The 277842-nt window shown below is 36.6% G+C and overlaps 9 protein-coding genes and 1 long non-coding RNA gene across 16 annotated transcripts in view; 5 read left to right on the top strand and 5 right to left on the bottom strand.

Annotated features, from left to right (window-relative positions):
- Window positions 1-2516: 2516 nt before the first annotated feature.
- Window positions 2517-30455, bottom strand: LOC148301005 (tyrosyl-DNA phosphodiesterase 1-like). Of its 2 annotated transcripts, XM_088273935.1 has the most exons (18): window positions 29928-30455; window positions 26307-26414; window positions 23899-24162; window positions 23121-23294; window positions 22297-22365; window positions 20528-20827; window positions 19467-19568; window positions 18934-19137; window positions 16281-16472; window positions 14184-14522; window positions 12451-12553; window positions 9289-9411; window positions 8185-8280; window positions 4965-5135; window positions 4495-4660; window positions 4031-4230; window positions 3136-3343; window positions 2517-2865 (listed from the first exon to the last, which is right to left on the bottom strand). In XM_088273935.1, exons 2-18 carry the CDS (start codon window positions 26404-26406, stop codon window positions 2737-2739), a joined length of 2940 nt encoding a protein of 979 aa, XP_088130061.1. In that variant the 5' UTR covers window positions 26407-26414; window positions 29928-30455; the 3' UTR covers window positions 2517-2736. The 2 variants fall into 2 exon arrangements, with proteins under 2 accessions (XP_088130061.1, XP_088130062.1); XM_088273936.1 differs by lacking the exon at window positions 26307-26414.
- Window positions 30456-33314: 2859 nt separating this feature from the next.
- unc79 (UNC-79 domain-containing protein) lies at window positions 33315-129131 on the bottom strand. The gene is made up of 46 exons (XM_088273949.1): window positions 128448-129131; window positions 126993-127112; window positions 125484-125645; window positions 124645-124815; window positions 123888-123980; window positions 122744-122929; window positions 121475-121707; window positions 120460-120674; window positions 119638-119885; window positions 118659-118848; window positions 114799-115051; window positions 113486-113642; window positions 110923-111071; window positions 109699-109917; window positions 99402-99632; window positions 87600-87836; window positions 86201-86349; window positions 84018-84200; window positions 82614-82770; window positions 81982-82183; window positions 80495-80677; window positions 76505-76576; window positions 69863-70139; window positions 69346-69577; window positions 68238-68376; window positions 65592-65685; window positions 63659-63815; window positions 63136-63318; window positions 60324-60494; window positions 59086-59264; window positions 57318-57391; window positions 57061-57240; window positions 56070-56318; window positions 55345-55441; window positions 54748-54881; window positions 52287-52481; window positions 50925-51063; window positions 49557-49711; window positions 46121-46461; window positions 43869-44097; window positions 43566-43729; window positions 42466-42641; window positions 41624-41834; window positions 35614-35838; window positions 34401-34523; window positions 33315-33553 (listed from the first exon to the last, which is right to left on the bottom strand). The coding sequence occupies exons 1-46, from the start codon at window positions 128500-128502 to the stop codon at window positions 33332-33334; spliced, it is 8211 nt and encodes a 2736-aa protein (XP_088130075.1). The 5' UTR covers window positions 128503-129131; the 3' UTR covers window positions 33315-33331.
- A 1570-nt stretch (window positions 129132-130701) lies between these two features.
- LOC148301007 (uncharacterized) lies at window positions 130702-134698 on the top strand. Its single transcript, XM_088273945.1, has 3 exons — window positions 130702-131052; window positions 132099-132557; window positions 133047-134698. Exons 1-3 carry the CDS (start codon window positions 130801-130803, stop codon window positions 133302-133304), a joined length of 969 nt encoding a protein of 322 aa, XP_088130071.1. The 5' UTR covers window positions 130702-130800; the 3' UTR covers window positions 133305-134698.
- Window positions 134699-142565: 7867 nt separating this feature from the next.
- On the bottom strand, window positions 142566-156332 carry LOC148301008 (uncharacterized). Its single transcript, XM_088273907.1, has 6 exons — window positions 156046-156332; window positions 154173-154381; window positions 152566-152888; window positions 148157-148367; window positions 146708-146946; window positions 142566-143416 (listed from the first exon to the last, which is right to left on the bottom strand). The coding sequence occupies exons 1-6, from the start codon at window positions 156113-156115 to the stop codon at window positions 143314-143316; spliced, it is 1155 nt and encodes a 384-aa protein (XP_088130033.1). The 5' UTR covers window positions 156116-156332; the 3' UTR covers window positions 142566-143313.
- Window positions 156333-160109: 3777 nt separating this feature from the next.
- On the top strand, window positions 160110-173313 carry LOC148301009 (succinate--CoA ligase [ADP/GDP-forming] subunit alpha, mitochondrial-like). The gene is made up of 6 exons (XM_088273911.1): window positions 160110-160161; window positions 160775-160869; window positions 161611-161877; window positions 163019-163213; window positions 164852-165031; window positions 171821-173313. The coding sequence occupies exons 1-6, from the start codon at window positions 160125-160127 to the stop codon at window positions 172034-172036; spliced, it is 990 nt and encodes a 329-aa protein (XP_088130037.1). The 5' UTR covers window positions 160110-160124; the 3' UTR covers window positions 172037-173313.
- Window positions 173314-175929: 2616 nt separating this feature from the next.
- On the top strand, window positions 175930-204009 carry RhoGAP71E (Rho GTPase activating protein at 71E). Of its 4 annotated transcripts, XM_088273950.1 has the most exons (11): window positions 175958-176378; window positions 179084-179256; window positions 181371-181466; window positions 182599-182800; window positions 184111-184122; window positions 185035-185218; window positions 185864-185941; window positions 187516-187664; window positions 188804-188926; window positions 194355-194442; window positions 198081-204009. In XM_088273950.1, exons 1-11 carry the CDS (start codon window positions 176211-176213, stop codon window positions 198200-198202), a joined length of 1395 nt encoding a protein of 464 aa, XP_088130076.1. In that variant the 5' UTR covers window positions 175958-176210; the 3' UTR covers window positions 198203-204009. The 4 variants fall into 4 exon arrangements, with proteins under 4 accessions (XP_088130077.1, XP_088130076.1, XP_088130078.1 ...); XM_088273951.1 differs by lacking the exon at window positions 184111-184122 and having other exon boundaries at window positions 175930-176378; XM_088273952.1 differs by lacking the exon at window positions 194355-194442.
- An 874-nt stretch (window positions 204010-204883) lies between these two features.
- DhpD (guanine deaminase) lies at window positions 204884-217163 on the bottom strand. The gene is made up of 8 exons (XM_088273954.1): window positions 216863-217163; window positions 214612-214872; window positions 211393-211611; window positions 210134-210241; window positions 209117-209224; window positions 207884-208049; window positions 205813-205974; window positions 204884-205324 (listed from the first exon to the last, which is right to left on the bottom strand). Exons 1-8 carry the CDS (start codon window positions 216974-216976, stop codon window positions 205059-205061), a joined length of 1404 nt encoding a protein of 467 aa, XP_088130080.1. The 5' UTR covers window positions 216977-217163; the 3' UTR covers window positions 204884-205058.
- Window positions 217164-220526: 3363 nt separating this feature from the next.
- Window positions 220527-243232, top strand: sip1 (septin interacting protein 1). The gene is made up of 12 exons (XM_088273941.1): window positions 220527-220890; window positions 221042-221176; window positions 224861-225057; window positions 225603-225713; window positions 227223-227410; window positions 229102-229285; window positions 230759-230962; window positions 238624-238847; window positions 239392-239588; window positions 240861-241079; window positions 241483-241646; window positions 242050-243232. Exons 1-12 carry the CDS (start codon window positions 220785-220787, stop codon window positions 242461-242463), a joined length of 2343 nt encoding a protein of 780 aa, XP_088130067.1. The 5' UTR covers window positions 220527-220784; the 3' UTR covers window positions 242464-243232.
- Window positions 243233-249486: 6254 nt separating this feature from the next.
- LOC148301013 (uncharacterized) lies at window positions 249487-259505 on the bottom strand. The gene is made up of 3 exons (XR_015838860.1): window positions 259425-259505; window positions 250503-250551; window positions 249487-250212 (listed from the first exon to the last, which is right to left on the bottom strand). It is a non-coding gene; the product is annotated as an uncharacterized LOC148301013 (long non-coding RNA).
- The window catches only part of LOC148301014 (uncharacterized), a 35845-nt gene continuing 10629 nt past the window's right edge, over window positions 252627-277842 (top strand). The window contains exon 1 of one of the 3 annotated variants that reach the window (XM_088273944.1): window positions 252627-253543. Coding sequence is in view for 1 of the 3 variants with exons in the window: in XM_088273942.1 (XP_088130068.1) it covers window positions 267948-267966 (19 nt within the window). In the remaining 2 variants the exon portion in view is untranslated. Of the gene's footprint in view, window positions 253544-267510; window positions 267967-268008; window positions 268164-277842 lie in introns of those variants that run through there. The other 2 variants (XM_088273942.1, XM_088273943.1) reach the window with 2 other exon arrangements.

Consider the following 277842-nt stretch of genomic DNA (forward strand, 5'->3'; position numbering starts at 1 on the left):
ATACATCAGTGCCGCACTTACCCGCACTTCATTGTGAAACGCCAGTTTAGCTTCCAAGGACACTTTTTTTTCCAATCACTCTATTCAAAGCACCATTTATAATATTACGGCATATATTGACATAGATTGTTTCACATTCCTATACACAGGACCAACCTGCCGATGGTTATGCCTGTAGAAAGAGCTACCGCTATGTTGAACAATATCTCATTGGATATTGATCTGTTCCATGTGTCTGAAGGAGTTTTCCGAAGCGGGATTCTTATACACCTTTAGCAATACTGCTGTCCAAACTCAAAACACAGTAAGGGACATTTTTTTTGTAGTACGTTTTTTTGCATTTTTGGACTATGTAGATTCTACTTAGTCCAAAAATGCAAAAAAAACGTACTACAAAAATAATGTAATAACCTTACTGTGTTTTAAGTTTGGACAGCCGAATAGTTCTTGCATATATTTTATTTTAATGTTTTTTTAATGTATATGATTTTTTTTTTAGTTTGTAATGTATATATTAATTTAAATAAAAAAATTGAATTGAATTGAATTGAAAATTTAATTAAATCCTTCCCTCTTTCAAATACCATGACTTTTGACTTGCTTTCATTCATTGCCAGCTCATTTTCCGTACGTGCATCATTCATTCTTGACACTATTTGCTGCAAATCCTCCACGCTGCTTGCATATGCGACTTGGAATAGAATGGGGTTTAAGTAATTCCATTCAATCATGTTTTTCTCTTAACTAAACTTACATATTGTGGGTGTACTGGCAAACCCGAAAATGTACAATTTTGACTTAATGACGCCTATTATAATGTTTTCAACGTTCTACAAACTGGCAAAATACCTTAAGTACTATGAAATGTCATAAAGATGTGCTTTTAAAAGTGAATTCAACTTTAATAGTTTTAAAATTAAATTCAACAGTTTAATAGCGCGTATTTTTATTCCGGCTAAAAGGAATTTTACAGTTTTTTTGCCAGTAAACCCACGATATGTCTTTTTAATAATATAATATTTATTTATTTATTAAACTTCTAGTACAGAATAAATGTACATTATAATTTTTATTGCTAAGAAGCAATATCTTCCAACCGATCAAAAACAGACTGGTCAAGGTTTGTATCTCTTTTTTTTATTATTAATACACATTTATTTAAATCACAATTTAAACATATTTAGAGCAATTTTTTTTTGCAGAGACCCACCAAGCCACCTTGTTTGTCTTATACAGCTGTTTGATGGAAGTCAACAGAACTATCTGAACTATGCACTAGCTTGTACATAAGTTGCAGTGTTCATGATCAAATAATGACATCGCTGTTTGTTTGTTTAACTGTTAATTGGAAGACAAAGCGGGTAGGATCAGGCAGAGAGTTAAGGGGGAGTTGATATGATCAGTTAGCGTTTTACAAATTTATATAAAAAATGATAAAAGCTTATAAATAAAAGACTTACTCTAATAATACATACAAAATAAAAACAATGCATTTAATAATTGTCACTTATGGCTTCTGTGATAAGTTAGCAAGAGAGACCAAGAAATTATCTTTACTTTTACATATATAACATAAATTAAAACATTTACATAAATCATCAAACCTGAAAATTTCGAATGTTTTTACGAAAAATATCTTATGCCCATTGCTCACTAGTGTGTAGTGACTGGGTGCAGAAACATGGGAAGATAGGGTTACTCGGACGATGCCCACACCCGGGGAGGTTGCTCACTAGTATATAGAGTGACTGGGTGTAGAAACATGGGAAGATAGAGTTACTCGGATGATGCCCACACCCGGGGAGGTTGCTCACTAGTGTATAGAGTGACTGGGTGTAGAAACATGGGAAGATAGAGTTACTCGGACGATGCCCACACCCGGGGAGGTTGCTCACTAGTGTATAGAGTGACTGGGTGTAGAAACATGGGAAGATAGAGTTACTCGGACGATGCCCACACCCGGGGAGGTTGCTCACTAGTGTATAGAGTGACTGGGTGTAGAAACATGGGAAGATAGAGTTACTCGGATGATGCCCACACCCGGGGAGGTTGCTCACTAGTGTATAGAGTGACTGGGTGTAGAAACATGGGAAGATAGAGTTACTCGGACGATGCCCACACCCGGGGAGGTTGCTCACTAGTGTATAGAGTGACTGGGTGTAGAAACATGGGAAGATAGAGTTACTCGGACGATGCCCACACCCGGGGAGGTTGCTCACTAGTGTATAGAGTGACTGGGTGTAGAAACATGGGAAGATAGAGTTACTCGGACGATGCCCACACCCGGGGAGGTTGCTCACTAGTGTATAGAGTGACTGGGTGTAGAAACATGGGAAGATAGAGTTACTCGGATGATGCCCACACCCGGGGAGGTTGCTCACTAGTGTATAGAGTGACTGGGTGTAGAAACATGGGAAGATAGAGTTACTCGGACGATGCCCACACCCGGGGAGGTTGCTCACTAGTGTATAGAGTGACTGGGTGTAGAAACATGGGAAGATAGAGTTACTCGGACGATGCCCACACCCGGGGAGGTTGCTCACTAGTGTATAGAGTGACTGGGTGTAGAAACATGGGAAGATAGAGTTACTCGGATGATGCCCACACCCGGGGAGGTTGCTCACTAGTGTATAGAGTGACTGGGTGTAGAAACATGGGAAGATAGAGTTACTCGGACGATGCCCACACCCGGGGAGGTTGCCCACTAGTGTGACTGGGTGCAGAAACATGGGAAGATCAATGAGATAATTCCCATACCCAAGGTGTTTGTTCTTTATTATACGGAGACAAATTTAGATCATAGGGCACTGGCAGCCTTTTACGGTCATCTGGTGCAAGGGAAAACTTGCTGGTGTAAGATTTTTTCTGGAAAAAAAATGTTGGATGTTCATCACTTGTAAACACAACGTAATGAAATTTTAAAAATTCAGTTGTATCATGGGTAGAATTATGAATAAAGTATTTATACTCACTACGCTTTAGCGATCACTCAAATCAGTCAATGACAGGAGGTCGTAACCCTGTACATGCCCAGACTTCCATATTCTTATCTCACTGTGATGCGGCATGGGTTGACAGAAAAATCCAACATTTGTGAAAACAAAAATGGGCGCTCAAAGTATTATTAATACTTACATAAACAAATTTGGGTATGAAGAGCACTCCCGCTTCGTAGCAGTCAATAGTGAAGTCTCCATCATTGAAATTTCCCCAGGACTCCGGGGCCAGGGGGGCCGAGGTCAGCAGGAAGAAGGCCGCCTCGGTGTGGTCGGGAGACAGGCGCAGGTAGCTGTTCATGTGCGGCATCGCACGCTGCCTGTTGTACTTGCTGTCTTTCCAATCACTTTAAAACAAATCAAAATTCTCATCTTCCAACCATTTAAGCGCCAACCTTATTGTCCCATACCGGTAAGAAACCATTCTCTTGCGCAGATGTATTTTCTTCTTTTTCTGTTCGTGGTTCCGTGTGATAACGATTATGTTTCATCATAAGGGTGTTTTCTTTATGTAATGCGCCGCATTGGTTTCTGTATCGTGGTTAGGGCTTTGTGTTAGGTTGTGAACAAGGGTTATTTAATGCGCCCCATTGTGTTACTGTATCGTGGTTAGGGCTTTGTGTTAGGTTGTGAACAAGGGTTATTTTTTTCCATCTTTTGTTAGGATAGTGATAAAACTTATTACGTCAAGAAAAAAAAATCGCAACCATTAAAGGGATTCCTTATAGAATGTTGATCAATAATAATAATGTGGGAAATGCGATGACTGAATATTTTCTGCAAATGCCTCGGCACTGTTCCGTGTCTGCTGTGCCGGTCGGGGTTGTGGTGGTGTCCGTGTACCGGCCAACGTCGGGTTGGAATCGGATCTAGCTGACCAACTGAACCAACAACTACTAATTCACACTACACAGATCGTGGATCGTGGATCGCAATCCAACCTATTGGTTGTTAACTAACACTAAGCGTTGTTAGGAATCAGTGTCGTTTAGCGCACTCGTCGCTGCTCTAAGAAGGGGGACCGAGATACGTACTAGAGGAAGTCGTTGATCCATGTCTGGCGCAGATGCAGCGTGTTGAAGTAATCCAGCGCGTAGCCCCCGTGCGGGCCATCGTGGGAGGCCTTCACGGTGTCGAAGGACGGGTAGATGATATTCAGCTGAGGATCGTTCGTACCCGAGGATTTCTTCATCCCGCGGCTGACTCGGCTCATGAACTCGTCCATCAACCAGAACTGCAATCGCAGCGTGTTCAAATATGAGCATTTCTTGGATAAACATAATGCAATCCGTCACTCCATAGTGCTGGAGTGCCAGCTGATGAAACAGCCATAGAGCTGTCATATTTCATGCGCTGTATGGCGCTCGTCAATGTTTAACGTACGAGATAATAAAATGGTATTATTTCATTTGAGTACGAGTATCAGCGAGGAATTAGAAACGGTTAAGTTAAGGAATAAATCAGTGCAAAAGGTTGTAAAGGCCGAGTATACAATTACCTCCGGTTTTTTCCCATAATTGGCGATTGCAGATGTCTGAGCTACCACCTCCCACTCGTGAGGGTCTTTCTCGATGAGACAATGTGAGGAGAGCAAATTTCCCAGCCGTTCCAGGCCCCATTCGTAGTCGGAGTCGGCTTCCGGTACGGATGCCACCAGAAACACACTGAAACAAGTCAAACGGCAATCGGTCTCCACAGGGCAGGGCGCATGCACGGGGCACAGTCTCCAATTCCATTCTGGATTCATTTATACGGAGGTGGAGGCTTTATATTTTAAATCAAGGTTGATCGGATCTATCAGCTGTGCCCGAGTTAAGGGAGCTAGAACAACGATTTGTTCAAGAAATACTCTGATTCTAATTATTTTAAATACTTTGCTTTCAAAATGTGTCGGGGACAGTAATACCAGCAAAAGATGTTTGTCTACAGTTCAGTGACAAAAGTGATCAAATGTGGGTAGGTACTCACTTGATAGCGCTGAAGTCAGCCCGCTCGATATAGGTTATGAATGAAGATATGCTGGGTTTATCGTAGGACTTTAGGTAGGCAATTAGAGACTTCCTGAATTTGGTGGGAGAGTCCCCGTACTCTGGGGGAGAGCCCTTGCGCATTTTTGGGCACTTGGGGCTTATCCACAATCTGCAAAAGGTTTCAACGTATTGTACAATGTTTTACATCAATTTAAACTTATTTATTTATATTTCTTCATTGCTCGTCATAATTTCACGGTATATTCATTAATTTATACATATTTTATACATTGACTAAAATCCCACACAGGCAAAGCCTGTGTGAGGGTAAATAATATATGTAACACCGGGGCTTTTTTTAAGACAAAAAAGATCCCGGAACTCACTTCAAGTTGTCAAGTTTTCTACTAAAAAAAATTATGTGATTTAAATATTCATTACAATACCATATTTGATCATTCTCAACAATTATATAAATGAAGATTGTAATGAAGATGATTATGAACGTAGACACAAACATTGTTGTGTCTAATTGATATTGAAAATTTAATAAGTAAGTTGATCATGTCCATGAAAAAAGGTGCCCCGAACGCCATTACACTACGGTACGAAGTCATTGTAATCATTTCAAACCAGAAAATAGATGGATTAAGAAACATGAAGGAAAAGATGTTTCAAGAATAAGAAACAGTCAAATTAAAATACATGCTAAAGCATAACTAGGAAAGTCAAATTAAGAGTACAAAATCACTAATTAATATGATTTGAATCTCTTCGAGAAATTCGCTCATACACCAGACTGCTCATCGGACAAATGTCAATAATCTTCTCCTGCAAACCGTAAAGTAGTAAATCATAAAACAATAATTATGCAGTTCTTTTCACATTTTTTTGCTGTAAATTAAGCCTGTGAAACTGGAACACATGTTAAGCATGTGGATTACACAAAGGGACGATAGTTTACTAGATAAATGATAGTTTCAACCAGACGGGTGTACAATGCAGAGGGCACGGTGCGGGGATTGGCCTAAACTCTTTTTATGGCCAAATATTGTGTGTCGGGTTGTGATCTCGCGGTTAGTGTCGCGGACTCTCGAGTTTCTGGGTTCAAACCCACTCTTCCATAATTTGATACATTTTTTCAATAATGATCTGCTTAGGCTCACAGAAATAGCATAATTTTATTTATTTATTTATTTAAATAATAAAAACACAAATATTTTTCTTTTTAAAAAAAAAATATTTTAACCTTTAGACACTCATGCGCCGCGAGCAATAAGGGTAGCGCCCTGCCTAGCATTTTTGTGAAATGTTCGCGCGACTTGCTACCTACACGTAGCTGTTATAAAAATAATCATATCTCTAAAATTAGTCTTCCTATTTAGGTATAATAAAAAACATTTTCAAAATAAAATATTTTTTTTAATTTACCGTACTTAAGCAACTTTGTTTTATTACGGTCCGCCTAATATTACGCTAATATTACGCCTCTCCCAAGAGTCAACCTTGTAATGCAGGTATAAACACTAATATTACGCATCTCCCAAAAGTCAACCTTGTAATGCAGGTATAAACACTAATATTACGCCTCTCCCAAGAGTCAACCTTGTAATGCAGGTATAAACACTAATATTACGCCTCTCCCAAGAGTCAACCTTGTAATGCAGGCATAAACACTAATATTACACATCTCCCAATAGTCAACCTTGTAATGCAGGCATAAACACTAATATTACACATCTCCCAATAATCAACCTTGTAATGCAGGCATAAACACTAATATTACACATCTCCCAATAGTCAACCTTGTAATGCAGGCATAAACACTAATATTACACATCTCCCAATAGTCAACCTTGTAATGCAGGCATAAACACTAATATTACACATCTCCCAATAATCAACCTTGTAATGCAGGCATAAACACTAATATTACACATCTCCCAATAGTCAACCTTGTAATGCAGGCATAAACACTAATATTACACATCTCCCAATAATCAACCTTGTAATGCAGGCATAAACACTAATATTACACATCTCCCAATAGTCAACCTTGTAATGCAGGCATAAACACTAATATTACACATCTCCCAAGAGTCAACCTTGTAATGCAGGCATAAACACTAATATTACACATCTCCCAATAGTCAACCTTGTAATGCAGGCATAAACACTAATATTACACATCTCCCAATAGTCAACCTTGTAATGCAGGCATAAACACTAATATTACACATCTCCCAATAGTCAACCTTGTAATGCAGGCATAAACACTAATATTACACATCTCCCAAGAGTCAACCTTGTAATGCAGGCATAAACATTAATATTACACATCTCCCAATAGTCAACCTTGTAATGCAGGCATAAACACTAATATTACACATCTCCCAATAGTCAACCTTGTAATGCAGGCATAAACACTAATATTACACATCTCCCAATAGTCAACCTTGTAATGCAGGCATAAACACTAATATTACACATCTCCCAATAGTCAACCTTGTAATGCAGGCATAAACACTAATATTACACATCTCCCAAGAGTCAACCTTGTAATGCAGGCATAAACACTAATATTACACATCTCCCAATAGTCAACCTTGTAATGCAGGCATAAACACTAATATTACACATCTCCCAATAGTCAACCTTGTAATGCAGGCATAAACACTAATATTACACATCTCCCAAGAGTCAACCTTGTAATGCAGGCATAAACACTAATATTACACATCTCCCAATAGTCAACCTTGTAATGCAGGCATAAACACTAATATTACACATCTCCCAAGAGTCAACCTTGTAATGCAGGCATAAACACTAATATTACACATCTCCCAAGAGTCAACCTTGTAATGCAGGCATAAACACTAATATTACACATCTCCCAATAGTCAACCTTGTAATGCAGGCATAAACACTAATATTACACATTATGACTAAAATATTTATTGGAACCAAAAATAAAATGATGGATCGGTATCTCAAATCACTATTTAGGTAAGCTAATATTCATATTTTGAATACTATTATCATAAATCAGTGAAATGCATCACAATCACTTGTCCTGTATGGGACCGGTGGATATTGAACGACGCGAATCCGCGGTCCGGTAAAGGACCACTGGGCAGCTTAAGGTTGACAAAATGTCTGAATACGAATACATGCACAAAAAGATTAAACATAAATAAATAGGAATTTTGAAAAGTTACCCTTGTGTTTGATTTTCCCACTCATATTGATACAAGTTGGCCGTTGAAACGACAACTCTGACTGAGGAATCGTCGTAAACAAAAATTGACATCTTGCTGAAAAGAAAATAATGCCACACATTCTTGAGTTTATTATTTTTGTAACACAATTACTTGTTAAATATATGTTTAGCTATATATATATATATATATATATATATATATAGCTATATATATATATATATATATATATATATATATATATATATATATATATATATATATATATATATATATATATATATATATATATATATATATATATATATATATATATATATATATATATATATATATATATATATATATATATATATATATATATATATATATATATATATATATATATATATATATATATGTATATTCTAGGTACACAATTATTTGTTAAATAGATATATTTGTTAATATACATATTTGAATTTGGAGTGGTAAATCAAAAAACACACTCCAAATTCGGCAATTCTGCTTATTGACATAGGCATTTAATCAAAAATGTGCCTCATCGGTGAACAAAATTTTGCATTGAAAAAGAGGATCAAGCTGAATATTGTTTTTGGCCCATTCACCGAACCTGTGGCGCGCATAATGGTCATTCAGTCTATTCATGGTGAAATGGCAAAATGTACTGACTACAAATCAACTGCCAAATTTACAGTCGGCAAAAACAATATTACCAGTTTAAAAAACAATGTCAACATCAACTGTAGAATGGCCCAGAGCAGTCGTGTACTTAGCTTTGAGAATAGGTGTCTGCGGATATTTTAGGCGTGTCGTAGTTTGACTTTGTAAGGAATGAAGAGATGAGGCGTAGGACATAATAGCAAATCTCGGTCACAGCCGTCGTCAACAAAAGGCGATTCAGTTGGCTAAGGCCATGTCCTCCGCATGCCTCCCGAGAGCCGCCATCAAGCTTGCCTCTTTTACAAGACATCAGGTTTGCGCCGCCCAGGACGATCACTGCTCACTCGGGAGGACGCAAGGAAGCTGGCGGTCGACAGAAAAGCTCGGAGACAGTTAGTGGACTTCATATGGGGAGCGGATATGGTTTGAATATCAACTTACGTGTTATGAAGCCCAAAGTCACTTTTCATCTGGACCTTCTCAGCTTCGATGTGCTGGTGGGTTTCATCGATTCCCTCCAAGGTCGGAGAACCGTCTCCGTAGAGAATGACTAATGGAGTGTTTCTACAAATAGATATTGGGTGAGTGAGTGCGCTTCCTCTCCATCCTCCATCCTCCATCCAAAATATAATAAAACAACAACTATTTCATTTTTTCCACTGTTATTTCATTTGACCAGTGACTGCGTTTCGTCGTAACCGATATCATCAGACTGGTAGGAGACTAGACATTTATCTAGTTCATTAGAATTTTTTACTTTCTTACTTCTTATTCTTTCTTTCTTTCTTATATCTTACTTCATTAGAATTTTTAATGAAGTAAGAAATAAAGTTCAATCCCGATTTTATTTCATTTTTCTGACTAATGAGTTGAATTGAGTGAATTTAAGTAGTGTATCATAATAATATTTACATTTATGTTATGGTAAGAGAGATTTTGTATTATTTTAGTATAGAAATTGATAACTTATGTAAATTCTGGAACTGTCGGTTGACAACTCCTTCTACTGCACATTTGTCAAGTGGAAAAAACTATATGACTGTTGTTTTATTATATGAAATGCAGGACAAAACATTAATCTAATAACTTGGTTAATGTCAATATAACACTACACGTTCACACACTCACACAAGAACAACATGCACCATATGTAGGTGTGAGTGTGTGGATCATGCTATGGTGCCGCCACTCAGCAGTAGCGACTATCCCGATGAAGAGACACCCACCCTGGTTTCGAACCCGGAAGGCTAAAATCTGTCCTATACTAACATACTGACATGTTAACTCATTCATAGTGTCAATATAAATTGGTTACGGAAACAAGGTTTAGAGTCACATTTTGAACCCATTGCACCACTAATGACGATGATATAATTTGTTCATACAACACACTATTTAATTTTGACAAATTTTTACAATTTGTATCAAGATTACCCCTAGATAATTAAACATTTGTCCACGCGATGACGCCCTTCTGGGTGCAAGTCGAGTGCACTCACTTCCCTGCACCCCGCACCCGCCAGGCTTTGTTTACGGAATACTGATTTACTGTTAAATGTCTCTTACATTCATTTCTAGTAAACCAAACTTAAGTGTCATGTAACCAGTTACTATTTTGAATAAATACTTTCGATAATTTTCAAATTTTTAATTGCGTAGTCCGCCTGACGAATATTTAGTTACTATGTATCTACAAATATAGTTTAGTTATCTAGAGTTAATACTCAATTACACACAAAATAAAAATAGTAAAACATAAAAGCAATTTTTTTTAAGCTAGATCATTATGGCGGCTCATTGCCAGGTAGTTTAAGTACGTGGAGAGCCACCAAAAATTTCTCACTTTCCCATTGAGAATTCACTCCTCTTTTTCTTCAAGGAACACATATTGCATAATCTCGATGGGTATTGTTTGACTGGATTTGGTGGAATTTATTTATTCAATTTTAATTCAATTCAATTTTATTCAACAACAAAAAAATATCAATATATACATAACAAACAATATTCAAGGCGTATATGTTAAAAGTAAGCAAGAAGACTGAAAGGTGTAGACTAATCCTGCTTGGGAAAACTCCTTCGGACACATGGAACAGATCAATATCCAATGTGACAATGTTTAACATAGCGGTAGCTCTTCCTGCAGGCATAACCATTGGCAGGTTGGTCCTGTATACAGGAATGTGAAACAATCTATGCCGACTCTGTTTTAGGTAACTTATCGGGAACATACAGACCAATGCTCCGGATAATTTCAGGATTATCGATCATACCGCGCAACAATGGATAAAAATGCGTAATCAAATACACATTCCTTCTAGTCTCTTAACGATTGTAGCCAAGCATACCCTGGAGAAACTCGGTTGGGTAGAGCCAAGGATAATAGGCGTACTGTCTCATGTAGAGATACCTCAGAAACTTCGTTTGGACTTTCTCTACCATAAGAGAGTACTTAAGCTCATGTGGTCCCCAAACCATCGAGCCACTCTATATTATTTCATCCTCATTTGATGAAATATTACAAGCGCAACGAGTTTGTTTACGAGTGCGTTCGGTCATTTTGGAGGTATTGGATGTTAAAATATTGTAATAAAAATATGAAATCAATTGTGATTATTACATTTTATAATGAAATCAGTATCCAGAATAAACTTATTTATGAATACAGTTATTGTCATTCGGTTTTAATATTTAAAAAATCACTTCAGAGGCAAACCGGCGAATCGCCGGCTTTGTGAGTCAGTGACAAATTGACCTTGGCTGGCGAATTGCTGGCTTTGTGTGGCAATGGGTAAATTTCGTTAATTGATCGATAATTGGGAAACTACCACAATTTCTTAAAATCTACTGTGATCATTTTTTATGAAAATGATACGGTGTTTGTAAATGATGCAAATTGGATCCAAACACGTGTCACAATAGATTTTAAGAAACAGTGGTGGTTACCAAATTTTTAATGTACTCTTTTTATATAGCGCAACAATGTCTTCGCTTCTAGTGCTAGAAATTATGTTATCCTACTATTCTGAGACATTATTTCGGTTTTAATTTGTAAAAACCATTTTGTAGTAAAACTTAATTTTTAAAATGAGTTAAATTTCCATTTGAAATCGGATTTTATCATTTATGTGGTGTTTAGAAGGTTAGTTTGTGATAAACTGATATATCTGAAATTATACCTGGGTAATTGTTATGGTAATGATGCTAATAGTTGTCATGGTTTTGACAAATTTGGATCAAATATTTAATTATTCAGATATTCTGTGTATGGACACATCATCTATCTATGATATGATAGAATTTTGCTGGCGTGGGACTTTGATGTGTCAGAATTTTGACAGGTTGGGATTAGAATATTTGACTATTCGGATATGTCAGAATTTTGGCAAGTTGAGATTTGGATAGGATATTTCCATATGTGGATATTCTGTGTCCATACATATGATAGAATTTTGATGAGTCAGAATTTTGGCAAATTGTGAATTTAGGACTACGGGTCATTGATACTGATATTTTGGCCTAGGGCTTGATGTCAGTATTCTGCTTCAGGGACATTATAAATTAGGTACACATGGTCGTAAATAATATATGAATAATTATTACTTGTATCCCGCCTTGTTGTATTGAGCCAACAGCCAGTCAATATCTATGGTGTTGTTGATTTGCAGGGATCTTTTGAGTTTTCCAAAACTAGAATCCAGTAAATCTGAAAATGATGTCAAATATTTAATGTTCTCATTTACGTGAATTCCCAATATAGGATTAAGTATTTATTTAATAAAGTCCTCGTTTAGGTGAATTCCCAAAACACGATTTTAAGGATGTTTTATTTAATTAAGTTCTTATTTAGGTGAATTCCCAAAACATGAGTAAGATTGTATTATTTAATTAAGTTCTCGTTTAGGTGAATTCCCAAAATACGCTTAAAGATGATTTTCAAACACAACAAAATACGGTGGAACCTCTCATAACGAGTAATTCGCATAACAAGCAAAAAAATGTGCAAAATTTGTTCCCTTAACAAGCAACATTTCGCATAACGAGTTACAGAGAAAGGGCAAGTCACTTTTTCACGATATTAACTTGTGAACCAGGACTTCTGCCCAGTCAAAATAAAAAAATGTTTTGCATAATGAGTGTTTCTCTTAACGAGGAAGATTTCAGAACGAATTATGCTCGTTATGAGAGGTTTCACTGTTCTGTAAACGAATTCATTAAATGTCATCCGTGTGTTAACATTATTATTTCTTTACACATTATGCCAGTTTAAAGTTGGTCTCTAATTACCGAAATAATAATTAGCATAAACGAGTCATATGCTTATACAGTTCGGTAGTGTAAAGGCAAAGGGATATATCTGTCAAATTTTTAATTTTTAAGTTTGTTCCACAAAATGTCTAAAATAGTGTATTCCATAATCTGGCAGAAGGAATCTAGCTGTAGTTGCAATACTTGTTTAGTTTTATTAAGATATGTACATTTTAAAATGCATAAAACGAATGAGTTATTTAATTTCACAAGTTTGTTCTTGCTCTCCCGTAAAATTTGGTCTAAGACAGATATACCCCTTTGCCTTTACAGTACTGAGTTTACGGACGCCTTGAAGTAACTTGTCCGCACCTTAGTTCAATGGTTAGCACATTTGGCTACCGTGCTGGCTAAATACAAATAATTATTTAATATTATTACCCTGGACTAGAGGAATGTTGACTGTGGCATATGATGAAGCTACCTCGGATGGAAACAACGTTTATCGGTGTTACAAGATGTTCTCAGAGAGGTGAGAAGATGAACAAAGAGCGTCCCAGACGCCCCCGAGCATGTCAACTTCAGACCGAAACATCGATGAAGTGTATCACAGTGTGTTGGCCAATCGTCAAATCACCGTTAGAGAAGTTGCCGAGGACTTAGGTCCTGCGATTGGCTGGTGCCATTCCATTTTTACCAAAGAGTTGGGCATGAGACGGGTCGCCGCAAAATTCATACCAAAATATCTCAATTTCAACCCAAAACAGCTAAGTAGCTGGTGACAAAAAACAACACATTTATAATGCCGCAGCCGCCGTATTCCCCAGATCTGGCCCCCTGTGATTTTTTTCTTGTTCCCGAAACTGAAAAGGCCCCCGAGAAAGGACGATGGTGATTGAGGAAATAGAGATGGCATCGAAGGAGGAGCTGAACGAGATCACAAAAGTGCACAAGCTGAACAACTATTTCCTTCTATTATCACAACTACAATAGAAGCAAAGACATGATGAGCAAGACTGAAAGAGCTATGGGGAACGGCGATTAATGATTAATTAAAAACACACCAATACATATATACATATACAAACCTTGGAATGTGATGGACAAGGATTGAGTGTGCGTGTGCGGAGCAGAGGCGATGGCCGTGTAGAACAAGTAGTAGGGAGCGGCAGCGCGGTGTTTGTCCTCCATTTTCCCAGATGACGGGGAAACAGCAAACATTACTTTTTCGCTATTTTTTTCCTTTTTGAATTTTTTATTCATATTCACAACTTTTCTGTCAGTTTCAGCCACAGCATCGTCCTCGAACGGATACATTTTATTTTCTATCATCAAATTTAGTTGGCATTCCACGGTTTTGGTATCCTTCAGATGAGACGGTATCGACAAGACTTCGGTCTTTTTGTAATCCATTAAAATCTCCTCCACTGGAAGAAGCGCATCAGATTACTAACACTATACCGATACTCGATACTCGAACACTATACAGATCACTGCACCCATCTGTCTCTGCAAACAATCTTTGCCTCTTCCTCATTCTTGCATCTCCATGAGGAGATTATTCCCAGTCTTTGGAGCATTTGGAATACTTGATCATGCCAAGTTTTCTTGCTTTGCTTATAGAAGCGATGATATTTTTCAAGATTTAAGTATGACGATGAGGATTTTAATGTTTTAGAATCCCATCCTCTGAGTGAGCTTCGAGTTGTGGAAGATGAACAGTAAAAGATTGCTGGTTCTTTGACTTAAGTTTATTCTATATTAAATTTACTAAGAGCTCTACGTGAAAGACTGCTTTAACCTGTTAACCGGGCGGGACGCATAAATACGTCAAACGTAAACAATATCGGGTACCGGTAGGACATATGAATACGTCCTTGAAATATATGTTGCGCCCTGGAACGGGCGGGACGTATATTTTTCCAACAACAAAGGTATTAGTCATCCATACATGTCTCCACATGAATTTAAGACACGGAGTGAATCAGTATTCGCACCCGTTACAAGTTGCGTAATTGGACAGCGGACCGCCCGGTTAACAGATAAAAGGAGAGACTTTTCTAGAATGACGCTTGCCGGACTATGTAGGTATTGAAACGATTGCAGGATGTTGTTCTTACCACTACGGCAGCGACATACCCACATTCCTTACAATTTTACATTAACTATTTGTTATCAACTACAGAGTGAACATTGCTCGCTCCTATCTCCCCGAATATTTGTTGATAATTTAGTTGGAAACATTCGTTGTCTGGAATTTTTAAGTAATTAATTCCAAGTTCCCATGAAAAAGGAAAACAGACTAATTCATTAGTTCACAATGAAAATCTTGTGTTTAAAAAATAAATGAAAATTCATGATGTTTCAAATAAATCTGTTAATTTTTATACTTTTTCATCCACATCACATCATCATTCATCTATCTCTGATAAGCATACATTTTCCATCACCATCTCTTACTGTATATGCTGTAAAGTCAGGTAATGTTACAGACTTCAAATTTGTATGTTATTATGCCCTGGAGGGTGTATTGGTGTGAGTAACAACACCAAGATGAAGCTTGTCAGGAGCTTGATCCGCTCCATTTTTCTCTATGCTGCTGAAATATGAACCATAAAAGCAGCAGAAAGGAGAAAAATTGATGCCTTCGAAATGTGGTGTTGGAGGCGCATGCTCCGAATTCCATGGACAGCTAGACGCACCAATGAGTCCATTCGCCAGGAACTACGCTTGGATGGCTTGACTCTGGCCAATATCTGTACCCGACGGATTCTCCAGTTCTTTGTACACGTTGCGCGTGGCAACGAGGATAGCCTGGAACGACTAGTTGTGATCGGTAGCCTGGAGGGAAAGAGAGGGAGAGGAAGATCCCCCACACGATGGACCGATCAAATTAAGGCAGCAGCAGGCACCTCAGTGGTTGGAGCGCTACGTGCAGCGCAGTCAAGGGATAACTGGAGAAGAGTCATTGCTTCAGCAAGGGTCACAACCCTCAGCAATGAGGAATAAGACGGAGAAGAAGAAGAAGATGCCCTGGAGTGGAGTGGAGTGATGTTCAGTATATGATTAAGTTCCGTATGTAATGGACGCCCTGGAGTGGAGTGGAGTGATGTTCAGTATATGATTAAGTTCCGTATGTAATGGACGCCCTGGAGTGGAGTTAGAGAAATAGAATGATTGCTTACGGTGCGGATGAGAATATTTAGACAGATGGCCGGCGCTCGCCTTCTTGCAGGAAGTGTCGGCAGGACACGAGATGGTTGGTTTCATGCCGGGAGGATGGTAACATTCCTTGAAATGTTCTGGGTTCTTCCGTATACATTGGCGGCCATACTCACACGGCGGTAAATATATTTTATTAGACGATTTCTTTTTATCTAAAAACAAATCAATAATTATTGTGAAAATAAAACAAAAATTCTTAATGAAAAATATACACATCATTTTTCGACATCTCAGCATAGATGAAAAAGAATAAGTCTGAGCATTTACGGGGCTTACAATTTTCATAGGCTGGTTTAAGTGATCAATTTACACACGTGTAACATTAAAAAATTCTACCCATGATTGACAACCACACTATTCAAATTCTTAGAAGTTCTAAATATATATGGTTCAATTTCGAAACATATTCTTCCATATTCCTCTTCGTCTATGTTGAGATGTCAAAAATAATATGAAAAATAACTCCCGCAATTAGAGATAATCCATATCTGTGGACAAGTATTTGGTCTCACTCAAAATGTTGTAGGAAAGTAAATAATTAAAAATGAAAATAAATACAAAAATTTAACCACTTGTATAAGACCACTTTTTTTAAGTGTAAAAATGACTAGTTTTGAGAAGTGAATATTTTGTGATAAGCAGATGAAAATGCAATAAATAAGTACTGATCTCTATCAGAGTGGAGGAGGTGGGGATTGGTTTGACGGGGTATAAAAACCAGGAAGTACCGAAACGACACTGGAAGGTTGGTTTAATACCGGGACGGTGGTAATATTGCTTAAAATGTTCCGGATTCCTCCGCATACATAAGCGGTCATACTCACACAGCGGCAAATCTATTTTAGAAAATCGTTTTTTATCTAAAAACAAATAAATAAATTACATCTATCGTGGGTATACTGGAAAAAAATGGTAACTCTAAAATCCGTGTTATTTAAAGCTTTTAGCCTGAATAAAAAACACATTGACATAATTTGCTATGCAGATTACGCTGTTCTAATTGCCAATTCTGAAAATGATCACCAGAGGCAGCTTTATAGATTCCACCTTTTATCTCAAAGATTTAACATGAAAATCTCTATAAACAAAACAAAGAGCATGGTCACTTGGAGACATCTAATATGATGCAAACTTGCAGTCAATAATGAAATCATAGAGCAAGTTATGCAATTCAAGTACATATTTGGGTGTCCAAGTGTCCAGCAGCAATAACCTGTGCAATGAAGTAAGAGAGCGAGCAAACAAGGCCTCTGCTGCAGCTGGATGCTTAAAAACATGTATGGAGAAATAAATACATGCTCACAGAGAGTAAGGTGAGAATCTATAAGATCTGCGTAAGACCGATCTTGACATACGGCACAGAAACAAGAACCGACACCGCGAGAACAAAAACCCTTCTTAGGACATCCGAAATGAAGACTCTACGACCCATTGCAGGCCTAACACTTCGCGACAGAGTCTGTGGTAAGACATGTTACAATGATTAAAGAAAACACTTCGTTTTTTACCACTTGAGTTTTATTATAGACTACATGTTTCAGAAGTTAAACTTCCATCATTCAGGTCTGTATAATAACTACTGTATAATAGTTATTATACAGACCTGAATGATGGCAGTTTAACTTCTGAAACATGTAGTCTATAATAAAACTCAAGTGGTAAAAAACGAAGTGTTTTCTTTAATCATTGTCACTTAATATTTCAATAAAATACATTGATATTAATTTTTGACGAAGGTTTTTTATTTTGATTCAAAAGAGAAGTATTTGCATTTTTATTATTAAACAAATATTTCAATTTACTTTTTCTGTGAGTCTAAGCGGCTCATCATTCGAAATAGGTATAAAATTGTGGTAGAGTGGGTTCGAACCGAGAAACTCTGACTCAAGAGTCCGCGACACTAACCACGGGACCACAGCCACAGCCACAACACTTTCTTTCCAGTTTATTTCATACTTATTAGTGTATACTACTAACACTATTGTGTAAATTTTAAGCCAATAAAAGCTGTTTAAATATAAACATCATGCATGTGTTTTATTCTAACCTACCTATAACATTGATGAGTAGTCTTTTAGAAGCATGAAGATATCCTACAGCCATACGGTAATAATATAAAATAGGGCCATGTCGGCCAAGTTTCATAGTAGTTTAATACAGGCGGACAGGTAGGACACTCTAAAGCTAGGTATGCCGTGTCACCGAGGTATTCCAATTGGGCCGTGTCAGGCACCGGTGGCTGACACGGCCCAATAAGAATACCTCGGTGTCGGCCACCGGTGTCAGTCACGGCCATCAACATGTTTAATTTATTTGTTCTTATCATACATACTTTTACGTTTCATTCATTGTATGTAAATATGAAGAGAACCGCATTTTACAATCTGCCATTACAAACTTATCTCCGTATAAGGTATTTTGTATTTCTTCTTCTCCTGACCTTCATTCGCACCTAATGGTGCAAACCAAGGACAGGATGCATAGGGCACTGCATCAGATCAATATAGGTTGGATCTCTTAAAGCAGTGCCTATGCATCATTATGACATGCCACCGGATGGGCCGAGTGTCCCATTCGGTCGAGTTACATACTTGGGAATTGTGGAATTTAAACCTTTTAGGATGGGAATTTTCTTTTTGAAACTCTGTCGATAATTCAGTCCACTTCTGCCCGGGGTCTGCTTGTGACTGGTGCTCGGGCTTCCATGTTGCACATCCAACAAGGCTTTCAGTTGTTTCTCTATGATGTCCGGATTGGACGAATCCGGCGGAATCGGGAATGATCCCCTTCCTGAATACCTCGCAAGTATCTTTTCCACTAAAAAAGAAATCTTTAATTTGAATACTGTCACTGAATGTTACATAAATGAACGGCAGGGGGAAAAAAGCTGTGTTTAAAAGGGTTCGAATGTTTTATGCTGTCTGCGCTTTGTGCCTCTGATCTCGCTAAGGTTTTACTTTCTGACTCAGAAAAATCTTGTTTTTTTAGGTTAGCTACTGTCAAAATTATACTGCTATGTACTGATGTGAAAATTAATAGTGGAATACATTTGTAATTGAAGGGAGAGGAGGTTACTATTTTCCGATGATACCTATATACATAGGTATATATACCTTGTGATACAATTACTATAATGTCAAACTTACGATGAGGATGTGAATATTCTTCCAAATGTTGGACAGTGGTCCGGTAACATCTTGTATTGTACATGCAAATATTTTTTTCTGAACTTTGGCTGTTATTGAATTCTGAAATCACAAATATTAAAATATGAAAAACAATACAGAATTTGGGATTCAACATGATATAAATCTGAAAAGGCAACCCCTCGGATCGAGTAAAACCTTATTCTACCATATCTTGATTCCTGTTTTAAAATTAATGATAAATTTTTCCTTATTATACAAAATAAATACCCTCTGCTTAATAAATGTGGAATAATTTTGCAAGACATACTCTTATCTCCAAATCCGTGTATAATTTCAAGGGGTCTCCAAATAACGCCCACACACAACACCATAAGTGCATCCACATCTACATTCATAAACGTTGGTTTTTAGAATCAATTTGAAGTAATTGCGATGCAGTAATAACATGTTACACAGTCCGTAAAATGATCGCTCAAACCAGCCACAGATAAGGTCGTAAGCTTTGTAAATACCCAGACTTTGTCTTTGAGATATCGATTGAATCTATCATCAATTTTATAAGGTTATTGGATTGAATTCTACTTTTATTTGCTATGATAATTTGTGAGGCGTTTCGTTAAGACGAAATAATAAGTTCTTAATAAGTTCTTAATAAGTTAAGACATTACAAAACACTTTTCAGTGTTTGATAATGTTTTAATAAAATCCTATACCCAAAAATTTAAAATGGAATTCTACCAACTGTCTGCAGTTACAATAAATACTTTATCATAAAGACTGTTTGAATGGTTTTATAACTTAATAACATCTTTGGAGGCATCCATTCACATTGTCAATTTGGCTAGATAGCTTCTTCAGGACTGATCACCTCGGGTCTAAGACTCAAGGTGATCAGTCTCCCGTTCCTCGGGTCTAGGACCATATTCAATAGGATACAAGTGCAGGAGACGGAGGCAATGGTCTGTGTTTTGCCTAAACTGTTACGGGCACACAATAGCGCTAGAATGGCAGGAGTGAAAGAGTAGACGCGGGAAGGTGAAAGAGAAGACTGCGCTCACGAGACTCGGAGTCCTTGCTGGGCCGGAGCTGTTGGATGAGCCCCGCCAGGCCTTGGCGCGGTTGGCTGGGCCACGGCTTGCCTGTCGGCGGAGGAGGCTCCTCGTCAGAGGACTGTTGGCTCTCGGAGTCTGATGGAGAGCTATCTCGCTGAGCTCTTTGCGGCCTGGAAGACGTTACTCGTGACTGGGAAAACATTTTCCTTAATATTTCCAATTGTTCTTCGATATTCTCATTATCTCGTTTCAAGTCCCTGGGAATGTTGTAGGAGCCATCTTTACTCCGCAATAAGATCTTTTCCACTGAAAACAAAAACCGCCACACCGCGACATTGTACTTTATCCGTTTAACATGTTCACTGCATTATATGCAATTTCAAGACTTGCCGAAAAAATAGACATTTTCAAAATGCTTAAACTATACAAAAATTATGAAATTAATTTTTTAAATATTAATACACACTCTCTTTGTGTGTAGCATTGTCTCAAACCAAGTTCAAACATAATCTCCCCATAAGTTATTCATTCATACTTGAACATGTATTTTGTATTTTTTTACTAGTGAATCTTATGACACGCTGACATAAAATCTTCTAGGCCTTATCCACATCTGATGGTGCATAGGGCACTGCATCATATAGAAGCAGTGTTATCTCGGGTAATAACTTTGGGTAATATTGAACAAATATTAGAGTGAAAAATCACTTTTTTCAATATTTATTTGACCCCCCCCTGGGAATCGAACCCGGGAGAGGTCCCGGAGAGAACGGTAGCCGAGCGTGCCGACCATTACACTACGGAGGCGGGAAAAACTGCCTAAAAACTGTAAGGGTATACTCTCAATTAGGTTTTACTTTTAATCCGTTTGACTCATTGTTGTCTTTTTTAAGCCACGTAAAATATGTTGAGATGTGTTGAGATGGTTCCAACACTAATGTATGGAAAAGAAGCGTGGAGTTTGCAAAGGAAGGATATGAATGTAGAATAAATACAGTTGGAATGCGTTCATCAGATGAGCGTGCGGAAAAATGATGTATGATAGATGTTCGAATGGTAAAATTACAAAGGAATGCAAGGCTGATATGAGGATTATCAATAAAATTAAGTTAGCTGTGTTGAGACGGTTTGGGCAGGTGAATTTAATGAGCAAAAAAAGGCTGAAATTTCTCTTAAATGTAAATTATCAATAAAATTAAGAAAGCTGTGTTGAGACGGTTTGGGCAGGTGAATTTAATGAGCAAAAAAAGGCTGAAAATTTCTCTTAAATGTAAATTATCAATAAAATTAAGAAAGCTGTTTTGAGACGGTTTGGGCAGGTGAATTTAATGAGCAAAAAAAGGCTGAAATTTCTCTTAAATGTAAATTATCAATAAAATTAAGAAAGCTGTGTTGAGACGGTTTGGGCAGGTGAATTTAATGAGCAAAAAAAGGCTGAAAATTTCTCTTAAATGTAAATTATCAATAAAATTAAGAAAGCTGTGTTGAGATGGTTTGGACATGTGGAATGAATGAGTGAGGCTTTCCTCACTCATTCATTCCACATGTCCAAACCACATTCTTTAATGGTAAGACAAATTTATTAGGTGAATGTGGTTGGTAATAGAGAAGCAGAGGAAGATGGAGGAAAACTTAGCATGATGAAGTAATTTAAGTACTTGGGTGTGGTCAGGAATAATCAGCGTGCATGTATGAGAAGATGTATGAATGTGGAAGAGGCGAAGATGGTGTGGCGGGGTGTCATGAAGTGGAGGAGTCTAATAAAATACGCTTACAATGCGGATGTTTCAGCTCTTTGAAATGCTTGGAGCTCAGGCTGTAGCAGTTCTCGCCGTATGAACAAACTGTAACCAAATATTAAGTAAACCATTATATCTGAACAACTTATGCAGTACCACACATCACCATCTCAGGGTAGGCAGAGAGAATAGAACGCCACACCACTCTATATTTGCAAACATTCTTCATTCACGTGCATGCATCTCCTCCGACCGCCGATTATTCTGACTCCCGACTAGGCCGCTTTCAAGTTTTCCCGGTCCTCCTCTGCTTCTTTTTCCGACTACATTCGCCTCGTAAATTTGTTTTACCGTTCTTTCCTCACTCATTCGTTCCAAATGTTTAAACCATGCCAACACACCCATCTTAATTTTATAGAAAATGCTTATCTCAGCCTTGCATTCCTTCCTTATTTCATTAATCAATTAGAACATCTATCAAAAATCGTTTTGCCGCACATTCGTCTAAGAGATTGCATTTTGTCTGCATTCAGTCTACTTTCGTCCTTCTTTTACCAACTCCATGCTTCAATTCCCTGTGCTTTCAAAGTCTTGCCTGGAACAAGCTCTGTTCATACCTTTTTTTAAAAACCTAACATCTAATTTTGGACATTTGAAATAAACAAGATACGGATGTGCCATTCGGGTAAAGAAAATGTTGTAAAAGCATGTGTATTTAAAGTAAACAAGTAACCCATTATAAACTGACAGTTGTGTGAAATTGTGTGGCTGAGAGTAGCAACCCTGGTAGAGAGTAGGGGCTTCTCATCTTTACATAGTGGAATAAATGTGGCGTGTATTGTTGGGATAGAGAAACCTACTGTTATTTGCCATTTGGGACATTTGCCCTTTGCCTCTCTCTCCTCTGCAACTCCTTCGGGATGATGGATCGGAGTTTGAATCAGTTGCTGCTTCTGTCTTAGATGGCTTGTGTCGACGTCCTGACAAATTTTTCATAGATTGAACGGATTCATCGTCCGATTCGCTCGATAAACCTAAAATTCCATATTTTCATGTGGATTACTTTTACAATTAAAAAGCAGCCTCATCAGATTCCAATGTTTCTCCATTATTTTCAAAATATGAGTTCAATTTCAATTTCTATTTTAATTTATTTATTTATAATTAACATACACATTACAAACATTAAATTTAAAGCGTATTGGTTGGTCCTGTGTATACGAATGTGAAACAATCTATGCCGACGCTGTCTTAGGTAACTATCGGGAACATACAGACCAATGCTCCGAATAATTTCAGGATTATCGATCATCCCTCGCAACAAATTAAGAAATTTCAGAGGTGCATTTTTACCATATTATGGATATATATTTAACATATTATGTTTAATGCGAAATGTGAGCCTACTTAACTGAGCACAGGTAATCAAAATTTGGAGCAATTGTGTTATTTTCACAAAACTAGACTTTTTTAACTAATCACCAAGGTACACCAGTGTGCCACGACACACGTGCGGCGGAATAATGCACTAGAGGATCAATAGGATGAATGCTGGCGACAATAAAACATCGCAAATCATGACAACAAAAATAAAAACATAGCAACACCGATATATTACACGTATAAGTCAAAGGTTACCTCGATTAGATCTTCGAGATGTGTTGGCATCCATCTTGTATTTGGGACTACTTTCCACCGATGACGAAGAACATTCAGAGGTTGATTCCGAATACTGTCTTGATCTGTTAGTTTTCTGTTTTTGACTGTGTCTTTTGCTCTTAGTTTTTAGGTTTTCTTTGATACCTTTCAGTATTGTGAGTTGTTTCTTTTGAACGGGGTCAAAATCTTGGATTTCCTCTTCAAAATCGTCCGAATCGCACAATTCTTTGAAGAATTCTTCTACTAAAATAATATAATATATACAAACAAATAATTACATTAGAACAAGACATGAGCTATCAAATTAAATAACAACTGTTTTTAAACAATTTCATTAAATTATTAGATTGAATCACTTGGAATTAATGATGCCAATCAGTTTGTAAATATGGTTGCGTGTTGCGTATTTCTAGCTCCTAACATATTTGATAATTCCACTTAAATAAAATAAACTGGAAAGAAATATAAACCGAGAAAAAGTAACAAATACCATCCCAATCGGGCGACGGAAACAGAGTCAGGCACATCTCTAACTAGAACCTCCAACAAACACTGGAGCGTTCTTCATCTCTTGTATGTTTATGCGGTTGACACCTTATTTCATTTCATTTTGTGACATCTCAACATAGATGAAGAAGAATATGGAAGATGAAGAAGAGTATGGTCATGCCCGGACTTCCATTTTTTTTTCATCTATTTTGAGAATCTAAAAAAAAACTCCTAAGCAGAGATAACCCAGATTTGTGAACAAGTGTTAGGACACACTCGAAATTTTTTGAATAAATTATTTGTTGATCCAGCACCGCAGTACTAGTTAGAGCGTTCAGACACGTCCCACGGGGTCGACTCCCAGAGTGGGTAAAAAACATATCATTGATTTTACACTAATATATTAATTTAATATGCTGAATAAACCACTTCCTTTTATAAAATTAACAATCAGCCAAACATTGCATCAATCTGATGTAGTGTCCTATGCAGTGTTGGATAAATAGATCATGGGATATGGGTCGGAAGATTTTGTTTTGATAAATTTATATTTCTGAAAATAATAAAATGTATTTCTTCTTCTTTTTCCCAATAGTGAATCGCATTTCGTCGTTGATTACACAAATGCAAGGTGACCAGTCCTGCGCTTCAGGTGCCAGTCCAGGATGATAATAAATAAATTTTAGTGTGAAAAAATCACTTATATTTAATTTAACCCTGTGGGAATCGAAGCTGGGACCCCTAGAGCGGTAGCCAAATGCTCTAGCCATTGCGCTAGTTAAAATATACTTCTTCTAACCCTTATCCGCACCCAATGGTGCATAGGGCACTGCACAGTATTATCTTGATTGTTACTTATATGAAGGCAAGGTGATCACTCCTGCGCTTCAGGGACCAGGATAATAAGGGACCCCCCCCTGGGAATTGAACCCGGGACCTCCAGCACGGTAGCTCAACACGCTAACCAATGGTGCAATCACCACGGAGGCGGAAATATATTTCAGTCAGACATAATGTTAAAGTTAGTAGTTGAAGCATTAAGTCGCGTTTGGTGATGTTGGAGGTGCTTCTGCGGTTCTTTATGTAAGGTACTGCATTGTGTTGTCTTTCTGTGTGGTAGTTAGGACTTTGTGAGTTCCATCCTTAGAACTAAACTTGTGAAAGGGATCCGTAGTGGAATGTCGATGAATAATGATCGATTACTAAACATGTTCTGTGTCTGTCTGCTGTGCCGGTTGGAGTTGTGGAGGCGTCCGTGTACCGCCCAACGTCGGGTTGGAATCGGATCTAGCTGACCAACTGAACTAACTATTCATCCTTTTCCTGCCTACTCTGGGGCTTTTTTACAAACTTATTTGTGGTTTTGGAAATTTGTATTTATTAACCCTTACTGGTCCAATGTGGAATCTCATTCGACATCGATTTTTTCTTCTTAGGTCTCATGTTGGATGTTATTTGACAATTTTTTCATCATTAGTATTATTTATTTAAATTCTAAGCTTACATTTTTGTCACTCGTATCTATTACAACAGTATGTGGAGCAGAGGACAAAAGTTTTTTTTTCTAATTGAAATGTAACTGTCTACCTAGATTTTGTTTTTAATTTCGGGGGACCAGAAAGGGTTAAAATTGACAGTGACAGGGACATTGGAAGCTTTTAAATGTAAATTCACAGTAAAATCGGGATACAATTTTGTTTTACGTTTTCAAATATTTTTTGCAACTTAGTTCATAAAATAAGATCGCTTCGCACGAGAGGTCTGTCAGGAAGCTTCGATGCTTCTGATGGCTCTGGAGCCGGGAATGTGGTCGGTCTCCCGACCTTTCCACGCCGCCTTGCGCACCCTCCGTACAGCGAACCATCGAGCTAACGCCGCATATATGATGGATATCTTACAGTGTTGGTGACTGAATTGCTCCAAGTGGTCCTGGTTCAACCTATAGCAGAGTGAACCGTATTCGCAGGCCGGCTTATTTTTTGAACTCATCGCGTTCATTTATTCACCTGAAATACAGCAAATTATGTACACAAAGTTGTCTACAAATGGCTTTTACAGAGTGATTTAACGGTGCGTAGGACACTGTATCAGATTGGTGCAATGTTAATTTGATCGTTTATTAATTATACGAAGGCAAGATGGTCAGTCCTCGCATCAGGTATCAGTCCAGATAAATATATATTAGAGTGAAAAAACACACTTTTTTATTTTGACCCCCTTAAGAATGGAATGTCCAGTATGGTAGCTAAATGTGTTAACCACTACACTATGGAGACAACTTTGAGTATTAGTGAACATTAAAATTTTAGTAATGACATATTACACTAATAATTAAACCTAAATTGGTATGCGAGTTTGTGGCTTTGTTTTACAAAGTATATGTTATCATATTCTATTAATGCCAATACTCGGAATCCATCCATAAGGAGTTATTTGACTTATCATTTATTATCAGTACATTTTATCAATCGTTGTTTCTAGGAACTTTCTCTTACGCATCCGTTTTATTGTATCAGCCAATTAAAAGTACGAACCAAAGAGACTAATTTCCAAATTGAGATTGCGGACAAAAACTTCACATCCATACATCTAGTCATACATGCCCTCCGATTACGCAGACTTTTGACACCACAAGATTTTGGGTTCTTTTTTCGGCTGTCCTCGTTCTGTTCTCCGGCTCACATTCGCCATACATACTCAACATATCTATGTAATTTATTCGTAATTTTTAACGCTCTCCTCATTTTCCTATCAACTATTCCTCCTCCATTTTAATTTCCATATAGCGGTCAAATCTTACGCTCCTTCGCTTATGTCGTCTCTATTCCATCCAACATTCCCTCTTGGACACAGATAGAAATTGGGATATAGATCATGCATCAAAAGATCTACAAATTTCATAAATCAATTAGATTTCAGCAGATCCATTCAATATTATATTAAATTAAGAACTCCCTCCCACAACACGAGCGACTTCTTCTTCTTCTTCTCTTGTCATCTCATCTCCACTGCTGGATGTGGGCCTCTTCCATTCCTCTTCTATTTGTTCATGCTTCTCCTTCTCGGGCCGCTCACACAGGAATTGTGTAATCGGCCCATCTTCAGTTCCCTACCTAGCCACATGCCAATGGGCAGGTCATGCCCCAATGGGCAGGTCATGTGGCGATCCACTATGCAACGCGATCCATTATATCGACAATTTTAGTTCGGCATCTGATTTTTATCTCTCAGACTTGCCCGACATTTGCCATTTTTATACAAACTATAAGTAAACGCAATAAATAAGTAAAGTCAACATAGAAGAAGAAGAATATGGAAGTTTGGGTATTTAGGCTGGTTTAAGTGATCACTTTACACGTGTAAATTCACCAATTCTACCTATGATTGACAACCACACTACTCAAATTCATGAAACTCCTAATTATATTGATTAATTTCAAACAAACTATTTGAATTCACAAGAATTTCACTGGAAACATCTATGATGAGATGAAAGAACCTTTTTATTAAGCAGAAACTCTTTCATTTGTATGTGCGGTCAGAATCCTGGATTATATTCACATACTGGAGAAACGCTAAAATATATACATTTCATTTTTATATTTAGCTAATAATTTGACCAGTTAATTTATTTACAACATTTTGAGTGTTTCCGAATCTGAATTATCTCCAATTAGGAAATTAAATTAAAATGTGATAAGTAATGTTGGGTTAGCTATTGAATGACTCCTTGATAAGAACCTAATTCTGATTTAAAATAAGATCACTGGGTGCAATTCTGCAATATAAATCCGATACAAACCTGCACTCATTCATCAGTGTCAATACTTTCACAACACTACATTTGCGGTGTGACATTGTACATATAACGTTACTTGCGTACAGGTCAAATATCTTTGTAGCGAATACGGATTAACGAAATTTCCAGCATAACGAATCTGCAATTCGTCCCCGGAAAACTTCCATATAAAATGTACTCAACCAAAATTCAATGTAGCAAAGCCGATCATAAGATAACGGTTTTTTTTAACTTTAAAATGATGTTACAATTCGTTTTAAAACATTAAGAAGTCCAAAAGAAAATTCCCGATTTTTTTTTTCAAAAATTGAAATCTGTTTGAACTTGATTTTTAATTGACTTTTCTTTTATTGCTAATAAATTTCTTTTTTCCAATAAAGTCTCACACTTTGAAAATCATGGTTTCATTTCTGTTGTGTCCTGAAGTATGTAGGTACCTATATTGTATTGATCGGGTGTAGTGTAATAATCTTTTTTTATTTTCTAATAAGAGTAGGTGTAATATAGCGATAAAATAAATTTAAAATGTGTCATATCCTATACATCCAGTGTAACGAATTTGTATTACGGTGATTTTTTTTTGTTTGGTAATGTAAAGTTCGTAATACCGAGATTTGACCTGTATTATGTATTTCTGGCTAGTATATATCCAATGTCAAAAACTGAAAAGGAATAAAAACTAAGAAACAGCAGCGGGTACCATCCCAAAAAAGACATACACCCCATCAGGCAAGTACATAGATAAGAAGCTATGTCAATTTTTGCTGTTGTATTTTGCAAATAGTGGCATAGCCAATCGAAATTGTTTCATCATGTACATAAATACAAATAACAAATTAGAACATTTTTTTTACAAAATCCATTTAACAATTACATTGTCAGAATGATGCGATCTATTTCAGATCTGTCCACATTCATTATCCACTTGTGCAAGTCCTCGCCAAAAGTTACATTTCCAAAATTGCACAAAAAATCCTCGAAATGCAAATCTGTTCCGTTTGCTGTATTCTATCGAAATCTTAATTAAAGTTGCGACAAAACGGGACCAATCTCGTGTTGAACCAATTTGAAATTAGAATTAAGATTAAATCTAGAATTCCTGATAACTTATAATGGAAACGTAACGTTTTGTTCATGTTAAAACGTAACACATAAGTTCATTCTGCATTCAGAGAAGATAATTATATCGAGATGTTGGTTATCCAAGTACTTCTACTTATACTTGTTATGTTTAATGCAAGGTGGTGTGGCGTTCTATTCTCTCTGCCTACCCTAATTTCACTTATTTTGGTGATGCGAGAAGGAGCTACCCGGAACCAAATTGTCTTCTAGAAGACACAAGAAGAATCTTGATGTAGGCCTTATGGCTTTTTTTTAAGAAAGATTAGACTCTTGCGATTAGATCTTTTTGGTGGTCTACCACAGGGTTGGCCGTACAGTGCGATGTGGGGGAGTCTGGACGGTTCCATTCTCCCCACATACTATTGTCTCCTTCGTTGCCTTCCCCATCTAACGACATTTTCCATCTCGCATATTTCCCTTATCCTGGCGTTTTTTATTCTATCTCGAAGACTCTTTCCTGATATGCTTCTTAGAGGCTTCATTTCTGACACTCTTAAGTGCGTTTTTTATGCAGACGGTGCCCGCTCAATTTGTGACGCGACGTGACTTCTCCCACCGGATGCACAGAACGAAAGCGTACAAAAGTGAAAACATTTACCTGCAATTATCCGGAATCCACTCACATGTAACACACAGCAGTAAAGATGAAAAATAACCACGTCAATTTGAAGAAATCCACGACAGATTAAGAATTTGCACTGATTAGATAAAAGGATGAGATAAACACCAATTTCAAGAAATAAAACAGTTCGGAGAATGATTGTTTATTATCTTATCTTTCACCGAAACTTCAAATCATCAAATGTATAAAAAAAATAAAACCAAGTATTGAAGGAGCTGTGCTGTTGAGCAGCTAACATCTTAAAACCTGCTAAAATGCAAAATCAAGCATGGGAGGCCACTCATCCTAACATTTGTTTCATGTTTCATCCAAAATGGTTTTTAGCACTCTCACATGTACATTTAACGTCCAAGTGAGAGTACTCAAATTTTAAATTTAATATTATCAGCAGTAGTTGGCTCCGTCTCCTTTTATCTCACTAACTTTTCTATCCGATAGAGAAGGACAGGAAGGTAAGCTTATCAAATAATTGTGGGACTCAATTCCAAACTCGGCTATAATACTTTTTTTTAACAATGTCCACAGATTATAAAAAATAATTATACATATATGGGGTGACATAAAAAAACAGGAGCTTTTTAACAATCTAATAATACCAAGAGCGATGGAAGAAAAACATTTTATTCATAGTAATTGAAGCCTCAGAAATTGCCATTTGAGAAAAGTAATGGAATTTTTTTAGTGTACACAAATCTGGATAATCTCCAATTTGGAGTTATTTGGATAAATATAAATTGGAGATAATCCAGATTTATAAACAAATATTTGGACACACTCAAAATATTGTAAACTGTAACAGTAAATTAAAATAAGCTAAAGTAAAAAAAATGATATTTTCTAGCTTTTTTCAAGTATTCATTAAGTGAATAGGAATCGGACCTCACATACAAATGAAAGAATTTCTGCTCAATAAAAAGCTTCTTTTATCTCACCAATAGATGTCTCTAGTGAAATTCTAATTAATCACGCAGAATATTTCACGCACAGAATAATTAAAAATAATAATAATAATAAATTCTTTAAAAATATCATTTTAGATTTCATAAAGAGCTTTGGGGATGTGGTGAAGAGGAGGAAGACGGTCGTATTGAATATGTATTTATTGGTCGAAAGAGGCTACACGAGGCGGTGCAGTGTAGCGATGACGTGGCTGCGTCGTAGGGGTGTTGTAGCGGCGTAGATGGACTGTCGGGCTGACCGGAGTATCTTCGTGATGTTGACGAGGGTGCTGGACTGGAGATCGTAGCTAGGTCTTGATGCGGTGTTCTCGTGACGACGTCGGTAGATGGGTGTCGACTGTATGATGGTACTGGCTACGTTCCCAGTGTAGGAGTGAGTTGTCGATCTTCGTAGTCGCGCTCCCGGTGGAGAAATGAGATGTCGATCGTCGTAGCCGCGTTCCTGGCGGAGGAATGAGATGTGGAACTTCGTAGTCGCGCTCCCGGCGGAGGAATGAGATTTTGAGGCAAGGGCTGTACCCCTTTTATATCGTTTGGGAACTCTTTGTTCCTTTGTCTCGGTTGATGATCAAAGTCCGTTGACATGTTAGTCAAAACAAATTGTAATGGGACGTGTGCAATCCATTGTTCCCGGTCACTGCCTCTTTTGTTCTGCATAGTTGCAGTGATTGCATTCTGAGAATTTACTAATGTTAGCGATTTATTGGCCGCTGCAGAGCTACACAAATTGCTTAAAGAGCTACCCCTGGCCTAGGGTAATATTAAATAAATATTAGAGTAAAATAGCGCTTATATTTATTTTGAGCACCCTGAGAACCAAACCCGGGACCTCCAGTACGATAGACATATTTTTTTTTTCTTTTTTCGATTAAAGATTCTTTGCAATAAAAAATTGCTTTATTTTTTATTCGTGACATTTTTGATTATAGCTTAGTTTGAATGGAGACCTAGAGTTGTGGCCTTAGAGATAAAAAGTAAATGAGTCATTTGATGTAATAATTCCACTTTATCTAAAAATTCCTTAAATATATAATATTGTTGACCAAAAATGATTAGCAAAGTTCATTTCTTTTCATAATTCTTCATACACTCAAAGATTATTTTTTTTTAGGAATAACCTGCAAAGCTTCTATTTTGGAAGCTTGTCTGCAGGTTAGGCAAGAGAAGGTTTATGTGAAAAATACATTACAAACACCCAGACCAATTGAAAATTAATATTTCCAGACAAATATTTCATGAATATGGGTTGGGTTGTGGTCCCGTGGTTAGTGTAGTAGAAATAGTATGAAATTTAAGTATTTTTGTAAATAATAAAAGCACAAAATTTTCTCTTTATTTAAAAAAAAAAAAATCTTGAGTTCATTTTGCAATTGGCGAGAATCAAACCCACAACACCAGTTTCGTAGTACAGCGTCTACCCAACTACGCCACATATATATATATATATATATATATATATATATATATATATATATATATATATATATATATATATATATATATATATATATATATATATATATATATATATGTATATATATATATAAATGAAATAAAATACTTAGGTACCTACCTAAAGATTTTATTAAGTACCTACATAAAGCAGATTGTGAAAATCTACCACCAGATGTCGCCAGACGTCGCACTGAATAAACAAGAGAATCAGATAGATAGAAAAATATTCTATTGTGAACTGTCATATAATATATGTAATTTAAAAAAGATTTATTAAGATTAAACTTTTATTGTCGTTTCTTTAATTAAAAAGCAACACATAGTTTATTTTATTATTATACACCCACTTTAATTACAAAGAAGAATATTACCACGTTATATACATATACATATATACACTCGCAGAAATAGTATGAAATTGATATATTTGTGTAAATAATAAAAACACAAATATTTCTCTTTTTTTTAAATAAATAAAAAACTTTAACCCATATTGTCTTTTATTTTAATCAAATTTTAAACGGAAATTCATCACAACATCGTAATATCAATTTTTGTCAGATGCTAGTGAAAGCCCTGCAAGATTGCAATTAAAAATTGTTTACATAAAAGGAATTACCTTACAACTTCATTTCGACCGCTTACATCATCACTCAGGAATATTTACAGGGGTGTTATTGTCATGGAATCACCAATTAGTCGATTCTTTGAAATGACTTTTGTCCACCTGGCTTGTTCTAGGCGAATCACTGTGCGATAGGAATAACGGGAAGTTTCCTAAAATGGATTAACAGCTATCAATACATCATCAATTTTTATTGAGCTTTTATACTTGGCGTATGTGTGTGCATGTGTGCACGTGTGAGTGTGTATGTTTTTATTCACTATAGACATGTAATAAAAGACGAGGATTCATTTCACGACTCTATTTTATTTGCTCTAAATACAAGTAGATAGTAGTGTCGACTACACAAAGTAGAACTGCGTCACGTTGGAGCTCTGCAGCTCGATCTGCGCCATCTTGAACTGCAGCCGCTGCAGCCAGCGCAGCAGCAGGGCGAGCTGCCCCCCGGCGCCCGGCGCGCCGCCCCCCTGCCCCCCGGAACCCCCCGGCGCGCAGGGGGCCGGCGGCGGCGCAGGCGGGAAGTTGCGGCAGGTCTGCAGGCGCATCTGGAGGTGCCCCGGCAGCTGAAAACCACCCCCACATTACCCGTCGTTATTCTACACATACATTTGATCTAAAGTGCTGCATCGTAAGGGAGTTATCTTTGTGCAAAGTACTGCGTTGTGACAACAATGTCTTTCAGTGGAGTGGTTAGGACTTTGTGCCAGGTTGTGAGATAGGGTTGTTCTTTATTATAATTTTTTTTTATGTCCATCATTTGTTAGGATTGTGATAGGCGTGTATCAAGAAAAAATACATGTGTGTGTATGTATATACGTATATATATATGTGTCGTTACTTGTGAAAGGGATCCGAAATAGTGTCGATGAATAATGGTTGAGTGGAAATGCGATGACTGACCATTTTCTGTAAATGTCTTTGCACTGTTCCGTGTCTGTCTGAAGTGCTGGCCGGGGTTGTGGGCGTCTGTGTACCGGCCAACGTCGAGTCGGAATCGGATCTAACTAATTGAACTAAACACTAATCCCTTTCACTGCCTACACTGGGGTACTTCTAGAAAATTTGGTGATGGACTTAAAATCTTGTATTTATTTAGATTGGCAGTGACAGGTATATTGAAAGCTTTTAAATGTAAATTCACAGTTAAATCGGGATACAATTTTATATTGTTTCACATTTTCAATAAATTTCGCAACTTAGTCAAAAAAAAAAATTGCTTAGCTTGCTCTTGAGCAGATTTGTCAGGAAGCCTAGATGATTCTGTATCAGATCTGAGCATGCGGTGGGACAGCTTCCTACATACATTTATGAACTATAGGGGTAATTATTATCCCACGATGAGTAATTATTATATAAACAGATTGAGAAAAAAAAACTCTTTTTTATTTTTTTATATATCACGCGACTCACCTGGATGTGGTGAGAGTAGAGTACCGGGCTCCAGAGGGGCAGCAGCTTGCTCAGGGCCATGGAGTTACACTCCAGCAAGGCTTCCAGTAGGCTCAGGAAGTGTAGGTTGACAGTCTCGGCCAGCTGGAAAGAGCCGACATCAGCACACAGACCCAATCGTTCGCCATCTCGCGACAGAGGCGGAATCTACGCTCGGATAATTTCGAGGATATCTACCGAATTAATCATTCAAGTCGGCAGATTCATTCACAAAGAAATGTGAGATTATTTTCCAAATTTTCTGTACTGGGAAACGCTCGAATTTATTTAATTTAATTACACTCATTTACTCCTAATATTTAGACACGCTCACACTCTCGGATCTTTCCTACATTGCTTCTTTTCTACCTAGAAAAGTTGAAATCAAAAAATCAAATCAATTCCGCAAGATAGAAGGACTGTGAGGACCTGGCAGGAAGCAAACATCGTGACTTCACATTCGCGCCTGGACCGGGATGAGAGGAGTGGGGGAGTTGTTCCGGACGGCGCTGGACCGTGAAGCTTTAGCCATAGTGATCGCCAACGTTGGAGGGACCCAACAAGGCACTCCAAGAAGAAGAAGACAATGCTATGGTTCAATTTTGTTTTTTTAGATTGGAGTTGCATTAATTTTTTACCTTGCTTATTATGTACAAGAGGTTTATAGATCATTTATTGGATTATTGTTTATTTTAACTTTTTTTAAAAGATGTTTTATTTTTAATCTGTGTTGGGAACAGGAGGGATAATCTAGTGTGGGCCAATCAGGAACTTCTCAGCATTTGCTCATTACTGGGAGAAAACTACGTAAAAGTCCACCGACTGTCGTCAGCAGACTAACCTAACCTAACCTAACCTAACACGAAGAAGAAGTAGAGATCTGTCATCTAAAACCAGCTTTTGAAAGTAGTCAACGGCCCCATCTCTATGTTCTGAGCAGTATAAAGTGGGGACTGACCGGAGCATTTTGTCGTAACGTAACATTCGCGGCGAGCATCCGAACATCGGAAAGAGTACTCGGAAGGAGCTTAGCTCCCTGTACTGACTATACGAATGCTTGCACCACAAAATGACTCTGGTCAGTCTCCACCATAGTGTATCTGGGGAAAGATAATGCGATACATTATATTGGTCCATGCTCTCCGTGCACTGTGCAATAGTATAGGTTCTTAGTGGAGCCGGAGGGCAGACTCACCACCTTGGAGTGGGAGACCAGCTGCAGGATGCAGGGGGTGACCTTGCCCCAGAAGTCGAACAGGATGCTCATGGTGAGGTGGTAGGCCTCGGAGGAGGGCGCGTGCGCGCCGCAGCCGTGCTCCAGGTACACGGTCCACAGCTGGCACAGGATGAAGGCGTGGAACAGGGAAGACATGTGCAGCACCGAGGCCTTGGACTGCTCCGCGAAGCCCGCCATGATCACCTGTGAGAGACACCGCCGTATCTATATTTGTGACCTCACACTCCAGACGACTGCGTTCAAACGTTTAACCGCTTCTATGCCAAGAGCGAGATTTCTCGCATTCTTGGCCGTGCCCAGCAGGCCGGCCATAGAAAAATAGCGAGTTTACTCGCTATTCTTTGAGCCTCTGTATCATACATATGTCCCGTTTTTTCATTTATTTAAAATATGGAACACACAGAGACATCTATTGGGATGATTTTGTAGTACTTGACTAAACAGACGAAATTACAGGTTTCTGATATTATCGATTTTACAGAGATCCACCCACTAGCTTCGTTTGACAGACAGCAGAGTCACTAAAATACGGTTGTCAATTTTCGCGCGTATATTGCAGATATCTATCCCGCGTCAATAATTTTATTTTGATTTATTGATTTTTGTTAGTTTTTGATACTTGTGCGGAACAATTATCAATTTTTAACTTGTTTGTGTGTTTTCTGTGTTGTTTGTACATTTATTTAATGTGTTTTTCGTGTTTCAACTCTGCTCTGTGTGTTTTCTGTGTTTTTGACTTACGTAAATTATTGTGACTGCTGACAATGGAGGGTGAACCTCCATTTTTTCAACAAAAAAAAAAAAAATTAGTTTACAGTTTAAAAAAAACAATCGATCTTAATACATATGTGTCATATGTGACAAGTTGTGACAACCCTGACATTTTTTCCAAATTTTCTGAAAAATTAAAATATGTTTATCTAAGTAAAGGGAAGCAAATACATCGCACATGGAATAAATTCGGTAAGTCATTGAAATATCCTTTCAAGGTGTAATGTTTTTAATTTAAAAAAATATAATTTAAAAATTATTTATTTTGATAAAAAATTCATGGCCTGCTGTGCACAGCTACACTCCTACATACTGGCATTCAAAAAGGTTAACGATTTAGAGTGCGGAGAATCCATATACTCTGGATATACTTCATCAAAAGCGTGACCGACAATAAAATGACGATGACGTTAGTGTATTTCAACAGTCGAGCTGTGAGGTAATGTCACAGCTTACTTATTTCTAATGGTAGGGGGACTGACCGACCATTCGGTCGTAACGTAACACGTTACGATGCGAGCATTCGTATAGTCAGAACAGCGAACCGAGCGCTCCATAGTTTCGGATGCTCGCTGATGCTCACCGCGAGCGATGTTACGACGTTACATTATGACAAAATGCTCCGGTCAGTCCCCACCATAAAGTTCTGATTTATCAATTATATTTGCAAATAAATCAATTTAACTTATTTTAATATTTAGCAAAAAATATAAATACATTTTTATAATAATGTATTATTTTCGCCTTTACAATATCGGATTCTTCCTAGTGATATTTAAAGTAGTGATAGCGAAATTAAATTTTTTTTTATTTAAATATATTAAATTCCTAAATAGGAGGATGTGGCATTGATAGTGAAACTCTGAGAATGAGCCAATTTCACACGATCTTGACACATTCTTGTGAATGAAAATTGAGTTTTTCTCAAATTGCATTTATTTTTAAATATATATTTATTACATATCGCTCTCTCCTTTCAACAACGTCATATATCAAAAATTGACAATTTTCAATTGCCATGTTTTCGTAATGCCCAGAAAATGTACTATATCCCAGCAAAAGCAGCATATTTTAAACTTAATATTTACCCGCTACAGAGCAGAAAGTGTTGTTTTTGCATTTAAAAAAAAAAAGGTAGTGCTTAATTATTTTTTTAAAGATACTAAATATTTTTCAAATGGAGAAAAAACATTCAGGTTTTACCTAAAAAGATCTGTTGCACGGTAAAAAGTTCAATAAGTGGCTTGATATTTATTTTTAACCCTTTCCGGTCCATAATTATTTTTTTTAAATTCCACCAGGTCTACAATAGATTTACAGCATTACAGGGTTAAACAATACATCCATTTTTTTAAAAATAAAACTACACTTGTGTTAAAAATTTAATTTTATTTTGAATGTATACAATCTTGTCTCTTATTATTACATTTTACACTAAATACGAGTGAGAAAAAAATATGTTTGCTTGTATTTTAACACTAAACTGATGAAGAAAAATATGTAGAATGACATTCGACGTTGGACTCACCGGAATAAAGTCCATGTCGAATGGCATTCAACATAAGACCGGAAACGGTTAATACATTTTTTAGCTTTAACCTTTTCTCCGCGTCTTCAATGTATGCGAGCAACACTCATACGCGGCACTGTTTTTAGGGAAACGAAAACATTTTTTTTTAATTGTACGCTGTCTTTCAAATTTATGACGTTGAATAAATATGTCAACCGACACCCAAAGTATTTTTTGAAATCATGAAACCATCTTTATTCTGTTTATTTTCTGAGAAATAAATAAATAATAACCCTCCATACTAAAAAACATACCTCTCAGCCGGCGCCATTTTCTGTCATCAATCTGTCGGCCACTGCGTCGATCGTATTTCTCGCACTTGAGAAACTCGCCTCGCGGAAACACTAGCTCCACTTATGATTTTACGATTTATTACACTAAGATAAGCTAAGCACTAGGAAAGTCATCAATTATTAACTAATAGTTTATTCTTTCATGATGCGTATAGAAGCACGTTAGGTGACAAAGGGACACATCACACTCGAAACACATAACTCTAGTCATTTTACGTTGCCCTAACTCGGAGCAGATTTTACATCTACGAAATGGAGTGATTTTTTTTTCTGTAGATGGAATTGGTCGGGGCATGTGTTTCAATAATTCACTTTTGAATGTCACTCTGCTTTCCGTATCATATGACGCGCGTGAAGTTGAGGGTATACTTTTTGTAAATTGTGAATATTTATTAATAATTTGGCGGATAACATTTAGTTGGAATTCGGCCAAGCCAATATTTTTTGAAGTGACAGATTTAAATAACGTGTATCCATTTAATAAAAACAAATCGATTACATGAAGTCCAACTTTCTTGTACCACTTGGTGGACTTACGCATACAAGAAAGGCTACTCAGCATCATATCAGTTTTATCCACAGAACCCATATTCTTGTTGTATTCGAGAACTGCTGATGGTTTGCAAATGGGTTCACCGGTTATCCTGTTTACCTTTCTTGTTGCTGCCATCGTGTCAGAATGGAGAGTAGTTAAAATATGAACTTCACGTCTATCGTGCCATTTTATGGCTAGAAGTGGTCCTTTATGGAAAGCTTGCGAATCTCCTTTTTTTGTTTTTTTAAATATCGGCATATTTTTTCGGTTGCTCCTTACCGTTCCACAAGCATTCGTATTTTTTTCGTGCAAAAATTGAAACAAAGAAGGGCTCGTGTACCAATTATCGCACCACAGAGTGTGTCCCTTTTCAAAATAATCTTTCATGAGCGTCGTTACAACAGCCCCGGATACACCTAACGATTCACTGTCTGTTATATCTGTACCATCACCGCAGTAAATGATAAAATCTAAAATATAACCTGAAGCTACGTCACACATCACAAACATTTTAATCCCGAATCTATGTCTTTTTGAAGGTATATATTGCTTAAAATGCAATCGTCCCTTAAAAACAATAACGCTTTCGTCTATACATATATTGCGGTACGGCTTCATGGTATTTTTAAATAAATCACGACAATGATCAATTAATAGTCTTATTTTATGTAACCTGTCACCGTACGTAACATTCTCCACGTCACAGTAATGTAGCATTTGCAGGATAATTTCAAAGCGATCTCTACTCATCGTTTTTCCAAAAATTGGACTCTTCAGTAAAGGATCCGTGCTCCAATGCTCCTCAATCGTAAGGTGACGGTTCCTGGTCATCAATAAACAAACTGCATAAAATATATACATTTCCTCCGGAACGGTATTACGCCATTTGTGAATGCGGGATTTTTCTTTGAACTCTTCCGTTCTCATTAGGTAATCGTAATATTGGTTCGTAAATTTAGCAATTTTTGCAATTAAAACCAAATTCAAAAAATGTAAGAAGTAGTCCAACTCGGAGGAATTTTCGGTTAAGCCCGTGGATGGATTTATCCCCGATGTGAAATCATCAAATTCATAAACTATTGGAACAAAATCACCAGATGTCCAAGATGCCGGGATGATTTCTACATTTTCTTGTCTTCCGGTTGGTTGGCTTCCTTCAGCAGAAGCAGCTGAAGTTCCTGCACGGGGACAAGTTGCAGTCTCCGACTCCGACTCGGAGACTCTGGCTTCACACACTGCTTCACATTCATCATCACTACTCATTTCGTAATCTGAATCCAACATCATTATATCCTCTATTTCTTTTTGTGACAGGTTACGGCTCTCCATTTTTAATAATATAAACTTTAAAAAAATATTAATCACAAGGCACTAAATTTTCAAACTATAAAAAACACAATCGGAATATAATTATATATTTATATTTGTATTTACGTTTTTAAAAACACTACACAGTATTGCGAGTTTCTTAAATCGGATTTTTTACAAATAAAAACAAAAAAATACTATTATTTTTTAAAGTTATGTGATGCGATTTATAATATTTTGCAATAAAAGCTAATGCAAAAACGACAAAACACTCCTCACAGATATTTAGCAAAAGTCTCCGAGAAAATAAAAACAAATAAAGTTGAGTATTCCCGAAAAAACGTACACCGCGAACCGAGATTTAGTATACAGTAACAGAAAAATTATGCATATATCCTTACTGACGCATAATCCACTTCAAAACTCGGAAATTTTGGCGCGCCACGTAGCGGCCAAAAGTTGAACTATTGGGCAATCTCACAGTTCATCGGAGATCTGATTTTTTAAAACTAATTTATAAATGTTTAGGAGATATCTCGTAAGATGTCACTTAAAATATGCTGAGAGCTTGTGTTCAAGCAATTTTCGACCAAAAATTGTATGAAATGGTAAAGATATAAGGGCCAAAACTCAGCGTCACCTAGAGGTGCCAGCCGCGTATGGGCCTTGTTCGGCAAATCACCTCTAGATGCCAAGCGCGGAGAAAGAGTTAAAAACAATCTCCTGAAAAATTTTCCTTTTTAATATACGACGTTGTTGAAAAGAGTGAGCGATATGTTTACTACAAAATGCTGTTTTATTAAAGTAGTTCGATATGTTATCCACCAATGCCAGAAAGTACTACTAAAAATGGACCATTTAAAAAAAAAGGTTGAAATATTTCGATTCTTGATTTAGGGTTTTTAAATGCCGTGTACTAGCTTTGAGAATAGGTGTCTGCGGAAAATTTTAGGCATGCGGTGCTTTGACTTTGTGAGGAATGAAGAGATAAGGCGTAGGACGCAGCAAATCTTGGTCACAACTGTCGTCAAGAAAAGGCGATTCAGTCGGCTCGGCCATGTACTCCGCATGCCTCCCGAGAGCCGCAAGCTTGCCTATTTTACAATGCACCAGGTTTGTGCCGCCCAGGACGACCACTGCTGACAATTCGTCGGCAGTTCTCGTCAAACTTCGGGACGCAGATCTGACTTGGGGGGATGCGAGGGAGCTGGCAGCCGACAGAAAAGCCTGGAGACAGTTGGTGGACTCCATATGCTCCACCTAGGGAGCGGATATGGTTTAACGCGCTAAATGCATTTCAACTTTTTGGACGATGAATTAGTACAAAATATTTGAAGACATAATTGAAAATTAAATATGCCTTTAAAGTGGATAAACTTTGACTAAAACATTAAAAAACCCTAGCATTAAAATAAATTAAGGGTAAAACTCTTTAATTTGAGGTAAAATATAAAGTGAATAGAAGATTGTGTGGTATGTGCGGACACGCACCTGTATGTGGTCGGCGATGTGGCAGCTGGCCTCCTGCGGCACGGGTTGCGCGCCCTGCGCCCCCTGCGCCCCCGGTGCGCCCGTGGCGCCCGGCGCCCCCGGCCCGCTAGCAGCCCCCGCGCCCCCGTGCAGCGCGTGGTGCGTCAGCGCGCCCACCAGCAGCCAGGACAGCATGCGGATGTGGGATACGCACTCGGTGAACTCCCGGGGCCTGGGGAATTTATTTATTTATTTAAACTTCATGTACAGAAAGGAAATGAGTACATTGGCGGGATTATTGCTAAAAAGCAATATCTTCCGACCAACCAAAAACAGACTAGTGATATTGGTCAAAAGTTTTATACCATATATCGCTCACTCCTTTCAACAACGTCACATATCAAAAAACTTGATTTTACAGGAGATCGTTTTTAAAGTTTAAGAATATAAGGAAATGTTTAAAAATTAATATCAAGCCACTTATTAAACTTTTTACTGTGCAACAGATCTTTTTAGGTAAAACCTGAAGGTTTTTTCTCCATTTGAAAAATGTATTGGATATTTAAAAAAAAAAAAAACAATACCTTTTCTTCAAAATGCAAAAACAACACTTTCTGCCCTGTAGCGGGCAAATGTTAAGTTAAAAATATACCGCTTTTGCTGGGATGTAGTACATTTTTTGGGCATTCCGAAAACATGCACAACTGAAAATTGACGATTTTTGATATATGACGTTGTTGAAAGGAGTGAGCAATATAGCTGTTTGCAATCAGAGGGTAGATAGTACTGAACATTTAAAATGGTTAAGCCTTGTAGCACATCCGGGTATTTGTCTTATGTTAATTGAATATAGTTTGGTTTACCCCTGCTGCAGGGCGGAGGGCGCGTTGTAGAGCCACGGCATGTAGCGCGCGATGGCTCGGTTGTCCCGGTTGTTGCCGCGGGTGATCTCCAGTGCCACAAACTGCGCCATGCCGCTCTTCAGGACCCCGCCCAGGGTGTCCTCGTTCAGGCCCACCGAGGACCCCTTGCTGTAGCTCTGCAAACCCCAAACTTCATCTCTAACAAACTCTCTGGACCCTAAATTCCAACCTCAATTTCTCCGGACCTTTTTATCAATAGTGATGTACTGCCAACACTGGCATTGTGATAATTTTTGGGTTAACACATTTCGGACAGCTGTTTTTTAGGCCTGCGGACCGCTGGCGAAGGAATTTGATAATTGTGTACATATAGTTTAGACCTAAACAATGCCGAAATGCGAATGCTTAGATGGTCAGCGGGAGTGTTCCTTTGAGACAAAATAAAGAGTTGTTGGGTAATATATCCAAAATTAAACAAGGTTTATTGAATTTGAATTCTACATTTATTTATGTATATGTTAATACGTGATGCGTTTCGTCTTATTAAGACATTATCAAAAAAACACCCATATTACCCAAAAATTCAATATGGAATTCTACCAACTGTCTGCAGTTACAATAAATAAAATGAAGAGTTCAATTGAGATGGTATGGGCGTAAAGGACGTAGGGAACCCGAGCATGTCGTAAACCAGGCAATAGAAATGGATCTTCCTCCAAAGATATCTAGAGGAAGAACAAAAAAATTCATGAATGCTGCAAAGAGAAAACATGGTTCGACGACATGGCCTAGGTGACATTGTCCATGACAGAAGGACCTACAACCTAAGGACGAGAAGAACTGACCCCAGCAGTCTACAAAGACGATAGGTCGGGATGTAGCCAGGAAGAAGAAGAAGAAATTTAGACCTTAACAAAGAGATTGGTACATAATATTCATGTAAAAAACAATGGACAGGACTTTGAAATGAGGCCGGCGCAGAAGGTAAAATATCCTTGCCGTCTTCTTCGTCTTAAGCATCAATCGACCAGACGGGTAGAAATACTTTTCCCGTTCTAGGTGTGTTAATTAGAGTTTGGTGGGTTGCGGCGCATCCTCACCTTGATCTTGGTGAGAGTGTGGAAGTCTGCCAGGAAGTCCAGCACGTCCCCGATGTACTGGCGCATGCAGTCCGAGGCTCCCGTGCTGTACTCCCGGTTGTAGGGGCCGTTCACCTTCAGGCAGTCCTCCAGGGCAGACGTGAGGGGCAACGAGCCGCCCGCATCTTCAAACAAATACTTTATCTTCAACACCAAACTGTCAAGCGTTACTTTATCTCCAACTACCAAACTGTCAAGCGTGACTTTATATCTAACTACCAAACTCTCAAGACTATCTGGAAGTGCATTGATGGATGACTATACCCTGGAGCACAAAGCTGATGAGCATGAGAAAGTTCTCGTCAGGAATGGTCGTCTTGAACTTGAGGGCTTGCACCAGCTCGTAGGTGATCATGCGGCACATCATGAGCTTGTCTCTCTCCTTGGAGAAGCTGCGGTTGCACAGGAAGCTCAGCTCCAGCAAGTATTTGTACTGCATCACGTGCTTCTGGATGGCGTAACTGACTATCTTGGAGAATGGATCAAGCAAGCCCTGGAAAAACACACAAATTTAGATATTTTTTTATAAAAACTAACCATCACACCGCTGGCAGAGAGAATAGAATGCCACACCACTCTGTCTTTGTGCAAACATTTTTCGCCTCTTCCATGTTCATGCATCTAACTAAGCATTTTACTAAAAATTACTGCGTGCAACGGAAAATTGTGAATATTCCTAAATGTTGCTTTTATAGGCCATAGCTGACCGTAATGTTAGATCTGGTTTCTGAGAGTACAGCTATTATCCTTGGCTCTGCCCGACTGAGTTTCTCCAGGGTATGCTCCTCATATGCTCCTCACCTGCTGATTCATCACACAACACAGTTCATTCATTTTTCCATCCATACATCCTCTTATATTCACGCCGCAATCCTACATTCATGCGCTATCCTCTTCTTTGCGCCAACTGGGTTGCCATTGACAGACATTTTCCCGCATTTGTTCACAAACCTACTTTGTTTGGTGGTCAATGGGCGACTCCACAATTTTACACTATTACTTCTTTAACTGTCCCGTTCCGAAGGGGGTATCAATTTCTTTACTAGCGCTGTATCTATCTCCACAGATTAGTCATCGGTGGTACATTGTCAAATTTGCACGCGTGTGCATCGTGTTCCTGATACGCAAGCGTTATTTGACAAATACAGAGTGTTTTTTCTCGTTTCTAATAAGAATTATAATCAATTGCATTTTTACATTTATTTAATGAATATCTGCCTTTATAACTATATAATCGAAGAACTTGATGATTTTGACTCTAACAGCATGGAGTCCTAGATATGGAAGACAACAGTAGAAATGAAGAAGAAAATTTGTTGTTATATTGTTTCTCGCTGTCTGAATTTTTTTAACATTTTTTTTTTTCACCAAAATATAACGACAAATCAAAAACCCGCAGTGTAGTATGCTTCTCTCTTTCTCTCTCTCCTTACCCCCTCTCGCACGCATCGTTTCCGGCCGAAGATGTTTCGTTTTTATTCCGGACCGGAAAGGTTAAAGAAATTAACACATTGTTTGCGGGCTTAAAAGCGCCTTTTACACACTGCTGGTTAAACGTCGTATCGCCATCGCCAAAAGTGCCATGTCTAAGCTAGACAAAATCTGGAAAGACCGGGGTGTGAGTAACAACAGCAAGATGAAGCTTGTCAGGAGCTTGGTCCACTCCATTTTTCTCTATGCTGCTGAAACATGGACTACAAAAGCAGCAGAAAGGAGAAAAATTGATGCCTTCGAAATGTGGTGTTGGAGGCGCATGCTCCGAATTCCATGGACAACTAGACGCACCAATGAGTCCATTTGCCAGGAACTACGCTTGGATGGCTTGACTCTGGCCAATGTCTGTACCCGACGGATTCTCCAGTTCTTTGGTCACGTTGTGCGCGGCAACGAGTATAGCCTGGAACGACTAGTTGTGATCGGTAGCCTGGAGGGAAAGAGAGGGAGAGGAAGATCCCACACGATGGACCGATCAAATTAAGGCAGCAGCAGGCACCTCTGTAGTTGGAGCGCTATGTGCAGCACAGTCAAGGGATAACTGGAGAAGAGTCATTGCTTCTGCAAGGCGAGCAATGAGGAATAAGACGGAGAAAAAGAGGTAGAATGCAGGAGACGCTTACAAGCGTTCTATTTGCTTAGTTTTGCGCGCGAGATCCCAAAAAACATTGTACAGGTCAAAATTGGATGTTGCGGTTACTTGTGATTAGTATACTGAGGGTCGGGCGGCAGATTGTCCGAGTATAATTAGAGTTGACGTTGATGAAAAAACCCCTCAACAACAATGTGTTCTAAGGCCTAGTTTTTTATTATTTGCTCTACATTAGATCCGCCTTTTCTTTGGCCGGCTTACAACTACTTTGCTATTATGTTCTTAGAACTTGACAAATGAGACGATTCAGCAGGGTGTTGCTCGAGATCATTAAGACTCTCTTGTCTTGCTGGACATACTGATAACAGTATATAACAGTATACAACAAGTATTCTGTGTACTATGTGAACGTGTGCGGAAGGGGTCTGACCTTGAACTGGCTGATAGCCGGCACCTTGAGGATGGAGACCATGATGCGCAGCAGCGGCGCCACGTCGTCCAGCAGCGGCAGCACGAGTAGCAGGCGCCGGAAGAGCGCGTCCAGCTGCTGCAGCAGCGCGCCCAAGGCGGCGCCGGGCCCCAGCGCCTCCAGGGGCAGGCAGTCCATGTAGCAGGCCATGTTGTGCACCAGCACGCCCAGCTGCGCCGTGGGCAGCGTCTTGCGCGAGTTCAGGAACTCCGTCAGCAGCTGCAGCGGCCCCGTCGGGTTCAGCTCGTTGAAGTCCATCAGCGCCTGAGCTATGCTCTTGAAGAACACCATCTTCTGCTTTTCTGCAAACACGTCACCCACCTTCTTTCCGACAACTTTCCAACCGCATTTTACAAATAAATGGTGCTTAAAACTACCGCAAGCAACGCTGATATGTATTTTGTACACCATATGAAAATTAGATTAAACTGAAAAATGAGAATATTCCTAAATGTTGTTTTTATTGACCATAGTTGAAGTTGAAATCTAACAATTTGTACTGTTACCTCTGGTAAGCTTCTGAGAGTACTATCCTTAAGGTATTATCCTTGGCTCTACCAGACCAAATGTCTCCAGGGTGTGCTTGACTACAATATTTTAGAGACTAGAAGGAATGTGCATTTTTATCAATTGCGCGGTACGATCGATAATCTTTAAATTATTCGGAGCATTAGTCTGTGTGTTCCCGATAGTTACCTAAGACAGCGTCGGCATAGATTGTTTCACATTCCTATATAGAGGACCAACCTGCCGATGGTTATACCTGTGGGAAGAGATACCGCTATGCTGAATAATATCACTCCGGATATTGATCTGTTTCATGTGTCTGAGGGTGTATTCTGAAGCGGGATTCTTCTACATCTTAAACAAGAGTGTTCTTGTTTACTTCATAATTTTTGTGTTAATATATACGCATCAAATTTTAGTTTGTGATATGTTAATTTTTACAAAATAAAATTGAATTGAATTAAAAACGAGAATAAAAATACATCGCAAGCAGTTGCAACGGTTGGTGTAGCAACACGACTGTGGCGGAAGACGACCTCCATGCTATAGGGTTTTCCAATAAGAGGTTTCATTTTGAATAGCCCGCTATCTGGGCAGCTGTCACTATTGAAGCTGTCATCTTTTGACAAAAAAAACTATGCGATTAATAAAAATGCAACGATACACGCTTCAACAACGCATTGAAATTGTAAAAATTCACTACAGAAATGGTGAAAATTTCACAGTTCGCGAAACTAAAGCGCTTTTTGGTCATCGTGAAGCGCCTTCTCGGCCAGCAATAGTAAAACTTGTTAAAAAAAATTGAGCTGTTGTGACAACTTGGTGATGTGAAGAATCGTTTGGTGCGGTTTTTGGGCTGGCGGTGTGATTGGACCTTACTTATTCGAAAATGAAGCTGGTGCAACTGTTACGGTGAATGGATTGCGCTATCGAGCTATGATTAATGATTTTTTATGGCCGGAATCGGAAGATATTGATGTGAACGACGTTTGTTTTCAACAAGACGGCGCCACGTGCCACACAAGCAACGAAACAATTTTCAAAATGCAAAATTTCCTGGCCGTGTTATTTCTCGAAGAGGTGATCACAGTTGGCCCCCGAGATCTTGAGATTAAAACCTTGAGACTTTTTTCCTTGGGGCCACGTGAAAGATAAGGTCTATGCCAATGCTCTACAATCGATTAAAGACCTTAAAGATGGAATTCGTGAAGTCATCGAGGACATACAGCCGCAAATGTGCGAATTGGTCATGGAAAATGTCATGAAAAGGATATGGTGCTGCAGCCGTACAGTAGCGACCATTTGGCTGATATCGTTTTCCATCGTTAATTGCATACTTTTCCCTTAACAATGCAATAAATATTCATTAATTTATCTTAAAATATACCAGTTTTTTTCAAATACCAAAATGAAATCTCTTATTGGATAACCCTATACCAAAGAGAGAGTGGCAGAAACAGTATCGAACCGCGTGCGCGTGTACGCAAAGCATGGCACTCACGCACACACTGGGAAATGTTTGTGTATTGGTGATTTTATCCCCAATTTTTCCACAAATTATTTATTTCCGTGACTACAAACGAATAACTTTATATCAATACTTTTATGTAACACGTAATTTATTTATTTTTTTATATAAAAAAATGGGAAATATTTGTGTTTTTATTATTTACAAAAATACTTCAATTTCATACTATTTCTGTGAGATTAAGGGGCTCATAATTAGAAATAGGTATCAAATTGTGGTAGAGTGGGTTCTGACCGAGAAACTCTGACTCGAGAATCCGCGACACTAACCACGGGACAACAACCCGACAATTATACTACAGAGGAATACAAAATTCAGAACCCTTTATATTTTATATTGATTGTTTTATATTATTTTATATTGATACATGTGTGTGATTATAATCCAGGATTCGGACCCCATATACTAATTGTATAAGAGTTTCTGCTCAATAAAAAGCTTCTTTACATCTCACCAATAGATGTCTCTAGTGAAGTTCTAGTGATTCAAGAACAAGGTTTCCAAATTGGTTCATATATATATAGAACTTCCAAGAATTTGAGTGTGTGGTTGTCAATAATGGGTAGAATTGGTGAATGTTACACGTGTGTAAAGTGATCACTTAAACCAGCCTATGACGGTCGTCAGCCCCGTAAATGCCCAGACTTCCAAATTCTTGTGCATCTTTGATGAGATGTCAGAAAATAATATGATTTTACCGTAGTAACGGCGGTAGTAGTAGATTATAATGGAGTTACGGGCTAGAAATACTAGATGAAAAACCAGCGTGCTTCAAAAATCAGTGAAAATTTCACTTTCTTTGAGTATTCAATGAAAAAATAAAATAAAGAATAATAAAAACTGCCACTGGTAAACGACTGTTTTCTTCAGAGAATTTTTGCCAAAACACTTTTCTGAATTTTCCAATGTTGTCGGACCACTGAAACCGTTTTTAACGCAAAATTTAATACAAACTTGTTGTTGCAAATTCCATTCCATTTGTTAAATTGTGAAAAATCGAAAACACTCACAATCGCAGATGTACTCAATACGGCGTCACTTTTACAAATGTCAAGCTATCAAGCTGAAAATTTCATAGAATGTCAATGACAGATGTGGCAACCTAAGTAAAAAAAGAAAACTCAAATCGGGTGACTGAGAGCGCCACACGGAATTATTCTGTGAATTTTTTGATCAAGGTGGTATTATCTTTAGCTATTCTGCTAACCTTACTCGAGCTAGAAGGATATTAGGTTAGGTTAGGTAAGTTAGGTTAGGGCTAGAAGGATATTAGGTTAGGTAAGGGCTAGAAGGATATAAGGTTAGGTTAGGTTAGGGCTAAGTTGGAGCTAGAAGGACATCAGGTTAGGTCAGGTGGCGCACCTGGAGCTTGGGTCTGGAAGATCTGCACGAAGACGGCGTTGGGGGCGAGCTGATGCAGCACGCAGCGCAGGAACTGGTGCGCCACGCTCACGGCGCCCCCGGGCAGGTGCACGTTGGCCTCGCTCTGCCACGGGTACATGGGCAGCTGGGCGATCCTGCACCCAGAGTTGCGTGTCACTAGTGCTGGCGGTGCAGTGTGGGATATGCATACGCAAACACAAGACGTTACTTGTGTTTGCAATTCCATTTCCACTAAAGGAATTATAGCCTTACTAACTTGTAGAGCTAGATCCGGTACCGTTCCGCGTCTGGCGGCACGTTATTCCTCGGCTCTCAGCGGTGAGATTGATAGAGCGGACTTTGTATTTGTTACTTCTAAATGATGATGTTTGGTCTAAAGTAATGCATCATAAGGGTGTTATCTTTGTGTAAGGTATTGCATTGTGGTGTGTTGTTGTTGCACATGTGTTGTGTCGTGGTTATGACTTTGTGCCAGGTTGTGAGATAGGGTTGTTTTTTTTCTGTCCATCATTTGCGAGGATTGTGATAAGCTTGAGTCAAGTAAAAAATTATTAATATATTGTTACTTGTGAAAGGGATCCGTAATAGTGTCAATGAATAATGGTTGAGTGGGAAATGCGATGACTAAGTATTTTCTGTAAATGTCTTTGCACCGTGTCTGTCTGCTGTGCTGGCCGGGGTTTGGAGGCATCTTGTACCGGCCAACGTCGGGTAGGAATCGGATCTAGCTGACTAACTGATCTAACTAAATACTGATCCCTTTCACTGCCCACACCGGGGTACTTCTAGAAAATTAGGTGGTGGATTTACAAACTTGTATTTATTTAGATTGGCAGTGACATGACAGGGATATTGTAAGCTTTCAAATGTTTATTCACAGTAAAATCAGAATACAATTTTGTTTCACATTTTATATAAATTTCGAAACGTAGTTGATAAAACAAAAATAAAATATTGCTTCGCAAGTGAAGGTCTGTCAGGAAGCCTGGATGCTTCTGTATCGGATCTGGGAATGGGGTGGGACAGCTTTCAATACCCCATGATCATTTTCCTAATTGCTTTGCAAGAGAAGGTCTGTCAGAAAGCATGGATGCTTCTGTATCGGATCTGGGAATGCGGTGGGACAGCTTTCAATACCCCATGATCATTTTCCTAATTGCTTTGCAAGAGAAGGTCTGTCAGAAAGCATGGATGCTTCTGTATCGGATCTGGGAATGCGGTGGGACAGCTTTCAATACCCCATGATCATTTTCCTAATTGCTTTGCAAGAGAAGGTCTGTCAGGAAGCCTGGATGCTTCTGTATCGGATCTGGGAATGGGATGGGACAGCTTTCAATGTGCGCTCACTTGGACACTTGGGTGAGGATCTCGGGCAGCAGGGGCGCAGCGGCCGCCGGCTCACGGTGCACGAAGGTGGCCAGCACGATGATGCACAGCCCCAGCTCCTCGTCGCTGTACTCCTCCATCACCGTGCCGCACTCGGCGCCTGCAACGGGACCGCCACTGTACCTCGCCGCAGATCGCTCCGGTATTTCAGATCTCGTGACCTAAATTGATCGCGCTCTCCGGAGGGATCGGCAGAGATAATAGAATGTCTTTGCAAACAATTGCCTCTTCCACATCCGCACTCTTGCATCTCCTTATACTCGTACATCATACTACCAGGGATTTTTTTTCCATGTAACGCGATGCACGGCATTCCGCCACCTTTTTTCACAGATATATATATACATATTTTCAAAACCAATTAGATGAAACAGTGTTTTTGCTTACGTAATTACAATCTGTATTTATAACTAACCATCACCCGCAGGGGCGGGGAAGCGGCGTGATGGTTACCTTCCCCTGGAGGGAGAGAGAATCGAACGCCACACCACTCTGTCTTTGCAAACATTCTTCGCCTCCTCCACATTCATGCATCTCCACATTCATGCATCTCCTCATAAATACCCGACGATTATTACAACTCCTGACCCGGCCGCTTTCAAATATTTGACATACCTGATTGTGCCAAGTTTTTCTCGGACTCTTCTGCTTCTTTTTCCAACTACATTCGACTCATAAATTTTTTAACCATTTTTTCCTCACTCATATGTTCCACATGTCCAAACCATCTCAACACACCTTTCTTAATTTTATCGATAATGCTTTAGCTTAGCCTTGCATTCTTTCCTTATTTCATCATTCAAACATCTATCAAACATCGTTTTGCCACACATTAGTCTGAGGGATCGCATTTATATAATCCGTCAAAATCATAAAATGTGTTATTGTAATGAATATTTAAATGATAATTGAATTTAAATAATTAGTGAGTTCTTTGAGTTTATATGTCCTGCATACTACTCACCCTTGTCCACACCCAATGGTGCATAGGGCACTATATCATATATTGATGCATTGTAGCATTGATGCGCAGGAGTGATCACCACTCCTGCGCTTCAGGGACCAGTTAAAAGTAAGTAAATAGAGTGTAAAAAACAGTTATTTTCAGTCCCTCTGGGAATCGAACCCGGGACCTCAAGGACGTTTGCTAAGCACACTAACCATTACACCACTGAGGCGGACAAATACATACCTGCCGATTATTCTGATTCCTGATCTGTTTGAGTATTCTAAATAATTGAAAATTATTTCCTTATAATCACCATCGTAACATCTATAATATATTGCCATATTGGGCGCTGTTGATGAGTAAAGCATACTGACATCTCTCCACGGAGCAGTCGTCGCCGATGCGGCGCGCGGACTGGCGGATGTCGGGCTGCGCGTGGCACGCCCTCTGCGCCGCCGCGTCCAGCGGGCGCGCGCCCGGCGCCCCCTGCCACGCCGCCCCGCTCGGCGCGCCCGCGGACACGCGGCTGCGGTGGCGCTGCCACATGTTGCCGTCCTCCCGATACGGCCCTGCCATCAACCACATTTCACATTTAATTCATTTTTCATCGAAAGACCACAAAACTAGAGGAGGACCAAAAAATTCATGGATCCTGCAGAAAGATAACACGATTCGAAGGCATGGCCTAGGTCAGTGTTCCGCAAACTTTCAAGATCAAGATAACCCTGGTGCAGTGCCCTATGCACCATTAGGTGCGAATAAGGGTTAGAAGAACAATAGCCTTACAAGAAAAGGAAAAATGAAGTATTATGGTGATAAAAAATGAACTACAAATTTATGGACTTTTATATTTTTTTATATTTCCGTGATAACAACGCATTCAAAACGATTATTTGTAGAAACTATTTTGGCGGTAAAAAATTAAATTAATAGCATAATTTTTAAAAATAGAAATATTTTGGTGATAAAAATGCACTTAAAAATCACAATTTGTGGAAACCAAAAGTTTAATGTTTCCACAAATAATAGTTTTTGAGGGAATTTTTATCGCGAAAATAGTGGACGTTGAATACTCTATACCAGTGTTCCGCAAACTTTTTCTTTTCAATTTTCTAATATTTCCTGTACACCTACCAATTAAGAAACTTCAGAGGCGCATATTTACCATATTATGGTAACATATTTAACATTTTATGTTTAATGCCAAATGTGAGCCTACTCAACTGAGCACAGGCAATTAAAATTTAGAGCAATAGTGTTATTATCACAAAAGTAGACTTTTTCCGCGGCACACCAACTAATCACCACGGTACACCGGTGTGCCGCGGCACACACGCGGCGGAACAATGCACTAGAGCATGGGTCGGCAACCTGCGGCCCGCGGGCCGCATGCGGCCCGCGAGACATCTTGGTGCGGCCCGCGAGATTCTCGCCGCAACGCACATGACGGACGATATTATACACAATCGAGTGAAAGGAAGCGAGAAAGGGAGCGAAGGGAATCTCATTGATTTTATTAAATACAATAAATGTCGTTAAAATATACACTTAGCGTTTTATTTTTAAAACTAAAATATTTGTACATAAATATTGTACGTATACCTACTGCAAGTGCGGCCCGCACTGATCCCCATGAAAAATATTTGGCCCTTTTACAACAAAAGGTTGCCGACCCATGCACTAGAGGATCGATAGGATGAATGCTGGCGACAATAAAACATCGCAAATCATGACAACAAAAATAAAAACATAGCAACACCGATATATTACACGTATAAGTCAAAGGTTACCTCGATTAGATCTTCGAGATGTGTTGGCATCCATCTTGTATTTGGGACTACTTTCCACCGATGACGAAGAACATTCAGAGGTTGATTCCGAATACTGTCTTGATCTGTTAGTTTTCTGTTTTTGACTGTGTCTTTTGCTCTTAGTTTTTAGGTTTTCTTTGATACCTTTCAGTATTGTGAGTTTCTTTTTAACAGGGTCAATATCTTAGATTTCCTAGGTACTGGCCTAGGTAAAGCTACCCGTGACAGAAGGACCTACAACCTGAGGATGAGGAGAGCTGACCCCAGCGGTCTACAAAGACGATAAGTCGGGATATAGCCAGCAAGAAGAAGATTCATTTTTCATCCTACACATAATTACACATTACGATGATGCGCCCTCACCGTGCCGACAGTACATCTTACCATACTTATACAAAAAGTAAATTATTTATGACATGCAATCAAATAAGATTTTATGGTATAAATAAAGTCTGGGCATGACCATATTCTCCTTCATCTTCCATGCTAGACATTAGACGAAGACTATATGTTAGACACTAATTACCTAAGTTTGTTTTGATTTTAAATTTTGCTTAAATTATTTATTAAAAAAACAGATCTAAGTACCTTCTTCTTTTAAACATACATAAATATAACTCATATAGAACATATTTGCTAACTTTTTTCATTTTCATCTTTTTGATTTTTTGTTTTCTGTAAAATATTTGTAGTTTATATTAGCACTTTTGATCTAATTTTATTTCTGATAATATCTATTGTATTCTTGACAGTGTCCTTTATTGTAACCTAAATATAATGTATACCCACACACAGGCCATGCCTTTGTGGGATCTTTTTTTGTATTAACATTTTATATTTTTTGGTACTTGTAATTGTAATATATTGTGAAATGCAAAAGAATTTAAAATAAAGAAGAAAAAAATTGCCGCTGTGGGGGGTAGAAACTGGCTGCAAGCAGCGACAAAATGGAAAGATACGGAAGAGGCCTATATCTAGCTGTGGAGGACAGAAGGCTAGAGAAGATGAAGCGAGACATCCTTACCCGTGGTCGCAGAGAGCGGCGGGGCGGAGATGGGGGTCTTCACGCTGTCGGCAGAGTCGGGGTGGCCCGCTGTGGGCGGGGACTCCAGCAGGGCCACCTGCTTGGTCAGCCTCCGCGGACTGGAGCCCCTCGACCTGGGCACACAACACACAGGAGCCTGGATGAGGACCTATCCGACATCGGATCTGTGGTAGTTCATAAGGAACTGTCACGAGAGGTGGTATCGTGCATGATAAAACTAGTGAAGGACATTGGAACCATAAACCAAAATAGGACACAAAATGCCGACCCCTCTTCTAGTGCAACGGAAGGTCTGTTTTATTCGGCTTCTCCGGAGAAGTTTTACATTGTTACCTCCCAGCAATGAGCAAATGCTGAGAATTTCACGATTTGCCCACAGTAGATTATCCCTCCTGCTCCCAACACAGCTTAAAATAAAACATCTTTGTTTTAGCTAGAAGAAACTAAAAATCATTTGATGTTCTATAAAGCTTGTACATAATAAGCAAGGTAAATAATAAATGCAATTCCATTCAAAAGAAAAAAAACACAGACAGTGAGTGTTCCCCCTAATCAATGCTGAACATGGATTTTTACCTATAAGAGCCTTCACCGGAAGACTGCCTGGCCAGAGTGTCTTGTTTACCAGCGACTCCCAATTCTGAACGAGAGCGATCTTTCTTGCTAACAGGATCTGAAATTCATTTTTATTAACTGAGGGTCGGTCAGTGAGTGATATTGCCCAGTATGCGGGTCACTGCCACATGTGATATTCCGCAGAGGGTGGGTCATTGCCAAGTGTGACAATGCCAAGTTGGTGGGTCACTGCCAAGTGTGATAATCCCAAGTGGGTGGATCGCTCTTAAGTAGGATAATGCCAAATTGGTGGGTCGCTGTCAAGTGTGATAATGCCCAGTGTGTGAGTCATTGCCAAGTGTGATATTACCCATTGGGTGGGTAATATCACACTTGGCAATATCAATATATAAATCACCAAATAAAAATCATCAAATATAATATCACCAAGTGGGTTGGTCCACTACCAAGCGTGATGCCAAACTAGTGGGTCACTGCCAAGTGTGAGAATCCCAAGTGGGTAGATCACTCTTAAGTAGGATAATGCCAAATTGGTGGGTCACTGTCAAGTGTGATAATACTTAGTGGGTGGGTCTACTACCATGCGCGATAATGCCAAGTTGGTGGGTCACTGCCAAGTGTGATAATCCCAAGTGGATGGATCGCTCTTAAGTAGGATAATATCAAATTGGTGGGTCATTGCCAAGTGTGATAATACCTAGTGGGCACACGAAGTGAGACATTACCAGGTGGCGGCATGCAGAGCGCCTCCCTCACGCGGTCCACGAGCTGCGTGAAGGCGGGCCCCCCAGTGGGCGCACAGTGCTGGCCGATGTGCAGCAGGCGCTCGGGCGCGGGGATGCTGAAGCGGCCCGGGGGGCCCGCAGCGGGCTGAGGCGACGTGGCCTCGCCCCCGTCGCTGGAGGGCGGCTCGCTGGACCCGCACGAGAGCACCTCCATCTTGGACAGCGGGGACTCGGGCGATGCGTACGCCGCTGCACACCGCACAACGCCCCGCATTAGCAAATCACATGGGTAGCTTTTTAATTAGCAAAAAATATGTCGGGTTGTGGTCCCGTGGTTAGTGTTACTCTTAAGTCACAGTTTCTGGGTTCGAACCCACTCTACCACAATTTGATATCTATTTTCTAATAATGAGCCGCTTAGGCTCACAGAAATAGTATGAAATTGATTTATTTGTGTGAATAATAAAAACACAAATATAGGAGTGTTATATTGTAAGATATGACTTATGTATGTATGTAATATGTATAGAAAAAATAATAATAAAAAACCATGATGTTTCGCTGCAGGGATAGGCAGAGCGGATTGAACGCCACACTCTTCTATCCTGATATTAACTTAACCATATTACACCTCTCTACTTTTTTATTTTTATACCCTCATCCCCACGCAATGGTGCATAGGGCACTGCATCATATAAAGGCGGTGTTATCTTGATCGTTAACACATGAAGGAAAGGTGATCAGCCCTCCGCTTCAGGTACGAATCCAGGGTAAAATTCAATAAATATTACAGTGTAAAATCACTAATATTTCTTTTCACCCCCCCTGGGAATCGAACCCGGGACCTCCAGCATGGTAGCTAAACACGCTAACCATTCACCACGGAGGCGGACAGATTTGTCACATGGCTCAATTATTTATCTTATCCAATGGGTAAACCGTTACAATATTGTAAAATAGTCCAATACGACATGGAAGAAGCCTGTCTCACACATCCTGGTGGAGGAGCCGATGGGCAGCAGGCGCTCCACGTTGGGCGGCGGCAGGGGGCGCGGCGGGGCCCAGGGGCTGCGCGGGCTGCAGGGCCCCTCCCCGTTGGACGGGGGCGCCGTGTCCGGCGAGGAGCAGCTGGCCGAGGCGGACTGGTAGCCGGGCAGGCAGCGAGGCGTATCTGCGCACCAACAGAGTGAGGGATCAGTCCGGACCGTCATGCGTGAGTGGAATCTAGCGTATCCAACAACTACAGACCTGTGAGGCGCTTCTGTCTCCCGAGAGCTTTGGGAGATCCGCGCGAGTTATCCGTCTTCTCTACTTTAGATTTGCTGCATGTAACAAATTCAAATTTACAATAACTTTACTTCATATTTTGTATATTAAAAGCATTGTCAACTTTGTGTTTTATGGTAATATAACACTCCTTATCATACATCCTACTTCTTTTTCTTTTTGTAGAAAACTTCTTTTTGAAGTTTAACTTCTGAAACATGTAGTCTTTAATAAAACTCAAGTGGTAGAAAACAAGTGTTTTCTTTAATCATTGTAACATGTCTTACCACAAAGTTAATAATAAGCCGAGACAATAAATAAAATAGTAACTTTATATTTTAATACTTTCATGTAATACATAATTATATTACGGAGGATTAAAAAAATTGTGAACCCGTATCTATTATATCTTATACCGATATTTTCATTTTAAAAGTCGAGTTGTAGTAAATATATACATATCACCGGGAGGGAAAGGTTAGAAAATACTAAATATAATTTTGTTTAAATGTCAGACCGTAACAATTTCACTTTAGTCTACATCTAACCTGATGATTGAAGGATTATTCCGACACCGGTGTTTACGAAGTATACAATGAATGATAAGGAAAGTGTTAACTTTATTTTATGTTTTATTTTGTAATATTTATAGTTTGGTGTAAATGAACATCTCGCTGCGGGTTCTGCCTGCCTACAAAACATTGTATGTATAGTAAAATGTAATAGAAAACAAATAAATAAATCTACTACATATTAATTGGTATCTCATCATTACTTACTTTACTTTTCGTATGGCTATCGATATTCTATAAAATAAGAACTAACATGCAAAAGGAATCCACCAGCATTGCATGCATCTCGATTATCCGGATTCCTCGACAGAGAGTTGTAGAAAGATACTGCGCATAAAACAAGTGTTTTATCCGCAGTAACTTTCCAAATTCATGTCATATATATATATATATATATGACATGAATTTGGAAATATATATATATATATATATATATATATATATATATATATATATATATATATATATATATATATATATATACTTTCTACTTTATGTTGAAAAAGAATCGAGGCAATAAAATTGTTCAGTAATGGACTTTGAACGCTGCACAGGGCAAAAAATTATCATAGGCAAATCGTAAACCGTGTGAATCCCTAGATTTTAATATTTTTCTTTGTAATAAGGTGCTTCTGTATGGAGGCATATCTTACAAATAATGGCCCTCGTGAGTTAAATCCAGCAACAACAACAACGAAAAATATGGATAAGGCTCTCGCGTGTTACTAATGAAGTTAGCGAAACATGTTTGGTTCTAGATTGAGGTAAAACTGTTTCTAGAAACAGTTGTTTTTATGCATTGCTCTCTTTACATTTACTGACCATTTTATTATTTCAGGATAAAAAAATGTTTATGCGAAATTGAATTGAAGAAAATCTCACATAATCAAATGTACTGTCTGCGACTTATGCGATGGAGGGAGTAGAAACGATTCTCCCGCTCTTTCCTTCAACTGCCGGTTGAATTCGGAGATGGGAAAGCGTTTAATTTTTTGCCCTACCAACCCTAAATAGGAAATTGACACTTATTTTTACTCAACCTGGAACCTAACCACTACACTACAGAGTTGGACAAGTTCGCTTACCTAACCTAATAGTTTCGGGCGTAGTACAGACTTCACTATGGTCAACCGGTTCAGTAACTGTCTAGGCGCAAGAAATAATAAACCCGAGCTCACTTGTTGGCGGACTCCTTGGAGTTGCCCCCCTGGCGTATGGTGACCTGGGCGCAGTGCGTCTGAGCAGAAGCGCTTCCTCCGATGACCTGGATGGAGTGAGCCGACTTGGGGGACATCTTCGCTGCGGACGCCTTGGCAGTCTCCGACTCCAGAGACTTGCCCGGTATCAACTTGGCCACCTGTTTGAGGAAAAACTCCGTTACATGGGCTATCCTATGTCGGGTGATGACCGGAAAGAAATGCTAATCAATACAGAAATACTGATCGATACCAGAAAGAAATACTAAAATGGGTCAATATTTGAGAAAAATATTGTTGATTTTGTACACACACCTAATAATAAGGGCTATATTTGCAAGTTTTCAGCAATTTTAACATACTTATGCATTGACGTACTTGGAGCACAGTGCTGCGTTTGCCAGCGATATGATTGATCTTCATCTACTACATCTCTCCAAAAAAAAATACTTAATTTTTAATTGTTTTTGTTTCGCGGTTTCTTTTCTTTTTTTATTTCTTTATTATTGTAATTTTAATTTCATTTTATAAAAAAAAAATGTTGTAAAACATATATGGCTGACTAAGTACTGCACATGCGCATCATGTGAAGGAGAGATTAGACGTCGTATCGCCATCGCCAAAAGTGCCATGTCTAAGCTAGACAAGATCTGGAAAGACCGGGCTGTGAGTAACAACACCAAGACGAAGCTTGTCAGGAGCCATGGAAACATGGACCATAAAAGCAGGAGAAAGGAGAAAAATTGATGCCTTCGAAATGTGGTGTTGGAGGCGCATGCTCCGAATTCCATGGATAGCTAGATGCACCAATGAGTCCATTCGCCAGGAACTACGCTTCGATGGCTTGACTCTGGCCAATATCTGTACCCGACGGATTCTCCAGTTCTTTGGACACGTTGCGCGTGGCAACGAGGATAGCCTGGAACGACTAGTTGTGATCGGTAGCCTGGAGGGAAAGAGAGGGAGAGGAAGATCCCCACACGATGGACCGATCAAATTAAGGCAGCAGCAGGCACCTCAGTGGTTGGAGCGCTACGTGCAGCGCAGTCAAGGGATAACTGGAGAAGAGTCATTGCTTCTGCAAGGGTCACAACCCTCAGCAATGAGGAATAAGACGAAGAAGAAGAAGTATTGCACCCACCACTTAGTCAAGCTGGAATAAAGAGTAATTATTATTATTATTACGCACTAAAACGGTTGACAGTTGTCCCGAAGAGTACCTGGTTGGGCAGCTTGGTGTGGATGTGAGGCGTGTGAGGCGTGGGGGGCGCCTGCGCCTGCAGCTGCGCGGCGGCCAGGTGCTTGAGCTGCTGCTGGTCCGTGGCCGACATCAGGCTGGAGGTGACCATCATGCGCACCCCCTCCTTCACTCCCCACTTGGGACTGTCGCTCTGCAAACAGCCAACCCAGACCTGTCAGTCATTCTACCGCCCTACTCAGCCCTGTATTCACGGGGTCTGGAAATTTGTCCAGACCTCCATTATTCCAATATTGATATGCAATGAAAATACCAGCGTGCTGAGAACTCTTTATAACTCCCTGGTGCGAAGTAGACTCGAGAGTGGCTCCATGTTTTGGGGGCCACAAGAGCTTAAGTACTCTCTTATGGTAGAGAAAGTCCAAAAGAAGTTTCTCTACATGAGAGAGTACGGCTATTATCCTTGGCTTTACCCGACCGAGTTTCTCCAGGGTATGCTTGGCTACAATAGTTTAGAGACTAGAAGGAATGTGTATTTGACTACGCATTTTTATCCATTGTTGCGCGGTATGATCGATAATCCTGAAATTATCCGAAACATTGGTCTGTATGTTCCCGATAGTTACCTAAGACAGCGTCGACATAGATTGTTTCACATTCCTATACACAGGACCAACCTGCCGATGGTTATGCCTGTAAGAAGAGCTACTGCTATGTTGAACAATATCACATTGGATATTGATCTGTTCCATGTGTCCGAAGGAGGATTCTTCTACACCTTTAAGTCTTGTTGCTTACTTTTAATATATACGCCTTGAATATTGTTTGTTATGTATATATTATTTTTTTTGTTGAATAAATTGAATTGAATTGAATTGATATTGATTTTTGTTCCTATGATGTTTGATATTCTGTTCCATGTGTCTGAAGGAGTTTTCCAAAGAAGGATTCTTCTACACCTTTAGCAATAGTGTTCTTGCTTATTTTCTATTTTTGTTAATGTTCACGATTTAAATTTAAGTTTGTAATGTGTATATTAACTATAAATAAATAAATTAAGCAGTCAAAATGCGATCTCTCAGAAAAATGTGCGACAAAACGATGTATGATAGATGTTCGAATAGTGAAATAAGGAAGGAATGCAAAGCTGAGATAAGCGTTATCGATAAAATTAAGAAAGGTGTGTTGAGATATTTTGAACATGTAGAACGAATGAGTGAGGAAAGAACGGTAAAACAAATTTCTGAGGCGAATGTAATTGGGAAAAGAAGCAGAGGAAGACCGCGAAAAACATGGCACCATCAGGTATTCCAAATACTTGAAAGTGGTCAGGTTAGGAGTCGTAATAATCGGCGGGTATGTATGAGGCGGTGCATGAACGTGGAAGAGGCGAAGAATGCTTGCAAAGACAGAGTGGTGTGGCGTTCTATTCTCTCTGCCTACCCCTGCAGGGAAGCGGCCTGAGTTAGTTAGTTACTTTTTTTATAAATAAATTGAATTGAATTGATAGACTTCTTCATCTTTGTTGAGAGTAAAATAAAAATCTGAATAACTAACGTGGAACAACTGTTACCAGTATTTATGGAGGCAAAGTATGGTGGAGTGGAGCGGCTATACTTTTTTTCCCACATAATGTGTCTTTGAAAGCACTGTACTAAATGTGTAAGAATCCCTTAACTTTGGACTTAGTCTATTTATTGTAAAACCTTTATACTGTAAATGGTTATTGTATCTATTGTACGTAATGTATATATGTAATCTAATAATTAACATCAACAAAAATATTTACAACATTTTGAGTGTGTCCAAATACTGGATTATCTCCAATTACAGGAGTTATTTTCATATTATTTTTTGACATCTCATAAAAGATGAAGAATATGGAAGTCTGGGCATTTACGGGGCTGACGACCGTCATAGGCTGGTTCAAGTGACCACTTTACACACGTGTAACATTCACCAATTCTACCCATGATTGACAACCACACTATTCAAATTCTTGGAGGTTCTAACTAACTAAGTAACCATCACTCCGCTTCTCCGCAGGGGTAGGCAGAGGGACTCGAACACCACACCACTCTGTTTTGGCAAACATTCTTCACCTCTTCTACATTCACGCATCTCCTTATACATACTCGACGATTATTACGACTCCTGACCCGGCCGCTTTCAAGTATTTGACATACCTGATTGTGCCAAGTTTTTCTCGGACTCCTCTGCTTCTTTTTCCAACTACATTCGCCTCATAAATTTTTTTAACCAAGAGTTTCTATGAGTAACAGGTTGGTGGTGATGACTTTTTTAGCAATCTCCCGTTTCGTTAGCTCCCAAAGGTTTTTCACCAGGGAACCATTCTTGAGCCTCGGCTGGAGACAATTTTTTAGTACTTACAAAAAAAATGGTTTGAAAAAATATTAACTGAACTCACACAAATACCATTTTTCACTAATTAACACCCAAAAACCTTACTTTTTTGATATTTTACAGCATTGTCACATCTTAAAAACAATAATTATGATACCAGCAACAAAAATGCAAAAGAAAAATTAGTTAGAACGAATTTATTTGATCACAAAATTCATCTAACCTTGAAAATTACGAAAAAGGACAAGTGTCCCTAATAATTTGGCCACCCACTGTATTTATATATGTACATGGTTCAATTTCGAAACATAAATGCCCAGATTTCCATATTCTTCTTCATCTATGTTGAGATGTCAAAAAATAATATGAAAAATAACTCCTACAATTCACACTTTAAATGTTGTAAAACTTTAAAGTCATTCAAAATAGTATAATGAGGGAGGATTCACGTTCATACAGTAATTACATACCGAGGAGTCATCATCACTGGCCATAAACCACAGAGGCTTCATGCCCATGAACTTGTCGGAGTGCTTCTTGTCCTTGGCGGGGCGAGAGGTGTCCAGGATGGCGGCCGCCTGCGTCAGGGTCTTGCTCCGCGTGTTGTCCTTGGTCACCGGGTCCTCGTAGTGGGTCGTCTCGTCGAAGGAGCCCTGCAATCCCCTCGGATGTTAGGATGGTGTACCGAGATCACAAGGACGTGTAGATGTCCGCATCCATAGTGTAATAGTCAGCACGCTCGGCTACCGTTCTAGAGGTTCCATTCCCAGGGGAGGTCACTCTAATACTTGTTCAATATCACCCTGGAACCGGCTGAAGCAGAGGGCTGATCACCTTTCCTTCACGTGTTAACGATCAAGATAACACTGCATTTATATGATGCAGTGCCCTATGCACCATTGGGGTGCGTATAAGGGTTTGAAGATCCTTATTATCCCATCTGCAGACAAGAGTCTAATAGAGGCATTGCGGGTTATTATGTGGATCTAAGACCTGCGCCGTGCTGCCGTGCACCGTGCTCTCGGACTTGTCGCTGGTCTCCGGGATGGCCACGAGCTCCGACTCCGTGCTCTCCTGGTCCAGGCTCCAGTGCTGGTACTTGCGCGGCTTCTCCTCCCAGTGCGTGTCCATGGTGGGCAGGTGCGGAGCCCTACAGAACAGGAAAACTAGACTTAAGAAGAACCTAATCTTGAAGAAAAATTAACAAGAACTAACCATCACGCTGCTTCTCCAAAGGGGTAGGCAGAGAGAAAAGAACGCCACGCCACTCTGTCTTTGCAAACATTCTTCGCCTCTTCCACGTTCATGCATCTCCTCATACATACCCGCCGATTGTTTCGACTCCAAACCTGATCGCTTTCAAATATTTCATCTCTCTTTTTTATATCTTTTTCATTCGCAATTTCTATACCTTGCAAATAGTTTGAAAACCCAAATATTTTATTTATTAGAGAGAGTTTATATAACATCTTCGTTTATTTGAAGGTGGGGGCTGACCAGAGTCATTTTTTCGTAACGTGACACGTTACGATGCGAGCATTCGTATAGTCAGCACAGTGTTCCGAGTGCTCCATCCGAAGTCGAATGAAAATGAAAATGCTCTGGTCAGTACCCACCATGACAGAGTCGTTTTTTGTAACGCTATATATCTGTGGTAACACAGAAGAGAAATGTCCTATGATATGTGTTACAGACTTGTCCCCCTCTTCCATTTCACCACAGATATATGGGTGTACCAGACAAAATAAAATCAACACTCTCCTTATCATTCATCGTTCACTTTGTGTAATATCACTTTCATTTTTTACTTGTTATTACACAAAGTGAACGATGAATGATAAGGAGAGTGTTATATTACCATACCAAAGTTATCGATGCTTTTAATATCAAATTGAATCAGTATAAAATGTGACTGCAAGGCTAAAAAAACTAATAAGCTAACAGACCATCATGCCGATTCCTTGCAGGGGTAGGAAGAGAGAATAGAACGCTACACCACTCTGTCATTGCAAACACTGTTCCACATTCTTGCATCTCCTCATACACACTCAACTATTATTTCGACCCCTAACCTGACCACATTCCAGTATTTTTTTTTCAATCAAATTTATTTATTTATAATTAACATACACATTACAAACTAAAATTTAAGGCGTATACATTAACAAAAAATCGAAAATTAGCAAAAATACTCTTGTTAAAGATGTAGAAGAATCCCGCTACGGAATGCCCCTTCAGACACATAAAACAAATGAATATCCAATGTGAAATTGTTCAACATAGCGGTAGCTCATCGTACAGGCATAACCATCGGCAGGTTGGTTCTTTATATAGTATAATTCTTTATATAGAATGTGTAACAATCTATGCCGACGCTGTCTTAGGTTAGTGTTTTACCGGCGGTTCTTGGTGTAACTGCATTTTATCTCAACGTATTTCTTACATGTTCTCTTATACGGCTGTGAAACATGGCATCTTACAAGGGCCCAGAGCAGCCGTGTACTGAGCGCCGAGAATAGGTGTCTGCGGAGAATTTTAGGCGTGCGGTGGTTTGACTTTGTGGGGGTGAAGAGATAAGGCGTAGGACCCAGCAAATCTTGGTTACAACTGTCGTCAAGAAAAGGCGATTCAGTTGGCTTGGCCATGTACTCCGCATGCCTCGGGAGGCATGCGGAGTACATGGGCAAGGCACTAGGTTCGTCGGCAGTTCTCGTCAGAACTTCGGGACGCAGATCTGACTTGGGAGGATGCAAGGGAGCTGGCAGCCGGCAGAAAAGCCTGGAGACTTAATTATTTAATTAATTATTTCTTATGTGAATCTGGACACATTTTTATGGAAGAAGACTTTGTCCTTATGAGTCGATCATCTCCGGGTGGGCGAGGAGCTAACGCCCTCGTGGCCCTACTAACATGGCAGGGAGATCACCTTTCAGCGGGGAAGGCGGGCGAGGCAGGCGGAGAGTCCGCAGCCCGCTCGCCACTCAGCTCGGGCTCGGCTCCGAGTGACGGCTGACTGATGTCTGAAATGTTGACAGATTCATTAGCAACAGGAGATGCTGGAACTCGCACCGCCCCATGTATCTTCACAGAATTGCGGATTACATAAAACGCCATTATAACATTTCCTCGAGAACTATTGACCCTTCCCTTACGATGCTAAAAACTTCCGCGCGTTCCGGTGATATGTATTTTGTACATCATATGAAAATGTCGTTTAAAAACGGGAAAAATGTGAATATTCCTAAATGTTGCTTTTATTGACCATAGTTGAACCTGGAAATGAGAAAAAAAGCCATCGTAAGTGGCCGTTATAGAAGGCGTAGTGACACGCGACCGTCGTGCGAGACAATCCGCACACTACTGGACTGGCGGAGTAAACACGTTACAACATGCGAAATGCACGTATACTTACAAAGCACGCCACACACGCACACACAAAAACTTTTGTATATTGATGATTTTATTCCCGATTTTATCAGAAATTATTTATTTCCATCACTGCAAATGAATAACTTTATACTATAATACTTTCATATAATACATAATTATATTTTACATTGATATTCTCATTTGAAAAGTTGAGTTGTAGTAAATACTGGGAGGGGAAGGTTAATATGTATCTATTTTTTTTATTTATTTATTTATTTATTTATTTTCATAATACATAGATACATTCAATATACATATTCATTTCATATACACATTTATTAAACGTATTACGGCTCTTTAGGCATGGCCTGTGTTGAGCCGAATACTAACATGGTAATACAAAGTTTATATATATATATTTTTTTTAATTTTAATATACATATATTTTTTTTAATGATTAGATTATAAACATAACATACAGGAGATACAAAAATAATTTATGTTTTAAGGTTTTTCAGTGTGATAATTACACCTGGACTTTAATTAATTCACTTTCCACCTTGTCCCTTCCAATGTTAAGTAACCATCGACGGACACTGTTCTTAAAGACCTGATCACTCCTGGAAATCTTAATGGTTTCGGGCAGCAAATTAAATATTTTTGGAGCGAGGAATGAAAAATTTTTTTGGGCAAAACTTGTTTTAATGGCTGGGCCAATGTAGTTTTTATTTAATGCTGCCCGGGTTCCAATAGTTTGTTGCGTTCTAACCTTTTCCATTTTATTCCAGAAGTGAATCAGTACTTCCTTGACGAACAGTTGCCGTACGTCTAGTACCATATAGCTTGTAAATAGCTCATCTATATATCAAATATTAAAATCAAACATTGATTTTTAGAGTCTTGTAGTTGTATTTTATTATTAAAAACACATTAAAAAAAATCGTGACAATTGTTATGCCTTATTATGGCTTATCCACACCCCATGGTGCATAGGGCATTGCATCATATAAACGCAGTGTTATATTGATTGTTAACACATAAAAGAAAGGTAATCAGCCCTCCGCTTCAGGTACCGGTCCAGGGTAATATGTATTGAATAAATATTAGAGTGAAAAAAACACTTATATTCATTTAACCCCCCCCCCCCTCCTGGCAATTGAACCCGGGACCTCTAGAACAGTAGCCGAGCATCACTACGGATGCCGTCAAAACGTTATATGTATAGGTATAATTAATATTTGAAGCACTAACTTTGTGATTTTCCATTTTATAATTAAAACGTAACTTTGTTTTAAAATCACTTTAAATATTTTATTATAACTTTATTATTTCGAAGCTAACCGCTTCTTTATCCATACTGATTAATAACTAACTAACTCACCATCACGCCGCTTCCCCGCAGGGGTAGGCAGAGAGAATCGAACGCCACACCACTCTGTCTTTGCAAACATTCTTTGCCTCTTCTACATTCATGCATCTCCTCATACATACCCGACGATTATTACGACTCCTGACCCGACCTCTTTCAAGTATTTGACATACCTGATTGTGCCAAGTTTTCCTCGGTCGTCCTCTGCTTCTTTTTCCAACTACATTCGCTCCATAAATTTGTTTAACCGTTCTTTCTTCACTCATACGCTCCACATGTCCAAACCATCTCAACACACCTTTCTTAATTTTATCGATGATGCTTATCTCAGCCTTACATTTTTTCCTTATTTCATCATTCGAACATCTATCAAACATCGTTTTGCCACACATTCGTCTGAGGGATCGCATTTCGACTGCATTCAGTCTGCTTTCATCCTTCTTTTGCCAACTCCATGCTTCGCTTCCATACATAAGGGTTGGGACCAGAACTCCATTGTGTACTGCCAGTTTAGCTTCCGCTGATAGATTTTTATTTGCTAAAACTGATTTTAGTGCACCATTCACTCTGTTCCCAGCATTCACTCTCCTTTCTATGTCTTTATCAATCTTTCCATCCCTAGAAAACATACTACCCAAATATATGAAATCATCTACCTGTTCCAAAATCTCCCCATTTACCAATATTTCACACTCAGATCTACATTCATCTCTTTCAAAAACCATGATTAATACCAAAAAATATTATGTATTATGTAAATATAGGTACATATTTCAATATATGGAAAATGTCAAATACATATACCAATATCTATGCTTCAAATTGTGAACTTACCTCTGGATCTGGTGGACTGAGCCATGATGACCATGGGAGGGATCCGCTTGCACTCGTGGTGCTGGGAGTCCAGAGTGTTGATCACAATCTTCACCAGAGACTGCAGCTGGCCGCAGACGGGTTGCTGGGCGTACTGATACTGGAAACATATCAATCCATCGCAACACAATCTCCCCACATTTGTTCCCGATAATTCGGTCCAATTTTAGTAGATATACCCTCATTATTCTGTAAGATGGTAGAATTCTTGAGGTCCAGCTCGTGGGGTCCTGTCTCGCACTGTGTCTTGCCCACTGCCATTTGAGTTTTGCTCAAACGATTATGTGCGTGGCATATATTTAAAATGTTGATAATTTTCTATTTTAAAAAAATACGACCATGGATCATTTTTACACAGAACTAAAATGGCTTCACTTCAACCAGCGTATAAATCTCACGCCACTTTACAATATTCTTTACAACCCCAATGCATCTAATTATTTTGCTGAAAATTTTATATACCTCTCAGATCATGGTTTATCACTTCGTTCTTCCCAAGAAAGAACACTTTCCATTCCTCGCCACAACACATCATTTTTCAGTCATTCTTTCTCTGTGCAAGCAGCCAGACTATGGGATGAATTACCTCTTCTTGTAAAAAATGCACCTTCTCTGATAACTTTTAAGAAGCGTCTGAGACATTACTATTTATTATTAGAATCCTGACTGTCCAACAAACCTCATCTCTACGTTTTTCCGTCTACCTCCTTCCCTAAACTCCTTTTTCCTTTCCCTTCCTTATTATCATCAATTTGTAATTTATGTTTTTTTCAATGTTCAATTACTATCTACCCTCTGATTGCAACAGCTATCTATATATGGTATCAAACGTTTAGATCAATATCACTAGTCTGTTTCTGGTTGATTGAATGATATTACTTTTTAGCAATAGGCCCGCCAATGTAGTTATTTCTTTTCTGTACCTTAAGAGGTAAGTTATGGTAAGTATGGTATCAAACTTTTTGATCAATATCACTAGTCTGTTTCTGGTTGATTGAATGATATTACTTTTTAGCAACAGGCCCGCCAATATAGTTATTTGTTTTGTGTACCTTAAGAGGTGAGTTACCTTGTAGAGGAGCACCAGCAGGGACATGAGCCAGCAGCGGCGCGAGTGCGTCTCCAGCTGCCAGAGCGAGTAGGAGGGCGCGGGCTGCGGCAGGGGCGGCACGCAGGTCGAGGGGCAGGGGCAGTACTGCAGCAGCGGCAGCACGGAGCCCACCAGCGACCAGCCCATCACGTGGTTCTGGTCCAGCACTTGGGGCAGGTTGGCCAGGAACACGTTGAACACCGCCGACTGCCTGCAAACAAACACCCTTCCATTAAAATACAATACAGTGAACACCTATTTATTGTAACTGCAGACAGTTGGTTGAATTCCTTTTTTTGTTTGGGAAACGTTAGAGAAACGATCGATGCGGTTTAGTTTAGTATGAAATTAAGTCAGGAGAGAAGAAATAAACAACACATCCGGGAAAACGATTATTCGAAGAACGATAGATAGAGGTTTTACTGTAGATACAAAAATGAATACAACGTCCGCAACGGTTGTGAAGATATCGGTGTCAGATGGGAGATTAGAATACCTGAGTCTGTAAGGCGGAACGTGGAAGGACTTCTCCGCCTGGTTGTACCCGAGCAGCAAGTACAGGTGCTTGAGCACGATGCTCTGCGACTTGATGTACTTGTCGTCGGAGGGGCTGGCCTGGTCGGAGCGCGACAGGAACTGCATCAGCAGGAACACCAGCAGGTGGCCCGTCTCCCGGTCCGCGTCCTCCGCGTCCAGCACCCGCGGCAGCAGCCCGGCCAGCGTGGAGTCGTCCGCCGCCACGCCGCCCGTCAGCAGCGAGTGCAGCTGCCCATCTGGCGAGGAACAACTTGCAATCAACCGCGCCTTTGTCTACCTTACGTCGGCTAATGCCAAACGTGTCACAGTATATTTATCATTAATGTCATAGCAACGGGACGTCATTATTTAAAAAAAGCGGGGGTGTGTGGAGGCCATGCACTCCGCGGGTAGACCACACGTGTAGAGGCATTAGAGTGCATTGGTTTTTGCAGAATTTGATAATGCAACTATGTAATATACATTATATGCATGGGACAATGACCGGGAATAAAAGGAGTACATTTGTTCCAAGAGCGGTGACCTGAAGTTGATTAGTTAGCATTTAGGCAGATGTGTGGAAATTCGGACTTTGAATTCAGGTTATCGAGACAATCGAACAATGGCTTCCCGAACCACAGATCTCATTCCTCCGCCAGGAGCGCGACCACTACGATCTCATTTCTCTGCTGGGAGAGCGACCAGCATCATCACCACCACTGCCCTAAAAAGTCAAAGTAAAATGGCGTCGTAAGACTAGCGAGTAAATCCGAGATTTACTTGTGATGAAGAAATACTCAAATTGTGAATGATTTATTATTACAAAAATACAAAAGAAAATATTTAACAAAATGATATTAAAAGGAGAGCCATTGCAGTAGACAACCGCTTAACTAAAGGATGTAAAGATCCGTAAAATTTCATATCTGGGTTACATTGTGCAAGCAGAGAAGTACGGTATACTTCAAACAATACTGATGGGGGAAATTGAGGGACAACGAACGTGGTCCTGGCAGAAGTCAAACATCTTGGCTACGAAACATAAGAGATTGGATCGGGATGAGACATGTGGGGGAGCTGTTTCGGGTCGCGCAAGAAAGAGAAGCCTTCGCCAGAGTGATTCCCAACACTGGGAGACCTGATACGGCACAACAAAAAGAAGAAGAAAATGTTGTTAAATACTTAATATTACTGCTCAATAAAAAAGCTTCTTTTCATCTCACCAATAGATGTCCCTAGTGAAGTTCTAGTGATTCAAGAACTAGGTTTCTAAATTGGTTGATATATATAGAACTTGAAAGAATTTGAGTAGTGTGGTTGATTATTGACAGTGGGTAGAATTGGTAAATGTTACACGTGTGTAAAGTGATCACTTAAACCAGACGGTCGTCAGCCCCGTAAATGCCCAGACTTCCATATTCTTCTTCATCTTTGATGAGATGTCAAAAAATAATACTTAATGTTAGTATATAACCACTCACCGAGATTGCAGTCTACCAGTTTCGAGACGTACCCGTCTCTTCGTCGAGATAATCACTACTACAGCATGCAAACAATACTACACGTCACTGTCATAGCACTATAGTCACACACTTGCAACTACACAAAATATTAATCACATGCGTTTTTGGTCAATCCGATGTCCAACATGCACTAAGGATTGCAGAACAACATGCACTAAGTACATTTTAGGCCTTGATGATGAATAAATATCAGGATAAAGCGGTTAATTGATATTATCCATTTTTAAGAGAATCACCTGAAGGCTTTGCATGGCAGACCACATGTGTCTGTAATATAGAGCTTCGGTCCATTTTCTTTCATTACACCCTTGTTTATAAAAGTACCACTACAGTATAAAACTATTAATATTATCTATTAAAAAAGTTTCTTCAAAATCATTGATATTTTCATGTTGCATATACTCTTATTTGACAAATATTTGATTAAAGTATGTTTCTATACTTTCATTAAAATGAGTATTAAAAATTACTATAAACAATATGTTTAGGTACTGATAACCTAATACCTAAATGTCAAATATGCATATGAAAACTAACATATCGCTCACTCCTTTCAAGAACGTCATATATCGAAATTTGTCAATTTTGAGTTATGCATGTTTTCGGAATGCCTAAAAAATGTACTATATCCCAGCAAAAGCGGCATATTTTCAACTTAATATTTACCCGCTACAGGGCAGAAAGTGTTGTTTTTGCATTTTGAAGAAATTATTAATTTTTTTTTTCAAGACCGTCATAAGTTAGTTGTGACTGACCCATCGAGCAGGAACGTTCTTGTCGATTAGTGCAATAGTGTATTATTTTGGCATAAAACAGTGTTGCGCAAAAGGTAAGACCATTTTTAATTATTAGTTTTGTATCAAGAATGTATTATTTTGTTTTGTGTCAGTATTGCAAAGAAAACAAATAGCATCCTGTCTGGTTTATATTGAATTATGACGTTCTTGCACAGTAAAAGCGTGACATCGACTGTACTATTTTAACTTATGACACTATTGTCAATAAAACTTTCTTCCTTTTACAAAGCGGATTTGAACTAATTTGTTTTATGACACTTTTCCAAAAAAAAATTGTCTACTATAATAAAAATGTGCAGTTTATTTAGGAATGTGTCATTATTGTCAGTAAAACAATCTACTATTTGCATTGTGACATGCATGGTGACATTCTCAATACAAGCAGAATAGACCAGTTTTTACATTTGGGGGAAAAATCACAACCATAAACAATAAATGCATTTCTATAAAATCCATGCCAGCGTTGCCAACTCTTGTGGAGTAAATTTTGGTACATCAGTTGGCAACACTGATTCATGCTCATTCAAAATTGGTCAATTCAGAATTCAGCCATTAAAAATGAGATTTTGATACATACAAAGTTTAGCATTTTTCTGGGTCGTTTTACCTTGTGACAAGAACACTTGTTGCCTGTTTGAGATCGCATTGGAGAGATGGCGAATGCCGTCGCAGAATCTACAACTTCCGCGCGTGTTTTGATAACTTATTTTCCTTAATCATCTCTCTGCACCCAAATGGTGCATAGGGCACCACATTGGATGGACGCGGCGCTAACCTGATTGTGGGATTTATGATCAGTCCTACACTCCAGATATGAGAAAGGTGTAGACAGTGCTGGATTTACATACATACAAGCTAAATAAGCTGTAGCTAAGGAGGCAAAAAAAAAATTTAAAAAAAAGAGAAATATTCGTAATTTTATTATTTACAAAAATACTTGAATTTCATATTATTTCTGTGAGCCTAAGCGGCTCATTATTATAAATAGGTATCAAATTGTAGTAGAGTGGGTTCGAACCTCTGACTCAAAAGTCCGCGACACTAATCACGGGACCACAACCTAGCACAAATAAAGAATTTTTAATAATAAAAAATATTACGGCCTTTAGGCAGTAAAATTGGTAGCTGTAATATTTTTCTCATTATTCAGATCATTAGGATATTTCACATATTAATGAATTGACAACCAGTGGGAAGATTTCTACATTTGATTCCTCTAGAAAGCCACGCGGGCGAAAATCTGGCAACAGTATAGTTGGAACACACAGCAAATGTTACAAATTAATAATAATAAATAAAACCCTTATCCGCACCCCAATGGTGCATAGGGCACTGTGTCATATTAACGCAGTGTTATCTTAATCGTTTACACATGAAGGAAAGGTGATCAGCCCTCCGCTTCAGGTACCAGTCCATGGTAATATTGAATAAATATTACAGTGAAAAAATCACTTATATTTATTTTACCCCCCTTGGGAATCGAACCCGGGACCTCCAGAACGGTAGCCGAGCGTGCTGACCATTACACTACGGAGGCGGACTAATTACGTTACGGACTCGTTACAAATTACCCCGATATAATTTATAAAATTCAAGATTTGTACAACATTATGATTCGTGATGAAATGGAATCTGCGTCTCCTAATCAATATGCAGTACTGAAACGTTTAAGTCTTTGATAACGAATTGCACGGGAGAAAGATCTTTCAGGCAGCTCAAGAGAATGAAAAATAAATGTGGATCCATATTAGGGCTACAAAAGCTTTCCGATTTAGCGGTGCTGTGCATCGATGCTGACAAAATGAGACAATTATCCTTTCAAGGATTATTCAATTTTGAAAGCGAAAATTTCAAATTTAATTTAGTTACTTTTGTACAGTTATGTGTGTATACAATAAATACGGCACTATTTCAAAATTACTTACGTTAAGAAACTTACTTACTTGTGTTAAGAGTACAGGACATACTGCTTTAATAATAATAAAATAAAATAAACCCTTATCCGCACCCCAATGGTGCATAGGGCACTGCTTCATATAAACGCAGTGTTATCTTGATCGTTTACACATGAAGGAAAGATGATCAGCCTTCCGCTTCAGGTATCAGTCCAGGGTAATATTGAATAAATATTACAGTGAAAAAATCACTAATATTTATTTGACCCCCCAGGGAATCGAACCCGGGACCTCCAGAACGGTAGCCAAGCGTGCTGACCATTACACTATGGAGGTGGACAACTGCTATATGGGAAATGAAATGGAGAAGGATGATACTATAGAGATATTCGAAAAGCAACAATGGCTAGTTCACTCGGGGTCGCATACCCGCACTCGTACTAGCCTTTGTCACTTGGACACTGCTTATATGCACAAGTCCTTCGAGAATAAATATCTACCAGCGAAACAAATCTATCAAAATCTAATATATTTCACCTTCCCCTTCCGGTTTTATGTATTTACTACAACTCGACTTTTAAAATGAGAATATCAACACAAAATATAATAAATACAGGCTCAGAATTTTTGTATTCCTCCGTAATATAATTATGAAAGTATTATAATATAAAGTTATTTATTTGCAGCAACGGAAATAAATACATTGTGAAAAAATCGGGGATAAAATCACCAATACACAAACGTTTCGTGTGGCGTGCTTTGCGTATACGCATATGTTGTTGCAAGTTTAGTAGTCATACACGGCGGTCATGTCACTACGTTAGTTATTGCAACTACTTGCGATGTATTTTTTTATCCTTTTCAGATACTTACCAGAGCTAACATTACAAAATTATTACATTTAAACTTCAACTATGGTCAATCAAAGTAACGTTTTTAAACCATATTTTCATTTGTTGTACGAAATACGTATCACCGGTGAATGTAGAAGTTTTTAGCACCGTTAGGGAAAGGTTAAACAGTCATTATTTATTGTTTCATTGATCAGATACTACTTTTCCTACTATCATATGGCGCTTATATAATCATTGTCGTCTAAAATCATGTGTGACTCGAACAAGGTATTTGCTAGTGTTCACTTTTAGTATAGCGGTGGGCCCGAATCACACAGAACTGCACCATAAACCCAAGTACCTAAAAGGGTCAAGATACCATCTAAATATACTCCTAAGGAACAAGCTTAAACTATACGGTGTCAGTGTCTAAACACACGAGCAAACTCGGGAACTTTTACAAAACTTCACTCGCAAAACGACTTCAAAGTTTACTTGCACTCAGAAACATCTCCGCAGTTATAAGCACTCTGCAGTCAAACAATTAATTATACTTTAAACACGTTGACTGTCAACTATGAGATAATTCGTAGATTACGTTCATTGCTAGGACGCCGACTAGGAGTTATCTTGTACTGTGTTTACTTGCCATATTTCTGCAGCTACGAAAAAAATCCTAGTTTATCAGTGCTAATATGGATAGATGTCGCATGGAAAGAGAACAAAAAATCAACGCTGGCTTACATGAACAGAAAATTTATTAATAAATGAACAGAAAATACTCGCATAATTATAAAAAAAATATTAAAAATCGGAATTCTGAAAATTGCAATGGCAATCAACGTGTTAAGATTTAAATAAGAGGAAACATTCAATTTGATATGTAATTGCTTCAAAATAAATCACTATGAGACAAAAGTTATAGACATTATAAAGAAAATGAAGCTAGAGCTTTGGCCATTTTATGGGGGGAGAGAAATACCGAGTAAAACGTATAATATTACCAAGCAAAGTGGAAGATAAACGCAGCAAAGGAAGAAGACATGTATCCTGGCTTGACAACTTGAGTGGTTTCACTGTAGCACTAAGTTACTGTTTTGAGCGACTGCAGGCAAATTGCCATGATGATTGCCAACCTTCAGCACGGAGTAGCACCACGAAAAGAAAAAGATAAATGTAAATAATTAACAAAGTAATGCGATTACGTAGTGCGAGCGAGATGCAGACATATTTTGTCTGATTACGGTGGCCGCCCAAATATTGACATAGCCCAATTTTGTCATGACTATATGAAAAGATTATTTGTGTTTTCAGTATTATTTCCACAGATGTCAGTAATATTAAAAATTAGCTACGTTTTGAGCTTGACATCAATACGATTTCAACTCTCAGTCCATAGAAATTGAGGTTTGAACGTTGAATCCTGCACTATGTGAACAGGTAATTTGAACAGTCTTGCGAGTAACTTTTGCTTGCATTTTTCGAGTTTGCTTGCGTACAAAATAAAGGGATTATATCTACACTACGGGACTAAACTAGACTAGCCAGGCCGGCGGGACAGAGTGGTGACTGACCGAGGCCGAAGCGAGAACTCTTCCTCTTGAGTATTGGCGCCGAGTACTGGCGGCTGTACACCTTCTCCTTGTCTGCCCGGAAACAGAAATGTCACCGCTAATATTCACACAATAAGTGGCTCGCAACTCATGTCTTACGACGCGTCTACATCGTTGCCAATTCTAACTAAATCTCTACAATATTTTGCCTCCTCGGTGACTGTACTCTGTATATCGAACTTCTAGGAATCGAGGCAATATGGATGTTCAATAAAGGGCAGAATGGTGAACGTTACACCGTGTCTGAAATGATAATTCAAGCCAGCCAGTGCCGGGTCAAGCCCTGTCCTCCATATTTCCTCCATACAAATAGATGCTTCGTCTGTGTTGAAGCATTTGATATACGGTTTCTAGTGTTTAAACGGAATCAAATAATAATAAAATATTAATAATTAGTGGTATAATTAGGATTATAAAAAAGTTTATTTGGTGTCTAAATTCAATAAATTGTGGAATGATTTTTTAGCAATTAAATCGGCATTCACTGTGTAAAATTACAAAATGTAGCATCATTAATATGAACCAAAACATAATTTTGACACTTTTTTTATGTACTTATTTTTGTGACAGTCATACTGTGCCGAAGACTGTGTCAAGCAGTTGCAAAATTTAAAACGGATTTATTTTTATTTTTAAAGCAGTCAATAAAGTTGTATTTTTTTTTATAACTAAACACTTGTATAATACAACTCAATGAGTTTTATTTCATCACACACGACTAATTTCGAAAATGATGTCGAAACAGATGTTTTAATCTACAGGTACATAGTAAAAAATATTTTTTAAATAATCAACATGTCATTCTACAAAGTTAATGCCGAATCAATAAATCATGTAAAGTTGGATTCGCTGTGATTTTTTAAAATTATTTAAATGAATTAATTGTTGCCTGAAAGATGTATCTTTTTAAGAATATATGAATAATATAATATGCAGTAATAAACGTTTTTTTTTTTCTATATTCCCACAATGTTGTCTTCGTGGATATTATCAGCGGCTCTGTCACTATCCTGAAAGGGGAAACAATATACAAGTTTGCACATTAACACCTCAACGACCGGCCCCGCATTTGCGCGGAAATTTGAACTGACCGCTAAGGACAGGTTCCGCATTATCGCTATTGTGTAAATCGAGACATTTGTTCATTCCAAAAGGTTTGTTTCATGGCTACGGGTTGACTTCACGAAGGTTTGTATCTCATTTCTAAAATTGTACGACTGAAATTTTAACGAGATTCGGCCACTTTCAAATCTTATCTTTAGTTTTGAATATTGAAAGCATTAATTAACATTGTGGATCATATTGATATATTATTTTGAGAAATAAAAAGACTTTGTTTTTGGATCCACTCACATTTTTACTAACCAACTAGTTTCGGCAACAACCTGTTGCCTTCTTCAGGGTTTAATTTATGACTCATAAATTAAACCCCGACTTATCTTTAGTGTCAGTGAAATTTTTATGGTTCGACCGAATTTGTTTGGATATTTTTTTAGAAGATTAGGATCTTATATTATATTATATTATATTATATTATATGATATTGAGAGAAGTGACAAAGAAGTGGAAAGTGATTCCGAGTGGTTCTGAAATAATTAGAGAAGCTATAAGAGGTCCTCGGGTTATGCGAATAGTTTTGAGTGATTCTGAAGATGATTCTGATGGGGATGTTGATGATATGGACCGGTCAGACACTGACACTCCACGAAACAATCAGAGCTTTTGCGGAACTCCAGGAGTTAAAAAAATTCCAGGAAACTCTAAAAATATACATGGTTTCGCCTCGATGTTTATTGCGGATGAATTTTTGGACAAAATTGACGATGCGTGCAGTTATAAGCGTATATTTACATGCGGTCGTTAAGGTGTTAATTCTTCTCCAGAGGTATTCTTCTGAGAATACCTTTTAAGTCTGCATTCCGTGTTTTCCATTAAAATACATAATTTATTTCCATGGCACACATGAGAAAATAAAGGTTAAAAGCCTCATGCGCCGACACACCGATACACAAAGGACACAAACATCACATTCTCAAAATAATACAATGTCACATTTATAAAAATTCTATTTTATGATTGAATCATTGATCAATTTTCCAAGTTTATTTATTTACACCGCTTTATTATACTTACAAAAAAATATGTAAAAAAAAAACTGTTCACCAACACCAGCCTTGAGTGATCAAAGATTTACCCTTCCTTTCCAGTGATGCGTAACTAGTCAAAATAATTTTCTTAAAAAAAAAATTAAAAAGTATAGAGAAATTTAATTTTTAAAAAATGTATATTGTCATTCGAAATTTCATCAAATAACAAATTAGGTTGCGTTTACATTTATTTTAAGCACATGGAGGCGATAGTAATATACTAGAAAAATCATGATTTTAAATGGACGAGGCAGAAAAACCGAATACTCCCAAAAGCGTAATTGACTTAAGATTGTATGAAATAAAAAACTTGGGCTACTTTTTTTTGTATCCTAAAGTGTTATTAGAGGTTCCAATGCTATAAGTTAAGATAGCAAAAATTAATATAAGTTAAGTTAAGATAGCAAAGATAGATAAACAAAAAATGGAAAATAGAACAGTGATTAATATTGATTATAAAAATTAATTTTCACTAAATAAGTGATGACACAACACAATACAACACCAAACAGCTTTTGTGTATTTAATAATATTGAGGTTATGTTTAAATTAATATACTTAGTACTCTAAATTTATTATTTGGGTATTGGCCAATATGGAAATGAACCTCGCAACTGTAGATTACAGCGCAGGTCAATTTACCTTTTAACTTTCTACGCGAGTAAGAGACAAAGTTATGCGACTGCTTTGAGCCAAAAGGTAATGCAAGTTTGACTTGGTATATTTAATTTTTTTTCAATTTTAAAATTAGCTCGAAACAATTTTAAAACGTTAAAAATAGCTAATAAATTGACCTGTGAACAGTGAAACTTGTCAACACACGGTATTGTTAAAACCAAATTCAGAAAGGTTAACTTTACTTTTGTTTTATGTATATACAGCACTTTTTTTCATGTGACGTGGTGGAACCGCACTTCGGCACCTTTTTTCGCAGATATAATACGTCGAAATGATATGAAAAGTTGTTTTACATTGTATTTCAATGATATTTTAATACAATTTGTTTTAGTAAAAAGTTTGACATTTAGTGTAGTATATATTTTATATTATTTGGAGAAATAAAATAACTTTGTTTTATAACAAACCCTGTTGTTGCCAAAACAAGTTGGTTTAAATAATAAAAGTGAGTGGATCAAAATACAAAGTAATTTTATTTTTCTAAATAATATGCATATTACAATGATCCACAAAGTTAGTGATTCAAATATTCAAAGGATATACAGTGAAACCTCTATCTATCGTTCCTCGAATAATCGTTTTCCCGGAGGTGTCGTTTATTTCTTCTACCCCGAATTCATTTCATACAAAAATAGATCGCATCGATCGTTTCTATCTACCATTTTACCGCATTCATCGTTTGAATTATGCTGCATAATTGATATAATTTGTCTGTTTTTTTACTTTACTTTTTTAATTTTCTGAATTTTGTTACATTCGAAGACAATATTTCAACGTGTGGGATACAGACTATCGAAAGCTTGTGTGATGGATACAGCAGAAGAGGTCTGAAGATCTTTGGGTTCTGTTCAATTTTGTATTTTTTTTTAAATAAATACATTTATTAACATCTAAAACTTGTATTATTGAAATTGCCACCTACTAATGGTAATGCAGATTGGGAGGATGGTATCTTTACTCGATCGTATCTCCTTTTGTATTGACTTCGTTGACATTGTTTTCCCGCATTCATAGTTTATTTCAATAGGTCTCTTTAAAAACGATAGATAGAGTTTCACTGTATTTGTTCCAATAACAAATGTGTGGATGAGTGCATGTTGATGGGGTATGAGTGAGGATACGTTACCTATCTTGGTGTCCTGGCGGGGCAGCATGGTGGCGGGCGCCGACATGGTGCGCTTGTAGGGCCACTTGGTGCCGAAGGAGGCGCTCAGGGTCTTCACGGAGGAGTCGGAGTGGGAGAGGGCCTCCTGGGCCCGCTTCAGCTTCTGTATGAACGCCTCGCTGTTGCTCTCGTTGTTCCTCAGATCTGTTCGGAAGACACGGACCATACCGCTAGGATACTCCACCAGTTGAGAAAAACCTCACATGGACAAAGTTTCCCATAACAATATGGGAAATTTTACTTTGTTAGTAGAATATTACTCGATTAGAAGTCATTCGATTGCTCGCATGTTTGGCTACTGTACACAGGTCCTTTTTTTAACAATTCTAATGGAGAGTCAGAAAACTCTGCACTGGATAACTCTGCACTCACTAACTGGTCGGCAAAAACAAATGTCTTTTGACAGTTTTCTAGTTAAAAAGTTTGATTATTTATCATAAATTCATATTTTTTTGTCCGCCTCCGTAGTGTAACGGTTAGCACGCTCACCTACCGTTCTGGAGGTCCCGGGTTTGATTCCCAAGGGGGGTAAAATAAATATAAGTGATATTTTCACTGTAATATTTATTCAATATTACCCTGGACTGGTACCTGAAGCGGAGGGCTGATCACCTTTCCTTCATGTGTAAACAATCAAGATAACAATGCGTTTATATGACGCAGTGCCCTATGTACCATTGGGGTGCGGATAAGGGTTTTTTTATGTTTGTTTTTTTTTTCAAATTAATTGTTTTCCAAGTTGTTACACACCTTCACAATTTAAAAGTAATTTTATTTGAATAAATGTTTATAATTTTTTTTAATAGAGTATTTTTTTGGCATGGAGCGCATTATCGTATTTTAAATTGATTTCTATGGGAAAAAATGTTTCGCTTTACGAGTAAGATGCTGGAATGAATTATGCTTGTCATAAGAAGTTCCACTGTATGTACATTTCCTTTGTGTAAGGGTATTTGAGCAATTTACTTTCTGTTGAATTCTTAAGCTAACAATATATGCAAGTACAGTATTGTATTTTCTAAGGAAACACTCATACTTATTATTTTTTAACCACATTCCCGATAAGCCAGCATTTTCACAAACTCACCCACCCTAAGTCCACATTAGACTAAGTTTTGGATACAGATAACAATGCTTCAATATGATGCAGTGCCGTATGGTACTGCATCATATTGAAGCATTGAGTAGTAATTATAAAGCATTGCACGGCCAGTTTGATGGCTATCCCACGAGACATTTCCCGCATGCGATACATCCCGATAAAAAAACAGCATAATTTACGGTAAACCCCCCCTTATAACGTTGAGATAGTTACCGCGTTTATCAATGGGAATGTTTTTAAATTGTATGCTCATTTTAAATGACCAGTTATAACACTCCTTCTGATAATGCGGTACCTAACTCAACGTTATAGGGGGTTTTGCTGTAATAAGAGGCGGTGAACTGACCTCTCAGATACGAGATATCCCCGTTTCTCTCCATGTGTATCTGGGACTCCAGAAACAAGGCGTCGAAGCGGTTCAAGAAGAAGTCCCAAGTCAGGATCTTCCTGTCGCTGAGGGAATTGTGAAGCTGGTACAGGGACTGCAGCACCATGGGCCGGTCCACAATCACCAAGTCGAACTGGCTCTCCAGGCACATTATCAGGGACTGGAACACATCCCACCATTGTTACCTTGCAAATTATCCATTTCGCTACAATACATTCCCGCCTGCCCATCTGGGGTACAAACTTGTATTTATTTAGATCGGCAGTGACAGGGATATTGAAAGCTTTTAAATGTAAATTCACAGTAAAAATGGGATACAATTTTGTTTACATTTTAAATAAATTTCACAATTTCAATGCAAGTTCAAAAAAAATTGCTTTGCAATAGAAGGTCTGTCGAGAAGCCTAGATGCTTCTGTACCAGATCTGGGAATGCGGTGGGACAGATTTCAATGCCCATCTAGGGTTTCGCAACAAAGAAATTTTCCTGAACAAAAGACATACGAAATAGAGCCGTAAGAATTATATTTAATCTACCATTCCTCGATGTATGTTGAGATGTTAAATTAAAAAGAAGATGGATGAAAATACCTTAATGGCGTGGTCGTGAATAGTTCCCAAGTACAGGGTGGCTCTCTGCGCCACGTACACGTTGGCATCGTCCATACTCGACACCAGGTAGCAGAAGGCCGTGGCCAGCGCGGTCTGCAGAGCCAGCACGTTCTTCAGCGGAGTGGAGTCCATGAACCTTGCAACGAGGAGGAAACTTGTTCACTAACTTAAAACAAATTGTAAAAGGATAACGCTTGTTTTTTACGACTTGCGTTTATTTTATTATACTGACAAGTTTCGGAAGCTATGCTTCTATCTTCAGGTGTAAATTCTAATAATAAATTAAGAAATAAAAACTGTTTTAAAAAATTCCACCTTTGCTTTAAAATTTTCCTTTATTTTCAAACTCCATCCCCTGACTAACCCCCGTCCTCCTAACTTACCCCCCCCCCCCCTCTTTATTCGTAGAACAGATAATTATTTATGGTTTCGTTTATATTTAAACCTAAAGATGGAAGCATAGCTTCCAAAACTAGTCGTTATAGTAAAATAAACTCAAATGGTAAAAAACGAGTGATTTTCTTTTACAATTTCATCATGTCTTACCACAAAGTGAATGCCGAAACAATGAATAAAATAACTTCCAACCAATTATGTCAATGACTAAACCGCTCGGTTTAGTTGATCCATGACCAATTTCATGCTACAACCTCAACAGTAGAACTGGACCGATCAGAATGGATGTTCCGACCGATCAGAATGGATGAAATGTTCTTCTTTTATTTAAACCGATCACCGTGTTTCAAATCCATAACTGCAGATTGACAACGTAATGCTCGCACACCGGCTTCTTATAAGGTGCTGTATCACTGTACGGATAATAAAAAAAGTGTCAGGCTGTGGTCCCGTGGTTAGTGTCGCGAACTCTTGAGTCAGAGTTTCTCGGTTCAATCCCACTCTACCATAATTTGATACCTATTTCTAATAATGAGCCACTTGGGCTCACAGGAACAATATGAAATTGAAGTATTTTTGTAAATAATGAAAAAAAAACACAAATATTTATGCTTTTGTAAAAAAAAAATTAAGATTAAGAAACACATCAAACAAAATCATATCTATACTGCGTTTGGTCAAAAAAATATTTTACTATTCTTAAATAAAGCTCCATAACCTACTACCATTATCCATAAAAAATATTAAATAACAGCTAGTAATAATTCAAAAGAGGTGGATAGACAAAAAATAGAAAGTGTTATTCGGTGATGAAAAAATTAACAAAATTTTACCAAACAAACATTGTAAAATATGCCCTCGGCACAGGGAAATCCAGTTGTATGAAATTAATAAATACTAGTAAATGAAAATAACTCGGGTCGAGGTGATGACGACACAGTGTGTGATAAGTACGCATACGAAGATGCGCTGTTCTCATTCCCTCACCTGGTGAGGATGGTGACCCTCTCCACGGCCGTGAAGCGGACCTTCCAGTCCGTGTGATGGAACTCCTCCTGGATCAGTCTCCAGAACACGTCGGAGCCTCCAGTCAGGGTGATGCAGTGCAGCAGGATGGGGACCGCCACCTCGCAGATGTGCGAGTACCGGGCGTTGCACACGCTCCACAAACTAGAAGCCAACGCGAGGGTGCGGAAGGTCAATCAACTAGGCGCAGTTCTGGCCGCAGCGGGGCAAGACAGAGAATATAGTATGAAGAAATCAAATGATTTCTCTGCAGCAAAATAAACAATATACCACATTAGGTGAAAGGTGCGTAAATGGATAGTCAAGGGTAGAAACGAGACGGATTGTGTCGTTCTGCCACGTCACAATTTGGCATAGTAACTAGGCAGCCATTGGTGCTATTCTCCGTTTCACAGTTACTATTCGCGATCTATTTCTTATAGCACATTGAATGCTGTCCCACCGCATGCCCAGATCTGATACAGAAGCATCTAGGCTTCCTGACAGATCTGCTCTTGCTAAGCAATTTTTTTTAACTAAGTTTTACATTTCAATCTAAATAAATACAAGATTGTAAGTCCATCTCCAAATTTTCTAGAAGTACCCCGGTGTAGGCAGTGAAAGGGATTAGTATTTAGTTCAATTAGTCAGCTAGATCTGATTTCGACGTCGGCCGGTACACAGACGCCCACAACCCCGATCAGCACAGCAGACAGACACGGAACAGTACAGAGAATGGTCAGTCATCGCATTTCCACTCAACCATTATTCATCAAAAGCACTTAGCAGCGATGTCCCTTATCCAGTCCTCCTTCTCTTAAGTCATTTGTATCCCATAAAATATATTCCCCACCTAGACCGGAGGATCAGCTGCGCAAAACTGGTCGCCTTTCCTTCATATTCGGTACTGTTATAATATCCTTCATATTCTCTTCTCCGTCTTAATCCTCATTGCTGAGGGCTGTGACCCTTGCAGAAGCAATGACTCTTCTCCAGTTATCCCTTGACTGCGCTGCACGTAGCGCTCCAACCACTGAGGTGCCTGCTGCTGCCTTAATTTGATCGGTCCATCGTGTGGGGGATCTTCCTCTCCCTCTCTTTCCCTCCAGGCTACCGATCACAACTAGTCGTTCCAGGCTATCCTCGTTGCCACGCGCAACGTGTCCAAAGAACTGGAGAATCCGTCGGGTACAGATTTTGGCCAGAGTCAAGCCATCCAAGCGTAGTTCCTGGCGAATGGACTCATTGGTGCGTCTAGCTGTCCATGGAATTCGGAGCATGCGCCTCCAACACCATATTTCGAAGGCATCAATTTTTCTCCTTTCTGCTGCTTTTATGGTCCATGTTTCAGCAGCATAGAGAAAAATGGAGTGGACCAAGCTCCTGACAAGCTTCATCTTGGTGTTGTTACTCACACCCCGGTCTTTCCAGATTTTGTCTAGCTTAGACATGGCACTTTTGGCGATGGCGATACGACGTCTAATCTCTCCTTCACAAGTTCCTTCATTGCTGATTTGAGATCCGAGGAACTGGAACTCGTTTATTATCTCTAAACCTTGGAGTGAGTTCCCGAGATCACCAAACTTCTTAGATCGATCTATGATCATGATCTCGGTCTTGCTTTGGTTAATCTCTAGTCCCAGTGCCTTGCTCTCAATCTCTACTCGTTTAAAATCAAACAAGAGATTAATTACAAAATGTTTTTTTCGGCACGGCATGTACGGCCATACTCAATACTCGGCGGGTTTGATTTTAATTTTATTTTATTTCTGATATCTATTGTATTCTTGCCAGTGCCATTAAAACCTAAAATAAAATGTATATCCACACACAAGCCATGCTTTTGTGGGATTTTTTGTGTATTAATATTATATTTTTTTGTACTTGTAATTATAATATATTGTTACGGCGTAATATTTGTAGCAAGATGAACTATGACCCCAAGCGCCCGCTAGGGGCAGGGCGGAGTGTACGCGGGGAATGTTTACGTTATCCCTTATGAGATTGAGGCAGGGAAGACTGGATACACTTGTCATTGTACTGTCATGGCGACCTGTTGAATAAACCGATTGCGTCCTAATTACGAGTTATTATTACCTATACCCGACCCACGTAATAATATTGTGAAATGCAAAAGAATTAAAAATAAAGAAAAAAAAACTCACTTCTTAATGAGCAAATTTTCTTGGCACCAGATGAAGAAGCCTCGGTGCTCCTTGGCAGCTTTGGTGAAGGCGTCTCCGTGAAGCACCAAGATATACAGGCATTGTAACATGTAATACAGCATATCCGGTTTGTCTGTGTCCGGCAACTCCTGCAAAACAACAACAAAATATACAAATCCATCGGTTAACATTTTATTTGACTACTTAAGAGCCTGTTTTCATTCATCAATAGGGTCATTTAATAAATTTCTTTTATTTAATGTAGAGAACAATGCAATTTAAAAACTAATAAATTAATCGGATGATTCTCTTCAAGATTTTATAAGAAACTTTCAATATTGTCAGTAAAATAACTTATTTATTATAACCGCAGATAGTTGGTAGAATTCCATATTGAATTGTTGGGTAATATATCCAAAATATTGGATTGAATATGTAGTGCGTTTCGTCTTATTAAGACATTATCACACAAATGTTTGATTACCCAATGCTAAAAATGTTTATTTACATAAACAAAAATACCTATATAAATATATATAAATTATATATATATATATAAATTATATATATATATATATATATATATATATATATATATATATATATATATATATATATATATATATATATATATATATATATATATATATATATATATATATATATATATATATATATATATATATATATATATATATATATATATATATATATATATATATACTCTTAATGCGCTCATAATTTCTAAAATGATTAAGCTAAACGCATTTAACTATGAATTTTTTTATTAATTGGTATTATTATTTTGTTTGTAATTAAAAATAAGACTCGACACTGGCAGAAACATCCTCTCACTGGGTAACTGCCAAATAAAAGAGAAATAGATAGATTAGAATGACCCATTAACCTCTTCAGACTTTTGAACGAGTCACGCTCGCGCGCTTAATGCGTTCAATGCTAAATGCCAATTTTTCATTTTTCATTTACTTTTTCGACGATGAATTTATACAAAATGTTGTAGACGTAATTGAAAATGAAATATGCTCAAAATTGTTATATTTTAGTTGAAAAGTGGATAAACTTTGAATGAAAATTTTAAGAATTTTTTTTTTGTGAACACTTAATATAAAAATAACCCTAGCATTAAGTGGTTAAATGCAAAAATGTAGAGAGAGGAATGGAGCTGAAGGCTACGCGTGTGTGTACCTTTTTATATATGAAGGCAAGGGATCTTGCATCCTTTATGTCACTGCGACCATATTAGGTCTATTGTGACCTCCCTTTGTATCCTAGCTCACTCTCAAGATCTACATGAGTCATGTAGCTCACGACCTGTCTCGGTGGTGAGAGCTTCACCTTCTCGGAGTCTAGTAGTGGTCCTCCGAAATTGTGTGTGTACCTGTAGGAGCTGGTGGATGTACTGGAGCTGCTGGGGCAGCTCCTGGATGGAGAAGCGGAACTTGCCCACGGAGGTGTGCCAGAAGTGGGAGGGGTCGTCGTCGGGGCCCGGCTCCGTGGGCTGGTCGTAGGGCTTGTCCCCCTCGCTCTCCTGCAGCGACTGCGGCGCCTTCTCGGCCGGCAAGATGGCCGCCAGCTCCAGCTGTTCAGATACCGTCTCAACCGTGGCAGTCATTATCTGTCATAAATACGCCTAGTGAGTACGTGCGCTACGCATACCATCCGGCGCCCACAGCCACTAGCTCTATCCATTCCCAGGGATCTATTTCCATAGCGCAATCTCAACAATTCAACTCAATCAAATAAATGTGACGACAAGCCTTCTCTTATTCTTGTATATCAAAAACAAGCCTTACTCTTATTCTGGTATTTCAAAAAACAAGCAGTACTCTTAATCTTGTATTGCAAAAAACAAGCCTTACTCTTATTCTCGTATTTCAAAAAACAACCAGTACTCTTAATCTTGTATTGCAAAAAACAAGCCTTACTCTTATTCTAGTATTTCAAAAACAAGCTTTACTCTCATTCTTGTATTTCAAAAATTAATCTTATTCTCGTTTTCCAAAAAACAAGCCTTACTCTTATTCTGGTATTTCAAAAAACAAGCAGTACTCTTAATCTTGTATTGCAAAAAACAAGCCTTACTCTTATTCTCGTATTTCAAAAAACAAGCAGTACTCTTAATCTTGTATTGCAAAAAACAAGCCTTACTCTTATTCTCGTATTTCAAAAACAAGCTTTACTCTCATTCTTGTATTTCAAAAAACAAGCCTTACTCTTATTCTCGTATTTCAAAAAACAAGCAGTACTCTTAATCTTGTATTGCAAAAAACAAGCCTTACTCTTATTCTCGTATTTCAAAAACAAGCTTTACTCTCATTCTTGTATTTCAAAAATTACTCTTATTCTTGTTTTCCAAAAAACAAGCCTTACTCTTATTCTCGTATTTCAGAAACAAGCCTTAGTGTTATCCTCGTATTTCAAAAACAAGCCTTAGTGTTATTCTCGTATTTCAAAAACAAGCTTTACTCTCATTCTTGTATTTCAAAAAACAAGCCTTACTCTTATTCTGGTATTTCAAAAAACAAGCAGTACTCTTAATCTTGTATTGCAAAAAACAAGCCTTACTCTTATTCTCGTATTTCAAAAAACAAGCAGTACTCTTAATCTTGTATTGCAAAAAACAAGCCTTACTCTTATTCTCGTATTTCAAAAACAAGCTTTACTCTCATTCTTGTATTTCAAAAATTACTCTTATTCTTGTTTTCCAAAAAACAAGCCTTACTCTTATTCTCGTATTTCAGAAACAAGCCTTAGTGTTATCCTCGTATTTCAAAAACAAGCCTTAGTGTTATTCTCGTATTTCAAAAACAATCCTTAGTCCTCAATAGTAAAATCTCACCCATTCTTCTGACCCCTATCTGCACAAAATGGTGCATAGGGCACTGCATCGTATTGATGCAATGCTATCTTGATCGTGAATTACACAAAGGCAAGGCAACCAGTCCTTCATGTATTAATCCAGGGTGATAAATCACTCTAAATAAACATTAGAGTGATTTGTCACTTATATTTACTTAGAGGCCCGGGGAATCGAAGCAGGGGCCTCCAAAACGGTAGCCAGACGTGCTAACCACTACACTACGGAGGCGAACATCACTATGACAATTACTGGGTATTAGTGCTAGGTCAATATAATTTTAACATCCAAACATTACGCACACAAAGTTATATATTAGTGTAAACATATTATTTTTAATATTATTTGTCCGCCTCCGTAGTGTAATGGTCAGCACGCTCGGCTTCCGTTCTTGAGATCCCGAGTTCGATTCCCAGGGGAAGGGGGTCAAATAAATATAAGTGGTTTTTTCAATCAAATATTTATTTATTTAATATTACCCTGGACTGGTACCTGAAGCGGAGGGCTGATCACCGTTCCTTCGTGTGTTGAGGATCAAGATAACACTGTGTCAATACAATGCAGTGCCCTATACACCATTTATGTATTTATATGATGCAGTGCTCTTTGCACCATTGGGGTGCGGATAAGGGTTTGAACGAATGAATGAATATTATTTTGGGAACTGCTTGTGGCTGTCACAAATATTTGATACTGGGGTGTCACTTGACTTGATAATTGTTGAGTCATTGCACTATCCGAATTGTCAACCGTTTGCTAAGCGAGGCGGACAACTTGCAGTGAGGAGTAATGAATACAATGTATGGAACAGTTTTCTTACCTCCGAGCTTCACAAACTCACCTCAGCTTTCGAGTAAAGTTGCTAATAATGAACCAAACAGGAAATTGTCAAGACCTAATGGTGGAGACTGACCGGAGCCATTTCGTCGTAACATAACACGTTACGATGCGAGCATTCAGGCAGTCAGTACACCGAGCCGAGCGCTCCATCCATAGTTTCGGATGCTCGGTGATGCTCGCCTCGTAACGTGTTACATTACGATGTTACGATGTTACGTTACAACGAAATGCTCCGGTCAGTCTCCACCTTAATGTTACCATGCTGCCAACAAGTCCTTACAAAACCAAATGGATTACTCGCTAAAGCGGATTTTAGCCAAATATTTTTCAAATAAATCTTATAAAAGATGGCTCGCAATTTTAACAATGACAAATTCCAAATTAAAACGAACCCGGCTGCAATAAAAGTAGTCAAACAAATTCCATGGCAAATTCTTCATAAAAAAAATATATAAAAATGAGTAATTTTACGATCGTCAGTTGCTAGTCATTTTGCAATTCTCGTAAAAACTAGAACAAAAATTCAAGCCAATACACTCAGTGATCTGTTGTTATCTGAGTTACATAGTATAACCTTTTTTTTACAAAATTTATATTTATATTTTTCTTCTTTTAACTCTTATTGCACCCATTGATGCATAGGGCAGCGCAACGTATCAAAGCAGTATTATTTTAATCGTTAATAATACGAATGCAAGGTGATCAGGCCTGCGCTTTAGGTACCAGTTATGGGTGACATTCAATAATATTTGAGTGAAAAATCACTAGTATTTATTCAGTCTCTCCTAGGAATCGAACTCGGGACCTCCAGTATAGAAGCCAAACGCGCTAACCACTACACTACAAAGGCAGGCAAATTAATTATAATTCACTCCAATATTGAAGAATCTGGAGAGCAGGACTGATCACCTTGTCGCCGTATAATTTTAACGGTCGAGTAAACCGTCTATCTATTAGATGCGGTGCCCTATGCACCATTTGGGTACAGATAGGAGCTAAAGAAAAAAATATGACGATTATAAGAGTCACAATCGTGGTTGGTATACATTGTTTCAGCATCAATTGCTAGCACAGAGCGATCATGTAATTTTATCACTTTCTTGCATAGCAAGCTCCTAAAACTAGAGGTGTAATTTACACATTCCGCGCACTTGAGATATTTGGCAACTCTGCGTGCACTGGGGCGATGCACTCGACATTCGGAGTATGCATTCATAAACGGGTAACGCAGGGCTGCCAAATCTCACCGCATGACTTGACTATATGGACACGTTCAATGAATAATGTTGGATCGTCAGAAACAAGGCTTTGCAGAAATTATTTGAAGATTTATTTATATATTGTATATTCATTTATTTTTTTAAAGCGATAATTAAAAAGGGTATAAAACATAGAATTTCTGGGTAAAACTACATTTTACTATTATGAATTCAAAAAGCATTTGAATTAAGTTTTTTTGTAAATATTTCTATTACCATAAACCAAATGGTGTATTTGTCAAACTACTTAGATTTACAACATTTTGAGTGTGTCCAAATACTTGTTCACAAAATCTGGATTATCTCCAATTACAGGAGTTATTTTCATATTATTTTTTGACATCTCATCAAAGATGAAGAAGAATATGGAAGTCTGGGCATTTACGGGGCTGAAGACCGTCATCGGCTGGTTTAAGCGATCACTTTGCACAATAACATTCACCAATTCTACCCATTATTGACAACCACACTACTCAAATCCTTGTAAGTTCTATATATATATGAACCAATTTAGAAACCTTGTTCTTGAATCACTAGAACTTCACTAATATAAGAGTTTCTGCTTAATAAAAAGCTTCTTTACATCTCACCAATAGATGTCTCTAGTGATTCAAGAACAAGGTTTCTAAATTGGTTCATATATATGGAACTTCCAAGAATTTGAGTAGTGTGGTTGTCAATAATGGGTAGAATTGGTGAATGTTACACGTGTGTAAAGTGATCACTTAAACCAGCCTATGACGGTCGTCAGCCCCGTAAATGCCCAGACTTCCATATTCTTCTTCATCTTTGATGAGATGTCAAAAAATAATACTTAGATTTAAATAGTTAATAAACTGTTGTGACATTCCATTTTATAATATTCCATAAAAATGACTTTAACATCTTAAATAACGTAATTATGACGCCGGTTTAAAAGCAAACAGCTTCTTCCTCAAGACAAATTATGTGAATAATTTGTTTGTATTAATTCATTAATATAGTATCAATTAATAAGTTGTTCTTGCACGTTCTGTACTTATTCTAACATTATTCAATGAATATAACATACGTAAATCCTATGTGACACATTTTTTTATAGAACAATACAAAGCATACGGTTTGAACGACGTAAGTTTGAAAATAAAATGATATAGTTTTTTTTACATTAAAAAATATTTTTTTTAGTTAGTACAGTGGTGTCTCAGTACACGTCCATTTAGGAAAAATTCCAACACAATATATCACCTGTTTATTTTTTGAATATATATTCAGCTTTCAGAATTGCAAATGTATGAAATCCTTACAAAAATTCCACATTTTAAATGTTTTTAATTTGGAAAATAAAATGTGTGTGTGGAAAATAGTTTTAGAATGGGTTTCGTACATTCGGAATTGAGAAAGCCAAAAATGCCTTTTTTCTGGTGGGGAATGCCATATAAACCCGTGTTTTACATACGTCAAAAGGCGCATTATTCCCTTTGATGCTTTTGGAAAAAATTAGTCGCGCATACATCCTGGAAAAAGTAGGACGTAAACCTAGAAACCACTGTATTTTATTTTTAGTTAGTGTCATGTATTAGCTGAATGAAGTGTGTAATTTATAATGGGAAAATGTAGTTTTATTTTGCAGAAGACTCCATTGTTGTATGAACAAAAAAGACTACTTATTTCATACATTATCATGCAAATTACAATAATACAAGACATCTGGGCTATTTCAACATTTGACATGTCGCTCACTCCTTTCAAGAACGTCATAAATCAAAAAAACTTGATTTTTCAGGAGAACGTTTTTAAAGTTTAAAAATATAATACAATGTATTAAAAATAAATATCAAGCCACTTATTGAACTTTTTACTGTGCAAGAGATCTTTTTAGGTAAAACCTGAAGGTTTTTGAAAAATATTCAGTATATTTAAAAAATCATAAAACAATACATTTTCTTCAAAATGCAAAAACAATACTTTCTGCCCTGTAGCAGGTAAATACAATATTAAGTTAAAAATATGCCTCTTTTGCTGGGATAAAGTACATTTTCTGGGCATTCCGAAAACATGCATAACTGAAAATTGTCAATTTTTTATTTATGACGTTCTTGAAAGGAGTGAGCGATGTGTGAAATTTTCTAGTAGAGAATTACTGACAACTGCAAAATGACAAAAGATGACATATCTCGGTCACTGGGCAATACAGCCAATTGTCAGGGGTAACACGGAATGAAAATGCGGCATTGGCAGAGGACACAAAACATCTCGGCTTAGGAATGTGCGTGACAGGACTCGCTTTATCGAATTATTTGAAATTCTGCATAAGTAGGAAATAGAAATAATGTATTTGAGCCATCGTTTCATTAAGGTAAGCAGAAAAATATGAGAAGCTTAATACAAGTGTATAATCAAATATAATTTTAAAAAAACGTATACATTTTTTTATATAATTTATATTTGAAGCACTAACTTTATAATTTTCCATTTTAATTATAAGTTTTTTTAAAACATTTTTTCTTGTTACATTTAATTTTTATAATATATAAATATTGAGCAAGCTTATTAGAGGAGATATTTTGTGTTTATATACTAAATATATAAACACAAAATTCAAACAACTATGTATTCTACAACTCTTAAAACTCCTGATCGCTAACACGCTCGTATATTTCGCCTTTGCTCCATATTTCGGTTTTCCATGTGGTATATACCCGACAATATGCAACAATAGAAAGATGCAAAGGATTACCAGTAGAGGCCTCCCGCAAGAAACTATTATATGCCTAGCCTAGCGATACCTACTCGGCTGTCCAAACTTAAAACACAGTAAGGGACATTTTTTTGTAGTACGTTTTTTTTGCATTTTTGGACTAAGTAGAATCTACTTAGTCCAAAAATGCAAAAAAAAAGTACTACAAAAAAATGTCCCTTACTGTGATTTGAATTTGGACAGCTGTACTTCCTTCATGTGGATTTCTAAGCTACATTATAGTTTTTTTTAATGCCATTGTCATCAAATTTAGTATAACATGTCATGAATCTGTCGAAAGGTAAGGTTATGATGTCCACAAATCATTTTTAAAATAAATGTTTTCAAACTTTTTTTATCAAATAATTGTTCTGATAATATGTTAGAATGATCATCCACGCATTACTATACACGTATATCACTTTTTTTCAATTCTGAACCAATATTTAATGGAAAAAATAAACAAAGCAAAAAGTGACATACAACATTTATACACAGTATGCTGTGCTTTGCTTAGTATTCGACTTTAACGCATCTTTTGCGGGAGTCGAGTTTTAGAGCCCTCAGTCCGCCAATTGTCATTTGCCGTTTGGGAGACTGTCATCACAATTACAAAAAAATTTACCCCTATAGTGGGAGACTGTTTTTGCTTATCTATTGCGATATTTAAAGTTTATAGTGATATCTGTTGAATTTTCGGTAAAGCTTTATTATAAGAGTATAACTCGGGACTGTCCCACTCTTACCACTGATACCACTCTTTAGTTCAAAGTTGATTTTTATTATGTATTATTATTGTTTATTTAGTTTAACTTTATATTTGAAAATAATTAAGCACACATAAGACACTGATTCATTAAAAATCATAATATTGTAGGTTAGTGTTCAAATTTTTCTTTGTTGATGGGAAAGATATAAAATGTTTTTATGATTTATATGTTGTCGCGATTAATACGTCACACAAGCGGAATATGCCTGGGTCACTCATTAACTTACGCTTGATCAGCCCCGCACGAGATATGTAAACGCCGTTTGAATGGAGTACTGGGTACTGAAGTATAGTTACCACTAAAATGTTGATTCTAAATTAAAGTCAAATGTTGAAATAGCTCAGTTAGAGAGGGGGAAGGGGTAGGTTGGGAAGAAAACATACTTCTAGTAGGAATACATATACAAACACTACTCTGGATACATAGAACGTATTACAGACATACTTGAAGTATCTGTGGAAGCATGAAATAGAAATAGAAATATATAAAAACAACATTACGGTTAACATTTCAGAAAAGACTCCAATCATTGCCAAGGAAAAAACTAGTTTCAATTGCACAAGAAGTGTAATAATTACATAGCGAGTTAGTGACATTTATAAAGTTGGTCAATTCAAAGCACACTCAGTTTCAAAGCATGCTTCAATCTTAGTAGACATTTCATTTAGTCGACACGTTTATTAATGAACAATCCAAAAATAATGCTTCTTTAATTTCCCATTATGGAATGCGTCATAATAAACTGTTACAATACAATTAAATACTAAACACAATTCTTCCTTTTGTGAAGAGTAAATATAGGGTGCTCCGGTGCAACTATTGTTATTAACAACTGCTATTTTAATAATACAACATAACACTATTACCCCTATTCAGAAATCTGGTTAATATTTGGCCTTGGAACCAAAAACCCACATACAAAGAGTTTAAGGCTATTTCCATGTCTTATATCCTACCCTTATCCAGTCAAACTATCATTTATCTATAAAATTACCATCGCTCCGTATCCCGTGTGCTGAAAATTTACACAACCGCAGCACAATACCTATCGTTAAACTCGATTAAATTTCCAGACAATTTAATTCAATTCAATTTAAAAGACAAACAGTAGATATTTAGGATACTTCTATATTTCTTGCACTTTCTCTATGCCTTCGTTCATTCAAATTCAAAAGTGTTAGTTTGACTATATAAAATAGTTAGTCTGTGGTTTGACAGCTGGTTTTGTAATTAGTGCAGGTAATTTAAATTTATCAAAGTTTTATTTTAAATTCCTGACCAATCTTAGATGCTAGACCGTTTTACTCGCTAAAATTGCGAACACGCATGATACCCTGTTCAAAGAATATACAATTTGCAGGTACAATAATCGATCTAAGATGAGAGATAAAACAGAGTTAATTTATTTTACTATCTATCGCTGTGTTACAAAGAATTGTTACTAACTTTTAAAGAACAGATCTTTTTATCTCACTTCGCTAAAAATATTTTTATTTTTCAAAGAATACCAAGAACAAAAATCAAACATAAGATAAATATTTAAAAAATTTAAAGATAAAAATAAATACTTTTTAAACAACAAATTTCAAAGATAAGATAATTAACTTTTAAATGAAAGAAAAGATTAATAACTTTAGAATAACAAATTTCAAAGATAAGATAATAAACAACTTTTATAAAATAAATCTCAAAGATAAAATAAATAACTTTTAAATAACAACTTTCATTTCTTTTTTTACAAAAGATGTTTACTCGATAAAAGATCTGTACACAATAATACCTTTAAGGTGTAATATAACTGATATTTTCCTAAACTTCAGGTCACTTATTGAAATAACTCATCCACACTCGGATCAGGTACTAATTGAAAATAGTACAATAAATGAATGAAAACATCAAGAGGGGGAAAAAAATAGAGTTTCGACTAAACATTAATTATGAATTGTTCATTATTTTATTTTAATCTTCTTTTATTTACATTAATTTACTGATGCTGTGTAAAATAACAGTTAGACATACAAAATGATTACTAGGAGTCTCGTTTTTTTGCATTTTGACTGGGTGTTGTGTTCATAATATTGTATTTACAGCATTTCATTTTGTAAACGGGGAGAAAAGTGATGAAAAATAGTTGAAAACTACCCCACATCACAAGATGAAGGCAACATCTATGATCTGTCATTGTCTGGCTTAAATTATCTCTTTACACTTGTAACATTCACAACAAAATGTTTTATTTTGTTAGTTTTTTGTATTTATATGTATATTCCATTTGACAGGAATGTTCAGTGCTGCCATATATTGAAATATTTGTGTAAAGAACTAAAAACTGAAACCCTTACATGGGATTTAAGTTTTGTACTAACATTTCTTAGTGGAACTGCATTTTATATAATAAAAAAACAACTTTTAAGTTTTTTTCCACTTTTGATTAACCCGGTCTCTGGTAAATTAAAATAAAAGTAGAAAAAAACTTTATAGTTGTTGTTTATATGAGATTTTTCGGTATTATTTCGCATATTAGAAAAAAACTCATTGTTTCATTCCTATACTAGTTATTTTATAAACATTTATTAGTGTGTTCATATTACGAGAGCAGTTTCAACTAATTTTCATCATTGTATCATATGAATTTCTTGAATTATTGTGAAAAAAGTGTAGTTTTGAAAAATTTACTACAGAGTTAGTACTTACATACATTTAAACTGTCAGAATTTAATAAAATTACTGCGGAGATAGAGAAAAATTTAAATGTAGTATGTAGGTATATATTAATTTTTTATATGATAACCTTTTTTAAAATTATATATTAGATATGATTAATTATTATCATAATGTATTGTCAAGTACGTATTAGATGCATAAATAGTCTGCCGGAAAAGTGTTGTGTGTTAAGTTACATAAATTTGATTATTTTTACACAATACCATAATTAAAACTAAAACAGCCGACATGTATTGCATAAGTAGAAACAAATGAAAACTGGGAAGATTTACGTTTTTTTAATTTTCAAATGTTTTATAAATAAATATATAATCACAAATAAAAGCGTCGGGACGTACCTTAAACCTTATGCTCTTTTTCAACAGTTATACTCATTAAGAAGTTAAATAAACCAAATTAATAAAAGATCAGTTTTAAAAAAATGGCTTAAACAACACCATACACCGTGTTTTGCCAGTACCCAAAATTCTAACCTATATTTCTCAAAATATTAGAATTTCAATGATTTATTGCTTACAGTGCAGCTTTTTCTTTATACTACCGATATCTGTATAATAATCTCAAATAAAAATATTCTTTGATTTAGTTCAAATTATAAAAAAAAACAATACTTGTTATTTTTTTAAAGAAAATAGCTTTGAACATTTGTAACACTTTTCCCGCCAACCATTTACATTGTGGAAAACTATCTGTATCTCGGGTAAATGCAGCAGTCCTCACGACTCGGGGTGCCTAGAATGGGGACAAAGTCTAGCAGCTAATGGGGTATATTGAACCGTAATGGTGGACATCGGACATTCCTAGCTTCAAAGCTTTACTCGGTTGCTGATTAAGGGAAGGTGCACATCTACAAACTGAATAATTATTTCATTTCCCTACAGGAGCACAAAATTACAATATCTGAAAAGGTTGAAACATTATCCTAACCTAGTCAAATGTGTTTATTCACGGCGGTAATCTTCGGGGTTTATGTTAGCCAAACTTCAATTCCAGATAATCTTTTAAAACATCCTAAATTTTATTTCTTAATGAAATAGTAATTGTCACGTTGTGTGAAATGTCATAATATACTCATGCTTATGGTGGTAACATTGAAATACACTCTCAAAAATAAACATATGCACCTTGAAAGAGTAACACAAATAAGAAAGTACTTTAAAACATTGGAATTGGCGATTTTAAGAAATTTAGAAAGCAGCTTAGTACTGTTTGTGTTTTGTGATAGTCGTGTTTGTGAACACGGTTTTGTGTGTGTATCCTTATGCAAAAATACTGGATGTAGCGTGTGGGAAATTGTCGTCGAGATATTATAAATATCAACTCTTTCTACATATAATATTGTTACCCAAAAAATCCTTTTTAAAGGAAAAGGATTTAAACATTTGTGCTGAGTTGCCTAAGTTTAGTGAGAAATAAAAAAAATTTAACTATACAAATCGAGTCATATGTCTTTTATTATTTATTTTTTATTTTAATTTATTAGTTACTTGTCTGTCTTGAGTCCTGCAATCATGGATGACGAAGCTGAATGACACAATCACTATAGTTTCTACCTACCTTCACTACCCATTTATTGATAGCTCTATTATGCATAGCTTTAGACTTTATGGACAGTGGCAAATCAGTTTTGAAGTTTTATTGCATAATACTCCAAAATACGTGAACTCATAATTATTTACTTGTGGCTTGCGATACTATACGTAGGAAAGATCAATATCTCGAGAATATTATTTTTTTAAGAAAGAAAAATTGAATTCTGGGCGCTTACTGAACGTATATGTCATTAGTCGGCTTAAGTGATCGCTTTACAAACATTTTCAAAAATTAATTTAATTTTTGAAAATCTTTATCGGTATTCACATTCCAGAATGATAGTCCATTATTGAGGCATCGTAAGTTTCTATGTCGGTGGGTCTTTAAGACAGTAAGAAGAAAGGAGTAGGTGTTACTGTATAAGTAAAGACAAGGACAGCATCAAAACTGAGTCTGTGTAATTTATTAACGCTCACACTCCTCTGTCTGTGGTGTAATGGTGTAGGCAGTGTGGTGGTCGATAGGAAAGAAGAAGGAGGTCGGAACATACGTGCGGCATGTGAACAAGCACGCCGCCCACCGAGTGGATCTCGGGGACGGGCAGGGGCAGCGGCAGGGTCACGCTGAGCAGCGAGTCGGCCGTGGGGCGCGCTTCCGGGCTGCGGCGCGCGGCCGCCGCGGCCTCCGCCGGGCCCGCCTCGCTAGGGGGCTGCCCCCGCACACAGAACACGCACACACTAACACCACATCCAATGGCTACCCACGTCACGTCTCCGCGCAGTGCGCACAATATTGCACCGACTCCCATTACCGAATTTCAATGGGACACATTGCACAGTCTAGTTTCTAACCTAACCCTTACGTTACTCTTATAAATCCATCTAAATCAAATGGTTTGGTACATTGTGCGAGGTCTCCTCAGTTTTCAGAACTCAGTTCCTATCTAAAAAATATGTGTGTTAAAGATTTCACCCTCAAACATTATACAAATCTTTTCATTAATTGATTCGGCAGTCACTTTATGGTAAAATCTTTCCATTTTTATTTTAAGTTTTACTTAAACTAAATACCATTTTTTTTATTATTTTAAGTTACACTTAAACTAAAGACTGTTTTTGTCCCGAAACTTAAACCTTGAACTTCGGAAACGTATGTTGAAGTGCTATGTCTTCCCATTGCTCTCTATGGAATGAAGGGATGGACACTCACACAGGCACTAGAAAACCGAATAGAAGCATTTGAAATGGGTCTCTATCGCAAGATCCTGCGAGTTGCATGGCGTGATGGGGTCACCAACCTAGAGGTCCTCCGATGGACGAATACCAATAAGGAACTCCTACCAACCATCAAGCGGAGAAAGCTGATGTACTTCGGACACGTCATGAGAAATGAAAAATATCGTCTTCTCCACCTTATCATACAAGTAAAAAATTGAGGGACGAAAAACTCAAGGACGCTGAAGGACATCATGGCCGAAAAACCTACGACAATGGTTTGGCAGAAGCACCAAATCTCTGTTCCGAGCTGCAGCATCAAAAGTGAAGATAGCCATGATGATCGCCGATCTTCGTTGGAAGTGGCACAGAAAGAAGAAGAAGAAATACCACTATTTCTTAAAATGTACTGACACATGTTTCGATGCATTCCGCATCATTTTCTCCGCACGGTGTTTGCAAATGGTATTTACAAAGTAAAACTTAAATTGAAAATTATACAAATCCACTAAAACAAGGGATTTCAAGTGACAGTGTACAAAGTACTTAGTTTCTAAAGTGACTTCGTTCCTTCTTTAATTTAACTGTCAACCATTCACAATTTGGATAGTTAGACAGCCTGCATCATCTTACTAAGATTGTAATCTAACTTAAATTTATTCTTTCAATTGAAGAACTGAATGACGGATTATAATAAAAATATAGATGATTCAGAACACGTCGTATTTTTTACTAAAGCGTGCAATAGTGTTCTTACTTTAAAGCAGTATTCATCCGACAAGATAAAATTTACTGTGAAAATGAAGACAACATGAACACTTGGAATTGAAGACATTTAAAAAAATGGTTGGACATTTGTATGGTGTATGATAAACCATGTTTATTCTAACTTCAATTTCTTATTAATATAATAAAAAGTGTATTCATAAACACTTATCCTTAAATATTATATATTTCACTACACATTAACTACAGTTTAATAAATCATTTTCAGAATTTAATACGTGACACGTTGTGCGATTCTGCCTTATAAAATCTCGGGCAATATTGGGCGCATGGCGTAGAACTGGCATAATATAAAGCCTGCGTGTGTATATTTAACAATTATTAAACCTAATAACTCTGTAAACTCTTCCCAATTAAACATGAAATAGATAGGAACTTAACATGCTCCTAAAATGACTAAAATTAAACAATTCAATTCAATTTCCAACTTTGTTAGAATTTGTTAGATCAGAAAAAGTTTACAGTCAGTTAGTAAAGTAGAATCTGTATACCCATTAGGGAAACCTTTACTTATTTACAATTGAATTGTGATGTAATATTTTTTTAAATACAATGAGCCCATTTTAATGTATATTACATGATTCAGAGCATCAATAATGAATACAAAATTGCGCATAGTCAGATTTCTTTACATTTTTAAAGATACAATACCTAACTTTAAAAATGTATGTATTTTTACAAACAATCTATAATAAAAACCATAGAAATCATCAAGATGTAGAAGAGAATGGTATGGTTACATCATAAATCCTCTTCTGTAAAGTGTTAATTTCTATGGATATGAATAGATATTTATATATTTTTTGAGGTTAGGTATCAGACTTTTAAAATGCTTAAAATGGTATGTTTAGACATTGCATTAGCCTCAATATTTGACATACCTGATATTATGGCCATACAGACTCTAAGACATTAATTTTCAGATACATTTGAAAACATTATAGATAGACACTACATAGAATATATTTTAACGGAAATGCGATCAAATCATTATTATTATTTGATTCGCAAAATCATGCTCAAGAATAAATGTTATTTATTGCTGTGGCACAAACAAGTTATTTTCCTTTATACAAAAGTTTTATTATGCGGTGACAACTTGACCATTAATTATTTGAAGGCAAGATGATCAGTCCTGTTCTAGAATATAGGATTGTTATATATTTTACGATATGCAGAGATGTAAACCGAGTATTATAAAAGGGCATATTGCAAGACAGGACCCCACAAGATGGACCCCAAGAATTTTACGATTGAGACCTTGGGAGAACAAAAGAGGTGTCGGAAGACCCCAAAAAGAGATGGTCCGACGACATAGTCGCTGTGGGGGGTAAAAACTGGCTACAAGCAGCAACCAACCGGAAGAAATGGAAAGAAGGGGAAGAAGCTTATATCTAGCAGTGGAGGTCAGAGGGGTCATGAAGAAGTAGAAGAGATGTTAATGAAGAAGGTAGAGTGAAGTATATTATTGCCATATGGGAAAGAGAATGGAGGAGGAATAGTTGATAGGAAAGGGAGAATACTAGCAATGGCTAAGGCACCCAATGTTGTGTATCTATACTCAAACAAACCACCTGGGTATTTTTCCCTTATGGAAAAAGTCCCCCTTCATAGCGTGGTGGTTAGCGCGTTTGGCTACCTTGCTGCAGGTCCTGAGTTCGATTTCCAAGAGAATCATAACAAATATCAGCGATCTTTAATAACATTCAAGAAAAGATTATAATGACACAATGCAGCACCCTATGGGTGCGGATAATGTTTGAAGAAGAGAAAGAGAGAGAGAGAGTGAATAAAAAATAAATTGTCAAATTATGCCAAAACAACAAATAAAAGGTTTCCGTTAAAATATATTCGGATAAACATTAAAAATTGTGTGATAGGATGACACAAGTGTTCACTGGACACCAAACACTGGGAAAAGGCTAACATCCATATTTATAAAACCAGCAAAACGCACAAACATAAACACAGTCGGACATTTCATAATTTTATCTACAATTTGAAGATTGTGCCAACAGATTGAGATACATCCCGTAACAGTGGAACGTCTGTATTCGTCTATAATCAGCTTCCCATTTTCTATGGACAAAATTATCCATTCGAATAATCTGACAACTGGCTTTACTTAACCAACCCCATTTATTAGAATTTATTTATTCTAAAAAAATGTGACGATTACAGGGGCCGATGAATATAAAGGTTCCACAATTTTATATTTCTGAGTTTAAGATTGTAAAACAAATATAAATACTATCCAATAAAATGGTGGATAGTGTACACATATTTGTAGTAGAATTATGGTCCATTACATCTACATGCGTGTGGTATCCCATCATACATATACATGCTCACACTCGATCCACATCAAGTCGACATTCTCCATCAACCATTTATAGATACAAACACCAATATCTCATATTTTCGACCAAAATTTTACACCGTATGTTGTACGCAAGTAATTCGCAGAAGAAGATAATTAAATCATCAAGAATTGAAGCCATTTTAAAGCAGATATTTTTCAAACATTGCTTACGAACAATTGGTCATTGATTATATTGACCACCCATTACTTAGATATAAGTGTATATATATTATTCATATCTGGTTCTCAAATTTATAAACTTTTTATACAATTGTTTAAAAATGACAAAACAAAACACACTGTATATTTTGGAATGACAAATATGATATATTAGTGTAAACACATCATTTATATATACTTATAAATACATAGTAACGTTGTGTAGGTATGTATTTGGGTTATTATCAAAATAATCACGGTATATACAGTCGAACTTCCATATGTATTATGATGTTGGTAAATTGCAACAAAAAAGTTATTTATATAGAAAACACCTCATATAGAAAATAAATAATATCGGAGTTTTACCTACCATTAAAACTCTTATTATGTTTCTATTGATTTCTGGAGTCCATCATGAGAGAAGCGTTCATTTTCTTTCCCGTTATCGCGGTTTCTACTGTCTATTCCTGGGTCAGTGTCCTACTCTATGGTCGCTTTGTCCGTTTCCGCTGATTTGGTATCCGGTCATCCATGGATTTGGGTTGTTCATAAAGCTCATGATGCACCAGGTAGGTCTTACCTGGACTCCAGAAATCAATAGAAACATAATAAGAGTTTTAATGGTAGGTAAAACTCCGATATTATGTGTTCTGAATTGATTTCTGGAGTCCATCATGAGAGATCTGTCTGTTATCTCCTGGTGACCGGGTGACGCCTTTATTTGATGTTAACTGGTTGAAACAGGCTTGCTAGAGAGGAGTCTTTTGAGACGGTGTGATTAAGCAACTCTCTTTGGTAATATTTCCTGAAGGTATTTTCACTTTTCCAATTTCCTCTCTCTAAGATATTATCAATTGGGTAGTTTTCTAACCAATTGAGGGATGCGACCGCTGAGCGTGTACTGCCGGGGGTAGCTTCCACTCCTGCCATTTTCAGCGTGCTCTTTACCCATCCTCCTATTATGGTTCTTGTAGCCGCTTTTACGGGGCCCCTCGTACTTATAAATAGGTTATTAAGGTTATCCACTTCCGACCTTCGATCCTTGGACAATTCTACTAGTTTTCTTGTCCAAAAGACTGGGTTTATATTAAGCTCCGGTGATTCTAAAAGTTTCCAGCTGGATTGCTGGTGTAACCGGGTGTCAGTCTTTGATCCAAAAGACGGATGTAATATAATAGAAGTGCCTTCATCCTGCAGGTTTCCATCCGAGATGTTTAGTAACGTCAGGTCGTGTACTCTTCGTCCTGACGAGAGCAGCAATAGTGTTGCCACTCTACACGATATCTCGTATAAGGAGTTTAGTTTAGGGCTATTTTTACAGAGCCAATCTTTAACAATCTGTGGATTCCAGATTGGAGATTTTGGAAGAGTAGGCTTTGCCATGGCTATTGCTTTAAGGGTATGTTTTACCAAAAAATTAGAGCTGAGACTTTCCTCAGCTGTTGGGTTACAGAATGTTGCTATCGCTGACTTATGTACTAGTATAGTATTGTATGACAATTTCTCTTCGATAAACAACTGCGCCAGGTATCTGGCCACCTGGTTTGCAGACGGTTTGTTAGGATGGAAATTGTTATTTGATGCCCAGCGGCACCATCTATCCCAAGCTGGCTTGTAGGTATTTAGCGTCGAAGCTCGCCACCCTGATAAAAGCAAATTCTTTTCCTCAGGATTCCATCTACTCAAAACGCCGTCCCACCCCCAATTTTCCAAACTTCTATTTCCAGTTCTTGGATTTTGGGCGGAGGTTTGCCGGTGGATGTGTCGATTAGTACCGATTCCAGGTTTGCTATTTTGAGTGGTGGTGCTAATGATCGGCGTATTAGGTCTGGTCGCCAGAACGCCCTCGGCCACCTCGGGACTGCGAGAAGGTAAGTTCCGGTCGCCTTGTTCAGGTGTGCTAGGATTCTTGGTATTAAATTTGGCGGAGGAAATATCCAGGCCAGATTGAAGTCCCAACATTGACTGAAAGCGTTTTGAAAGATTGCGCACGAGTCCGTGCAATCTCTTGACACGTATGTCGAAGTCACGTGTGCCGTTACGGAAGCAAATAGGTCTATATCGGGTTGCCCGAAGAGATTGAAAATCGGTTGGGTTGCTGCCGGTAAAAGGTGCCACTCCGGAGGTGTTTTTCTCCGAGATAGGTGATCCGCGTCTCCGTTGTATTTTCCGGGAAGAAACTGAGCTGTCAACGAGATATCCCACTTGTCTGCAAGGATCAGGAGGTCTTGGGTCAGATTTAAAAGTGTTAAGGATCTGGTGCCCCCTTCCTTGGAGATATACGCAACCACTGATTTGTTGTCCGATTGCACTAAGACTTCTGAACCGGAGAGGTTGTGAGCTGAGTGTTGAAGGGTTGCAAGCACTGCGAACAACTCTTTTCGGTTTGAATGCCACTTTTTCTGTTGGACGGTCCACTGACCTGATAAGGTTAAATCGTCTAAAGTTGCTCCCCAAGCCAGGTCTGAGGCATCTGTTGTCAGGAAATGACTGAACATTTCCTTGTGAATGGTGCTTGACGAGTTCAAGTTCTCTAACCACCATTCCACCTCCTGCAAGCACTCCTCGGTCATTGGAACTAACCTTCTGGGTGGAAGTTGCTTCAGCGGTTTGCTCGCTATCTGCAATTGTCGGCAGTGCAGCCGTCCTCTTCTCACCACGAAGTTGGCAAAGTTTAACCTTCCCAGGAGACTTTCCGCTTGCTTTCGTGACCATCGGCGAGAAGACAGTATCGCTCGAAGTGATTGGTGGAATGCCGCACACTTCCGTTCTGACAGGGACTTGCGATTGTTGCGCATGTCCCATACGACCCCCAGGTATTCGCACTTTTGTGTTGGGGAGAGCACTGACTTTTGGAAATTTACATTCCATCCCAGATATTGTAGAGTGTTTACTGCTAGCCGCGTTTGTCGGCCTAGATCTTCCTTGGATTGGCTCGCAAGGAGGAAGTCGTCGAGATACACGATTGTCCGCATACCTTTCTGACGCAGTAACTCGGCTACCCAATTTGTAAGGGTCGCGAACATTCTGGGAGCAGATGAAAGGCCAAAGGGCAGACTTGTCATCTGAAGCAAGTTTCCTCGGTAGACCAAGCGCAAGAATCTCCGATGCTTTGATGCGATCGGGAGATGGTAGTATGCTTGTGAGAGGTCTATCTTTGTCAACCAATCGTTTGGTTGCAAAAATTCTGGAACCTTGCAGTGGCTTATGAGTTTGAATGGAGCAGGGTTTAAAAACAGGTTTAGGGACTTCAAGTTGAAGATTACCCGTGAGGAGCCGTCCGATTTTGGTGTTAGGAACATTTTTGATAAGAAGCTGGGAGTGAGATCCGCGGCTTCCAGAACACCGCTCTCGGTGAGTTCCTTTATTTGGGAGTCCATCTCGGCAGAAGGGGGTGTGCTGAAGTGATTTAAAGTATTCTTGTGTGGCATTATCAAAGGAGGTTTTGACACAAATGGTATTCGTGTCCCCCTTATCATTTTTAGCATAAATGTTGGTGCTCCCAGTGTCGCCCATGCTGCCTGGAATAACTTTAAGCATCCCCCGCGAAATGGATTCCTTCTGGCGTCAATTTCGAGTGTGCCTTCCTCTAAACTTTCCTTTTGAACTACCAGAAGTAGACTTGCCTCCCCCCTTTTTCTTGGTGGAAAATTTGCTGGGGCCAGCTTCTCCTCTGGGAGGACCGTTATTTTTGTTAGCGAGAGGCCTTCGCTGTTCACGAAAAAACTGGTTATCTGGCTTTTTTCTGGTAGGAACCTGGGGTCTTGATAAAGGATGGGTTGTTGCAGGTTTTATCGTAAGCTTGTCAGAGGTACCTACCCTAGAGAGGAAGGCCGTCAGATTCCCCTTTTCAAAGAGATATTCTGAGCAAGGAGGGATTTTGCAAAGTCCCTCTCTGACATGCTCGTCTCTGACTTCCCCGAGGATGGATTTTCTGCGGAATTGTACCGCCTCTGTGCGCCTGCCACATACCATCTGAAGAATATCTTCGGAAACCTTCTGGTATGCGGAGTCAGGAGCAAACAAAACTTTTACTTTATCGAATACGTTTCTTTTATTAAGAATTGTGTTCTTATCAGCGGCCCAATTGACCAGTTCTTGGAGCCCTGATTGAAACTCCTCTTTTTGTATGAGGAGGGCATGAGATAGAGCGGCGAAAGACCTTTCCAGCGAAGCTTGGGCAGGGGAGCTGACATCGCAGCGTCTGAGCTCGTCGTTGACTTTCAATTCAACAAACGATGGCTCTGCCAGAAATTTCTTCTGGACATCAGCATATCGCACGCCTGCCCAGTTTTCACTACCAAAGTGTTGCAGCTTTTCTAAGGCTCGAATCCTGATGGGATTTGCTGTTGGATGGATAGGTTCCTTGACTACTGTGCTGGGTTCCTGGAAATCCAGCTGCAGCTCTTCTTGGATATCCTGAGGATCCTCGTGTTCCTCTAGTCCAGGGGGCTGCTGTAGAAAACCGTCGTCGTCTTCTTGCGATCCCGAGTCTACGGGAGAAGTGTCGCCTGGCGCCGCGACCTTAGCCCCGGTTTGACTTTGGAACACGGCGTCAGTCAAAAGTCCTATCTGCTGAACTAGATAGTCTATCCGTGGGTCCATTAACACTTTAAGGCGCTTTTGCTGACGCGGTTCAGGAGACTCTGAATCTGACGATAAAACGGATGGATCGCGGGATCTTTTCCGAGATTCACTGCGCTGAGAAGGCCCAGCTACCGGCGATAATGGCGAAACATTTTCTGTATCACTCATTTTCTATAAAGATCGGTGTTTTCGGACAGATGTGAAAATTTATATGAAATTAGGCACAAAGCATAAAGTTCTATAAAAATTTAATTAACTATCCGTCGCCCTTGAAAATCTTGACTCGCACGATGTTTGTAAACAACAAACACGTGTTTCAAGATGGCGTCGTTTTGTTTATAAAATATTCGAAATGAAAAGTTTTTTCGGTAAATGCGCGACAATGCCGTTTGGATTGAAGCGAAAGTTTATAATACGAGCACTTTTTTAGTTTTGTTTTTATAGAAGACGAGACACTTAATAATAATAAGATTCACACACTTCTCACGGTGTTTGTAAACAATTACCGCGCACTCAAAATGGCGGCGGCGTCTCGCAATCAAAATAAACACGATAATTATCCGTTATACACAAGAACTTGACGTTTTAATGACGTAAATTAAAAGAACTAAATATGTTTTCAAAGTTTATAACACTATCTACGATATACTGCCCAGGAATGAATACGATTTTTTCGAATTGATCGGACAAAATCAACGAACGTCGTTACACGATGGGAAAATGACGCTTTATGAACAACCCAAATCCATGGATGACCGGATACCAAATCAGCGGAAACGGACAAAGCGACCATAGAGTAGGACACTGACCCAGGAATAGACAGTAGAAACCGCGATAACGGGAAAGAAAATGAACGCTTCTCTCATGATGGACTCCAGAAATCAATTCAGAACACATAATTACCATATTAAAAATAATTAAATACATTTGTAAATATCAGAAACCCATTACTTGATAGTTTATTAACTGCATGCTTAAATTATTCAAGTTTTTGCAAAAAAAAAATCACTGGAAATCAAAATGTTTATGAAAGGTTTGCTTAGACTTGGAAACAAAAATCTCAAATCAAAATCGTGTTTTAGTTTTTGACGTTGTATTGGATATGAAATAATTCATTGCATCCTGCAAGGTAAAATTTTACATTATAAGAGATGAAAAAAACTAGAAACTAGTGTTTGTTTTAAAGAAGCCAAATGAAAAACATGGCGAATATCTTTAGAAGTCAATAAAAATATGAATTATAGGGAGAAGATTGTTGTACGGAAGTTCAACTGTATTAATCTGCAAATTTAAAACATGATATTTTTACTTGTAAATAAGATTAGAAGGAGAATATAGAAAAAGTATAAAAATTTAACTCGGCGTATGATTTTCAATACTGTAATAATATTTAAGTAATAAAAGCAATCTTTATTGAAAATAATAAAATCCTTTGGAATGAGTTGCATTTGTGTCGGGTTGTGGTCCCGTGGTTAGTGTCGCGGACTCTTGAGTCAGAGTTTCTGGATTTAAATCCACTCTACCACAATTTGATACCTATTTCTAATAATGAGCCGCTTAGGCTCACAGAAATATGTAGTATGAAATAGAAGTATTTTTGTATTTTGTAATAAAAACAAAAATATTTATCTTTTTTTTTAATTAAAAAAAATTTGGAGACTCACATCGGGCGGATGAGCGGGCTTGTCGGGCGCCATCATCTTGACGATGCGCACGGCGAGCTGGTGCCACATGACGCTGGCCTCGCAGGCGCTGCAGCCGGGCGCGGGGCAGCGGCAGGGCCCCGCCCGAGGCCGCAGCGCCGCCAGCATGCGCCCCAGCAGGCGCGTGGCCGCCGCGGCCGCTGCGCCTGTCACGCCGCCCGGACTCCACTGCAGCTCCATCTACCCAATCGACGGGAGAGGACCACATGTATGAGTGTAATGCAAGATGGGCCCCATGTATGAGTGTAAGTGCTAAGAAATGTATGTATCACTTTAGGACAGAACCTAGAAAACCTAGAACCTAGAAAAACTAGAAGCTACCTTTTTTTTAGATGGGAATTGCATTTATTATTTACTGTGCTTATTATGTGATTACAAGGTTTATAGATCATTAAGTGGATTTTTATTTCTTCCAACTAAATAAAGATGTTTTATTTGAATCTGTGTTGGGAATAGGAGGGATAATCTATTGTGGGCCAATCAGGAACTTCTCACCATTTGGTCATTGCTGGGAGTTAACCACGTTGCACTCCTCAGGAGAAGCCAGACTGATGACTGTCATCAGCAGACCTTTCGTTCCCGTTTAGAAAAAGTAGAATAACAGCAATGGCTAGATCACTAGGGGTTGCACACCTATACTTACTAGTTTGTATAACTTAACGCATTTCAGACGGTTATTTTTTACTCTTGCAAACCTCTGGCAATGGGATTTGATAATTGTGTACATATAGTTAAGATGTTAACAATGAGATTGGTACTTAATATTTAAAAAAAAAAACATTAAATAATTCCTTCTTTTCTGACTTTGAAATGAAGCCAGCGCAGAAGGTAACAATACCCTTCCCATCCTTAAGCATCAATCGAACGGGTAGAAATACCTTTCCCGTCCGAAGTGTGTCAATCTATCATAATTTTGTTTGCAGGGTGAATTGTCTATGATTGTTTTCATTATAGCTATCAAATCATTTTCAAAGATCATCAAAGAATTTGGAAAAGAAAACCGTGTATGTAAGTAGTCTATTTATGTAAGGCTGAGCAAGAAATCTATGGAATGAGAGTAAACCACGAGGTGGTGTCATGGGCAAGTTGACAGGTTCTGCCTCAAGGAGAGCACAAGACAGTCCTCGCACCATACAGACAAACGCTTGACAAAGAATACAAATAAGTTATATTGTGCGGATGTACCTGCTTGAGTAGAACATCCAGCATGAGGATGCAGCAGGACAGGTTATGTTCTCCGTCCGTTTCAAAATCAGACGTATTCTGTCGCGATGTGGGGGCTTCGTTGTCTGACAAACCCGACGTGTTAGGGGACTCATCTTCTACCACAGGAGCTAACAAAATAGGCACACTTGTTAGTACAGTCGGAAAAACCGGAATATCTTTTTTTTCCTTTTTTTACGGCCGCAGCCAATTAGTACATAATAAATATAGTACATATCATAATTGTTGTATAAAATAATAAAATTATTTTTTGACATCTCATCAAAGATGAAGAAGAATATGGGAGTCTGGGCATTTACGGGGCTGACGACCGTCATAGGCTGGTTTAAGTGATCACTTTACACACGTGTAACATTCACCAATTCTACCCATCATTGACAACCACACTACTCACATTCTTGGAAGTTCTATATATATATATATATGAACCAATTTTGAAACATTATTTTTTAATCACAAGAACTAGAGACATCTATTGGTTAGATGAAAAGAAGCTTTTTATTGAGCAGAAACTCTTATATCAGTATGTGAGGTCCGAATCCTGGATTATAATCACACACATGAGAAACACCAGAAAATATCATTTTCATTTTTAATATTTAAGCTTATAATTTGACCAGATGAACAAGTATTTGGACACACTCAAAATGTTGTAAAGAAATAAGTACATTGGCGGGCTTATTGCTAAAAAGCAATTTCTTCCAACCGACCACTCAAATTCTTGGTAGTTCTATATATATGAACCAATTTAGAAACTTGTTCTTGAATCACTAGAACTTCACTAGAGACATCTATTGGTGAGATGTAAAGAAGCTCTTTATTAAGCAGAAACTCTTATATATACACGTGTATAAAGTGATCACTTAAACCAGCCTATTACGGTCGTCAGCCCCGTAAATGCCCAGACTTCCATATTCTTCTTCATCTTTGATGAGACGTCAAAAAATAATACGAAAATAACTCCTGTAAGTATTTGGACACACTCAAAATGTTGTAAAATAATAATCCCTTTTCTAGTAAATTAAGCAAGGATGAACATATTAGACAAGGAATTATACATCAGCCTGAAATATTGTAATTATTGTTGCTTTATAGTTAGCAAGTAACATGTTCCAAATATCGGTATGGTCCGCCAAATCATTGCCGAGGTATTGCATTCGGTGAATGGGAGTATTAAATCCAGATACTGTCCGGCTGTTATTACAGTAATAAAAATCAACAATCAACCAACCAATCAATCAACTTTTGTAATAAATCACTAAATAGCTTTGAACTAAATTTGCTTCTGCAAGGGTCACAACCCTCAGCAATGAGGATTAAGACGGAGAAGAAATGTCGTAGCGCATTACTAATAGCCGGTTGCGATTTTCCAGCCAAACACAAAGTTATCATACTGTTGCATTTGAATTCCATTTCGATAATTCATTTATAAAATGATTTTGGTAAAACGATAAGGTTCTGTAGGCTTGTAAACAACATAATAGACTGATGCATGAGAAAACTGTCATTAGCCGTTTGGTAGATACAGCAGGGTGAAGTTGGTAACACTTCGAGCCCCGATCCCTGTATACAAACAAGACAGGGATTGAGAAATTGGATTTTATATGAATTTAGATTTTTGTAACCGAATTTAAATAATGGACAAATCGCTCACTCCTTTCAAGAACGTCATATATCAAAAATCGTAAATTTTCAGTTGTGCTTGTTTTCAGAATGCCCAAAAAATGTACTATATCCCAGCAAAAGAGGCATATTTTTAACTTTATATTTACCCGCTTCAGGGCAGAAAGTGTTGTTTTTGCATTTGAAGAAAAGGTAGTGTTTAATTATTTTTTTTAATATACTAAATATTTTTCAACTGGAGAAAAGACCTTCAGGTTTTACCTAAAAAGATCTGTTGCACTGTAAAAAGTTCAATAAGTGGCTTGATATTTATTTTTAATACATTGTATTATATTTTTAAACTTTAAAAACATTCTCCTGAAAAATCAAGTTTTTTGATTTATGACGTTCTTGAAAGGAGTGAGCGAAATGCATCTACAACCACTGGTTGACAGCTTTTTCTACCGCGCTGTACACATCCAATTTTCAAAAAATTGTGTAGCCCATAGCTTATTCTATCTGCCAACCAAAGTATACTACATGATTTCTTTGTACTTATATTCAGGAAAAATCTTAGCAAGAAAAACACATGGTATTTTCGACGCTCTTTTTAAAATTTGGATTAGATATAAATTCAGTACATCATTTCTTTTTCTTCAAACCGTCATCTTCAGGTACCAGTCCAGAGTAATATTGAACAAAAAAGTGTGAAAAAAATTACTGATATTTATTTTTTCCCCCTGGGAATCGAACCCAGGACCTCCAGTACAGTAGCCGAGCGTGCTGACAATTACACTACGGAGGCAGAAAATCATTTAGGAATAATGTACGGATTTTCCAACATAGAGATCGAGATTCTCGCTGTGTCAGAATCACGTAAAATATGAGCACATCTACAAAAGGCCGAATCAAACAGACATACAGATGGATCCCCCGCGGTGCGTTTCTGTGCCATTCTTATTAGCGTGCTTGCCCGATCTGCGATCTTCACCGCCTCCGGCCTTCATCATGCGGACTCCATCGCTGAACATGTCAAATAGCTGCGATTGGGGAATCAGAATCTCCAGCATTGACAAGATCTGCAATGAAATTTTAACTTATTCGCTTTAATTCTGCGCAATTTAATTTCATTATTTCAAATGTAAAATATTGTACTTTAACTCATTAAACCTCGATTTAAAAGGCTTATCTGCAGGTAAGTAAACAAAGATGGAAGTCCAGTGCCTCAGACTGAGTGCTGAGGATAGAATGAAAATAATCTAATTTACTTTTCCTCACTAGGAATCAAACCTTGGACATGGTAACAAAAAAACGTAAACCACCACACAAATTTAAAAGACATTATATTTATATAGATAATTTTTGAAATCATCATGTCAGAAAAGTTCAGAAGACATTTATCCAAAACCCAAAATATACAAATTAGTAATGCTTGGTGGACAACATTGTATACCCTACATTGAATTTTTATAAGCTGGTGAGATAAAGATATCGGGAGCTTGCGAACATGTGATCCCTGGCCACTTTAATATGGGTTAAGGAACAGTAAAAGTCATAATATTCAGTTTATATGTATATATGTACTAGTATTTATGAAATTGTGGATTTATTTTTACTATCCATCCCGGTAAATCGAGAGTCTGCTGCGATATCAAAATTACTTTAACTGTAAAATAACAGCATATCTACTAATTTCCTGTTGGTAGATCAATTAGGCAGCCACATATAGCATAGAGACCAGAGCAAACACACTAACTCTTCCAAGAACTTTGGAAATGAAGATATGGTGCATAGCCGGAAGAAACAGAAATTGGAAAAGTGTATAGTCAGATGGGTAAGACAGTGAAGACTATTCGGGAATGCCCATATTAATAGAATGCGAGAAAATAGAACTAACTAACTAACTTACCATCATGCCGCTTCTCTGCAAGAGTAGGCAGAGAGAATAGAACGCCACACCACTCTGTCTTTGCAAACATTCTTCGCTTCTTCCACGTTCATGCATCTCCCCTCATACATACCCGCCAATTGTTACGACTCCTAACCTGACCGCTTTCAAGTAAAGAAAAAAGACTAGCCCGAATTGCTCTTCAAGATAACCCAGACGGAAGAAGACCACATGGAAGATCTCCAAAGCTATAGCGTGACAGGTGACTGTCCACATAACAATAGACAGATAATAGAAGAGACAGATCCTCCGATCTATAAGAAGGAAGAAGAATTAGACAGCCTTACCTGCAACCAGTGCAAAGCCTGCAGTTGGACTCTGGCCGTGGTCTTTTCAAACCTCATGGCTACAAAGTTGTACATCTTCTTCACGTCGAATCCGAGGGGACTCATGTCCGGATCGAGAATCTTGCTCAAGATGATTTTCAACTCGGGCAACTCCTTCTCGGGCACGTCGTTGGTGATGGCCTCCATCCAGTGAGGCATTATGTAGTCCCAAATTTCGGGAGTGATTATCTCATATGGCACGAGGCAAAACAACCTGAATGGAAAACGTGTTGCATTATTTAGAAATCAATACAGCTACTAAAATATATCTCATTTGTGTTAGCAGTTCAGGATTACATAGTTTAATCTGACTTATATTCCGATTAATACAATTAACTTATATCGCCCACTCCTTTCAAGAACGTCATAAATCAAAATACTTGATTTTTCAGGAGATCGTTTTTAAAGTTTAAAAAAATAATAAAACATATTAAAAATAAATACCAAGTCACTTAGTAATTTTTTTATTATGCAACAGATCGTTTTAGGTAAAACCTGTAGGTTTTTTCTCAATTTGAAAAATATTTAGTATATTTAAAAAAATATTTAAACATTACCTTTTGATTTATGACGTTCTTGCTCAAAATTTCAGTAATTGTGCCTGAAGTATGTCAAAATATGTCATTATTATCACTAAAACAAATAGAATTTGGAAGTCTGAAATTGAAGCATCTTGAGATAATTTCATTCCAAATAAGCAGTTATACCTAAAAATAATCATGGAGTTCAAATAAAAAATATGGGTTTGGGATTTTTGTGGTTTTAAGGATAAAACACAGATAGAGGGAATAAAATTTTATTTTCTCAAAAATTTCTAAAAAGTTAATGGTAACAATTACAATGCTCGTAGATATATAATACAACATACAACAGATAATAATATTGAAGTTTAAAAAAATATAAGCTACTGTATAAAACAGTTTTTTGATAACACTAAAGGCACAGTTGCTTTTTTAATTTAAAAAGTTTTATAAACCTTTGGTATTCATTTTTTTTTCAATAAGTTGCATAAGGTCATTCTTTTTACCGTCAGAAATCTTAGGCTTTTGGACGAAGGCAGACTTTAGCGGTATATTTTTACATGGCTTAGGTTTTCTTATAATGATGGCCTCCGTAAATTCTATTTGCCCATAAGATTCCCCATTATAAAATAACGAACTAGGGGAATCTCTTTAAATTCGCATCACTTTAATCTGTTTAAATTGAACAAGTTCATTTGGCTTATTTTTGAGGACACGGAGATGACCAACGTCAGAGGCCAAAAGCTTTAAATCAAAGAAGTCTTCAAATGAAAGTTCATTTATAGAAAATGGTGTTGTTCTTTTTGCTGTTCTAATTAATGAAATAAGACCTTCAGGCGTATAAATTGGCCCACTTTTTAGTGCTTGTTTTATTTTTCTTTCAATTAAAGAGTGAACGGAATCCCCTTCGTTCTGGGTATGGCCCTTTATCAAAAATGTATGTGTGATTGAATCGATAATGTATTTGCGGGCAGCAAAAATGTATGCAGCTAACATAAATTGGTTCTTCTGCTGTCCACTGCAATTATCAGAATAGAAAATAACATCTTTAGATGTTTTTCTTTGATCGGTTTTCTGCTTTTTGTTGCCGGCTGAAGAATATCATCATTGACACCACTGAAATCGAGTTTGCTTTTAACTCGGTAAATCGGTTTTCCTGAAACAATCACAAAATATAATAAAGACATTAACGAACTTCATTGACTGCATATTTAGTATACGTACAATTTTTTTTACCTTTACTGTCGGATGTATTTCTACATAAAGCATCTTTTTGGCATTGTTTTACATCTTTTATTACTAATTTTATCATCATTTTTCCCTCGAAAAGTCATAATGATGAATGTAGAAAGGACAAACGTAAATTACCAATTTAAGAAGTGCAGAAAGACGCATGCTGCAATTTGTAGCAACTTGCAAATAGTAGTAATAATTGCATTGCTTCTGCAAGGGTCACAACCCTCAGCAATGAGGATTAAGACGGAGAAGAAGCAAATAGTAGATTGTTTTACTGGCAATAATGACACAATCCTAAATAAACTGCACATTTTATTATAATGGACGAATTTTTCTTTGGAAAAGTGTCATAAAACAAATTAGTTCAAATCCGCTTTGTAAAAGGAAGAAAGTTTTATTGACAATAGTGTCATAAGTTAAAATAGTACAGTCGATGTCACGCTTTTACTGTGCAAGAACGTCATAAATCAATATAAACCAAACAGGACGCTATTTGTTTTCTTTGCAATACTGACACAAAACAAAATAATACATTCTTGATACAAAACTATTAATTAAAAATGGTCTTACCTTTTGCGCAACACTGTTTTATGCCGAAATAATACACTATTGCACTAATCGACAAGAACGTTCCTGCTCGATGGGTCAGTCACAACTAACTTATGACGGTCTTGAAAAGAAAAATAAATAATTTCTTCAAAATGCAAAAACAACACTTTCTGCCCTGTAGCGGGTAAATATTATGTTAAAAATATGCCGCTTTTGCTGGGATATAGTATATTTTCTAGGCATTCCGAAATCACGCATAACTCAAAATTGACGAATTTTGATTTATGACGTTCTTGAAAGGAGTGAGCGATATAGCACCATTTTCATAAAATACTACCTCAGGGACTCTTATAAGGACTTGTACAATCATATGATGATGATAATGATCGCTAAATCCATGAAGGAAAGGTGATCAGCCTGCGCTTTGGGTATCAGTTCAGGGTTAATTTAAATAAATCAATTTAAATAAACATCAGAGTGAAAAATCACTTCTATTTATTTTAACCCCCGGAAATTGAACCCGGGACCTCCAACATGGTAGCCAAATGCGCTAACCACTTCGCTACGAAGACAAGCGAATAAAATTTATTCCACTCCTATACTAAAGAATCCGGAGTGCAGGACTTAAGTCGGAAGAACACTTGGAAATTGATAATACGAATTTTTTTACAGTTTTTTTTTCTTGATAGGAATGGCATTTATTATTTATCTTGCTTATTATGTACAAGGTTTATAGATCATTAAGCGGATTTTTGTTTCTTCTAACTTAAAAAAAAAAAATTTTTAGAAAAAAGATAAATATTTGTGTTTTTATTATTTACACAAGTATTTCAATTTCATACTATTTCTGTGAGCCTATGCGGCTCATTATTAGAAATAGAGGTAGAGTGGGTTCGAACAGAGAAACCCTTACTTAAAGAGTCCGCGACACTAACCACGAGACCACAACCTGACACAAATATATATATAATACTCTCCTTATTATTCATCTTTCACTTTGTGTAATATGTAACACTTTTTTTACTTGAGCACAGTGCTGCGTTTGACAGCGAGCTAATGTTCATATGCATCTCTCCAAATTTTCTTTTTTTTTTCTTGCACCGTTTCCTTTCATTATTTTTATTTTTATTTGTTTATTATTGTAAATTTTGTTTTATAAAAAAAAAAATGTTGAAAAACATATATGGCTGACTAAGTATTGCACCCACCACTAGTCAAGCTGGAATAAAGATTTATTATTATTATTATAAAAGTGGTATTACATAAAGTGAATGATGAATGATAAGGAGTGTTTTATTACCATACCACAAAGCAAACAATGTTTTTAATATACAAAATATTCAAACATATGTTTTATTTTAATCTGTGTTGGGAATAGGAGGGATAATCTAGTGTGGACCAATCAGGAACTCCTCAGCATTTGCTCATTGCTATAATTAGAGTTTGAGACGTACAATATGTTTTATTTATATAATTAAAAGTTGAAATTGTGTACATATATTGGTATGAGTTTACCTGTTCAGACCATCCTTGAGGTGGGAAGTCCTGGAAGCAAGCGTGTCCCAGTGGCCGCCCACGCGCGCGTACTCCGGGGGGTGCGGCAGCAGACACGACACCAGCACCTTGTAGTGGGTCTTGCATATCTCGCCGAGCCAAGTGCACACGTGCTCCGTCTTCAGCTTCTCAATCGTGCTCTCTATCTGACCTGCGACCGACAACACATTAGCCTTGCAGTCACCGTGAAAACTTAAAAGTGGGCAGGTAAGGAGTCGGAATAATCACCCAGTCACGTTTTATACTGATTTAATATGAATTATTTGGTTGTTTGGTACACCCAAACAAAATTAAAAAATATGTTCTATATTTAAAGCATTGATAACCTATGGTAATAAAACATTCTCCTTATCATCCGGAATGTTCGAATTTTAGGCGTGCGGTGGTTTGACTTTGTGAGGAATGAAGAGATAAGGCGTAGGACGCAGCAAATCTTGGTCACAACTGTCAAGAAAAGGCGATTCAGTTGGCTTGGCCATGTACTCCGCATACCTCCCGAGAGCCGCCATCAAGCTTGCCTCTTTTACAAGGCATCAGGTTCGCGCCGCCTGGGACGATCACTGCCGAAAATTCGTAGGCAGTTCTCGTCAGAATTTCGGGACGCAGATCTGACTTGGGAGGATGCAAGGGAGCTGGCAGCCGATAGAAAAGCCTGGAGACAGTTTGTGGACTCCATATGCTCCACCTAGGGAGCGAATATGGTTTTAATAATATCATCCATTGTTCACATTGTGTAATACCACTTTTATAAACACTAATTCGTGACTACCAGTTTAGGAAAATCATTCCATCATCAGGTCATTAAAATAAAATTATTACAATGTGACATTTGTATAAAAAACCATATCATGAGGTGGAGACCATACCACAAAGTTATCATTGCTTTTAATAAACAAAATAAAAAATATTTATTTCTACTCGCTTCTCATGTCAAATTTACCATCCAGGGAATAAGCGGTGACATGGAACCAGTGGAACAGCATGGAGATGAGCCGGGCGAGGATGTCCACGGGCGTGTCCTGCGTGGGGGTGCACAGTCCCACCAGCAGCCAGACGCCGTAGCGGCCCAGCAGCTGCCGCTCCTCCACCGAGATGTGGTCGGAGCTCGCCAGGGGCGCCGGGCGCGGCGACTCCCCCGCATCGCGCACACCTGTCTCCGCATTCAGTGGCTTGGCCTCCTTCAGGAGACTGCGCACAATCGGCTTACGTTAGGTCTAGCTCAGGGGCCAAAGAGGCCAAGAGCTAAACGTGAGTTTTAAAATGGTTTGGAAATGTTTGGGGAGCCAATTCTTAATTTACAATAATTTAAATTGTAAAAGATTGGTTTTTTAGCACTTGAGTTTATTATATTATTACGACTTGTTTCGGAAGCTTTGCTTCTATCTTCAGGTCTAAATATATTTATATTTAGAACTGAAGATGGAAGCATAGCTTCCGAAACTAGTCTTCATAATAAAATAAACTCAAGTGATAAAAAACAAATGTTTTGCTTTTACAATTTCATCATGTCTTATCACAAAGTGAATGCATAACAATAAATAAAATACAGTAATTGAATCAAATTTATTAAATGATCAAAGGAACATTAAAAAATTCAATTGAAGTATTTTTTAGGCAACAGATTTTTAATCGGAGATGCTATCTATCAGAGATCTATCTCGCTGTCCATCTGCTACGCGGGCGGCAGGCTGCGGTGCACCACGTGGTCGCCTGTTGTGCCGGTTGGTGGGCTGTGTACGGGGGAATATAGATAAGAGGTCACCTGACCACCGCTTCCACGAGGTGGGTCTGCATCTCGCTGTCCATCTGCCATGCGGGCGGCAGGCTGCGGTGCACCACGTGGTCGCCGCCGCGCCGACTGTTGTGCCGGTTAGCGTGACACTGCTGGCAGTACCGGATGGGGTGGTTCCCGTTGTAGCTAGCACACTCGTTGGAGAAGCAAATGGAGAACGCCGACTTGTCGGTGGCCCTGCAATTCTGAACACGTATTCTCCATTGAGTCGCCAGGTATTGTCCATTTTAGGGTAGGCATGAGTAGGGTACGGACCCAGATGCTCAGATTACAGCCATCCAGAAGAATGTGCCTGAATTTCCATATTTATCTTCATTCATGTTGAGATTTCTTCACCGTCTTACTCCTCATTACTGAGGATTATGAACCTTGTGGAAGCAATGACTCTTGAATGAGCAATAAGCAATAAATTCAGTTATCTCTTGACTACGCTGCACGTAGCGCTCCAATAAGTGCCTGCTGCTGTCTTTACCTCTCGAGTAGTAAAATATTAATGAAAAGGTTTGTACCCTTAAGAGTAAGTTTTTTTTTTATACAAATTTTGTAATTTTAAAACTAGTTTAAGCTAAGTTAAATTTCAGCATTTTAAACGTATCCCACGCATATTATTAATAAATATTGTCAATCTGAAATAATCACTGCACCCCAGACGTGGGGCCATACGCTATCTGACCTGATATTTCATGACCCAAGGTTGGGGCGGTACGCACAAAGAGGTTAACTTCATCGGTCCGTCGTATGGGGATCTTCATCTCCCACTCTTCCCCTCCAGGCTACCAATCACAACCAGTCGTTCCAGGCTATCCTCATCGCCAGAGAAGTAAAGAATCTATCATTTACAGAGACTGGCCAGAGTCAAGCCATTTATGAGATATCAATATACAAAAAAAAATAACTTGCCATATAGGCGATTTCATCCATGAAAATAGGATACTCTTAATTTCAAGATATTCACATATGACATGGGTAGAGTGGAATAACCCACCTTGTTCTCGCAGACCATGGAGATCTGCTGCATGGGATGGAGGATGTCGAAGAACCGCTGGTTGGGGTGCTCGCGGTGTATCTCATTGGCGCACTCGATGCACAGGTAGAGCGGGGGCGGGGAGTCGGAGGCGAAGGTCACGCTGATGCAGTGGTCGTAGCACACCTTGGCGGCCTCCGCGTTCCCCGCATTGGGACACATGTCGCGCTGGCACACAAACGGCATCAAGTCATCTGAAACAATACATTGTTTTCATTTATATCACACTGCCATTTTAAGAAGGCACTAAGTTTTCAAAAATCGCCATACAATTATTAAATCAAATTTTTTTGACTACCGATAAGTACTGATTTCAAACAAAATAAGAACTTTGATTATTCATATTACAAAATTGACACAACAAGAAAAATAATTGAAAAACATAATTTTCAGGGGTCCAAGATGGATGAATCCATTTTATTCACTATTTTGAGTGTGTCAAAATCTTTGTTCACAAATCTGTGTTTTGTATACTAAGAAGTTGTTTGTATTGACATATCAACATAGATGAAGAACAATATGGGAATATTAGATTATAATAGAACAATATAAGAACAAGTCTGGGTTTACGACAACAGGGCTTACGACCTGCTATAGGCTGGTCTAAGTGATTATTTTATACAAATATAACATTCACCATTTTACCCTATGATGGACAACTACACTAATCGAATTTCGGAAATTGAACATATATCTTTTAATTGACACTTTCATGTGCGAATTCTACGAATGCGTTAAGTTTATTTTATTAAGCAGAGACCTTTACGAAATGTATGTAAGATTACTTGCGAATTATTTTACATGCAAGGAGACACCTAAGAATGTGATTTCATTTCTTTTTATATTTCTATTTTATATTGTTTTTTCAGGATTACAAGATTTTTCAGGTTACAAATTGAATAAATTATTAATAAAATACTTGTTTTTTGCCACTTGAGTATTAAATTTTGTTTTGTTAATGACTAGTTTCGGATGTTACAGATGCTTCCATCTAAGGGTTTGAATATAAACTAAAGCATGGATATTCAAACCCGTAGATGGAAGCATATGTAGCTTTCGAAACTAGTCGTTAAAAAAAAATATATAATTCTCAAGAGGTAAAAAAACAAGTGTTTTATTTATAATTTAATCATGTCTTACCATATAGTGAATGCTGAAATCATAAATAACATAAAATTCAACAGAATGATGGTTCTCTGTTATGATTTTTGGAAAAGAAAGTGTGCTCACTAGAAAACTTGCAGAGTAATCCTTTCCTATCGAAGAGGTTCTGGTTGAAGGCGGGCCAGTGGTAGAAGAGCAGCTTGGCGGCGGAGGCGCGCGCCCCGGCCGTGCCGTACGCTATCACGCACAACACGTCCTTCACCACCGTCTGCTTCATGGTCATCAGGCACTCCAGCAGCTGGCAGTGGTGCGCTGGAACCAACACAAACCAATCACACTGCAGCTCCCTGAACTGACTTACGAAAACACTTGGCTCAAATAAAGCTTGGCGTGCGTTGGAGAGTAGTAGGCAAAAATCTCCATTTGCTAAATCCTTACACAAGGCAAATTATGCCATGTTCTCTCCGATTCCGCGGCTTCACGTGCTAGCCAATGCTTTTGAGGGTATAGATTTACTCAATACATTGTTATCCACCTTGAAGTCTGTACTTCCTCAGCATTTTCTCTCCATGTTATAATGGATAAATTTAAATATTGTGTTTCTTTCGCTGATCACTGATAGTTATGATTTTTATAAGTGTATTTTTTATTGATATTGTACATTATACTGTACAATAATACTGTACAATAATGTACATTATACTGATATTGTACATTATTGTACATTATTATACAAGTGTATTTTTTATTGATTTTATATTAATTTTGTTAAAGGCATTGGCCGTAATATGACCCGGTGCATACGACCATCTTGAAATACTCAATGTATAGAATATTAAAAACATATTTTACATGGCATAGACGAAAGAAGAATGATAGTAGAGCGAATGCCATTCAAAGCAACCCCTTAGACGAATGTGTGGAAAACCTTTGTACAACAATCAACCCTTTCAGTGCAGAGATTTTTTCTTTTATGTATGCTAAAATTTAAGACTTTTTTGAAAAAATGGTGCATTTCAAATTTAGTTAATATTGTAAAGGCGAAAACGATAGGTTCTTACAAAAAAAAAATATTTCTATTTTATACCTTGCTCAGTATTGGAAAGTCAGATAACTAGGATGCGAGATTTGTGTTCCGTTTAGAAAAGCTCCGGAACTCCCGAGAAATTATAGTTACACGGGCACCCTGTCACAGCATTCGACTTGTACACTCATGCCCTGCAGCTTCCTTCTAACCAAAGAGATATGGTTTGGTAAACAGAACACCTACCCGGGTTGTTGGAGTACTGAAACACCATCATGATGACAGCAGCCACGGAATGCGAGGCTTGGCTGTCCTCCTCTTCCCCTTCGTAACGACGTGCTGAAATATCAATTACACAATTAGATGTAATGAAGATTTATTATATTTACTTTCTAGGGATGGAATTATTATAAATACTTTCTAGGGAGGAACTACGCTTGGATGGCTTGACTCTGGCCAATGTCTGTACCCGACGGATTCTCCAGTTCTTTGGACACGTTGCGCGTGGCAACGAGGATAGCCTAGAACGTCTGGTTGTGATCGGTAGCCTGGAGGGGACGAGAGGAAAATCCTCCACACTATGGACCGATCAAATCAAGGCAGCAGTAGGCACCTCGGTGGTTGGAGCGCTATGTGCAGCGCAGTCAAGGTATAGCTGGAAAAGAGTCATTGCTTCCACAAGGATCACAACCCTCAGTTATGAGGAATAAGACGGAGAAGAAGGGATGGAAAGACTAATAAGACTAATAATAGATATAGAAAGATATTATATATGAAGATATAAAAGATATATGCCGGGAACAGAGTGAATGGCTGAAAAATTAAACTTGGAACAAAAACATGAACAGTGCCCACTCTGATTAGCTTGTAAGGTAAATTGCACTAGCTCTCCTTACCACACAATGTATTTCAACAGTAACAGACGAGAATTCAATACTCCGCACATATCTTCATTTATTATACACATAAAAAACGTCAAAACAGATCATTTGCAATGACTTACTTATCGTAAAGGGTAAGATGTAAAAACAGAGGAGGTTGATAATTTCCTGATGCAGAGATACGGGAAACACTCCCACACAGGAAGCAGCCAGATAAGGCAAGTTGTCGATCATATCATACTCCAGAAAGGGGAGCAGGCATCCCAAACACTGCAAGATTGACTGCCCGAATGCTGAAAGAAAATCATATAATTTAATATACAACATATATATAAAAGCCTTAAATTGGATAGGTTAATAACACAAAAACGTATCTCCAATTGAGGTTCAACAATACCAAGACCAATGCAAAAGAACTCAGTTTTCATCAGCCCAGATTCATTTATTTATAATTTTTTAGAAAATGGTATCAAATGATAGATAAATTAGGTAAATGATGGAATCCAAGGTGAAGAACATTACTGTTATATGGGAAAGGAAATGGAGAAGGAATAATATAAACTAATAATTAGAAAGAGGAAAAGGAGAATGACAACAATGGCTAGGGCCAGAATCAAACAAACAGTTGGAGACCATGAGCACCAAACAATTAGAGACATTCGCAAACACTCAGTATCACATCTAAATATGATAGATGGAAATAGACCTTTAATCAGTTGCCAGTTTATCCCTCGCGTGACTCAGGCAAGGAGTTTGTGTTGCATTGATGAGCCCGAGTGCTGCTCGGGCAAATCTTGTTCCAACTTGGTGGTATCGATTTACCCGAACCAAACATATTTATGTATTTGTTTTTATTGACTAACCCGAGCAGTGTTCGGGTAGTCCTGTTTCCAGTTGTTTGGTGATGATTTTCTCTCCAAAATTTGACTGTTAAGTGGTTAATAATAGTTAGAGGAAATACCTTGAACGCCATATTGAACCAAAGAAGCAACGTCGACCAGCTGCGATATAGCATTGTACAGCCCTTTGTAATCCAAGTTAGGATATAGGTTCATCCTGACTTGGTCGTTCTCCGGGTCCCTGAGCATTTCCAGCGGGGAGCTCGGCACATCCTTCAGGACGGCTGAAAGAAGCAGTAAAGTTATTTATTACACATACCGGTACCTCCAGACCAAAATACCTTAAATGCATGATCCAAAAATATTTTTATATCGAGAAAAAATAATAACGATAACAGAATACAGCACCATCAAAAGCTCAAATGACTTTAGGAAGATAAAATAATTTTAACACCTTAATGACTGCATGCAAATGTATAAGATATAAGCCTATAACTGCACGCATTGGTAATTTTGTCCAAAAATTACCAATGCGTGCGGTTATTAACATAGAGGCAAAATCATCTACATTTTTAGAGTTTTCTGGAATTTTTTTAACTCCTGGAGTTCCACAAAAGGTCTGATCGTTTCGTGGAGTGTCAGTGTCTGACCAGTCCATATCATCAACATCCCTATCAGAATCATCTTCAGAATCACTCGAAACCATTCGCATAACCCGAGGACCTCTTATACTTTGTCTAATTATTTCAGGACCACTATCGAAATCCCTATCCACTTCACTGTCACTTCTCTCAATATCACTAGAATCTTCTGAAAAAAATATCCAAACAAATTTGGTCGGACCATAAAAAATATCACAGACACTCAAGATAAGATTTGAAAAGGGCCGAACCCAGGTAAAATTTCACAGTCGTAACATTTTACAAATGAGATACAAGCCTTCATGAAATCAACTCGTAGCCACGACACGAACTTTTTTAAGTAGCGTAAATTTATTTTCGAACAAACAAATGTTTTGATTTACTCAATAGTTGTCATTGAGTTAGACTACTAACCGGCATTAACTTACTGACCGGTTACTATCACTATCACTGTATTGAGAAAAGACAAATCAAGCACTTTGTAGGGAAAGTGGCAAATTAAAAACCCTACGTGAAATCTAAGGGAAAAGCACTACGCGCGAAGTTAAGTATTTCACACTTCACTGTCACTGTTATAATGCACTGCACTACACTACACACTGCACTGCACTGCACTGCACCTATAATATCACACACTGCACTGCATTACACACTGCACTGCACTACACTTATGACATCACACACTGCACTGCATTACACCATACACTGCACTGCACTACACTACACTGCTAGAAGAAATACATTTGTTAAGGGATATTATAAAACATGCTAAATAAGTTATTTAAGAACATGCTAAGTTAATTTATAATATATCTTAACATTAGTTAAATAGTAATTAATTTACTTATCCGCAGTAATTTGAACTGACCGGTCTTTGGCGGTCAGTTCAAATTACCGCGCAAACACGAGACAGGTAGTTAAGAGGTTAAGGTACACTATAGAAACAGGTGATAAGAAAGATGATTGGACATATTACTGCAGTGTACTTACTCAGCAATGTCTGGGAAAAGTATTTGACAGTGTTGGCAATGTCAATCCCAGAAGGTAGCGGCTGGATTCCATGAAGAAGTCTCAGTTGGCAATCGTGAAGGCTCCTTATTTTTGCAGTAACTTAAAAAAATATGAACAAAAAAGACATTTAACATAATTTGAAGAAAATAATCATTTTCCAAAAAAAAGTAACAACCTTATTCACTTATAGAACATGTCCGCCTCCATAGTTTAGTGATAAGGGTATTTAGTTACGATCCCGAGTTCGATTCCCAGGAAGTTCAAAATGAATATTGAGAATACAAAAATATGTTTACTATTAATTTAATATTACCCTGAACTGGTGCCTAAAGCACAAAACTAATTGATTACCTTGCTTTCATATAATTACCAATCAAGTAAACATTGTGACAGCCTTATGCACCATTGTGTGTGGATAAGGTTCAGAAAAGGAAGAAGAAAACACATCCTTGTTACAAGCGCCATTGACATAAATTTTGTATCTATGATACTACAACAGGCGAAAACCAGTGTTTCTCAGAAAAGAACCTGATTGATCGTCTTTGTCTTCTTTGTCAGCAGTCTCTCCACTGCTGGATGCAGGCCTCGTATATTTTTTTACAGACTTTATGTTTGATACTTTTCTTTAAATATTAAAAATGTAGTTGTTCATTTTTAAAACCAAAAAATAAGACACGACATACATGGTCTCCCTAGGTTTTATAGGGAATCTTCAAATTTCACTCTTCATTTTAATTTAACATTACAAAAGACAAAAACGGACGGAATTAATTAAGTTGGAGAATCAATTATGTTTTGGAGTAATTTTAAATTTATTTTGACCCCTTGGGAATCTCCAGCATGGTAGCCAAACGTGCTAACCACTAGACAACGGTGGTGGATATTATATAAGTAGATACATGCAGTCACCCTAGAATAGTACCTAAGCACAGAAGTGCCTTCATTAAATAACTATTAAAAAAATATTGCTTTCATATGATGCAATGCACCAAGGGTTAGAAGATTTTTTAAAAACTGTTATTCTTATTAGAATCTACTAGTTAAACAATACAAAGATTTTATAATAAAAAATAACAACTAAATAGCTTTTACCGCTTTTATTTGTTTAACAAAAATATATTTTTTTAAATATTAAGTTCCACTAAGAAGTTTTTGCAACAAAAAAACTGATGAGAAAAAACTGTTCAAATCAAATCCATGGAAATAAACTTAAGAAAATAAAGTATTATGTCATTTCAAATACATTAATACGATGAGTCTCGATATTTTTAACCTTATTAATTGTGTATACAATGGTACAGTTTGAAACAAAATATTTTAAAATAGGATTAAAATGTTATTTAAGTTGATTTAAAAGATTTCGAAGCCAAAGAGCAGTCGAATTGTCGAAAATAATATATCGGGGTGGTGTTGTATGATGAGGAAGGTACTTACAGGCGGCCGCTCTAGTGCCCATGTTGATGAGCTGAATCTTGAAACTCCCCTGCATTTATGTAACAGCCGACCGGCACCGGACAAATAGAATAAATCGAGTTTCCAGAACACCCACACCGCCGCACGGTAGCACTGCTGTACTTCCTACCGCCCCCCTTCCGTCGTGCAGACGGCAACACAGTCCATCCCGCGCGATTTAGTTCCTCTTCACGCCGAGAGAAACGAGAAAACCGACCATGCGACGAGACAAAACCCCAAGCGATGTTTCGTTATCAAATTGTTTTGGCACCTTAATCATTAGTTACGTAACTCGCATCAGGGTGTCTTCCGACTAACCTATAATATGAGCGGATTGGATCGAGTACGCAGCATCCGTTGGGTTGGGCTCAAACCACCCTTCGAGACAAAAATCAATACGCCCCACGTGCTTTCTGTTTTGTATACGAGTACGTATAACCTGTTGAATATACGGGCTGAAGGAGGTGCTGGGTGCGTAACTGAAAGCGAAACATCTCGATCTAAACCAGTGCTGGGTGTATAAAACACTAGCTATAAATTTACATTGTTCATTGATCTGTTAAGCAAACATCTCGATCTAAACCGGCGCTTGGCGAATAGAACACTAGTAATAAATTTCCATTGTTAATTCTGCAACATACATAGCAACAAGAAAATCCGCACATTATACAAAAATTGAAAATTACCCGCATCCCGCATGACATGGACCACAGATTTCCCTCTTTTTTTCTTTAGGGATTTTTTCTTAAACACACAGTGGGAATAACCTCCCAATTATTTATGTTTTGAATGTACCCTCATCTTGTCATTTGATAGTCAACTGGAACCGGTTGTTGATATGCAATGATGTTCGATGCTCGATAAGCGGAGGGATTCAGCCGGTTCGCACCGGTTTGCTAGAACCGGTGATTAACATTTTTAGAATTCGCCGAACCGGTCCTCAACCCTTTGTTGTCACACAATATTCCGATTGAGATCATGTATCGGAGCACGCTCGGTTTATTTGGTCTACCACGTTGTAAAATATTTGAACCTCGCGAAGAGAATTTTTTTGGAATGGTGAAAAAAATTAGTGGAAAAATTCAGTTGAGTGATTGCACTTAGTAAAAATAATATCGTAAAAGATAAACGCTTCAAAAATGTACAGGCAAACAATGTTTTCCTTTCTATAACTTGCCGGTCTTCCACAGGGCCAGAAGGAGATAGAAACATTTAATACTTAAAAAACTAAAAAAAAACAGAAGGGGGGAGAGGGGTAGTACCTGAAGGGCGAACCAGTTCTTGAAAATTTAATTTTGATGTAAAAATTAAATGTTTTTTATTGAATTATAACAGGACTATTTAAAAAATATCACTGAGTGTATTTATACATGTTTGTAGATTTTGTACTCTTTAATTTTATTTACATAAATTGTTTACAACAACTATAAAAATATTTCAAATATTTTTTGCAGAGCCACCTTGAGTGCCTTGTTGGTGGAGTTCTTTTTACATTTTTACTGTTTTTATCAAATTTAACCTAATATACACACAAAAAAGAGAGAGAAAAAATTAAGGATATAAATTGTTTTACAATTTTCATAGAATTAACTCTTGATCATTTACCCATTCCTTTATTTTGCCTCTGTTCCATATTTTATTTTTAACCTCTAATCTCCGTCGGCAACAATTTAAAAATGTTTGGAACGATATATTGCTGTGTTCGACTCCCATATTTATTGTCAATTCTAGGGACTATCGAACCTTCGTTGTGTGGAAATCGTGTATCAAGCTTTCTAATGATAATCTACCTAAGCAATACTTTATTTGTTGTAATATTTGCTTTTCTATTGATAAATGCAACCTTTTGATTCTAAAATTAGAATTTTAGCAAAACCATGATTTTATTTAAGATTATTTTAGCTAATTTTATGTATGTATAATGCAGTGCCCTATGCACCATTGGGGTGCGGATAAGGGTTTGAATTAGAATTATTTTAGCTAAAGGTTGTCATTTTATTTTCTGAATATAAACTGCCAGCAATTCGGCAAGACATAAAAAAAGTTGTCAGCTTACATTTGTTGAGTATTGAATAACAGGACAAGATTACGTTATAAAGAATTTTAATGGGTCAATAATAAATCCTAGTATGTAATCTTGGAGTGAATATGTTGAAATTCAATATTCTCTTTGTTGGTACCTACTTGGGTATGATGGTTCAATATATGAAAAATCTATGGTCTTGAGGCAAAGAACAAGTGGAAAAAATAAACAACTGTCAAACGCTGTCAAACAGCTTTCGTAAGTCGGATGTCGATTGAAAATGGGTTTTATAATATTGTAACAAGGTAAAAGATGTGGAAATATGTGTCATGTTGTGTTAGAGAAACAGTTCAACGAGGTGTCAACTACTTCGACGTAAGATGCGGGGCTGGCCTCGCTTCCAACCAGAGCTCCTCTGTCGTCCCCAGGAAGGACTACGCCGTCAAGCCTTTCCAGGAGAAGCACCGATGTAGCGATCATGCGGGCAGCAAAAACACCAAGGAGAAACACAGCAACTGGTATCATGACCACATTTCCAAGTCTTGGTTGAACGCAGTCAGTTGGGTAAGAGATTTCAAGGTCTTACGGCTGTTAACACATAAAAAATGATAACCCTACTTTGCATTTTGTAACTTCTTCTTAAAACATGTTATTGTTGTCTCAAAAATTCATCTTTTATCGTTGGAATCCTTCCAATGGAATAAAATACTATATTCTGATATACAGTGAAACCTCTATCTATCGTTTTTAAAGGGACCTAGTGAAATAATCTATGAATGCGGGAAAACAATGAATGCGGGATAAAGAAGTCAATACACAAGGATATACGATCGAGTAAAGATACCATCCTCCCAATTGCATAACCATTGGTAGGTTGAAATTGAAAGAATACAAGTTGTGGATGTAAATAAATGTATTAATAAAAAAAAATACAAAGTTAAACAGAACCCAAAGATCTTCAGACATCTTCTGCTGTATCCATCACACAAGCTTTTGATATTCTGTATCCCATACGTTGAAATATTGTCGTTGAATAAAACAAAATTGAGAAAATGTAAAAAAAAAACAGATAAATTATATCAAATATGTAGCGTAATTCAAACGATGAATGCGGTAAAATGTTGGATAGAAACGATCAATGCGATCTATTTTTGTATGAAATGAATTCGGGGTAGAAGAAATAAACGACACATCCGGGAAAACGATTATTTGAGGAACGATAGATAGAGGTTTCACTGTATATATATAAATATATGTATACACATATACACATATATATATATATATATATATATATATATATATATATATATATATATATATATATATATATATATATATATATATTTTTTTTTTTTTTAATTTTTTTTTTAAGAGAATCCTGTAAAATCAATTATTTTAAAGTATGAAGTGAATTTACTTTTTTTTTTAACACTTTGATTGATGTTGAATGTAAATTCTTACAATGATATTTCAAAAATAAAACAAGGGTGTAAGCTGATACATAATTTATTATTTATAGCATATTTCATATAAATTTTGCACATTTTTGACTAAATGCACTAAGCTGTCACGCAGTCGTCGTTACGATTTTCGTTTTGTTATTTCAGAGCGGGGCCATTGTGCTGGGATGGTACGCGAGCCAGCTGGTGTGCCTCAGTCGGAAAAGGCACCTCTGGTTGGAGAATGAGCAGAAAGGGCGCACCCACAACGTCTTCCTCTCCAACACCCGGGCCCTGCACTCTGCCCTCCTGTCCTGCGCGCTCGCGCAGCCGACGCGGCCGGCGCGGCCGGCGCTGGTGGGCAACTCTGCCTTCCTGCAGGAGGCGCCCGGCGCGAGCGCCCCGCGCGCCGCGGGGGGGGAGGGGCTCGAGGAGGCCGTGGGGGAGCTGGGCGGCGTGCTGAGCTCCGTGGAGAACCGGCTGGGGCTGGCGGCGCTGGAGGGCGGGGACACGAGGCAGGGGCTGGCCATGCTGCACTCGGCCGCGCAGAGGAACCACGCCCCCGCGCTCTACAACTTGGCCATCTGCTACGAGAAAGGGCTGGGAGTGGAGCCCGATGACAAAATGGTTGGCATTACCTTCCAATCTTTCAAAGCTAATCCTGACACTCAAACAGAAATGAAAAACCAATCATTTTTTAGGCCCTACATACATTAAATAGCCACTTAACTTTATTTAAACCCAGGTAACATTTGACGTAATCAATTTTTTTCTCATAACATGGATTTGTTTTGATTAAATAAGTTTTTCTTCACTCGGCTACCATACTGGAGGTCCCGGGTTCGATTCCCAGGTGGGTCAAATAAAGTTAACTTTTTTTTTCACTCTTATATTTATTCAATATTACCCCTGACAGGTACCTAAAGCGCTGGGCTGATCACAATTCCTTCAAGCGTTAACGATCAAGATACCACTGCGTTTATATGATGCAGTGCCCTACGCACCATCCGGTGCGGATGAGGGCTTAAAAAAAGTAAATCCAGTGTTTATGTAGAAGGATTTAGAGATATTGGTGATATTCTCAGTCGGTTTATGGATGAATGTGTTTATTGGCAGGCGGTGGAGCTGTACAAGGCGGCGGCCAGCCTGGAGCACCCGGGCGCGCTGTACAACCTAGCGGTGTGCCACGGGCAGGGCCGCGCCGGGCTGCCCCGCGACCCCGCGCTAGCCGCCCGCCTGCTGCGCCTCGCCGCCGCGCGCGGCCAGCCCGACGCCCTGCGCCTGCTGCACCCCGCCGGCCCCCACGGCCCCCACCCTCGCGCCCACCTCCCGCCCACGCCCACGCCCGCGCACCAAACCGTGCTCACCTACTGATACCATGCTTCTATTAATAAACCAATTAGATGATTCTTTTCAACATTTTATAAGAAACTTTAAATATTGTCAGTAAAATAACTCGCAGAATCTCAAGGTTTCTGCTGATGTAATAATTTCAAACAAAAATGTCGCGCACATAGTTATCACTTCCATCATACTTGTTCTTCTAACCCTTATCCGCACCCAACGGTGCATAGGGCACTGCATCGTATTAACGCAGTGTCATCTTGATTGTTACTTACATGAAGGCAAGGCATCACTCCTGCGCTTCAGGGACCAGTCCAGGGTAATGTGAAATAAATATTGGAGTGTAAAATCACTAATATTTGTTTTCAACCCCCCCTGGGAATGGAACCCGGGACCTCCAGCATGGTAGCTAAACACGATAACTATTACACCACAGAGGCAGACAAAATCTATAATTCGAACCCCCGCTAATCTAATCCCCTGCTCATGCCAAGAATGGGCTGACCACGAGGATATTCCTGTGGCAGAGAGGATGATTTTGAAGCTCCACTCGTCCGAACAGAGGGTAGATTTTCGGCGTTTACAGAGGTCCTGCTGTATTATTCAGACACTAAACTGTATGGTACTCACCGGAAATACAAAAAAAAATGTATCTATAAATCAATCAGCCAACATCACACAGTACAACCATTCTGTGATGTGATATAATTTTTATATTTTTGTAAAAAATAAAATTGCCACTGTTTCTCCCCCCGCCCCTAACCCCCCCCCCCCTCATATGATGTTAACTTGAGGCTATTATAGTTAAACACAGTCACAAAGTGAAGAATTTCAGAAAACCATAGATTTTTTAAAATAAGTTAAATGAATGAGGAATTGGTCTATAAGCAATCATTGCAGTCATAGACAAAGTGAAGAATTTCAGAAAACCACAGATTTTTCAAAATATTATAAGAACAAGGAATTGATCTTACGAAAAATTAAAAAAAACATGTGGGGTCATTTTATTTGTTTCCTACACATACTCTCCGTTTTTCAATCAACACACCGTATTTGCCATACGTAGTAACTCTTTTTTTTCAAATATATAATGTGAATTATTTTTAAATGATTGAGTTTATTAACGATAATACTAGTTTCGGAAGCTAAACTAGTAGTCATTAATAAACTCAAGTGGTATAAAAACAAGTGTTTCCGTAATAATTTTAACATGTCTTACCACAAAGCAAATGCCGAAACAATAAATAAAATAAATTATTTAATATGCCAGAATGGCTTTTCCAACATAATTTTCTGGATATAATATTTTTTATTTGCAGAAATGCGATCTCTCAGAAGAATGTGCGACAAAACGATGTATGATAGATGTGCGAATAGTGAAATAAGGAAGGAATGCAAAGCTGAGATAAGCATTATCGATAAAATTAAGAAAGGTGTGTTGAGATGGTTTGGACAAGTGGAACGAATGAGTGAGGAAAGAACGGTAAAACGGATTTATGGGGCGAATGTTAGTGGGAAAAGAAGCAGAGGAAGACCGAGAAAAACATGGCACGATCAGGTATGCCAAATATTTGAAAGTGGTCAGGTTAGGAGTCGTAACAATCGGCGGGTATGTATGAGGAGATGCATGAACGTGGAAGAGGCGAAGAATGTTTGCAAGGACAGAGTGGTGTGGCGCTCTATTCTCTCTGCCTACCCCTGCGAGAAGCGGCGTGATGCTTAGTTAGTTTAGTTTATTTGCAGTAATCTATCTCAAGTCCCAGTATATGAGAAGTGACTCTTTTGCAACTAAAATAAAGTGGGTTTCTATACAAATTTGTCGCTTGTTATGCGTAATTTTGACTTTTTTTTTCTTCTCATCTGATATAGAATGAATAAAAATACAATGTCAAATAGTTTAGAAGTTATTAATCAAATGAGAGGATAATGTGTTATGATGATCTTATATATTATTATATTTTAAGATATATAAACTATTTTTTTATTTGTTAAAAATAAATAAAAAATAAAACTGAACTTAAAAATGTAATATGCAAGAAACAATTATTAATTTAATTTTTAACTGATTTTATTGCTACAGAAATTAAGAGAGAGCTGAAACTCATTTTTTCATCCAAAACTTCATTAAAAAAAATCCTTTTCAGCATACCTCACATTTTTGTCGCGGAGGATTTTGACACAGAACAGTGTTAATAGTAAGGAAAAATTTTAAAATTGCATTGCAACCAAATTTTGCATTAAAAAGTCCGCATATAGTAGGTGCCTTAATGATAATAAAATAAAAAATAATAAAACCCTTACCGCACCCCAATGGTGCATAGGGCACTGCTTCATATAAACGCAGTGTTATCTCGATCGTTTACACATGAAGGAAAGGTGATCAGCCCTCCGCTTCAGGTACCAGTCCAGGGTAATATTGAATAAATATGACAGTGAAAAAATCACTTATATTTATTTTACCCCCCTTGGGAACCGAACCCGGGACCTCCAGAACGGTAGCCGAGCGTGCTGTCCATTACACTACGGAGGCGGGAGGCCTTAATGATACACACCGATAATATGAATATCTAACTTTTGCATTTTCTGCACATCCAACATTATTCTTGACATATTGTCAACTCTCTGTAAATAAATCAGTAGGTACTCTGTTTTTTTTTTTTTAAATCAGTCAAGAAATGAGGAAAGATTTTTTTTTAAGAAGTTTGCAATTTTATTGTATTGGTAAAGTTGATTATTTATATTTGATCAACATTTAACATGTTATAACTTACAAAATAACTTTTTGAAAAGTGACTTTATACACCAAAATGATTATCTAACTATAACTTAATTTAATTTAAGTTATAATAAGATACCAAAAGTTATTTCGTAAGTTATAAAAAGGAAAATCACAAATAAAGTGGTTCAAATATTGATTATAATCCAATACATGTGTATAAATATTTAATCATTTTAGTATTTAGTTGTTTGTACTTACGTGTCTGTTAATTTTTATTTGGTTTTATTTTTTGGAATAGATTAAGTATATATAGTATACATATATATAGAATTTGGAAGGAGTAATAAAAAACTGTTGACCTTTCCTTGTGTTTAATTATAAAAATCAATTGACAAACCTACCACAAAATAAAAACTAATCGGCGATCTCCAAAACAAATCTTAACTTAAAATATCAAATAAAAAAAGTATTCTGGTACAAGATCATCATAAAATTATATAATACGATTGTATAAAACATATATTTCAAATTACTTGCTCAATATTTTTAAACAATCCTTTTTTGTATAAACGTAACATTGCAAAACCCACAATTGCGTTACCAGTCAAAACCCATGAAAAATAAACTATCAATCTTAAAATTTTATAATACAATTGTATAAAGGCGGAGACTGACGATGACAAAGTTACAATGCGAACATTCAGGCAGTCAGTACACCGAGCCGAGCTGCTCGCCGCTCCTTCCGAATGCTCCATCCGAAGTCGGATGCAATTTTATGTTAGTACAGGGTTGCCAAGCTGTGGGAAATTCCCCAAACTGTGGGGAATTTGTGGGGATTGGCGCTGCATATTTTTTTTCTTCATTTGGAGTGAGCAGTAATTTATTAAAATCACAGAACCAAGAATCACGTCTTTGTCGTCCGACATTTTAACTATAGTACGAATGCAATGTTGCAAAGGTTCATACAGATTTTGGGTTATTGATTCAGATTTTCAGACTTTTTGGTGTGATATATGGCAACACTGAGCACAAGGCGAGCACTAATCGCGGTCAATCAGCAATGCCGTAACGTCATAACGTTACATGCTCGCCGCGAGCGATGTTAAGACGAAATGCTCCGGTCAGTCTCCGCCTTAACATACATATTTCAATTTTCTTGAATGTTTTTCGCAGATACTCTGAGGCACATTTTATAAACTTTATAAAATAAAACAACTTTGTTTTAACCACTTTTTTTTCATACACTTTTTCCAACCAGTTTCAACAAAAACCTTATCATCCTCAGGGTTTATGAATTAATTCTAAAACATTAACCTAACATTATAAACATTATAACCTAACTATGAGTATTTCAATGTTTTAGAATCAGTACATAAACCCTGAGGATGACAAGGTTCTTGTCGAAACAGGTTGGAAAAAGTGTACCAATAAAAAATGGTTAAAAGAAAGTTGTTTTATTTTATAGAGTTTACATATTTTAAATTACTTTCTTTATGTATGTAATAGTGCAAATCAAAATTAGTCAAATTAAAAAACCAATGAATAATAAATGGGGGCTTTTAAGATTTTTTCCTCAAAATATGAATCCAGATTCAAAAATTTAAAAAAAATCTAAAGTAAACATCCATTTTAAAATGCAAAAGCCAATATCAACGTATAATCAATATAACGAATGGGCTTTTACAACCACTATTATTATTATCTATAGTTAATGTCACATGAGATGTCTTCTTTCAATTTGCTCCCCTGATTTGAAGGATATGATTCACACAGATTAATTTAATTTCAGGATTTTCTAGGAACAGAAAATAAAATATGTAATGGTGTTTTCAATCAAATTCAATATTAAGTACAAAAAAATACAATTTACAATTTTTAAATTGAATACTAGTTTGAATAAAAAAATTAAAATAAATCAATCATATTACTGAAAAGCATAATCGATACAAGAAACAAAATAAAGAAAAAAAAAATATTTATGTTAAGTACAATTAATCTGGGTAAATTTGAACACTTTTTCCATTAGTTTTGAAAGTACATACATGTAAAGTAAAATCCCCTATAATGTTGAGATAGATATCGCATTATCAGAGGGAATGTTATAAGTGGTTCATTTTTCAAATTGTACTTTTACGTTTTAACCAGCAGAAAATACTGAAACGAGTCATTTAAAATTCAAATATAATTTTAAAACATTAACCTCCTACAACGTTCCCATTGATAAACGCGGTACCTATCTCAATGTTACAGGGGAGTTTACTGTACACACATATATATATATATATATATATATATATATATATATATATTTTTTTTTTTTTACTGTACACACACATATATATATATATATATATATATATATATATATATATATATATATATATATATATATACACCGCAGGACAAAAAAATTTACGAGTTTACTTGCTACCGCACGCCTTGACTTTACTGAACTCTTTTTCTAAGAAATCCTTTATCGATACCTCTTTCTTTTGTTCAATAAATTAAAGACACTTTGTGTCACCTTTCTACAATATTTACATTTTAAAATGTCTCAACAATTTTGTTTTACCCGCGTTTGAGTGGAACATAACACAACAATCATGGAAAGTGCAAAGCAAATGTCGATAGCGATAAAATCCAAAATAATCACACTGTCGCAACAAAACATATGTAATTGTAAAATATCTCGTCGAGTTGGGTATTCAGAAGGTGCAGTGAGGTTTTTATTTAAAAAATTCCAACAAACTGAATCCATAGAACGGAAAAAAGGAAGCGGATGGGGGCGCGCGACATCTGCCCGAGATGATCGCTTAATAAAAAAAATTGTTATGCGCGATCGATTTTTAACGGCACTTAAAATACACGCAGAGGTGCAGTCTACTAGCTAATCAACATTTTCAGTAAAAACAGTGTTCAGGCGGCAGTTGGAGCATGGTTTCCAAGCACGAAGTCCCGCAAAGAAACCATTACTGACGAACAAAATGCAGAAGGCTAGACTGGATAGGGCGAAAGAGCACCAGAATTGGACCTTGGAGGATTGGCAAAATGTTATTTTCTCCGATGAATTAAAATTCAACCTTTTTGGTCCAGACGGCATAAAGATAGTTCGACGAAAACTTGGGGAAAAATACCATCCGTCGTGCGTCCCTCGAACCGTTAAACATTCACCCTACGTCATGATTTGGGGGTGCATGACAGCGTACGGTTTGGGACCTCTAAATTTTATACAGGGTACGATGAATGCCATCCAGTACAAAAAAGTGCTGAAAAACCATCTTATTCCAACAATCGAGGACATTACGCAGTATACCGCGGACCCGATTTTTCAGGACGATTTGGCGCCGTGCCATAGAGCCCGCACTGTGAGTACAAATATTTATTTTTTAATGCACTTTGTAGACCACTTGATAAATAATTTATTGTTTTTCTTACAGATCATTAAATACAAGGATAAAATTGGCTTAAAATCGTTGACGTGGCCCGGGAATAGTCCTGATTTGAACCCGATAGAAAATTTATGGGCGATTATGAAAAAAAAAGTTGGGAAAAAAAAATAAAAAAACATTGAGGAATTAAAAAAAACTTGATTCAAGTTTAGGAAGAAGAAATAACATCAGAAATTTAAGATTCGCTTTACGCTTCGTTAAATAATAGAATTTTACATGTTATAAAAAATAAAGGTGAATTCACTAAGTATTAAATATTTTTAAATGTTATAAATATGTTTAAATGTAAAATACCTTAATTTAAAATAAAGCGATTAGAACCTTCTTCTTAAATATGAATAAAAAAATTACATGTCTTTTATTACTCCATCACAAACACTCGACCATAAATGAACCGTCATGGGTCTCTAAGGTTCGGATAATCTGATACCTGGTATATAATGGCAATTTCTAAGTACAATTCATGAGTAAGATCTTTCATTTTAACCTTGAAGTAACGAGTAGTCATCACATATGTTAAACAATACAAAAAAAACTAATTAAATATCAAGAATAATTCATTATGTGTCAATTTTAGTTTTTTTGAGGACTCGTAAATTTTTTTGTCCAGGGGTGTATATATATATATATATATACATATGTATATACAAATACATAAATGAAGACAGCTCTACTGAGGAGAGGTTATTATGAATTATACATCAAATGCGATTATAAAAAATTCTAACATGAGTGAAAATTCATCGTCCGGTAAGTCAGAATAACACTGAAAACCATTGTTAACATAGAATAACATTGAACACCTTAAGAAATTGTATACTTTTAATAATATAAGGGTATCGTTGGATCAAAAAAAAACCTAAATTATTTTTTTGACATCTCAACATAGATGAAGAAGAATATGGAAGTCTGGACATTAACTTGTAGACTTCCGTATTCTTATTTTGAATATTGAAAGCATTAACTTTATGGATCATTGTGATATATTATTTTGAGAAATAAAACGATTTATAATGCGGGTTAACAGAAATTAAATATAATCAACGATCAAATAAACTTAAGTCAAAGTCCCATTTTAAATATTTTTCCCTTAAAATCAAACCCAACCTAAACACAGTTATCCCCTTCCTTGCTCCTACCCTACCTCAAAACACAATTACCCCCACCTCTATCCTTATCCAAACGCAATCATTTGTTCGCTGTTTCTTTTATAAATCATGGATGTATGTTTAGTCATAAAATAAACCCTGAAGAGGGCAACAGGTTGTTGGCCAAACTAGTTGGTTTTTAGTAAATATGCGAGTAACTAACTAACCATCACGCCGCTTCCCCGCAGGGGTAGGCAGAGAGAATAGAGCGCCACACCACTCTGTCCTTGCAAACATTCTTCCCCTCTTCCACGTTCATGCATCTCCTCATACATACCCGCCGATTGTAACGACTCCTAACCTGACCACTTTCAAGTATTTGGCATACTTGATCAAGCCATGTTTTTCTCGGTCTTCCTCTGCTTCTTTTCCCACTAACATTCGCCTCATAAATCTGTTTTACCGTTCTTTTGTCACTCATTCTTCCACATGTCCAAACCATCTCAACACACCTTTCTTAATTTTATCGATAATGCTTATCTCAGCTTTGCATTCCTTCCTTATTTCACTATTCGCACATCTATCATACATCGTTTTGTCGCACATTCTTCTGAGAGATCGCATTTCGACTGCATTCAGTCTACTTTCATCCTTCTTTTGCCCACTCCATGTTTCACTTCCATACATTAGAGTTGGAACCAGGACTCTGTTGTGCACTGCTAGTTTAGCTTCCGCTGATAGGTTTTTATTTGCTATAACTGATAAAAAACAAAGTCTTATTATTTCTCAAAATAATATTCCATATTCTTCTTCATGTATGTTTAGATGACAAAAAATAATTTTAAAATAACTCCTGTAATTGGAGATAATCCAGATTTGTGAACAAGTATTTGGACACACTCAAAATTTTACGTAAAAAATTAAACCTGTTTGTGTTTTGTTTTTGCTTAAACAAAAGAATCAATAAAATCGGGACCATAAATCAAATTACGAACACCTCAACCAACCTCAAGGCTGATTTTTGACTTTTTTGTTGTTAATCTCTTTTCATTCAAAATGTGTGTTATTTTCTGCATTTATCAAAGTCGCTAATAATAAATGATATTCCCAACAAACATAAACAGTAAATATTAAGCACAAGTCCTTCTCCAAGCACAAGAGCTTAATCTCTTTATTGGAGAGAACTTCATTATTAATTTTAGCTTGTAAAAGTCTACAAAATTATTAAATTTATAAAAAAAAACTTTTGAAACCACACGAAATAATAGAAATAAACATTTTACATCTCATAAACCGCACCGGCTGTCATTAGGGAGAAAAATTGGCAAACTAAACATTTCGTTTCATACAAAGTTACCCTGGTTTTGGTAATTACTTAATAATAAAGTCAGTCTGTATTTAGATTAAGAAAAAAATCAATAACATCGTCTTCTCAGAAGAGTTGTATGGATATTTTTTTTTTCATAAATATTCATAATTTCCAGTTAATATTTATCTAAAAATAGTATATAATGGATCTTTGTCAGACGGGAGGAATATCTAATTTACCATACTCAACCTATAAAGGATTGTGTAAGACTTGTTTTGTGTTTATAACAGCCGATATAATCAATATTTTCATTCATCATTTTCTTTTGGAAAATTCGCCTTCGAAAAAACGTTATTTTCGTAAGTTGGCAATGAATGACGTCACAGAAAAGATGGAATTATTTTAATGTCGGTGTCATTGCTAAATTATTGGCGGCTCTATTTGTTGATGTCTATGGTCCACCCTCCCACTACTTCCTCTCCTCATATTTGTAACACAAATGGTAGTGTAGTGGCAAACAAACAATCCACACTACTACTATTACAGCTCTATAAACCATATGACGTCATAAAACGTTAGATGATGGAAATTTGATGACGTATGCGAACGCATGTTTTTCGTTTTATTCAAATATCTAAAGTTTAAACCTTAATATCTTCCTTAGTTCTCTACAGATTTCAGTAAGAATGTCACCGATAGTCTTGTGATTTTTCGTATTTATTTATTAGCCAATAATCACGCATAATGATATTTATCCATTGAATTACAAATTCAAGTATCTCGGAGTTGACATCAGTAGCTACGGTGATCTATATGGTGAGACTCAGAAACAAATAAACGAGGCTGCAGTTATATCAGGATGTCTCAGAAACTCGGTGCGGAGGAACAAACACATGAGAATAGAAAGTAAAATGAAAATATACAAAGCATGTGTTCGACCAATAGCCACTTATGGGATTGAGGCAAGAGCAGATACTTCCAGAGCAAAATCTCGACTTCGAACCTCCGAGATGAAGACTCTCCGATCCATAACCGGAAACACATTGCGAGACCGAGTAAGAAATACCGACATCCGGAGCATGTGTAAGACGGAGGATATTGTGAGGTGGGGACGACAACGAAGGCGATACTGGAAGGAACATATAAACAGAATGTCAGAAGACAGACTTCCACGTATCGCCCTCCAAGGCGACCCTGAAGAACGCAGACCCCCAGGCAGAACTCCGAAAAGACAGCTGGGAGTCAACATCCCGAGAGCGACATGCGGAGGCACAAACAGATCCCTAGGATCTACAAAAACGAGAAGAATTACTACCAGTTTCCACTTTTTAATTTCACATCACTGCTGTAATTAGTTGGGATTTAATATTTGGATGGTGAACGAATGTACCGCCTTCATTTGTCTAAATATGTACTTAAATAACTAAAAAGTAAAAAAAAAACTGTCATGAAATAAAATCCGTATTGGGTGGCTTCACTGCAAACTGTTGCAGAACTTATTAATACTATCCATGACCAAGTCTTGTCCAGCTCGACTCCACAGGTAGAAGAGGACACCATTTTGTCTTATGGGAAATCTGGAAAAACAAAACCATTTTATACATAACCTCTTTATTTTTTTATCTATCCACTTTTAACCTCTCCGGGAGTACAATAATTAATGTCCTACTGGGGAGTGGGTTCTTTTTACATGATTTTTTTTCTCCAAAAACTATGTACTAAGAATTTAGAAATTATGTAAAAAAAAAACAAGCCGGTAACTTTTATTATTTTTAACCTTTTCATAGCCGCAAATAAATTACGCCGCAGTGCTCAACAGGCCAAGTATTTTTTTGAAAAAAAAAAGTTGTCTAAAGATTTTTTTTTTGTTGTTTTTATTGAATTATAATTTACTTACCAAATATTATATCCCGCATCGATTGTTAGAGTTTTATTCTTGAAGTTAAACCAGTTTCAAATTTTCAGGGTTGTCACACTAAGTCGCACACGCAAGTTTTTATTAAATTTAATATTAACACACAACTATTATTTATCAATGGAATATTTTAAAATAATAAGAAAAACACAAAAAAATTGAGCAAAATAAAAACCCCTGGCGTTCAAAACAATCGATTAAAATAATCAATATTTCAAGTAGTTTGAGTGGTAGCCCTAATGACATCTGTCAACTGTCAGCTGAAAGTGATACCGATAAATCACTTAAAAGTATTTAAAAACTTTATAAAATATTTTGTGACAACTTCAACTGATGGCAATGTATGTTCCGTTTTTGACAGATTGTCAATATGAATTAAAACTGCGGAGTAATACGTCATCAAAAGTACTGACGAGATATCTCGTCTCTGGCCATACGGGCACTCCGCCATTTGCCGAGATATCTCGTCTCTGGCAACCATCGGGTTAACATCATTTGGTTCTCTATGTTTTACTTTATGACAAAATTACATACAAATATCCACAGATGTCATTGCTATACAAGTTACATCATACCAACTGACAGACCGACTTGGAAGTTCATTAACGTTGATACTCCTTTGAGGAAAATTTCGCATCGACGTTCATTTACGTCCATACTCCCGGAAAGGTTAAATTAAATTTCACTTAAATAAATACCACTTTTTCTTAAAATCTATTGTTACACATGTTTTGATGCATTTCGCATCATTTTCATTTACAAGCGAAGTCTAAATTTTAGGGTCAAATCCTCGGGACGTTGAGTGTTTCTTTACACATACGGTATTTGACAATGATGCAGAATACATCTAATTTTGTGTCAAGAAATAGTGGTTTTACCAAATTAAATTTGATATAAAAATAACATTTTTTATCTAGGAATGGGTATGAAATTTCATCTTAATATAACATTATTTGATTGATTCATAATAATTTAGGATAGTTTATACAGCGCCATTTTCGTAAAATACTACCTCAAGGGCGCTTATACAGATGTGGATTATGATATGAAAATGATAAAATTGTAAAAGAAAAAAACTTGTTTTTTTACCAGAGTTAATTTTATTATGATGACTAGTTTCGTCCGCCTCCGTAGTGTAATAATGGTCAGCACGCTCGGCTACCGTTCTGGAGGTCCCGGGTTCGATCCCCAGAGGAGGTCAAATAAATATAAGTGATTTTTTTCACTCTAATATTTATTCAATATTACCCTGGACTGGTACTTGAAGCGGAAGGCTGATCACCTTTCCTTCGTGTGTTGACGATCAAGATAACACTGTGTTTATAATGCAGTGCCCTATGCACCATTGGGGTGCGGATAAGGGTTAGAAGAAGAAGTTTCGGAAGCTATGCTTCCATCTTCAGGTCTAAATATAAACTAAAACATTATAAAAAATTATCTGTTCTATAAATGAGGAGAGTATAAAAAAGAACAAGTGTTTTTCTTTTACAATTTCATCATGTCTTACCGCAAAGTAAATGCCTGAACTGATAATGTTAACACATTGTCGTCGGGACACGGCCGACATTTGCCGTTTTAGTTGACTGTCGGCTTTCGGCGGGAAACGGCAATATACAGGTTTGTTACCAGCGTGAAATAAAACGCCTTAAAGGGTAATTTGGTACCTGGGTGCTAGGCGATAGTCTGTCCACGTTATTTGAGATGTCTTACTTGAGTTATTTGTCCGGATTGGCTAGTGTGCCGCGTGTAAAGGCATCGCAAGAAATCTAGAGTTTTTATGCAATCTCAATCTCCAGTTTAGTTTGAGTCATTTCACGTATTGGACTATTTTTCATACCATTCTCACTGTTTTGTTTACTGTTTGGTATTTTATCATTTGAATATATTAGCATTGTATAGGGAATGATAGCTCGGAGGGGAAGACTATTTTTTAGAGTATACAATGCTTCTAAAATTGCGAAATACGGAATTAAAAATTATGATGTAATCAAAGCAATTATAATTTATTTTTGATGATCAAATGTCATATATGATTTCTTTGAAAATTTCAATTGAAAATATTATTTGGTTAAGAAATTGTGCTGTGTATTTTTGTGCGAATCGCGAAAAACATCCCTATAGGCTATTCGAGTCTATTCTTCGAAGCGCCCGACTACAATGTGTTAAAAAAAAATCAATTATAATGCAGTGAAACCTCTATCTATCGTTTTTAAAGGGACCTATTAAAATAAACTATGAATGCGGGAAAACAATGAATGCGAGAATAAGAAGTCAATATGCAAATAGATACGACCGAGTAAAGATACCGTCCTCCCAATCTGCATAACCATTCGTAGGCTAAAATTCTAAGAGGAATACATGTTTCAGATGCAAATGTATTTATTTAAAAAAAATACAAACCTGAATACAATTTAAAAAAATACTTTTGTTTTTAAACTGTTTTATTTTCGTAAGTCAATAGTATATTTTCGGCTTTGCAAATAGTATTTTTTTCAGCATCGGTTATTGAATGTGCGTTGTAGAAAGTTTTCTTTCAAAGAGTGTTCACGCTTCTGGAAATGCAGGTACAGGCAGCGGCTCCTTTTCATCAATATCGACCTCTCTTGCTATCGGTTACACGAGCTTTCGATAGTTTCTATCCCATACGTTGCCGTCGAATGTAAGAAAATTGGAAATAATGTAAAAAAACAGACATGCAGCTGTATTCATGTAATGTATCAAATATGCAGCTTAATTCGAACGATAAATGGTGATAGAGAAACGATCGATGCGGTTTAGTTTAGTATGAAATTAAGTCGGGATAGAAGAAATAAACGACACATCCGGGAAAACGATTATTCGAGGAACGATAGATAGAGGTTTCACTCTAATAATAATTAGTTAATACTGAGTTGATGTGACCATATGGCCGACGCGTCATTCGGTCGCATAAAGGTCCCCTCGGTCGGGTTACCTCTGGAACAGGGCCCGCACGGGCAGGGTCCCGTCGGGGCGCAGGAAGGGGGAGTAGAGGTCCAGCACGGGTGTGCAGGGCGGCAGGGTGCGCAGCCAGGCGTTGTACGCGGCCACGGGCGCCGCCAGCCAAGGCAGCGGCGAGGGCGGCAGGGCGCACAGCGCGCAGCGCTGCCCCCGCACCAGGCACTGCAGCACCAGCTCCTGCGTGGTGCCAATCACCTCCCCCACCGGCATGCCCTGCACCAGGAAACACATCCGCCGATATAGACCAGAGTCAAGTTCAACAGGGTCTTTTTTCCCCGCTGATTTTCCCAAGCCCGTTCCATCCAATACTACGACGAGTGTTATTTACGCCTGTGGACCGCTGGCTTTGATAATTGCGTACATACAGTTGGGCTGTCCAAACTTAAAACACAGTAAGGGACATTTTTTTTGCATTTTTGGACTAAGTAGATTCTACTATAAGGGACATTTAGGACTAGTAAGGGACATTTTTTTGTAGTACGTTTATTTTTGCATTTTTGGACTAAGTAAAATCTACTTAGTCCAAAAATGCAAAAAAAATGTACTACAAAAAAAATGACCCTTACTGTGTTTTGAGTTTGGAGAGCCGAGTTTAGACCTTAACAAAGAGATTGGGACATAATACTTATATATGATATTTTTTGTATTAATGTTTTTTTTTGTACTTGTTATTGTAATAAATTGTGAAATGCAAGAGAATTTAAAATAAAGAGAAGAAAATATGTAAACATAAAATAATTCCTTCATTTCTAACAGTCAAATGAGGCTGGCGCATAAGGAAAAAATACCCTTAAGCATCAATCGGCCAAACGGGTAGAAATACCTTTCCCGTCCGTAGTGTGTTAAGTGCGGCACCTACTCTTAATCACAAGAAACGGGAAGTATTTATAATATAATGTAATGTAAGTAAGCAGTACAACGCTGCAGCCTTATACGAAGACTTAAGACCAATATTTTAGTTGAAAAATACATGCGAGAATCATGCAGCAACTGCATGCTTATATTAGCAGATAATGAACTACATTTCCATATTTCAAATTTGCTTTTATTATCTTTCTATTAGCCTGCCTCCGTAGTCCAATGGTCGGTACGCTCAATTACCATACAAAAGGTCCCGGGTTCGATTCCCGGGAGGAGGGTCAAATAAATATAAGTGATTTTTAACTCTAATAGTTATTCAATACATATTACCCTGGACTGGTACCTGCAGCAGAGGACTGATCACCTTTTCTTCATGTGCTAACGATCGAGATAACACTGCGCTTATATGATGTAGTGCCCTATGCACCATCGGGTGTGGATAAGGGGCTCAAGAAAAATCTTTCTATCAGTATTTAGGCCACTTCTGCGAATGAAATTCTCAAGGTGCTTGCAAATAAATTGTATCAGCATATTTGAAAGCGCAGTATACCGCACAGCGTACCGTGGATATGTCCAGCAGCCCCAGGCAGAGCAGGAGGCGCGGGGCGGGGGGTGCGCGGTGCAGCAGCAGGCGGGCGGCGCGCAGCGTCAGGCCCGGGCGGCACAGGCCCCCGGCGGGGCGCCAACCCAGCCGCTCCCGGCCCAGAGCCGCCATGCAGGCGTCCCCCACCACCTGCAGCCCGCCCAGCACCAGCTCACCAGGCCCAGGAGGCCTGCACACACGCGGAGAACGAGGCAGATTTAACCTTTTCATATTTATTTATTTTTATTTATTTATTCATTGAACGGCTGAAGCCTTTAAGATAATACATATATACAGTATCTAATATAAAAATTAAAAATACACTAATAAAGAAACAAAAAGTCTTATAACATAAAATCATAATAAAATAACAAGTAGTACTGGTAAATATACGTCTCCTTTAAACACTATCGGCGAGCAGTAAGAGAGAGTGAAACACAACGTTTTAATTTTTATTTATTACAACATGGAGAAGAAATGCTGAGAAAGTACAGATTTCAAGGATCTATACTTTCAAAAGCATTGGCTAACATGTGAAGCCGCGGAATCGGAGAGAACATGGCATAGTTTGCATTATGCACAAATACTGCGAATACAGATTTTTGCCTAGTACCTCTTTGGCGCACGCTAAGCTTTATTTGATTTAGGAGATGAGGGCTGTCCAAAAAATTGTTTTATATGAATTTTATAGAATTTTGTATGACAGAACCAGATCAGTAATTACCCTTCTATCACTAAGATTCTTGTGATACACATAACCAGTACACGTTGCTTGTAATAACTTATACCAGAGTTTATTTTTATATATTTCAATCATATTTTTTCACAAAGCTAATTTCAAAGCAATAAATAATACAAGAGAAAAGCTGTTTGTAAAAAATTCATACTGTTTGAACATTTTTATAAATTTTTAGAGACAGTTTTTAACCCTTCCTTTCTGGTGATGTGTAACTAGTACATATGGCTTGTAATAATATCTCAATAAATGTAATAAATAATATGTTCAGATTTTATGTATTCCTCCATAACACATTCATGCCAAAAATTGTGTATTTTTTATAACAATTTGTTTATTAAAATTGTAGGCATAAATGTATTCGAGAAGAACAAAGACACGCAGTTCGGCTGTCCAAATTTAAAACATAGTAAGGGACATTTTTTTTGTAGTAGGTTTTTTTTGTATTTTTGGACTAAGTAGAGTCTACTTAGTACATAAATGCAAAAAAAACTACTACAAAAAAAATGTCCCTTACTGTGTTTTAAATTTGGACAGCCGAGTTCATTAAGCTTTAAATGTTAACAATATTGTCCCCACCACATGCAACGCCTTTAAATTCGTATATAAGGGGTGGAGGACCAATATTTTCGGGCTCAGATTAAATAATATTCAAACGTGTAAACGTCCCGCTCGCTCTGTTTCTATTGGTGTCGCGTTGGTCTTCTCGCCTTATAAGTTTTGTAATTTTCGATATATTAGTGTCCCTTTGTTCTTGTAATTTTTTTATAAATAAATAATTGTCTTCATTAGCGCGTTTCCGTCTTCCTCGTCACAAGTGTTTTAGTACCGTTAGCAGTACCGTTAACATTTACACATTGAATGAAAAAAAATATATAACAATTACCACTTATCGGGCACATTATCGAGATATTTTGTGAGAATTCGGAAAAAATTCAATTAAATGTAGGTATATTCATCAGAAAAATGATTAAATGTAGGTATATTCATCATAAAAACGATTAAATGTAGGTATATTCATCAGAAAAATGATTAAATGTAGGTATATTCATCATAAAAACGATTAAATGTAGGTATATTCATCAGAAAAATGATTAAATGTAGGTATATTCATCATAAAAACGATTAAATGTAGGTATATTCATCAGAAAAATGATTAAATGTAGGTATAGTCATCATAAAAACGATTAAATGTAGGTATATTCATCAGAAAAATGATTAAATGTAGGTATATTCATCATAAAAACGATTAAATGTAGGTATATTCATCAGAAAAATGATTAAATGTAGGTATATTCATCATAAAAACGATTAAATGTAGGTATATTCATCAGAAAAATGATTAAATGTAGGTATATTCATCATAAAAACGATTAAATGTAGGTATATTCATCAGAAAAATGATTAAATGTAGGTATATTCATCATAAAAACGATTAAATGTAGGTATATTCATCATAAAAACGATTAAATGTAGGTATATTCATCAGAAAAATGATTAAATGTAGGTATATTCATCAGAAAAATGATTAAATGTAGGTGTATTCATCATAAAAACGATTAAATGTAGGTATATTCATCAGAAAAATGATTAAATGTAGGTGTATTCATCATAAAAACGATTAAATGTAGGTATATTCATCAGAAAAATGATTAAATGTAGGTATATTCATCATAAAAACGATTAAATGTAGGTATATTCATCAGAAAAATGATTAAATGTAGGTATATTCATCATAAAAACGATTAAATGTAGGTATATTCATCAGAAAAATGATTAAATGTAGGTATATTCATCATAAAAACGATTAAATGTAGGTATATTCATCAGAAAAATGATTAAATGTAGGTATATTCATCATAAAAACGATTAAATGTAGGTATATTCATCAGAAAAATGATTAAATGTAGGTATATTCATCATAAAAACGATTAAATGTAGGTATATTCATCATAAAAACGATTAAATGTAGGTATATTCATCAGAAAAATGATTAAATGTAGGTGTATTCATCATAAAAACGATTAAATGTAGGTATATTCATCAGAAAAATGATTAAATGTAGGTGTATTCATCATAAAAACGATTAAATGTAGGTATATTCATCAGAAAAATGATTAAATGTAGGTATATTCATCATAAAAACGATTAAATGTAGGTATATTCATCAGAAAAATGATTAAATGTAGGTATATTCATCATAAAAACGATTAAATGTAGATTTATATTATCCACTGACACTTCGTGATGGAATTGCATTTTTAATTTATTATTAGATTAAAACCAATATTTTTAGCTTTTCCACTTTTTTATTTGACCAGCGACCGGGTTTCGTCGTTACCGACATCATCAGACTGGACCAGTCTGATGATGTCGGTAACGACGAAACCCGGTCGCTGGTCAAATAAAAAAGTGGAAAAGCTAAAAATATTGGTTTTAATCTAATAATAGATTAAATGTAGGTATATTCATCATAAAAACGATTAAATGTAGGTATATTCATCATAAAAATGATTAAATGTAGGTGTATTCATCATAAAAACGATTAAATGTAGGTATATTCATCAGAAAAATGATTAAATGTAGGTATATTCATCATAAAAACGATTAAATGTAGGTATATTCATCAGAAAAATGATTAAATGTAGGTATATTCATCATAAAAACGATTAAATGTAGGTATATTCATCAGAAAAATGATTAAATGTAGGTATATTCATCATAAAAACGATTAAATGTAGGTATATTCATCAGAAAAATGATTAAATGTAGGTATATTCATCAGAAAAATGATTAAATGCAGGTATATTCATCATAAAAACGATTAAATGTAGGTATATTCATCATAAAAACGATTAAATGTAGGTATATTCATCATAAAAACGATTAAATGTAGGTATATTCATCATAAAAACGATTAAATGTAGGTATATTCATCTTAAAAACGATTAAATGTAGGTATATTCATCAGAAAAACGATTAAATGTAGGTATATTCATCATAAAAACGATTAAATGTAGTTATATTCATCATTTAAAAAAAACTGCTATGTGACACTATTCACATCTCACTCTTATATCGGAATGTAAGATGTGCCATCTCAGTTCTCAGCTGTGTTTCTAGTAACTAGGCAGGCTGTCCAAAAGCTACTGCTGACTACACAAAATAACTGTCTGTTTTTCTCTTTGCTTTACATTTCTACCGCATGTCCAGATCTGATACAGAAGCATCTAGGCTTCCTGACAGATCTGCTCTTGCTAAGCAATTTTTTTTTTTTTTAACTAAGTTGCGAAATTTATTGAAAATGTGAAACAACATAAAATTGTATGCCGATTTTACTGTGAATTTACATTTAAAAGCTTTCAATATACCTGTCACTGCCAATCTAAATAAATACAAGATTGTAAGTCCATCACCAAATTTTCTAGAAGTACCCCAGTGTAGGCAGTGAAAGGGATTAGTGTTTAGTTCAATTAGTCAGATCCGATTCCGACTCGACGTTGGCCGGTACACAGACGCCCACAACCCCGACCAGCACAGCAGACAGACACGGAAAAGTGCAAAGACATTTACAGAGAATGGTCAGTCATCGCATTTCCACTCAACCTCTTTCAAATGATCGATTTACGCTTACAGTAAAAAAAACACTTACGTGTAAGAGATTCCAAAATCGGGGTCGACCAGCTCCGCTGCCCACCCACAGCCTCCGTAGAGTTCTTCGTATAGAGAGCCCAGAGGGACTCTGTTGGCAGTCAGCAACGTGCACAAGCCATACACCAGATTGAAGATGTCGTTCTTACGGTTGTACACGTAGTTGTAATCCGGATGGCTCATGTTCATCTGCAGACACCAGTCCAGGAAGTGGGAGGTGTCCGGCCCCCCGCGCTCGCCGGTATGGGGGCGCTTCGCCGCCCTCTGTTCCGACGACGCGTAATCTTGATTCAGTTTACGCTTCTGCCGATGTTCATTTTGCTGCTAATAATACAAAAATGGACATTCGCCAATTAACAACAAACGAGGAGAATAATTTCAACCTGCGTTTTGTTTTAAACAAAGCCAGCTCGACTTCCGTATTCTCATTTCGATAGACGTTTTCATCTTTGTTGTGAATACAATAAAAATCTCAATTTCTAAGTGGACAAATCCAGCATTTGTGAGCAAAAATATGGACACATTCAAAACATCGCAAATAAAAAGAACAGGTCTTAAAATATTGCTAAAACCTTCAAATTTCAACTACATATCGCCTATGAAATTGATTCTGGAAAAAAATTGAGTAACATGGTTGTCGTCGGTACGATGGTGAATGTTACAGTCTATAAAATGATCACTAAAAATAGCCAATGTAAGCCCTGTTAATACCCAGCCTTTGCCGAGACGCCCGTACATTCATTAAGTCACTGTTTGATGTGCTTTATGGGCAGGTGAAATCATTAGCCCATTTTTTTTTTTTATTAGACGATGTCGGCCAGAATGTTACGGTCAATGGAGAGCGCTACAGAACCATGACAACTGACTCTTCATGATTCTTCATACCTCAGTTGAATGGCATTGATGTGACAGATGGCGCAACATGCCACACGGCGGTGCCACCATCAATTCATTGCGTGTAATTTGAATTTGTTTGCCTCTAAAAAATACATCTTTTTAAGAATTTAAAATATGCAACCAAATTTGTGTACAGTTTAGCGTAATTAAGGTTGAACGACTTTTCGGATTCGTTCTACGCGATTCCTCGAGAAGCCGGTTGTTACGGGGACAGATGAGGAAAATCTCGCAAGAGGAAGGACTCTTATAAGTAAAGGAGTGATCGATGTGCCAGTCGCAGAAGACCACTGCTGAGGTTTTTTTTTTAAAAGGAATAACCCGCAAAGTCTCTATTTTAGAGGCTTGTCTGTAGGTAGGATAGTGCGGATAGGGAAGGTAAATGTGAAAAATACTTCACAAACACCCACACCAATTGAAAATAAATATATTTTGTATTTACTTATTTATTTTTTTACAAATATGTTAATAATAATAGTATATAACCACTCACCGATCGGTGAGTGGTTATATACTATTATTATTAACATTTTTGTAAAAAAATAAATAAGTAAAAATGACTAACCACAAAGTAAATGCTTTAAATATTTACAATATTGAGAATAATATTTGGTATTCTTTTTTCAATTGGCGGGAATCTAAACCGCGACGCCAGTTTCGCAGTCGAGCGTCTACCCAACTATGCCACAGCGCCTGTCTCATGAAAAGACTCACAAATTTATATGGCGCGTTCCGTTTTCGGGCCTTGGTAGTAGATTTCTGCTTGCCGATCATGTCTTGTATGTGCTTGGTCTCCTGGCACACGCAGGTGACCACCCCACTCTGCACCCGCACGCCCGGTATGGACACCAGGAACTTTTCCAGGGACGCGTGGTCCTTCTTGTCAAACTCTATGTCCATTCCGGCCAAGTTCTTGTAGTCTCCTGAACATGAAATAAAGTAATTAACCGCTTCGTGCTTTTGAACGAGCGGCGTTGGCGGATAGTGCATGTATCTAAAAACTGTAAACTGTGTTTGATTTTAACATTTAATATATAAAATGAAACTTTATAATATATTCTTATAAAGATAATAATTACAAATAAAGGTTTTGTAATACACTCCTTGTAATACACTGTATCACTTTGCGTTTTTTAGAAGTTGCGTCGTTACTGAATTAAGACTCATTTTAGCTGTGCGTCGTTTTCTTTAAATTATTATTCAGATAATTTTTTTTTTAAATTCTGATAGGTAATTTCCCGTTTTGTATATTTAAATTTTGTTTGGATTTCGGGGAATCGACATAGGGGAAATTGTCATAAATGAATTGTTAGCTTCTCATAACCAAGAAATGTCTAATGAGGAATTGATGCAACTGGATTTGGAAATCGCTAACGAAGAAGACAGTTCGCTAGATATAAGTAAACGTCAAAATTTTACTTCACAGCAAATTTCTAAAGCAATGAATCTAATTGAAGAAGCAAAGGAGATTTTTATAAAAATCGATTCTGATAGCAAAAGAAGTGCAAAAGTTTCTCGTGCGGTAGCAAAGGATGTTAATTGTTACAAGGAACTTTACCTCAACATAAAAAACAAGCTGTTCAGCAAGCTTGGGACAATTTGTTTTAAAAAAAAAGATACGTATTCAATGGCCGCAAGCTCGTCTTCAGAATCTGAACACATAATTTTATAATTTATTCATTTTTTGTTTATATTTTTAATTTTTGATTGAATTTCTAGTCTTTTTTATGTTTTTAAATGAATTTATAAAGTTTTACTTTTGTTTTGTTATGTAAGTATTCTTTTTTTTACATTTAAGGACTTAATGAAAAATATGGTACCATACCATATTGCTATGGAAAATAGCACAATTGCACAAAGTCAATACTTTGCGTCGCGATATTTTGGAATGTATCTACAACGCAAAGTGAGGTCTTAGTGTATTAAGTGCATTTAAATAATTTTAAAGTACATCAATCCAGATAAACATACAACTGGAAAGAGTTCCGAGTAATGTTGAAAAAATAATCACCTGCCTAATAACTAGTGGTGTGTCCTAGATATAAAAATTTTAAGGGATATTGATAAATGTTATACACTACAAATGTGAAAAAATCTACATCTATCTAAAAAATATATATACAGTACATATAAAATTACCAAATAATGTATTACTAGTAAATCTTTTTTTATACAGAAAAGTCTTATTTTGTCAAAAATGTTTTTGTACAATATATTTCGAAAATTAACTAATAAATTCAATTTATATTAAAAAGTATTTATTACGTCCCCTTTATTTTTTACTGGGATGAAGAACAAAATGCGCACGCATTTATGGAAGAAATCAAATCCATTATAAGGTATATTTATGTTCATGGCTTGTGATATAACCTGGCCTCCTGAGATATCAATACAAACAAAATTACAAGAGTAACGTATTGCAGTATTAATATTCTGACTAGAATCAAACACCACATTCATTTTTTCGTGTTCTTCATGTATCTACAAGTTATGAAACTGAGTAGATAAGTAAAGATTCAGAATGCAGATTTGTCGAAGCATGGCGCGAACTGAAATTATAGCCACACAAATCTTCAAATTAACTCACTGTTCAATTCATTAATTGGTACTCCGCCCTTCTGAGACATGATACAAGCTTTAAGCATTGATTCATCCATGATGAAATAGTAAAATATGCACTTGTTATGTTTACTACACTACAAAATGTATTAACACCAATGTCGAAAGATTTTTGAAACCCACGTTTACAGTTTATTCGTATTGAAACGAGGGTTTTATTTTCCAAATCTATTAAAGATAATATGACGATCATATATATAAAGTCATTAAACTTTTACTGCGATATCTCGAAAGTTATTGTGAAATAAAACTTCTACAAACGGTGCTACCCCCGGCCATTTAACGATAAAAGTCAATTTTTCAATATTCCCGCTGCATACTTTTAATTGTTCTTCTGGCTAAAAATTGTAATATTATCTAGCATATTAAAAATTGTCTATGAATATTGCCAACGTTTTTTTTTTACTTTAGGCAGCATAACAAAAGAAGAGGTAAAAAGAAGAAATAGGTATTCCTTTCCCCCGATCAGCGTCTATAGTTCATTGAATACTAGGCCGGGCCGTTTTCACTTTTTTTATTATTTCTTAATGGGCACAACCCTCAAAAGGTGCCAAATGGTCCTTAAATAACATGTGTAAAATATCAACTCATTATGATAACTCTCTCTCTGTCTCCGGATTGATGTCAAAGTTTAATTTTTTCGTGATTTTCGAGGTAAATTCCAGTTTGGATTCCAACCAATACGTATTTTTTTTACATACGTCATGATTTCAGACAAGTATTAGGGTGTTTAAGGGGTGGGTAGGTCAAGTTGAGGAACATATTGAGGAGCATATTTGCGAGCACTTCCTGCACACGTTTACAGAAGAGCTCAGACCAATAAAACGAGAAATTATGTTGCACTCGTTTTCAACATTTTTGCCATGGATCCAATTCGTACAAAGTGAAAATGCCGGTTGTTTGGTGATTAAAGTAATATTAAATACAATAGATATATTACAAAACTCCGAAGATATAATGAAATTACTTGTATGGAACCGGTATAAGGTAAAACTTTAGAAAAATGTTTTAAAAAATAGAAAATGTGTACATGTCTAAATTAAAAAAAAATAGTCCAAAGCTTCTAAACCTACTATACAACATAAACAAGTAAAAAAATAATCTAATATAATACAAAATACTCTAAAAATTATACCTTAAAATACTTTAGAAGAAGTTAGGAGAGTTTTGCCATATCAGTAAATTATTGTTTGACATTTTATACATTAAACACCAAATTATTTGCCTATTGCATGTAAAAATGCCCTTTTCGACACTTGTTTTTTTTAAATTGATGTCAGAATCTATCAACACCCTTCATATTTTTGGAGACAACCGCTAATTATTTTGAAATGTTAGAAAAAAGTTTGTTCTTCGGTTTTTACCAATTTCAACACTATTACTTAAGTGTTTCACTCAATATCAATATAAACTAGAAATATTTATTATGAATAGTGGTGGCGGTTCTTATATAAATATTTCTAAAGAATTTATTAAGCGAAATATTTCAAATTCATTACATCTTATAAAAAAATATTTCACATCCAACGGCTTACTGGTGCCAATCAAATTTTTCGTTTGAATATGTCAATGGAATCTGTTTAGGAAAAATTATTACTTCTTGCAAAGTATGTTGTAAGTGTTTACCCTCCAATGCAGTATTCTTTTAAAATTCACCCTCCGTGTTAAGAAGGAGAATAAAATATATCAACAGAACTGATAACCAAAATATATTTGGAAATTCAACGAAATAATTACATCTCACGAGCTGGAAACATATTGCTCTGAACCACAGCCAGAGCTTAATGATCTAGCAGCCCATTGCATTCTAAATGCTTACAATATTAATTACGCTTCAATGATGTATTATCTTACACTGATTTTTAGACTGGTAGGAAAATATAAATTAATCACCAATATTTAAATTGATATCTGACAAATATATCCAACAATTTGTTACACGAAATGAAAAGGAAAACTGTCATTTTTGGACCTCTCACACCATACTTAAGCAGTTAAAAGGACAATGAAGACCTTAACCGAAGCTTTAGTTACATTATGCAGAAAAGCTGGAAAATACAGTTATTTGAAAACACAGATAAAATATCGAAAACCATGAGGAAATATTGAAAGCAATAATGATTTTTGCTAGCATAAATTATTTTATTTTAATTCTTCACACACTTTACAAGAAAACACCTCCCCAGCTAAACGAAATACCAATTACCAAAAACACATTACATGAAGCATTAATAGAATTACAAGATCAATAACACAGAACACATTAAACATACCAATACCAAGTTTTGTCAAATAAACTTTAACTGTTTTTCAATAAAGCTTTATAACAGACTGCCATTATCCATAAAATCTACAACTATTCATAATTGGATGGTGGAAATGGTTAAATACGAAACAGATTGCGTCATTCAGCCACGTCATCCATAATTCCGCGACTCATGATTGACAAACAACTTGCAAATAATTTATTTACCAAATATTATGAAATAAGCTATCGGCACGCGAAAACCCAGTCGGACACATTTTTGCAACTCTAAATGGTTCATATTTTTGATGAAGTAAATAACATTTTTATGAATGGCATTTTGGCAAAATTTGTTATTAATAAGTGTTACTCCTACTTCTTAATTTTTTGTAAAGACCCTTTAACTTTAACATTAACTTTTTTGATTTTTAGCCTTACTTTAAAAATTCAACTAAAAAACCAAAAAATTATTATTTCAAAGTCAATTCGGAGACACAGGATGTTTTCCGATGTGTATAAAATTTTGTTTGTATGGTAAAAACATCATTTGGCACCTTTTTCTTTCTGTGCCCGATAGAAAACGATTTTTTTTCCTCCATACACTTCGGCCTGGCCTATTGGATACTGTCTTAGAACAATAAAACCATTCGCTTAAGTGTAACAAAATAAAGTTCGAGTAGTAAATTAAAATTATATTTTTTACTTTTTACTTCCAATTTTTCATTTCAACCTATATTTGAATTGAATCTGATACCAACATGGCAGTTGACCAGTTGCTATGGGGAAAGAAAAAAAATTAGTAAGAAATTTTACTTTCCTGTTGAAATATATATTTTAGAAATATAATGTATCAATTATTATCCTACTTAATCCTTACCCACACAGAATGGTGCATCAGGGACCGCATTGGATAAAAAGGATGAAAATCTAATCGTTAACAATACAAAAGTTAAGTGATATAGAATTGGAATATATGTATGTAAATGGATACAACAAGTCAAAAACTTAAGGTTAAGGACTTCTTAATTGGAAAGAAAATAGAAGATGCCTCGGATGCCTAGAATTCTACTCCGCACCAGTAGAAAACATGTGTGTGAATCCCTCAAGGTAAACTTTTTACCTCAAGGACTTTTCAAGTATAATTATTTTCTCTTCTTCTTCTTCATGGCTTCATCCCAACTTATCGTCTTTTTAGACTGTTGATGTCAGCTCTCTTCGTCCTAAAGTTATAGGTCCTTCTATAATAGATGTCACCTAGGCCATGCCAATTTCAGACCCTTTCCTTGGACAAACTTGTTTCCTCTGCTTCACTTTGCTTACCCCTGGAGTCCCGCAAGATGGCTCTGACACATTGTTCATCTCTGGATCACCGATAGAAGAATCACCCTCGCTGCCAGACAGGGTAAGGCATTTATTTTAAGGCGTTTATTTTACCATAAAGCTTTGGTTTATTTGACGATAACGTTTTTATCCACCAACGGTCGTCATATGTGGAACCAAAGTTTTCTAGCTAATTAGGACTGTATCTACTATCCACATTAAATTGATCTCGATTCCAAACATGTCTATTTAGTGCGGAAATTTTCCCTTTGACAAAAAAAGAGAATAGACAAGGTTTTTGCAAAGGTTTAGCGGAATTGGAAACTATGAAAAAAAAATGTTGAAGTCGAATTCTAAAAACGCACGTGTGTTTTTGTACTTATTTGACAGTGTTGCCATAACGTCCATTTAAAAAAAAAAGTAGTAATGAGATCATAGATTCAACTTGACGTAATTTTTTTGTAAGTAGATCAAATATAAAAATGGCTGCTGCCGCCAGGTTTTTTAGCCGTGCGCGAGGTAAGACATTGAATTATGTAATATAAATCATGTTATTTCGAATGTTCCGTTGAATATTTACGATTCTTGTCAATAATTTACCCAACCGACTCAAATACAAGTACATTATTAAGTCCTTCATTTGTATGTTTCGTATTCTTTTTCTGGGAATTGTCAAAATCTGGCATGTCGTTTTATTCTTCTTTCGCTGTTTTATTCAGTTAACTAGAATATAATTATTTTAACTGTTTACATGTATGAATTTGACCTTAAGTAATAATCGATGTCATTTTTGTCTAGGTCACGGTCTCTCTATTTCACAAAGGTTATTATTAACTTGAATATTACGACTAGTAGCTTGTAGTCGTGTATTTGGCAATAGACGTGATTGATCTGTAAAGATCTCTCTTAATTGGTAGTCACGAGCAACAATGTAGATATGGGATTAGCTAGTTCGATTTCGCATCATTCCTTGGTACTTAACTGTATTAATGTTTTCCGATCAAAGATCAACGGGCATGTCTAGGAACAGTGTTTAATTATCGAGTAAAACCAGTGTAGCCGTTTGAACCTTTGCGCATGCACTTATCAGTTGTTTTGAATATTTGCTTATCAATTTGTTTGTTGTTTTTAGATGGGCTGGTTCTCAGCAATGTCCGGTTTAATTCCCAGTATAACCAGACTAGAAAAAACCTGAAACTCAATGGACAGACCAAAGTTATCTGCCAGGTGAAAATTTTAAAAATATTAACAATGTTGCCGGATCACACACATCTGTGGTGGGCGGGAAGTTTTGGTAAATCCTTACATATATTTATATTTGACAATTTCAAATATACTTATATTTTAAATCATCTGATGTCAACCTGTATATCTCAAAAACATGCAAATCTTTTTCATAAACAATTTTAATACAACATTTTGAGTGTGTCCAAATACTTGTTCACAAAATCTGGATTATCTCCGATTACAGGAGTTATTTTCATATTATTTTTAACATCTCATTAAATTTAAGTGGTGTGGTTGTCAATAATGGGTGGAATTGGTGAATGTTACACGTGTGTAAGGTGATCACTCGGACCAGCCTGTGATGGTCGTCAGCCCCGTAAATGCCCAGACTTCCATATTCTTCTTCATCTTTGATGAGATGTCAAAAAATAATAAGAAAATGACTCCTGTAATTGAAGATAATCAGATTTTGTGAACAAGACACACTTTTTTTTGACACACTCAAAATGTTGTAGATTATAATAGTATTACATGTTTTATTGTAGTTTGCAACCTGCCCTTACACTGTATTTTGTCTTCTTTCTTTATGTTTGGAACCAGTTGATCTAAGTTGAGTTAACAACTAAGTGATTCCAGTCTGAAACTACTCTTCCGGATAGTTTTTAGTGGAATGGGGGAGGATAGAGTTTCTAGCGATTAATTGAAATACAAAGAGAGATTTGAGTGTTTCCGTTTGCGCAGGGTTTCACCGGCAAGCAGGCCACCTTCCACATGAAGCAGGCCATCGAGTACGGCAGCAAGGTGGTGGGCGGAGTCTCGCCCGGCAAGGGGGGTAAGACTCACCTGGAGCTGCCGGTGTTCAACTCGGTGGTGGAGGCCAAGAACGCCACGGGGGCCGACGCCTCCGTCATCTACGTGCCCCCGCCGGCCGCCGCCAACGCCATCATCGAGGCCATCGACGCCCAGATGCCGCTCATCGTGTGCATCACCGAGGGAATCCCGCAGCACGTGAGTTCTGAGCTTCGTCAGCGGACTAGGCTTATTGCCCCAGGGCATTATTTATTTATTTAAACTTTATGTACAGAGAACAAATAAGTTTTTTTGACATCTCATCAAAGATGAAGAAGAATATGGATGTCTGGGCATTTACGGGGCTGACGACCGTCATAGGCTGGTTTAAGTGATCACTTTACACACGTGTAACATTCACCAAATCTACCCATTATTGACAACCACACTACTCACATTCTTGGAATCTCTATATATATGAACCAATTTTGAAACATTATTTTTGAATCACTAGAACTTCACTAGAGACATCTATTGGTGAGATGAAAAGAAGCTTGTAATTGACCAGAAACTCTTTTATTAGTATATGAGGTCCAAATCCTGGATTGTAATCACACACATGAGAAACGCCAGAAAATATCATTTTCATTTTTATTATTTAGGCTTATAATTTGACCAGATGAACAAGTATTTGGACACACTCAAAATGTTGTAAAGAAATAAGTACATTGGCGGGCTAATTGCTAAAAAGCAATATCTTCCAACCGACCAAAAACAGACTAGTAATATTGATCAAAACTTTTGATACCATATGTAGCTGTTTGCAATCAGAGGGTAGATAGTACTTGAACATTTAAAAAAACATAAATTACAAATTGATGATAATAAGGAAGGCAAAGGAAGAAGGTAGTTTAGGGAAGGAGGTAGTGGGAGGAGGTTTGATGGACAGTAAGGATTCTAATGATAAATAGTAATGTCTCGGACGTTTCTTAACTCTTACCACTCTGTAGGCCAGACATTCTGGCCCGTATGATTCTAGTAGGCATCTCCGTGGGCCACAATGTCTGGCCCGGCGCAGTTATAACTTTAATCACTGATTTCTCTATCACCTGAGTATATTCTACCAAAAAATATTTCAGATAAATACAGTTAATCTCAATTAACATGGTCGTATGAATTGCCAGACAGAGTGTCCCAAATTGAGGGAACCAAAATATTTATTTTAACGGTAGAAAAACGTCGCATTTTTTTGATCAGAGTAGCTATGAGAAAAAATGGTCAGAATGGAAAGGGTTAAAAGTTATGAGAGAAGGTCCATTATCATGGCGTGTGTATTGAGGATTGCGCGCTCGGTTTGCAGGACATGGTCCGGGTGAAGCACAAGCTGATCCGGCAGAGCGTGTCGCGCCTCGTGGGGCCCAACTGCCCGGGCATCATCGCGCCCGAGCAGTGCAAGATCGGCATCATGCCCGGCCACATCCACAAGCGCGGCTGCGTGGGCGTGGTCTCCCGCTCCGGCACCCTGACCTACGAGGCGGTTCAGCAGACTACCGAGGTAACGTCCGTAACTAATCACATCCACTATCACGGATACCGCTCACTCCTTTCAACAACGTCATAAATCAAAAATCGTCAATTTTCAGTTGTGCATGTTTTCGGAATGCCCAGAAAATGTACTATATCCCAGCAAAAGCGGCATATTTTAAACTTAATATTTACCCGCTACAGGGCAGAAAATGTTGTTTTTGAATTTTGAAGAAAAGGTATCGTTTAATTATTTTTTTAAATATACTAAATATTTTTCTAATGGAGAAAACCTTCAGGTTTTACTTAAAAAGATCTGTTGCACAGTAAAAAGTTCAATAAGTGGCTTGATATTTATTTTGAATACATTGTATTATATATTTTAACTTTAAAAACGTTTTCCTGAAAAATCAAGTTTTTTGATTTATGACGTTCTTGAAAGGAGTGAGCGATATGGAAACGACATCTTTTGTACAATGGCTTGTAATGTAAATTTTAAAAGTATTGGGATAAACGAGGACAATGTTGTTTTAAAACATCGTCGTCACATTCATTTTAAGATGTTTAGATCCATATGTCCAAAATATGAATTGTCACAAAATATTTTCTAAGGGTATGTTAGAAAATATTTATTCGCAATTATCACAACATTTCTTACACTGTGAACATTGAAGAGATATATATTTTATTGTGGCTTTTTTTTTCATTTCATAATCATGTATAATCACTATGGGAATACTTGTGGAAGTAAATAAATAAGAAAATAATGTTTTCTTGAATGTTTTCCGCAGATTTTATAAACTTTATAAAATGAAATAACTTTGTTATAACCACTTTTTTATCAATTCAATTTAACCTACCGGTTTCAACAAGAACCTTGTCATCATCAGGGTTTATATTAATTCAAAAACATTAAAATACTCTCACCAAAAAACTTCCACACACTCGGCAAAAATCCTAAATGTGCATTACATGTACATGTTTTTGAATTAATATAAATCCTGATGATGACAAGGTTCTTGTTGAAACCAGTAGGTTAAATTGTATTAATAAAAAAGTGATTATAACAAAGTTATTTCATTCTATAAAGTTTAAGAAAATAATGAATAATTAATTTATTGATTTTGGCGTTTAATTTGTAGAACTCCATTTTAATTTATGTATTAATTTTAAATCAAACACAGATTTTTTGAGTCTACTAAGTTGTATTATATTAACAAAAACACAAAAAAATTTATATTATGACAATTGTTTCGCCTTGTTAGGGCATTATCATACGAATGTGGTTTGATAATGCCCTAACAAGGCGCCTTGTTTCATAATTCAACCATTTCGTTTGATAATACCCTAACAAGGCGAAACAATTGTCACAATATAAATTTTTAATGTGTTTTTGTTAGTAAAATACAACTTAGTAGACTCAAAAAATCTGTGTTTGATTTAAAATGAATACATAAAATAATGAATAATAACTAGATTGAACTTTTAATTGAACAACCATCTTAAATTTTCAATCGAAATTCTCCCATTCGTTATTCTGTCAAATTTACAAAGAAAAAAAGTATACATATAAATGATTATCAATTTCCTGAAGAATAGAACCATTATGGCAATCTCCGATATATATATATATATATATTTGTTGAATATGTATCATTTGTCTGGACAGGTAGGATTAGGGCAGACCCTGTGCGTCGGCATCGGCGGTGACCCTTTCAACGGCACCGACTTCATCGACTGCCTGGAGGTGTTTCTCCAGGACCCGGAGACCAAGGGGATCATCTTCATCGGGGAGATCGGAGGGGTGGCCGAGGAGCAAGCGGCCGAGTACCTCATCAAGCACAACTCGGTCAGTATTCATTCCCTCATCCAGTAGGTCGATTGTCGGCCATACAGACACTCCTGTCACCATGGAAGATGGCGGGAGGAGGAGAGGGAGAAGAATCGACATAAGTTTTCTCTTTTGTATTATAATGTCGTAATAATTTCCTAGTTTTACACAAAATTTTGTACCTTGAGTTGAAATATAAGTGATTGAGGATATGTGGTGTATTGTATGTATATACATACACGAAGGAAAGGTGATCAGCCCTGTGCTTCAGGTACCGGTCCAGGGTAATATTGAATAAATATTAGAGTGAAAAAATCACTCACATCCCTGGGAATTCCCCCTTTAGTACATTATGTACATACAACATTTTGAGTGTGTTCAAATACTTGAGCACACTCAAAACGTGTAAATAAATTAACTGCTTAAATTGTAAGGTAAAATAATAAAATGAAAAGGATATTTTCTAGCGTTTCTCGTGTATGTGATCATAATCCAGGATTTAGACTTCACACGCTCAATAAAAAACTTCTTTCATCTCACCAATAGATGTCTGCACTATGTTTCGAAACTGAACCATATATGTATATTGATGTTCCAAGAATTTGAGTAGTGTGATTGTCAATCATGGGTAGAATTGGTGAATGTTACATGTGATCACTTAAACCACCCTATGACGGTCGTAAGCCCCGAAAATATCCAAACTTCTAAATTCTTCTTCATCTATGTTGAGGTGTCAAAAAATAATATGGACTTACATAATTTATTCCCCTTTAGTACATTATGTATGTATTGTAATAGTCAAGACTTAAATTGATAGATTTTTATTATGATTGATTGGCTTCTTTGCTGCCTGTTGGCTCTACACACACGACCACATAAAGATTGTAATAGTTTTGTTCTAATAGCAGTAGAATAAATTATCAGTGTTGGGTACCTCCTATTGTATCCCTCTCTATACACACCCGTATGTACGTAGAATAGAAAAATGGCATAAGCTAAATATGCCTGGCTATGAAGTGTAGCAATGAAAACCGTATCAAATTAGTCCGACGCAAGTAGATGGACAGATTATCACATTGTTTGGATATAAGATTTTTTTTTTATTCATCGGTGATTTTGACGAGTTTAGAGATCCCAAAGGCAATATGAAATCAATTCTTAAATTTTACCTAAGCCTCAAATACAGTAGAACCTCTCATAACGAACATAATTTGTTCCAGAATATTTTTTTTTATAAATTAAAGTTTTACTCAGAATCTTACTCGTTAAGCGATTTTTTTTAAATGAAAGTTTTACTCAGTAAATACCACTATTTTTTTAAATCAACTGTGACTCGTGTTTCGATGCGTTCCGCATCATTTTCAATTATGGCGTTTGAAAATGATGCGGAATGTATCGAAACACGTGTCACAGCAATAATAATAATAAAAATAAAACCCTTATCGGCACCCCAATAGTGCATAGGGCACTGCGTCATATAAACGCAGTGTTATCTTGATCGTTTTACACATGAAGGAAAGGTGATCAGCCCTCCGCTTCAGGTACAAGTCTAGGGTATTGAAAGCTGTCCCACCGCATGCCCAGATCTGATACAGAAGCATCTAGGCTTCCTGACAGATCTGTCTAGGGTAATATTAAATAAATATTACAGTGAAAAAATCACTTATATTTATTATACCCCCCTTGGGAATCGAACCCGGGACCTTCAGAACGGTAGCCGAGCGTGCTGACCATTACACTACGGAGGCGGACGTGTCACAGTAGATTTTAATAAATAGTGGTATTTGCTAAATAAAACTTAAATTGAAAATGGATAGATTTTACCAGAAAGTAACAGCTGAATCAATTCTGCTGGCGCAGAAGTCCCGGCTCATAAGTGAATGTCGCGAAAAAGGGACTTGACCTTTCTCTGTAACACATTATGCGGTCGTTAAGGGAGCAACTTTTTAACAATTTTTTTGGTCGTTACGCAAATTACTCATTATGAGAGGTTCCACTGTAGATGGACAGATCACACTGTTAAGTTAAATGACATATTTTTTTTTATTTGTCGGTGATTTTGACGAGTTTAGATATCCCCAATCCCAATAAGGAATCAATTCTAAAATTTTACCTCAAATATTTTGATTCTGTCCAAATTTTTGTAAAAACACACATTGATTTTATAATGAGATATTTTTATCAAGATTTATTTTAAATAACTCGCAGAAACAGCACAGACTGGTTTGAATAGTCGCTTTATATGCTTTCGTAACTTTCACCATTTTGCCCATGTTTTTGAACATTCATATCACTTGATTATTTTAAAATGTGTATACATATCGCTCACTCCTTTCAAGAACGTCATAAATCAAAACAGGTCAATTTTCAGTTGTGCATGTTTTCGGAATGCCCAGAAAATGTACTATATCCCAGCAAAAGAGGCATTATTTAAATTTAATATTTACCCGCTACAGGGCAGAAAATGTTGTTTTCGCATTTTGAAGAAAAGGTATTGTTTAATTATTTTTTTAAATATACTAAATATTTTGCAAATGCAGAAATAACCTTCAGGTTTTACCTAAAAAGATCTGTTGCACAGTAAAAAGTTCAAAAAGTGGCTTGATATTTATTTTTAATACATTGTGTTATATTTTTAAACTTTAAAAACGTTCTCCTGAAAAATCAAGTATTTTTATTTATGACGTTCTTGAAAGGAGTGAGCGATATGTCCACCATACAAGTTAGAGATGAAATTCCATTCAGTCAGCCGATGACAGATCAATGGTTTGCAGTAGGATTTGCATCTTATTTGACAGTTGAGATCCAACTTTGTGTCGGGTTGTGGTCCCGTGGTTAGTTTCGCGGACTCTCGAGTCAGAGTTTCTCGGTTCGAACCCACTCTACCATAATTTAATACCTATTTCTAATAATGAGCCGCATAGGCTCAGAGAAATAGAATAAAATTGAAATATTTTTGTAAATAATAAAAACACACATATTTATCTTTTTTTATAAAAATAAAAAAATTAAAATATGTGTGGAAGCTATGCTTTGCAAAATTTCTTGTTTGTGATTAATTGTGGCTTTCAGGCTTTCATTTACACAAAGTGAAAGATGAATGATAAGGATAGTGTTATATTACCATACCACAAAGTTAAAAATGCTTTTAATATGCAAAATATGTTTTATTTTGATATTGGGAGTTTTATTGGAAGATTTATTTAAATGATATTGACTAAAATTTAATGATGCATATTTATTTTAGTCCATAGGGCCTCTATAGTGCTCAAAATAAGTATCAATTTGAGTGATTTTTCATTTTAACGTTTAGTTAATATTACCCTGGATCGGTACCTGAAGCCTTCATGTTATTAGCGATCTAGATCACACTGAGTCAATATGATGCATCGCCTTACGAACCGTTGGATGCGGACAAGGGAAAAGGAAACTACAGAGAACATCCTTTCTGTTCTCCCTCACAATTTATATTTTATCTTGTCAACTGATTTGAAATTTTCAATAGCGATATGTATTCCCCACCAGTTGATGGTTACCCCCCGAAATGTTCTTTCCTTGAGCGACATAATGTGGACCACCCTAAAAATTAACAGTATTGTTTAACTTGTTTAACAGGGCCCCAAGGTTAGTTCCGTAGCCAGTTAGAGTGGAACCGGCGGAATTATGGTTGGGAAAGCTATTTACTAAGCATTATCGCATCAGTCACCGTTACTTTATACGTAATCTTGTCATTTGATCGCTTCATGCAGCCGTTTTCTGTACCATACGTAGCCGAGCTTTATCATTCTCTTTTTTCAGCCATCAAAATTAACTCGTACTATCTACAAAACGACAAAAACCAAACAAAGTTACGTTTCTTCACAAGTGTGTGGAGAATTTGACATGCACTTTTTTGATCGCCTTGTTACGGTTATGCTCTTGAGGATTATGACGTTATAACTACCTTCCGAGAGCGCTTACTCCGAATGTTGCAACAGTCAACGCCCAAAACTGCTGACAGCGGAGAGCGCGTAACCGGAAGCATCTCCTAACCCTCAACTTAAATTATTATTTCAATAATACTTTCTCATGCGTGAAATTTTACCAAAATGTCAAATTATTACCGATTTTAGATATATGATGTCACATGTGTCCCGTTTGCATCATGTGGATATGTCTATCTACAAAGAAACAGCGTGTTGATCACGTCAACTAGTCTTGTTTCAAAGCGTTCCCTTTTGGGACATGACTCAAATTACATTGCATTACTATGACTCGTGCGTCATTGTTTTTTTAGATCCATTCGTGTTCCAGCTTTAAAACAAATTGTTTTTTTTTTTAAACTTTGTTATTTATAAATTTAAAAACAAAGCTAGCTTACCTCATGAACAAAAAAATGAACAATTAGGTCTTTATTTTACCAAATATTACGGTAATTGCTTATCAGTTTTCTTAGTGTAATATTAATGAAATGTATTTAAAAATATTTATATTGTTTGGCTTTACATAGTAAATTAACAAAATTAGTTCCATTGTAGGACTAACAAAAGTTTTTTTTATTTGTCGATAATGAGTCATTTCAAGTATTCTTGATATTTTCTTATTCTAGTGAAGATCAACATAGTTTTGTTTTTTGTGAAATGCTTTTTTCTTTCTTTTGAATCGTTTAATGGAATAAATCGGGCGGTTGGTTTTCATTGAATTGTTTTTTCAAATAAATTAATTTTGCGCAATTTTGTAATTGGTCGATAATTTACACTACTGATAAAACGGATTGTATCGCTACATCCCATATGTGTACATATCGCTGGTTAAATGCCAAAGGGCCACAATGCAAAAAAAACTCTTTATTCCAAAAATGGTATCTTAAAAGACACCCGTAATTCTAGGGTTAGAAATGTCCATGTCTAACGCTAGAATCATGGGCGCCTTTCGAATATGAAAATGTTGACAATTTAGATACCATTTTTGGAATAAAGAGTTAAATTTTTTTGGTGTGGCAGTTTGGCATTTAACCGGCGATATATAAAGCTGCGTGTCAACCACAAGCCATTTTCGCTACCATTTCCGCGCTCCAAGTCTGCAACGATTTGCCCTCCTTTGACAGTGATCTGTCTCAATCAAATGCCCTAAAATGTAAGCGGTATTTTTAATTCAGTTGGCATGTTTGACAGATGCCCTCTGCCATGTGATAGCATTCGCTTCTCTTGCGAGCTAAATGACTCCATTGGAAAAGTTGCAGAATGTGAAATGCCACATGTCCGCAAGTGTAGGATACCCGGCAGTCTGAGCAAATTCTGCCGTACAAACACCAAAGCGCCGTAACAACATGAAAGCACTTTTGACAAGATTGCGAGAAGGCTCCGCAGATGAGTTTATGAAAGGATATCGACATTGCACTCGGTACTTGTTTAGGGGACATCGCATCTTGTTTTATCATTCCTAAAATCCATGGCATGTCAATTATTCTATATGATCATCTGGAAATGTGACGTTATGGAATGGGGATATATCTGATCAAATAAAACATAATATGTGTCACACCCTACTCGGCTGTCCAAACTTAAAACACAGTAAGGGACATTTTTTTGTAGTTGGTTTTTTTGCATTTTTGGACTATGTAAATAGAATCTACTTAGTCCAAAAAGGCAAAAAAATGGCTTTACAAAAAAAAATTACCCTTACTGTGTTTTGAGTTTGGACAGCCGTACTGTGCAACTCTCATATATCTATTTTGTAAAAAAAATGTTCAAAAGGTACAATAACAACAACAAAACCTATTAGGGCGAAGACTGACCGGAGCATTTCGTCGTAACGTAACATGTTACGATGCGAGCATTCAGGCAGTCAGTACACCGAGCCGAGCGCTCCGTCCATAGTTTCGGATGCTCGCCGCGAGGGATGTTACGACTAAATGCTCCGGTCAGTCTCCACCTTTGAATTACTTTGAACCTATGGAATTACAACACCATACTATGACTTTCATAGTTATTATCATAGATGAATACATATTCACTTTATTTAGTAAAGGAATTGTTGAAATTTATGGGTGTTTTTTTGTTGTTGTTGCCAAAATGTGACTTACGTGATTTGCATACTAAGCCAATAGCATATTATTTGCATGTTGAAAATTCTACATAATCAAAGTCAACAAGAAAGTTAATCATATGTGTGTATATTTTACAAATTTATGTATATTTAAAAAATACTGTCTACAATTATTATAAATTTCATTTGGGCCGGTCAGTCACGTCATCATGGATGTGATTAATCAGCCCGTGCAAGTAATACAAAACAAGCAGCTGCCATAATACGGTGGAATACTATCTGTAAATTAACCTTCCCTTCCCGGTGATATGTATTTACTACAATTCGACTCCAATAATAAGAATATTAATAAAAAATATACATAACAGATACGGGCTCAGAATTTTTTGTATTCCTCCGTAATATAATTACGTATTACATAAAAGTATTATAATATAAAGTTATTCATTTGCAATGATGGAAATAATTTGTGAAAAAATCAGGGACAGAATCACCAATACACACGTTTTCCAGTGTGTGCGTGCCAAAAATTGTTTTATTTCAACTTGAACTATGGTCAATAAAAGCAACATTTAGAAATATTTTCCCATTTTTATATCACATTTTCAAATAGCATACAAAGTATATATCACCGTTGCATGCAGAAGTTTTTAAAACTGTAAGTGAAAGTTTAATGATGGAATCCATTACACTTACCGCATACTTGTCTCCTGAGATTGCATCATCTTTGAACTTTGATATTATGTCATAATTAATTGTATCTTTTACTGAACTGTTTAGGGAATCAAAGCCAAGCCCGTGGTGTCGTTTATCGCGGGATTGTCAGCCCCGCCGGGGCGCCGGATGGGACACGCAGGGGCCATCATCTCGGGGGGCAAAGGGGGCGCGCAGGACAAGATCGACGCCCTCCGCGCGGCCGGGGTCATCGTGACCCCCTCTCCCGCCAAGATGGGGCAGGAGCTCCTCAAGGAAATGAAGAGGCTGGAGCTAGTTTAAACATAAACTTATCTTACCCCGAGTCCTCCCTTTTCCCCTCCTCAACATTTTTACTCATTATTTATGATTCTTAAGGTTCTCGAAATCTGAAACTCGCAGAGTTAATGTTAAGTTTCAAGGATCAGGAAGGTTCAATAGTTTTACAAAGCCAAGCGATTTTTTTATTTACAGTAATCTCTCTTTAATTACGACGGTTATATGCCTGTATATATCTGTAAACATGTTAAAATTTTACTGTTTTTACAAAAAGTCCTTACAACAAAAGATGTATCCTACCCTCAATATATTAAAGATGATCAATTTCTCTTGAAATGTTCAGTCAATTTCTTACAGTACCAACCTTTTGAAGATTTTTCTTTGTGCTAAAAATGGTCTATGGCATTGTCTTGTACATGAGCCCTAGTGCTGTCAAAACGTTAGGTCGAAGCTTTATGAATTGCTGGTTCCTTGTGTTAAAAGTCAATACATACATATGTTATCCTAATTTTTTGCTAAAATGGTATGAATAAAAAAGTGGGTATCGCTGCAAGGACTGAGGTTTGATTATGGATGTAAATTTTTACGATTTACCAAATTTAGTGTAATCTTAAGTGATGGAAGGTAAAATGATCAATTTAGACGATGATTGACATTACTTTATTAGTGCAGATGAGCAGAACTGCTGTTAATAAGAGATTACTGTATTTACAAATCATTCTTAGTTAGGTACAAGTTTTTTTTATAAATAAAGACATTTGTTATTTATTTTAAAAAAATATAGCGATTGATTTGTAATAGTGTAATCCAACATGATGTCGCAGGGAGTTAGTATGTATATATAAAGTCGCTTTTTATGTGAATCTTGACTTAAATGGTGCACCTTATATAACCTACCCATCCAATAAATGCTGAATATTTCATCCCATTTCTGAAGTTGCAAACGTATTCGGGTATTTATTTTGTCTTCTGTTCAAAGATGGCGAACGCAACGCCAATTTTGATACGACATCCCGTACTGCCATGACATGATTATCATTGTAATAATTGCACAAACTATTTATCCAATTCACAGAGTAACTAATGTACTAATATGTATTTAGCGTTAAATGGAGCGGAGGAATATTTGAAAATTGAAGCCTTAATGAAAATTATACGCGGTCCTGTTGTTTTTGGGAGTCTAGAAATGACGGGAAGGATTGTGGAAATGACTGTTTTCTCATTATCATCTGTTGTCATTACAATTGTTACATGTTATTCAGATTATGTATAGTGTAAAATATATGTATAAAAATATAAAACAAGCATTTTTATTTCATTAGACAAAGAAGGTATTTTATTTATTGTTTCGGCATTCACTATGTGGTAAGACATGATGAAATTTAAAAGAAAACACTTGTTTTTTATCACTTTTATTTAGTTATTTTTATTTTATTATTTTATTTTAAAGGGAAATATTTGTGTTTTTATTATTTACACAAATATTTCAATTTCATACTATTATATTTCTGTGAGCCTAAGCGGCTCATTACTAGAAATAGGTATCAAATTGTGGAAGAGTGGGTTCGAGCCGAGAAACTCTGCCTTAAGAGTCTGCGACACTTACTATGGGACCACAACCATTTTATAATAACAACTAGTTTTGGAAGCTATGCTTCCATCTTCAGGTCTAAATATAAACTAAAGCATAAATAATTATCTGTTCTATAAATAAGGAGGGGGATAAGTTAGGGGGAGGGGGGTGAGTTGGGGCTGGAGTTTGAGAATAAAGGAAAAATGGAAAGCAAAGGTGAAGACTTGAAATAAGTCAGATAAGATAATAATAATATTATTATTTATTAAATTATTATTAGGATTTTATTTTTTTTGGATTTCTAAATTTTCATTTTTTCATTAATGAAACTAATCGTTAAAATAAAATAAATATAACTCAAATGGTAAAAAAACAATCATTTTCTTTTAAATTTTGGACAAAGAAGGTATGTAAAACAAGCCGCAAACTAGATGTGAATCGCTTATAACTGAAAACTAACTGACCATCACGCCGCTTCCTCGCGGGGGTAGGCGGAGAGAATAGAGAGCCGCATCAACCTGTCTTTGCAAACAATTTTCGCCTCATCCACATTCATTTATCTGCTCATACATACCGACCGATTATCCCGACTCCTCACCTGACCACTTTTAAGTATTTGAAATACTTGACCATGCCAAGTTTTCCTCGGTCTTCCTCCCTTCTATCACTAACCACATTCGCCTCACAAATTTGTTTAAATTAATTTTATTGATAACCCTTATCTCAGCCTTGCATTTAAAAAAAAAGGAATAACCCGCAAAGCCTCTATTTGTAGAGTCTTGTCTGCATGTAGGATAATAATGATAGGGAAGGTAAATGTGAAAAATACATCACAAACACCCAGACCAGTTGAAAATAATTATTTTCTTATTTTACCATTCGAACATCTGTCATACATCATTTTGTCGCACATTTGTCTGATAGATTGCATTTTAGCTGCATTTATTCTACATTCATCCTTCCTCTGCTTCTTTTCCATACCATGTTGGAACCAGTACTCCATTGTACACTACCAGAATAGCTTTTGCCAAAAGGTTTTTATTTGCTACAACTGATTTCAGAAATTATAACCTACAATTAATAAATCCATGTTCATTTCCTGTAAGAACTTTAGCTGTTTAAAATATGTACAAATTACAAATCTTTATATAAGAACATGTACACATGATTACAAACACTCCTATATTTTTAAAACAAATTTCATTGTTAAAAAATGAATGAAGGTGAATAAGATTACTGCTAGATGGGAAAGGAAATGAAGGAGGAATAGTATGTAGGAAAGGGAGCATTGCAACAATGGCTAGGGTGCTTCTGGTTTCATAGCTGTACTCATATACTATCTCATACTCGTACGGTCATCCTCCATAGTGTAATGGTCAGTACGCTCGGCTACAATTCCGGAGGTCCCGGGTTTGATTCACAGGGGGGGTCAAATAAATATATGTGATTTTTCTACTGTAATATTTATTCAATATTACCCAGGACTGGTACACTGGGGTACTTCTAGAAAATTTGGTGATGGACTAACAATATTTTATTTATTTAAATTGACATACATATCGGGATACAATTTTACATTGTTTCACATTTTCATTAAATTTCGAGACTTAGTTAAAAAAAATTGCTTAGCAAGAGCAGATCTGTCAGCAAGCCTAGATGCTTCTGTATCAGATCTGGGCATGCGGTGGGACAGCTTTTAATATACCCAGGACTGGTGCCTGAACCGGAGGGCTGATCACCTTTCCTTCATGTGTTAACGATCAAGATAACACTGTGTTTATATGATGCAATGCCCTATGCACCATTGGGGTGCGGATAAGGGTTTGAAGAAGAAGAAGACTCGTATACTCATGCAAGCTTGTCTTAGTTTGGAACTATTAGTGTGTTGAGAAATAAATGGATGTAGCTATTTATTTTCCATCATGAATCCTAAATGGGTGAATTAGCATAGGAAGTTTTCCGTGAACATGTGATGTTTCATGGATATGAAGTCTTTTAATTAGTAAAAAGGTGTTTTATAACATTTTTATATCTATAAAAAACACTTATTATTAAATTCATGGCAATTCTAAAGGTTTTTATGTTGTTGTTCTGTAATGTTATTATTTTCAAAACATTAAAAATATGTATTTTAAATAGCTTGTTGAGATATGAGATACATACTGTCTTTATAATGTAGATTTTAAAACATAAGCATCAACATTATTTTTGCTTTTATCTGAAATTAGAAACCATGTTTTTATCTGTCACAATTTTTGCGTGGAGAAATCTATTGAATGTTGTCATATATAAAAAAAAACATATTGTCAAAAACATGAAAACATCCAAAACATCAACAAAAATTATTTAACATGGCATCACTCGCCTGTGACTCGCATTCCATTTCGCGATTGATTTTTTAAAATTCAAAACAAATTAAATCATATAGAATCGCGGAGGTGTGGTCGCTCGTAGTGTTTGTTTTTTGAATGGCCGTGTGATGTGTGAATGAAAATTGTGCAGTGTTATAGTGCGCGTCTCGTGTCGATTAACTGTTACTATTGTACCTCATCCATTGTGTCGATTCGTATCGAATGAGTAAAACACTATTAGGTTATGCCTGAATGATTCCTCGCAGGCCCTAAAATGAGTAGCTGGGCTAGGAGGATGCACCGGAGGGCCGCGACATTGAGCAATGTGGTCACGTCTTGCGGCCATCCGAGCACCCTGCCGTACCCGCGGCGGCTCGAGAAAGTCAAGTTCGGAGTCCCTCTGCAAGAAGTCTGCAAGAACGACATTCCGGGACCTTTGCTCGTAAGTACGACGAGAACCTATCAAAATACAATTGGATAATGAACAGAATTTAAATGTTCGTACGTTCGTAAATTTGACACTTGAATGTGCACAGGAATGTGTAGTTCATGACTCGCGTCGTTAACAGGAATAATACCTACAATTATTACATTACGGGTGTCGTTCTTCATTGGTTTAATTAATTAATAAGTCCGACTTTGTGTGATTATCGCCTCGATGATTGCGTCGAAGGTTTGCATTCCGACTTTTTGTGCTACGTTTTTGAGATTCTCTTATCTTTTATTGTCATTCGAACCGATGATAATATCGATAGTAAAAATCATGCGGCGAATATCTAGTTCTTATCAGAATGTTTACAACTATGGCTCATGAAATATACGATTTTAAATTTAAATAAAGTACAGGGTTTTTTAACGAAATAAATATGACGAAAGAAAACTCGTTTTTACATGGAACAAAAAAATATTTATTTGATATTGTTTCACATTTATAATGAATTTCGCAACTTAGTTTAAAAAAATTGCTTTGCAAGAGCAGATGTCAGGAAGCCTAGATGCTTCTGTATCAGATTTGGGCATGCGGTGGGACAGCTTTCAAAAAAAGAACAAAAAAAAACATTTAAAAAAATAGTTTTAAAAATGCATTTATGTATAAATAGAAACAGTTAATTAAACATAGTCATAAGTGTTATTGAAAATGTTATCTTTGTAAGAGCAGATGTCAGGAAGCCTAGATGCTTCTGTATCAGATCTGGGCATGCGGTGGGACAGCTTTCAAAAAAAGAACAAAAAAAAAAATTTAATAAAATTGTTTTAAAAATGCATTTTTGTAAAAATAGAAACAGTTAATTAAACATAGTCATAAGTGTTATTGAAAATGTTATCTTTGTGAATTTATGTTGTCACAGGCGAGTTCAGGTTCTATCAACTCATTTATAGGTTGATAGACCCTGGACTGGTACCTGAAATTCAGGACTTTTAAACCTTGCCTTTGTGGAATTATAGGTCTAGATACACATGCTGTATTTGAGCAAATGAGCCTGCTATATTTGAGCAAGTTTTACTTATGTACACAAAGTGTATGCTAGAAACGAGCGCATACTTTGCTAGAAATGAGTGTGCTCATTAGCATGCTTAACCTTTTGACTGCCGGCAGGTACATGTATGGCGGTACCCAGCACGCCGCGAATTTTACGACAAAAATAAAACCTTCTAAACATATCGTTATTGAAAGTGTAATAACGTTTATTTATAAAACTTACCAAATAAATGAATAGCATGCGTGCAGTCATTTATCCATAATGATAAAATTAATTGTTCATGGTGCAGGGTTGTCACAAAATTTGTCATAGAAAATATGAAAACTAAATTATATGTCAAAAGTAATTGTTTATGTTAGTTTAATATTAAAAGTATACACACACACACACACACTATGATTTAAAAAAATTAAAAATAAAAATCATCAGAATCGACACTAAACTCACTGTCATCAGATTCGGCAGTGACGGCAACTCGGGATTATTGGACAACCCTGAGCGCCATCAATTGTTCGGACGACAAAGCTCTCTTTAATTTACGTTTAAAATGGTAAAAACAAATTCTGTTTCAATTCTAACTATGCAAAGATATTCTCAATAGATGTTACTATGCGTTCAATATATTTGTACATTTTAAATAATTGATTTTCTTTAGTAAAAGCCCATATAAAACGGCGCGTCTTAAGACATAATTTTTGTATGAGCGGCGCTCCGTTCACAGAAAATTATGCGTCTTAAGACGCTTTTGGCAGTTAACCGGTTAAAAATCGACAGTTCGTTTTTCGGGCTTCCTACTTGCAGTGCGGGTGGAAGGGAGGGGGTTTTGAGCATGTGTGAACAGGTGTGCTTATTATGAGCATGCTAGTTTCAATCAAGTTCGTAGTAGGGTATGTTCAAAATGTGCCCTCGGCATGGAAAAACTCAATGAGGACACATTATTGTAAATTAATGTTTTTTTTATTTATTAAAAACATAAATACATATTCCTTCTTGTCTCTAAACTATTGTTGGTTTTCATTCTGTGAATAAATGATATAATTTGTCATGTAGAGATATCCTGGAAACTTATTTTGGACTTTTTCTACCATAAGAGAATACTTTACCAGGGGTGTTAGTTGAAGTTTGCCGGTTTTTCAATAAAGAAAACGCTTAATTCTCAAGGGAATCTCAATTTTTTTATTGAAAGTATTGACCATCGGATTCTATACATTTTGCCTATCTTTGAGGCAAATCATGGATACCATTCCAAAAAAAAAAATTCCCTTTCGAGGCAAACCATTCGACGAGCCATTTTTCGACTTTTTCAAAATTGGCGAAGCGCTGCTCTGCGAGTGAGTGTCCCATCAATGCGAAAAGGTGATAGTCGGACGGGGCAAGATCTGGAGAGTACGGCGGGTGCGATAATATTTCCCAACTCAATGCTTTGAGAGTGTTCTTCACCACTTTAGCTGTATGAGGCGGTGCGTTGTCATGTTGTAGGATAACTTTGCCATGTCTTCGGGCCCATTCCGGCTGTTTTTCAATCTTGATTCAAATTGATAATTTGTTTTTAATTAATGTTTTACTTAGTAAATACCACTATTTCTTAAAATCTACTGTGACACGTGTTTCGATGCATTCCGCATCATTTTCAAATACGGTGTTTGAATATGTTGTGTGTTTGCAGGTGTTGATACTGAAGCTAAACAAGGAGGCTCCGCTGAGAAGGGATGTGTTCAGAGCACCCGGCCATCAGGGGGCCATGAAGAAGCTCATTCACTTTCTGCAGGCCGGCCGCCTCGTCAACGTGGACAACTACTCGGTCTACACTATCGCCAGTGTATTGAAGAAATTCCTCAGGTACCATGAATTAAATTAACGCTTTTTGTCGACTTCATGTTATTTTGCAGCGGTCAGTTAGTTAGTCTTTAACTGTGATATTAGAAATTTCATACATTTTGCCATTTTGTACATCCCAAAAATGTTATTAGACATCATTTATTTTCATTCAAACCCTTATTCGCACCTTATGGTGCATAGGGCACTGCATCATATAAACGTAGTGTTATCTTGATCATTAACATATGAAGGAACGGTGATCAGCCCTCTGCTTCGGGTATTAGTCCAGGGTTATATTGAATAAATATTAGAGTTAAAAAATCACTTATATTTATTTGACCCCCCCTGGGAATCGAACCCGGGACCTCCAGAACAGTAGCCGAGCGTGCTGACCATTACACTACGGAGGCGGACAGTCATCTATACAATAAAACAAAAACTTTATTTTCAAATCATGGCTTTCATCCCCTGCCTTGTTGTAGAATTTTGTGCAGCCTCCTACCAGTCTGATGATGCCGGTAACGACAAAATCCGGTCACTGGTCAAATAAAATAGAAGTGAAAAAAAAACTATTCATTTGTATTGTTAAAAAATGTAGTTTCACCAACAAATCGCTCACTCCTTTCAAGAACGTCATAAATAAAAAAACTTGATTTTTCAGGAGAACGTTTTTAAAGTTTAAAAATATAATACGAAGTATCAAAAATAAATATCAAGCCACTTATTGAACCTTTTTCTGAGCAACAGATATTTTTAGGTAAAACCTGAAGGTTTTTTCTCCATTTGAAAAATATTTAGTTTATTTAAAAAAATAACTAATTAATACATTTTCTTAAAAATGCAAAAACAACACTTTCTGCCCTGTAGCGGGTAAATATTAAGTTAAAAATATGCCTCTTTCGCTGGAATATAGTAGATTTTCTGGGCATTCCGAAAACATGCACAACTGAAAAGTGTCGATTTTTGATTTATGACGTTCTTGAAAGGAGTGAGCGAAATGTTAGTACAAAACTTAAATTATCAGCCATTATTCGGACTTATGACAGTAAAAAATGTGAAGGAAACCGTTATGCATATTGATATTTTTCATGCAAAACACGAAATACTTTCTCCATTTCTTTCATACATGCTGGTAAAAGACTCTTTAAATACTTTATATTATGAGTCAGAATACTTTACTCACGGTTACGGGTAGTTACTCAAATGAAGTATAGCATTATCTATCTGGATTTTATTTTTTTTAAATGGGAATTGCATTTATTATTTACCTTGTTTATTATGTACTACTAACTAACTAACTAACCATCACGCCGCTTCCGCGCAGAGGTAGGCAGAAAGAATAGAACGCCACTCCACTCTGTCTTTGCAAACATTCTTCGCCTCTTCCACGTTCATGCATCTCCTCATAAATACCCGCCGATTGTTACTACTCCTAACCTGACCACTTTCAAGTACATATTTGGCATACCTGATCGTGCCATGTTTTTCTCGGTCTTCCTCTGCTTCTTTTCCCAATTAAATTCGCCTCATAAATTTGTTTTACGGTTCTTTCCTCACTCAATCGCTCTACGTGTTCAAACCATCTCAACACACCTTTCTTAATTTTATCGATAATGCTTATCTCATAAGCTTTGCATTCCTTCCTTATTTCACTATTCGAACATCTATCATACATCGTTTTGTCGCACATTCTTCTGAGAGATCGCATTTCGACTGCATTCAGTCTACTTTCATCCTTCTTTTGCCAACTCCATGTTTCACTTCCATACATTAGAGTTGGAACCAGGACTCCGTTGTGCACTGCCAGTTTAGCTTCCGCTGATAGGTTTTTATTTGCCATAATTGATTTCAGTGCACCATTTACTTTTGTTCCCAGCATTCACTCTCCTTTCTATGTCTTTATCAATCTTTCCATCCATTATTATGCACAAGGTTTATAAATCATCAAGTGGATTTTCGTTTCTTCTAACTTAAAGAAAAAACCTATTATTTTAATCTGTGTTGGATAAACAGGAGGCATAATCTAGTGTGGGCCAATCAGGAACTTCAGTCAGCATTGACCAACCAAACTGATCCGACTTCGTTCTATTGGCCGCCTCAGCAAATTGGTGTAACCGAATCGTTTGATTTTTCAGGAAACTGCCTGGCGGCGTGTTTGGTCGCGAAGGAGAGATACAACTCTTCAATGCCGTAGAACTCCCGGAGGAAAAACAGATTGCCGAAATCAGAAGGTATATAATTTTTTTGTAAATGCATTCCTCGTCAAACACTTGCAGCATCCTGTTTTAAAACACGGGCGAGTTTATGCGTCATTATCTATCTAGACACACGTGGAACAATGATGTTGCAAATCTCATAAGGCATCTGGGATCTATTGTTAATACTGTAGATTAGCAACATCAGAAAGTTTGACTTTACTCCCATTTCTTACAAGTCTATGAAGAAATACTTATTGATGGATGCTGCAAACGAACAACTTATCTTACGTTTAACAACTGTAATATAAGAGCATTAAGCAATATGTTGCAAACTTCAAGTACGTACACATACAAAAGCTACTGCCATCCGTCGGTAAACGATGGTTTCATATGCACACACCTAATATGTAATTAAGTTAAAACAAGATATATAGTGATTTTATAACAAAATAATTTTGTTAGTTATATTCTTGTGGGGATATCATGAAAAGTAATTAGGATTGTTTTATTCTCGGATGAATTAATATATTTTAAATTAAATTTAAAAAAAATAATAATAATAATAATAATTGTTTTACCAACAAACATAAATAATAAGTGTAAGTCCCTCTCCAAGTACAAGAGCTCAGTCACTTTATTAGAGAGAACTGCGTTATTAATTTTAAGATTGTAAGTAGAAATGTGGAGGTCCTCACCAAAAAGTTACATTTCCAATATTCCACAAAAATTCTTTAAATGCGAATCTGTTCTGTTTACTGTATTCTATTGAAATCTTGATTAAAGTTGCCACAAAATATGACCAATCCTGTGTTAAACCAATATGAAATCATTAAATCGCACCAAAACATAACAATTTTACAAGCTAGAATTCCTGATTACCTGAAATCATTTATAATGGAAATGTAACGTTTTGTGAGGACCTCCACGAATGTCTAGAATATTAATTAAAATTTCATTAATTGATTCGGCAGTCATTTTGTGGTAAAATCTATCCATTTTTAATTAATGTTTTACTTAGTAAATACCACTATTTCCTATAAATTCTATAAATAGTGGTATTTACTAAGTAAAACATTAATTAAAAATATTAATTAAAATTGTTGAAGTATAGCGGTAGGGTAGGGCATCCTTTGTGCAGCTGTATAGTGTGGTTTCCTCTCGTCAGGCTGGTGCTCTCCCTGCCGGGGCACACGCAGCGCCTGCTGGTGCTGCTGTTCGGCACCTTCCGCGTGATGGCGTCCAGCGCGGAGCGCGCGGGCACGGGCATGACGGCCGAGGCGCTGGGCGTGTCCGTGGCGCCCTCCTTCTTCCACTCCTGCGTGTCGGATGGCCGCGCCGCCACCATGCAGGACGTCGAGCGCTTCAAGGTACCCGACCAGACTAACCCATTCTACATGTATTATATCCACATCACTTATCCAATAACAATCTTATAAAATGGGATGTTCTTCTTAAAGCTGGGGACTGACCGGAGTCATTTTGTCCTAAAATAACACGTTACGATGCCAGCATTCGTATAGTCAGTACAGCGTTCCAAGTGCTCCATCTGAAGTCGGATGCTCGCCGCAAATGTTATTTATGACCAAATATGGAGGTCAGTCCCCACCTTTACACACTTGAGACGGGTGTTTTTACGCCTGCGGACCGCTGGTGACGGGAATTAATAATTATGTACATATAATGTTATATGTACATAATTATATAATGTACCTTAACAAAGAGATTGGTACCTAATATTAATATAAAAACATTAATACATGTAATTTCTTTCTCATTATTATATGTAATTTCTTCATTTCTTACATTGAAATGAGGCCGGCGCAGAAGGTAAAAATACACTTCCCGTCCTTAACCATTAATCGACCCAACGGGTAGAAATACCTTTTCCGTCTTTAGTGTGTTAACACATTGTTTACAGGAAACGTTTAAAAATGTCTTTTGCGTACAGTCTGTAGAGAGCGGGAGACGCTTATAAGCGTTCTATTTGCTTACTTTTGGAAGAGCGCGAGAGACGCCTGCATACATTGTACAGATCGGAATTGGGATACGACCCTAATTAGTTTACTAGTTAGAGTCGGGATTGATGAAAAACCGGCCGACAACAATGTGTTAACTTAATGGATGAAGCTCCTATCTTCAAATGTACCTATATTTAAATCGTGGAAATATTAATAAAATTGCAGTACATATTTTAACTTGAATATAGAAAGAAAACAATTAGTTTCAAGAGCTATGGATGTTCTCATTAACAGTTGAAAATGTAAACTGTCTGCGTTATCACCTGTTGATGAGAACATCTGTGGTTTTCGAAACTAGTCTTGTTTACATTAATAAACTCTAAAAGTGGTCTTATACGAGTGTTCAATTTTTATATTTAAATCTTGTTATTCCACAAAGTTAATGCCAAATCAATAAATAATGTACATATTTTGTATATATTTTTAAAGTTCGTAAAAGCACAGGCTAACTTCTGTCTCTCGAGATTTTTTTGGGACTTGTCAGTCAGATTTTGTTTAGAAGGGTGAACAAAATGACAAAAAGTCTAAAAATAGGAACTTCAGTGTTTGTTTATTTGGATATGTCGTTATCACTAACCGAATAATGCTTTATGAGTAGTGCAGTGGTGTTAGCATGTAAATACAGCTTCTGTTTTCTGTTTTCATTAATGCATCACCAGGCGGAAGTCAATGTGAGTAAATGATTACTATTTCGCATTTTTCCATGTGCCTCGCTTCCCTCATAGTCTCGCTCGGTCACTTGTATAAAGCTCGAGGGGTTGTTCTAGGCAGTAGCAATATCCGTGTTCAGGTGAAACTAATTGCGACTGAATTAAACTCGGAATCATCACGTCAAACATCTATCAAATACTAGATCAGCGGTGTGCAAACTCTTTCCTTTTCCGGCCCTCTGTATTGTGTAAAATTTTGACCCCGCGCTACCCAGTGTTGCCTACCAGAATGGAGCGAAAACCAACAGATTATTAAGAAATTGTAATTTTATACATTATGGTTTTGGATAAATATGTATTTTTTCCAAACATAACAACCAAATATGTACTAGCGAAAAAGTTCATCATGGTAAAAACTTGGCTTGGATTGAAAAGTGTCAAAAATCAGTAAATTGAAGCATAAATTATTAGATTTCAACTCTGTTTTTGTCAATTGGTGGATTTTGGCCACATTCAATAGATCTACCGGAATTTCAGTATTAAAATTTTAAATAATAGTAAATATGGTAGATGGAAGCATCTGTAGCTTCCGAAGCTAGTCATTAAAAATAAAATATAATGCTCAAGTGGTAAAAAACAACCGTTTTATTTACAATTTAGTCATGTCTTACATTAAAATGAATGCCGAAACAATAAATAACGAAAATATCAAATTGATGGGAAAAATAGAAAGACTGTAAGACTGAGGAGTGGAGGAGTTATTCCGGACGGTGCAGGATCGCCTCACGGGGGGACCTCACAAGGCACGCCAAGAAGGAGAAGACATATCAAACTAGAGTAGTCATTGAAAGGATTTAATTGTACTATGCCGATTGCTTTGCGCTGTGATGATACTCAATCCCTTGTTAACCTGCGGTGCGCGTGGCGGTGCAGGTGGCGACGCGCGTGATGCGGCAGCTGATTGAGCGGTTCGCCCGCGGGGACGTGTTCGGGCGGGACAACTACGAGTACTACGCGCGCGTCACGGGGCGCGTGCTCCGCGTGGCCGACGAGTGGATCTGCTCCTTCCGCTACCCGCCGCCCCCGCGGAACCACACGGACCAGCAGCAGTACGCCAGTAGGTCTCGCTAATATACCTTCCTGGCCGACTATATTCCGCTTGTAATCCTAATTTGCTTCTCCACGTTTTTTTACGGTGATGGTTAAAAAATTTGAAAATAATTACAGCAAAAAGCAAAATTTATCTCAGAAAAACTATATCATCATCAGGAGTATCCACAGTTTCTGGGTTCGAACCCACACTACCACAATTTAATAACTATTTTTAATAATGAGCCGCTTAAGCTTAAAGAAATAGCATGAAATTAAAGTATTTTTGCAATAATAAAAACACAAATATTTATAATTAAAATGTAACTTTGTTTTAAAATCACTATAAGTATTTTATTATAACTTAATTAAAATGTCTACCGGTTTCGAAGCTAACCGCTTCTTTATCAAGACTGATTAATACTATTACTATTAATATATAGTATTAATCAGTCTTGATAAAGAAGCGGTCAGCTTCGAAACCAGTAGACAATATAATTAAGTTATCATAAAATATTTATAGTGATTTTAAAACAAAGTTACATTTTAATTATAAAATGGAAGATCACAAAGTTAGTGCTTCAAATATAAATTATATAAATATTTATCTTAAAAAAAATCTATACTTGTATTCTTATGAGAAACAAATGATTCAATGGTTTTTCTATCACAGGGCAGTTCTCTCTGGAAGCCGAGAAGACCTGGCTGCAGTGTGAGTGCAATCGCTGGGGGAAAAATTATAAGCTAGACGGTATGCTCATTTCAGTATTTTATTCTAGTCCAATTCCTTTTGGTATCAAACATAGCGCAAGCGAAATAATCAATCTGAAAAGATTATATTTTGAGTGTTTCCAAATTTTTGTTTGCAAATGCCCTACCACCCAGTTACCTCTCCGACACGGTAGCTAAACACGCTAACCGTTACACCACAGAGGTGGACGATATTTTATATTTAGACTGCTAAAAATAGTTTAAAATCAAGGCGGGAAATCAAAAATGTACTTAAAATGCGGGTATTCTCGTCCTATTTACAGTGAAACCTCCGATTAACATATCCAATTTAATATTTTTTAAAAATTTGCATTTGAAATTGAAAAATATTCCTAAATCATAATTATTCCTGCACTTTTTCGCGTTAAACCATTGCTGGTGTAAAATATACAATTTAGACCCCACTAAACTCGTTTTATCGATAATTTATTTCTAACTACATATCATCTACCTTAATGTTTTTTTTTTGGTCGTATCACACATGATAAAAATAGTGAAACACGGTACCATAAACCAAGCTAGGACACAAAATGTCGAACCCTCTTCTAGTGGAACGGAAGACCTGTTGACGATAGTCAACAGTCCGGTTTCTCCTGAGGAGTGCAACATGATTTTCTCCCAGCAATGAGCAAATGCTGAGAAGGTCCTGATTGGCCCACGCTAGATTATCCCTCCTGTTCCCAACACAGATGAAAATTATATATAATTTTTTTTTTAAAAAGAAACAAAAATGCACTTAAGGCCTAGATCTCAAGCTTGTCTCAACCGTTCGAATCAGAATGCGCTCAGCCGCGCTCAGGGCTGTACTGGACGTGTCCTCACGCTCAATTTCTTCTTCAGGATGTATATTGGATTATTTTCGTTTTTTGTTAGTATATATTGAAAATGAATTTTGTTAGTATATATTGTCCGCTTCCGTAGTGTAATGGTCAGCACGCTCGGCTACCGTTCTGGAGGTCCCGGGTTCGATTCCCAAGGGGGGTAAAATAAATAGAAGTTATTTTTTCACTGTCATATTTTTTCAATATTATCCTGGACTGGTACCTGAAGCGGAGGGCTGATCACCTTTCCTTCATGTGTAAAAACGATCAAGATAACACTGCGTTTATATGACGCAGTGCCCTATGCACCATTGGGGTGCGGATAAGGGTTTTATTATTATATATATTGAAAAAATATTTTTATATAATTTTTTTTAACTCACCTTTCAATATCTCTTTTCTTTTCAAAACTATATATTTATTTAGAAGAAAAACATATTTTATCAATATAAAAACGGTGTTTTAAGGAAAAAAATCTATTATGTCAAATGACACCTCGGCTGTTCAAACTCAAAACACAGTAAGACATTTTTTTTGTAGTACATTTTTTTTACACAAAAAAACCTACTACAAAAAAAAATGTCCCTTACTGTGTTTTAAGTTTGGACAGCCCACCTGGGTTTAAAGAAAATAATGATCTATAAACCTTGTACATAATAAACAAGGTAAATAATAAATGTGACTCTTCATTTGATTGGCAATATTTATGTACGGGGTCGTTGTTGCGTGGCAGGCGAGGAGTGCCAGTCCATGCCGGCGCTGGTGGAGGGGGCCGCCCTGGAGCAGCAGCTGGGGGCGCAGGCGCTGCACCGCATCCCGGAGCACACGCTGCTGGACTCCTGCACGCGCCTCTCCGTCTCCCTGGAGGAGAGCGTCTTCAAGGTGACCAACAATATTCCATGTCCTTTACTCGGAGTTTCAGTTGGCCAGATTTATTTGGAAAATGTAAATTTATCACTCACTCCTTTCAAGAATGTCATAAATAAAAAATCGTCAATTTTCAGTTGTGCATGTTTTCGGAATGCCCAGAAAATATACTATATCCCAACAAAAGCAGCATATTTTTAACTTAATATTTACCCGCTACAGGGCAGAAAGTGTTGTATTTGCATTTTGAAGAAAAGGTATTGTTTAATTATTTTTTTAAATATACTAAATATTTTTTAAATGGAGAAATACCTTCAGGTTTTACCTACAACGATCTGTTGCACAGTAAAAAGTTCAATAAGTGGCTTGATATTTATTTTTAATACATTTCATTATATTTTTAAACTTCAAAAACGTTCTCCTGAAAAATCAAGTTTTTTGATTAATGACGTTGTTGAAAGGAATGAGCGATATGTCATTTTAACATATGGTACAGAACTGAGGACTGTAAAACTCGGCTCCGGCGCATAATGTGTTAATATACTACTACTACCATATGTAGGCAGAGAGGATGGAACGCCACACTTTTCTGTCCTGTCATACACTCCCCGCTTCCTTCACATCCGTACATTTAGTCATACATGCCCTCCGATTACAGAGACTTTTGACACCACCAGATTTTACGTTCTGATTGATCTGATCGTGCCTCTGCGGCGGCCGTATCACTACGGCAGCTATTGCGGCAACTTGCAATGTATTTTTTTTCGTTTTCAGATACTTAGATACCAGAGCTAACATTACAAAATTATTACATTTCATCTTCAACTATGGTCAATTAAAGTAATATTTAGGAATAATCACATTTTTCCAGTTTTTAAATCACATTTTTATTTATTTTTATTTATTTATTTCATAATACATAGATACATTCAAATATACATATTTATTTCATATATACATTTACTATATGTATTACGGTGTACTCAATACATATCACGGTTGCATGTAGTAGTTTTTAGCACTGTAAGGGAAAGATTAAAACCGTCACTTGTATTTATTTTAGTCCGGCCGCATACTGGCCCGGGAACTTATTGCCGATATGAGAACATTTTGTCAAGAAATATTCTTCGAGCTGTGCTTTTCATCAAATGCAGGTCTCGGTGAGTTCATCGAGCCAGTCCTCCCGTACCGGCTCGAGTCCGCACATGACCCTGGAAGAGTTGCGCGCCGTCAACTGCTACGCTGAGAGCACTCGCAGTCTGTCCTACTTGCCTCAGGTCAGTACTCTACTAGATGCGCTCCTATCGTGTGACTACCACTAAAGCTCATTTCTCCACTGAATATCCCGTGTGAACGTGAAATATCACTGAAATCGGAGATTATAATTCTATTTTTAGTTTCAGTTTTACTTGGTGAATACCACTGTTTCTTAACACACTGAGGACGGGAAAGGTATTTCTATCCGTTCGGTTGATTGATGCTTAGCGACGGCAATGTATTTTTACCTTCTGCGTCGGCCTCATTTCCATATCAAAGTAGAAGGAATTATTTAATGTTTTTAAAGCGGTCCGTAGGTGTAAAAAACACCCGTCCAACATGTGTTAAACTGTATTGTGACATGTGTTTCGCATAATTTTTAAACACCTTATGTCTACGGTGTTTGAAAATGATGCTGAATCCATTGAAACACGTGTCACAATGGATTTAAAAAAAAAGTGGTATTTAGTTTAAGTAAAACTGAAACTAAAAATGGATAGATTTTACCATAAAGTGACTGCCGAATCAATGAATGAAATTATAATTCTACTTTATTTATTTTTGTGACAGTAGAAAGGCAGTCACTTGTCCGAGAAATACAAGATGTAAATCAATAGACTGCGATACTTTTACAGTTATAATTTTTGTTGGTTTTAAATTCACATTTAATTTCAGTAAACTCATACCATAAAGTGAGCTAGAAAACATTTTTGTGACTGTTTTAAAAAAGTAGTATTGTAAATTTTACACATATTTTCAATACTAAAAAGTACACAGACTATGCCAGCGTGCTGCGCAGGTTTGCCAACTTGATGACTAACGCTAGTCTTAAGAATAGAAAATATATGCAGGCATTCACACTGACGGTATATGTAGTACTAATGTGAATATGTTTTAAAAAATTCAATATTTTTTATGAAATACAATGTAACGTCCAATTTGGTTTGTAAAATGTCTTAGTTTGAAGTGTAAAATAAAAACAATATAAAAATCAAGATATAATGCGACGGTTCTCCTCCCCGTAATCTTTTACTACACGAATGGTTCACGTATGAGTGATGTGTATACTCTTTTCAAATCTACAAATTAGATATTCATCTTGAGATTGAGTGGTACTAAACTAATTAGGATAAGTCGCTTATAGTAAAATTAAATAATTGACACGTTCGCTGCCTCACTGGTCCTGCAAAATTTTTGCTAAAGATGGACAAATTTGCATAAAAATATTACTATGATGTATTTCCACTGTGTCCCGAAGACTTTAGACATTTTGTATGCGGACCGTTCTTCGGCAGTGAACGGGTCAAAACTTTACATTTTGACATCTCAACATAGATGAGGAAGAATATGGAAGTCTGGGTATTTACAGGGCTTATGTTCTGTAATAAACTGGTTAAGCGATCACTAATACCAGCGTCGTAAGATTTATGATACACTTACATACAACCCTTATCCGCACGCGAATCTGCATAGGGCACTGCACAATATAAACACAGTGTTATCTTGATCGTTAACACATGAAGGAAAGGTAAAAAGCCCTCCGCTTCAGCTGCCAGTCCAGGGTAATATTGAATAAATATTACAGTGAAAAATCACTTCCTGGGAATCGAACTTGGACCTCCAGTGCAGTAGCCGGGTGTGCTCACCATTACACTATGGAGGTGTAATGCCTCATCACCAGCACTTACCAGCCCATGACTGGTCATAAGCCCTGAAACTGAGACATTACTACATATTTATTATTAGAATCCTAACTATCCATCAATCCTCCTCCCTTAGTTTTTCCCTCTACCTCCTTCCTTAAACTCCCTTTTTCCTTTCCCCTCCTTATTATCATCTTTTGTAATTTATATTTTTCAAATGTAAATTTGTAATTTATGTTTTTTTTTAAATGCTCAAGTACTATCTACCCTCTGATTGCAAACATCTATACATATATGGTATCAAAACGTTTTGATCAATATGACTTGTCTGTTTTTGGTTGGTTGGTTGGAAGCTATTGCTTTTTAGCAATAAGCCCGTCAATGTACTTATTTATTTTCTGTACATGAAGTTTAAATAAATAAATATACACCCAGAATTCCATATTCTTGCCCATCTATTACATGTTGAGATGTCAACGTGTGAAAATAACTCTCAACTTTAGAACAATGATTGTTGTGAGTCAAAACTTGTCTATGGATGTATGTATGTATGTATGTATGTATGTATGTGTTATCACATAGTGTTTAACAGATTAGCCATTGTGAATAATCAGTCGGCGGGATGTGTCCTACTAATATTGTGGTGTAACAGTTTGTGCTATAAAAGTGTTCTTTATGCTGGCAGGAAGGATTTAAGGTAGTCCGGACACCTTTCTCGGACTAATATATCGGGTAGCTACACTTCATTACTAAACTACCTGAAAATACACCTTGTGTTTGGTTGGACCTTCCCGATTCCCCGTGAAGCCCCCCTTGCCCGTGCCGTAGGGTATTTTGTTCTTCTCTGCAGCTTGTATTCATTTGACAGAGTAAAAAGTAAACATCGCAATTTCCTATCCATGAAAACCCCTTTAAATCGGAATTTAACCTTTCCGGGAGTACGAAAATGGATGTCCCACTTTCTCTGGGGAGTGGGTTCTTTTTACATGAAAAAAGTATTTTTTCAATAAATCGATGCATTATGAAGATAGAAATTTTGTTAAAACACCTATTCGAAATATGTTTCAATTATGACAAAATTACGCACAAATATCCACAGATGTCATTGCTATACAAGTTACATCATACTCATTGACAGACGGACTTCGACGTTCATTAACGTCGATACTCCTTTAAGGAAAATTCGCACTGATGTTTATTTACGTCCATACTCCCGGACTGGTTAATGAAAGATCACATATCGGATGTCTGGACAGATATTCGAGCGTTTCTTTGAACGTAAAGAATATGGAAGTCTGCCTATTTACGGGGCTCATCATCTGGTATTGGCTGGCTTAAATTATTATTTAAAAAAATCCATCTCGACATGGATGAAGAAGAATATGGAGGTCTGGTTGAAGTTGGTCTGTTTCATCTGTGTTGAGATGTCGAAATGTTAAAATCACTTCTGAGTGGAGAAACCCAGATTTGTGAATGAAGATTTGGACACATCCAAAATGTGTAACATTCATTCAACGATCGGTTAAAAATCTATCTGATCGTTAGTTAAATTTTGTATATACATATAAATTAGTTAAAGAGTGTTTGGATTTCCGTAAAATGGTGCCAATTCATTTACTGAACTCAGTGTGCTTGTGTATGTTACGCATACTAGCTGACAATTGAGTTATAATGGGTGTTTTTCTAGAGGTATACAAATTCAAATTTCCCGCAATAAATTGTTGATGGCACCCGCTGTGTGGCATGTTGCGCCATCTTGTTGAAACCACAGCTCTGTCACATCGATGCCATTCAACTAAGGTTCGAAGAAGTCAGTAATCGTAGTTCTGTAGCGCTCTCCATTGTCCGTAACATTCTGGCTGGCCAATGATTCCACCTGCCCATTAAGCACGCCAAACAGTGACTTTTAATGGATGTAAGGGCGTCTCCACAAAGGCTTCTGGATTTTGTCCACTCTAAATTTGGCGATTCTGCTTATTGACATAGGCAATTAACCAAAAATGTGCCTCATCGGTGAGCAAAATTTTGCATTGAAAAAGAGGATCAAGCTGAATATTGTTTTCGGTCCATTCACCGAACCTACGAGGCGCTTAATGGTCATTCAGTCTATTCATGGTGAAATGGCAAAACGTGCCGACTACAAATCGACTGTCAACTGTCAAATTGATAGTCTGTAGAAACAACGTTGCCAGTTTAAAAACCATACCCCTAAAAAACACCCTGTAGAAAAATGTGGACACTGCAATGATTATTTTATATTCATCTCAAATATATGCGTGTTGCAAAATCTATCCGTCTGTTATGTGCCATGTTTTTGTGTAAAGCAAAGTAAAAGAATACATGTTAGTTGGAATTGACCACTTACATTATAAGTTTTACCGTATATGTACCGCTCTTTACCACTCACACCCCTTGCAATAGTTGGATCTAGTAGATGTTATGTGTCCCCGATGTGTATCTTGTACCAACAAATTAATAAATACAGCAAAAGCTCTTCATTTATTTGATGAATCAAATTTAAATGGTAATTTTAAAACCATAAAATCAACACGATTTCGGAGAGTAAATGATAAATGCCTATTTTAATGATTAGGTTGATTTTTTTGTTTCTTTTTCCTTCCACTATTCCGAATGTATTAATGTGAAAACCAAATGAATTTTTCCAATAACCGAGGTTTTATTTTTCTAATTATTTAAAAAAATTGTGTAAAACATGTTTCTGGATATTAGATTTTTTTAACTAAATAATGTTTATTATATAGTTAAAAAAAACTTAATTTAAAGTTGATACGCTTTACCTGTATTTATTTATTTGAACAAATAACATTATCCTTTCAAATCCATTTTTGTTTCAAAATATATCTGTTTATTTCTTGTAATCATCCCCTCCCCAATAAGTTTATTTTTTTAAAATCTACTTTTCCATGCAACTTCCCGTGAAGTGATTAGGAAATAAAGCGAAGGGTGCAGACAAATACGAATTTTACTGCTAAGTTTTCAAAATGTGTAGTCGTCTTTGGAATCCAAATTTATACCGCAAATGTATCATTGTTACATTTTTATCGATGTAAATAATTATTTTGTTATTAATAAAAAAAAGTCAATTATCTCAGGAGGTTACAAAATATAGAAGGATTGCTCTTGTCAGTAAAAATCGGTTAGGCAATTATCCAGGATTGGCCGAGAAATCATGAATATTATTGTTTTGAATAAGTATGTCGCTCGTGTCAACCTTGAAAAGATTTAGCCCAGTTATATTATTATTTGATTTTGTGTCGGAATAGACTGACTTGGCTGAATTTCTAGGATTCGAGGTAAGCCCGTGACACGATGGAGCCTTATATGGTGGAATGTCATGTGAAGAATATATGGTGCAAGGTTGTAAGAAAAAAGTAGGTATCGTTCCGACATTAGCGATATACAGCAGTCTCTAGGTGTTTACAGGAGTTGTTGCCAAACTAAATCACGTTAGTTTAGAAATCTTTGCAAAAATCTAAACTGTATTCATCTGCGGATGTGTGAAAAAGAAAGTAATCAATATGCTAATATTGAGGGATGCCGTATTGTAAAATGAAGCGTTAGGATAGGATACAAATATGTGTGAATCGGTCAATAAAGACTATCGTAGCCACAATGACCACTGCGGGAACAATGCCCACTGGCATTAACGGCCGCTTCCCAGTAATGTAATGGTCACTGGGGCGATAGTGCTGGGTGCGGCTGTAACAGCCGCGGCGGCGATACAGCGGGTATCGCGCCGCGGGTGTTGCAGCGTGCGGTCGGGTTGATGCGGAGCTGTCGGCAGGTGCACGAGCGGCAGCGCGCGCGCATGCGGACGCGCTCCGAGTGGTTCCTGCAGCCGGCCGGCTCGCTGGAGCTGCGCGCGCCCCACGGTACGCCCCCCGCCCCCGCACGCCCCCCGCCCCCGCCCCCGCCCCCGCCACCCCCCCGCACCCCCGACTGCAAGCCCCTCATGCTGCTTGTGGCCTGCTTGGACTTTCTGTTTTAGCACCGTAGCGTGCGGTATTATTGCCATTATCATTTTTTTTATTTTTTTTTGCTAGAGGAATGCCGTTTATAGCTTGCCGCCATTGTTAACTGTGCCGATTTTGGGCCGCAGCTTCTGTCTCGCCTCCCGTGTTTGTCTTTTTCCGCGGGAAATATAGTATTTTGTAAAACTGTGCCGGGTATAGATGCCAAAACACCATTTAGTAAGGATGTATTTTATCAGACTGCAATCGTAACAGACAAAAAAACACCAAGATTGTAGATGTATATTTCACGAGCGGAGAGCAATATGAAATGCATTATGTGTCGCATTGGAAGGGAAAATACAGTACACTAGACTTAGTACCCTATGTCAGTGGTCAAAGAGACCGCTGTTATATTGCGATAAATCCGTACAAAGAAATAGCAGCTTGTTCTCAGCCTTCTACAGCCATAATGTGAAAGCTTTTGTTCAAATATTTTCCGTGTTCGGGGGAAATTTAATCCGTGCATTTCTTAATGTTTCCCCTTTCAGTAGCAATATAATTAGAAAAATATTACAAAGTTCTAGTCGATGGTGGCAATTTTGAATCTATACCCCACAAATGTAACTCATCAGCAATACAATGATAATCATACATATTTAGTATTTCTTATTGCGTATTAATTAGTATGCGTTTCAATTCTGAGATCTGCACAGTTAAAATGTTTAGTTTTGGTTTGAGATTGCTGTCTCTCTCTTTCTCTCCCCTCCGTCCCTTTCCTGACCTCAGCTGACGCGGGGCTACATCGTAACTAGTACTCTGTTAGCACTTGCCCGTAGTAGCACCGCATCGTAACACAATATACCAATCTTTGTTATTCAAACCGATGTATGTAACCCTTCGATAACCGTGAATTCACTCACTCACTCGAGGCTATGCTGTATCTTATAGTCTAAACAGAACTGGTCCCAATGGAGTGCATGATAATGTCAAGTCACAGTTTAGTTTGCAAGAACGAACTCCTCAGATACAATTTACTTTACAAGGAGTCACTCTTCAGATACAATTTACTTTACAAGAACTCACTTCTCTGATACTATTTTCTTTACAAGAACTCACTTCTCAGATACAATTTGCTTCACAAGAATTCACTCCTCAGATAAAATTTACTTTATAAGAACTCACTCTTCAGACACAGTTTAGTTTGCAAGAACTCACTCCTCAGATACAATTTACTTTATAAGAACTCACTCTTCAGACACAGTTTAGTTTGCAAGAACTCACTCCTCAGATACAATTTACTTTATAAGAACTCACTCTTTAGACACAGTTTAGTTTGCAAGAACTCACTCCTCAGATGCATTTTAAATGGGATTTTTTTATGAAAAATTATTTTTGATGTTTTGGACAAGGAAAAAGTACCTGTTTGTTATTTTAGCCAAAATCATATACATGTAACATAACTAAAAATTAATGTTTTTTGTTGTTGCTGTTGTTTTTGTTTTTTTTAACTATCCAGGGTTACATAAATTGGGACCAACCGCGGTCAGTAGCGTATACCAAATATATGTATGTATAGTCAAGTCACATTTTTCTCCTCCTCACTGCTTTGTGGATTAACCTTCTGTAGGTATCTAACGTTGACCCGGGAAACGTATTGACCGTTGAGTGGTGGATGTTAGTCAGCTCTAGCTTTGAACAAGCTGGAACACTACTAACATATGTGTTTTTGTGGTGGCAGTAACGTCTATGTTAAATTAATCACTGTCGTAAAAATGTATTATTGTGGTGGTTTATGTAATTATTTAACTTATTTGACTTGAACGTATTATTAAGTTATTACATATCATGTTACTTTTAAAAATGTTTTTTTTTTATTCACAATATACAAATATGTTATAGATAGATATAGATAATTTGCAATGAAAAATTGAAATGCGATCTCTCAGAAGAATGTGCGACAAAACGATGTATGATAGATGTGTGAATAGTGAAATAAGGAAGGAATGCAAAGCTGAGATAAGCATTATCGATAAAATTAAGAAAGGTGTGTTGAGATGGTTTGGACATGTAGAACGAATGAGTGAGGAAAGAACGGTAAAACAAATTTATGAGGCGAATGTTAGTGGGAAAAGAAGCAGAGGAAGATTGAGAAAAACATGGCACGATCAGATATGCCAAATACTTGAAAGTGGTCAGGTTAGGAGTCGTGTAACAATCGGCGGGTATGTATGAGGAGATGCATGAACGTGGAAGAGGCGAAGAATGTTTGCAAGGACAGAGTGGTGTGGCGCTCTATTCTCTCTGCCTACCCCTGCGGGGAAGCGGCGTGATGGTTAGTTAGTATATGTATCTGGCTAATATAAAGAAATATTTTAGCCATCCCTCTACAGAAATATGATCTCTCTTGAGATAACTCTTATATAAACCGTCCCGCAGTGCACGCAAATGTGTCTGCTGTGTGACCATTTCAGATAAGTGTGTGATTTTGGACTAGCCAGGATTTAAACAGGAATTTAAAAAAACTGTGTACGTAAACTGTAATTTAATTGTACGGTAAATTTATTATAGAATGATGATACTACATTATAGGATACATGGACTTTTAGATGGTAAAATGATTGGCATATTTAGTTAGCGGTTCGTTTGACCCCTGCGAGGATACATCGGACCCGGGACATTTGGCCTGAATCCTTGTTTAGAATCTAGTCTAAGCGGGGTTTGTGCTTCTCATCCAAACAACACAATGTAATATTACTGGTGTATGTCATGCACACTGCTTGCGAATGCATTATCTCACCTACTCACATTACCAGTATGTAAAGTGCCACTTTATGTCTGCGCTATGTATGCAACTATTTATTTTATTTTACTGATAATTTACATTTGTTTTTTATTTCTTTTTCTGTAACTTATTTTGGAATCATTATTATTATAATCAGTCCAAATATTTTGTCATAATCCATTTCTTATTCTCAGTAGCACGTTAGATTCATAATTCGAGAATGTATTGTCGCAATTTTTAAATCTTATTATTTTTTGTCTTAAAAATATTGAAACAATTTTTTTTTTAAATTGCCTTTATTTCAATCGATATAGTATTGCATTAGCCAACGTACTGGATATTTGTCGTCTTTAGACGTACGCTCTTTACTAGGCTAGAAGTAAACCACATGCGAGACCGCAGGATTTTTTTTATTTAAACTTCCTGTACGGAAAAGATATATGTACATTGGCAGGTTTATTGCTTAGGAGCAATATCTTCCGACCAACCGAAAACAGACTAGTGATATTAGTCAAAATGTTTGATACCTTATACAGCTGTTTTAAAAGAGAAATATTTGTGTTTTTATACCTTGTAAAAATACTCTTAATTTTATAGTATTTCTGTGAGCTTATTTATTAAAAATAGGTATGAAATTGTGGTAGAGTCCGCAATACCACAACCCGACACAGAAAAAATGTGTGGTTTATTGCGAGCTTAAGCGCGTACGTCTAATGCGCAGGGGTGATTCGCTGCGTGATGTGCGTACTAAGATGTTTTGTTGCGGCGTGGACAGGTGGCGAGCGCCGCAGCAGCCGGCGGCGCTCCCGGCGCGCGGGCGTGCGCGGCGAGCCGGTCCTGCGGCGCCCTCGCGCGGAGCCCCCGGCACGCCCCTCGCTCCCCGCCCTGCCGCACTGACCCCGGCCCGCCCTGCAGCGTCGCATGCGCGGACTGACGCTGTAGTCCCGCAACACCGAGCCTGACAAACCGTACCCTTCTCATCTAGTGTGAGACAGATACGTCAGACATGGCATAAATTGACCTTTCGCCCGGTTTCGCTTGACTTCGACTGCCAAATTTAATTCCAAGTATGTTTGGCAGTGGCAACACGAAAAATAATGAATATTTAGTATCGAACTAGCGGTGGTATATCAGTGAAATGTTTTTGGGGTCACGTTGAAACATTTCCACTTCCACTGCTGAAGTCATCGGAATAAAATTTTTAGATAGAAATCCCCACAAAAGCAGTTCATCATACGGGTCAGACTAAAGCCGAGTGTTCCAAATTGAAGAAACCATAATATACACTCGGTCCTGTAACCGTTTGCATATTCATATTTTAAGATATCGTCACGGACATTTGTCTAGTGACAAACTATATTATTACCTACGATTAGACTATCCGCACATTTGATTCTTTACTTTCCTATACTCGAAGAGCTTTCACCAAAATATTTAGCGTACGAAGCGTCGTGTGGTTTTCAATATCGGATCTCGTACAATTGTAGAGTCTTGCGAGGGAGGGTATTGTAAATAAATATAGTGATATTCTAACAAATCAATTGAAGCCTATAATCTCGGAGATCTCAAACAAATATAAAACAAAGTGTGTAACGAAATATTTTGATATTTAAAATATTTTTTATTCTTATTTAAATAAATATAAATATGCGCAGCGAGGCTGTCGGCATTCGCTCGATGTATTTTGGACGTGGTGCGCAGAACGCAGGTTTATACTTAATGGAATAATAATTGAATAAGTTATTCATCTAACTCTCGTAATAGCGGGAAATGTTTCTCCGGATTCGATATAAAACTAATGTATCCGTCAATATTTTTAACATTCCTCGGACGATGATGACATTTTGCAAGCTTTACATCATAAAATAGGGCAATTTGTCCGATAAGACGGAACGCAATAAGAGTTGCAATATTTCCTACCTGTTTGTAGAAATGTAACCGGAGTAACGATTCAATTATCGTGAATCTAGTCTAAAGGAAGGTCCCCTATTTCTTAATTACTAATGATGGACTTTCTGAACTGTGTTGTCGTTTGAATAAGTAAAAAAGGAACAATCGTCGGTACGACTGGAATAATCAAATAATTTTATTAGATTCATTCCATTGCCATAAGTGGGGAAGTGCTGTACTCGGAGTTGAGAGAACAAGGTAATTATAGCGTCTGCGCACAGCCAAAGTGCCGAGTTGTCGCTAGCCAAATGACAATTTCTATAATGATTCCAAAACATACTTTCTTGTGATGAACAATTGTTAGATTTAAGAAATTTCTAATACGCTATTAAATTTTTAATATATTATAATTGGTAAGGAAACAAGACCACCGGTGTTACTTTGTCGACTAATCTTAAGTAATTGTTAGTCAGTCTTTTGAAATGTTTATGTCAGTGTTTTCTCTCTCCATTCGGTGGTCGTAGGCCGTAACAGCGCCTTCTATATTATAACGCGTAAAGCGTCTGCGGTGAAATTACTATACAAAGGATGAACGCTACACTTCGATACGTTCCCTTTTGAAACGTGTCTATCATGAAACAATATTTAAAATAACTTGTTTATCCCGAAACCTGTTCACCTTTGATACGGACGATGGAAATACTCAACCGTTTGTAAACAAATGTAGTTTGCAAGTTGCGGTGCGCCACACAAATACTCGTACAAATTTATATTTTTACAATGTGTAAACATAATTTACGCATTATTATGAACTATTTAAAAAGGATTTTTATATTTTTAAAACGATGAAAGTATGCGACGAAAGAAGGCGCTGTTGGGTACATAATTATATAAAAAATCACAAATCGTATTTTTTATATCAATCTAAAAAATTAAATATTTAACCAGTGTTAGGAATGATTTGAAAATAGCTCGTAACAGTCATTTTTCATCTAAATCTTTATATTTGTACGAATGTATACCACCTTAGTCAAAATGTTCCCGGAATTTATTCAGAATATTAAAAACACAAGATCATTCATCAAAAGCGCAGATGTACTCAATACTGTGTCACTATTACAAATGTCAAGCTATCAAGCTGAAAATTTCATAGAATAACAATGACAGATGTGGCAACCTAAGTAAAAAAAAGAAAACTCTAATTGGGTGACTGAGAGCGCCACACGGTGGTGATTCCGGGAATTTTTTGATCAAGGCGGTATTTGGTGACGCAAAGTAAAGCGCGTCACCAAACCCCCGATCACTTCCGAGGTGCGATTCTGAATCTGTATCGTTCCATACCTATTGACGCAAACTCGAAATATCTCCCATAAGTGTCGCAGTGAATAATTTGGACTGCACTTTTCAGTGTTCAGCCATAATAACCCTGTATTTCAGGTGGATCATCAGCATTCATACAACGCGCTTATTCCACATTGAAAAATAATAAATAAATTTCGTAAATGAGTTTGAAATATACCTAAATTATTAATAAATAGGGGGGGGTCAAATAAATATAAGTGATTTTTTAAATGGTACCTGAAGCGAAGGGCTAATCACGTTGATGTGGTGGTATGTGCTACAATGGTAATGGAAAATAAGTCAGAATTGCACCGCGGTATATCAGATTTGTAAACATTTTCCATTATTGTCATAGATTTTTAAGTAAATAAATCTTTTCGTATCTAGATTAATAATTATATCTCGATGTTTAGCTATTTGTGTCTATTCTAATAGACTTATTTTGTTATTCGGAGTCCCCGACGCGAAGTCTCTCGCGTCGGAGTGATGGAGAACAAATGGTATACTTTAAATGTACCCCTGTCATTCCCGACAAGAATGTTCACACTTGTTGTTTAGGTTAAGCGTATAAATGTATCTGTGTCCGTGTTAGTAGCGGAGAACTATGTTTGTCTCCGAGTCGTCTCCTTCAAACGGAATAGGGTACGAGCGTGAGGTAAAGTGAGCGACGCCAAATATGTGAACTTTGTACTGAAGCAGCGCTATGCCAATCCGACTGTATTCCCAGATGTTTTACTCTTCGAAAAATATAAGCAAAGAAATTTACAGGTATTTGTTGATAAGTATATATAGTATATATGTATATCTATATGTAATAGGTTCAATTTATTTATTACGAGATTAGGACTGCTATTCTCTGTGTTATGTTAGTGTCGGAGCTTAATGAAGGAACACGCGCGTATTTAGGAAGATAAGCATTCTAAAGGATCTTCCCCTATGTGCTATCTATCCTGTATCGATGGATGCAGCACCATTACACCGGGACCCTAAACCCCTATGCTACAGAGGCGGATTTTTAAACTCAACGGATCCAAAAATGGGAATTTTCAAACATCTTGATAATTTCCGATTGAACAAATCAAAGAGTTTAATCATTTTAAAAAAACACTTTAAAAAAGCACAAAGTATCATGGTTCTCCGTCGGTGGAAAGCTTTGGTATCTCCATATGCTAATATGTTGTTAATTGTAAAATCCCACGCAAGTATATCTTTTAACATTGACAGAACAGTCACTGAACCGCCATTTGGATGCTGTGTCCGGGAGACTAAACTCTTATTAACACTCCTTATCATTCATCATTCACTTAAAAAAATTAAGCGGTATTACACAAATGATAAGGATAGTGTTATATTACCATAGCACAAAGATAACGATGCTTTTAATACACAAAATATAAACTCTTATTACTGTTACGCTTAGTGATAATTTAATCTGGTCCGGTCGGGGCCACATTTGATTTGAATCCTGCCCTCAATATTAAGACTGCTCCCCGTAAGGGACCGCACATCATTCCATCTTGCTAGACAAGCGGACATATACATATTATTATTATTATTTATATTATTACTACTTTTAAAATGTTGCCAGATAGAACAAACAATGAACAAAACCGGTTGCGGCAACACTCATCCACATGTCCAACGAATAAATTCCGAATCTGCAGAAAGTATTTATATTTTTTAATAATACTTAAATATAATTATATTTAATAACTATGCAGTACCCCTAGTATTGAATGGTCAGTTTTGCCAAATTGTTGTTTGTTTTCTTAACAGATAGATTTTTTATTGCAGCATAAATTTAATACTTGGTAACTGTGGTAGAAGTCGGGTCTGTTATATGTTGAATTTTAGACTCTTGTGCTAATTATACCTAACTCCCCATAGTTTGCAGGCTATTTTTTGTATTTGTGTTTACAAAATATTTAATTATACGATACATGATCTATAAATACAAATAAATATTTATTTTTTTACAAACAAATCCTATTTGTAATTTTACTTTCATGAAAACATTAAAAAACAGAGTGTTTTACGAACTTACAATTCACAAATAAATATAATAATTTTTTTTTGTTTAATTTAAAAAAGATAAATATTTATATTTTTATTATTTACGCAAATATTTCAATTTCATACCATTTCTGTGAGCTTAAGCTGGTCATTATTAGAAATAGGTATCAAATTGTGGCAGAGTGGGTTCGAACCGAGAAACTCTGACTTACGAGTCCGCGACATTAACCACGGGACCACAGGCCCGACACATATATTGCAAATTAAACTGAGTAAAATATGTAATTCTATTTTTAAGCTTTATAAGATTTTATTTTATTGGTTTAACCCTTTCACTTAAGTATTCTCGTACAAATGGTCCCACAGGGTAAGGGTTATTAAGCTCCCTCTTACTGCGCAATTACAGAGTATGAATAATTCTTTCTGCGGATCCGACTTTATTCATTCGACATACCGATCCTTTCCTGTCAAAAAATTGTAAACGCCGTTGAAAGTTTGGTTATGTTACTCAAAATAAATTTACAAAAATAAAATAAATGTGCACTCCGGGTGTCTTGTATGATTTTTTCCAGATCATCCGTATTTTTATTTTGATGAGATTTATGAAAAGAATGGTAATTTACCGGCGTCTACTTACGGTGATGATGTGGAAGTGTTGGCCCCTAGTTTAGGATGTAGGCGTATTCCCTTACAATGTGACATGTGACCACTTTTGGTTTATGTTTTCGTACCATTCATTTGCGGACTGCTATTAAATTTAATTTTTTCGATACAATTTTGTAAACTTTGACAAAATGTTTGTTTACAAATGCTTTTTTTTACCCCACATGGGGTTTTATCGATATCTCAACATAGAAAATATGGTTATCGAGATGGAATTATGGAAGTCCGGGTATTTTTAATTTGGATATAACCGTAGATGTTTTTATGGAAAGGTTATACAGCTTTAGACATTTGAGTAATATGGTTGCGGATCATGGATAGAATGGTACTCGCCCAGTGACAAGTTGTAAGCCCCGCAAATATCCGGACCTCCGTATTGCCGTCTCGATAGCTTCATGAGACATCTTGGAAATATTTTAGTTAGACTGATATAATTTCACCCGTACTAAGATGCACAATTATACTATTTAAGTTTCTGGAATCGCCGATGGAATCCCATCGGCGTTTGCGGAGTAGGTCTCGAAGCGCAAATCTTGTTGCGTATTCACAAATAACGCTTAGTTTTAAGTTTGCATGAAAGAGGCAGCGTATTATTGTATTCCCTACAAAGACTGACAACTGGACAGTTGGATGTAGTTTAACAGAATCATACCGAATTGTTATCGTATATCGGAGAAGCCCAAAGATTAAACTTATGAGAGTGCAGGGTAGTATCTGTTTCTTAATTTGTCATTTTTCCAGTCCTTCTCTTATTTTGTATTCGTTTTAATAAAATTTTATATGTCATATATTACTTACATCACCTCGTTTCATTTCCAACCCCGGTCTTACCCTAAAGGTACACTTGTCACCCAAAACCAGGCACCAGTCACCTGACTACGGCTGTGGCGTTAGTGGAGGGTAAGAAGGTTGTGTAGTAAAATAACAATTTTTCATCGTAATAAATCAGGTTCATTGTAATTTTGTTGTTGATGGGGTTCTCTAATGGACTATAAAAGCAGCAGACAGGAGAAAAATTGATGCCTTCGAAATGTGGTGTTGGAGGCGCATGCTCCGAATTCCATGGACAGCTAGATGCACCAATGAGTCCATTCGCCAGGAACTACGCTTGGATGGCTTGTCTCTGGCCAATATCTGTACCCGACGGATTCTCCAGTTCTTTGGACACGTTGCGCGTGGCAACGAGGATAGCCTGGAACGACTAGTTGTGATCGGTAGCCTGGAGGGAAAGAGAGGGAGAGGAAGATCCCCCACACGATAGACCGATCAAATTAAGGCAGCAGCAGGCACCTCAGTGGTTGGAGCGCTACGTGCAGCGCAGTCAAGGGATAGCTGGAGAAGAGTCATTGCTTCTGCAAGGGTCACAACCCTCAGCAATGAGGATTAAGATGGAGAAGAAGGGGTTCTCTAAAGTCGGAGTAGATCTATTGCTGTAATAACAATATAAAATATTTTGCGGCTTAAATGGCAGACATATTTGTTTAATTATCATTTAAATTAATGTAAATTTTGTTTGTTTTCAATCACACGCTGCTATTAATTACTGTGTATTAAAATAGCCTCATTTAACACTGCTGCATTAAGCTTTAGAATTTATCGGAACATTTCCTGTGTGTTAAGCGGGGTCTTATACAAATACACACTATCGTAAACAATAATTTACAAATTAAAAATGAAGAACACAATTTATTTAACAAGTAATATACATTTTTACAGAAAACCATATTCAGACCTGCATTTAAAAATGTTACAAATGAAAATTTTAAACTCCTCCAAAATTTCATCAAATGGAGATGACACGATTGTGATGATTTTGCACATTACTCCAATAAAATGTGTAATGTTATTAATTTGAGAAACATATTTCCTTTCCTTTTACGAAGATCTTGACGATGTTTCTGTCATCGCCGAGGTAGATGAACTGCTGCAGCAGCCTCGTGATGGCTTCCTCCGAGGAGCTGAGGGCGTCCGAGTCGGAAGGAGGCTCGGCGGTGGGTTCCGGAGGGACTTGGTACAGGTCGATGGGGGAGTTGAGGCTCTGGGTGTCTACGAGGAGAGCGTCAAAGTCCTTTCCCACTTCCAAGTTTCCCGTCCGCTGCTCCAGTGATAGAGCTAATTCAAATAGCAATAATAATTTTCATTCATGAACTGATTCGGAACTGGCTTATATATGGGATTGTATATCAAATGAGTGATTTCTTCTTGTAGATTGTGAGTTGATGATGAGAAGGATTACTTATAATATTTATTTTACCACTTTATGGATTTTTAAAAGGTTTTTTTTTTCAAAACGCAATCCCTGCTTTTATTGCACAAATTTGGTTAAAATGACTCAATTAGTTATGAACACATTGTTTGCGGGAAACGCTTAAAACGCAGTACGTAAAAGCGTCTCTTACATACCGTTGGTAGAGAGCGGGAGACGCTTATAAGCGTTTTATATGCTAGCTGTAACCCAAGTGACACCAAAAAACGTTGTACAGATCCGAATTGGGTTTTCGGTTACTTGTGATTGGTATACAAGCTTAAATAGTACTAATCAGGGTCGGTGTAGGTAAGAAAACCGGCGATAACAAATGTGTTGATAACAATTTGTTTACCTGTGGCCCCTCCCAGCGTAGCGAGATAGAAGGCTTCCCTCCAGGAGACGGGGGCGCTGTCCTCCCCCCCTCCCGCGCCCTGCAGCAGGGACAGGTGCGTGGACACGTCCATGCAGCGCCGCATGGCGTCCATGATGGACGGACTGTCACCTCCCGATACGTCTGGAAGCCCCACCAATTTTACAGTCACTTTCAGGAAACAACCCCAGCTCAGAGGATGGTACTCATCGTCAAAGTGATGAGTTGGAGATGTAACTAACTATCTAACCATCACGCCGCTTTCTACCAGGGTTGGCAGAGGAAATAGAACGCCATGTCACTCGTCTTTGCAAACATTCTTTGCCTCTTCCACGTTCATGCATCTCCTCATACATACCCGCCGAATATTTCGACTCCTAACCTGAACGCTTTCAAGTATTTGACATACTTGATTTTGCAAAGTTTTTCTTTGGAGATGTAATACTAATCATTTCGCTCACTCCTTTCAACAATGTCAATATCAAAAAACTTGATTTATTTTATCGTTTTTAAAGTTTAAGAATATAATAAAATGTATTTAAAATAAATATCAAGCCACTTATTGAACTTTTTACAGTACAACAGATCTTTTTAGGTAAAACCTAAAGGTTTTTTTCTCCATTTCAAAAATATTTAGGATATTTAAAAAAAGAATTAAACAATACCTTATCTTCAAAATGCAAAAACAACATTTTCTGCCCTGTATCGGGTAAATATTTAGTTAAAAATATGCCGCTTTTGCTGGGATATAGAACATTTTCTGGGCATTCCGAAAACATGCACAACTGAAAATTGAAGATTTTTGAGATATGACGTTGAAAGGAGTGAGTGATATGTACCCTCACTACATATACTTTTGACAACCAGATTTTATATTTTGATTGATTCGGTTGTACCGAGTCTTTCTTGGCATTTCTCTTTCTGTTGTCCCATTTGCATTTGCCAAAAATACTTTCTTAGTCATCCATTCGCTCCACACCTCCAAATCACCTTTTTTTTTTAAATATCCCTAACTCAGCCTTACATTCCTTTTATAGTAAAATGTTAATATCAAAACTAATCCGATTAAAAAGATAAAAATTATCATAATTTCCAGCTCCGACTGACATGAAAGCAATTGTTAAAATACAGTGTATGTGCAACTTTCCAAAATCCAGGCAACATTGATGTTCAATAATGGGTAGTCTCGAATGTTATATACAGTGAAACCCCTATTTTGCATTTTTCAAGGGGCTGAAAAAATAACTGAAATGGAGTAAAAATGTAAATCTTGAATTTATTTATTTTTTGTAAAAATCATGTAGATAAGAATTTTTGCACGCAAAATCTAAATGGAGGGGATGCATATAAATTAGGCGTAGGTATTGAAAAACACATTTTGAATTTTGAAAATTGTATAAATTGTAATGACTTAACGAATAAAAAATAATGTAAAAAAGAAGCGTTATAGATTGAGTCAAAAACCGAATGACAGTATATTTTCGACATAAACTGGGGGAAAAAAATGTAAATGCGGGTAATAAATGTACGAAAATATATCGCTCACTCCTTTCAAGAACGCCATAAATCAAAAATCGTCAATTTTCAGTTGTGCATGTTTTCGGGATGTCCAGAAAATGTACTATATCCCAGCAAAAGAGGCATATTTTTAACTTAATATATACCTGCTACAGGGCAGAAAATGTTGTTTTTGCATTTTGAAGAAAAGGTATTGTTTAATTATTTTTTTAAATATACTAAATATTTTTCAAATGGAGAAAAAACCTTCAGGTTTTACCTAAAAAGATATGTTGCACAAAAAAGTTCAATAAGTGGCTTGATATTTATTTTTAATACATTGTATTATATTTTCAAACTTTAAAAACGTTCTCCTGAAAAATCAAGTTTTTTGATTTATGACGTTCTTGAAAGGAGTAAGCGATATCAGGACTGAAAAAAATTACACGCAATTGGTGGGAAAATGTTAAATCCGGGTTTCAGTGTATGTCAAAAGGTGATCATTTAAGCGAGCCAACGGCAGGTGGTAAGCCCTGAGGCTTCCGTAGGTAGATACCTGTTCCGAGCCCCACGGTGACCCCCCTCCTCATGAGTTTCCTGAGGGGGCACAGCCCCGAGTGCAAGCGGGTGTTGGAGGCCGGGCAGTGCACCACGGCCGCCCCGCGCTCCGCCAGCAGAGCCAGCTCCGCCTCCTGCAGGTAGATCCCGTGCGCCAGGATGCACTGCCAGACAATTTAGCCATGTTAAACCGAGGATAGTAATTACTCTATATCGTGGGTATACTAGCAAAAAATGTTAACTATAATATCCCTGTTTGAAAAATCCCTGTTATTTAAAGCTTTAAGCCTGAATAGTATACCCGCTATTAAACTTAAAGTTGAATTTACTAATAAAACCAAATAAATATGACATTTCATACTACTTTGCCAGTTTGTAGAACGTTGAAAACTTTATAATACTGCATCATTAACAAGTCAAAATTGTATATTTTCAAGTATATTAACGATTTTTGCCAGAACACCCACGATATATTAAATATTAAAATCAAACACTGATTTTTAGAGTCTTCTTATTTGTATTTTATTATTAAAATCTCATTTTTTAGGGTATCTAAATTGTATATTTTATTTTTAAAAAACTTGACAATTGTTTCGCCAGCATTTTCAAACTAATATGAAGATTGAATGGACTGAGGGTCCTTTTATAGCTATACTTTTATTATAAGTACTTAAGTAATACCGTAATAATAATGCCATAACAGGGTGAAAAAATTGACGGCGCGTTGGCACGGACGTGGTGTCCCTATGGCTCTGAAGCTGCGAGCTGCATACTACGATTTCCATACAAATATGAACTGGGGTCTTTTGGTACCCCCTTCGGATCACGTGTAATTTTTGGATGGTCAGAAAGGAAAGGGTTAAGCGAAGACTTCTTTTAAAGATGTTTATTATTTAGTCCGCCTCCGTAGTGTAATGGTCAGCACGCTCGGCTACCGTTCTGGAGGTCCCGGGGTTGATTCCAAAGGGGGGTAAAATAAATATAAGTGATTTTTTCACTGTAATATTTATTCAATATTACCATGGACTGGTACCTGAAGCAGAGGGCTGATCACCTTTCCTTCATGTGTAAAACGATCAAGATAACACTGCGTTTATATGACACAGTGCCCTATGCACCATTGGGGTGCGGATAAGGGTTTTATATTATTAAATATATTATTATTTATTAATTCAATCTTTTATTATTTGATCTCTCACGTCTTATCTTTTTGAATAATAAAGAGTTATACCTTATCAGTTAAGAGTCCAGCTTGAAGGTAGACGTCACAGTAAGTGGCGCATTCCGGGAACATCTGCTTTATTAATTCTACTTCTGTTACATTTTCAGATACATGGGTCTGTAAATAAAACAATTTCATGTAATTACATAATATTTGAAGCACTCATTTTGTGATTTTTCATTATTTAATTTAAAAAACTGAACTTTCCTTTATCTGCCAATTTTTTTCATTTTTATAATAACCACTTTATGCTTTCGAACGAGCAGTGTTCGCAGACAGTGCATGTGTCATATTGAAAAACCCATCTCGCAACTTGACACTTTTTTATTGGAGATTCTTCAAAACATGACCAAATTTGTTCTTTTATTTTTGTTTATTTATTATTATTTGTTTTTTTTATTACTGTTATATTAAGTTTTTTTTTTACATTTTTTACCGCTTCAAGGAAATGGAGGAGGAATAGCAGTGGGGGCAAAGGATCCATAAAACACTTTTTTCTTCCTCCGTAGTGTAGTGAATAATAATACTTTTGGCCATCATTCATTAGGCTCTGGCCTCCGAGTTGGATTGCTGCCAAGTCATTACAGCCGAACCTCGATATAAGACACCTGGACATAACAGAAACCTTCTTGAAAGAGAGTCGGTGTAAGGGCCCGTCATTCTACCCCTCTGTAAATGTAGGCATGGATATAAGAGAGACCTTTTGATAAGAGAAAAATTTCCCAGTCCCTTGGGCCTCTTATATCGAGGTTCGACTGTATTAATAATAAATGTTTAATTGTAAAATACAAAATACTTATGGAGTTAAAGATTTTTTTCTTTTCGGCAAAGCACCCGCATTGAGTGTTACATGTAGTTATAGAATTATACTCCTTCCTCTTTAGCTAGGACTGTGTCCTGTTGTTCTCGAAGTCCGCTCCCGGGAGGTGGATGACCAGCTATCTTTCCATCGTTTAGGTGGTCTTCTTGGGGGTAACAGACCTCTTATGCATAATTGCAGATCTATAAGTTTATATAAATTTTCACCTGTATTCTGCAGTTGTATTTTTTTGCTATAGTGGCCAATTCACTCATGAGTTTTATGTCACAGCTGAGAGCAAATCTCGGTGTTATGGTTGGTTCTATTAAATCATTCTGAAAGGAAAATAATACAGGCATGTAATATAAACAATATCAAATAATCAAGATGTGGTAATAGAAAAAATTGGGGTATTTTACTCATTTTTTAAGCAAACCCATTTTCAAACTGCATCAGAGAAAGAGAACTGTGTGGGCTGTTCAATTAATACGTAGACTGGCGTCATAAACCAAAATGTATTTTATTTAGAAGTTACATGTCTGGGTCCTCATCAAAGATTTACATTCCCGATGCACACAGTGCCATTCCAATGGTGTTTCCACTTTTGGAAACAGTCCTGGAACGTTTCTTTTGTGATGTCCTTCAGATCCTTCATCGTACTTGCCTTAATCTCGCGAATCGTCTCAAATCTTCATCCTTTCAAATGTCTTTTAAGTTTGGGGAACAAGAAAAAGTCAGAAGGAGTGAGCTCAGGTAAGTATGGTAGGTGGAAAAGAACAGTGATCAAGTATGTGGCCGAAAACTCGCGAGTTCTGAAACCTGAATAGGCTGAAACTGATAAAAACAACAACGCTCGCAGCAACGTTGCTACATTTTAGTGTCGGTCTACATATTAGCTGAACAGGCCAAGTATTATGAAGTAAAGTGAGAGGTAAATGCAGCATAGGATGAAGACATATATCGCTCATTCCTTTCAAGAACATCGTAAATCAAAAATCGTAAATTTTCAGTTGTGCATGTTTTCGGAATGCCTAGAAAATGTACTATATCCCAGCAGAAGCTGCATATTTTTAACTTAATATTTACCCACTACAGGGCAGAAAGTGTTGTTTTTGCATTTTGAAGAAAAAGTATTGTTTAATTTTTTTTTTTTAAATACTAAATATTTATTGGAGAAAAAACCTTCAGGTTTTACCTAAAAAGTTCTGTTGCACAGTAAAAAGTTCAATAAGTGGCTTGATATTTATTTTTAATACGTTGTATTATATTTTTAAACTTTAAAAACGTGGTCCTGAAAAATCGAGTTTTTTTATTCATAAAAGGAGTATTCTTAAAAGGAGTGAGCGATATCCTGGCGTAAGAGCTAGAGAGATTGACTTTGCTGTAACGCTGATTGGCTGTTCAAACCGGCTACAGACAAAGTCAATATTTCCATGATGATTGCCACTATGTGCCTTCTGCATGGAGTGGCACAATAAGGAGTTACCTTCATTTCGTAAACTCGTTTGATGAAAGTGTCCGTGTCTGCTAGTTCTTGCTCGGTTCCATTATAGTACCCGGCGGGGTTGGGCACGTTCATGCTGACTTTCCCTACAAAAGCGCGCTGCCCGGCATCCGCCGCAGCCTTGGCCAACTCCAGGGAGCCGTCCAAGTGCAAGGAGCCGAAGTAACACGCTGTTGTGGTGCCGTTTCGTAAAGTACGGCGCTAAAAACATGCGCAAGAATCCGAGCATTAATCATTTTCAAATAATAATAACAATTTTGGATAGTTTATGTAGAGCCATTTTCGTAAAATACTACTTAAAGCCTTCATTGTGATTGAATTGGGAAAAAGTACATAGTGGAAATGATTTCTTCAGCAAACAAATGGGTTTTTAGTTTTTTATAAAGGTCAATTCAATTCAATTCAATTTATTTATTTTCAATTAACATATACATTACAAACTAAAAAATTTAAAGCGTATACATTAAAATCTAAAATATGCAAGAACTATTGCTTAAGTGGAGAAGAATCCCACTTCGGAAAACTCCTTCAGACACATGGAACGGATCAATATCCAATGAGATATTGTTCAACATAGCGGTAGCTCTTCCTACAGGCATAACCATCGGCAGGTTGGTCCTGTGTATAGGAATGTGAAACAATCTATGCCGATGCTGTTTTAGGTAACTATCGGAAACATACAGACCAATGTTCCGGATATTTTCAGGATTATCGATCGTACCGCACAACAATGGATAAAAATGAGTAATCAAATACACATTCCTTCTAGTCTCTAAACTATTGTAGCCGAGCATACCCTGGAGAAACTGGGTCGGGTAGAGCCAAGGATAATAGGCGTACTCTCTCATGTAGAGATACCTCAGAAACTTCTTTTGGACTTTCTTCTTTGGTCATCTTACTCTCACTGTTTCTAATTACTGGTAGAATAACATTCCACGCCATCGGTCTTGATATATGTATATTTATTACTTCATATTTGGAAATTACATTGGCCTAGCAAATAATAAATATTTGTCTACAAATCACTGAATAAAGTGAAAAACATGATATGATATGGCTATATTTTATATTTATCGCTAGTTAGAGTTACTGGTATGATATAATTATATTATCTTTTACATAGACGGGTCAGGGCTATGACAAGAACCCTGCTCTAATTATAATTATTTTATAATTTGTCTATTTGCAATATACTCACTAAATTACATACACGAGAATATCTTAAATCTGTTAACATTTTAGTAGGGCAATATAGAATAGGTTTTTATTTTTGAATAAAATGTGTCTCCATTTGGAATTGCCGGTGAAAGAGCTTCCATGCCATAAGAGAAGCAACAGCGAAGGCAAGCTCATAAATTTTACAAGCTGCTTTAACCCTTACTGGTCCAATGTGGAATCTCATTCGACATTGATTTTTTGCTCTTAGGTCCCATGTCGGATGTTATTCCACATTTTTTTCATCATTAGTATTATTTATTTAAATTCCAAGCTTACATTTTTGTCACTCGTATCTATTACAACAGTATGTGGAGCTGAGGACAAAAGATTTTTTTTGCAATTGGAATATAACTGTCTACCTAGATTTTTTTTTAAATTTTGGGGGACCGGAAAGGGTTAATTGTGGTGTGCTGACATTTTATGTAGAAAAACTTATCAAAATAAATTGATTATTATTATTTTTTAAATAATTGAATACCATAGATTGCATTTTATCATTATAGAGTCTTAAATAATAATGAAAGATTTTTCACTATAATATTTATTCAATGTCATTCTAAACTGGCACCCGAAGCGCAGAAGGAATCACCTTGCCTTCGTATAATTAATCTGATGTAGTACCCTATGCACCATTGTGTATGGATAAGGGCCAAAATAATGTACCAGAAGTGAAGGACTAATCGCCTTGGCCTTGTAAGTCAAATTGGGTCTAGTCTTTCGAACGCAGTGCCCTATACACCATTTGATGGGGTAAGGGTTTAAAGAAAAGAAAAATTTGAGACCAAAGATTGTGAAACCTATCGAAGTTAAGTTAAAAAAATATATGTATAAACATAAGCTCTTTATATTATGTATTAAAAGTTACGTAGCTCCTACACATTCTAAAATAAATATTATTGACAATCCATACGCATATGTAAACATCAGCTGTTTAAATATTTATATAATATTTTCGTTCAATACTCACTTTTTGTCAATCTAGAAATATTTTTTTAAATATACATATTTATATATATTTACACCATTTGAGTATTATATTGTTACGACTAGTTTCGGAAGCTACAGATGCTTCCATCTATAAGGTTTGAATATAAATGTTGTTGTTAGTTTATATTCAAACCCGAATATAACCTAACAACAACATTTATATTCAAACCTTATAGATGGAAGCATCTGTAGCTTCCGAAACTAGTCGTAACAATATAATACTCAAATGGTGAAAAAAAATCATCTATATTTAAAAAAAATATTTCTTAAGTGACAAAAAGTGAGAATTGATTGAAAATCATGTGTTTCATTTATATTTAATCATTTCTTAAGAGAAGTAAAGTTTCTCATTCTATCAGGGTTGAGTCAGCATCATAGAACAGTGGTCCCCAACCCCCGGGCCACTCAAGGACCTGCTTAAAAATCAAAAATTACTTGAGAAAAAATCGAACATACCCAATAAAACTGAATGATAGCTTAAAAATAATTAATTATCCGTTGAAAACCCCTTCATGCTAAGTTACCACTGACCTTGCAACAATACCTTCATTGTTTTATATATTTTTTCTAAATTTTTCCTACAAACTTGAGAAGTAGAGATACTATTATTGTGTTTTCTCTACTAATATTATTTGAACTCGAAAATATGCAATTTTGACTTAATGATGCAAATTATAAAAGTTCTATAAACTGTCAAAATACACTAAGTAGTTTGAAATGTCATATATATGTATGTAGTTTAAAAAATTTCATTCAACTTTAAGTTTAATAGTGGGTATTTTATTCAGGCTGAAAGCTTTAAATAACAGGGATTCAAAGAGGGATTTTAGAGTTAACGTTTTTTGCCAGTATACCCACAATATATTGTTCAGATGTTTTTTTACTAAATAAAAAAACTATGTTTAATGTCTCCCCCCTCCCCCCCAACGGGCCGCGGTAATATTATGAAACGTTGACATGTCCGCAGCGACAAAAAGGTTGGGGTTGAGTACTTACCACGACTTTTTGGTATACATTCTTGGCGAACTGCGTGTCTCCATATTTGCTCTCGAGCGGGAAGGTGTAGCAGGAGAGCCACTCCAGGAGCGGCTTGTCGAGCCCCAGCCCGAGGTTGGGGAACTGCGGCGCGTGCAGGTGGCAGTCTGCGAACCCCGGAATCATCAACTGGCTCGGCGACAGCTCCGTCACCACGTACTTGGTCAATCCCAGCCTATGGCTGATGTCCTCCACCGACTTCGCCTTTCCAACCGAACAAATCTAAACCATAACAATCGCTATCATTACAACTATTATAGTATAAGTATCATTACAACTGTTATAGTATAAGTATCATTACAACTGTTATAGTATAAGTATCATTACAACTATTATAGTATAAGTATCATTACAACTGTTATAGTATAAGTATCATTACAACTGTTATAGTATAAGTATCATTACAACTGTTATAGTATAAGTATCATTACAACTATTGTAAGAGTTTTTTGAGTCTACTAAGTTGTATTTTATTGTTTAAAAAACACATAAAATCAATTTTGTGACAATTGTTTCACCTGGTTAAGGCATTTTCAAGCGAATGTTTCAAACAAATTAAATGCCAAATAAATAAGTAAGTAACTTTATATGTTTATATATCAAATTTGGTTTATCCCTTTGATTGTAAATATATGTGACTGGGTACAATTTTTTTTTACTAAAACTGAAATTTGATATTAAATCCTAACGTATACTAATGAATTATTACTTAGTTCAAGATATGTTTTTTATATCTAAGGATTAAAAATATAAAATATTGAACTAAAAATTAAAAAGAAAAAAAAACAATATTTTTTTAAAGTAAGGAAAAGAGCGAGAAATATATGGTAAAGGTAAAAGTGAAAGAGATAGAATATAAAACTCCTTAAAAATTATAGAAAATATTTTTCTTAAAAATACGTACTTTTCTTAAAGTATCTTATGTACTCATGTTCGCCATGATTTGTGCAAGGGAAAAAGTTAGGAAAATTATCTGTCTTTACTACTCCAATGTAAAGTGATTTGGTAAGAGAGAGACAAGAAAGGGATGAAATATTTTCAGCGAGGATTTATTACGCACAATGTTAAAAAGAGATGGGATGTTTTTTGGAGCGCGCCATCTTTCTCTTGATAGATTACAGAAATACCTCGTATAGTCCTGCTTCGATTACGACGGTCAAAGTTGAAATAAAGTCTTTATTCATCAAATATAGAACTGTTTTAAAGAAGGCACCAGTAATCTGCTTTCTGGAATTGGTGACTTAAATACTTGTAAAAACGATATTTTGACATTGAAAGCATTGACATTATTTTCCCAACTGTCAAATCGCATATGTATGTACATAAGTAACTTTTTTAATAACTTAGAATCATTGAATTGTTTTAAATCATGCCTTTAGCGAGATAGCGATTGTTTTACCTAGAATTTTCATTAACGAATTACATGAAATTATAGTAACTTCAAACATAAAGAGTAAATCCACTCTCAAGTAGGTTTAGGCTATAAAACTCATAAGTTAAAGCCTGAGAAGGGTCATGATAAGCGGTATTGCTTAAGCATTAGCTATGTTTCAGAGACATTTGGACATTAAGTCATTCAAAATAGCTCGTAAGAAAGATTTTTGTTTGAAAATATATATAAATGAAGCTATGCAAAGCAAAAATATGAAGGTATTTAAAAGCATTTAAACCAATAAAACGGCCGCAAAATTTTCTACATTCATTTAAATATATTACATATGTAGTGATTATTTAATAATTTTGTATTTTGTAAAAATTCATTCACAATGGCATAATTTTGCCTTTTTTGTACAATTTTACCATAGATTCAATTTAGTCATTGAAACGACAGTTACAGTCGCTATTCTTTATATTCATAATTATATTAATAAATAAGATTTTTTTAATAAACATAATTTTATTAAAAAATGTAGGAGTATATAAATATGAGCATTGGTCATAAAACTAATTCAACGCGTGAACGATTATAAAGACCCATATGTAGGTAGGTAATTGTTCAATGTATTAAAATGTAATCATAATTAACATAACATAGAAAACAAACGTATATTTTAAATTTTCTTTAAACTGTTTTTTTTTCTATTTTAAATTCTCATTTAGTCCGGGATTATGGCAGGACTAGCGAGGTAATGTCGCGATTCAAATCCGTATTAAGAAGTGCGGAGCTTTTGTTCTATTATAAACTTAAAATGACAAATATTATGTTGTTTACCTTTCCCTTTTCGACTACGATGTATCCATTGAAAACATCCAGCGTCTTATTTGATTGACAGTGTATAAAATTACCCACGAAAATAATCGCGGAATCTGAATTTATTTTTTCCATTTAGGCGGTAAATTAAACGGTGGACAGAGAATCCGGTTTTAAAAACAAACAAAAAATGTAAATAGTAAACGTGGAACAGAAAACAACAGAAAATATTGTTTTCGGACACTTTCGATAATATTTAACAGTGATCGGAATAAACCAAATAATGAAATGACTAAACTTCACAGCGCGTTTGACATGTTGTGATCGGGTTATAACCCGTATACGCAGCAGCGTACGTGTACGTGGAATGTTGACTTGACTTTTGATTTACACAAATTCCACAGCTTTTTCAACTGGTTTTCAAAACAACCGTTAGTTTAATATTCAAATTCAATTCTTAACATTAAAATTAATATGTACAAATGTTATTTAAAACAAAAAATAATTTCAAGTTTGTACCAATTTGAATGTATTTGGAGTTCGCGGCATAAAATCTGGTTGTGGTTCCATGGTTAGTGTACGTATAGCGGATTCGATCTCTAGGATCGATCTCCATTCTGCCATAACTATTTTTAATAACGGGCTGCTCGGCTGTCCAAATTTAAAACACAGTAAGGGACATTTTTTTGTAGTAGTTTTTTTTGCATTTTTGGACTAAGTGGAGTCTACTTAGTCCATAAATGCAAAAAAAACCTAGGTACTACAAAAAAATGTCCCTTGCTGTGTTTTAAATTTGGACAGCCGTGCTTTGACCAAAATTAACGTGCTTAATTAAAATATCTGTATGACGAAAATAAAGATAATTTTTTTTTTAAAGATTTTTTTTGTGGGATGTTTTTAAAATATTTTCTCTACGGATTTTAACCTGTTAAGTTCTTTTTTAATCGACTTTATTCTTGTTGACTCTAGATTAAGGAGAAATACAATCGATACGAGAGTATTTAGAGGGGCTGAAAAGGAGCTGGATAATTTTCTCGTCGTAACTCAGACGAATGTGTGGAAAATCATTGTATGACAGAATTAAAAAACGAAGATATAAGAAGAAAGGAATGTAAGACTAAAAACAAGGGATAATTGAAAAGATTAAGAAGAGTTCTTTAATGTGATATGGACATGTGGAGCGAATAGATAATGAGAGAATGGCCAAGAAAATATATGTGGGATTCGCTCTGTTCTCCCCACTCACGAATGTGAGGACGACTGAAAAAGACTTGGCACGATCAGATCAATCAGAACCTAAAATTTGGTGGTGTCAAAAGTCTGCGTAATCAGAGGGCATATATGTATGACTAGATGTATGGATGTGAAGGAAGCGAGGAGTGTATGTCAGGACAGAAAGGTGTGGCATTCCATCCTCCCTGTAGTATTTTTAGATTTGATCCAGGACTTGTAATATTATTGGATAAATTTCTGCTTCGGTTGAAAACTCAAAAAAACTTATTATTTTTACTTCATAAAAAAATGACAACCACGCCACTCAAAATTGTGGAACTCCTAGATATGTATATGATCAATCTCATGACACAGTACATATGCGTTCACAACAGCCATCTATGTTGGATTAAAAAAGTTTTTATTTAGCAGACCCTTTTATTTGGATATATGCAAAATCCGAACCCCAGATTAGTTTTTACATACTGGGAATCGCCTCAAAACATGATTTTTTATGCAGCTTATAAATTGACCGATCATTTTTATTCATTCACACACTTGAAATTTAACGAAAAAATTTAACTGTTTATTTAAAAAAAAAAAAAAAAAAAAATAATATGTTTGATGAGCCACCACAGAGCTGAGAGTTTGATTGGTTCGAAAAAAATTGTAACCTTGAAGATAACAACAACAAAAAAAACTGATTACACATTATCGACTTATGTTGATAATGTGTAATCAGTTATACAATATATAAACATATGTTGGCCGTATTCTATCTACCTATACAAACGACTTCTTCTTCATCCATGCGCACTCCCTAGGCTCACCTCCATTGATCCAGATAGGCTGAGTTGTACATGACATTGGTCTTTTTGACATTAAGCCTAACCGAGCAGAGTTTATAAAAGGGAGTTAATTATTTGTTGTAGGGCTCCGATCGATGAAACCATTAGATCTCCATATTTTAAATAGTATGGTTTCTGAACAGAACTCATTTCAATTCCTTGACTAGGTGTGATGAAAAGAAACGGGGCTAGTATAAGGGTTACACCCTTGCTTCACCATTTCACCCCAGTAGAGACACCAAAGGGATCATTCCGTAGATCATCATTTTTTATGCAGCATTCACTGTCATTCACTGGATGATATTGTCCTTATATCCGAGAGCCTTGATGAGATGACTGGGATAATTGAAGACCTAAAGGTAGAATCTGCCAAAATTGGACTCAAGATGAATGAAGCAAAGACTAAATTGATGACAAACGTCAACATCAATAGGAATCTACCTATAGAAAAAGTCGAAAGCTATGTTTATCTTGGTCACAAAATCACCATCGGCAGAGACAACCAGACCAGCGAGGTGGATAGAAGAATAAATCTCTCTTGGGTGGCTATTGAAAAGCTAAATTCCACATTTCAAAGCCCCATTCCCAACTCACTCAAGACTCGAGTGTTAAACCAATGCATTCTACTCGTCCTAACCTATGGCGCGGAAACAATGACTCTGACCAAGCAATCCTCCCATAAGTTTCAAGTTGCACAGAGGAGCATGGAGCGAAATTATGCTTGGAATAACATTAAGAGACAAAAAAGGAACGATTGGATCCGACGCCAGACACAGGTCTGTGACGTGGTAGAGCGAATTGCTTGACTGAAGTGGAAATGGGCCGGTCACATGGCCAGAATGACCGACGACAGATGGACAAAACGCGTTCTGGTGTGGAGACCGAGGAACCAGAGGCCTCAAGGACGTCCACCGATGAGATGGGTGGACGACATCAGGAAGTTTGCTGGAAGACAGTGGATGGGGACGGTGCAGGATCGGGAGGAGTGGAGGCGGAAGGGGGAGGCCTATGTCCAGGGGTGGACCTCAACGGATTGATATGATGATGATTCACTGTTAGTGTGAAGCGCCCTGATAATGGCTATAATTTTAATAAAATTACGCAAAACCGGCCTCACTAGAAAAGTGAATACGTATCTTATTTTATACCGATATTAGTTACTTATTATTGTTTAAAAAAATCTTTTAAATTAGTTATATTTATTTCAATGCTCCAATTTTATTTATTTCAATGTTCAAATTATATTTATTTCAATGTTTAAATTATATTTATTTCAATATTCACGGTTACTTTGCAACCATTGTAACATAAAGGTGGCGGACAACATAGGTATCAAAACAATTAATAGTAGAGACATGATAAACAGTCTCCGCGTTATTTATTGATTTGGAATTATTTTTGTGGAATAACATGATCATTAAAATATAAAAATAAGATACTTCTATAATACCACTTTTTGAGTTTATTAATGTAAACACGAGAATTACAAGTATTCTCATCAACAGGTGAAAATATAATTTGACTAGCAATAAATTAAAAATCCAGGTACTAAAAGAGGTGGTTAGGATAATAACTGAAGGGGTTAAGATGTAGGGTGGAGTTTAAAATTGATTTTAAAATTGATCATGTCACTTGTGTTAGTAAGAACGCAGGTAATCGTTTTGTGTTTTAGAACGCACTCCAAACAAAATATTTTGACGTTCCTTTGACGTTTTACTTTTAGGTTATATGTCAATCATCGAGTCGTGTTTTAAATACTTAAATACTTTGTAACAGTAAACTATAGTTTGTGAATAAAATAATGTCTGTAATTTGAGTACATATACCTGGAGTGAAAGTACGAAATTATTAATTGTTTATTAGCGATTCAATTTTTAATAAAAATGTCAGAAGACGAGGTGGAGCGGTTTGAGGTGACGGATTTCGATTTGAAAAATGAATTTAATATAAATAGATCCAGACGTCCGACTAAAGAACAACTTATTTACGGTAAAAATTAATTATTTATGTTAAATTAATATATTTTGGAAATACTTTTAGCAGAACTGAAATCGATGTGCCTCCGGCGCTCACTAGTTCCGTCTGGTTTTCGGGTGGACATATATTTATTGTTATTGATTTTCTCATGTTTATGTTTAAGGAATATGGGCTGACGACTCGGAAGAAGAAGAAAAGACTGTAAAGAAAAAAAGCAGAGGGAAAAAACAGAAGGATTATACAACTCCCATAGGCTTTGTAGCAGGGGGAATACAACAACCCATAAAACCCAAATTAGGTGAATACGCATCTTGATTTTGCTTATTATTTTATAGATTTCAATCAGAATAGTATTTATTTATTTAAACTTCATGTACAGAAAATAAATAAGTACATTGGCGGGCTGATTGCTAAAAAGCAATATCTTGGAACCAGCAAAAACAGACCAGTGATATTGGTTAAAACGTTTGGTACCTTATACGTTGCAGGAGCCTGGGTGAGGACCTATACGACATCAGGTCCGTGATAGTTCATAAGGAACTGTCACAAGAGATAGTAACATACATGATAAAACTAGTGAAGGACATTGGTAACATAAACCAAGCTAGGACACAAAATGCCGAACCTTCTTCTAGCGGAACGGAAGGTCTGCTGACGACAGTCAGTGGACTTTTACATACTTTTCTCCCAGTAATGAGCAAATACTGAGAAGTTCCTGATTGGCCCACACTAGATTATCCCTCCTGTTCCCAACACAGATTTTATTTTTTCAATTTTTTTATTATTTTATATTATACAAACATGGCATAAATTCAAATATGAATAAAATACAAATACAAAAAAACAATCCCACAAAGGCAAGGCCTGTGTGTTGTTAAACAATATAATTTAGGTCATAGTAAAGGACACTGGCAAGAATACAATAGGTATTATAAGTAGAACTAGAATAATAGTGTTTTTTTAAAAAATACAAAATACTTGACTTTCAGAAAACAGAAAGAAAATAAAATTAAAAACACAAAAAGATGAAAAAGTAAAAAGTTAGCAAGCATGTCTACATGAGTGATATGTCTACAAGAAAAAGGAGCTTAAATCTGTCTCTTCAATTAACAATCTAAGCAAAATTTTAAATCTACACAAACTAAGTAAAACTGATTTTTTTAAAAGTTAAAATAAACAAAAATCTACTTAATGATCTGTAAATTTCTTGTACATAATAAGCAAGGTAAATAATAAATGCAACTCCTATCTTAAATAAAAATAAAACCATAGCATTGTCTTCTTCTTGGCGTGCCTTGATAGGTTCCTCCAACTTTGACGATCACTATGGCTAAGGCTTGGCGATCCTGCGCCGTCCGGAACAACTCCACTCCTCTCATCCCGGTCCAGTTGCGAATGTTGCCAAGCCACCATATTCGCTTTCTGCCAGCTCCTCACAGTGCTTCTATTTTCCCCATCATTATAATTTGCAGAATCTAATATTTGTGGGGAAATGTTTGGATTGCACGGATTATGGTGCGCTCCTAAACCTACACTTATTTCTCCTCAGAAGATGCGTTTTCAATTCAATTTCAATTTCAATTCAATTCGATTCAATTTATTCAATAATTAATATATACATTACAAACTAACATTTAAGGCGTATACTTTAAAAAAACAAATTAAAAAGTAAGCAAGAAGACTCTTGTTCAATGTGTAGTAGAATCCCGCTTTGGAAAACTCCTTCGAACACATGGAACAGATCAATATCCAATGTGATATTGTTCAACATAGCGGTAGCTCTTCCTACAGGCATAACCATCGGCAGGTTGGTCCTGTGTATAGGAATGTGAAACAATCTATGCCGACGCTGTCTTAGGTAACTATCGGGAACATACAGGCCGATGCTCCGGATAATTTCAGGATTATCAATCATACCGCGCAACAATTGAAAAAAAATGCGTAATCAAATACAGTTTATGAAGGGATGGCAATTAAATTAGATAATCACTTACTTGATCCACATTTTTATTCGGCAATAATTAACAATGATAATACTTATCGCTACGTTATTTTAATATAAAAGAATTATCACTGACCATGTTACACTTCTGATTTGAAATATTTTACTGAAATCACTAAACGGCTAATGGTAGCTGTAGATCGACCTGGTCCCGATGGCTGCTACAGTGAATGTACAGTTATTTTACCTCTAGTTATGTTGGCTAACTAAATATAAATCAGAGGTAAAATTAATATGAACATAAATAAAATAAATATGTGTAGTATAAATATGTATAAAGTAAAATAAATATGAACATAAATAAAATGAAATAAAATAAATATGAATAAAAATAAATCAGACTTAAAATACGTATGAACGGACAGTACGGCTGTCCAAATTTAAAATACAGTAAGGGACACTTTTTTTGTAGTACGTTTTTTTTGCATTTTTGGACGCAAGTAGACTCTACTTAGTCCAAAAATGCAAAAAAAAACTTACTACAAAAAAAATGTCCCTTACTGTGTTTTGAGTTTGGACAGCCGAGTAGATGGCGAAAGAGTGAACTCTCGGTCGTCAGTCTATTTAATGCCTCGCCTAGTTCCGGTGACGTCATGCTCGTCCCCGATGACGTGGTGACGTCACGTTCGTCCGCGGTACATTTGTCTATGGCGCTTCATTACCCGGCCGGGCACCACATATTTTTTTGCACGAAATACGTGACCCTGATAGGAAAACTTCCGAACCTTGATATTGGACAAGAGTTGTCTGTGTGATCCAGCTCTTCTGAGTATTATTTTTTGACATCTCATCAAAGATGAAGAAGAATATGGATGTCTGGGCATTTACGGGGCTGACGACCGTCATAGGCTAGTTTAAGTGATCACTTTACACACGTGTAACATTCACCAATTCTACCCATTATTGACAACCACACTACTCAAATTCTTGGAAGTTCTATATATATGAACCAATTTAGAAAGCTTGTTCTTGAATCACTAGAACTTCACTAGAGACATCTGTTGGTGAGATGTAAAGAAGCTTTTTATTGAATAAACTGTCTGTTATTCAATACAAATGCTTAAGAATCATCCTGGGTGCAATGAAGTCTTCCCCCACAAATGTTCTCCAATTAGAAGCAATGGATCCTCCTCTAGACATTAGAAGACAATATCTATCTGACAGATACATGATAAAATGTTTAGCTTTTGAAAATCACCCATCTCTTTTGGCATCTAAGAAATTACTAAACTCTGTAACATCTAACCGTGTGTTACATAATAGGCCTTATCCAGCACTCGCAAAAAGTCTTGAAAAACTGTCAAAATTTATCCCAGAAATATTCCGTTCTCCTACCCCCTCCCTTTATAACTTCCCTCACTCTCATCATATTTCTTACCTTGCGAGGATTGGTGTTTTTGACTCCCCCATTTACGAGTGTTGTTTTGAAGAGGAAGACCTTAACCACATATTCTTTGTTTGCCCAATAAATGACCAAATGCCAACATTTTTTTAAACTCTGGCCCCGCTTATTCCCCTCCCTACAGATATCCATCTCATCCCGGCGAGCAGGAACCCAATAATGTACAGACTTTTAGTTGTTTTTTTTTAAATTGAATGGAATAAATTTATAGTTCAATAATAAGTCCGTCATATTTTATAATTAAGAACAACATTCAATTAACTTGACATTGGCAAAAGCAATGTATTTCATGTGCAACGCCATTCTATATAAAAAAAAACTCTTATTTTAGTATTTGAGGTCCGAATCCTGGATTATAATCACACTTCTGAGTATTTCTTCATGAGTGACCCTATCCACCCAGGGAATATTAAGCATTCCGCGGTGAAGCCACATTTCAAACGCTTTGATTCCATTCATCGTATTCACCTTTAGGGTCCAGGTCTCAGAGCCATATAGCAGTACGGACCACATAGCGTTTCATGAGTCTCTGTCCAAGTTTAAGGCACGCATAGCATTGTAGTTTGTGAAATTGATAGTTTCAGAGGACAATGAGAAGGAGCCTTCGCCGCCGGAAGTGGGGGACTCCTCGGACGAGGAGGTACCCCAGGAAGCCCCCGAGGAGCAGATGGCGGGGCTGCGGCGGCGCGGGGCCCCGCCGTCCGCGCAGATAGCCGGCGGGGTCGGGAACTGGGAGAGGCACACTAAAGGGATCGGGGCCAAGCTACTCCTACAGGTACTCCTATTTATATTTGGGTTCTTTCAAATATTAATTTGGTATGTATATTCGATACGCCTCCGCAGTGTGATGGTCAGCACGCACAGCTACCATACTGGAGGTCCCGGGTTCGATTCCCAGGGGAGGGTCAAATAAATATAAGTGATTTTTCAATCTAATATTTATTTAATATTACCCTGGACTGGTTCCTGAAGCGGAGGGCTGATCACCTTTCCTTCATGTATTATAGCAGTCAAGATAACACTGCGTTTATATGACGCAGTGCTCTGTGCACCATTGTGGCGCGGATAAGGGTTTGAAGGAAAAGATTTTCAATAATGGGTAGAATAGTAATGTTCACATAAATGTATTAAGTGATCACTTAAGCCAGCCAAATGCCAGGTCGTACCCCTGGCATGTTCCGACTTCCATAATATAAAAACCATTTCATCTCAAGTTGAGACACCTATAATATTGGTTAAAATTTAGTCAAATTACTGTTTCTTGTAAAAGTCGCATGCAAATAAAAAATGTTTGCATGAAACGGTTGATTGTTTTTTCAGATGGGGTACCAGCCCGGTAAAGGACTGGGCAAGTCTCTGCAGGGGATGTCCGCTCCGATAACGGCCAGTTTGAGAAAAGGGCGGGGTGCTATCGGAGCCTATGGACCAGAGGTATTTATGTTTTTATTATTATTATTATTTTTTAATTAAAAAAGGGTTTTTGTGTTTTTATTATTTAAAAAAAAAACTTAAATTTCATAGTATTTCTGTGAGCCTAGGCGGCTCATTGTTAGAAATAGGTATCAAATTGAGAAAGAGTGGGTTCTAACTGAGAAACTTTGACTCAAGAGTCCGCGACACTAACCACAGGACCATAATCCGACACATGTTAGGTTTCATTTTCCGCAATTGCAGACCATTCAATTGTGTAATATTTTTTCAAACATTCCTCATTCCAGCAATGCGAAAATGAGTGCAAACATAAGATTTATCTCATTGTCTAACGGTGATGATTTTATACAATGCAGTGCCCTAAGCACGATTGTATGCAGATAAAGGTAGAGGAGAAGAAGAGATGTATTATGCAAAGTGAGAGTTGCATTATTTTTTGCCTGTATAATGTACAAGGTTTACGTTACATCCTAAAGGATATCAGTTTTTCTCCTTCATCTTTGGTGCTAAGACTGGGAGAGATAAGAGTTTATTAACAAAAAAATATAAAGTGTTAATAAAAAAAATTGCTTGAAGAGTGTCAAAAAAAGTATAATGGAATCGTAAACATTTATCAATTTGTAATTTATGTTTTACTCAGTAAATACCACTATTTCTTAAAATCCATTGTGACACGTGTTTCGATGAATTCCGCCTCATTTTCAAACATTGTTTCAAATACGGTGTTTGTAAATCCCCCTTCCGCCTATTGTCTATGTTCCGACAGATAAGAAATAAAAAAAAATAATAATAAAAGCTAGATAAATATATGAAAATAAGAAACAGCTCCTACCCCCTCTTCAACCTTCAACGTCCCAAGGACCCAACTCTTAAATCTAGAATTAGCTTCACATACGGTGTTTGAAAATGAAGCGGAATGCATTGAAACACGTGTCACAATAGATTTGGAGAAATAGTGCTATTTACTAGGTAAAACATAAATTAATAAAGGATAGATTTGACCACAAAGTGACTGCAGAGTCAATTAATGAAATTTCTCAAATTGCTTTATTGTTCAAATTGCCTCAGACGAATGTGTGGAAAATCATTGTATGACAGAATTAAAAACGAAGATATAAGAAAGGAATGTAAGGCTGAACGAGAAACAATTGAAAAGATTAGGAAGAGTTCTTTGCGGTGGTATGGACATGTGGAGCGAATGGATAATGAGAGAATGACTAAGAAAATATATGTGGTAAATGTGAGAGGGAAAACAGAATGAGGACGACCGAAAAAGACTCGGCACGATCAGATCAATCAGAACCTAAAATCTAGCGGTATCAAAAGTTTGCGTAATTGGAGGGCATGTATGACTAGATGTATGGATGTAAAGGAGGCGAGAAGTGTATGTCAGGACAGAAGAGTGTGGCGTTCCATCCTGCGGAGAAACGGCGTGATGGTAGTAGTAGTAGCTTTATTGTTAATGCAGCGGTAAGTGGCAAGTTTGGCAAGTAAATGTGGGTGTTGCAGGTGAAGATGAAGAAAGGCAAGGAGGCGGGGGAGGTCGGCGGGGAGGCGGGGGGGAAGGGCAGGAGCGGGGAGGGCGAGGAGAAGTCCCACCAGTGGAAGAAGTCGCAAAAGCAGCGCTACTTCTACCGCGACGCCGTGGACGTCATACAGGAGGGTCGGCCGGTGTCCTCCACGCACACCCAACATAGGTATAGTATTTATTGTAACTGCAGACAGTTGGTAGAATTCCATATTGAATTGTTGGGTAATATATCCAAAATAAAACAAGGTTTTTGTATGAGATATGCATAAATAAATGTAGAATTCAATCCAACAAAAACCTTGTTTTATTTTGGATATATTACCCAACAGTACAGGTATAGTAATCTAATTAACCTTTAGACGCTCATGCGCCGCGTGCAATAAAGGTGGCGCCCTGCCCAACCATTTTTGTGAAATATTCGCGTGACTTGCTACCTACGAGTAGCTTTTATAAATCTCTGAAATTAGTCGTCCTGTTTAGGTTAAATAAAAAGCATTGTCAAAATTAAAGATTATTTATAATTTACAAAGCTTTATTTGTAATTTTTCACATTGAAATGTGAAAAATTACGAATAAAGCCTAGTAAATTATAAACATCTTGTCCGCCTCCGTAGTGTAATGGTCAGCACGCTCGGCTACCGTTCTAGAGGTCCCGGGTTGGATTCCCAGGGGGGGTCAAATAAGTATAAGTGATTTTTCACTGTAAAATTTATTCAATATTACCCTGGACTGGTACCTGAAGCGGAAGGCTGATCACCTTTCCTTCATGTGTAAAGGATCAAGATGACACTGCGTTTATATGAAGCAGTGCCCTATGCACCATTGGGGTGTGGATAAGGGTTTTTTTTACATTATAAATTATAAACAATCTATATTTTGATAGCGCTTTTTATTTTTTTTACATAATTACACATTGAAGTTAAACAATAAAAACATAAAAAAATGAAAATACTCAATCTTAACCGATTACTAAAGCGATTATAACCGTCCAGTTTAGAAGACGACGAAAAAGTGACCATAGTGTATATTGTGTGCTTTATTAGGAGGACCGTAATAAAGCAGCTTTGTTTTATTACAGTCTGCCTAATAAAACACAACGCATTTCTCTTGAGAGTCAACCTTGTAATGCAGGTATAAACACTAATATTAAGCATCATAACTAAAATATTTATCGGGACCAAAAATAAAATGATGTATCAGTATCTCAAAGACATTATTTACGTTAGCTAATATTCATATTTTGAATACTATTGTCATAAATCGGTGAAATGCATCACAATCGTCGGTCCTGTATGGGACCGGTGGGCATTGAACGACGCAAATCCGCACTCCCGTAAAGGACCACTGGGCGACTAAAGGTTAATAGACATTATTTTTTGACATCTTAACATAGATGAGGATGACCTCCAGCACGGTAGCCAAACGCGCTGACCACTACACTACGGAGGTGGATGTAATATATACGGATATATAATAATGAGAGAGTAAAGGGAGTAATTTAATCAATTAGCCTTTCCGGGAGTACAATAATTGATGTCAGACTTTCTCTAAGGAGTGAGAGGGTTATTTTTACATGAAAAAAATATCACAAAATCTATGTATTATGAAGAAAGAAATTATGCAAAAATATTGAAAAAATAAAAGTCACCATCTCTAGGTTTTATTTTATAGCAAAATTACATACAAAATATCCACAGATATCATTGCTATTCAAGTTACATCATGCCAACTGACAGACAGATGTCGATGTTCATCAACGTCAATACTCCTTTGAGGAAAATTCGCACCGACATTCATTTACGCCCATACTCCCAGAAAGGTTAAAAATATTTTGAATGTGATATGTATTGTTTGCAGTGCGGCGTTGGCGCGCGTGCCCGTGATAGACATGCGCGGGCCGGAGAAACGCGTGCTGAGCGGGTACCACGCGCTGCGTGCGGCAGCGCCACGCTACGAGGACGTGCCCCGCCGAGAGTGTCCGCACCTCGCTCTGCCCGAACTGCTGCACAACCTCAACCTGCTGGTCAACATGTGCGAGCAGGTAATCTCCACTCATCACACATGACTCCTACATTACTTCTTCTTCTGTTCGCGTCATGAAGGTCCAAATCCTGGATTATATTAGCATAATTGAGACCCGCCTGAAAATATGATTTTCTTACTGTATGGGCGACTGTCCACTACCCGGAATTTGACCGTCCTGCGACAAATGACGAAAAATGAAAGCGAATACGACAATTTAGCGTGATCAAATTTACGCGCAACGTGTTCACGCACCGATCTGAAAAAATATGGACAAAAGCACATGCAAATCCAAGCCAATTGTCGTTTTAAAACGCTAACTGACGTGCCGGACGATAATATTTTGTGTAATTCCGTGTAGTGGACAAACGCCCTAAGTCTTCTTAGGTTCCCCAATTGACTGTCTGTTCCCTTTTGTATACTGACGAACAACTGATAACAAAACTGTGGAAGGTATTATCTGAGTATGGGAGTAAACAATAAACTTGTACAAGGCATTGCAGATTTACGAGGATAGCACTGCATAGATAAGGGTTCATTTTCATCCTAGTTTAATATCTCTAAAGGTGTTAAACAGGGATGTGTAATGTCACCGTTTGATCTGTACATGGATAATTGCATGAAAGAACTGAAAGGTTGCATATGAACAATATAACTGTCTGTTGCCTTTTGTATGCTGACGATGCTGTTCTTCTTGCCAATAGCAGAGAAGACCTGCAGGTGTTGGTGACAAAAGTGTAAAATGTGTGCAATGAAAGTGATTTGCTAATGAATTGTTAGTAAATCCAAAGGTATGGTCTTTGAAAGAGATGAATGTAGATCTGGAAGTATTGGTAAATGGGGAAATTATGGAAAACAGGTCGATGATTTCATATATTTTGAAAGATCGAAAAAGATATAGAAAGGAGAGGGAATTCTGGGAACAGGGTGAATGGTGCACTGAAACCAGTTATATCCGCATCCATAGTGTAATGGTCAGCAAGCTTGGCTACTGCACTGGAGGTCCCGAATTACATTCCAAAGGAAAGGGTCAAATAAATATACCGATTTTTTCACTCTAATATTTATTCAATATTACCCTGGACTGGTACCTGAAGCGGAGGGCTGATCACCTTTCCTCCTTTGAAAATAACACTGCGTTTATATGATGCAGTGCCCTATGCACCATTGGATGCGGATGAGGGTTTGAAGGTGAAGGAAGAAGAAGAAATCAGTTATAGCAAATAAAAGCCTAACATTGAAAGCTAAATATAGAAATGGATCTTCCTCGAAAGATACCTAGAGGAAGACCAAAAAATTCATGGATGTTGCAAATAGAAAACATGGTTCGAAGACATAGTCTAGGTGATGTTGTCCATGACAGAAGGACCTACAACCTGAGGACGAGGAGAGCTGACCCCAGCAGTCTACAAAGATGATAAGTTGGGATGGAACCAGGAAGAAGAAGTGAAAGCTAAATATAGAATAAAATATAATTTTTTCCCTCTTCTAGGACATCATAGAATGTTCCGGCGAGGGTCAGACGGCGGAGGACCGCCAGGTGGTGCTGGAGAGGGACCGGCGCGCGCTGCAGGAGTCCCTGAGGGAGGGGGAGCAGGAGATCAGCATGATGGAGGACATCCTGGGCCAGGTGGAGCTGCTGCAGAAGCCGAACCTGTCTCTGGACGACGCGTACAAAGTGTTCAGCACCTTGCAGGTGGGTGGCGGTGGCCAGAAGTCCCCAAGCAAATTGAATTGTAATCGTAATGCAGTAGTGCCAGAGGTCCAGGGTTCGATTCCCAGGGGGGAGGGTCAAAATAAATAATAAGGTATTTTTAATTGTAATAGAAAAACACTTGTTTTTTACCACTTGAGTTTATTTTATTACAACGACTAGTTTCGGAAGCTATGCTTCCATCTTCAGGTCTAAATATAATATAAATATAATTTATTAATTTATAATTTATATTTAGACCTGAAGATGGAAGCATAGCTTCCGAAACTAGTCGTTATAATAAAATAAAATCAAGTGGTAAAAAACAAGTGTTTTTCTTTTACAATTTCATCATGTCTTACCACAAAGTGAGTGCCAAAACAATAATTAAAAATTTATTTTTTCATTTTTAAATCTCAACATATCTATCCCTTTGTCTTTTGAAGAAAACCTTTCAACAAGGGATATTCGGATCGCTGTCTCATTTTGATTAAAAGGTACAAATGTCCGCCTCCGTAGTGTAATGGTCAGCATGCTCCGTTACTATTCTGGAGGTCCCCAGTTCGATTCATAAAGGGTAAATAAAGTCATCAACCCCTCATGTCTCTTCTTCCAACCCCGAGGATTCCGGTGCCCCGGAAGGCCGCTGACGACCATTCACCGACTATACTCAGCGGAACATCGAGACGCCGGACTGACCTGGAAGGAAGCCAAGGAGATGGCGCGTGACAGAGTGACTTGGAGACGACTCCTGTTGGCCATATGCTCCACCTAGGGAGCGAACATGGAAGAAGAAATAAAGTGATTTATTCACTGTAATATTTATTCCTGGACTGATCATTAATACATGAGAAAATACACGGTACCAGATCCGGAGGGCTGATCACCTTTTCTTATGTATTAATGATCAAGATAACACTGCAATTATATGATGCAGTGCCCTATGCACCATTGGGGTGTAAATAAGGGTTGAAGAAGAAGACAAATACGGTAGTAGAATGCAGCAGAAGTGTTTTATCTTCAAACCTGTAGATGGAAGCATCTGTAGCTTTGAAAATTTTTTGTAACAATATATGTAATACTCAAGTGGTAAAAAACGAGTGTGTCATTTTTTTTTTTTTTTTGTTTATTTTTGGCAAAGCACCCAATTTTGGGTGATACCTGCCATACTAGTGATTTTATATACTTAAATAATTTTTTTTTTTTTATTGATTTTTTTTGGGGTCACACGCTTTTGCTATACTTTTTTAAATGTTTAATAATCGCACCGTTAACATTTTTCGAGTTCATTGACAATAGGTGTTGGACATTCAGCGGGAAGGACAAACCCTCAGACCGAATGTCCTGAATGAACTCGAGGTTAGGGAGTAAGGGGCAGTTGAAAAATACGTGGTCAGCAGTCTCATCCTCCTGTCCACACGCGCACAACGAACAAGTTAGAATATTAATCCTTTTGAGGTGGGATGCAAGTACTGTGTGTCCGATCCTCAGCCTACACAGAAGGGACACATTCAGCTTGGGAATCCTAACTTTGCGGAACCAAGGGGATTTGGGTATCACGGGTTGGATTGACTTGTAATAGGATCCAGTGGATGTTATGGAGAACATTTCATTCCATTCCTCGCTTGCACCAGCTTTGAGCCCACTAAGGTAGTCAGGAATGGGAAGGGTGAATAGACTGGGAACCACGCCACAGTCCCGGGCTTCCTTGGCCATGGAGTCCACCCTCTCATTACCTGTAATTCCTATATGAGATGGAATCCAAACTATCGAGACAATTTTATTTTCAACATTAACCATATATAACATTCTTTTTATATCACAAAGAATATGATTATTCTTAAGGACAGAGTGATTATTATTTGAAGATAAAAGGTTCACAACGCTGAGAGAATCAGTAAAAATTACTGTCGGTGACAAGGATTGTTTAATAATTATTCTCAGAGCCTCTCTAAGGGCCACACATTCCGCTGTAAATATGGATGCTTCACGAGGTAATTGGAATTGCTCTTCTATATTAAGGGAAGGAATATATAATGCAGCACCACACGCTCCTACGGCACTTTTTGAGCCATCAGTATATACTGCAACGTGGTTAGGCCAAAGTTCTTCCAACTTTTGTATGAATAATCGTTTAACATAAGAGGCATTAAGAACCAACGAGGTCTTATCTATTCCAATAGAAAGAAATACATCAGGTTTATAAATAGCAGCTTCATATGAAATGTTATATAACGGAAGAGTGGCTTCAAGAGGACATGACATGGTGTTTACAATGTGATGCCAGGATCTACAGAGAATAGGAGGACTGTCAGTATTTTTGTTTGAGGTTGATTGAAAAAAAGCATGAAGAAGTTGAAGCCTCGGAAAAATTGGATGATTACTATCGTTAGTCCTATTGAGGATGAATTTGTTGGATAATAGTTTTTTCCTCAAAGAGTACGGCATATCAACACACTCCGCTTGTAAGGCAATCACAGGAGATGATTTCATTGCTCCCAAAATTAATCTGAGGCATTTATATTGTATCCTATCTAATTTAGATTGCAGATACTTTGGAAGAGGGTCCATTATAAAGCACGCATAATCAATATGACTTCGGACAAGAGCGCAGTAAAGCATGTTCATTGTAGTCGGGTGGGCACCCCACCACACTCTTGAAACTGCCCGTAGGATGTTAATATTCTTTTCACACTTAGCCACAATGTTTTCAATGTGTTTGTTCCATGACAGCTTATTATTCAATGTGACGCCCAAAAATTTTACATTGTCCTTCACAGGAATCCGAATTTTCCTCAATTTTATATTTAACTCGGGGATGTTACGCTTTCTAGAAAATACTACTATTTGGCTTTTGGACGGAGCCAATTCCAAATTACTTTCCTCGAACCATGCCCCGACGGGTTCCAGTGCCCTATTCAATACACTCGAAGCGCGAGGTGTGGATTTGTCTGATGTATACAGCACGAAGTCATCCGCATACTGCAAAATGGAGATTTCAGGGGGAATATGTGTTTGAAGATCCTGAGTGTAGATGTTAAATAACAGTGGACTCAATACCGATCCCTGTGGCAGACCTTTGTACACCGTTCTAATCACGGATCCTTTTGGAGTATCTATGGTAATATCTCTATTGCACATCATATTAAATATCAGGCAGCCAACACCACTGGAGATCCCGAGGGCATTCATTCTTTCCAGCAGTAATGGGAGAAGGACATTATCATAAGCACTACTTGCGTCCAAGAAGCAGGCGATTAAGTCGGTTTTACAGGACCGTGAAACATGGATATCAGTAACTAGTACACTTAGGTTGTCGATGCAGGATTTATTTTTTCGAAAACCAAATTGCCAGTGCGGTAGGAGGTTATTTCTCTCTACAAACCACTCGAGCCTAGTCTTTACCATGCGTTCCAGAATTTTGAGAAAACAACATGAGAGGGCAATTGGCCTGTATGAAGTTCCAAGGGATATATCCTTACCAGGTTTGGGGATCGGGACTATGATTTGTCTTTTCCAGGAGTCTGGGATTGTGCAAGATTTTAAAATGAGATTATACATTTTTAGGATTAGGATCATAAATGGTTTAGGAAAGTGTTTGAAAAAGGAATAGGGAATCATGTCATGGCCCGGAGAAGAATCTCCAGAAGATTGGATTGCCATCGATAATTCATCGAGTGAAAACGGAGATGTTAGGTAGTCAGCGCCTGGAAGGATTGGGGGTTCTCTAGGGAGTTCGGAAATACTGGGAACGTAAGATGGAGCAAGTTTCCCAACAAAATCCTCTATCCAGGATGTACATTTGGAAGTGTTCACCTTCGGAGAGTATGATCCTCTGAATCTTCTTATTGAATCCCAGACATCCCCGAGCGGGGTTTCGGGAGACAAAGAGTTACAGAGATTTTGCCAACCCTGTCTTTTTTTTTTTCTAAGAAATTTTTTAGTTAGGGCCTGTACGTGTCTAACCTCCAAAAAGTTGTCAGAAGTTATATTTCTTTTATACTTTCTTATACTGGATGCTCTATTTTTAACCATTTCCGTGCATTCCTTATCCCACCAAGGAGGGGAGTACTTGTGCAAAACCTTTTTAGATATGGGGATAGCAACGTTGGCCACCTCGATTATCAACTCGTGGATTTTGTTAGCTATTGTGTTGGGGTTGTTATTGTCACCATCGATCGACAGGGACTTGGACTTAGCATTCAATGAATCTTCAAAGATTTTCCAGTCAGCCCTACCGATCAAATAGTTAGATCTCTTGGGTTTATGATGACTGTGATTTGAGGAATTAATCATTTTGATGATGATAGGGAAATGATCACTGGAGAAAGGGTCACTCAATAGATTCCAAGAGGACAAGCTTGCCAGGTTGCAGGAACAGATTGAGATGTCCAAGGCGTTTTGGCTATGATTAGCCGGAGCAATACGCGTTGGATCACCATTGTTCAATATACATAAGTTTGATTCCTCCATGAAATCAACGATGGCCCTTCCTGCAGTGTCGGACGACGTACAGCCCCAGGACGTAGAATGAGCATTAAGGTCTCCCAAAATGTAGAAATTTGGGGAGAGACAACTCACGATAGATCTCCAGTATGATTGCTTAAATACGTTTCTGGGAGCTGAGTAAACGGAAACAATTGATAAATCTAGAATTTTTATGGCTAATATTTGCATTCTGGGATGTGATGGAAGTGGAATCAAATCGAAAATTAAATTATTTTTTATTAAGATAGCTACACCGCCCCTTCCGTCAAGGCGGTCGTCTCTGACACAAGAATAGCCAGGGAATGAGATAACTGAACCCGGAGAGAACCAGGTTTCAGATAGGGTCGCAATATCAATTTTGTGAGAGCGGATTAAAAGATTGATGTCATCTCTGTTGGATACTGCGCTACGACAGTTCCATTGGAGAATCGAAAGAGAATTAATTGAAGTGATTTGGGCCATTTTGTATGAAAGCTTGAAGGACAGGAATAATAATAGCAACGTTGGACGGTAAGGATTTTTGGGAGAGTAAGAGATCAAGTAATATGGTTAGAATGGATTTAGAGAAAGATTCATTAGAGAAGGCGAGACTCTGTGATAAACTTTCAGCAGAGTTTGAGTTGATGGCTGGAGAAGAGCTTTGATTGATAGCACATCCATCGGGTGATTGGTAATTTACCGAGCCATTGGGATGGATGAGAAGGGAGTTATGGTTGGATCGGTCGTAGCCGGGAATAAGAGGAGCTCTGGGAGTTTTGTATGTAAATTTGGCACGATTTTTTTGGGGAGCGGTAATTGTGGCGGGTAATGAATTGAGTGTAGCTTCACCATCTAAAGAGGATTTTGAAATGTTTTGAGAAGGATGTTTATTTGAGGATTTTAAGCTATCCGCATAGGATTTCCCCTTACTAAACGTCTGTTTAGAAGCTTCAAAATAGGAAATATTTAATTCTGACATATTTTTCTTAATCAAATTTTGGCGTATAAACTCTGGGCAATTACGATTGGTAGAAAAATGGTTGCCAGAACAGTGTATACAGCTGGCGTTTTCTAAGGAAGCGGAACATGACTCTCCTAGGTGGTTGGATCCACATTTGTAGCACCGAGGCTGGGAACGGCATACTGGTTTCGAATGACCAAATCTACAGCATTGAAAACATTGCATTGTGGGAAACATATAAAATTCCACCTCTACAGCGGAGTAAAAAAAGAAAATTTTTTTAGGGAGAATTTGTCCTTGAAACGTAAGCACGACTGTTTGGGTCGGTACCCATGTATGATTAGAAGAGTCTGGAGATGTTACTTTCCGAGAGAGACGGCGAGATTTGATAATTCTACCGCAATTATCTGGGAGGGTCACATTCTCCAGAATGTCCTCATGGGACCATTCTGTCGGAATGCCCCTAACCAAACCCATGCGTGACACCATATGATATGGGATGTATGCCTTGTAATTATTTTGATTGAGAATACCTTGTTTCTCTGCAAAACTATTTGCAGCCTCGAATGAATTAAGTTCTATGGCAATCCTATTGCGGCCAATAGCCCGTATACCACCTCGAGGTATGATTTCCTGTATTTTATTATTAAAAAGGAGTTTTCCTACCTCTAAGCTATTGATGGAGGAATTTTCTGCAATTTTTTGAATATAAACAATAAAAGGACCGACATCCTTTCCTGTATACAAATTTTTCATTGTTTCATCTCTCGAATGAGTGTTCATACTTACCTGCTTTGACGGTGGAGGACCTTCTTCAAAAGAATCTGCCTTAAGGTTTCGCTTATACCTCACCGTTGGGTGAATAATGGGCGAACCCACATTGGAGTAATCTTCAAATCTAGGATCTGGGGGATCTGGAGGTTTTTCACCTGCCTCCATATTTAATAAGTTTTAAAGTAAAAGACTTTAAATATAAAGAACAAAAAAAATATATAAAAAAATTATAAAAAAAAAATAAAAATATTATTGTTGCAAAAAAATGATTTATAACTTGAAATGTTTAAAAGGACTCTAGTTTTATAAATAAAGGGCACAGAAAACGATAGTTTTAATGCAAAACTATATAATTAATAAACTACGATAACATTTGGTTCACAAAACTTCGATTATATTATTTTTAAACACAAAAAACTAGGAGCACTATAACTAAGCAGTTGTATGTTTGACAGTTCGTCGTGTTGTGTGAGTGTGTCATTTATAATTTAGAAATATATGTATAAGGGATTTTTCACATAATCTTTTATTAAACTGTCCGGAAGTATGGTCGCACATGGTCATCCAAACAAAACTTTCCTCAAAAAAGTAAGGGCGTACAGTATGAACAGCTGCCCAAACCAAACCAAAACGTATAACCACGGCCCGGTGACATTTATTTCTAAAATGGCACTTGTACTGCCATCTGTGGTTCTATTTAAACACTAAAACCTTACTACAGATTATTTTTCTGTTTTACCCATCACATTTTACTTAAAACAACGTTTGTACTCTCATCGTAAAGACGTAGTCAAAGAAAACTCGTGAAATAAAACATGGATAATTTTGATATATCTAGCTTAGACATGGCACTTTTGGCGAGGGCGATACAATGTCATAGAATGCTGTAGAGTGCCATGTATAAGCTAGACAAAATCTGGACAGACCAGGGTGTGAGTAACAACACCAAGATAAAGCTTGTCGGGAGCTTGGTCCACTACATTTTTCTTTATGCTGCTGAAACATGGACCATAAAAGCAGCGGAAAGGAGAAAAATTGATGCATTCGAAATGTGGTGTTGGAGGCGCATGCTACGTATTCCATGGACAGCTAGAATATCTGTAGACGATGGATTCTCCAGTTCTTTGGACACGTTGCGCGTGGCAACGAGGATAGCCTGGAACGAGTGGTTATGATCGGTAGTCTGGAGGGGAAGAGAGGGAGAGGAAGATCCCTCACATAATGGAGCGATCAAATTAAGGCAGCAGCAGGCACCTCGGTGGTCGGAGCGCTACGTGCAGCGCAGTCAAGGGATAACTGGAGAAGAGTCATTGCTTCCACAAGGGTCACGACCCTCAGTAATGAGCAATAAGAAGGAGAAAAAGAGGGAGAATTTTATTGTTTTATTTATAATTGAATCGTGTCTCACGTGAAGTGAATGCCGAGATAGTAAATAAGCTGAGCTAACCTTCTTTGCTTGCAGAGGGCCTACCCCGTGGAGTACTCGTGCCTGGGGCTGGGCAGCAGCGCGGTGAGCGGGCCGGCGCTGGGCGCGCTGCTGGGGGGCGCGCTGGCGGCGTGGCAGCCGCTGCGCGAGCCGGGGGCGCCGCTGCCGCTGCTGGCGCTCTGGGCCCCGCTGCTCTCCGCGCAGGCGCTGCAGGAGCTCTTCTGGCAGCCCTGGCTCACCCAGATCATCGCCGCCGCTCAGTGAGACTCCTTTATTCTTATGCATTCAACTCCAAATGAAGCAAAGTACAGTGGAACCTCTCATAACGAGCACCTTTCACAACGAGTAATTTGCGTAACAATTATAACTAGGGACATTTTGCATAACCAGTTTCAGAGAAAGGGCAAGTCACTTTTTCACGACATTCACTTGTGAATGTGTCTAAACAAAAAATGTTATTTTTTTAAAATTAATGTTTTACTTAGTAAATACCACTATTTCTTAAAATCTACTGTGACATGTGTTTCGATGCATCCCGCATCATTTTCAAACACCGTAAAAATGTTTTATGCTATATAAATATATAAATGAATTATGCTCGTCATGAGAGGTTCCACTGTACATGATTTTCACAAAAAAATATTTATATATTTTTAATAAATACCTCGCATTTACATTTTCCCTTCATTTAGGTTTTTTTCTTCAGTCCCTTAAAAAACATAAAATAGGGGTTTCACTGTATTTTCAAACATTTGTTAAAGTATAGCGGTAGTGCATTTGCAATAGTGCGGTTTCTGTTGTCAGGGAGTGGGAGGTGCGCTCGCCGGGCCCCATGCTGGCGCTGGTGCAGGCGTGGCGCGAGGTGGCCCCCGAGGCCGAGCGCGGAGCCCTGCTGCGGCGCGCGCTGCTGCCACGCCTGGCCGCCGCCGCTGCCGCCTGGGACCCCACCGTGGACACGCTGCCCCTGCACCACTGGGTGCTGCCCTGGCACCTCTACGCAGGTACACGCACACTCACTCACCTATGCCCGACACTAATATAAATAACTACCTCAGGTTTCCGGGAGGTTAGGTTGTTCTGTCATCCGATCGATAGAACCAATCTGCCGGTGGGAACGCCAATTGGGAGGGCGGTATCCCTGCTCAACCGTACCTCTTTTTTCACATCGGTGAAGGTGCCTTTAACCTGTTAACCCCGGGGAGTTTACTTTTTAATTACGGAACATAATGAAAACACAACGGGCGCAAACTCTTTCACTAGGACGTGTCAGTACGTCACGCCCGGTGGACGTAATTTCATATATTTAATTTATGCTTAAAATAAATGAAAAGACTATGATATATGTATTTTTTCATTTATTTATATATAAATTACAAAGGAAAATACAAAATTACAAACAAATGGAAAATAAAAAAAAATTCATTAATTGATTCGGCAGTCACTTTGTGGTTAAATCTATCCATTTTAAATTAATGTTTTACTCAGTAAATACCACTATTTCTTAAAATCCACTGTGACACGTGTTTCGATGCATTTTACGGTGTCTGAAAATGATGCGGAATGTATCAAAACACGTGTCACAGTGGATTTTAAGAAATAGTGGTATTTACTAAGTAAAACATGCATTAAAAATAAATGGAAAATAATTTATGTCGAGACATGTATGGATGACTAATTACCTTTGTTGTTTGAAAAGGTAACAGGTTTCGTCCATTCCAGGGCGCAACATATATTTCAAGGACGTATTCATATCTCCTACCTGTACTGGATATTGTTAATGTTTGACGTATTTATACGTCCTGTTCAATTAACAGGTTAAGAGGAAAATACTACTTCATAATGTCATAATGTACAAATCGCTCACTCTTTCAGAAACGTCATAAATCAAAAAACTTGAATTTTCAGGAGAACGTTTTTAAAGTTTAAAAATATAACACAATGTATTAAAAATAAATATCAAGCCACTTATTGATCTTTTTACTGTGCAACACATTTTTTAAGGTAAAACCTGAAGGTTTTTTCTCCATTTGAAAAATATTTCATATATTTAAATAATTAAACAATACCTTTTCTTCGAATTCCAAAAACAACATTTTTTGCCCTGTAGCGGGTAAATATTATTTGCTGGGATATAGTACACTTTCTGGGCATTCTGAAAACATGCACAACTGAAAATTGACAATTTTTTATTTATGACGTTCTTGAAAGGAGTGAGCGAAATGATAAAAGTAATATGTGTGTGTGTGTGTGTGTGTGTGTGTTTGTGTGTGCAGAGGAGCTGCTGGAGGAGAGCGTGTACCCGGGTCTGCGCGCGCAGCTGGGGCGTGCGCTGCAGGCGTGGCACCCGGCCGACGGCTCGGCGCGCGCGCTGCTGCGGCCCTGGCTGGCGCCCTGGGCCGCCGCGCTGCCCGCCTTCGCCGCGCTGCACATCACGCCCAAGCTGGAGGCCGCCATGCGCGCCATGTCCGTGGAGCCCGACGCGGCCCCCCAGGGTGAGTCCCTAACTCCTACTGCTGGTAGAGAGCGGAAGGCGTTTACAAGCGTTCTATTTGCTTACTTTCGGTATAGGGCGAGAGACGTTAAAAAAACATTGTACAGATTGGAATTGGGTAAGCGGTTACCCGCAAACAATATGTTAAGAATAAAATTCATACTCACGGTTTATGTAGAATATGAATATATATTATTAAATTCTAACCTTTTTATAAAATACATTATAACGTCCAATTTGTTTAGAAAAACGATGTGATTTGTAAGTTTGGTTTGTAAAACGTCTAGTTTTGAAGTGTAATCGTTCATTGTATAGATTGTATATTATAACATGTAACAGTTCATTTGTATAGATTTTGAAAATTTTACTTGTGTGGTCACCCGGTAATGTGTGATGCCTTGCAGAGAGCTGGGGCTGGTGCGCCAGCTGGCAGGAGCTGTTGGGGCCGCGCGCGCTGGCGGCGGCCGCGGGGCGCGCCCTGCTGCCGCGCTGGCTGCAGGCCCTCGCCGCCTGGCTCAACCGGCGCCCCCCGCACTCCCATCTCATCCGCCACTACAGCGCCTGGAAGGTGAGTCTCCCTCTATCTCTCTCCCCCACACGCACACAGCCAACCATTCCACAGTTGAATATTTCCTTTTCATACAAGATAAAAATAGTGAAGGACAGAAAGTGTCCCTATTTTGGGCAGTCTGAAACAGCTCCTCGACGCTCTGTACTCCTGTCCACTCGTGTATATTATGGAGCCAGGAGATGCGCCTTTTTCCGACACATCTTCAACCCTCCATCATACCTTTGATTATCAGTAGCAGTAGCTTGTACCTTTATCCTCTAAGCGCATATCCCAAATCATACAATTATTCACCGAGAGGAGAAGGTTGAGCTTTAGAGCTTCTGTAGTGAATCTCTGCGAGTATTCCGTGATCAGTTCCTTGTCTTCATGATACAATTATTTATGTTTATTTCATTTGCAGAGCTTGTTCTCGAGCGAGCTACACCGCGAGGTGGAGTTCTCCGAGACTTTCCGCAAGGCGCTGGACATGATGAACCGCTCGTTGGAGCCGGGCGGGGTGGGGGGTGCGGGGGGCGCGCCGCCCCCGCCGCGCGCGCCGGCCCCCGCGCCGGGCCCCGCGCCCCCGCCACGCGCGCCCGAGCAGTGCGCGCCCGCGCTCACCTTCTCGGAGCTGGTGGCGGCGCGCTGCGCGGAGCGGGGCGTGGCGCTGGTGCCCACGCAGCGCACGCGCGAGGGCCGCCCCGTGCTGCGCGTGGGCGCCGCGCTGCACTGCTACGTGCTGCGCAACGTGCTCATGTACTCCGCCGACCTCGGCAGAACCTTCCAGCCCATCTCGCTGGACTCCCTCATCCAACTGGCGTCGGGACAGTCCTAGCAATTCGCGCAAGGGGTTAGACGATTGATAGCGTTAATTCCGTGAAGGGGAGTCCATCAATGAACAGAATCGAACTAGGCACCTTTAGCAGGGTTGCCCGATGCGCTAATCACTACGCCCAAGTAGATGGATGATTTCCTTAGTGTGCAGTGAGTTTATCATCGGCATTGGGACAGTCCTAGCAGTTGGTGTGCGTGGTTAGACGATTGATAGCATTAATTTCGCAAATCGATAGAGTCCATCAGTTCTGCACTTTGGGTAATGGTCCGATATAAATGAATATTTGTATGGAATCCAACTTGGGACCGTTGCCCAATGCGCTAAACACTACGCTCAAGTAGATGGGTGATTTCCATAGCATGCAATGAATTTACATACTATAAACTAATTTTTGTAAAGCATTCAAATTAGTTTTTCATGGGACAAATTCCCAATGGCAAAATCTTGTTTAAATTTCCCGTGATTTCACATATCCGGAGTTTGGATTTCCGGAGTTCTACTGTACCACAATTTCATTGAATTATGAATGAAAATTCTTGGCAAAAGCACTCGCTACATGGGTTATTCATAAATGGTTTTACCATCCATCCACACTGTTGCCCTGGGGTCACAGACATTTGTGAGCACTGCAGATTAATATGAAATTTATGTAAATATATTTTTATTTTATAAAAACGTATTGAAGTATTGTAATCTTTGATGAATTTAATATTTATTTCAATCCCTATTGTCAAAAATGTTTCAATATTTCATATTGAAAACCAAATATGTACTAGATGGGCATTCAATAAAAACATTTTTAAAGAAAAACTGAAATTTTTTATTTATTTAAGCTTTACAATAAAAAAATCATTATTTCATTATCGAAAGTAAAAAAAAACTACTCTTTTTCCAAATAAAAGCTTCATTAAAATTTATGAATGGTTTTTTTAAACTTAAAAAAAAAAACAAAATGTAGTTGCTTTAGGCAATTCTCCTTTCCTATTATGTTCAAGGATTTATAGTATATTTAGTTTATATGTCTTAAATATGATAGTGGATGTGTATAGATTTCCAAGATTATGGTTTTTGAAAGAGAAGAATGCAGATCTGAATGTGAAATATTGGTAAACGGAGAGATTTTGGAACAGGTAGATGATTTCGTGTATTTGGGTAGTATGTTTTCTAGGGATGGAAAGATTGATAAAGACATAGAAAGGAGAGTGAATGCTGGGAACAAAGTGAATGGTGCACTGAAATCAGTTATAGCAAATAAAAACCTATCAGCAGAAGCTAAACTGGCAGTGCACAACGGAGTCCTGGTACCAAGTCTAATGTATGGAAGTGAAACATGGAGTTGGCAAAGGAAGGATGAAAGTAGACTGAATGCAGTCGAAATGCGATCTCTCAGAAGAATGTGCGACAAAACGATGTATGATAGATGTGCGAATAGTGAAATAAGGAAGGAATGCAAAGCTGAGATAAGCATTATCGATAAAATTAAGAAAGGTGTGTTGAGATGGTTTGGACACGTAGAACGAATGAGTGAGGAAAGTACGGTAAAACAAATTTATAAGGCGAATGTTAGCGGGAAAAGAAGCAGAGGAATACCGAGAAAAACATGGCACAATCAGGTATGCCAAATACATGAAAGTGGTCAGGTTAGGAGTCGTAACAATCGGCGGGTACATACCCGCCGATTGTTATACATATGAGGAGATGCATGAACGTGGAAGAGGCGAAGATGTTTGCAAGGACAGAGTGGGGTGGCGCTCTATTCTCTCTGCCTACCCCTGCGGAGAAGCGGCGTGATGGTTAGTTAGTTAGTTAGATGTGTATAGTCCATAGTAAATTAATAAGGCTGATCCCTAAAAACAATACCATAGACACAATGGATTAATTATCTTATATCAATCAAGATTTGTCTCATAGCTCATTCATTTGTCTTATTTCTCGTCATATATTCTAAATAAGGCACCACTAAATCTGATAGATCTTTATGCCCTATTGACTCGTAAATTTTTGTCAACTGCATACCTCTTCTTTGGCACATTCTGTTTCCAATTTAAATCCTTCTTTTTCAAAAATTGGACATACCCACACTAAATGAGCAACATCTTGCGATGACGTCTCATCACATTCACAAGTAGAGTTTTGTCTAATTTTAAAACGGAAGAGGTATTCTCGAAATTCTCCATGACCCGTACAAATTTGAGGCAATGCATAGTCAAAGGATTAAAACATCATACATAAAAGCATGATCTATCATTATATGATTATAATTCTCCCGGAGTCTAACCGAACTTGCCACTGTTGTAAGGGGTGACGTTCTAGACCAATGATACTCAACCTTTTTTTTCCTCGGGCCGCATACATATATTTGTAAAGCTACGCGGGCCGCAACACTATACACCAGTATAGTGTTGCGGCCCGCGTAGCTTTACAAATATATGTATGCGGCCCGAGGAAAAAAAAGGTTGAGTATCATTGGTCTAGAACGTCACCCCTTACAACAGTGGCAAGTTCGGTTAGACTCCGGGAGAATTATAATCATATAATGATAGATCATGCTTTTATGTATGATGTTTTAATCCTTTGACTATGCATTGCCTCAAATTTGTACGGGTCATGGAGAATTTCGAGAATACCTCTTCCGTTTTAAAATTGACAATACCAATGACAAAAAATATCATGAAACCCACCACCCCCGTTTTTTGGAAAACCATTTGAAATTTATAAAAATATTACCAAAACAGAATAATAATAGCGCGCATATTTGTCTGTCAAATGTTTGTTTTTTGGGAATAAATCTAGCGTGTGCAGTAGCAACACTCTTATACCAGATCTGATGTTGACACGACAACGACCATCCTCTTCGGGTTTCCATGTCTGTACGTCAAAGTCGAAATAAATCTCAAGATATACGATTCTATATTTATAGAATGCCAGATTTTGTAAATCATGTTCCTGATAATAAATGTGTTGGGTGCCGCACAAAAAAGCTTGGCGGGCTGCAGGTTGAGTATGGCTGTTCTAGACGGCCCCGTTGTACCAGCCAAGCTGGGTACGGACGGAGGTGACTAGAAGCGAGCCGGGAAGAACAAAGCACTAGACCGACAAATCAACCTCAATAGCTCTGAAAAGGGCATTCCGAAACGTTTCGAAGCGGTTCAGGCTGGCTGAGAAACGAAACAAGTTTCGGCAGTAAACACAGAACGGATTTAATGTACTAAAGTGGGCTCTATATATACCCGACCGCTGTGCGTGCATCCCCGACAGTGGGAATGTCCGACCAATCAGCGGCCGAGGGAAAGAGACAGCCATATCGCTGTCCCTTTCTTAAGTGCACCCTAGGGGCTACGGTCTTATACCGTGTCGGGTGCATGCATATCCAGACATAATAATTTCATATACATACATTTCTTCACTAGTAATCTTACACTAGTTACAGTTGTCAACAATCCTACATACTAACATCTAGTTACATTGTTGTATACATAACCCTTATCCGCACCCAATGGTGCATAGGGCACTGCGTCATATAAACGCAGTGTTATCTTGATCGTTTACACATGAAGGAAAGGTGAACAGCCCTCCGCTTCAGGTACCAGTCCAGGGTAATATTGAATAAATATTACAGTGAAAAAATCACTTATATTTATTTTACCCCCCTTGGGAATCGAACCCGGGACCTCCAGAACGGTAGCCGAGCGTGCTGACCATTACACTACGGAGGCGGGCAAGACTGCCTAAAAACTGACATAAACACGATATATAAAGATTACATAGAGTCAACATAGAACAACATATAGGAAAGGACCAAGAGCCGCACAAAATAGTAACATAAATACACAAAAGCCCTTTTCAGGGCCGCGGCCCAACGGGCAGCCATCTCCCCCGCCGGGCGCCTAGAAGTCCTTTTCTGGGCCGCTACACAGGGTGTGCGATCTGTCCGTAACAGGCGGGGTAATCGATAGCCCGCAACTTAATTTTCTTAAACGCGGGTAACATTTAAGTTTTTCTTCTAAATTAATACTGTATATGGCTTCGAAAAAGAGAGTTATTGAAAGGAGTTAAAAAAAAATTATTAAATATTTTTTAAATATTTATTCTAAAAAAATCCTAGTAATATTTTTTACAAAATAATGTGCTTGTAGACACGTCTGGCTCCTCGTGCAGCCGAACGCGTACTGAATTGTATATTTGAGAGTACACCCTTAAATATTATCCCCACCAAATGGTGCATAGGGCACTGCAGTTTTAATTGATTGTCAATTACTTGACGGCAAGATGACCAGTTTTGCGCTTCAGGTATCAGTCCAGGGTGATATTCGATCAATATTATAATGAAAAATAAAATGTTTATTTCGCCCCCTTGAATATCGAACTTGGGTCATCCAGCATGGTAGCCGAACGCGCTAACCACTACGCTACAGAGGCGTACAAAATAAACATTAAAAATGCATTAAAATCAATATTCCGCTTTTAAAAACGTCCTTTCTTTCAAATTTAATTGTAATTTCCTGTAAAGTGCAAATAATAACATTTGTTGGTAAGTAGAGGCGTGGGGGATTGATGTACCTGGTACCTATTATACAGGTTTACATTCAACATATATTGCTAAAGGCGCGTCTACAAGATATTTTTCTTAATTATTTAACATAAAATATATTCTAATACGTTCTGTGCTTCGAACACGGCTCCCGTGTCCATACAAATATTAAAGCCTTACATAGAACACGTCTCCCGTGACAATACAAATATTTCAGATGCGTATAGAACACGGCTCCCGTGTCCATCTCAATATAAAAGCCACACGTAGAACACGGCTCCCTTTTCCTTGCAAATATTTCAGCTGCGTATAGAACACGGCTACCGTGACCATTCAAATATTTTAGACACGCGAAGAACACAGCTACCGTGTCCTTGCAAATATTGAAGCCACGCGTTGAAAACGGATCCCGTGTCAATACAAAATTTGCATCCACGCGTAGAACATGGCTCCCGTGTCCATATAAATATTGTAGTCACGCATAGAACACGATTCCCGTGTTTACAAATACTGCAGCCACGCATAGAACATGACACCCGTGTTCATACAAATATTGTAAACGCGGATAGAACACGACTTGTGTGTCCATACAAATATTGCTACCACGCATAAAACACGGGTCTCTTGTGTCCATACAAATATTGCAGCCACGTATAGAGAACACGTCTCCCGTGTCCATATAAATATTGCAATATATGTAATGTTCGATTCCCAAGGGGGGTAAAAATAAATATAAGTGATTTTTTCACTGTAATATTTATTCAATATTACCATGGACTGGTACCTGAAGCGGAGGGCTGATCACCTTTCCTTCATGTGTAAAACGATCATGATAATACTGCGTTTATAAGACACAGTGCCCTATGCACCATTGGGGTGCGGATAAGGGTTTTATTATTATATATCGCTCACTCCTTTCAAGAACGTCATAAATCAAAAATCGACAATTTTCAGTTGTACATGTTTTCGGAATGCCCAGAAAATGTACTATATCCCAGCAAGAGCGGCATATTTTTAACTTAATATTTAACAGTTACAGGGCAGAAAGTGTTGTTTTTGCATTTTGAAGAAAATGTATTGTTTAATTGTTTTTCAAATATACTAAATATTTTTCAAATGGAGAAAAAACCTTTAGCTTTTACCTAAAAAGATCTGTTGCACAGTAAAAAGTTCAAAAAGTGGCTTCATATTTATTTTTAATATATTGTACTATAATATTTAACATTAAAAACGCTCTCCTGGAAAATCAAGTATTTTGATTTATGACGTTCTTGAAAGGAGTGAGCGATATGTAAAAAAACAAGAGATTTATTTATAATTTAATTATGTCCTACCATGAACTGAATGCCGAAACAATATACAGTCGAACCTCTCATAACGAGGAATTCGCATTACGAGCTAAAAATGTGAATTTGTTGCTCCCTTAGCGAGCGACATTTCGCATAACGATTTACAGTGAAAGGGCCAGTCCCTTTTTCACGACATTAACTTGTGAGCCGGGACTTGCGCGCTAGTCAAAATAAAAAATGTTTCGCCTAACGATTTTGGAACGAATTATGCTCGTTATGAGAGGTTCCACTGTATTTTATTTTATTTAATTTATTTAACAGAACATCAACATAAATACATTTACAATAATGAATAACAAATAAAATAGGTAATTGCAACATTCCAATTACAAAATTTCACAAATGTTAAACGAGTTAAAAGTAAATATTAAGAATAAAATATAGCAAAAGTTAAGAAGAGCAATAAATATATATATATATATATATATATATATATATATATATATATATATATATATATATATATATATATATATATATATATATATATATATATATATATATATATATATATATATATATATATATATATTGGAACCAGGACTCTGTTGTGCACTGCCAGTTTAGCTTCCGCTATATATATATATATATATATATATATATATATATATATATATATATATATATATATATATATATATTTATATATATATATATATATATATATATATATATATATATATATATATATATATATATATATATATATATATATATACATATATATATATATATATATATATATATATATATATATATATATATATATGTATATATATATATTTTTATATATATATATATATATATATATATATATATATATATATATATATATATATATATATATATATATATATATATATATATATATATATATATATAAAGCGTCGTAATATTTTTCTTTGTAAATTAGGTGTAATATATGTAAAGTGGGTGTATAATAATAAAATCTACAATGTGTTGCTTTGTAATAAAAGAAACGACATTAAAAGTTTATTCTTAATTAATGTTTACAATATTTTTCTATATATCTAATTCTGACAGTTCACTTTATTATATTTTTCTATCTGGTGTCTTTTGTTTATTCAGTGCGACGCATGCGACATCTGGTGGTATATCTCCTATTGTCGTATTTCTCATTTTATCAAGGATATGTAACTTTTTAATTTTTTTATTATTTATGGTTCACAAACAATGAAAAACATATTACATGAAATGAAATACAGTGCAATACAAATTGTTTGAATGTTTTCCATCAATTAGTTTTTCATCAAATGTATACGGTATATGAACTAGAGACCAGCACGCTTCGCCTCAAGGTTTGCAATAAAGATTAATGAATATTTCGTCATTCAGTTGACACAAAACATTTTTCGCGGAGCGGGTGCTGTTTGCGCACACCGCCGGCGCAGTGTGCACGCAGCTTTATTCCGAGTGGATTCCTGTTGTTTTTATTTTGTAATTTAGAATATTATTACGTTTAGCGACGCGTGGGCGAGCCGCAGTGCGCACTGGCTGCGCGCAGTGCCGGATTTACGCACGAGCTAAATAACTTTACTTTTCGTGCGGCCCTGGTATCTTAGCCCATGTACGTTGCGTCTTGGCTCCAGTCTTGTCAGTCAGTCCACCGCCTCCTGGATATCCCGAAGGTCACCACCAAACCCTGTGAGCCTTCAGTCGTGCACTATGAACCTCATGGTCTGCTCAGCTCCACGCTCACAGTCAGGGTTGTTCCTTTTCCCCAAGCTCCAGAGCGAGTAGTTGCAGCAACCCTGCTCCATTCTTACTCTGTTCTGCTGTACCTACCTATGCCCTTCGAGGCAGACTGATCACCAGCCTGATGATGTCGGTTACGACGAAACCCGGTTGCTGGTCAAATAAAATTACATGGTTGTTATTTTATTATATAATAGGAAACAATAGTATTTTTACGATGAAGTTCACAAACACCGAGTTAAGAACTAATTTATGTAAAACTGAAGATATTTCTTTACTTGTCACAAAAAATATCGTATTTGATTAAAAATTTGTACTCATATTTCCTGGTGGAACTGCATTTTATATAATAAAATAAAGACTTTATGGTTTTTCGTATATGCAAACTAATATTTCTATTAGATAATTAAATTAAATAATTAAATATTCACGATTTTTTTTACCCAAACATCCCAAGAGCGACATGCGGAGGCACAAACAGATCCCGAGGATCTACAAAAAGAAGAAGAAGAAGAAGATTTATTAATGAAATAATAAAAAAAACTAATAGGCCGCATATATATTTTAGCTTAGAGCCGTCACTACTCTGGATCTGGCAGTAACTGAGCGCAGTGGCCCGTTCCTTGTTATCTCTGGTCGCTGATAGCAACTTGCTTGCTGCTGCTGCTTGCTGCAGCGAACACCAGGACCGGACCTACTTGGGATAGAGCACTTGTGCACTACACGGATTTTTACCGTCCGGCAGTCCGGTTTAAAAAAAAAATAAAAACGACTACGACAGTTTAGCGTGATCGAAATTACGCGCACCGTGATCACGCACCGATCAAGGGCACCGATCCGAAGAAAGACGGCCAAAAGTACTAGCCAATAATCCGTTTTATAACAAAAAAATCCTTTAACCACCCTCATTAATTCCTCTCCTTTCCTTCTCCTTCCTGTAAAAACTCTGAATGTTTTTTAACAGTCATTATAACATAAATGTGGAATTGTTTAATTGGCTTTATTTTTATTAATGTAACTATTTTTGCTAATGAAATGTAATGTTTATTATTGTTAATGTAACTATTGTTTATTATATACTTTTTTTATTAAATATTAAATAACAGTAAAATTCCGTGTAGTGCACTAGCGCCCATAGGGCGTTTGTCCACTACGCGGAATTACACGACATGTTACCGTCCGGCACGTCAGTAAGCGTTTTAAAACGACGATTGGTTTGGATTGGCATGTGCTTTTGTCTATATTTTTTCGGATCGGTGCTCTTGATCGGTGCGTGATCGCTTAGAAATTTTGTCACAACGCCACATTCGAATACCCGCCTATTCTAATATGATATTTCTTTTCTTTTCCATTTAAATAGAGAGCCATAGCAATGCGGCGTCGGGTACAGATAGTTTTTTTAATAAAATTATTTAATCAATATTTAGAGCACAAAAATTGTGATTGTAAATTTTATGACTTTTTTGTTAAAATGTTCAATTTGAATTTGAATTTGATTTATCTTTAAAAACAACTTTTTTTAAAATCACTTCTTAATTTGAAGGAAGTGTGATTATGTATTAATTTTTTTTAAATATCTTTTTTTCGGCTTCCGACTCAATAAAAAATACTATTTTACTCATTCGATACATCAAACATTGACAATCATTTGAAAACGCATGAAAAATTACAGAAAACAACTGATATTAGACGTAGATGCGTTTGAAAGAAATAACGTTATATAGGGTGGCGCAAAATTAATCACCTTATTGAAAAATATTATAATTTTTGCAAATGGCATTGTACGTCCATCATAATTTACATTTGTAAACTAGACAGCTGCAGTATACAAACAGATTCAGACTGGTCCAAAATTAATCATCCAAGTTTGTTTTAGAATAACCTTTTTACTAAATAAAAAAAAATGATTTTGAGTGATGGAAATCTCTATTTGGACCTTAACATTTTTTTTGTAAAGTGAAAAGGGGCTGCCGCCAGTATTGATGCATAATTGTGCCCGTTTTATCAATCTGTTTGTATACTGCAGCCGTCTAGTTCACAAGTGTCAAATATGATTGACGTACGACGCCATTTGCAAAAAATATAGCATCTTCCGATAAGCTTATTAATTTTATGCCAACCTGTATTATAAACCAGTCATCAAACACAATAAAGAATGTAAAAATATTGGAGGGAAAAATGGTGAACGATATGTTTTGTTTATTTATTTGCTTAGTACTTCCGTAAATTAATTTACGTAGGTATCGAAGAGAGCGAGGTTCTGGTACGGGCAAGAATCGCGGAATTCATTAGAATTCCGCGATTGTTGCTTTATGAAAAGGGATTAATAATGTAAAACAATGTATTGCGTGCGATTATGTTCCAATTGAAATCGATAATCTCCAAGTACAAAGTACTATCTACAAGTACCTACCTATTAAGTGTCGAACAAAATGTAGAATCCAACATTCCTCGGGCAGGAACTCGCCTCGCCGTATGCCGCGTCCGCCCCCGTATGCCCAACACGAGTGGGCTTTGCTTCCATAATAAGGTAAACTTGGGACTGTCTTAATACATAGCCATAAATTAGTTTAGCAGAGAACACCAGGCGAAAGACAGCGTTCGCGAGAGCTCAAAAATACCCGAAAACATAAATTACGTTCGTCAAAATGGATCCAAAAGCGCGGGATCCCTTGAAAATTATTGCCAAGTGTCATTTCGAACAAATCTCGCGAATTCAAAAATAATGTTTCCATGCTAAAGAAATGTGATAAATGAACGTTCGATATTTTTTGAAATTCAATTGTTTATCCTAGTATCTACCTACTCTATTTAAGTGTTGCCCTAATTCAAACAATAATTCTTTCCAATTTAAAAATGATGTTGCCACGTTGACAAGATAATGTAAAGTGATGAAATAACAAATGTTTTAGTGTACGTACCTACCTAATCATAAAAATATTTTAATATTATTGAAGTGTCACCTATTCCGAACGATAAATCTTTTAAAATAAAATTGTGAAACAAAATAAAATTGCATAATTTTGATATTAACCTGTAAAATAGCGGTTAATGTTTTAAATGATTCCATAGAAACGTGATAACAATAAAGAAATTGAAGATGGTGTAGTATGTAACTACCTTTTTTCTTATTTCAAATTTATTATTTAGAACAATTCTTTTAAATTTAAAAATAGTGTTGCTATGGTAACAAGACATTTTTAAACCTACCTACTTACTTAAGTACCTATTAGTCCAGACTTGCGTATTTAGGTACAGATTGATTTTTTTACTAGTTTCTGCCATATAAACGATAGACGTAGGTACCATAATTAAAGTGCGCAGGTGATATTGTAGAATAGAAGGTATGGCAGTGCAGAAGTGACGTAATTTAGTGAGATTAATTCAAGAAATGAGATGACGTCGAGGACCAATCACTGATCACTGAGAATGTATCATATCCGGCGGTAAAACAGCGCGACATGGAATTACATTCTATAGTGAGGTTTGTTCACACTTTTTATTCATACCTGCTAAATTCCAAAAGAAATATGTCATTATTTTATAATATTAAGGAGTGGATTTAAAAAATACTTTAAACAAAAAAAAAGAGAAATATTTGTGTTATTTACACGAATATTTCAATTTCATACTATTTCTGTGAGCCTAAGCGGCTCATTATTAGAAATAGGTATCAAATTGTGGTAGAGTGGATTCGAACCGAGAAACTCTGACTTACGAGTCCGCGACACTAACCACGGGACCACAACCCGACATAAAAACTACTAAAATTTATTTTTCATATTTTGTGCATATATTTATTAAATTTACAAATATGAATATTTTTTTTCGCATTTTCCGGACCTTTGATACGAGCATTTAACATTGTGTATAATAATATTTGAAATATAATGTACATCCTAATTTTTAAATATGTATTTTTTTAAATATATTTTTACTAATGTAAATTAAAATATATTTAAAATAAAAAAATAAAACCCTTATCCGCACCCCGATGGTGCATAGGGCACTGCGTCATATAACGCAGTGTTATCTTGATCGCTTACACATGAAGGAAAGGTGATCAGCCCTCCGCTTCAGGAACCAGTCCAGGGTAATATTGAATAAATATTACAGTGAAAAAATCACAAATATTTATTTGAACCCCCCTGGGAATCGAACCCGGGACCTCCAGAATGGTAGCCGAGCGTGCTGACCATTACACTACGGAGGCAGGCAAGATATATTTAAAATACATTTAAAAAAATATATTTAAAAAAAAAATATGTACACAAACGAGTATTATTTTTATAATATTATAAAAATATATATACCTCCATATATAAATATTAAATACAAAATTACATTTAAAAAATCATTATTACGTTCTGACATCTCAACATGGATGAAAAATAATATGGAAGTCTGGGGCTTACGACCTGTCACATGCTGGTTTTAGTGCATCAATTTTTCCAAGTGTAACATATATTCACCTACCCATGGTTGATAAATACACTACACAATTTTTGTAACTCATAACATACAGTATCATATAAATCTTACGTCGCTTCATGTGTGAGTTCGGGGCAGTATCCACGGTTGATTTGAGTAAGCTTTGATTTCATAGATACTCCTTTGTTTTAAATCCTTGTTCACTAATTTGCGTTTCTCTACAGGAGACATTTTTATATGCGAAAATATTTCCCAAGTAGAGAAATAATAATAATTAGGATTATTTTTATAACGCAATTTTCGTAAAATACTACCTCAAGGGTATTTTAAGAAACCCAGATTTGTGAACAACGGTTTGGACACGCTCGAGATGTTGTGAAAAACATTATATTCGTGATTTCTAGGTTTTTATTTGTGTTTGAAATTTTAAAAAATTAACATATATAAAGCAAAAACATATTCAACACCCTTATTTCACTAATACAAAAAAAAACAGAAGTTTCTTTTATACTATCTCAATTAATCGTTCTTTATATCATTATTTTAAACAAAATTAGTGCACTAGTAAATCGAGAGTAAAAAAATTCACTTTTATTAATTCGCTAATATTACCCCGGACTGCTACTCGAAGTGGAAGGCTGATCACCTCTCCTTCATGCGTTAACGTTCAAGATAACACTGCGTTTATATGATGCAGTGCCCTATGCACCATCGGGTGCGGTTGAGGGTTTGAAGAAGAAGAAAATCAAAAGTCTGCCTAATATTATTTACAAAATATAATAATAATAATAATAAATCCCTTACCGCACCCCAATGGTGCATAGGGGACTGCTTCATATAAACGCAGTGTTATCTCGATCGATTACACATGAAGGAAAGGTGATCAGCCCTCCACTTCAGGTACCAGTCCAGAGTAATATTGAATAAATATTAGAGTGAAAAAATCACTTATATTTATTAAACCCCCCTGGGAATCGAGCCCGGGACCTCCAGAACGGTAGCCGAGCATGCTGACTTACACTACGGAGGCGGACAAATTTACAAAATATAATAACTTTAAATCATTAAATGTCAATTGACTGATTTTGAAACCGGTTAACGATTCGTGTGGCCTTAACCTTCCGTTTTGACAGATAATCCATAGACATCCAATGAAATAGAGATCCAGTCGTTTGTAAAGTGACGTCATCTTGAGACAACCAATAGAAAAGCTGATAGTGATTAGTGAAAAACAATAGATTGCTTTCGTGAGTACAATGATAGATTTTCTTGAATGATTTTCGCAGATACTTTGTGGCACATTTTATAAGCTTTATAAAATTAAATAATTTTGTTTTAACCACTTTTTATTGGTACACTTTATCCAACCGGTTTCGACAAGAACCTTGTCACCATCAGGGTTTATGTACTAAATTCTAAAACATTGAAACACTCGCAGTTAATTACTATTACAATCAAAACTTCCACGCACTCCGTACACCGTATGAAAATATGATTTAAAAACATAATTTAAAAAACTCCTAAATGTTGTTTTTATTGTGCATTGCGTAGCGAATACGTCAACTCCGAATGACAACTTGTGAGCTTAGAATGATAGATTTTTTTTAAAATATATTTTTTAGTTATTTTTTGACATCTCATCAAAGATGAAGAAGAATATGGAAGTCTGGGCATTTACGGGGCTGACGACCGTCATCGGCTTAAGTGATCACTTTACACACGTGTAACATTCACCAATTCTACCCATTATTGACAACCACACTACTCAAATTCTTGGAAGTTCTATATATATGAACCAATTTAGAAACCTTGTTCTTGAATCACTAGAACTTCACTAGAGACATCTATTGGTGAGATGTAAAGAAGCTTTTTTATTAAGCAGAAACTCTTATATTAGTATGTGAGATCCGAATCCTGGATTATAATCACACACATGAGAAACGCCAGAAAATACCATTTTCATTTTTATTATTGAGCTTATAATTTGACCAGATAATTTATTTACAACATTTTAAGTGTGTCCAAATACTTGTTCACAAAATCTGGATTATCTCCAATTACAGGAGTTATTTTCATATTATTTTTTAGTTGTCTTAGAAAATTTAGGATTTATAGCATATTTAATGGTTTATATCCATCAATCAAGATCCTTTACAAAGCTCATTTATTTGCATTATTCGTCTTTTGTCATTTTCCAAATAAGACACCGCCAAATCCGATAGATCCTTATATCCTCACATCAATTTTTGTCAACTGAATACTCTCTTATGCATACTCTGTTTCCAATTTAAATCTCTCCCTTTCGAAAATTAAGATTCTTATTTGAAGTCTCGTTTAACATAACCGTATGTGTTTTCACAAAACATTCCCCGTTCGCGGCTGACAAAACCGTTTGTGTTTTTACTTTGCTCCAAGTTTCGAACCTCAGTTCAACTTGGAGGGATTTTTTATGGTGTGGAACTTTGGATAAAATAATACGTCAATTTTTGGCCTTATGATATCTGTTGAAATATCTAACTAATAATTTGTAACATCACAAGGATAAATAAAAGAACAGATCCCTGATTTTTCTTGCGGTCGGTAATTAGTTCGCACCATAATCATACCCTATATCTGTCTCACTCTCGAAGCTACGCATCGCCAGTGGGTAAGAGTGACACACGATGCGTGCTTTGATTTATTTATGTTACGATCTTATTTGTTTATATTACAATATATTTCAAGAATAATGTGACACGAGTGTATTATAGAGTACCAAAAAGGCACAATGAATCCCATTGAACGTTTTTGTTTAAGAAAATAAATCATTGCTTAACTAAATACATGATAAAAGTAATCATTTAAAAAACGGCGAAATACCGCCGCGCACGGGCGTCTCTCAGGAACAAAGTGAACGCGGTTAAAAGGTTAACTTACCGAGTCTATAATTTCTAAGCAACTGTTCATCTAACCATCCCCCCGCTTCCCCACTCACTCTGTCTTTGCACATGATCTTCGCCTGTTCCACACGCATGCATAATCTAATGGTCGATATATTGTTATACTACAAATTAACTTCAAGCAGACTGAATGCAGTCGGAATGCGATCCTTCAGACGAATGTGTGGCAAAACGATGTTTGATAGATGTTCGAATGATGAAATAAGGAAATAAAAACCTATCAGCGAAAGCTAAACTGGCAGTACACAACGGAGTCTTGGTTCCGACCCAAATGTATGGAAGTGAAACATGGAGTTGGTAAAAGAAGGGTGAAAGTAGACTGAATGCAGTCAAAATGCGATCTCTCAGAAGAATGTGCGACAAAGCGATGTATGATAGATGTTCGAATAGTGAAATAAGGAAGGAATGCAAAGCTGGGACAAGCATTATCGATTAAATTAAGAAAGGTGTGTTGAGATGGTTTGGACATGTGGAACGTATGAGTGAAGAAAGAACGGTTTAAGAAAATTATGAGGCGAATGTACTTGCAAAAAGAAGCAGAGGAAGACCGAGGAAAACTTGACACAATCAAGTATGTCAAATACTTGAAAGCGGCCGGATCAGGAGTCGTTATAATCGTCGGATATGAATGAGGAGATGCATGTGTGTGGAAGAGGCGAAGAATGTTTGCAAAGACAGAGTGGTGTGGCGTTCGATTCTCTCTGCCTACCCCTGCAGGGAAGCGGCGTGATGGTTAGTTAGTTAAATTAACTTCTTGTCACGGGTTCTACTTAAAATAAATCGCCATATTGATGGAACACTTTGCGAAAAAGATGTTTTTTTAATGGATGAAGAAATGATGTATAGGGTACGAGCCTGGATTCAATAAATGTATGAACTTTTCGTTACAAGGTCAGACTTTTAGCAGAATCACAGAATACCAACAAAAAATAAATTTAAAAGTTAAAGTTGGGAATAATTAGATGCAGAAGCAATGCAGCTGCTATATCCTGTTCCCGATTCATAGCTGAAGTATGCAAAATGCAATAACCAACATGACCCGGTATATTAGAAAGGTCACGCTAAGTCAGGGCTGCGAAATTCGTCAAAACTTAATTCACCGAACATAATAATAATAATTTATTTATCAAATGTTAAAATCAAAGACATTTACAACATTTTGGTCAAATTATAAGCTTAAATGATATTTTCTGGCGTTTCTCATGAGTGTGATTATAATACAGGATTCGGACCTCACATATTGATAAAAGAGTTTCTGCTCAATAAAAAGCTTCTTTTCATCTCGCCAATAGATGTCTCTATAGAAGTTGTAGTGATTCATGAACAATGTTTCAAAATCGGTTCATATATAGAGCTTCCAAGAATTTGAGTAGTGTGGTTGTCAATAATGGATAGAGTTGGTGAATGTTACACGTGTGTAAAGTGATCACTTAAAACAGCCTATGACGATCGTTAGCCCGTAAATGCCCATAAATCCATTCTTCTTCATCTTTGATGAGATAAAAAATAATATCAAAGACATTTGTTTGAAAATGCCATAACAAGGCGAAACAATTGTCACAAAATTTATTTTTATGTGTTTTTTAACAATAAAATACAGTTTGGTAGACTAAAAAAATCGGTGTTTGATTTTAACATTTTAGATATAAATTAAAATGGAGTTCTACAAATTAATTGCTAAACCTATAAATAATATAATAACAATATTTTAACATCTTAAGATAGATAAAAAAGAATATGAATGTCTGGGTATTTACAGGGTTTATGACCTGGCATAGGCTGGTTAAGTGATCGTTTTATACAAGTGCAATATTCACCATTCTACTTTTTCTACCAATTTTTTTGTAACTCCTAGATACATTGATCAATCTTGTGACACAGTTGTCTTCTTCGTCTATGTTGAGATGTCAAAATGTAAAAATATCTCTTGTGTGTAGAAAATTCAGATTCGTGAACACACTCAAAATGTTGTAAATAATAATAATGTGTACTTACGCTAACTCACCTAGAGTCATTTACAAAGTAGTACGTTTTTCCATTAGATTTAATTATGCTTTTCATAGAATTGTATATTCCATTATATAAAATATATAGTGGTCAGTTCGGGAATCGAAATGATCGGCGGGTATGTATTTATTTCGGGAATCATCTGCCAAAGTAAAAAGTAAGTAAATTATTATTAAATGAAATATTGTTACCATTCGAAGAACTCGAATTCGGGGAATTTAATTTCGAAGAATTTTGACACGGCTGTTTCTTGAAATCAAGACAGAATATTCGATTAGGTAATGCAGTACAATCATAATTATAGAAATACATTATATGATGGAAAGAGATATAATGAATGGTATAAAATTGTATTTATTATTTTATATTTAAGCTTCGTTTTTAGCACACCTCATCCACATTCTCATTTAATGATCCTTTTTAAAAAATTAACCATGAATGAGTTATAAAAAAGCGCACATATGTTTCAAAAGTGCGGGAGTCGCTGAAACAAATGGTATATTTGTACCATATGTTTGTATATGTGCAAAATCATAATGATGCCGTGAGTGGAAACTCGAAACGCTGTAAAGACAAATTAGAAAAAAAGTCCAGCATATTTTAGCAAAAAATCATGGTAGATTAACTGGACACACTCAAAATGTTGTAAATAAATTAACTGGTCAAATTATAAGGTAAATAAATTGAAAATCTTCTTTTCAAGCGTTTCTCAAGTATGTGAATATGTATAATCCAGTATTCGGACCTCTATGGAAATAGTCTTTGTTTAATAAACGTTTTTAAGATGAGGAGAGCGTTTTTGGAACTTGATTTTATATTTATATAAAATGCGAATCCATCAGAAAATATAAGAAAGTATAAATGTATAAAAATCAGAATAATAAAAAATTTAAAATAATTAAAAACATAGTAATTTTTATTTTATCTGAGCAATGTCCCATGCCCTGACGACTGAGCTTAGCTTACCGAATTTCAACTTCCTGTCTACTATTTACTACGTTCCTATATAGCAGTAGTTTTCTTCAACTACATCATTTTTATCCCTTCAAATACTATAAACTATTCCCTCAGATTTAAAGCTAACCTCGTCTTCATAGAATTAACGATCAAGTTAACAGTGCCATAAGCACCATTTACGTGCTGAAAAGGTTTTTAAAATTATATTTAATAAATATATATATATATATATTATTATGAATGATTCAATATTGTTTATTGATTTTGAATTAGCTTTGGGGAATAACATGACAATTAAAATATAAAAATAAAACACTTGTATACTACCAATTTTTGAGTTTATTAATGTAAACTCGACTAGTTTCGAGAACTACAGATGTCCTCATCAACAGTTAAAAATGCAAATAGTTTGTATTTTCACCTGTTGATACTAGCCGTGTTTATATTAATAAATAAAAATGTGATATCATACACGTGTTTTATTCAAACGAGCATATTTTAATGTTGACCGTTGAAATGGCTAAGATATAAAAAAAAACTAAATTTTCCTTCATTTCATTATAACAATTTATAGCGTATTACGTTTTCTACGACAATATGTACTTGCGAGTAATTCCGCGGGAGAGATGTATAGTAATGAAAAATAAAGAATAGAACACCCAGGAGAGCAGAAAACAGCGAGGAAATGACAACATATGTATTAATTGTAACTGCAGACAATTGGTAGAATTCCACATTTAATTGATGTGTAATATATCTACAATTAAACACGGTTATTGGATTGAATTCTACTTTATTTACATATATTATATGTGACGCGTTTCGTCTTATTAAGACATCAAACACTGACTAAAAATATTTACAAAACGTCCTTATATACTAACAATAATTGCTATACATTGCTATTAATTGTCACATATTATATATGTAAATAAAGTAGAATTCAATCCAATTACCGTGTTTAATTTTGCATATATTACCTAACAAGACAACATATGTGTAAAGCTTATGAAATTACCGATTTTTTAAACATATTATTTTTGACTTTAAAGCTATTACGCGATATAAGGTATTTTATTTTTAGCAATGTTGACTGCATAATGTGTAACTAATTACCCATCACGCTGCTCCTCCGCAGGGGTAGGCAAAGAGAATAGAACGCCACAACAATCTGTCTTTGCACACAATCTTCGCCTCTTCCATATTCATACATCTTCTCATACGTACATAGTGTTTGACTTTGTACGATAGAGCTATTATAAAGCTACCGTGCGAGGGGTCCTGGGTTCGATATCCAGGGGGGGGGGGGTAAAATATAGCGTAAAACCACTATTATATATGTGTATATATATATATATATATATATATATATATATATATATATATATATATATTTTTTTTTTTTATTTATTTTTTTATTTTTTTTTTATTTGACCAGCGACGTCGTTACCGACATCACCAGTCTGATGATGTCGGTAACGACGAAACCCGGTCGCTGGTCAAATAAAAATAAAGTGAAAAAGCTAAAAATATTGGTTTTAATCTAATAATATATAGTTAGTAAATAATGACATTTTGCAAATATTTTAATAATGTCTTGATAAGATGAAACGCTTCACATTATGTATCATTAAATATGTAAATAAAAATAGAATTCAATCCAATAACCTTGTTTAATTTAGGATATATTACCCAAAAATTTAAAATGGAATTCAACTGTCTGCAGGTACAATAAATGAGACACTATTCATTTGTTCCCATTTGAAAGCGCAGTTGGCAAACGTGTACTACATATGTACATATATAATTCGATAGTTATGTTACACATTTTTCTAAACGAGTGTAATGACACTGTACTAATATGAATATTGAATGTTATCCAATCCATCGGCAAATTAATGTGGGAGTTTAAAATAATTTTCTCTACCATATCCGTCGTAAGCTGGTCCGCGCACACATGTCTGGCCGACACTTGCTTCAAGGCGACCCGTTCGCGATCTGGAGCTCTCTTACACCCAAGTCCGCTTCCCACTCGCCCATCGGCCGACTCCGTATCAAATTATGATATCAACTGGTCAACATGTTAATAAACTCGATAATAATTGCTCCCAAATCGTGTGGCAATGTTCATTTATTTAAAATAGGTGCCCAATGTGAAAGGTCCACTTCAATGAATGTCGCAATTGATATTTGGATGGATAATTCGCTCACTCCTTTCAACAACGTCAAATATCAAAAAACTTGGTTTTTCAGTAGATCGTTTTTTAAGTTTAAGTAAAAATATAGTAAAACGTATTAAAAATAAAATCAAGTCACTAATTTAACAAGATCTTTTTAGGTCAAACCTGAATGTTTTTTCTCCATCCAAAAAAATGTAGTATATAAAAAAAAATCAAACAATACCTTTTCTTCCAAATGCAAAAACGACACTTTCTGCCCTGTAGCGGGTAAATATTTAGTTAAAAATATGCCTCTTTTGCTGGGATATAGTACTTTTTCTAGGCATTCCGAAAACATGCACAACTGAAAATTTACGATTTTTGTATCAGGAAATGTGCTTTCTATTTGACTTCTTTTCCATTTCATCAGACTGAGCTACCAGAGCTGGGTACCACTAGTCAATTATAAATTGGGTCATATAAAATGTCTCTGCGGTGTTTTTGGTACATTTTTAAACAAAAAATTTCTTCGTTGATAATCAATTTAAAACAAGTACATATTGACCATTATTATCAGTGACCTTATGCCGTTTTTTTCAGGTTGCTTCTTTAGTTTATCGTCGAAAAACTTAGCCAAGTAATTTTCAGCGGTACTTCGTAGGCCAATTTTTAACCACGCAGAGAGTTTTGCAGGGCCCGATTTAATATTATTGGTAATCAGACGGTGCAAGATCCGGACTATAGGATGAATGCATCAAAACTTCTCAACCAAAAACTAACTAACTAACTAACTAACTAACTAACCATCACGCCGCTTCCCCGCAGGGGTAAGCAGAGAGAATAGAACGCCACACCACTTTGTCCTTGCAAACATTCTTCGCCTCTTCCACGTTCATGCATCTCCTCATACATACCCGCCAATTGTTACGACTCCTAACTTGACCACTTTCAAGTATTTGGCATACCTGATCGTGCCATGTTTTTCTCGGTCTTCCTCTGCTTCTTTTCCTAATTACATTCGCCTCATAAATTTGTTTTACCGTTCTTTCCTGACTCATTCGTTTTACATGTCCAAACTATCTCAACACACCTTTCTTAATTTTATCGATAATGCTTATCTCAGGTTTGCATTCCTTCCTTATTTCACTATTCGCACATCTATCATACATCGTTTTGTCGCACATTCTTCTGAGAGATCGCATTTCGACTGCATTCAGTCTACTTTCATCCTTCTTTTGCCAACTCCATGTTTCACTTCCATACATTAGAGTTGGAACCAGGACTCCGTTGTGCACTGCCAGTTTGGCCTCCGCTGATAGGTTTTTATTTGCTATAACTGGTTTCAGTGCACCATTCACTTTGTTCCCAGCATTCACTCTCCTTTCTATGTCTTTATCAATCTTTCCATCCCTAGAAAACATACTACCAAGTTCCTTCAATTTTATTCGAGTCATCAAAAATGTTTGTGGCCACCCTTGTCATGATGGAATACAACTCCCTTTCTGTTGGCATTTTGTGATAGGTACGTGATCAAGTGATTTCGTGGCATAATTTATTAGTGTCCATACATATTTACATTGTCAGTGACAGGTATATTGAAAGCTTTTAAATGTAAATTCACAGTAAAATCGGTATACAATTTTATATTTTTTCACATTTTCAATAAATTTCGCAACTTGGTTAAAAAATAAATTGCTTTGTAAGAGCAGATCTGTCAGGAAGACTAGATGCTTCTGTATCACATCTGGGCATGCGGTGGGATAGCTTTCAATGTCCATACACATTCTGTCATGAAAATCATTCGTAGAATTATATGTAAATAAATAAAACATTATCTCCCCCTTTCTCTAACTTCGTTCTTTCAAGAATCCTCTAGGATCTTTCGCAAATTGCGTTTTTTTTTTTAATTATTATTTTATATTATTTATTGTAACTGCAGACAGTTGGTAGAATTCCATATTGAATTGTTGGGTAATATATCCTAAATAAAACAAGGTTTTAGTTGGATTGAATTCTACATTTATTTTCTCTTCTCCGTCTTAATCCTCATTGCTGAGGGCTGTGACCCTTGCAGAAGCAATGACTCTTCTCCAGTTATCCCTTGACTGCGCTGCACGTAGCGCTCCAACCACTGAGGTGCCTGCTGCTGCCTTAATTTGATCAGTCCATCGTGTGGGGGATCTTCCTCTCCCTCTCTTTCACTTCAGGATACCGATCACAACTAGTCGTTCCAGGCTATCCTCGTTGCTAAGCGCAACGTGTCCAAAGAACTGGAGAATCCGTCGGGTACAGATATTGGCCAGAGTCAAGCCATCCAAGCGTAGTTCCTGGCGAACATTTATTTATGTTTATCTTAATACGTGACGCGTTTCGTCTTCTTAAGACATTATCAAACACTAAAAATGTTGTTTGATAATGTCCTAAGAAGACGAAACGCGTCACGTATTAAGATATACGTAAATAAATGTAGAATTCAATCCAACAAAAACCTTGTTTTATTTTGGATATATTACCCAAACATTTATTATTTTAAAGCTAAATGGTAATACATACACGAAATTTGTAAAAAATGAAATAATGCTTATAAAATTATCTATGATTTATGTTCTATCAATTTTATTGATTTGGGCGCTGGATTTTGAGGAATTGATCACGGAATGCGGCGTTCTTTGACTACCATTTATTAATAACATTTAATTCCTTCATAGTTGATATTTCTAATCTAAATATTCCCATCGCTCAAAGAAACTTTATTAATCATACCGCGAGGAAATTCGAAATGGCACAGCCATAGTGATAATACTCTATTGTGTGCGATAGTGAAGTTATGCGTAAAAAAAACTATTTACGTCTCAATGTTCCCATTCGGAACTAGAAATGGAACGTGGTAACTTAATATTTTGGACCTGAATTCTGAGCCAAAATATTAAAATAGACTCAACTCTCAATACACAACAAAATAAACTCTTAGGCGAGTCTGCGTTCCTGATACTATGATGTCTATTTTCTCATTCGTTACACATAGAAAAACATTTTTTCAAATCTTTTATTAAGTTCTTTTATTTTACTCCAACCCTTATCTATACCTGACGGTGCATAGGGCACTGCATCATATAAAAGCAGTGTTATCTTGATCGTTTACACATGAAGGAATGCTGATCAGCCCTCCACTTCCACCGTCCCTAGGTCATATTGAATAAATATTAGGGTGAAAAAATCACTTATATTTTTTTGACCCACGCCCTGGGAATCAAACCCGGGACATCTAGTACGGTAGCCGAGCGTGACATTTTATTTTAGTTATTTGAAATATAAAAGTATATTTTAGTAATGAATATTATTGTTTAGGATAACATCCGTAATTTATCCTGTGTTTCTGTTAATGATTGATCATTCTAGTGGAAGAAATCACTAACTTCGTTGTATGACTTAAAAATAATACAAACTTAAATTTTTTTTTCACCACACTAAACGATATTTTTAAATATTTAAAGTAGGTACACTGATTTTTAAAATTGCTGAAATAATTATTTAAAAATTATTATACATATATGTTATGTTATGTTATGTGCAAAAGAGCCAGTCTAAAATTATAAAAAGAAATTAGTGATATAATCATATACACATCAGTATAATCATATAACATCAGATATAATCATATAACGTCAACACATCAATGTTGATATTAAAAGTAATATTGTAATACAATTTTAAATGTAATTGTAATTGCTAAATAAAGCATTTCTTAAATATCAATAATAACAATTGTTTTTGGTATTGGTGCAAATAATTGTTATTGATTGAATTTTTAAAAATCCTTATTATTTGAAAAAAAAATCGTTTCACTCTAAACATATCAAACACACGTGATATATTATTTTTTAACATCTCATCAAAGATGAAGAAGAATATGGAAGTCTGGGCATTACGACCGTCATAGGCTGGTTTAAGTGATCACTTTACACACGTGTAACATTCACCAATTCTACCCATTATTGACAACCACACTACTCAAATTCTTACCCATATATTCTACCCAGATGTACTAAATAATGCAAAAATAAGAAAATTCATAAATCCAAAAAAAAAAAAGTTGGCATTTATTTACTGTTTTTAGTTTTATTAATAATAATCTATTATGCCTTTCATAAACATGTTTGTGATTCAGAATTTTGTATTATTTTACAAAAACAGTCAGAGTTATCAAAATAGTAATAATCGCAATAATCGGTGGGTGTGTATGAGGAGATGCATGATTGCAAGAGGCGATGATTGTTTTCTAAGACAGAGTGGGGTGGCGTTCTATTCTCCTGGAAGACCTCCAATTCGATCCACGGCACAAGAGACAGATAATGGAACAAATATACCCGAAGATCTATAAGAAGAAGGAAAAAAAGTATTTGATGGAAGAAAAAAATAAGTAAATAAATATGCTAAAGGCATTGGAGGAAGAATAGTAAGTAGGTAGGTACTACATGAGACAAGAGGAAGAATGGCCGCAATAGTTAAGGCACTCTGGGTCGCATACTGGCTGGTGAAATCTATCGCGAAGGTATACCGTCCCTCGGCAATAAGACGAGTCATCGAATATTGCATCTTAATTTTGGGCGAACATAAAATCGTCAGTTGTAGGGTTGACGCAATCGTTGCAACGTGGAAGTAACAGATTATTCCCTATAAGGGAGTCACGGATTCGAACCGTGGCTAAAAATATCCCGAGTGCTCTTTATGTAACGCATTAAGTGACAGATGAATGTTCCCTCAGGAATAAGATTAATCAAACCATTTTATGTATACAATCGTCTAGTCGTAGGGTTAACGCAATCGTTGCAACGTGGAAGAAACAGATTCTTCCCGATAAGGGAGTCCCGGATTCGAACCGTGGCTAAAAATACCTCGAGTACTTTATGTAACGCATTTAGCGGGTGAGATGTTCGCGGCAGCCAGTAGTGCCCAGTATGGAGAGATCGGGCGAACTTTCACTACCAAAACTCGAGACGCACCGGGATCATTTCGGCGCGAAATCCGTAAACCGAAAGCCGGAGGAGACGAGAGAGTTTCGGGAATTAGAATAGACACTCCGGTTGGAAAGGGAGTAGATAGAGAGGGATCTAGGAGTCGAGGAACGGACGTGTCTTTCGACTTATTCGCCCGAAGGGGATTCGGGATGTCTAGGCGCGCGGGATGAGGGTATTGTGTTCGGATTTAGCCGTCTTCGTGTCAGCTGCAGCGTCTCCCGTCCGCGTCTCCCGCACCCGGCCTATAAATATAGCGCTGTGGCCATATTAGGACCAATCTCAAGTTTCCCGCGCGTGCCAAATTAAGAAGTTAGTCCCGCGGCCGGCCAGTCGCCCGGAAGACGCTGCTTCGGCCGTAGCTGCCCTGGAGAGCGGCCATGTTGCCGGAAGTCGCAGGTAAACACCCCTTCCGCCGGATCTCGCCCAAGGTCGGCCCTTCGCGACGGCACCTACCTTCGTGCGCGCGTTGTACAACCTACCCCGCGCGACGACATGACTGCCCGACATTCGCATCCAGTGACGATCCGATCCGACTTATTCATAAATCGAGTGCCATTACTTTAAATATAACTGTGATTTTTTCGTTTGTTTATGTAAGTGTTCATTAAATAACTTGACCCTAACCTCATAAATCAACCAGTACAACTTGACCCGCGATATATACTAAGTGATAACCGGATTAAATTAATCGAAAACCTATGGACACAAATCCATGGGTGTCATATTGAATTAATTTCGTAAATTCTCCTGAATGTGCCTGAGATTATCGATACCAAATCTAATACATATGTATACATCTAGGACTTTATTTATCAAATAATCCAATCGGAAGTTTGAATACATATAATATTATACAATAATATATAAATCATTACTTTCAGTAAAATAAAAATAAAATATTCGAAGTGTAAATATCTTCTAAAATATAGATGAAGAATAATGTGGAATTTTGGGCTTTTACATTGCTTATGACCTGTTATATTATGGTTTAAGTGAATAATTTATACACTGTGTGATATTCACCATTCTGCCAATGATTGACAACCACGCTACTCAAATTTCAGTTAAATTTAAAGTTAAATTTATGCTTCAATTGAAAAGATCTTTTATATGCTACTTCTTCGGCGACGTGTGTGGTTTAAATTAGTCAGTTTCTTGTACTCGTAAAAACCTTCATGTTATATCGCTCACTCCTTTCAAGAACGTCATAAATCAAAAATCGACAATTTTCAGTTGTGGATGTTTTAGGAATGCCCAGAAAATGTACTGTATCCCAGCAAAAGAAGCATGTTTTAAACTTAATATTTACCCGCTACAGGGCAGAAAGTGTTGTTTTTGCATTTTGAAGAAAAGGTATTGTTTAATTATTTTTTCAAATATACTAGTTATTTTTTAAATGGAGAAAAAACCTTCAGGTTTAACATAAAAAGATCTGTTGCACAGTAAAAAGTTCAATAAGTGGATTGATATTTATTTTTAATACATTGTATTATATTTTTATGCTTTAAAAACGTTCTCCTGAAAAATCAAGTTTTTTGATTTATGACGTTCTTGAAAGGAGTGAGCGATATATGTGCAGGGGTAGGCAGAAAGGATGGAACGTCACACTCGTCTGTCCTGACATGCGCTCTTAGAATCCTTCATGTCCATACATTTAGTCATACATGCCTTCCGATTACGTAAACTTTTGACACGACCAGATTTTAGGTTCTGATTGATTGGTCGTGCCAAATCTTTTTTAACCGTCGTCGTTCTGTTCTCCCGTTTACATTTTCCAAATACACTTTCTTAGCCACGCTCTCGTTATCCATTCACTCCACATGTCCATGCCATTTTTTAGAATTTTTCTTAATCCTTTCGCTTATTTCTAGTTCAGCCTTACACCATCAATCTTAATATCTTCATTTTTAATTCTGTCATACAACGATTTTTCCACACGTTCGTCTGAGGGAACGCATTGTAATATCATTTACTCTGATTTCATCCTTCCTTTGCCATTTCCAATTCCATGTTTCTCCATGTTCCATGTATCTTTTATAATATACCATATATTTTATCGATAAAATTAAGAAATGTGTGTTGAGATGGTTGGGACATGTATATATATATATATATATATATATATATATATATATATATATATATATATATATATATATATATATATATATATATATATATATATATATATATATATATATATATATATATATATATATATATATATATATATATATATATATATATATATATATATATAAATAAACATATATATAAATCTGTATGTAGACATACTAAGGTATATTTTGTTCCACGTGTTATCGAGAATACTAGAGAAAGAGTGATAGAGAGAGAAAGAGAAGTAAAACTTAGTACATATGTGTACTATTGTGTATTTATACATATGTGACGAAGGAATTCCATGTTTCTATATCGGGATTGACTCCAAAACGGAACAGATTGGGGTGAACTGTTTATATATTTACTCGTACACTCGTAAATATAAGGTGTTTTTTTTAGATGTATACAAATTCAAATTTCTCGCATTAAATTGGTGGTGGCACCCGCCGTATGGCGTGTTGCGCCATCTTGTTGTGCATGTTTTTTCAATACCCAGATAATGTACTATATCCCAGCAAAAGAGATATATTTTTAACTTAATATTTACCCGCTACAGGGCAGAATGTGTTGTTTTTGCATTTTGAGGAAAAGGTATTGTTTAATTATTTTTTTTAAATATACTAAATATTTTTCAAATAGAGAAAAAACCTTCAGGTTTTACCTCAAAAGATCTGTTGCACAGTAAAAAGTTCAATCATTTGCTTGATATTTATTTTTAATACATTGTATTATATTTTTAAACTTTAAAAATGTTCGCCTGAGAAATCAAGTTTTTTGATTTATGTCGTTCTTGAAAGGAGTGAGCGATTTAACAAAAATGTGCCTCATCGGTGAACAAAATTTTGCGCAACTGTGAACTGCCTATTTGATTGTTTGTAGAAACAATGTTTTCAGTTTAAAAACTAAGCCTCTTAAAAAATCCTATACCTTCTTAAAGCCTTACATGTAAATTACGGGGATGCCCCTACTTCCAACTTCTTCCGTTTAAAAACAGTAGATGTTTGACAAGCTCAAGTTGACTCTACTTTAATATCTTGAATTCAAATAGTATGTTGATTGTTATACACTGAAAATAACAAAGACGCAAAATTTCGCTCTCATGTTTCTAGTCATTAATATTTAAATTTAAGACGTATTTACGAGTTTGATTCTAGTCTATACGGTAGTGGTTTTCAATCAGTGGTCCGCGACCCAGTGATAATTCACAATAATCCACAAGTCATTGCTACTTAAGGGTGTACTTTCAAATATACAATTCAGTACACGACCGTAATATATGTATATATATATATATATATATATATATATATATATATATATATATATATATATATATATATATATATATATATATATATATATACATATATGTATATATATATATATATATATATACATATATATATATATATATATATATATATATATATATATATATATATATATATATATATATATATATATGTATATATATATATATATATATAAATATAAATATTTATAAATATAAACGCAATAATTAACATGTGCAGTCCGCGCACAATTAAAAAAAATCGGAATATTTTTTTTTTACAAAGTATGTATTGAAATAATATAATTAATATTTTTTTAACTCTTGGCCTTACAATGATCGCTTTCTTTTCAAAACCTTGTATTTATTTCAAGAAAAACTTATTTTTTCAAAACATAATCGATGGTTAGATTAAAAAAATCACTTTTATTTATGTGAATCGAATCGAACCCGGGACCTCAAAAAAGACTTGAACTACATACAAAACTGGAGGATAGGTTTCATTATTTTTTAAATCGCATAACTTCAAATGAATATTATAGAATGTACCAAAAATCGTATAAAAAGGTTTATAAAAGAATCATAAAAATAAAAACACAACATATAATAGGTCATACGAGTGTTAAAAGTTTCTGCGGTTTTTAGCTACTAGGTGATGTTAATGCCCATATATCAAGCAAAACTCACCTGATTGTTTCAAATGAACGTGCTTAAAAGTAGACATTTTAGTTAAAAATTTTGTATTAAACTGTCTCCCAATTCATTGCTTTTGTAAAAAGTTATATTGATTTGAAAATGAATTAAATATCTGAAGAAATACGCTTTGTGATGCTTTTTTTACTATTAAACTGTAAAAACGTTGCAAAAATTGCCGAAAATTTTATGAAGTGTACGGCGAGTAAACGAAAGACCCAGTAGTTGTTTGCTTTTCCGAACTTCAGGTACAGTTAATGTCTCATTCTCTAGTTTATCCAGTATATGTCGATAAGTGTTCTTAATATATATTGTTTAAAGTAGTAATGATGCCCTGATCTAGTGACTGAATTAAGCATGTCGCGTTGGGTGGAAGAAACACTATTTTTACATTAGATTTTTTTTGCGGATTCGCGTAAAAAAGATTTGAACTAATTTCATTAATTGATTCCGCAGTCACTTTGTGGTAAAATTTATCCATTTTTAATTAATGTTTTACATAGTAAATGCCAATATTTCTTAAAATCTACTGTGACACGTGTTTCGATGCATTCTGCATCATTATACTGTGTTTGAAAATGATGCGGAATGCATCGAAACACGTGTCACAGTAGATTTTAAGAAATAGTGGTATTTACTAAGTAAAACATTAATTAAAAATGGAAAGATTTGAACTACCTACAAAAATAAGGGATAGGTTCCATTACATTTGAAAATCGCATAACTTCAAAACCGCATTAAAAAGATCCTCATAAAAACAGACCCAAGTGTAAATGGTTTAAATTTCCACATTGGCGGTCCGCAAAGTGTTCCTAATCCTTTCACCAGTCCACGTGTCGGAAAGGTTTAAAGCCGCTGTCGCAGGCCACGAAACGTGACGGATTTAGACGAAGCCATTAGACCTGTGTGGGATGACCATTTTAGGAGGTAATTCGAAGCTTCGCCAACATGAACCGTTCCGAAATAATGGACCAAATGCAGGATATATTTTATGAACGCACCTACACCTTATTGTTCAAATGAAAATATTGCTTGGCGTGAACGAAAAATATCGAGAATCTCCCGCCCGAACTTAGTAGGTATGCGGTAATTTTAAAGAGTTTTGCTCTTATGTCACATGTGAAAATATTTTAGAAAGAAAAAGAAGATTAGTAAATGATGATGTAGTATGACTTCTTTTGAGATCTAGATCCTTCGTTCATAAGATATATTGATTGTCCAGTATTTAAGACTCAATATACAATTTACGATTTATAATTTTCTTCAAATCCAGGAATGTTCTACTTTTTTATTTTCATTTTTTATTTGATATGTTTACAATTTAAAAAAATTAATTTAATACAATTTCTATGTATTTCTACTTAATACAATCGTATGATTTTAGTTGCGCTGAGCCTCTCCAAAAAAGACTGAGCTCTTGTTCTTATAACACCGTTTTTGTATTATTTTTTTCTTTGAAATAAATGTATGTTTTTGAAATGAGAGTATGTTAACGGTTAAAAAAATGTTTTAAATATTTTTCAGTATATATATATATATATATATATATATATATATATATATATATATATATATATATATATATATATATATATATATATATATATATATATATATATATATATATATATATATATATATATATATGTAATAAAATACCTAGGTACCTACCTATACATTTTATTAAGTACTTACAAAAAGTACCTACATAAAACAGTTCTACCACCAGATGCCGCATGCGTCGCTCAGGAGAAAACAAAAGACTTACGAAAATATTATTAACTGTCAGAATAAGATAGATAGATAGATAGATAGATATAAAAATTATTATAAAGATTAATTAAGAATAAACTTTTATTGTCGTTTCTTTAATTACAAAGCAACACATTGTTTATTTTATTATTATACACCCACTTTACATATTATTTACACTTAATTTTCAAAAGGAAAATATTACCACGTTATAAAACGACAATTTCGTTAATTGGAAATGGATTATGAAACATTAGATGTATTAAAACAATTACTACAATATGTTCGGAGTGAGAGAGAAAAATTAGAAGATGATCAAAGAAAACGATTAGAAGATAATCAAAGAAGACGTGGAAATTTAAGAACTAGTGATAAAATTAAAAATAAAAATCATGTGAAAAAAATTTCTACAAAATATAAAATAAAATATACTCCAGAAAAGAAGAATTTCGAAGCAGATTGTGTGAGCAGGAATCCAGTAATAGAATCGAAGGAAAATGCAAATGAACAATTAAAAGTTGTAAATTTGGTTAAATTAGAAGATATTTTAAAAGATCAGAATAAAAATGAAGACATACAAATAACACAGAAACAGTGCTTGAAAAATGAAAATAAAAATAAAGTAGAAAAAACTTCTACGAAAGATAAAATAAAATATACTCCAGGAAAGAAGAATTTAGAAGTAGATTGTCTAAGCAGGAATCCAGTATTAAAATCGAATGAAAATGCAGATGAACAATTAAAAGTTGTAAATTTGGTTAAATTAGAAGATATTTTAAAAGATCAGAATAAAAATGAAGACATACAAATAACACAGAAACAGTGCTTGAAAAATGAAAATAAAAATAAAGTAGAAAAAACTTCTACGAAAGATGAAATAAAATATACTCCAGGAAAGAAAAATTTAGAAGTAGATTGTCTAAGCCGGAACCCAGTTTTAGAATCGAATAAAAATGCAGATGAACAATTAAAAGTTGTTATATTAGAAGATACTGTAAGAGATCTGAATAAAAATGAAGGAATTCAAAAGAAAAAAACAAATGGATTGAGAAAAACTGTGTCTACTTTAAAAGGGTCAAGAAGAAAAAAAAAAATACAAAAAAAAGAAAGAAAAAAAAGAACGGAAAAAAAAGAAAAAAAAAAGAAAGAAAGAAAAAAAAACAAGAAAGAAAAAAAGAAAGAAAAAAAAAGAAGGACAAAAGATAGGAGGAAAAAATAAAAAAAAACTTTATCATATCACTAAACTTATACCAGTCCCTTCACTACAAGAAGATGATCCGGAGGACGAGTGAAAATTTTACTATGAATTTTCATCCCCAAGGGGGGAGATGTAATAAAATACCTAGGTACCTACCTATACATTTTATTAAGTACTTACAAAAAGTACCTACATAAAACAGTTCTACCACCAGATGCCGCATGCGTCGCTCAGGAGAAAACAAAAGACTTACGAAAATATTATTAACTGTCAGAATAAGATAGATAGATAGATAGATAGATATAAAAATTATTATAAAGATTAATTAAGAATAAACTTTTATTGTCGTTTCTTTAATTACAAAGCAACACATTGTTTATTTTATTATTATACACCCACTTTACATATTATTTACACTTAATTTTCAAAAGGAAAATATTACCACGTTATATATATATATATATATATTTATATATATATATATATATATATATATATATATATATATATATATATATATATATATATATATATATATATATATATATATATATATATATATATATATATATATATATATATATATATATATATATATATATATATATATATATATATATATATATATATATATATATATATATATATATATATATATATATATATATATATATATATATATATATATATATATATATATATATATATATAAACACATATATATGTATTCTAAAAAAAATGTGCGCGAAAACACGTCTAGCCCCTAGAGCGGATATAAATTACATTTGTTACTTCCAGTTTCATTTTAAAATTTAAAAATATTTCCCATGTATATATATATATATACATATATATATATATATATATATATATATATATATATATATATATATATATATATATATATATATATATATATATATATGTATATATATATATATATATATATATATATATATATATATATATATATATATATATATATATATATATATATATATATATATATATATATATATATATATAAACATAAATATATATATATATATATATATATATATATATATATATATATATATATATATATATATATATATATATAAACACATATATATGTATTCTAAAAAAAATGTGCGCGAAAACACGTCTAGCCCCTAGAGCGGATATAAATTACATTTGTTACTTCCAGTTTCATTTTAAAATTTAAAAATATTTCCCATCTAGTCCTTTTGGCGCAAAATAAAGATATGTAGATCTGTGCGGGGGACCCCATAAATCTGAGAAATCGCTCTTTATGAAATTGATGACGCCGATTTTGATATGTAAAATGACGACCGGTTTTGGACGTTCGCGTCCCGAAAGGATGTGTAGTCCCACAAGTTGTCCTGTATAAGGAAAATATAAAAACCTAAGTATAAGTGTTAGTACCTTCCTACGCGGGCTCTGGAGGCAGGACAGTGGCGGACTCTTTTTTTGTGCAACAAATAGTTTTGTGGGCAAATTTTGTGCAACAAACAGTTTGAAGTGTCGGGTCAATCAAACTGTAATCAGGGTTGAAACATAACCCTAATAAATCATTTGTTGAATAAATCACCCAAAAACAGTATAAAAACAGTGAACAGATTCTATTCGTAGTTCTTATTTGGAGTTGCTGCGCAATGCTGCATTTTTTTAACATCTCATCAAAGATGAAGAAGAATATGGAAGTCTGGGCATTTACGGGGGTCTAAGTGATCACTTTACACACGTGTAACATTCACCAATTCTACCCATTATTGACAACCACACTGCTCAAATTCTTGGAAGTTCTCTAATTCTTGGTAGTTGTTTTTTCTTTGAAAGTTTGTAAGATAGAGGCTTTATTAAAAATTTCTTCATTGTTGGTACATTAAGTTCTTTGAATACTAGTTTTGCTTGTGCAAAGCATTTCGGCTGTCCAAACTTAAAACACAGTAAGGGACATTTTTTTGTAGTACTTTTTTTTTTGCATTTTTGGACCAAGTAGAATCTACTTCCAATCTAAGTCCAAAAATGCAAAAAAAACGCACTACAAAAAAATGTCCCTTACTGTGTTTTGAGTTTGGACAGCCGATTTTTTGGTGTTACTCATAAGAGTATATCAATACATTCACATTTAAATGTGAATATATTGATATAACTGTTTTGCAAAATTCCCAAATAAAGAGAAATAATCAGGGGTTGAGGATCTTTTCGGTATACCCTTTTCACTGCAAGGCCAAATTTGAGAGGCATTTTAAAAAGCTCGTATGTTGGATTCGCTCCTGCCGCCGAGTGTGGAAGGGCGTCACCGCAATTTATGTGACTTTGCTTCCTCCCACGTGGTTGCATTTTTGTACAATGCCTTATTGGGAATAAACACAGTCCACGTGGGCCGACTTGCTCTCGTATCGACTCCGTATCAACGAGCTCTAACATCGCCATTATGCATTGCGAGAGCTGATAACGCACTTTTATTAAAGGGACGCAAATATCCTCGCCGAATTACGTTTTTTTGTAGTGCGTATTTTTTGCATTTTTGGACTAAGTAGATTCTACTTAGTCCAAAATGCAAAAAAAACGTACTACAAAAAATGTCTCTTACTGTGTTTTAAGTTTGGACAGCCGATTACTCCAGGGTACATTTTGTTCTTTCTCTTTCTTATTTTATTTATGTGGAAATCTAACAGAACAGTTACACAAATACATTTACAATAATAAGTCAAAAAAAATAGGTAATTGTAACATTCAAAGTTAAATATAAATGCCTGGAAGAGGGACGGGAGGGAGGAAAAGGGGAAAAGGGAAAGATCAAAGATCAAGTCCAAGACAAATTATGTTAAAATTGGGACACACCACGATATGAATATCGACTTACTATGTACGCGATCTCAGTGCTGATAATGTCGAGTAGAACATATCGAAATTCCCATATTCATCTTTGACCAATTTTGATAAACAATTAATACACCTTGTTAAGAGTTTATTCTACCCCTGGGAAGCGCTTTTTCTTATGTTAGATCGGAATTATTGGCGTCAAAAATCTGCGTAATCGGTGGGCATGTACGACAAGATGCATGGATGTGAAGGAAGCGAGTGTTAGTCATGACAGTACCTTAACCGTTTACGTGCTGAAATATTTTTTTAAAGTGTGCTTAAATTGTTGAAAACTTGTCGCAATAATGGTTCATTTCAAATTAAGGATTGAGGGGGATAAAAT

This window comes from Brachycentrus maculatus, unplaced genomic scaffold, assembly GCF_059751285.1.
Source record: "Brachycentrus maculatus isolate JH-2025_06_01 unplaced genomic scaffold, ASM5975128v1 h1tg000620l, whole genome shotgun sequence".
In the NCBI taxonomy this organism is placed as follows: Eukaryota; Metazoa; Arthropoda; class Insecta; order Trichoptera; family Brachycentridae; genus Brachycentrus; species Brachycentrus maculatus.

Excerpts from the sequence above, each read along its gene's own strand:
- LOC148301005 (XM_088273935.1), bottom strand. The coding sequence starts at position 26,406 with ATGAACGCGATGAGTTCAAAAAATAAGCCGGCCTGCGAATACGGTTCA. Across the intron at positions 16,473-18,933 it reads GAAAATTCCCATCCTAAAAG|ATAAAAAGAAATCGTCTAAT; the intron begins GTTTAAATTCCA and ends ATTTGTTTTTAG. Across the intron at positions 2,866-3,135 it reads TCATACCCAAATTTGTTTAT|AAAAAATCTTACACCAGCAA; the intron begins GTAAGTATTAAT and ends TTTTTTTTCCAG.
- unc79 (XM_088273949.1), bottom strand. The coding sequence starts at position 128,502 with ATGCAGGGGAGTTTCAAGATTCAGCTCATCAACATGGGCACTAGAGCG. Across the intron at positions 55,442-56,069 it reads GCTCTGCATGCCGCCACCTG|ATCCTGTTAGCAAGAAAGAT; the intron begins GTAATGTCTCAC and ends AATGAATTTCAG. Across the intron at positions 33,554-34,400 it reads TCTACTCTCACCACATCCAG|CTGCCGGGGCACCTCCAGAT; the intron begins GTGAGTCGCGTG and ends GGTGGTTTTCAG.
- LOC148301007 (XM_088273945.1), top strand. The coding sequence starts at position 130,801 with ATGTGGAAATATGTGTCATGTTGTGTTAGAGAAACAGTTCAACGAGGT. Across the intron at positions 131,053-132,098 it reads GGTTGAACGCAGTCAGTTGG|AGCGGGGCCATTGTGCTGGG; the intron begins GTAAGAGATTTC and ends TTGTTATTTCAG. Across the intron at positions 132,558-133,046 it reads TGGAGCCCGATGACAAAATG|GCGGTGGAGCTGTACAAGGC; the intron begins GTTGGCATTACC and ends GTTTATTGGCAG.
- LOC148301008 (XM_088273907.1), bottom strand. The coding sequence starts at position 156,115 with ATGGATGAATCAATGCTTAAAGCTTGTATCATGTCTCAGAAGGGCGGA. Across the intron at positions 148,368-152,565 it reads GATTTTGGAATCTCTTACAC|GCCTCCTGGGCCTGGTGAGC; the intron begins GTAAGTGTTTTT and ends GCGTGTGTGCAG. Across the intron at positions 146,947-148,156 it reads GGCTGCTGGACATATCCACG|GGCATGCCGGTGGGGGAGGT; the intron begins GTACGCTGTGCG and ends TTCCTGGTGCAG.
- LOC148301009 (XM_088273911.1), top strand. The coding sequence starts at position 160,125 with ATGGCTGCTGCCGCCAGGTTTTTTAGCCGTGCGCGAG. Across the intron at positions 160,162-160,774 it reads GTTTTTTAGCCGTGCGCGAG|ATGGGCTGGTTCTCAGCAAT; the intron begins GTAAGACATTGA and ends TGTTGTTTTTAG. Across the intron at positions 165,032-171,820 it reads ACCTCATCAAGCACAACTCG|GGAATCAAAGCCAAGCCCGT; the intron begins GTCAGTATTCAT and ends TGAACTGTTTAG.
- RhoGAP71E (XM_088273950.1), top strand. The coding sequence starts at position 176,211 with ATGAGTAGCTGGGCTAGGAGGATGCACCGGAGGGCCGCGACATTGAGC. Across the intron at positions 185,219-185,863 it reads GGACCAGCAGCAGTACGCCA|GGCAGTTCTCTCTGGAAGCC; the intron begins GTAGGTCTCGCT and ends TTTCTATCACAG. Across the intron at positions 194,443-198,080 it reads GGAGCTGCGCGCGCCCCACG|GTGGCGAGCGCCGCAGCAGC; the intron begins GTACGCCCCCCG and ends CGGCGTGGACAG.
- DhpD (XM_088273954.1), bottom strand. The coding sequence starts at position 216,976 with ATGGAAAAAATAAATTCAGATTCCGCGATTATTTTCGTGGGTAATTTT. Across the intron at positions 210,242-211,392 it reads AACGAGTTTACGAAATGAAG|AATGATTTAATAGAACCAAC; the intron begins GTAACTCCTTAT and ends TTTTCCTTTCAG. Across the intron at positions 208,050-209,116 it reads CTGGACTCTTAACTGATAAG|TGCATCCTGGCGCACGGGAT; the intron begins GTATAACTCTTT and ends ATTGTCTGGCAG.
- sip1 (XM_088273941.1), top strand. The coding sequence starts at position 220,785 with ATGTCAGAAGACGAGGTGGAGCGGTTTGAGGTGACGGATTTCGATTTG. Across the intron at positions 238,848-239,391 it reads CAGATCATCGCCGCCGCTCA|GGAGTGGGAGGTGCGCTCGC; the intron begins GTGAGACTCCTT and ends TTCTGTTGTCAG. Across the intron at positions 241,647-242,049 it reads GCCACTACAGCGCCTGGAAG|AGCTTGTTCTCGAGCGAGCT; the intron begins GTGAGTCTCCCT and ends TTTCATTTGCAG.